This window comes from Tachypleus tridentatus, chromosome 9, assembly GCF_004210375.1.
Source record: "Tachypleus tridentatus isolate NWPU-2018 chromosome 9, ASM421037v1, whole genome shotgun sequence".
NCBI classification, from domain to species: Eukaryota; Metazoa; Arthropoda; class Merostomata; order Xiphosura; family Limulidae; genus Tachypleus; species Tachypleus tridentatus.
Genome location: NC_134833.1, coordinates 71,782,841 through 72,071,198, shown reverse-complemented (window position 1 = coordinate 72,071,198; position 288,358 = coordinate 71,782,841). Strand labels below are relative to the sequence as shown.

The 288,358-nt window shown below is 32.8% G+C and overlaps 2 protein-coding genes and 4 long non-coding RNA genes across 18 annotated transcripts; 3 read left to right on the top strand and 3 right to left on the bottom strand.

Moving 5' to 3' along the window:
* Positions 1-16,816: 16,816 nt before the first annotated feature.
* LOC143227138 (uncharacterized) lies at positions 16,817-38,883 on the bottom strand. The gene is made up of 3 exons (XR_013014901.1): positions 38,771-38,883; positions 25,889-26,393; positions 16,817-17,541 (listed from the first exon to the last, which is right to left on the bottom strand). It is a non-coding gene; the product is annotated as an uncharacterized LOC143227138 (long non-coding RNA).
* Positions 38,884-62,712: 23,829 nt separating this feature from the next.
* On the top strand, positions 62,713-93,187 carry LOC143225468 (zinc finger protein ZIC 1-like). 3 transcript variants are annotated; one of them, XR_013013860.1, is made up of 4 exons: positions 62,713-63,875; positions 87,333-87,941; positions 90,218-90,342; positions 92,092-93,187. XR_013013860.1 is itself a non-coding variant. In XM_076454938.1 (2 exons), exons 1-2 carry the CDS (start codon positions 62,819-62,821, stop codon positions 87,851-87,853), a joined length of 1,578 nt encoding a protein of 525 aa, XP_076311053.1. In that variant the 5' UTR covers positions 62,713-62,818; the 3' UTR covers positions 87,854-93,187. The 3 variants fall into 3 exon arrangements, 1 of the variants encoding a protein (XP_076311053.1); XR_013013859.1 differs by having other exon boundaries at positions 90,218-93,187; XM_076454938.1 differs by having other exon boundaries at positions 87,333-93,187.
* Positions 93,188-94,403: 1,216 nt separating this feature from the next.
* LOC143225473 (uncharacterized) lies at positions 94,404-118,558 on the bottom strand. Its single transcript, XR_013013870.1, has 3 exons — positions 118,469-118,558; positions 109,673-109,775; positions 94,404-94,679 (listed from the first exon to the last, which is right to left on the bottom strand). It is a non-coding gene; the product is annotated as an uncharacterized LOC143225473 (long non-coding RNA).
* LOC143225469 (uncharacterized) lies at positions 94,558-254,483 on the top strand. Of its 9 annotated transcripts, XR_013013861.1 has the most exons (6): positions 94,558-94,689; positions 136,807-136,888; positions 162,119-162,302; positions 182,578-182,688; positions 214,738-214,899; positions 241,933-242,273. XR_013013861.1 is itself a non-coding variant. In XM_076454940.1 (5 exons), exons 1-5 carry the CDS (start codon positions 136,377-136,379, stop codon positions 251,769-251,771), a joined length of 477 nt encoding a protein of 158 aa, XP_076311055.1. In that variant the 5' UTR covers positions 136,339-136,376; the 3' UTR covers positions 251,772-254,483. The 9 variants fall into 9 exon arrangements, 4 of the variants coding, with proteins under 4 accessions (XP_076311056.1, XP_076311055.1, XP_076311054.1 ...); XR_013013862.1 differs by lacking the exon at positions 162,119-162,302; XM_076454940.1 differs by lacking the exons at positions 94,558-94,689; positions 162,119-162,302; positions 182,578-182,688; positions 241,933-242,273 and adding exons at positions 136,339-136,464; positions 247,056-247,113; positions 251,685-254,483.
* On the top strand, positions 101,558-128,012 carry LOC143225471 (uncharacterized). Of its 2 annotated transcripts, XR_013013866.1 has the most exons (5): positions 101,558-101,876; positions 105,787-105,903; positions 107,922-108,473; positions 120,281-120,355; positions 126,926-128,012. It is a non-coding gene; the product is annotated as an uncharacterized LOC143225471 (long non-coding RNA). The 2 variants fall into 2 exon arrangements; XR_013013867.1 differs by lacking the exon at positions 120,281-120,355.
* Positions 247,097-264,892, bottom strand: LOC143225472 (uncharacterized). 2 transcript variants are annotated; one of them, XR_013013868.1, is made up of 5 exons: positions 264,736-264,892; positions 260,393-260,548; positions 258,352-258,496; positions 257,287-257,450; positions 247,097-247,234 (listed from the first exon to the last, which is right to left on the bottom strand). It is a non-coding gene; the product is annotated as an uncharacterized LOC143225472 (long non-coding RNA). The 2 variants fall into 2 exon arrangements; XR_013013869.1 differs by lacking the exon at positions 247,097-247,234 and adding an exon at positions 250,461-250,777.
* Positions 264,893-288,358: the final 23,466 nt, after the last annotated feature.

The window sequence follows — 288,358 nt, the reverse complement described above, 5'->3', positions numbered from 1 at the left end:
TACACACATTCTTCGCCTACTAAAGCTTGTTGTACTGCTTTTATTTCTCGCTATTGTTTTAGTTTACTGCTACAACTCTTCTATTACTTTTTGATGCAATAAAGTGATTCAACAGTTATGTCAACTGCAAGTGTTTTTTAATACACAGACTCTCACAATCTTCCAACGTCAGCTGTAACGTGTTTATGTTTTTATAGATATGTATTGTAATCCTCGGTCTGATAACAATTAGAATTAATACCAGTGAATTACAATTTCTTCAAAATTTAAAAGCTTTTTTCACTGTTCTGTTTTCTGCATAATTTTCAGTCAAATAACATTTGTAATAAGGATCACTCATTCTACAGGATATTTTCGGTTTCTTAAAAACTTGCTAAATCAAGCGATATAAACAATAGTTCAATCGATAAACATAAGAATATGCTGAAACTGTTCAACCTTTAAATCTGGCAAAGTATTTTCATTAAGTATACAAGTAAATAACACATGTTTCTACTAATCTGTAATTTCGTCTCTCAGTGCTCAAACAACACCTTTAGATCTCATTCTGCTAACATTAAGATAGCCCATTGTTTACCTTTACTATAAAACAAACGAATTAAACAAATTTCTCTTAAACGGTTTTACGTTTTTTAGGATCTCAACTTACGTAAAACCATATCTGATTTTCTTATTAATCCTTTGTTATTTTTTTTAGAAAACCATACTGTTCGGAAATATCTTTTATAAATCAGTCTTCAGAAGGCAGAAAATTAGAAGTAAGTCCATACGATCAGACAGGTTCTTGTACGTTTAACTAACATTGTGTTTTGAAATGGTTGAAATTAAAACGTTGTACAGACGCAGGTTCTATGTTAGAACAAAATCAAAAGTTTACTGATTTTTACAAAAACTTTTGTTGAGTTAATTCGCAGGTAGATTTTTTGCAAAATAACTCTAAATACCTACTTCTTGTTTTATAGTTACCTAAATTAAAAGGTGATATAACATAATTGATTTGGTATTGTTTATAAAATGTATTTTCTCCATTCTCTGTAAACCCCACGCAATCTCTCTCTAAGGCAAAATATCTTTTAACATGTACATTTGTAGAAACATGTTACAAGTGATACATTAACATCGTTACCAATATTAAATCTTTTTAAAAATGTATTTCTAGTCTATATTTTTTACTGGTACTTAAATTCTTATAAATTTAGCAAATATATATCATTTTTATAAAAACAACATTTTGTACAAATTTTCTATGTAATCCATTTTTTGCTCTTGATAAATGGCCTGTGTACTGTAGTGATAAAATACACACTCGTCAAAATTTAATCACGTGCGTAGTTTAGATTGCCATATTAATTTAAGAAAATATAGTTGTATTGCGCTTCTTGTCGCTAGTAATGTTTTAGTTGACAAATTCAACTAATTAGATGACGGAAAGAACTAAAAATAATAATAATATGAGAGACCAATGTTCATATACATAAAATTCAATAAAAATAGAAATAAATAACGGTTAAAGTTTTCACCTTAACACAAACAAAAAACCAAAAAATGACGGTGGTTTAAGTTCAACCTGTTATTTCATGAATTATTTGCTTTTTATCCATTATTATAAAATAATAAAGGCATTAAGAAAGACATTAAATAAAGATAAGAATATATAAACCCGAATATAAAAAACAGCATAACAGAGAGTTGGCAAATAACCCCAAATTGAAAGTAAAATTGAATAACAGGAAATATGATACACCAAAAATAAATCATATTACATTCTAAATAAATATGGAATAAACAACGTAACTAAGAAATCAGTTAGGCCAAAAACGAAATATTAATTGTATCATAAATTTTATACTAGCGTTTCATTTAAGAATAAGTGTTTTTGAAGTAGGAGCTAAACGCTTGGTTTGGATTTAGTATTGGAACTTTCCTTGTGTTTTGTGGAATTTATTTTCCTAAGTTTTGTACTTGATCAGTTGTCACATATCTGTACATCTTTCATGTACTGATTTTTACATCATGAATATCACTAGATATTTTTTAAACAAGAAAAAAGAAGATAAAGAGAACAAGTAAGTACACGAACATATAATTATATATCTAAAATATTATACAGTTTTACGAGTCATATTATAATTACTTATATTTTTTTCCATTATTTTTATAGATTATCACTTTCGAAAGCATTTTATGAACAATAAATGAAATGAAAGCTCTGTCAAATACTCTGCTATATATTAAAAAATATAACGTTTCCAATTCAGATAAAGCAATGACCTTGTATTAGATAAAAATGATTAATTATTTTCAATAAGATGTAATATTTGCATACAATATGCACATAAGGCAAAACAGGCTTTACAAGTATTTAACGAGAAGGATATTCTTGTCTTATTATTATGGAAAGCGTATATTAAGACTGAAGTGACAAATTGTCAGGATTTTTAGTTTTTTTCTCGGAGGAAGATCACTTGTGTCTTGTCTGTGTAAGGGATAACAAAAGTATACAAATTGTTTAGTTATAGCCAATTCTGGGTGGATTTCAAAAGTTTCAAGTCCTGATTATTTAAAACTGAACTCTGTTTGTCAATAAAACAAATATCAGAATAATTAGAGGGCTTAGCTCAATGAATATTCTAGATCAATACTCGAATTTGACGTTCAGAAAGTTGTAAATAACTACTTTTGATATATTATTACAAAGGTGATTTTTCAAAGGCTGGTTTTACGACGTAAACCACTAATAACAATAATAGGTTTCACACACTCTTAGCCATGTAATGTCTCTTTTTCTTTTTTAAGAAAAATTAAGCTTGGGATTTTTATTAATTTGAGAGATATCGATTTTATAAATAAACGGGGCTAAAGTTTTGTTTGTTATTGTTTCGGGTAAGTGGTCAATTTTAAAAAGTATATGGAGCAACATTCTCAAACTTAAAGACTATAAAAGCAGACGAAGCGGGTCTTAGCATCGAAGAAATCAGTTTGACTGAGTTACTATAGATCTTGTTCGACTAATACACCATTATAAGATAGAGCAGGTGTACTGGATATGATAATTCCTACACACAGTGATACACTAACCGACTAGTTCTTCAATGACACACTAGTAAGTCTAAAGACTTTTAACGCTAAAAACCTGGCTTCCATACCAGTGTAAGGCACAGTACAGATAGTTGATTGTGTAGCTTTGCGATTACAATAAGTAAACAATCAAACAAAACCAACCAGCTATCCGAGGTGAACTTAAAACGTACCATACAACACAAAGATCAACACATTTTACGTTTTCTATCTTGAAGCCTGAGCTGTCTACGCACCCGTCACACGCATTGAATCCCCAATTTTAACACTATAACCCCTTTAAACTTGGCGCTGAGCCTCTGACGAATATCTTGAGACAGAGCACAATGAGCATAAAATTAATAGTAATTCCTAAAAAAAAGAAGAAATTTTCTGAACTTTGATCTGTCATAGATTGTTTCTAATTTAAGTAGCTTCAACTTTAGTGTGTCTCCCGCTGGTACAGCGGTAAGTCTACGGGTTTAGAACGCTAACATCAAGGCTTCGATTCCTCTTGGTGGGCTAAAGAGATAGCCAGATGTGGCTTTGCTATAAAAAAACACATACGTGAACTTAAATTTTTAACTGCAAACTTATCAAAAACATTACATTTTAATAAATATTTCTGTATTCATATTGCAATTAGAAACTTAAATGAATAATTCTAAACTTAAAAAATAATCATTACTTTCTACCTGCTCAGTTTTGTCTTTCATAATAACAGGAATAACCATAAATGTCTGCCATGAACCTCGCCAAAATTAGTTAATCTGCTAAACTTCTATCTAAACTGTGCGTATTTCAAGAAAATAAACAATATGTAAGGCCAAATATTAATCATTTTTATTCAAGGATTAATATTATACCAAGTTGTCAAAACTATATTAGATTATAACTTAATTAGATAAAGCTATAAATTATTTATAGCAGACACAGAAGCTGCATGAAATATTACATTAAGCAAATTATTAGAATTTTGTATTTTATACAGCCTTTATCTTGTATTTATATATGTATTATATGAATAGTTGAGTAAAAAAACTTCGCTTTCTCTTTAAATAAAGAAAAGGCTAAAGAAGTTTTGAAAAACGATAGTTAGTTATAACAGTCCGTACTGAAATTATGTGATATTGGTTTCAACTTACTGAACTTACGTCAAATTATTTATTGAAAAGTAAAGCTATTTCCAAACAAATATCTGTAATGTTATTACACCATTTCTGCCTGGTAAGACTGAAATGAGTCATATTATATCATAATTTTTACCTTAATCAAACTAATGAAAAAGTAGTATTATAAATAATTATCAGTCTAGTAAGACTGAACTAAGTCACAAATATCTACTTCTCTATGATACTGTATTTTAAGTTTTATGGACTTTTCCAGAACGATTACTCCACAAATTACCAAATAATATAATTTCTTTCAACTTTACACGTACTCACTGATATAGTAAAATTTAACAGTGTATTGAAAACAATATTCTACAGTAAGAAAAAATTTCAAGCGTTGCACTAACAAACAAACAAAAAACAACAGTAACGTCAGATATTGTCTTATAGTGTTGTCGTTTTTTCCTATGACATTACAACGCTCAGTAACTGTGTTTCAATAATTAGGAAAGGAAAGACATAACTCTGGAGAAAGGTTAAATATTTTGTACCAATTTAAACAAAACAATCTACAATATTCAGTCATCTTTTCCAACTTTATCAAGCATTATAGTTTTGATCAAACTCTTCAATATTCTATAAAGAATAATGACTGCAATTGCTGTTCCCGTTTTATAATCTGCCCTCAGTCCACTACAGAGAATCGAACACATTTCAGCATTGTAAATCCATAAACTCACTCCTGACTCAACAGGACACTCACTGTCCATAGGTAATAAAGCATACAATAGTTGACATTGATTTTGTAATGAAAAAATATTTTGGTAACACATAAATCATAATGTGAAATACTTGATTCTGGAATTGTAAAAATAATTGTGTGTCAGCGCACCAAGACTTTCATTTATTGTTAATTGTATTTTAAAAGACCGAAATATTTTTCTGTGATCTGAACAATCACTATAATTATAAATTGTTTTTTCCATATTCGACATAGCTGTAATATAACATGTAACGATACGAAGTGTAGCTGTATATAAATTATAACAATAAAAGAGGTGTTTATATTTTTTTCTATAGTTAGCGGCGTGTCAAAGTTTGTACCACTCTTTGCGCTAGTTCATAGAGAATATTCAGTGATTTATTTTTACTAATCAAAAGATAACAGAATTGTGTGTTAAAATGTTTACAAACTATGAAAGATCAGCAAGACTGCTTCAAGGTTGAAACTATTGTGTTGGATGTTGTATACGTCGTCACTCATGAGTGTCCAAAATATACCAAAGCAACAATGATACTCTAGGAGCCATAGAGCATGTTGCTCATACTATCTGTATATCTAATATTCCATAATAGTTAATCTTAAACATGTTGTTTTCCAACATTGTGCCCTTCTCTAGTTTTATGAAATGAAAGAGAAAAACTGAAAAATTGAAATTGCTCAGGTTGTGTATTAAATGTTTAAAATCTATGAACGATCAGAGATATTGTTTCACAGAAGTATATGTTTCTATTATCACTCAATCCTATATTGAGTTCCTTCCAACGAAGTAGTTTTAAGCAACCATTATGTGTACAATTACATAGATATCAAATACATGCAGTACTTATTTTTGTTGTAATTTGTCACTAGAATCAGATTAAAAAATGAAATGAAAACTTTTTCTTCGTAATTCTTCGTAATGAATCGCTAGTTCACGGTCTCTCTTTAAAAAAAAAAAAACTTTGGTAGTTCTTTAAATAGCTCACTACGATCGTGGCTAAAACTTAGAAGAAAGAGACTTAGTTCTATCTCTTTCTTGTAACAAAGCATTAATTTCGAAATCGTTAATCGCAAGGAAAAGAGTTTCCTTTATACTGTATGTAAGAGTTAATTAATTATAAAATAAAAACATTTATAGGGATTTAATCTATTATTTTCTATTTGTCATACTAAGTTACTTATTCAGGATTGTCTAATGAAAAAGAAACCTATTGTCTAGTTTTTACACTAGATCATTATAAAATAGTCAAATTAATTTTTTTCGTTGTCGTTTTTTCATATTACATTAAGAACTTTAGTATTCACAGTGGTATTCTGATTAAAGAGTAAAAGACTAGCAGGCTGCTAGAATACAACAATAAAAGGATTGAACATTTAACTGACAACAGCAGATGTTTCAGGATGTCAAACAAAAGCATTAATTTTCATTGTACACAAAAGAAATATGCAAATTACAGACTGACGACAAAATAAAGATGGAGTAAAATTAAAACTGAAGTTACAAGAAAAGCTAAATCCTAAAAAAAAAACAAATATGCAGCCCCAAAAGTGACAAGATGGTTGAAAATACATAAACACAACTCAAGAATGACGCTAGGGAGTTTTGCTAAGAGGAATTTCCTTTGTGATTTTCAAATCAAGATTGAAGTAAAAAAAACCATTAAAACACACACATATACACACACTAGCCCAGCAAAAAAAAGATAATACTTTATTTTAACCAAGAGAGCTTGGAAGACCTAGAAAGAAAGTTATAATTCTACAGATACCATCACATCAAAGAATATTCAATGTTTTATACAAATCATCCAGATCATGGTTAAGACCTGTGTCTAACACATGTTATAACAATACCTTAGAATTATATTTCTAGCTCAATCAGATCTGTAGAGGTAAACTTTATGGTATCTACTGTAAACACGTGAAAAGAATAAAACTTCTCTCCTCTTAGTGTTTAATGTAATAAATTACTAACTCGAGAAATAACAGTTTGAAGAATTGTCTGTATTATTCGTTTGTTTGTTTAGAATATTCAGGCAAATCTACGTGTGGACTATGTAATAAGATTAGAGGTAATATTCTAATCCATTAATGAGTAGAAATTGACCATCACTCTTATAACGCATTTATGATCTCTAAGTGCAGAGGGCGATTTTGTACCAAAGAGATGCAAACAGTGGACTTTCGTTCGGCAACTACTTATTATTTCACGCCCGGCTTTATTAGACGAGAAAACTTAACTTCTGGTTTGTTTTCTAATCGTTCTTGTTTTTAACTCTACCACCTATTGCCTTTATCCGCATACGATTGTTTCTACTTAAATAGTGTTAACTACATAAACTGTAACAACTTTTGACTACAAGTTCTACAGGAGTAAAAACAAATCTTTTCTTATATATATATATATATACTTGAAAAATAAAAGTTGTAATAAAGATCTATATATATCCATATTATAAAACATGGAAAGGGCTCCAGAGTTAGCATCTAATTTTATTAAAAACACAACTTTTATTGCGTTGAATTTAATTTAACGCAGAACATGGTAAGCATAAAATTGGATTAAATGTTTCTCTCTGTTTCTACGCCTCTTTGAAGTTTGAACTCTCTAATTGGTTTACTAAACTTAGATTATTGTGCCTTTTCCATGTCTGATATTAAGCCAGTTTGAAAGTGAATTTAACAGTGTAGGAAACGATCAGTGATGTCGAGAAAACCCACTTGTAGAGAAATATATATGTAAAAACGGCTCGTGAACCTGACGATGAACGAAGAAGGTCGAAACGTTGTTCGCTCCTCTACGTAAAATATTTTCTCAACCTAAACGAGCCGTTTTTACATATATAGTGCAGGAAACATTTTGAAGCCCATAATTCATTATAGATATCTACCTGATGGTTGCTCTAAAAAAAATTATAAAAATTTCAAAATGGTGACGGTTATGAAAATGGGATATCGACAGTTAGAAGTAGTGTGGTAACACTATATTATACAAAAACGAGCTTGTTACGGGTACATCAAAGTTTTATGAACAATAAATAACTTATGCAGGTTAATATCTTAACTAGAAGGGATAGATGGTTCAACACTTAAAGAAACGTTTGTTCCTGGCAATGAAAATGAATGTTACCCCTCCTATTTCTTAGAAGTGAAGAAGTCACTTGTTGTGTGGTCTAAAAATCACGGTTTGCTTTTCTTCCCCTTCTCAATGTATTACTCATGTAGGATTTTGTGTGAGTACATTTCATTCCTGACTGGAGTAAATAGATAGATGATTCACTGACAGATAGTTTAGTTGTTTCGAACTCAGAGGTCGACAATGTGAAGAATATACTCGATTGCTATATTTGTTCATGGTTTGCGTAATAAAGCAACTATCAAAAGTCTTAATTAAGCTTTCATTTTGATCATGGTGCATAGCCTCAGGTAGTATGGGAGAGAATCAACTTGCTGCTTTATACATTTCTGATCTAATCATTTGCTCTTTAGCTCAGTAGGTGGACCAGAAATAATCGGAGCAGAAGTTTGAAGACCACATGGAAAGTTAGAACATTGCTTTCTTTTTTAGTCGTCAATGTCCACAGCCGCCAAGCACCTGGCTCTGAAGAATTAACCAATCGTTACTGCTATCACACACGAGCCATGATGTCCATAGTTTTTATTCTGCTTGTGGTAATCAGTCAGTTTAGCCTTAAGGTGTCATTTCACTGATGAAAGATTTCTTCAAAATTCATTCGTTACATTATTTTATGGAGCTTTGGGTAAATAAAACAGTTTATTGTGGGAGGATAGTAATAGTTACAGAAACGTCAGTAATTAAGTAATTACTAGTTGTTCTATATTCCATCAAAACTGACAAAATGTGAAATGGCGAAGCATTGAATTAATCATATTTTTTGTAATTAAATCAAATCTTTAACGTTTTGTTATCTTATAAAATAATATTAATCGAATAAAGTTAAGTAGCGCCTTTATGAAATAAACTTTTTGTTAAGCAGTCAATTTATATATTAGTATTTTGTAAACATTTCACCTGCCAAATAAAATATTTATATTAAAGTATTTGCTAGACCATAACTAACAAACATGTAGTAGTTTAGTGATGAAAGATCGATGTGATCACTAGCCTGTAGTTATGCAGATAGAAGACATTTTACAAACGTGTAGTAGTTTAGTGATGAAAGATCGAGGTGATCACCAACCTGTAGTTATGCAGATGGATGAACTCTAGCCGCTAAATGTTGATAATTCTTAAATCTATTTATTCTATAACTATAGAATAAATTTACATATAACTCTGAGTTCCAAAGAATCTAAACAAGTAGTTTATTTAGATTACAGAGTTTCTAGTATAATATTTAACAGAAAATTTTGGTGATTCGAACTGTTTTAAGGTTTGCCAAACAGTCACTAAAATGTTAACTCTGATTTAGTAGATTATACTAACGTTTAAAAATTTCGAAAGTTTTAACACAGAAATGTCCAAAATTTCGAAAACAACCACAAACGAAATGGTGTATTTATTGTGATTAAATAAATCAAACAATTTTTTGGGAGCTTCTGTACTTTAAGTTAAAAGAGAATGCGTATATTTCGATATATAATGACGCTATTTAAAATACTTTTTCTTAACGTCCACTATACTGCGTTCGAATTTTGAAGTTTAAGCAAGGCTAACTTTTTATTGTTTATTATAATATATATGAACTTAATGAAAACTTACAATACCTAAAATTTCTAAAAGAAGAAAACAACCAGGAAATTAACATTGCGTAAAAAATATTTAGTGTCATATCTAGAGTTCTATAAATATCAGTACGCTTGAATTTTTTCAACAAACCTTATAATATGTAAATTAAATTAAATATAATATTTTTATTCTAATTACAGCTTTAAAACTTTGTACACCATGGACTTATAGGGGCATTATACTTTAGGCGACAGTCTCTCTCAGCATTACAATTCGGAACAGTCTAAATTCCAACATATATTTTAGGGCTTTAATCAACACAAATTTCCATTTCTTGCAAATATCAAATATAATGACTTAAATTATTTTAGAAATTAAATTATTTCTAGTTTGCTTTTTATTGCTTTAATTAAGATAAAAAAAACACTCAATTCGATATAATATTAGCCACTTGATAGATTAATTTAGCTTATTTAGTATTTTGGGTTTTACTTTTAACTTGTCAATCTTTTTTGTATTATTGTTTTCGAAAGTTTCGTCCAAATGAACAAAACGATTTTAAAAGTTTATTTTCATGTAAAAGTTGTTATTATTTTGAATTAAGCACAAAGCTACACGATGGGCTATCTGTTCTTTGCTCACCACAGGTATCGAAACCCCGTTTTTAGCGTTGTAAGTCCGCAGACATACCGCTGAGCCAGTGGGGGACATTTTGTATAAGAAAAGTATTTACTGTAAATCTTTACTTCTTTTTTTTTTCACCTTATTTCGAAATATCAATCCCAACTAACCTAGAAAACTTCTTATATTCAACACAAAACTCCATTAGTGACATCACAATGTACAGTCTAACATAACGAAAATGGTCAATTTACCGAATCAGTACAAAATTCTGTTGACTTCCTGATGAACAGTCTATAATATCGAGATGGAGAAATTTATCTTTCCATGTAAAAGTGTAATAATGAACATAAGATATAGAATTTATAATAACTAAGCTAGATAACCTTATATTTCAATATAAAAATGTGGCGTTGACACTATGGTGAACAATTTATAATAACGAAGCTGGATAACTTTATATTTCAATATGAAGTATGATACTGACATATTGGTGAACAATTTATAATAACCAAGCTAAGTAATTTTAGAGTTCGATATGAAAATGTGATACTGGCATCAAGATGAAATAAAATCTGTAATAACCAACCTGACAAATTTCAGCTGTCTTCTCAGTACACATTTGAAATTAAATCGAACGCGATCAACAAAGCCCCTGAATTTAGTTGTATTGCTAATGAGAAGAAGTATATAAGTTTTAAAATTATAGTAATTAATAACATATCAAACTATATATGTAGTTTATTTTATTATTTGTGCCGTTATTTTCTGTTTAAATTTGAAATGCATCTTTAAAAAGTGACCACTGCTGATATTTAACCTTTCAACTAATGCCAATGAAAGGTTACAATATCTTTTGGACAGTATTTTATTACAAAAAAGCAACAGAGGCTGGCTAATCAAAATGATACCAGGTGGCTACTCCTTTCAATTCAATGTCAACTTTCTTTCATAAAAGCAATATACAACTGCGGATCTTAGTTTGATAGATGGTGGTTAAGAACAATTACGTTTTCTTCACACAAAAACCTGAAAATACACAGAAGCTGTTTGTAGTTTACTGGTTTGTAAATAAATTACAAAACAAGTAACCAGTTAATAGGTGCTTTCAAAATTTGGACTTTGGAGTTTAGGTTTGGGAAATTTTTATATTGTGATTTATATGTTATCATAAAAATTTTTTCATTGTAGTATGACTCGCTTTGTGGATAACGTATTCATAGAAGAACAAGATCCTTGAATTTAAAAAATCTGTTTCCAGGTTATTTTTATAATTCAAAATATCTGTTTCTAAGTTATTTTTATAACTCGGTTCATTAAAACCATTTTGTTTGTATATTTTCTTAGATTGTTTGTTGGATTTCGTGCAAAACAATATGAAGGCTATCTTCCCTAGCCGTCCTTAATTTTAAAGTGATTGATTAAATGGAATACAACTAGTGAACATCACCCACTGCCAACTCTAGGGATGCTCTTATAAAGCACTCGTGGCTCCAACGTTCTATGAAGGGATATCAACCATGTTAGCCACTCAAATTAAAGTAATCAAAAACAGTTAACTATCGCTAAAAATAAGGCTTTTATGCTACAATAAAAATCATATAGCATATTTCGTAATATTAGATAGAAGTAACACTGGAAATTTCTTTGAAGGAATTTTTTGATACTCCTTTGATAACCCAGTCGAGATTCTAAAGGTTTATTATTGAATATTTAGAAATTAATATTAAAGTAGATAATATTTGTCAATATATCCATGTATAAGTAAAACAATACTTACTTCATAATCCTTATTGTTGGGTATTGTAGAATAGTCGAATGTTAACTTTATATTATTTGACATTCAGTAAACCAAGATATTGACATCAGGTAATCTTAACAAATATTAAAGAATAGACTAACGATAACTTGAGAAACGTTAATGATGAACAGGATTTCTAAGAATAAATAAACAATATTTTTAGAAAGTTCTTATCATATCTCTAGGCTCAGATGAACTTAAAAATCAAACTTCGGTGAGTACGTCAATACTACATTTAGAACTTGTAAAGACCAGGCACATAAATTAATACGCCAACATCGTTTTCATACACTGACTTTAAACTATCGAAAAGCTAATCAGCTCTGATTTAAGAAACTTCAATATGTAGATATTAATTAACAAACCAAATCTTACCTCATATCTTATAGTAAATTTAAAGGTATATTTTTATGATAACTTTTCAAGTTGTTTAAATAATAAACATAGTTCTTAATGTGACATTGTTACACGTATTTTAATGTACGCCTCTTTTGATGTCTACACTAAACGTCTTTTTTACGTATATATCTTATGATAGCTTTATCAAACTTACTTGATGATACAAGGCCCAGCATGGCCAGGTGGTTAAGGCACTCGACTCTTAATTTGAGAGTCGCAGTTTTGAATCTCCGTCACACCAAACATGCTTACCCTTTCAGTTGTAGGGGTGTTATAATGTGACGGTCAATCCTGCTATTTATTGATAAAAGAGTAGCTCAAGAGTTGGTAGTGATGACTAGCTGCCATTTCTTTAGTCGTACACTGCTAAATTAGGGACGGCAAGCGCAGATAGTCCTGGTGTAGCTTTGCACGAAATTCAAAACAAACAAACAAACTTGATGAAGTAGCTCTTGCATATAAAAACATTATTACGTTTGTTTTAAGGTATATTTGTGTTTGTAATATTTTCTACTATATTTTCAAAAAAGGAACTATCGTTATAACCTTACAGTTTTCTTTAACATCGTCATTGTTCCTGATAATTTTATTAGGTTTGTTCTAGGATTTTGTTCTTGTGGTAACCTTACAAATTTTGGTTCACAGTGTCGTTGACAAGATAATTTGTTTGAAATTGTCAATATTGACAAGTTTAATCAAAAGAGTGGCTTTTTATAATAATATTTCCCATTCTCTTTAAGGTAATATTTTCATGTTTGATAATATGAAAACCTCATTTGTGTTTAGGATTAGCTTTCATAAGATTACTAAGATTGTTTTGATATTTATATTTCTTGTAACAACATTATTCAGTTTGTTTAAAGATCAAACTTCCAATATATACTTAGAGCACTGTTTAAAAGGAAATTTAGGAAGATAAAACTATGCTTGATTGGAGACTCTTATCTGAATTAGAAAAGTTTGGGTTTAGAGCTGCTAGCGCATAGCTTTATGAGGCCATGTGAGCTATATTGTTGGTTTTTGTTTTCAAAACGAAGTCAAAATTAAAACAAGTTGTTTAAACTGTTCTTTCAAGCATTACTAGCTTGACTTGTAAAGTAAGCTTCGAGCTACTGAGACCACAGTATATAACTAGTCTCTCTCGGATATTACAACTCTACAGAAGCTAAGTTTGAAATAAACACGCCCAGCTCTTTGTATTTCACTTAGTAAGAAAAATAAAGTTGTAACCGGTGTTATCTTTATAACTTTAATAATTATAAATACCATAATATTGGTTTCCCACAATATGGTGAGCACGTTTTTATCGTATAGAAGTAAGTTTACGGACTTACAATTCTAATATCAGAGATTCGATCCCCCTCGTTCATCACAGCATAAAGTCAAACGTGGTTTTTCTTTGAAACGAAGAAAAAAGATATTTATCTTTTCCATTTTTTATGTGATCTAGCGACGAACACTACTGTTTAATGTCAGGCACTTACTAACATTACTTAAGAAGTGCTTATTCAGCTGGTGTGTTTTTCATAGACCAGAAGACTAACGCCCGTGGAGTAACTAATGTAACTTATGTATAAATGACATACAAATGTAAAAACACACTTTGAATATCGATTTGAATTTTTACTAGACAACATATGTTCTCTGAATAATTTTATACGGATTGGAACGATCGATAACAACAACAGATGATACTGGTAAAAAAAAGTTTCAAAATATTAACAAGAGTTGTTAAGACGTATTCTCTATTAGCTAATATTTACTTATACTTAACTATTTTTTAATCACAGAATACTGAAATTGTTCCATTAATACTTTCAAAGTTTTATCTGAAAGTGCTTGTTGAAGAAAGTATATGTAAATGAGTTAAGTTTCTTGTCTGGTATTTTTTTAAAGAAAACATTGAGTATCTAACCGAACACTAATCGTATTTAAGTCGCAGAAAGCATTAATTAACCTATTTAACAAGTGCATCGTGCGTGATGAATTAATACTGTGAAATATCTTTTTTTTTTCCTACTTGATCGTTTAAGTTGAATGAAATGAATGTTGTAGCTGTTGATAAGTCTGACTAGGTCTTTTCTTTCACACTGCTAAAGTTCGGCATATTTTTACACATTGCCAGTAGCAAATCCTCTGTTTTAAATCCATGATATGATTTGCCTTATTAATATCAAGTATTTTACCATATTAAGTACAATATTGTACTTAATGCATTTATTTCTGGTATATGATACTATGTTCACCCTATTCACTAACATTACATTACGAGCTATTCCAGTATTTATATTTATACTTTTTCAGGGCCGATGCATTTGTTGATTTTCCGAATTTTCCCACAGCAATACTTCGGTTATCTTTACTATATATTTTTCTCTATGACACTTGGTTCCTACTTTGTTAAAGTGTTTTATTGTTTTTCTTTCATTTCAATCAAGTTTCTTGACTTAATCCCCACATTCTCCACGTGACAAAAGATAAACAGTCTACTGTTATACGTTGTTCCTACGCACTTCTATTTGCTACAGTAATTAGGTTCTTATCGAAGACCAAAGGCTTTTTTACACAGATCCTCAAAGTCTGCGTATGGCATCTTCGGGTTCAGCCCCTTCCAAATATTTGTGGATTGACAGGGATTCTTAATCCTATTTCCGAAAGTCGTGTAGACGAAAGTAATACATACAAGCATTGTGCCAAAAGACCTAGAAGTGCGTCTTACCATCTTTTGGGAAGGTGGGATGTATTAGCTTTTTAGTAGGTGGGTAAAGCAAGTGATTTTGACCTGGCCACGTAAGAACTAAAGAACTACACGCATGCACACACCAATCAGTTTCACTCTAGTTTTCCCTGAACGACTTGCTGTCAGCAGATAAGAAAAATAAATCGTAGTCTGTGTACCAAAAGCTACGGTGATTGATTCTCTGTCTATCAAAAACCCTTTTTCTCGTGAACACTGGTCTGACACTTGACAGATTGCTACACACATCACGGATGTAGAAAGAACGGGAGATGGAAAGGATGGGCTCGCGCCAAGGGGAGGGCAGGGGTGGGGTGGTTAGAGTAATTAGTGTTGCCTTGTTTTTATTTAACCCAAACCCCGTAAATAATCAATTCTGGAAAAGAAGGTCAAGTTCTATAGGTGATTTAGAGCTTTAAACGGACGTCCTTAATTTACTGCTAGTAAAGCACTTGTAGGCCTTTAAAAGGATTTATCACCGCGAATTGTGGCCATAATAGAGGTTTTTATCATTTTCGACTCTCCTTGGCTTATTTTTTTAATGATTCTTTAAAGAATATCACTAATATTTTTGAATTGACACATAAATTGAAAAAAAAAGTTGTTTAATTCATTTCAAAATGACTAACAGCATCTGTTTTGAATGATGCTTATTGACCACAGTACTGCACTCGTATTTATACACACTGTATTCAGTTTCATTCTTAATGTAATATATTTCACGGTCAAAACATTCTTTTCTTATTAATATTTAATTATCTTCGTGTCCTCCTTACTGACTGAAAGTTCTGTCTTGTTATAAGTCTTTATTGTCTGTTTCTTTAGTTCTTGTATCTGATAAAGAAGTAACAAAAATTCACTTTAAATCTCGGACTGAACTGAAATTCAAGACCAGTTGATCATGAAATATTTCATCATTAATGTTGATGTAGAGACGGAAAACCTAACAATTCTGATATATAAATAATATCACTTCTTATGTCTTTTGATTCGATATTAAAATTAAATCAAGCCCAGTGACTCTACCAACTTTTCTTCGGCATTCATCTTTTTATCGCGCGGGGTGAAAAATTACGCAAGTTTTTGACCATCCAGAGCTGTCATTGAGGCTCCAAAATCGTTTTTGAAGCTTCAAGGACATTAAACCTAAATTCCTGCCATGGTTTTTTGTTATTGTTTTTGGTTTTATCGACATAAATATTACACATTGATAGAACAATCTATAATCCTTCATTTCGTATGTATAAGCCTAAATAAAAAAGTATGTTCCAAATTCTTAATGCATATATTCACAAAATGTGTGGCTAGTTACTTGCGTGCTCAAACGGTAAATCCAAGAGTTCACGGTTCGTGTCCATTATCATAAAACGCTGACAGTCAAGTTCCGTTATTCTCTTAGCCAAAAACATTCTAAAAGTTCGGAGAAAAGTTATTTTGAAATTTAAAATTAAATCAGGTATACACAGATTACCCTGTGAAGCTTTGCACAAAATATTCTAAAAACAAACAAATAATACGTGTTTACAGATGCATAAACTTATCGTTGCTCATCAGAAAAGAATCGTATTTACTTTACAACCAAATAAAAGACAAGAATGTAATTAGTCATAAATGTTTATTAAAACAAAGACAGGTATTAAATTAGTAACTAAAAATACTAGCTTCTGGTATATATACGTATAATGCTAGTCAAAACTGCAACATGATGCTGCAAATACAAAGAAAAGATTTTCATGAGGTAAATGCAATTCACCAGAACTTTAAAAACACATTTTTTTTAGACAGAAACATTTGTTACTTTATTTAAAATGTTGATATTTATTATTACAAAATGTAAATTATAAAATTGGTCACTGTTTGAATATTTAAGTATTATTGCATACTCACGTAAGCTCTAGGAATCGACATATTTATTCATACAGTATATTAATTTCAGCCTTTGTGTTTAAAATGGTAATGAGTCTGTTCGCAGTGTAACAAAACTTGTTTTTTTTTTATAATCGCATGTAAGATATTACATGTTACTTGCGATATTTATTGTTTGCAAATCCTAGTGGTGGGTATTAGGACATCAACAGAAGAATTACAATTAACCAAATTCATTGCTTATACGGTTATTGTTTTTAAGAAAACTAGAAAGCTACACAACCGTATTATAGGTAAGCCTCTCATATTTGGAATATACATTTTCATGGTTTTTATGTATGTGTTTATTTGACGGTTAAAACAAAGTTCTGATGAAATATAAAAACTGAATGCAGAAGACTTTCAAAACGTTGTCCTATACGCTTGTGTTTTCTCTATAACAGGCAGTTCTCGTCCTTTCTAGCGTATTCTTCATCAGTACTCTGTCTAAACAATCTATTAAAATACAAACTATTGATATATAGTGAGCTATAGAAAACATATAGGAATTTAGTACAAATTCAAAGTATATATATATATATACATATGTTTATATATATTTTACATATTTATATATATGTTTAGAGCATATAAACATATATATAAATATATAAAATATATATAAACATACGTTTAAAGCACTTTAATACTAAGACGTAACATTAGACTAGTGCATCACTGCTATAGCAATAAGTTAGGCTTTAGAGGGATTTTATGGTTTGCATAATAATAAAAGAATGCTGTGATCAGTTTGAAAGGTTTAATTTTATAAGTTGAACAAAAGTATGAAATATTTTAAGATTGCTGTCAGTTTTAATATTGGTTCATCTGTATGTATTCTAATTATATTTCGCTTATAATTCTGAAGCTAATCATTTAACAGAAATTAAATATATTCTAGCATCACATGATATTTGCATATTTCATAATTTATTTATCAAACACGCTTTACTATACAACGCTCTGAGTAAACACATCCAATCTTTTGTTGTTAAGCAAACAAACAGAATACCTGTGTTTAGATCCTAAAATCTTACGTAAATTAAAACCCCAATTTAAATAATTAACCAAATTCATTTTGTTTTTAAGTGTTTAGAGATATAATCCCTTTATAGTACCACATAAAACTACCGGTGTAATTTAGCTGCTGAGCTATACAGCATCTGTTGGGCGAATTGTAAAAGATTTAAGCAACTTAGTGAATTGTTGGAGCGGAAAATGTAATTACTTGAAGTTATTTGTTACTTGGTAAGGTTATTACGTTCTCTCGAGGGAAATGGTGGATTACTAGCTAGGGACTTCTAAAATAATAAGATTAACATTAATCCTAATGAGATACCTTGTATTTCCAACATGTCACGCATTTCAGAGATGTTTATTATATGTTTGAGCTTGCTTTGCTGTCATGTAAATAATTCACAAATTCAATTCTAAAATTTTATTTTTTTACAATGCTCAAAGATTAGGTTTTCTTAAATCGTTCAACTAGATTTCATATAGTAAGATGTATATAACTGATATTAAATTCAAACAAGCAGGTAAGCACAGTTACTGTTATTATTGTTGTGTAGTGTTTAACACCTTACAAAGGTTTCTTGTTTGTTTGTTTTTAGAATTTCGCACAAAGCTACTCGAGGGCTATCTGTGCTAGCCGTCCCTAATTTAGCAGTGTAAGACTAGAGGGAAGGCAGCTAGTCATCACCACCCACCGCCAACTCTTGGGCTACTCTTTTCCCAACGAATAGTGGGATTGACCGTCACATTATACGCCCCCACGGCTGGAAGGGCGAGCATGTTTAGCGCGACGCGGGCGCGAACCCGCGACCCTCGGATTACGAGTCGCACGCCTTACGCGCTTGGCCATGCCAGGCCCTTCTAAGGTTTCTATTGCAATTTAACTTTCAGCTGAGTACCTTTCAGTTTTTTAAGTCAATTACATACTGCTTAACGAAATTGTTTTCTTTATTATAAAACTTAATTTAGATTTAGTTTTTAAATTCTCATTCAGGCAGTAACGTGTATTTGATTGTGATACATCAGTCCTGAGACGATGTTTATCTCAATTATAATCAAGTGTAAACCATCGAAGTATTTAAACATGATGACACTTTGATGGTATTTATCTGAAATGTAATAAAATATAAATACTACGTTTAGCCAATAAATTTTAATCATAACATAAAGCTTAAATCAGATTTCTATATATAAGACAAGCCTTATTACCGCCAAAGGGCACAGACTTACGTTTAGCAAAATTGTTAAATATTCTCTTTCGGTACATATTATTTCGTAAGTATTATACAGGGTGTTCGGAAAGTCACTGTGCACTTATATATTTACTAACAGACAAAACTGCACAGTGACTTTCCGAACACCCTGTAGTACTCGAAAGAACTACATCTGTATGTTTAATAGCAAAGATGTGATTTACATATCACACATAAGTCTAATTTATGACAAAGTTGATATTTAATTGTTTTGAAAAACTAGCTTTAAACTGAAAGGGCAGCTGAGATATTTTACTTATAAATCATAGAGATGTTACAGGTTTGTGCAACTTAGCTTGTGCTGGATATCGTATTTTAATTTAATAGAAAATCATGTAAGTCCAGTGTTGAGTGACAGACATTAGCAGAAGTATGTAAAAAACATAGAAAGTGTATGAAAAAGCATATATATATATATACAACAAATTACGATATTTATGCTTTACCGGGTTTGAAAGCGTTACCCTAACTCCAAAACACGTATTCACGTAAACATTGTGCATAGAGCAAAGAAAGACTGTACGGAACAGAAGGTCTAGTTACCTGTTAACACATAGATGGTTAGGTCACTACAAGAGGTGGATGTAGCAGGCGTAAAGACATAAGTACTAATGACTAAGCGCATGGTTCTAAGTATCTTTTAAAACTTTTCAAAATATTAAATCGGTCAACAAGTAGCTCACGATACAGTAGTTTTATTGGTTGATTTCAATGTTCTGTTACGTCGACTTTTGCTACAGTTATAAAAAAAAGTGACAATCAATAAATAAATGAAAAAATAACGAAGAGAGCTGTCACTGGTCGTCATATTTTTATTTATTTTTTACATATTGAATGCAATATTCAGTTCACTCAATGTTTGGAACTATTTGGAAAATGTTATCAGTTTATTCTTAAATTTACTTTCCTTCCAAAATATTTTACTGATAATAGTAACTAAAGATGTTCACATTCAGACAAACTATTTTTTTTTTCCAATTTACAATCCTAAAGTGAATACACTCTTCTTGATCATAACAAGCTGATGTCAGGTCATTAATTTTGAATAATAAACTGTATATTATACTTTTATTTATGTCAGTGGTTAATAACTTAGGATGGTATCATTTTACAATACATATGATAAAATTACGAGTATTACTGATATAATGATTTTATAGGTTTTTAAAAATCAGAAACAACCAATCTGCAAGTAATAGATAAAACAGATAATAACATTTTATGTGATAAACATGAACACATTGTTATCATTCCTGAACATGACCATTCGATAGAGGTCTTATAAAGCTAGAATAATTCTTCTTGTAAGTTATTTATGTTCATGGGAACTCAGTGTTGAAAAACTGTTATTATGGGCATTTTCTACGGACTCGGTGATGCAAGAATTTCCTTATAAATTCAGTTAAGAGAAGGCACAGATTGAGTTTCCACTAGACGACATGATTACATGCTGACATATACTGGAATGAGAAAGACCCTTCTAAATAGTACACTGGTACCCTCCACGGCTCATTCCTATTTATTGTACCGTCATCCGGTAGTGTATTCAATGCTTATTTTCTGTTCTATTGAATCGAGACTATTAAGCTTTGTTCAGTTCATTCTGATCAAAGCCGTTCACATCCTTTAGAGATAAATAAACATTTACATAACTTCTGTACAATCGTTCAATATACCCCAGGCGTCTTGCTTGCTGGAAAGCCAGGAACTGGCGACGCCCGGGTAAGCCCAAGTTCAGTTTCTCCAGCTCTCTGCCGAGATCAAGTATGAGCCTGCTGTTCAACAGACAATTATAGAACCTACAGCATTCTGATTCTCTCCGTGTGCTTGTGCATAGGACTAGGAGATTAAAGAATTTATCTTTAGTGGAATTTTGTGTCATGCAGAGTTATAGTCAACAGAATCCTTTCGCTCAGTTAAATTTTCTCTCTAAAAATAACTTCAGTATACACACGCCCAAGAACCTTAGTACATAAACAATCAGGTACAGACTGGTACACTAGATTAGAAAAGAAACAAGAAATACAAAATTCATGCTGAGTTTCATCTGACAAAGTAGAAAAAAATGGAAAAGAAATAGGGATTGAATGTAACCACAATCATGAAAGCCACTATGCTGGTGATTGAATAAAATATTAGAACATAGAGCGGTTGCTGCTGCAGAACAAAGTTGTGATAGAAATAAGTAAGTGAAAGTGAAAATGTGCATAATCAAACGTACATAAACTTACCGATTGACCAACGAATATGCTATAATAGCACAATTTATTATGTTAAGAAATACAAAATGTCGTGTGTGTTTTTCAAATACACAGTAATAGTAATACTTTTCTGTATGAAATATACTATATAAGAAAGACAACAAGCTGTTTCACATTTTCTAAGTAAATAAAACATTTTTTACAGAACCCTGTAACGTGGCTACGAATACAACAAATGCTGAGTAACCTTATGTTACACCCTTGTGCAAATTAATTGAAACAAGACGGAAAATTACAGTTTTTTCAATTTTTTGCGTTTTATTTTCGAGAATCGAAAAATAACTCACAAATTAATACATGATATGACCGCCTTTATTTTTCAGAAGATCATTAATCTGCTTTGGCATCGAGTCCACGAGTTGACTGCAATCTTTACTAATTTTTGAATCGCGGTACCACACCTCAATTATGGCCTCAATTAGCTTATCTTTCGTAGTACAGTCTTTTCCCCGAAGTCTTTCTTTACAAATCGCCCAAAGATTTTCAATAAGATTTAAGTCCGGAGAGTTTCCAGGCCAGTCCAGCACCTTTATTTGCGTTGTAGTCATAAAATTCTTCAAAAGTTTCGATGTGTGGCACGGAGCCAGATCTTGCTGAAAAATGCCAGATCCATCTAAAAATCTCTTTTTTCAATTCTGGAACGACTCTTCTCTGCAAAACTTCGATGTACATGGTCCTCACATCATACCTTCTACGATATGTAAGCCTCCGACGCCATAGTAGCTGAAAAAGCCCCAAAACATCTTCTTCAAGAGATGTTTTACGAACTGATTGATGTGAGATAGTCGAAATTTCTTATCTGGAGATCTACGAACATGCAGACTTCTTTGACCCTGTACAAAGAAATGAGTCTCGTCAGTGAATAACACCTTCCTCCATTGTTCTTGCATCCAGTTCTTGTATTTCAGACTCCATTGATACCGTTTTTTCTTCATTGAGTTGGTTAGAAGTTGTTTTTTGACTGGTCTCCTTACCCTTCTAACGCAATTTCGAATGACGTAATATTCCTCAAAATTTCGTCATATATCCCAAAAATAGATCGACCGTACTGCAAAGCACAGTTAATGATGCCGTATGTGTGAAAAAATGACTATTAAAGGAAAACAGCGGGTCCAGCGAGCATACACCGGTCGCTATGCTGAAAATATTGTAAAATGACCATTTGTTTCAATTAATTTGCACAAGGGTGTATATAATGTATAGGTTCCGAATTGTAGTCTTTGTTGCTCTTAAGAACACTTACAGAGGCATTTATGGCAATTGACAAGTTAAATCTGAACAGTGTTGGATAAGATATTAGAAACTTCGAAAAGATAAATTTATCTGAAACCATATACGTATTGTAGAAAATTTTCTGTTATTCTCTTCATTTTAATGATCTAGGGAGTCCAAACTCGTACATATGCTGAAAAACAAGCTAAGAAGTTGAAACGTTAGCACATTTACGAAGTTAAGATATATGTCCCTTGTGTTTAGATGCTCGTATTGACTTAAAAATAACAAAAATCATTTCATATTGTAATGTTAGAAATATTCGAATATTTTTCCGCTGTCATCAAACTTTCAATAAACGATTTATATCATGTTCAACATTATGAATGTAGTGAACATCATTACAAGACTTCATTTTATAAGCTCGAGCGACTGGTATTTATGTCTGATCAGGTTGTGATTTACTGATTTGGATTTTTACTTCGTTTTTATATTTAATTGTTTTTTATGCTTCGATCATTATTTTATAGCTGCTCTATGTTATTTAAGCTGTCTAAGCCTCTAATACTGAATTAGAGATACCGTTTTGTTATTTTAGGCTTTCCTTTACATTACCGTATAGGTTGGTGGGTCAGAGGTAAACGTTTCAAATTTTATTCTTAGGTTTTTATCCAGACCTTTTATATAGCTTATTATCTTATAAATATATTTTAACATTTTAGGTAGAAAAGTGTAATGTATCTCACTTTGGTCAGTGCATATGTATATAAAGTATATTATATTGCTATTTGTTAAAAATGTTACTACTAATTACGTCAAGTGTGTTATCGCTCTCATACATATATGTTGACATACTGTATATCTTATAATCGTTTATAGTACGTGTACGTTATTTCACTTCAAACCGTTTAAACACATATTTTCTATATGACTTGCACGATAGTAACTATTAAGTATTTATGTCATTTGATTTATAAAACAATGTAAGGTAGGTGTATATAACTTTCCATCTCTTTATATCAATAAAATTTGACATCAGTTTTCAAAGAATCTCGCCAACAGTGAATTAACGAGTTTTTATACACTGCTATACCTGGGTTCTGTGTCAGAATAATCAAAATATAATAAGTGTATCCTTCTACAACTCATTTTGGTACAACAACTATATAATCGAGACATACATAAGAAGTAGTTTGTTTTTTTATTTGGATTTCGCGCAAAGCAACACGAGAGCTATCTGTGCTAGCCGTCCCTAATTTAGCAGTATAAGACGAGAGGGAAGGTAGCTAGTCATCACCACCCCCCGCCAACTCTTGGGCTACTCTTTTACCAACGAATAGTGAAATTGACCATCACATTATAACGTTCCCACGGCTGAAAGGGCGAGCATGTTTGGTGTGACGGGGATTCGAACTCGTGACCCTCAGATTATGAGTGGAACGCCCTAACCTCCATGCCGGGCCCATAAGAAGTAAACTGTTGAATTTAAAAACCTATATATTAATACGAACTGCATCACTAAACCAATGATGGTTTGAAAGTAACGTTCTGTGTTTGTGTTGTTCATAGACTGTAAGTGTTTGTTGTTTTTATCTCACTCTTTTAGTCAGTAGAGTACAAACAATTTTCTGAACAAGTTTGAATTTCACATGAACTGAAGTTAACATTAAGGTGAAATTTGCTCGTAATTATTTCTATCTGAACTAGTTAAAAAGAGTTAGCAAAAACATGTCCTATACCATGAATGAGAGTTTTTGACGGTTGAGTAGCTATCATAGTTGAGAAGCCTCTGTGTGAAGGTGAAATCAAGGTATAAAGTTTAATTCAACCAAATAATATGTGAAGTGAAAATGTTCATGTTGATTGTATTAAATTATACGTAATGTCATTTGAATAATCTTTGGATCCATGACGTTAGTTAGTTATTACGTACGGGTATTTAAAATAGAGTAATGCCCAAAGGCATAATATTTGAGCGATGAAGCTCCTATACGGAGAACAGCTTTAATACTTTAAGTATAACCAGAAACACGTAAAAGACAAATCAAACAGATTAGCAGAATTCATTGTATATAATAGTTGTACATCAATGGCATCGCTTTATGTTCGTTATTGATACCATACTGTAGCATTTTTGCAGTATCGAGTGTCACAATCTAAAATGCTTACAGTAGTATGGTATCACTAACGAATATAAAGCAATGTCATTGATATACAACTTATAGAGATCAATAAAGTTACGCTGAGTTAAATAATGTTTATATATGCCACACAACCGACCTGTTTTAATAAATAATCTTTTTGTGTATCTCTATTGTTGTAGCAGTATAAATTACACTAACTATCATGTAGTAATTAGTATATATGACAATTAATGAAGTTCCTATGAGTAATTTCATATTTTTGCAGGAAATAATGTGACAAGATTTTAGTAGTTAAGATTGTACCTCTTGAAATTAATGCGTCATTGAAAATAACAGAATTATCCAAGAAACTAAGACTTTCCCATTCATTATGATATTAGGAAAACATTTAAGCTCAAGAAACCATTTCTTTATGAGTATTTTCCGTTAGTCAGTTAATACTTTCTAATTACAAGTCATATGACAGCTATGGAGAACGTCTTGACCTTTGAAATGTATAACTTTCTAGAAGTTAGATTAACATGGTATTGTAGAAAAGAAGTTGCCATTTGTGTTTTTGTATATCTTTTGTATGTCTTTACATGTGTATATATATAAACATATATCGAGTGAATCTTTAAGAAAACGATTTGTTAAACACATAATAATATCAGTCACACTGAGACCTGAGAAAGAATCTTAGTTGGACTTTCTTAAATTCGTATGTGGTCAGCTGTATTGTCTTTACATATACATACGTAAACATATATCGGATGAATCTTTAAGAAAACGATTTGTTAAACACACAATAATATTAGTCACACTGATACCTAAGAAAGATTCTTAGTTGGACTTTCTTATAGTCATATGTGGTCAGTGTATAGAGAGCCAACTCCATATAAGCGACATGTCAGTTACAGAAGTGTCACGTCAACGTTACCTTTATGTCTTGCGGTGAGTTTCTGGACCAGACCAGAAATTCTATTGTTGCCTGACATCGTGGTCTAGCAGCTGTTAACGGTCTTTAACAATGTATTAAAATTATGTTGAATAAACATTTTCTCTCCAGTGGCGTGATCCAAAGAAATCCTTCATGGTTAATGTACCTTTTGTTGAAATCACATGCGGCCTTGTTCTCGTGTAGTAGATCTGTACGGTCCTTCACGCGCTCCACGTGCCATGCAACGGTATGAAGAGTTAGGGTTGGTTAGCATCTCCTCCAACGGTTTCAACGAGCCTACCAGAAATCTCTTGAAAGTCGTGAACATTCCGGACAGTTAAACGTCAAACGACCATGTAAATTACGATCATCCACTTCTTAGAGAAAATAGGACTCCGAGTGGAATTCTGGTACGTGCTGAGCGTGGAGACTCCCCGGGACTTGTGGACGTCAAGAGCCGCATCAAGTCCGCGACCCTTACCGGGACCTATTCATCGCCTACTGTCTGGAACATAAGAATTGACAGAGTCGAAAGGTTGCAAATAAATTGAAGAGGGAAGAGAAACTAACGTCCTAAGCTCCGAATTGTCATTACTTACCTTTCATGAATTCGGAATAAATTTGTACCAAATGATGCTTTTCATTACAAAAGAAAGGCACCCATGTGCTTGTCTGTTTTCTTATGCTTACTTATGGCCCATTAGTATATACATAAGCCCAAATAAAAACTTTTCAAATAAATATTTTATCACTTTAAGATTTAAAAAGTAACTCACGGTTTAAAATGTTTCATTGACATAGATAATAAATTTAGTTGTTAAGCAGATTTTTCACCCGATATTCTATTCCTTGCATTACAATAAGCATGCATCGATATAAAATAAAGTAGCAAAAATTATACACTAAACGCCATAGAAAGAACAAAACGTTGCAGACTTAGCAAGTTATTGCAGAGTTAGTTAAGGCAATCATCAATACAAGTGAAACAGCCTCTGTTTGAGAAATTCGTTGCACATTTGTTATTCTATGTAAAGTATGACTAAAATACATGTTGATATACTTAGGTCACAGTAAAACCTGTTTATATACCTAGGTCAGAGTAAAACCTATTTATATTCTTAGATCTCAGTAAATCACTGACACAATATTAACCTATAGTTACATGGGATTTTCTTCAACAGGGGCAAATTCTAGTTTAATTAATTAATAACGTCACTCGTTAAAATATGATGTTTTATGCCAATAAACTCGTTTGAAGACGATAACGAACTAGTCTCGTTACCATCAAATAAAACACTATTGGATTCCGTACTTTGGTGTTTGTGGGTTTTTTCCTTATAACAAAGCCACGTCGGGCTATCTGCTGTATCTATCGAGGGGAATCGAACACCTGATTTTAGGAGTGTAAATTCGCATATTCGTCAGCTAAGAAAATCCGTAAAAGTGTTAAACTCTTAACAAAGTATAAAAATCAGTGAAGTTGCCTTCACCAAAGCCACTGTTGAAGAAAAATGTTTTAATTTTGAATTTTGATATGTGCTCGCAGTCGTGTAAATATCAAAATCCAAAGGAGAGAATCTTCACTCAAAGAAACTAGGTGATTTTGTTTAAAGATCTCATTATCTCGCTCTATTTTAACATCATGTTGGAAAAAACATATTCAAACATTTAAAGAAAACAAACAACTGTTACATTAAACGAGATTGTTAAGAGATTGTAAAATTTAGTGCTCTGTTGGTTTGCCCAGTTTGACTACAGCACTCTAGCTGAAGAACAGATACCTTTGTGGTTTCCTTAACTGTATTTCCTGCAGGTATCTGCAAATACAGAGGTTTTATTAGTGGTTTGCTAACCTTTTGAGCATAAAACTGAATGCCAGATCTCCCTATCGGGGCTTCACTTTTATCACTTGAATTTCTTAGAGGACGAACTCTCTGTTTCTGGAACATATCCACATTTATACCCTCGCTATTAATCACAAAAATGGTTCAATATCACTGCTAAAATCAGGACAGTAATAATTTATGAGATTTTAAGTGTGTTGTTTGTGAATAGCACGTAAGCTGACGAAAAGTTATCGTTTAGTTGGTAGTAGTTATAATATAACGTTATGTGTATACCGACACTAATTTTAATTAATTCTTCTTTACTGGTTCAGTATTGGTTTCCATTATAGTAGTATTGCAGTTATACTTTGTGAGTTTTTTCGCCGCTAGCGAAGAGACCTTCCTCTAAATACCAAACTTCATTCTCTAGCGGTGAAGCAACAAATCACACATCGCTAACTTAATGTCTCATGAATGACCAATATAAAAAACAACTAGACTGAATCTTTATATGTTTCATTCCCGCTGACCTGACAAGCTCTGTTATTGAATGAAAAGTTTCATTAAAACAACGACATTCTGTAGACAAAGTTGGAATGTTTGTTTGCTTGTTGAATTTCGCGCAAAGCTACTCAAGGGCTATCTGCGCTAGCCGTCCCTAATTTAGCAGTATACGACTAGAGGAAAGGCAGCTAGTCATCACCACCCACCGCCAACTCTTGGGCTACTCTTTTTTCCAACGAATAGTGGGATTGACCGTCACATTTTAACGCCTCCACGGCTGAAAGGGCAAGCATATTTGATGCGACGGGGATTCGAACCTGCAACCCTCAGATTACGAGTGGAACGCCTTAACCCACCTGGCCATGCCGGGCCAGTTGGAATGTTATTAGATACTTTTCCAACTATAAAAACATACTGGGCTCATAAGAAAGGATTAATTAAAATTATTACCATTCGTAATATGCAATTATATTACACCTATCATCAGTTACGTTATTTATTGTAATATTTGCACCTACGATTCTTACAACTTGATACTCACGTGATTAAAATGCGTTCTGTTTTGTCTTACTCCTATCTACAACCATTTTTTTAAGAATTTCAAATACGTTGATTAAACATCAAAACTTTTGTTCATATAATGCTTTCAGAAGCTGCATGAGTCACATAGGGAATTCATACTATCGAATTAAGAAAGGAATTTACCATCCCTTTCAAAGAATACGCTCAGTTTCAATCTTCATTATATATGTCCTCTTGTTTTCCACAAGTCAATTTCTGTACAGAAGCAAGTTAGTGAAGTCAATAGAAAGAATGTGTGGTTGTAGTAGCAAAAAGATGAAAACAGCCACACGCCTCACGGTGTGCGACTCAGCTGAGACCCATCTTGGAACTCCCGCTGATCTCAGCTCTCATCCGGCGGGAAGTCAATATTGGTACGGGCTCGTGCTGTCTCAAGCTTCCAGTCGCAATTTCTGCTCATTTTTGCCCGTTAAGTAATTAGTCCACGACGAAGGCGGGAAATGGTGTCATCCTACAGTTGATCCCAGCATGAGCTCAGCGCGTGGAAGTTGAAGCTTTGCAGCATCACCAAGGATTGAAAACCGTTTTCCATTTCCAGTTTAAATGACGGATTGGATAATGGTTTTATAATTTTTGCTGATCATAAAAGAAGTTTAAGATTCATCAAAACACCCAGTTACCGTAGTTAAGAGCGCCATTGTATATTATGCAACAAATTCGGGGTATGCAGACTTGTTAATGCTTCTTCAAAAAATAAAAAAGATAACAGTTAACTTGACTTAGTACCGCGTTAAAATTTTAAATTCCTTAAATACACTAATACGTAAAAGTAATAGTCAGACAAAAGAAAATATTTTTACTGAATCGATAAAGTTTTCGTAAATCACCCATACTAAATCGAATGTACAGAAACATAAATTTAAGTTTACCAAAAACAAATTAGCCATGCAGTTTGCCACAATGGAGAAGCGACCCAGGCGTAATATTGTCTAAGCCCTTAAACAGTACATGTATACTACCTTTTGAGAATGAACAAACACCAATAGGCCCGATATGGCCAAGCGTGTTAAGGCGTGCGACTCGTAATATGAGGGTCGCGGGTTCGCATCCCCATCGCGCCAAACATGCTCGCCCTTTCATCCGTGGAGGCGTTATAATGTGACGGTCAATCCCACTATTCGTTAGTAAAAGAGTAGCCCAAGAGTTTGCGGTGGGTGATGATGAGTAGCTGCCTTCCCTCTAGTCTTACACTGCTAAATTAGGGAAGGCTAGCACAGATAGCCCTCGAGTAGCTTTGTGCGAAATTCAAAAACAAACACCAAATGTTATTAATTTGACCATACAAGGATAAAAATGTTCCCTGTAATATGAGCATTGTTCTCAATACTTTCTCACCAGTCACTGACGTGTATAATCCGATTTGTTTACTTTAAAGCAAAGCCACATTGTACTCTTTGCTGTGTCCACCAAGGGAAATCGAGCCCCGGACTTTAGCACTGTAAATTCATAGACATACCGCTGTCCCATGTATAACTTAAATACCTCTTTCATATAACGGCAGAGCGTTAAAAATCTCTGTCGATAAGATTTTACTAACTAATATTACAAATTTTATACATGTTTACATTATGTACGCTTCTGTTTGAAGTGTCCAGATGAAATTTATAAAAACACAGTGACCGAAAGTCACTTAAAGTATTTCTGGAGTATTTCTTTTTTATTAAAATGCCTGTAAATCATGAAACAGACACCATACTGTATCTAATAGTGAAAGAGAGAAGCCAAGTTTTGGTTTTTTGATTGATAAATACAATATGTTTTGTTTCTTTTAGAAAGAATATAACTAAGAATGTTATGGCTAGATATTCTCGTAGAAATAAAACTGTAACTATAGTTACAAGCAAGCAGACACATGTTAAGTGCATAAAGCACCATATATCATTTAATCACTTATGGAGGTAGCTTTGACCTTTCTTTGTTGTTTGAGCTTATCTGCACTAACGTAGTTTCCAAAATAACAATAACAGGGGCTACGTAACAACTATTTACTTAAATATTTACTATACTTTACCCTAGATGGCAGAGTACTCGCCAAATTAAATACGAATTGTGTACAGTTACTGGTGAAAGTACATATGAGAGAAAAGCATTTTAAAATCTCATTATAGGTTAGGATAAAGCATATAAGACGCACTTAAGCTATGCAAAATTAAATATTCCTTGGTAAGGATGGAGTTCCTCTCCTGGAGCGACGTCCGCACCCCTAGCTGTCACCCACGTGACGAAGTGGTTTTTAGGACACAAGAGAAAAATTGAGTTCTGCAGGCTTTCTATACTGCCTAGAGAGAGAAGCTAAATTTTCCCAATTGTCCGACTGTCAAGGAAAAAATTCGTGCCCAGGTGGATGCTCTTTGGCAACAATATTTCTTAGCAGATCGTTTGTGTGGTGTCACCTCACGTGATGTGCGATGGTCAGTAGGAGAAAAGAAAATACCTTAGCAGTTCGCAAGTAAAAAAACAACAAAATAAAACTTATTTACCTCTCTACATGTTTCCATTCGTAAGTTTGTTCAAAGTGTGCTGTATGTAAATGTGTGAAAAGTATAAGTCATTAGTAAACAATGTATTCCAGACATTTGACTTTTGAGGAAAAACGACTGCTTCCCAGTGGCACAACACTATATCTGCAGACTTACACTGCTAGAAACCAAGCTTCGATGCCTGTGGTGGGTAGGTCACAGACAGCCTATTGTGTAGCTTAGTGTTCAACTTAAAACAAAAGGAAGAAACGACTATAGGGATATTTCACCAAGAAAATCAAGATAAAAAAAGCATCCCCTGCAAAAGATCTTGGTAGGTCAAAGTTAATATAAAAATGTATTTCAAATTAAAAAAAGGCTTCTTTCACTGTCTCTTGTCCGTTAGTGAATAATATTTTAAGCCGAAATGAAGAGTACTATAAAGAATTAAGTCTGTCAAATGTGTTACAATTATTTTGTCTTCTATGCAAAAAATGAGTAATGTTTGCCCAACAAAGGTGAGAAAGAAGCTTTCTATAATAGTCCCTTACGTCACTGTAGAAAATACAGTAAGGTCTGATTTTACTAACATTTTTACTCCGAGCGAAACATGCGGTTTTGTAAATCTCAAACACAAGGATTTGTAAAAAAAATCAACGGTGATTTTTAGGAACAGTAAAAATATTTTGTATATATAAAACCTAAGTTTTTTGTGTTTGTTGTTATGATCAAAAACCTACGTTTCTAAAAAAAGAAGAAAAAGGTAATAAAGTTAAATATTTTAGAATCAATTATGCTTAAACTTATTCAGTAATTAAAAATGACGATGGTATTTTAACCTATATAATTTGGTGAAAGTATATTCCTCATGCTAATATGAAGAATTTTTAATTATGCTTAAACTTATTCAGTAATTAAAAATTCTTCATATTAGCATGAGGAATATACTTTCACCAAATTATATAGGTTAAAATACTATCGTCATTTATAAGTACGCAATCTTATGTTTTTTTTAATGTAATAATGTAATAGAAAAAAATGATTGTTTAATTAAATTATTTAAAATTACAGTAGAAACATCTTCTATTACTCAATCATCCACACTGAATTTTACCCTCCCATATATTTAATGTAAACCTGGCATGACCTGGTAGATAGGAAGTTCGACCAACAATCTGAGGGTCGCGAGTTCGAATCCCCATCACCAAATATACTCGCCGTTTCAGGCAAGGAAATGTTACAATGTATGGTCAATTTACTATTCGTTAATAAAAGAGTAGCCCAAGAGTTGAAAGTGGGTGGTATTGGTTAGCTGACTCACTTTAGACTTACACTGCTAAATTAGGGACGACTAGCGCAGATAGCCCTCTTTTATTTCTGCGCGAAATTCAAAGCAAACCAAACAAATTGTTTAATGTGTAGTCTATGAGTGACCCACATTTACGAGGTCTTACTAATTAAATCACGTAACATTCATCGTAGAATGAACTTATATTTATCAAACAGTTCAGACAGTATGTAAGATATTAAATATTTCTTTTCATCAGTATATCTGTTATCATATATTTCTATTCATTACGCAATATTCTGACAACGTGTTCTGTGTGCACGTCTATACCATCATGTAAATCCATTGTCACTTTTTTAACTTCTTCCAACCACTTTATCCGTTTTCATTTCAGGAGCTTTTATAAATAAATTTACTCAATGTAACCTTTCTGAGTCCTTTAACAAATTATCTGACAAAACATTCCGAAACATCAACAAACGTCTACGTTGCATTAATGCTCAATTCAATCACAGATGATTTTAAAAGTGTTGTTTCTGAGTCTTCATCAGCTAATTTATTCACTGTAATCTGCTTGAGTCTCTGTCGGTAGGTTTATTCAATATAAGCCCCCTGAGTTTTTACCCGTTTATCCCCAATAATCTGAGTCTCTGACGAAAAAGTGTTGTTCCACAAGACGTAAGAACATTTAATAATAAGTTCAACAATGTTTTTATTAGTATATTTATCATCGTTCTCCACGTTGAACATGTGTAATTAGAATCTTTGTATTACCTTCCCCTTTAACAGCTATTTCTGAACCTAATGTCATTCTAAAACTGCCCTAACTGCCGGATGAAGTGCTTCTGTTCGAAACGTAGCAGAAAATAACCCTGAAAACGTTTTCACTTACACGTGTCAATTTAGTCTTTATTGTCATTTATCCAACATAAGTCGCCTGAGCTTATATAAACTAGTTTATCCAAAGTCATCTGTTTGAGTCTCGTCATTAAGCTTATCTAATATAAGTAGTCTACGTTTTTATCAGTCAGTTTTTACAATGTAATCTGTTCGAGGCTTCTTTGTCAGTCTTCTTATCCAGTATGATATGCCTAATTGTATATGAACCATTTCTTAAGAGTCGTCTGTTTGAGCCTGTGTCGATCACCTTATATAACATAAGTGTCTTGACTCTATCAGTCACTTTAATGACTGTCATCTGTTTAAGTCTCCATCAGTAAGTTCATCTGTGGCCATACTCATTAAGTGTACGATACATTTACTCACAAATTTATCTAGTGTCACATGCTTGAGGGTCTGATCAGCAGTTTATCGAATGCAAAATGTATAAATTTTCATTTACAAGTCTATTCTAAATCATTTTTGTCATCTGTACTATCAATAACTTTTATAGTGTCACTTGAAGGAACGTCTAATAATGTGTTTGCCTTGTGTCAACAGTAAATTATTTTATATTCCTCTCTTACCCTCTATGGTAATTTTAACTAACTTATATAAGTGGCTACAATGTCATTTGTAGCCACTATCAACAATTTACGTAAGGCGCCAACTGGACTATTACTTATTCACTAGTTTATCTAGTGTCACGATATCATAGTTTTATACTCACCAACTTCATATTCTCTGACGGGTATGAGCTATATTTATTCTAAGTTCTATTTGAACAAGTTACTCTATTAACGACTTACATATAGCGTTACTTGAGGGCTTACTTATTCATTATATCGTTTAGTATTGCTAAAGTTTATCAATTTATCTGCTGCTGCCTTTTTTTGTTGCTCAATCCACTAGTTTATCTCGAGACACCTGTATGAGTCTTTTTATTTGTCATCTGACACATTAGCGGTCAAAAGAGTAAAAAAAATGATTTGATACAGAAATTTGTGCAGCTACTCCCTCGTTTCCGAGTTATTTTCATCAGTGTTACCTGTATTCAGGTAACAGAGACATCTCCCTGTTTAACCATGTTTTATACGAGAGAATTTAAAGCTTTTTCAATATATACTTTTCTCCGATGCATGGATGGATTTAGCTAACGCCGGCTATAGAAATCCCTATTCAGTGGTTCAGCAGCTGGTATCTTTATAACAGTTCCCCACTGGTGCAGCGGTAAGTCTACGAATTTACAACGCTAAAATCAGAGATTCGATTCCCCTCGATGGACTCAGCAGGTAGCCCGATGTGGTTTTGCTATATGAAAACGCACAAACTCTTTATAACAGATACCATTTTGTTCTTATATTGTTTCATGATCTATATGTCTGGCATGGTTAACCGGTTAAGGCGCTCAACTCGTAATCTTAAGGTCGCGAATTAGAATCTCCGTCGCACCAAACCTTTCTGCCGTGGGGTCGTTATTTTGTGACGGTAAATCCCACTATTCGTTCGTAAAAGAGTAGCACAACAGTTGGCGGTGGGTAGTGATTACTATCCGCTTTCCTTCCAGTCTTACATTGCTAAATTAGACTCGACTAGAGCAAATAGCCCTAGTGTAGCTTTGCGAGAAATAAAAAAAAAAAAAAACCTTAACATATATCCTGGTAATATTTTTCCCGAAAAATAACTAACTTAAAATTGTTTATGTTGAATCATCTAGAGGAAAATATATATATTTTAACGTGATATTTTGTTCTTTCTCTAACACCCTTTGTAACATTGATGTGTGAAAACCAATATCCGGATTTAACAATACACAGTTTTAAGTGATTCAAAAGGAAAGCAACTAACATTTATTATTTAAAGAATAGCATCAATGATACCCTTGTCTTAATAGCTTACCTGACAAAACGTACTAAAATGTCTCTGAAAGTCAAATTACATTTTCTCACCCTGTAAATACGCCTTTGAGAATTTGAGTGTTGTAATGATCCGTGAACTTTTTCGTTTATAGGCAAGACAAATTTTGGCTTTAGTTTTATTTTTCCGAGTACATGAATGTTACATCAAAATTTAAAATTAGAACATATTTTGTAATTTTGAAGTTATTATCAATAAACGTAAATGTTGATTTAACGCACAAGTCGAAGATGATTTTCAACTGCTTAAAGCACAATTCTTATGAGTTGTCACATTTCTCACAAAAATTATTCATAATGTTACATTTATAAGCTTTCTTAGATCCTTGATGTTAGCCTTATTTATGAAAAAAATATATAAACCTACAGCTAATATTTTATTCCAGTTATTATATTTTAATACACATTTAAAGACACTTTAATCTTTCAGTCACTCAATACAGGGAAAATACAGCAGTACCTTTGGATGGTATATTAACAATATATTTGGGTCTAAATTAATAATGTAATTTTACAATAAATAATAATTCATATCATATTTAAAATAACATTAGATTAGACCAAATCTAATATTCCGGTATGTGCCCCTCTTGTTTCCCTCACACATTACACAGTTTCTTGTTTCCACACTTACCAAACAACAATTAATAAACAACTGCCTATCAAGAACTTCACACCAATATTAATAAACAATTTATCATAAATATTAATAAATCAGTAATAATGAAATCAGGAAATAGAACAAGATAGAAAAACATAATTGAAAAAATAAAGCAAATATAATATTCCAACAATATCTTTCAGTATCGAGTGACAAACAGCAATTTCTTCAAAAATTAACTTGTGTCTCTTTCTTTCCCAGTAACGCTTCTGGTATGATATTTATTTACGAAGTAGGTCATGAGAGTATAACCTCATGTAATTATAAATTTACACACACTTATAATATTTGTATGTCACCGATAAGTAAGTTGGTGTCAGTTTCACCAAACAAAAATATATTTGCTTAAAATACTAATTACTGTGTACAAGGTGAGCTAGTGTTTTAATACAACCAAAAATTTATAGATAAACTAAATGAGAGAATAATATAATAAACAAAGCAATAAACATAAAAAATAGAATTTGGTATTTCACCAAGTCATTAATGTGGAATACTGCTGAAAACATTAAGGAATGGAAAGTTTTAAGATGGATTTATAGAGAACAATGGAGAGATTCAGTTGGACAAAAAGAAAAATCAATAGTTGATGAGAAGAGAAGTGTAACAGAAATTATTAGAAAGAGACATGCTCTGGCATGGCCAGGTGGTTAAGGCATTCGACTCGTAATCTGAGGGTCGCGGGTTTGAATCCCCGTCACACCAAACATGTTCGCCCTTTCAGCCTTAGGAGTGTTATAATTTGACGGTCAATCTCACTATTCGTTGGTAAAAGAGTAGCTCAAGAGTTGGCGGTGGGTGGTGATGACTAGCTGCCTTCCCTCTAGTCTTACACTGCTAAATTAGGGATGGCTAGCGCAAATAGCTTTGCGCGAAATTCAAAACAGACAAACAGAAAGAGACAGAAGATACGGCTGAGTCACACGCTGCAAGATGAAGTTCTGTTAAAATTTGTGTTGGAAGGGCGCATGAAAGGAAACGACATCATCACAAGGCAGAAGAATAAAGTCCTTGCTGGTTGATATCAGGAGCAGTGACAGTTATAAGGAACTCAACACCATGCATCCAGGAGAAGAGTTGAACAGCAGATCTAATCTATGACAGAACAGCAATTAAAATTAGATAATACGAGTAGAGCGTTTTCACAGACACACACACAAAAATCCCTGCTGGTTGTAAATAGAGTATTTTTATTGATTGGCAATACTAAGAAATATTCTAAGTGTATTATTTTTGTAAATAGCTTGATCTAAACAAAACATGTTATTATAAGCTTTAAAGTCTTTCTACGCTATTAAAAGATGAATAAGTTCCATAACCAATATGCTAGACCATGTGCGCTAATTTTGTGACGTGATCCTTCTCATCTTACGCTATAGGTTCTTTTCTAATATTAATTTGTCAAACAAATTATCTGCTGCGATCTGAGTGAAAACACAAGTTCAAACTTTCATATATAACACTGACAAATAATGAGTTACATTACCATTCCTTTAAACTGTTAATATATTAATCTGTTGTTGTTGTGTTTTTTTAAAGGTAATAAATTATTTAATCTTATGGTTTCATTTTCTCACAAACTATAAGCTGGTTTGAATTTTGAGCAAAGCAGCTTAAGGGCTCTCTGCGCTTAGCCGTCCCTAATTTAATGGTAGACTAGAGGGATGGCAGCTAATCAATACCACCCACCGCCAACTTTTTAGCTACTCTTTTACCAACGTAAACTGGAACTGACTGTCACAACGTAACAACCTCACCCCAAATGAAAGGGAGAGCATGTTTGGTGACAAGGATTCGAACATATAACCTGCAGATTACCAGTCAAACTCCCTAACTACTATTCCATGCCAAGACTTGTTCCTACTTCTTTGTTTTGCCGATACTGTAAATTTTCTATCAGTTTTTGTTAGATCTACTATAGAATGAATGTGTTTGAAGACAACAGTCCCTCTTGGGGCAGCGGTAAGTCTACGGATTTACAACGCTAAAATCAAGGGCTCGATTCCCCTTGGTGGACACATCAGATAGTCCGATGTGGCTTTGTTATAAGAAAACACACACTCTTGAAGACAATAAATCGATTCAGTGTTGTGTTACTATGTTCAAACTTCCATGGAACAAGTTCTTTCTTCTTTAAATATTAGTGTATTTATAATAATGAAGAAGCAGTTTCTCATTATTCTCTCGGCTAATGGCAAACGATTTATTTTTTGGGGGAGAATGATAATTAAACGGAAATATGAACAGTAATCACAATATCTTCACATAACATTGATGTTAAAACATTAATTAACATGAACAAAACGTTGGTGAACTTATCATCATTATATAAATATTTTAACTTTAACTTCAGCAATGTGAGCGTGAAACAAAGAGGCTTAAAATATAAGTGCGTTTCAGGCATATTATGTTATTGTATTAAGAGTAAAAAATACAAAATCCTACATTTTCGAGTACAATGAAAGATAAAATATTTGTTATTAATTAAATGTGTTAAAGTTTTGAATTATTGAATATTATTTGAAAGACCCGGTGAATAGATGCATCTCTAATGTACAGTTGAGTGTTATATTTTATCTTATTCAAACGCATAATTTGTGTTGAAATTTTGAAGATTTTTTAACATGATTAAACTTTGTAATATGTTAAAAGTTAGAAAAACCGTATGCATACTGTAGCATCACCTGAATAATGTCACGGCTTCACTTAAGAACTCCTGTTACGAGTTCTAGCCGTCTGACAGTTAATTTAGTTAAAAAGGACTCACCCAACCTGATTTAGTGGATGGAAGTGACAGTGGATGCCTGGGCAGGACCCAGACCATTAAACATTCTTACTATATGTGCCTACCCACACCAGACTGACGGCCGGAATGTATCAGTACGCTTTTCTCATCGTCTTATTCTTCACTATCATTACAAGATCGTTGGATTCCAATGAGGAAGAACCCGCCTCTTCAGGGCACTGTCCACTATCTGACCAATCACAACAAAGAGTCGTGGCTCTGCGTGAATAGTTCCACAAGTCACAAGAATTCATTATATGTGAAAAAAGTGGGAAATTTGTGGCACTCATACTAATTTATTTTGTAATCTTTTTTCTCTTTGTTGTTATTTATAGTTGACGTAGATCTACAAACAGATAGATAAATATCAATTTGTTTAATTTACCACAAGAATTCTGTGTGTTCTTATAAGTATTATGCCATGAAATATGTTTCTTACGAATATATAACCTCATATAGAAACATTGTCAATATAAATAAAATTAATTTAATTTATGACTTATATTTCCATTTAATACATTATAAGGATCAATCATGTTACAGTTAAGTATAAATTAAATTTTGTATCGACATATTACACTAAAAATGTGGTATTACTTAGTCCCCATTCTGAAAAAAAAAATTTAAATAAATGAATGTGCTTACTATTTAAATTTTAAACACTAGTCCGTATTAATACAACTATCAAATACACAACGATTCGTCATCAGAAACTATGATTTATCAAATAAGAAAGCAAAGATCGTTATTTATTAAAGTTTCCTGGCAGAGAAACTTATCAATACAACTTTAACATTTTAAACCTAAAGCTGACTGTGGAAAACAAACAAAATTCAAAATATAAAATAAAAGACTAAACAAATTATTATATCTCCGATTAGCTGGCCAGTTATATCATGCAACGATTTTAAATTTAATCCGAGCTTTGCTCTCAATTCTTAAGACAGATGTTCTTAAAATAAGTTCAATAATGCTCTCAATTATGATTCAAATAGATAATATATTACTCTTAAGTATGACTCAAATAGATTATATGTTATCCTCAAGTAGAATTGTTTATAAAACCAAACATTTAAGCTAAAAACTATACATTTTAAAATTTCTTAAGTCGGTGTTTTCCCAGTTCGTATCATTATTATGTGTAATTTAAATGAATGATTTTTAAGTAGTTATTCAAGGCATAAAGGTTTTAATTTAATATATAAGTTTTATATATTGTCAGAAAGGTAAAGGAAATATCTATTTGTTTTTAACACTGATTTTTAGTTGTGACTGACAGCTAAAAGTGTTGTAATCACAATCGTAATAAACATCAGTCGAACAGATTCTCGTTGCGCGAAATCTCACATAACACGTTTACCTGAAAGTCATTAAATGTATCTATCTTAGCCAGTGATATTCTTATAAAAATAGGAAGTTTTAAATTATGCATTTTTTTCGTGTGGTTGGAATTTTGTGTTTTTGATTTTCTAATGTTGATATTTTTTAAGAACATTTCTAACATTTGAAACTATGATAACTAAAAGATGGGTATTTATTCACAATCTATGACCTTTTTTATATAACAATCTAATATTAATTTATATTGTTAATCAATTTTATTCACAAAAATATCAAGTTGTTTCTTTAAGTAAAATGACCAAAATAATCGTAAGAAACAGATAACTTATCCTCTATAATGTTGCACTATAGCATACGAACTGGTGTATGTATAGCATATCTTGAGAACCCGCGCTATTCTTAAGCAAGTAAATCTTAATTCTGTTGCATTTGTGTGAAAATGCCGAGTATGTAGACAAGCTTTCTGTAAATTATTTCAATTTATGTTTTAATGCAAAGCTACACAAGGGTACACTCTCTGTCCACAGAGGGAATCAAACCCTGGATTTTAGCTTAGCAATTCCATAAATTTACTGCTGACCCGCAAAGGACCAAATGGGATTATGTGCACAATTTTTGTTCGGTTTTCGATTTGATAAAAGATTTACAATAATCTAAACTTGTTTTTGGTAATAAAAATAAAAATATACAAATGTAATGAAACAGCTAAAGTATAAACAACTTCATATCTTAATTTTGAACATATTTGAAAATGAAGAGAAGATCAAATGATCAATAAGATAATATATATTTTTCTTTAAATTATTTTTACAATTTTAATTGGTCAGCATACTAGAACCTTTACCTCTCTAAATATGAGTTTGAATATCTTAGCGTTGTAGAGATAACTAGATAATTTAATATTTTCGGCGATAGAAACCTACACATTGTAAACAATAATGGCTGAAGGCTGAACGTGAACCGAGTGAAACCGTAATAAGTGAAAAGTAATTGTACCCGTATTTACCTTCAACACACTTCTGCAGCACGCAACGTACTAAAGCTAAGAGAATATAATTTCAAGTAATTATTAAAGTATAAGTGATCAATTATGTGTTTGTATATATTGCTTGATTATTTAACGTTACATAATAAACAATTATATTTCTAATTTACGTTAAAAAGCTTTAAAAAGAAAGAACGGACATTTCCATTATTACTTCTATTATACAACTTTATTGCAGATTCATGTTAGTACTAGGAATCGGGTTAACTGGATTAATTTCGAAACTTCTGCTCTGACTTACACTAATTGTTTTCTTACACGTGTCACAGTTTTTAGTTATATCCAGTTGAGGTTGTGTCCGTCTTATCTTCCCTTCCTCTCTCGCGGCACATTGATAAACTTCAGGAATTATGATGATAAATTGTTTATTTGTTTTTTTTTAATTTCTCGCAAAGCTACTCAAGGGCTATCTGCGCTAGCCGTCCCTAATTTTGCAGTGTAAGATTAGAGGGAAGGCAGTTAGTCATCACCACCCACCGCCAACTCTTGGGCTACTCTTTTATCAACCAATTGACGGATTGACCGTCACATTATAACGCCTCCACGGCTGAAAGGGTGAGCATGTTTGGTGCGACGGGGATTCGAACCCAAGACCCTCAGGTTACGAGCCTTAACCCACCTGGCCATGCCGGGCCACATAATGATAGATGTTACAGTTTCATCCCTGTCTTCTTCTTTGACTCTTGTTTGTAATCGGTATTACATTCATATTAGAAGATGAAGGACAGTTCACAAATAATTCATTGAGTAAAGTTGCTATCTAAAATGAGACCAGTCCGGTTTTAGTGGTCAATTACTTTTTGTCTGGATCTGGAGAGTTTGAACAGGTAGAGAAAAAATCAAATTTACTCTAACTCTGTAAGAAAACGAGTCTCCTACCCGTCAACGATCGGATGATTTTTATTTTGATTTGTTATTTTAATCCTGTTTTAGTAAGTATTAATTCGTTCTTTTTTTGCTGTTTTATCGAATGTAATGCGTTTGCTCTACTTGTGAGTTTGTGCTTTTTTTCACGTTTGTTTGTTTTTATTCATCAGCTTCTCATCGCCCAACATGTTTTTAAATAACCCGTTTCTGCACAGATAACAAACCATTATCATTAAATCTGTTGCAGCATAAATCTCTTTTAAGCTATCTCAAACTTTTCGACTGCTCAAAATAAATATATAAATGGTTATGAATAGACTCAAAAAGTATTCATAGAGAATGTACCGAAACCAAAGTTACAAATCACTCTAGAAGAAACTTTTACTAAAAATAATTACTGATTAACTCAAAAAATGCCCATAAAGATCGTCTTGAAACCGATGTTACAGAACATTTCAAAAGAGATCTTTAGTAAAAATGATTGCACAGGCCTGCGAATTTAAACTTCATAAAAGTTGCTTTGGTTTTAATAATGAACCTTCCAAAGCCAAGCTTCGCAAATTTTGAAAATAATATTCATTTGTATCTGTCACGTAAGGAATTTTTACAGATCGGAAGTAAATACAACTCTTACTTAGATCAAAATTTCATTTTATTTATCAAAATTATCATTTTTATTATAATGTTTGTAAACAAAAATACAAACAAACTGAAGAAAAATGAAGAATACTGATGTCAAACAGATATGTATCTTCATTCATCCTTAAATGTTATGGTCCTTCTTTTATATAATGCGTTATGACACTTTGTGAACATTCTGTAAATAATGGAATAAAATCCGTCACTAAATGTGCTCGTCCTTCCAGCGTTGGAGGTGTTATAACTTGGCATTCAATCCTGCTACCCAATAATAAAGGACCAACCCAAGAATTGCTGCTGAAAGTGATGCGTAGCTGCCTTCGCTCTATTCCACCATTGCTCAATTAGAAACGGCTAACACAAACAGTCCTCGAGTAGCATTGCGCGAAAAACAAAACAAATCAGACACTAGTTATCTTGTTAAGGGTATTAAACACGGTGATCAAAAATATCAGATTGAATTTTATGGCCACCTTTATCAGCTTTTGGTTAATGCGTCGTGGTAAAATAGTGTGCGAGAGTTTATGAAACACTCATAATGCAATTACAATGTAGAAAGCCGTATATTAGAGTTGAAAAGAAACTCGTCAAAAATTCAGTAATGGAGAACGATTATTACAACTGGCTACTTAATTTATATCAGACTTCAGTTCAATGGTATGAACATCAAGGTTAACTTGACAAATAGGAACGAGTTGGGATCCGTGAAATAGTAGGAGTTTGCTTTTATCGTAAAAAATATGGTAAGAGGTATATTCTTGGTCTGCTATAAGGAGACCAGAACGTCTAATATAATAAAGATGAGAAAGTGAATACCACCTTTTAGCTCTCTCAAAACTACTATGAATAAGAAAGACCCGCTAGAATTTGAAAATTTTAATCTGATGCTTTTTGGATTGTGTAATAGTTGATTATGGATAAAGCAGTCTTTCTTGAACAATGAAACAAAAAAATGAGTTAAGTTTTGACGTTATATAAAGTAGACAACGTCTGATGTACTAAAGAGACCCACTGGAAGATATCGAGAGAAACATAGACTGAAAACCTGGTATTAAAGCGGCAGTCCATGCTTGCTAATTTATCCAATGTACTGTATCCATCCCTGTTCACATGAAATGGCTAGGGTAAATCTGTGATAAGTGAGATGCAAATAGTTGGACCAAATAAAGTACATCAATTCAGCTGCCTAGTCTTTAATGTATCACCAAACGGGAGCTTAAACTGTTTCCTTAAATGTTCAACTAAGTAACATGGACGAACTAGCTCTGAATGTTACGCATTTCTTGCTATCCCAGTAACATAGACAATGTCATGTATCAATTTCCAAAGTACAGCAGAAGCTTCAAGTTATCAACATTAAGGTCACTTTCCAGTCGAATTTTAACACGAATGTAGGGCTAGCAAAATTCTCATTATTTTTATGGATAACCTCAGATGTTTGTAATTTAATATTTCCTTGGAATAATCAAAAGAGATAAAGGAGACGTTATGACTGACAGATGTATAGAATATCTTGTAGTGAAATCTTCCGTCGTCACACAGATGTGTAGAATATGTGTTTATTAACTAAGAATGTATATCATTCGTTGTGTTACAAGATATCTAATCGCATTGCACACCAATACTAGGAAACATTATAAAGCATCCAAAAACTCACTCTCACGGAACAACGGCCCTTTAACCACGTTAACCATCAAGAGTGTAAAAATATCTATAGACCAGCAAACATAGATACGAGTAAAAAAGACAAGGAAATAATGGACTTGTAAAATTCAAACAAATAAAATAAAACAGCAAAATGTATGTGCAATATTGTTTATTCTGCCTGTCATCGACATTTCAGCTAGTTAACTTAAATTTGAGGACGACACCACAACTTGGACTGTCATCAGTGTCACTTATAATAGATAAAAACTTTCTATCACCAACAGAGAGCTTGAAACCTATCTGTGAATGTCTTCTATTGGGTATGACTATCTTTTGGCACAAAAATAGTCTCAACTTGTTATAGGATAGGTTCTGCGAAGTACCAGAAGGTTTCTTGTACAGTTATGAATTATTTGTCAAGGAGTATAGGTTGCAATTGGTTTACTGAGTTTAGCAAAGAATTACAGTGGTAAATATGGTATTCAATGTTATGTTATACTAAAATGCTATCTCATATGCCACTTATAATTATTAACGTCAATGAGATGCTCTTCGAACCAATTTTTTATCTCCAGTTTGTCACTGACTGAGAAAGATCCACGTTTTAAAGCTCTCGGGTTATGAAGTTGTTTTTAACAGTATGTTTGTATCATTAATACCCTCTAATATTAGTATAAAAAGATTATTTTTCATCAGCTAATGATTCATGGTTAGTCACAGTTAGTCCAATTAGCAGTACCAATTAAAAGTATCGTTAAACATTTTCTGATAATGATGCTATCAACTCGAACAGATAATTATGAAATCCATTTAGCTTGTATCATCAGCACTTCCAGAAGTAATAAAGCACTGCATTCGTATTTACGGCAAAGTTACGAAGGCGATTTGTTTCTGTTTCAAATTCTGCCCTACTGACCAGAGAAATGACATTTAATCGGCTGCACCCTATTGCAGTTGTGGGGATTATTTTATAATATCGAGCGGATTCGAATCCGGCTTTCAAACTCCAATATCTAGAGCTCTATTACAAGGCTAATCTGTTCCCATAATATATGCACCAACTAATATTATAATAAATACCAGTAAATGGTATTATCAGCAACATATTCTGATAGTATTAGCTAATTATAGAATGCTTAGTTTCAATCTATAGTAGAATTGCCGTATTATCAATAAAAACAAACAGTTTCGCCAGTACCTGCTTAATTTAATAGCATCAAAACCATATGATACTCAATGCAATACTTTCTAATATTAATCCATCAAAATAAACTAATACTTCTATAGTCAATAACACCTAATACAAACATTATAACTAGCACATTGTAGTGTTATATTCTCAGTATCTTATAATAGTAGTATCATCAATACTTCCTAATAGCACAAGCATCGTTAATAATTCATACTTTTATCAACAATAATTGGATGTCTTTTATAATTTGTATTATTAATAACACCACCAAGTAATAGTGTCATCAATACGAGATGGTAGTGGTATAATCAGTACGAATTAACATTGATAATGTTATACCAGCTGAAAATAATATCAAAAATACTCTTTAATGGTAGAATCTTAATTATTGCTCCATGATAGGACTATTAGTATTAACTAATGATAATATTACAAGCTGAGTAACGTATTAATATCACTACTTACTTTTAAAAAGTTTCGTAAAGCTCATCTCACTGCAGTATCATGTGAACGTGACAAACGTATATTTATTACCAACATATAATATCATTGTCATGACACTGATGGGTTGTAAAACAAGGTGAATATAGTTTCATTAATACGAAGTAATAGTAGTATCACTTTTAATCCATAATGAATATTTATACAACAATAATTATCTGATAATAATACCATCACTACCAACTGATAGTAGTATAGATTATCCTTGCTGATTAACATGTCATTAATAACGGTTGCCCTACTCCTATATAAACTGAAAATATAATCGTCAGCTATATTGAGAGTGGTGGCAGATACCTTCAGAAAAGTAACATAACTACTATATTGAAGCGGCATTATTAATACCAAGAGATATAATTATAAATAATACTATCTCATAGCATCAGTAGAACTACATAACACTAGAATAATTATAGCCTTCTGGAATGAGTATCAATATACATTAGTGGTCGCTATTAGTAGAACCGTCAACGACCATTAGATAGCAGAATGATCATTTGTTTCTGATAACAGTGCCATCAGTACATGCTGATGGTAATATCAGCAAATATCATACAGCGGAAATATTTTCTTCAATCTCAACTGAGAATAGTATCAAATTTACCTGCTAATATTGATACCATTACTGTTTATAGATTGTATTGTCGTTAGTGTTTTAGGATAGACAATACTAAATTCAACATTAATATCAGCTCATTACAGACAGAGAAAAGTTCTTTCAGAACAAGGTGATAGAGTTATTAGTAATACAGCCTATTTGTATAATTATCTATATGTGTATATACGCGAACGATAGCAGGTGACCACTAGAAGTTCATAATAAAATAAATTCTGCAAACTGATATTAAACGGATAAAATTACCCTAAATTGTTGTCGTACTTTAATTAACTAGGTTCAAAGATTTATACAATATTCAGGTTAAACCGACTGTTTTAATCCCAGACTAAATTTAACAAACGCTATGTATGTCTTCAGCAAAGTACTTATACTTCTGTATTATTGTAACACTACTTATTATTATAGTTCACATGGCGTACATAAACATACAGGTTGTAGAAAGGACACAATTATGTCGTTTATTATTGTGTGGTTGACTAAAACAAACAGTTGGTCTGAATATATGTTAAATACAATGTCGAGAGAATGATATATGTTTAAAATATGTTTTCTTGTTAATTCATACAATTTATTTGCTTGTTTTGGCAAAATTACAAGCACTATATACCGCTGTCCATAATTTTCAACTACCGATCAGAGGAAAGGCAAACAGCAAAAAACACCCACCGCCAACTCCTGGGCTACCAATTTACCAACGAATAATGGGGTTGACCGTCACGTTATAATTTCCCCAGGGCCAATCATGTGGGCATATTTGGCGACAAGTTGCATTCCCGCAACGACAGAATTCTTGTACAACGTGCTAGCTACCAGGTCCTTATTCAATTTATATCACTTTTCTTCTTTTCAGTTTTGTCAATAAATCATGAAAACAAAGATGGGTGTTTATTTTGATGTTCGTTAGTAAACTCTAAATAGCAAGTTTATAGAAGTCTAATTTAGTGAATCTTTGTTCAGAATTTTCAACCATGATATGAATAAAGGGCAACTTAAGGTCATTAGTGTAACCAGGAAATTTAACATTAGGATCAATGCGAGTTCATATGTCAAAATTATTATCCCTGCTCAAAAACTTATCTTATGATATGAACAACTGGATCTTTATTTAGAAATTATAAGTGACACTATTAAATTGTGTTCGACTGTGGCCTTTAGACAACAACAAAATTTAAACACATACTTTCACGTCATATGTATATAAATTCAATTTAAATGAACTTTATTCTATGAAATTGCAATCCTCCAAAATGTACATTGAAGTTTAAGTTGATATAAGTTCTCACAATTCTTACATTTTACGCTTCGTGTTGTATTTCTTCCAATAAAAGCACTTTTATTCTACGAAAGCAATAGGAAGTTAACCAATCACTAAATTATTTCATAACCCAGCTGTCTTTTATACATATAGAGTATTGGAAATAATTATTGAAGCACTTAGGCTATAATATAGGAGTTACAAGGAAAGGAAGAGTATTTGCATTTTAATTGGTACAGTTATCGTTAGAATAATACATTATGGAAAATACAAAAAAACATGTTTGTTTTTTGTTGAACGGAAAACTACACACTGTTTTTCTGTACGATGTACACCACGGGTATCGAAACCCCGTTGTTAGTGTTACAAACCTTCAGAGTTACTGAAGAGCCAGTGGAAGAGTACAAAAGAAAATCATATATGCTGTATAATGCGTTAATATTTTTACTTATTTCACAATATTTTACACAAAGAAGTAGACATTGTCTTCATGCTGTCATAATCCTTTTTAAAGCAAGATTTTGCAATATTAGCTCACGTGTTCTGCATTATTCCTCGTAATTCATCCTAATGTTTAGTTGTGTTTCATCTTTTCAGTTTCTATATAAGCCAACACAGCCTGATAATGTTTATATCCTGGTACACCTTCTTCCCACATGTATTATGTCGCCACACTTGCTACATGCCCAACAGGTATTTTTCTTAAAGAAATAGCGTGGTGGATAAGGATCTGATTGTACCTGACTGCTATCAAGATGCTGTGGATTTGTATGTAGATTTCCTACACCATTGGCTGAGTTGATATCATACTGGTACTGATCCTCCATTATACTTCACTATAGATGCTGTACTTTGCCCGTGATAACAGTCTCTTCTCACTCAATGAAAACCCAAATTTGTTGTTGGCTGTTACCGTATAAGTTGGTTTTAAGTTAATCTGTAAAAGCACCCTCCTCCAGCTTTGCTCATCCCATAATTTGAAACCTGATGACCATTTAAGTCTTATGTTTTGGTTATCTTTCTTAAATTTTGGCTTTGAGTACCTACAAATTCATTAATTATGTCTCCCTTTTGCTAATGTTTATCTTACTTTACTTAAGGTAATGTTCACACCTGTATTTACAGTTAGACCATTGAAAACATCTCCACCGGATCATCTGTGTCACGTACAGAGTAACTTGACATGACATTTGAAGAGTTTGTGCTTTGTACCTCGACCATTTGTTTTATCAACAGTACTAATTTTACGTACCCACTTTAGAGTTTTCATACAGTAACTAATGAATTATTAATTGTTTCTTCAATCTGTTGTATGATCAACTATTTAATTTCTACCCATCAGTCGAATGGATTTTCTCTTACGAGAGCCAAAAATCTATTCATCTTACTACTACTGAATATAATCTGATTTTATTTTTACATATATTACGCTGATTAGATATTATCTAGTCACATTTTTATACAATACAAGTTTTGCAATCACATAATACATATAATTTCATAATTATTTCTAAAACTGTATACGTATACATAAAGTATATTTGAGTATCACCTTTTGTGAGAGCAGCTGTAGAGGGAAATATGTAGATGATGCTACTAGCATCAATAATTTGTGATAAAAGTATGATCAGTAATATTTGAAGATAATATTATAGAAGCCAGATAGCAATTATCATTAACAGGTTTTGAATATGGAATTAGCAGTACCAGCTGATATTAATATAATCAGTATCGCCTAACAGTAGTATTAACAATACTACTTATTAATAATATTTTCAATAATTTATATACCACCATAGTGTTATCAATGTCAATTGATGGTAGGTAAAAAAAAAAAGCCCATAAAAACCGCAAAACTAAAAATTTATATGTTCTTCCACACGTACCTAATGAATCTCCATACCACAACCTGCGAAATAGTTACATGGACGTACACTATACGTACGTATACTATATCTATCTAGATTACTTTCTAAAAGAAGTTTACATCTTTGTATTCGGTTAACTTTATTTTTAATTTGTATTTATAGATTACTTTAATACAATATTTAAAATATTTAATTCAATACAGTGATTATTATTTTACTAAACCGACACAAAAATTTCTCTAACTTAAAAGGGCTATGGAATGTATTTTTTATATTTTAATTCAGTTTTTCTTGACATCAAAGTGATGTAACTAAACCATTTTTTTTAATTTCTTGATTAGAAGTGTTGGCCATTTTTACTTACATATTTACGAAATATACTAATATATCAGAACATGATGGTATAGTGTGTAAAATATATGGATACTTCTATTTCATAACTATATTTAAGCATATAATCTTATCTAACTAAACAGTATTTGATTGTTAAATATCGATCAAAGGTACACCAGGGCTACCTATGCTAACTAATCCTTTTTTGAGCCCTGTATGGTCAAGTACTCAAAGCGCTTGACTTGCAACCCTCAGGTTGCAAGTTCGAATTCCCGTCTCATCAAACATGCTCGCCCTTTCAGACGTGGCTTCAATAATTACCTCGTCTTGGAATGGAAATTTGCTGTATTCTGTGTTTATTACGAACTGTAGTGTGGGATATTGTCTGGTTAGGCTGCTCATCAAGTATTGAATATTGTCTATAAAGTGTGACCATGTGACCAATGTATCATCAACATACGTGAACCATATTCTGGGATTTAGTATGGCTGTTTGGAGGCCATTGTCTTTGAAATGTTCCATATGACGGTTAATAAATAGTAACATTAGGGTTGGGCCCATGGATTGTCTTTCTTTTTTTTGGTAATATTTATCTAAGTGTTAGAAATTGTATTTATACAGAATGTGGTGAGTTCTATTAAGGAAATGAATGTCAATTGGATACATTTGTTGAAAGTTCTATCATTGTTAAACTATTAGCAGAGTATGTTTAGTGCATAGGAGATTGATACATTAGTTAATCATTGTACACATGATAACGTACTTCCTTAAGAAATAAAATTCAATTTATCTATCACTTTTTCATGATGTCAAAGACTAACTCAGAAAGTTAATAAAGTTATACTCAAAGACAGAATCGAATATCATAATATAGATAAACAGAAAGAGCAGAATGGTATTATTGGTTATATCTGAAAATGAAAAACATCATAGACTTTATCAAGATAATCACAATTATCCAATCTTCATACTAACAAACTACACTAGTAGAACACAAACTTACAGCGCACTAAAAGGAAAAATCACAGTTAAAATAAAGTCATCAGTTCAGAAAAACATGAAATGTAAACCACACAATAACAACCACTAACAGAAAAAAAAACTATCTTTAGGAATTTAACGTAAGACAACACTAATACAAATTTCAACCAACAGCTAATACAGGAGAAAAGCTTAACCAACTATTCAAACGGACATAGAACGTTGAATAGAAACAATAAAACAGCTATCAGTATAACACATCTATGACCAGTTTCACATTTAGAAGCAAGGTTATCTATTTGCTCTCCGTTTTACTGTTAACAGCTTTTACGCTTTCACAGTTCTTTACATTTAACATAAAAAATGTCGTTATAAAGAATTAATTCACAATGTAGAAGTTATAACAACGACTTTAATACTCTCATAAAAACATTAAAACTCTACATATGCTCCATCAACAGCTAAAACAATGAAACATTTCACAAACAATGCACCCAAATGACAATCATTTTTATGCTGATCAACTAACGACTTTCTGTATTACTACACTTTCGTTCAACTTAGAGATAAAATAATGATAAGTTTAAAAAGTGGACTTCTATCACCATTCCACGTAAAATGTTATTGAGATAATATCTTCCTGAAAACAACCACTTGAGGATTAGGATGTGCCTGAGATATATTGATGATGCATTCCTTATGTACGACAGACGCTACCAACTGCATTACAGAATTCACAAACCACTTGTACAGATAACATCCACTGATACAATTCACAAAAAAAATAAAAAAGAATAATAAACTCCTATTTCTAGTTTTAGTGTTTACAAAGGCACATAACGGCATACCACCACTATAAATCAAACCATTCAACATTGCAAAGACGAGAGTCAGAAACTGCCTTGTTTTCAGAATAAACAAAATATGTAATACGAAAGTTCAAGTTTCTAGGTACTTGTATGAAAAAGTGAAATATGTAATATAAAAGACACTAAAAAGAAAGAAAACGCCTCACTACAATTCTCCTTGACAGTCAATACCCTGAATACTTGAAAAACGATAAAATTAAATATTAAACCCCAAGAATAAACAGGAAGAAATTACAACATGCAGTTATATTCTCCTATATCAAAGACCAGTACTGAAGATATACAAATAACATAAAGTCATAATAGTATTAAGAAATCATAACACGACACCATCGGTGTATGTACGCCCTAACCACATAAAGATACAAAGAAGTAAAATCATCTTCCACAACATCTTGTGAATCTGAACTCCAATAAATTGGAGAAACAAAAGTGAGAGCACAGGAGCATAGTAAATAAGCAACGCTCTATAACACTAATTTATCTGAAATAGTTTCAGAGATCATATATTACAAAGGAGGAATAATGCTAAAAATTTGGAATATGAATCAATAATGAATCACATGTGAGGATAATGAAGAAAAAATAATTTTTCTACGTCCATCTAAGTTACACAAAAATCAATAATATTAGCACATAAAAGAGCAAAATCTCTACGTCCCTTTTGAAATCATTTAAATGGTTGGTTAAGTTGTAATAGTGGAAGCATCTGAAACCCACTTAAAACCATTCTAATGGTTCGTTGTTAAGCATATAGCACATCAACCTTTATAACGAAGACCCAGGATCGAATCTTGGCTCAAAGCACCATACAAAATCCTTATCAGGACCTTCCTGAAAATGTCGCCAGATTAGTAGCTAAAAGATATAAGATGCAAAATAGTGATTAATTAATATTTAGTAATAATGAAAAAGTAATAACGAATAATAAATTTAGATGATCGGTTACCAAACATGGCAACAATTGATAATTAACCATCATACCTTACGCATAAGTACTAAATAAATGATACATATAACATTATATAAACAAAATGACCATATATTGCAGGATAAGAGGGATCTCAAGAGCTTATAAGGAACTTACGTTTGTGAACCTTCAGTACCAATACACAATGATTCCTATGATACACAGGAATAAAAATCTTCAGTTAAATGGTTGTCTTATGACTTTCTATGTAAATAGTCGAGACAAGACTGAATACTTAGGCCACTGGAATGAGACCACACACTAGAAGTATTGAGACAAGACTGAATACTTAGGCCACTGGAATGAGACCATACACTAGAAATATTGAGACAAGACTGAATGATTAAAAGTTAGAACAAGTCTAGTGTAAAGAATATGTTCCTAAGAGGCTCACAAGTTCATATATCCAACAATAAGCATATAAGTAAACCAATTATGGAATCAAAGAAACAAAGACATCTCAAAAGTGCTACTTCTTTATTCGCTAATGATGACCGAAAACGTTTGGAACCTCAAAAGATTAAATGTTGTAAGTGTCGACCGTCTAGGAAATACTGAAGATTTACAGGATGTTTAATTACTCTGTTGTAAAGCTAGAGTTTTAAAAAAGCTAACATAATGTAATTTTCAAGTACGCTTGTTCCCATAACTACACCTGAATCTCAAATAAGAGCAAACAGGAAAAAAAATATATAAATTTTGAAAAAGTGTAACTGCGCACGTAAACACATTACAGTAATAATAAGCATGTATTTACTTTTAGTTGACAAACATTACTGATAAATTTTCTTCGATTTTTTGAAGCAAACTATTTTAGACACTATATCACTGAATTTTTCAAAAATAACTCACACCCACTTCGTTTAAATATCTAAATTGAAGTTTAAGACTTTTCTGCACCAAGCTATCACTTACCTTCATAAATATGAGAACATCAAAAACGTTAAATATCATGTAGTTTTGTATAATGCATGTCTTGAAATACTTATAAAGCTTGGAATATTTCCAAGTTATAGGGTTGAGTTTGTGTTTTATTATAGTAAAACCACACAGGGCTATCTGCTAAGTCCATCGAGGGCAATGGAACACCTGATTTTAGCATTGTAAATCTGTAGACTTACCGCTATACCAGCAGGAGACAAGTTATAGGAAGCAGCTCATGATGCTAAGTTGCGGAGTTCTTTATACTACAACATAGGTAACAGAAATGAAGAAAAAAAGTTCATTTAAACTCGAAATGATGTAAAACACCTATATCAAGTGTTTGTTTAAATAGTTATATGTAAATTAATGTTAATTCTTCCAAGAATGATAACAACGGTATTATAATTCACTAGACACGAACATTTATTGGTTAGGAATGCTTAAATCATGAAAAAGTTGGTTTTACGGTTCCATCCTTTTATTGTTGTTGATGTTTATTTCTTTTTTTTCACAAATAAACCTAAATATACGTGAAGAACGATTACAAGATGTTATGCAAACTACTGAAAAACAAACCAAAATGTATATTAACTGTAAATCAGCGATAAAGCTACTTCGTTTTAGCGTAAAGCTGCACAATAGGCTATTTCTACTCTGTCCATCACCAGTATTCGAACCCCAGGTTTTAGTTGTTGGCATTCCGTAAATTTAACGTTGAGATACTGAGAGTCCTAATTATTTAGTTATTGTAGCGCGAGGCTACATAATGGACAATCTGTGTTATGCCCATCATGGTATTGAAACCGGCTTTCGGACTTTATTTTACGTTTAGACGTTTCGTATAACGTAGAAAATACAACGATAACTTAGTTTTTAGATTAATTACAACTAAATCTTTATTTCTGCAACCTTCTGATAATATGTATTAGAAATTCAAGACCAGAGGTGCTTTGTTTAATATGTTAGAAGCAATGTTGAATGAGAACATTGTTAAACAAAAGTTTGTGCGCGAGTATAAAAAGAAATTTCCTTATAATACAATAATAGAATATCCACTAACAAAATACATACAGAACAGTTGTTGTCTTGAATTAAGCATAAAGCTACACAGTGTGCTCTGCCCACCACGGTTATGGAAACCCAGTTTTTAGCGTTGTAAGTCCACAGACATACCGCTGAGCCACTGGGGGGCCATATAGAATAAGAAATATACTCATAATACAGTAAAAGAATATCCACAAACAAAATACATCTTAAAGATATGAGAGTGAAAATATGAAAAACATAAAATTTACTAAATGATGTGTGTGTGTGTGTGTTTTCTTATATCAAAGCCACACCGGACTATCTCTTGAGTCCATTGAGGGTACTTTATTATCTTTTCAAGTCAGCATTAAAATGTTTTTTAGATTGAAAACATTATAATCTTCATGCTTAGCAAACATTTTTACACAAATAGTTATTTATAATGCAGTAATATAAAATAATATTTTCAAGTCATTTTCTTGTACACTAAGTTTAATTAATAAGCTAAATAAACCTGCATTGCAGTGACATTTAAAATTCATAAAATTGGAACTTCCATATAAAGTGCTAATTTTATTAAAATTGTTATACGGTACGGTCATCTTCACATTTGTTCGCCCTTTAGCTGTGTGGGTGTTATAATGTGACGCTCAATCCCGCTATTCGTTGACCAAAGAATAGCCCAAAAGTTGGCGGTGGGTGGTAATGACTAATTGACTTCCCTTTAGTCTTATACTGCGAAATTAGGTATGGCTGATCCAGATAGCCCTCGTGTATCTTTGCGCGAAATCCAAAACAAACAAACAAATTTATCGTAATTCGCACTTACAATTTATTAGTAACGGATATAAATGCAGCAGCTGGTATCATATAGATATGTAAACATAAAGCTATTTCAATGCACTAACTGATAACAGTAATTACAAAGTTAATACAAGAGTTATGTCTCTTGTTATGTATTACAATCTATCTCGGACGACCCTCCAATTTATTATGTTATGTACGTTACGTATTACTATTTCAAATAACCGGAATTTTAATTTGAGCTTAGTATTTAATTAAATGTTTGTATGTATTAAATTTTTGTTATTTGCCAACAACATTGGTATACAGAATTTTCTTTCATAACACAAATATATTTTAATATAAAAAAATACAATTTATAATAACGGTTATTACGAATAATTATTTGTTCTCAAAGCTTTTACAAACTCACAAAGGTAAGCTCCCCAGTGGCCCTGTAGTGTGTCTGTGAACTCACACCGCTAGAACCGGGTTTCGATACCCGTGTTGGGAAAAGCATAGATAGCCACTGTGTAACTCTCTACTAAATTTCAAGCAAAAACAAACACAAAGAATATACAGTCTTCTATCTGATCTGCATATGAATATTTTATCGACTCTCCACGTCCACGATGACAGAATTAATTTTATGTTGATACACAGATACACTTAACGGGGATATTAGCTAGCTCTATTCTAGTCTGGCTTAACACGGTTTATAAGCTTACTTTCCACAGATAAATATAGACATTCAATGTCCTTGTAGAAACACTAACGTCCGATTTTAATTATTTGAAGCTGAACGATTCGTGATGTTTAAAATCTATGAACGTTCCTCGTCAAATATCTACAGTTTTCTGATTAATAAATGTTTTGGTTTGTTTTGAATTTTGGTGCGTCGGTTCATAATATTTATGAGAAATTCCGGAAAGATCGGTAGACAACAATGTAAAAAAATATTGATTCTTAAATTCGAGAATGTTCAATAGATTTAGAAAACAGGCGGAACCTGCGTAATACACATTTAGCAACATAAGTTATATACCTTACTAAATATATATTAAACTGAAAAACATATATATCAGAAAAATATCAAATCCAATTCATTGTTGAATATTTCATAATAAATGTGTTTTAAATAAACGCATATATGTATATATATATATATATACACACCTTTTTTCGTGTTTGTGAGATTATATTCTTGTGTGAATAAAAACTTTAAATTATTATAAAATGTTTTGACATTTTTATGCAAATAATGTTTTGACTACAACAGACAAAAAAAACCTAAGAAGTAATCAAATAACTTAATTTATTATATAGTTCGAAGATTTCAAAGGTATAATACGTTTTCCGTAAGAAGACTGTAAGGGATAATTATTTCAACTTAGTTTACCTCCTTTATAAAATTATGGTTAATTTTAAATTCTAGGTAAGCTTCACTTTATATAGTTGTGAAGCTTTAGAAAAATAAAGATCATTATGTTACCAATAGAGTCGCAAAATAAACATCGATTCTCAATCGCAAATCAAGTAAATAATACACGTCTTATGAATGCTACACGAAATTGTTAACTAAAACATATTCTAATCAACACTAACAAATGCTTTCTAAGACAGAAAAAAACGACACTTCATAAGTTGTAAATTATAGTAAACACTTCATCATTCTGTTAAAAAAAAATCCTCTCCAGTTGGCTATCTACGATATTAGTGTAACAAAATTTCAACGTATATTGTACTTTAACCTGCCTGAAGATGAAACATTTTCTTAAATAATACTTTAACAGGATTAGAACGTAGACTGTGTGTAACCTACAATAATATAAAATCATTCTCTAAAGTTCAGTTGTGAAAGGCTTACGACTTTAAACCTTCCCCTTAAATCAGTATAAACGAGTAACAGCTTACAGTTAGCAAAGCTATAAATTAATAATACTTTGTATCTATAAATATATACATTTTACAATATACATTGTAGTCAATCAGAAAGATGATAACGTCTCGTATCTAATGTTGTTATATGGTTATTTAAACAAGAAGCTTAAAAGATGGCAAAAACATTGCTCAGAATGTTAATACAAAATCATTATAACATCTGTAATTACTAGTGTATTTGATATAGACTTTGATAGTGTATTTGATATATTCCAGTAGAATACATGATAAACTTAATCTGCACGTACATAAGATATAAAAGGTACAATACGTACTGTGTACCTATGTAAATCCATTACAATCTAGCTTGCGTATATAAGTCATACAAAAGTAAAAAGAATTTTTCCTGCGTGGCAGTGTAAATCCATTACAATCTAATTCCTTTACAACCTAAAAGAGCATAACACCACTTTCAGAGATGTTGATTTATAATTTTTTAGAGAATAACAATCATAACCTGAAGAATTACTCATAATTTATGAAGAAATATATTAACATCCTGGATTGAATCTTATAATGTACGATAACACTTCGTTTGTTTATTTGTTTTTGTGCAAACTATACAATAGTCTTTTATATGCAAAAACGGCTCGTTTGGGTTGAGAAAATATTTTACATAGAAGGTCGAAACGTTGTTCATTCTTCTATGTAAAATATTTTCTCAACCCAAACGAGCCGTTTTTTGCATATAAATTTCTCAACAAGTGGGTTTCTCGACATCACTGATTATACAATAGTCTACTTGCACTCTTTCCACCTCAGAGAATCGAACACTGAATTTCATTAGATCAACCGCTAACACACCAAGAGACCACATAGTCTATCTTTCAATTTATAATTTCTGGAAGATAACCCTACTGTATTTGTTATAGACAAATAGTCCATTAGAACATACAATAACCCTAACCTCCACATAAACTTAGAACCCAAGAAAGTACAATACAAACTTTCTGAAAGCAGATTTAGAGCGTATGACATAAATAGTTATAGTGAATAGTTAATAGTGCTTGACATAAATAGGCTTTTAACTAATTGTTTAAGATCTGTACCTGTACAGTCACTGAGAAGCTAGTCGATTTGGAATTATATGCATTTACAAACTTTTGTTTCGTTGTTTCATATGTAACGATGAAATTTTCGTTCTTTATGTGTTTTTCTATTGTCCTGTCCATGTGTATTAATATGTAGTTTTTAGATTTTATTAATTTATCATATTATAGTAACAGCTTACAGTTCAGCAAAGCTATAAATTAATAATACTTTGTATCTATAAGTATACACACTTTACAATATATATTGTAGTCAATCTAAAAGATGATAACGAATAGTAATGCTCATTACTATTCTAATAAAACTAAAGATTTTATTATTTCCATTCTTATTGCTAACTATTACCGTACTTACCACTTACCCCAAATGCTATATGAAGTGTTTAACTTAGTCATGTAGAACGAAAGCCTCGATCGCTGATTAAACATAATCTGTTTCAAGAAGGTTAAGATTTTGCGATAAATCGTTATTACATTAGAAAAATGTCTGATTCTTCATTTATAATTTACTTTATTTGTTATTTGGGTCTGGAGTGGCCATCTGACTTGCATACTCGAACTATGAATCCGAGAGTCAATTAATCGCCTCCCGTTCTCATGAAATTGCGTTCCCAATTCTGCGATATTGTGTGAGTTATAAATATGACTATCAAATCCCACTATTCGGGCGAAAATAGAGTGATCCAAAAGTGATCACTGAACAGTGGATACAATTGACTATAGCCCCTGATCCATCAGTTCAAAATCGAAGGCGGCTATGCGCATATAGTCTTTCTTCTAGCTTTGCACGAAAATTCTGAAACCACAATACGAGTCAGTTAAAGAAACTTTAAATATGTTATATTTTTATTTTCAAATTAACGTATAGAATGTTTTTTTAGATTAACATTAATCAAGAAACAAGGAAGGAACATTTAATGGATATATTCTGTTTAACACAAAGTTATACTGTGGACTATCTAAGCTCTGTTAACCGCTGGAAATCGAACGCCGGATTTTGACATTATAAGTGGAAACTTACTGCTGACTCACTTTGGAGCAAGCTCGTGTAAATCATTTATAAACACACACAGCTTACACAGTCTTAAAGTGAATGGATAAACGGTATAGTCTGACACACACACACTATTTTGTTGTTTGATGTAAATGTTTAACGTTGTTTTTATATTTCTGCCTAACCATCTATAACATATAGTTGGGCTTATTGCTCATAGAAATACCATTCATAATTAAAAACATGTAGCTTTGTTACAAATTTGATTACCATTCAAATGGCCATATAAAGGTGTAACTATATTGTTATTAGTGAAGCATGACTAATCACATAAGAGGAATATGTGTAGAAATAAACTACTGTGAAGGTAATCATATCTTGTATCGACTACGTAAATTTGCATTAAATGTTTCTCCTTTTAATGCAACAACCTAAAAACTTTAAACACGTATATATTCATAGATACCGAAGTACAAATATTCCTTTTTAATCTCAAATATTTTTCTAGAGGTAACTTGACACCGAAGGACATGAGATTAACTTGACTTGCTTGTCAAAGATTATTGATTGTGTATAAAGAGCACTTCTTAGTCGTTTCTCTTTGGTGCAGAATAGCAAAAAACACGACACGTTAGCATTGTTATCTTAACCTAATGATTCTATAATCCAACTCTCACCCCCATCTTCAACGCGGAACACACCCATGGAGAGAGCGTGAAGAGCTCTCAACAGGACAAGGATAAAGCAACGTTGTGCTAAGATGTTTACCATTGTGAAGAGGTGCTGTCTTTCAGCCAGTAGTTTAGTGAAAAGTGGTGTAAAGAGACGGTAACAGGAACTGGTTGACTTCATGTAGATTATATGATAGAAGCTGTGTAAACCTTTTATAATCCTGTTCACTGCCTTAATACATAACAAAACTACAGTGACTAACATCGGTCTCAAAAATGCGCAACATGTGGGAGGTGATGATGCAGACCACAGGAATCCTTTTCCCCTATGGATATCTCGTCATACTCGTTATCTTGCTGGCATAGCATTATTTTATTCTTTAGTGTGAGTATGATGTATAATTTCAAGAAACTATTGATTTCGACCTTTTTGAAGTTCTTCAACATATTTATATTATATAAGATGGTTATAATACTTTAACAAGTAACCAGCTGGACCTTTTATTGTAGTTCATATATATCCAGTTCTTGAACATTTATAAGGGTAAATAAATGTGTATACAGTAAAAGTGTAAATAAATGTGCATACAGTCACCACTAGAAACTACAGATTTTGTTTTTTGCAAGAATAACTAACTGGTGATAGTATGAACAGTAAGTTAATTTATTGCATATTTTCAGTCACAAAAACATGCAGAAAACTGAGAATAAATACTTCTGAAAGTATGAATATTCTAAAATATTTGCTTCTACACAAATTACTGAGTTGCAAAAAAACGTTGTGCGCTAATAGTGCCACCAGAAATAAAGTAAATAAAAATGGCTCGGGTAATAATGGCACTAGGAAAAATGAAACCATAAACAACGCAACGCACGAACACATTTTTATTGGGTCAAATATCATAAACACACGAATTCTTTGTATTTTTGGGTGGGGGTGTGGCATTTTTCCACACTTCGTGTTAATACTAACCATTTTTACCTTTTCCATTATCACTAAGTAATTGTTACTACCTTTCTCGTTTCATATTAAACGCCCCTTCCGAAATTTTTATGTAATAAGAAGGACAAACAGCAAAAATTCTTTACATAAAACTGCACGTTAACTATTTCTAAACTTAAAGCTATAAGCTACACACACACACTCATAATGTTCACCTTAAGTATTTATTAAAACAATTTTATACAATAAACAGGACACAAGCCTCAATGCGTACTTACGAAAACTTATCAAATGCGGTGTTGCAATAAATAAAGAGTTGTTACTGAATTTACTAGGCATTTGAATAATGAAGATGACATCTGAAGTTAAGATAAACAATAAACATGAGTTCTTAAAACAAAAATGTCTATAGAAAGATTTGGATGGTTTTGTGAACGTAGATAGCAGCAGATGTGTGTGTGTGTGTTATTACACTTATAATGAAACCTATATTTAGAATACGAGTATGTGGATGCAAAAACGGACTCTAAAGATATTAAAAAAAAACCTCAGAAAAAAAGGGCCGTAAAAATGTGTACAAGTGCTTAAAAAAATAATTATGCTGCTTTTGTCAAACATAAGTGAAAAACTGGAAGCTATATACAAATAATTGAATTAAATTATAGATAAGTAGCCAAATAAATGACACCTACAAAAAAATGTAAGAAAATATATTTAATTCATTGAGCTGATCGCTAGGTTTATTTTCAGTTTCTAAGTACATAGGTTGCTCTGATTGAAAATAATTATTATTACTAAATATGAAAAGAAGTGTTTATTATTATCATAACAATTGCTTCTACAAATATTCGTTATTAATCAAATGTTTTTAAGTTTGTCTCTGTTTCAGAATTACAGTATACTGCGTTGCATTTTGCACAATCTGTAGAAGATGTATATCTCTGGTATCATGTATATTTTAGTATATGTATATACAAAATGAAGTCCAACACACTCAAATGTGCATTGGTACTTAGCTAAACTAGTTTCCAAACGTACTAGATCAGTTCACCACATCTTTTAACAAACCCTAGTAAATTAATATTAACTTTCGAAAAAACCAACTGGACAAAATACAACAACAAAAAACACTAAACATTTTGATGTAACATGCAGAAAAATAAACAGGCTTTGAGAAACTAGAAACATAAATCTTGCTTCAGAACACAAGTGGCTTCGAGCCTTTCCAAAGGGATTATTATTTAGTTTTCGAACTGCCGTTTCTCACACTACTATGCTCTTATCTTGTAATTGACAATCAACTATTTAAACCACGCCTACCTGTACATCAAGTGATGATTTAGGACTAAGCTATTGATCTACAACGTCATTTAAGTTCCGCCCAAAATATTCGGCTTATCCAATCAACAGCAAGAAGCTGAATCCCGCAGTTGTCAGTCTCAGTAGGGAACCAAATGACAGTTTGAGGGTAAGCGAATCACTAGGGCCCGTAGCGCGTCTCAAAGGGTGCAGCGTTCTTTCCTAGCGCTGGTAAACCAAGAACATAATAATTTCGCTTTAAGTAGCGCGATTATGAAACATGGCCTTGCCATACGAAATCAGGCATTTCGCCTAGTAACCGTAGTCGGGACGCACGTTCTAGCTCACCCAGACTTCGTACACACGCAGGGATTCAATGGTGTGGCTACTGCTTTTCCTTTGAACGCGACGGCAGAGAATCACTACTGCGGATCGGACATGTTGAACCCCTTCATGGACACAGCCCACATGGGCGCCCTCAAGCTGAGTCCACCGCACGCTATGCCTGTCGAGCCGGCAGGAGCCCATGTGCAAGGAAATCATCAATTTGCGGCTCAGGCCAACGGTTATGCAGTACCTCACTCCCACGCTCATCACCATCACCATGGACATGTCAGCAGCTATGCTGCACGAGATTTTTTGCTTCGTAGAGAACACATGCCAACCTTGGCTGGTAGCTTAGCTACCCACGACAACCTCAGTGGCAACGGTCCTACACACCATGGGATGTTTATGCCCTCCTCAGCGACGCTACACGGGTCCCACCATCATACGGGAGACCCTTCCTCTACGCACGTGCTTTTTCCTAGTTTAGAGTATTCTGCTGCCCATCACACAGGTCATATGAATGGCCAGGTCAGGATTACTTTACCTGGAGCGGACATGTATGGACGTCCCGACACTTTCAACCAAATGGCTGGTCCGAGAACTGACCACTTGGCTGGAACTTATGGTGCCATGAACATGGGTCCTCACGGTCCTGGAGCATTTTTCAGGTACATGAGACAGCCAATAAAACAAGAACTGACGTGTCTGTGGGTAGACCAAGAACAGCCAAGTCCCAAAAAACCTTGTAACAAAACCTTTACTTCCATGCATGAGATAGTGACTCATATCACAGTAGAACACGTTGGCGGCCCGGAGTGCTCTAACCACGCATGTTATTGGCAGGACTGTTCCCGTAACGGGCGGCCGTTCAAGGCCAAGTACAAACTGGTCAACCACATACGGGTCCATACAGGAGAGAAGCCCTTCCCTTGTCCCTTCCCTGGCTGCGGGAAAGTATTTGCAAGGAGTGAAAATCTCAAGATCCATAAACGAACACACACAGGTAAGTGAAGCAGACAGAAAGTTAAATTTGTTAGTGTGTTATCCACAAATATTTGTGTACACAAACGTAACAAGTTTTCAGGCCTTATATGTTTAAGTATGTTACTCACTGACTCAAACTGCTTAAACCTAAAACTGCGAGATGGAAAAATCGCACACTTCGGCTCTGCTAATCCAGTTTGTTTTTGTTCAACGTCTGGTCATATACGGTTTATTTTGTATTTTGTACGCCAATTGATAAAGGATAGTCGTAAGAAATTCCTTCCTTTGATAAAACACCGCTCATGAATTATTGCATTGATAGTCAAACCAAGGAGATAAAGATTTGTTTTAGTTTTACAAATGTCTTTTTAAAAAAGTGCGCATTTCGAGACTAAATGTATTAAAATATACTAACAGTTTTAAAGTAACTCCTCTTTCGTTAATTTGTTGTCGTTTTTTTCCAAGTATTTAATGATTTTGGTTATTCTATCATTTCTGGATTTTCAAAGAATCATCTCTTTCGTGAATCATAAGACTTTTTTTCAACAGGGCAACATTTACAGGTTAGCGAACCATGGCTGCCATCGTTACCAATACAGCCATCTGTTACCTGAGATACGATGGCGTTAACGTAGACGTAAACAGTCAAGGCTCAAGCATGGCGTCGGTTTGGTTGAGTGAATAAGTTCCAAATGAAACAGCATTTGTAAGACTGCTTGTATGCCTACTGTAAACCAGAATAAGGGATATTGATTTTACTTTTGAGAACCTACAGTTAAATTTATATTGACCAGCACTGGCCAATGCTGAGATTATGTTGGTCCTCAATTCATGTCTATGAACAGTATTTTTTCTTTTTATTAACGGCCTGCTGGTATTATGTTTACTAAACATAAAGATTTTCTACTTGCGAAATGTGTGAATAAATCTATAGACTTGATACGAAAGAGCAATATTAATTATGAGTGCAGTCAAATCTTTGTTGCTAGCTGCATTTATGATAAACATATTTAATACGCTGACAAATACTTAGAAAATTACTATTAGATGCATAGGGTATGTATTGTTGGTTATATCGGAATAAAATCCTCCATTTTATATACTTTTTCGCCATCAACAATTAAGTAACTCGATTCTTTCATAGATTGTTTTGGTAGAGTATTCATGATAAATATAAAAACAGCTTATGAAGAAAGTCTTGAAGTTAGTAGTACAGATGCATGCTGTTTTTTTTAACAGTATTATATGATGTTTGAAATTCTATTATTATCTTCATTTGTGAGTGAAATAATTTGCTTTGAATTTATAAAATTGAAACAAATAGTTATCACCTTGGTTTGATTATCAATGTAATAAGTAGTGAGTGGCTCTAAACAGGCGAAACTCATACCACACCCGTTTATTAATTTTACATAATTATATTTTTTCATAAACTGATTGTATTTCTGTTTAAGAAACTGTTAATTTTTCAATTCTGAAAGTAGATTTATCTGACCGTTATAAGATACTTCACATAACTTGATAATGATGTCTACTACCTACATTAAGGAACTAGTTTTAACAATTTTGTGTGTGTGAACTGTTGTACAAATGTAAAGTCTATACTGCCTATCTGATGCCAGAACATGGGGATTAATTTTCTACCATAACAACTTGGCAACATAATGAAGGCATAACGTTTATCTTCATTTTTTAAAAAAAATAAAACATTGAATTATCAGTGAATGTCTGGTATTTTAAGTGTGATTTGTATTTGTTAGGTTGTAGTTAACATTAAGTGTAGACTCGTATATAGTTGTCTTCTGTGAAAATCTATCTCGGAAGTTTTATTCACGATTCGTTTAAGGTACTTATGATGAAATTACACAAGACCTCTAAATGTCGTTTCTTATACCTACCTACAAAACTCTAGTTTAGTTCTTTTCGGTTCTTTAGTCAATATATCTGAAGGTTGTTTTAATGACCAGGCAAAAGTGATGTATCAATCATGAAACACATTTTGTTTTATAGATGCAATTACGAGAAAGGTCATATTTCAAGATCACAAACAATAATCAGAGATGTTGATTACTAATAAAATATTACATGTTTTAACTTACGTAAAATGTGACGCACAATGAAGTTTTCGTCATACCTTCCAAACAAAAGCACCCATATTTCTTTGTTAATTTAATCATATAAAAAATTAAAACGATTTATTAAAATATGGATTCAAAAATATAGAATGTAGAATATATTGGCATTAAAACAGCCTGTTATTTTGAGATTGTTTGAAAGATTTTTTAAATAAAATTTATACCAATTGTAGATGAGCTTATGTTATATTATTAAAAAAGTAACTGTTTACATTAATTGTACTACCAAATTATTAATGTTTTTTCTCGGATCAACTTAATTTCTCCAAGATATCCGGCGTTCTATGGCGGCTCAGCGGTAAATGTGAGGGCTTATAACGTTAAACAAATTGGGTTTCGATATTTACAATTGCCAACGCCTAGCTAGCTAATTGTGTCACTTTGCACTTAACAACAACCACATCAAATCTTTGGGCAACTGCGTTTGCCTACGATTAAGACGTCTTAACACACGTCCAGTGTAACATGTGAAAGTGATGTCTGATAATTTCACAGTCATTAACAATAATACTTTATGTTATTGAAATTTTATTACCAGGTTAATAAATGTTTACTTAATTGAAATTTCAATTTTTTTGTTATTATTATTTTATGAATTAGGTGTTTTACAGGACACGAAGTTTTTAAATTATTTCAATTTGGTTTTTCGTACATTTCTAAAACAACTTTCTCCCTAACTCTTTTTTTCATGCAAACTTTGTTTCATGACATGGTTCAACACACGCATTCCAACAGGTCAAGTTAACGTACAGAAAAAATAGAAAATGAAACACAGATTTAATTAATTTTGCGTGTATTCCAAGGTTTTATAATTATTATTAATACTCCAAGATACTAGCCTTCTTTATAGTAAAAGCTTATACAAACATTATGAATTATAATACTATTGGATGACGGTACAGCAGGACGGTCTTAAAATATTCCTTATTTTGGTTTTTCTCTGTGTTTAACTTGAAAGAAAATGTTTTTTGTTAATTACAAAAGGGTAATAAGGTTTTTAACTGTGAGCTTAGTTTAAGTGTTACTTTAACTTTTGAAAAATATGTTTTGAGGTTTTCTTATAGTTTTAGCAAATTATTATTATATTAAAACTCATTTTACTTATGTTCTGCAGAAAATATATCTTTTCATAACAATAAAATCAAATCTGTCATGATGGAAACAAAAACCTTCTAGCGTTACCCAAGAACAATAATGTAGTGTATTTCCTTATTTCATTGTTCACAAATTCTGCAGATGAAATAAGCAGCTATTGTTTGGTGCTTTATTTTTATTTTAACATTCTGATTTTTTTAACATTGATAAGATTTCATTTATAATAAAACAATCAAACCAACTAACGTTCTTTTCTGTATTTCCTTAGCATTTATACATCATTGTAATGTTAGTTACATTCCTTCACATTTTCATACCCCTGTCAGTTTATACTATTATATTAATGAAAACTTCTTATGACTTTGTTAGTACTAAAAATATATTTGAAATGTTATTCCATTATTCTTAGTAAGTGATCTCTCCCAAATGGGAGTAATGAAACAATAGCCAAAAATATGTTGTTTGAAGTTAAGCACAAAAATACACAATGGGATGGATATCTGCGCACTGCAAAGCACGTTGTAAGTTTTAAGGCTTACCACTATACCACTGGGTGGCAATCCAAAATCTATCTAAATGAACTTTACAAACTAAAATATGGATTAAACATAGCTGGGTAAAGTATGGTACGTTGCTTGGAGCTCAAGTCCTTCGTTTAAACAGTTATCAATGTAATAACTTCAAATACACAAATGAATACAATTTAAAGTCGAGTGTAAAATTTTTGCATTAAATATTTGTTGATTTCAATTTAATTTTCTAAAATTTCAATCGCATTGTACATAAAATGAGTATTATTATAATGTAATCGAAAGTCATGTAATCGAAAAGTCGACTTCCTGCTTCTTACAGACTTGTAAAGATTTTCCACCACTCTGAAGTTTAAATGACCAAATTCAGCTTTTGGTTTCCTTATTACAACAGCAGCATTATTTTCTACATTGCATGATGTTAACTAACAACATCGTTATATGCAACACGCCTATTGATCTGTCCCAAGGCCAAATATTAATTAATCTTACTATTCTGTACATAGATTACAGCCCTAACTTTCAGGTTTAGGCATCTTTTTCATTCTTAGAAGCAATCTGCCTTCCGAAAGTACTTGTGTTATCAAGTTGCTTGTTTTGCGTTATTGTCAACCTATGCGATTTTTGTAGCACCATAAATGTGTGTGTGTGCTTGTATGTGTAGCACCAGATATTGAAGTACAAATAATAACTTCTGATTCAAGCATTTGCTCTTTATAGCTTAATGGTACCTTAATGGACTGGACTCTCAGTAGACCTTTACTTTTATCTGTTTAGTATTAGAGAGTGGACTGAAAAATACCAATATATCTCTGGTAACCCTATGATTATAAGGTATTTAAAGACTGGAATCAAGTACAGCTTAGAATTGAATATTTTTAAAACGGAGCAAATCTCAGTTTCACATATCTTAAATTCTCAGTCGTATACATAAAGTAAACATTATTTTTATAATTTCAAACACTGATTTCATATTTCTTGATCAAACTTCAAATCACAGGCTTTCATTATTGTAATATTTTATATAGTTGGTTTTATGAGACCAAAACTTTGCAATAACAATATAGTAATTTCTAGTGGAAACCTAATAAATTTTCATATTGTTATTAATCCCAAAATAAGCAACACCACATACGAAAATCATTTGGCATTCAGTGATCTAAATGAAATAGTAATAAATATTTTTTAAAGGAACAAGGTGGTTCCCACGTGCTCTACTCTATAGATTGAGTGTAGCCACGTAAACTGTTTTAAAAGGTGATTTCTTCTGACAGAAATTAATTCTAAGGATATAAATTTATTACAAAATATATATATGTTATAATAGTCACAATATTTTTCTTTTGGTTTTTAAAAACTAAAGACCAATTTTAGTTAAGATGGGTTTTATATAGAGATTACTTTTTTATGTTTCAACAATCGATTTCTCTCCCCTTCACTTCTCAGGGAAATATTTTTCATCTATTCTTATTATGTTATATATTTAACCATAGAGAAATGTATGCTGTAAACGATAATGCATAGATAATCAGTCATATGTTTGCTTTTTCTGGATGACATGTGCCATTTATTTAATTTCCTTCAGTTGTACCAAAACTTAAAGATATATACATGGATAAATACACACACACATATATATATATATATAAACATATAAGGAATCTTTACACATATATAAAGAACCTTCACATTACAAAGCTATTGTAATACAATATTTATTTCCCATATCTCGAGCATTTCACAAATAGAAATAAACCCTAACGTCTTGAATGTACTTTACACTTGTGTTTTTTTTGTTTAAAAACCAAATATTATACGCTAAAATAATTATTTACAGTTGATAACTTCCTTTCATACCACATTTGTTGTTTTCATAGTTTCGATCGAGTAACTGAAAAAAAAAGTACCACGAACGCTCACATATTTGCAAAGACGTTGTCTTGGTGATCGTTGCTAATCTATTAAACTGTATCCTAAATGCTGTGTTTAAAGGATTGATAATTTTCTTAAGATGATTTTAATTTGCTCAGAGTTATCCTTTTATGTCAGGTAAAGTACAATAGCTTTCACGTGATTCAATAATTTCGGTTTAGCGATATTTGTGCTAATCTTTTACCTGAAGGCTCAGCACTAAAAGAAAAGAATTGACCGATTAACATTTTGAGAAAGACGAAATTCAGCACATCTTATTTAGAATATATTTTCTTTGATGTCTAAACTGTCAATTAATAAATTAATTTACTCAACAGTTTTAACGCCGTTTTCCATCAGTTTCGCATTTTTACGGTTGTTACACAATACAGCTCGCTGTTTTCTTTAATTAACTTAGCATTGCATAGATGATTCGTGATTGTCGCGCAATTTTGTTTATTCTTCCTTAGAGCAGAGCCAAGGCGCTCAACTCGCAATTTGCAGCTCGCGAGTTGGAATCCCCATGCGAGTTCAGTCATGCGGGCTTTATAATGTCACGGACAATCCCACTGTTCTTTATCCCGTGAGTAGCGGTGGGTGATAATCCTAGGGTTGCTTTTCGCTGATGGAAGCTTATTTATCTAGATACTCATCTGTATTTGAACTGTAGAATGTGGTGTTTCATTGACATGCTATAAAGAAGATTGATGGTTATATTGTAAAATGTATTGTGTATACGTAAGAGTTCCGAAGGAGTAGTCTGGTGAACTGAGCACTATTACATCTAAGACCAGCTAGTTCTGTAGATCTAAAGGGGTTTACATTGTCTATGTTTACAATGGGCCTTGAAGAGCTGAAACGTTGTCAGTGATTACGTCTACAATAAGTCAGAGAGGACTGAAAATTTGTCAGTGTTTATATCCAAAAAAGATTTTAAAGGCTGAAACATTAAAGGCCTATTTTCTTAGTAAGTCCTGGAAGTTTGTCAGTATCTATGTTCAAAGAAAGTTCAAGAGTGCTAAAGAGATGTATTTTATGTGCCAACAGTATGTCTTAGAGGGTTAAAGGGTTGTCTCTATTTATTTCCTCAGCAAATGTTGGAGTAATTTTTGCTTGCCTATATTCATGTAAATCATGGAGGACTAAAAAATATATTTTCTGCATTTGCAGTAAGTCGTGGAAAACTACAAGATTTTATTATATTTTACATGTGTGCAGTAAATCCAGGAGTAAAATAGTATACTGTCTACGTCTACAATGCCTGCAAAAGTGAGAGGTTGTGTTATTTATATTTTATGCATATTTTTAACCATTCCGTAGGTTACAAAATTGTTTCATCTATATTTGGCCAAATCTTAAATAATGCAAAAAGGATATATTGTATTTTGTTATAATTGTTCCCACGAAAATTTTTTATTCGAACTTCATAATATGAACAGCATGATTATTACTCATGCAAATTTTGAGATTTGATACAGTAAAATCTTTCAGTGAAATGCACAACTGTTTAGGTTTCGAAAAAACGAAAATTTTCTAAACGTAGTAGTAAATCGATAAAGGGCCCAGAATAATGTCTGTTTGATAAATATTCAACAACCAAAGTAAGTGTTTTGTTGTTTATTTCACTGCTCTTGCATTTCGATAGTTAGGGAATCTAGTTCTAATAAATACATTTTTTCAGTTTCTAACTTACTGTTATGCAATATTTTATTAGTTTATTTAATTATCTCCTTTAAGATCCTTAATTACGTTTCATTTTATAATGCAATCAATATAAAAAAGTAATAGAGAGTGAGTTATTTTTATTTTATGCACTTGGTTTTTAGTATGACAGTAGAACTGTTACATAGAGGAATGGTGAGGTTAACATAGTTAGGTCTAATTTATTTGAGGTTTTCGTAGTATTAAAAACGTCCTTGGGGAACAAATGCCGTGGATTTTGGGAATTTGTTACACAACAATACCACTTACTAAACTTGTATCGCGCAATAAACGTGTTCTTCGACTGCATCGTTACAGAGCGACACATGCACTGACGGTTGGAGGCAGCAAACAGCATCTAACGAGTGCGGACGGTTTATTTCGCGCGTCACATAACAGTTTCATCTAACAACTACAATGGTACTTTAGCTGGTTTTCTGCTTGGTTTCAAATTGCAATTTTATGAACATTAACATATAAGGCTATTGAGTCTAATATTTACAGCTTAAATTTATTCTAGCCTTTTGTTTGTGGGTTAATTATATACAAATTGTGAGAAATATGAAGGGTATAAAACATATATTTATACTTTATATATGAATATTAAAACGTACAATAGTCCAGTTGGAGTTAGATGAGAGCGTTACATAGAATAATTTAGTGAAAACTGATGTCCGGGATCAACAAAAGATCATGGTTAAAACTCATACTCAATTTCTATCTATGGTATCTATTAATAGTGTATATTCTATGCAGTATAATTATATTATTATTTTCGTCAAAGGAGTACAGGTTATTATACCACTTTCGTTTTCTCCATGTTATGTTACTATTTCTCTAATTTTAAAGATGACGCATTTATTTCAATATAAACACTGTTTCTTATTAAGTAAAGTAGCAATTTGTAAAACAATTTAGAAAAGCGCAAGCTCAAAATCTACATTGACTTATTTAAAACTGCTTCGAATGTTTCATTAAAGATGCATGGTCGGTAAAACATATTTGTTGTATGAAGGGTCATTAACGATACATTCCTAAATGGGGCTTACTTTAATCCTTGAGTAAGACAGAGGTGTTGGGTGACATTTTGGGTAAGCACAGAGTTAACAGCACACTTTTGTTTAATTTTGCAAAACCTTGAAAAAGATACGGAATTTATACGTTTTTGATTACAGAAACTTTATAATTCTGCAGTGTACTGTAGGATTGGCATATTAGATTCAAACGAGTAAAATTAAGCAGAATTAACTTTTTTTAATAATAAGATGTAACAATGCGTAAGAAGCGGAACACTGAGGAAAAGAAATGCCATTAATTACACTGCGTAAAGACGCTCACTGTTCTTATTCACTGGATTTATTCAAGTAGGTGGAAAAAGTTATAATGTTTTATTATTCGAGTGTAGATCCCTGTACTAGTCGCTTCAATGTTTTTTTGTTGTTGTTGTTGTTTCTTTCTAGCTACTAAAAGAAGCTTCTAGGGCGGTCCCCCAGTGGGACAGGGGTAAGTTCTCGCATTTATAACGTTGAAATCAGGAGTTCGATCACCAGCAGTAGACACAGTAGATAGCCAGGTGTGGCTTTGCTATAAGAAAACAAACACAAAGAGTTATGGTGTTTAGATTATGTTTTAAGCTTATTAAGTTATTTAGTGCTAGCCAATATAAAAATAGTAACCGCTATACTAAACTCACGTTTAGAAATGAACATAAAACTAATCAGTTGTGCACTTTAGCATAAAGATATTTTCATGATAAATATGTACGCTTATGTGATACGTTTTAAGTCGTTCAACGAAGCATAAAACAGTAGTTAAGACATGTATAATCATATATATTCTGTAGACATTCATTTTGAAAGTCTTTAGTTAATGCACTTAATTCTTAATTTAGGTGATTTATTACATTTTAACTAACATAACTTTAATTTCATGTAATTCCATTTTAAATATTTGTTAATTGAAACGTCTAAAGATTAAACACGGTTTACAACAGCATGTTTAATTATCTTACCCTATTTTTAATAATATATTAAATTCAAGTATGACTGCAGCTTAGCGTATTTATACTTAATAGTATACATTATTATGTAAGCGTATGTCAGTATTTTTCATTGGTAATTAATTCCCTTTAACAAAAATTCATCAAAGTAAGCAAAACAGATTTTTTGAAAACGAGAAATTAAAAAGATATTATAAAGTTTTGGTTAAGTTATGAAGTTAGAAAGAAAGTATAAAGTTCTAATCGTAAAAACGTAAAAAATACACTTTACGTGCTTTATTTCGAGAGGAGAAAATACTTTGTATATCGAATCGTTCACTATTTGCGTTTTCCACCTGACTCATGCTCCGTTTTAAGAATGTCCCTGTAACTATTAGTGGCATGTTGAATATAACAACTGTTACAGTCTGTGCGGTGAGATGCAGTTGTTCGAATGTGAACAACCAGGGATGAAACGAATATTTTAATCTGACAGTTTCGATTATTATAGTAACGTTGATCATGGTCTGACTGAAGGCGCTTTAGTTTTTTCAGAACATCTGTAGTGTTTCAGTCTTAAAGACCAAGAGTAAGTTATTTTTACAATAGTTAATAAATCGACAGAGAGACCACCATCCTGATATGAGAACTTTTACAAATAAATAAAAATAAGCAAAATGAAGTTTCTAAAAATTACAAAGTTAATTTCGAAAAGTTTCAAGAACTCTCATTAAACTTTTACACATTGAAACATAAAAAATGAAAATTTCAAAAAGTTCACTAAATATATATACAATACTGTGCAAATGTGTTAGGACAAGAAAATATTTTATAATTATTTTTATTTATGGTACTAATTTTTCCATGCCATAAAAGAATGTAAATTTCAACACAATAGTAATGCTTCACTGATACCTGTTGACAACTAAATGAGCAAAGGTGAAAATACTTATTCTTTAGAATTACATTATACTTGCACCAAGGGCATGTCGTAAGTGTTCTGCTTAAATGAGCATACTTATCAAATTTAGAGTCTAAGATAACTGTGATGGTGCCCCATGCAGCGTCTTAACTATATAGAAAGAAGCTAGGAAGGAGATAGCGTATAGTACCAGTATATGTTAGAAGAAATAAATTTAATATCAGTACACAAACAAACCTTGTTAAAAACAATGTTAAACACTACATATTAAATTTTTTGTCATGCCATGGCTGAAAAAAACAGAGAATTGTCAGCAGATCAGAGTACTCATATAAAAACTTCACGTAATACTGGTTGGACTCTCCAACAAATTGTTGCAGGTTTTAACTGCTACCCAAACACTATCAAGTACACTCTAGATCGTGAGACCTGAACGAGTAAATTTGAAAATAGAGAAGAAAAAGGTAGAATACCTAAACTTAATGATACTGATGTTAAGTATCTTTGTTTATGCAGCCTTAGGGACAAAAGAAAGACTGTCACTGATCTCGATCAAAAACTTGATCAATCAAAACCTATTTCCAAATAAACTTTATAGAAATGTATTGGAGACGTTTGGAGTACAGAAGTGTATTAGAGACATTTGGAGTAAAATCCTCCAAAAAGACTGTCTGCAGTTATTAAAACAAATGGGAAACACACAAACATTAACTGTTTGCTGAACTCAAGCACTTCCACTGAGTTTCTATTGTATTAAATATAATGATTAATAAATGTGATGTTTCACCTGTGATTTACGTCTCATTTTTCTTTCAAAGTGGCCTAAAATCTCATTTTTGAATTTATCTCAACACATTTGTGTGGTACCTACATGGTTCGTATTCCTGGCGACAGTTTTCACCTAGATTGTAGTACTGTTGTAAACCATTATTTCATTTTGTACATAAATATGGACTGCAGGAATTAATTATTTTAGAAACATTATTCTACATGCTTGTTTCTAACATTTAAGAATCTCTAATGATATGTTTATAATTATGTTATCTTAAATGTGTAATATAAATACAATATTGCACTAAAGATCATCCCAGTCTAAGTTCGTCCATTACCTAACAGTTAAGACATATTATATAAACGTGATAATGAATATATTAGGGGATGGGTATACAATTAAATTTTAACTTAACATGACTCTTTCATATTGCATAAAGAGATAGCAAAAATTACACAAAAGGCATACTTAGGTGTTCTGAAAAATTCGGTCGACGTCCGGCGATGACATTTTTATCCACTCTGTTTGAAAATACAATTGATAATCATTGTCACTGTCTATTAAATGACTGGCAACACCTATAAAAAGATAAATGGTATGTCACATACTCTTTTTTTTTTTGTTGGATTGCAATATTGCAAATACACCAACACCTATAAACATATTCTTGTTTCTAGTGCTAAAGGGGATTTTTTCGTACTAGTTTTTGGTAAATAGGATGTTTTTGTTTACAAACAAAAGTTTTGCATAAGTAAATAATATTATTATACAAAGTCACTTTAACAAGTTTCACCACTTTAACCCTAAATAATTTTCATGGAAATAAATTAGCTTTCACAGCGTTAATTCCAACTAACTTAGAAACACCTTTAAATTCACCTTGGATGATATTATATTCATTTCGTACATTATGGAAGCCCTGTAGTGGCACAACGCTATGTCTGCGGACTCTTACCTTTAAAATTGGTATAAATGTACTATCACAGGTACTGCCTGTGGTAGGCAGAGCATATACACAAAGTTAGATATTAGATAGTACTAATTAACATTTTCTATTATTTGCACAGAATTATATAGCTTTACTCCCTTTTACTTACGTAATCTTCTTGACTTTTATCTACATATTTCAATTCTTCTTAACTGGTTTTCTCAGATATTTTCATATTTCATGAAGTATTATAAAAAGGCGTGTTATGAAAAATTAGTTTAAGCACTCAAAACTGCAGATTTATCATAAATAGTGAGGAAATTCCGCCATTTTTTTTACTTCTTCCCACACTAGATTTCCTTTTTTCAAAATAAAAAGTGAAGTTATTTCAGTAGAGTCATAATCTACATATGTTTCTCTTAGAGTGGTGAAACATACTAAAATATTTTTGTAATGACTTACTTCTATGTACAAACATCTGTTTTGTACACAACAACGTCCACCATTTTGCTTCTGTTGACCCCATTGACTTGAAGTTGATAGCAAAAATTGTATAATAATATTGCTTTTTATCCAGATTAATGAAATACAATTTGCATACTAATTCTGATACTGTTTTTGGTAACTGATCTTTGTGGCTATTTTCCATGGGGAGCTGAAGAGAGAACTGGCTTTCTTGTGTTGGAGATGTGGTCCAGGCTTCACCTCCCTGGTCTCCCTATTATAATACCCGCAGGAAAGAGGTTCCATTCACAGAGAACTCAGATACATATCAGTAAATTAGGTATATTACAAATTAATTGTGTTATTCATATTCTAATTATTTTCAAAACAATGAAATTATACAACCTAAGGTAAATTACTATACATAAACCCTGGTACAGGTTATAGACAATGGTTCATACAATTTGGGTGCTTTATATTTCAACTGTGATTTTCTTGTATCCTTCAGTTTATGTAAATAGGTCTTAATGCCTCAAATAAAAAGATACGTTAGTTTATTCCATCTTTGACAAATATATTTAAACGATATTAACTCACAGACACAAAGAGGAGCAAAAAATGCACACGGTGTTTTGAAACATATGTCATTTGCTTGAAGACAAAAAGAAACTTCTTTCAAAATCATTCATCATGTTTATTGCACACTACAGAAAAATAGTCTGTAATTTTTATTTAATGGTGAATGTTCGGTTTCAAGTATTGTTTCAAATTTGCACATACACATGTCTGTCTTTATGAATGGTATTTTGTTTGATATAATTGTTTTAATATTTGCTACAAACTTATACTTAGGTTACGATTTGGATAAGCTACGTAGAGGTGTGGATAGTTACGAACTGTTATGTATCAGGTGTAAAACATATATACAAAGAGTTATATTACTTGAATACACACACACACAAAGTGCCAAAGCAAGGGGTCTTAATCTACATACCTTACTTTGGAAATAAATTGTATTATCAAAATATAATATTCTTTATAAAATTATTTATTAAAATAAACAAATCAAACAATATGGCGACAAAATTGAACCATTTGTTCGTATTTGAAGAGTTTGAAAATGATTTTTCAAATTATACATGCATAATTTGTTATATACACACACGTGTACAGTATTAAATTTTATGTCAAGGATACTGTTTGTATTTCAACTGCATTAAGAAATGTTATTGTTATATAGCTTGATAAATGTAACGTATATAAATATAGGAATTTGTGTTGTACATTTATTTTGTTTATGTAATATGCAAGAAAATGTTGCCCGTTCTCAAGTGATTGTTTAGTTTTTTATTCTTGTTTTGTTTTGATGTATTCTCTACAAACATTAACGATATCGTTTGACAGATAGACTGACAAAGCGAGAGTAAAATAAAATGCGCATTGGTTACCATATATTAATGTTTAAAAATTACAAGCTGTGCAGTGCAGAAAGATAACGTTGCAATTACTGACCTACACGTACTTACTGCAGCAACGCAAGGTCGTGCGTACACTGACATATGTACGTTTCGTACCTCTGCTAGTTCAGTAAGAAAGGCTAAATACAGAACGCACTACTTTGTTTTTTGTCGTAAGAAATGTTCAATGGACATGGAAGTAATGCGTTTTATGTGTGATGTCTTGTATCTATTTGTCTCATTCTTCTTTCATATAAGATGAGGAATCCTTGAAAAAAGGTTTAATCAACAACGTTATGTAAATATGAGTGGGTCACATGCTTCCTTATAAAAAAAAAAAGTAGCATTATAAACAGATTATGAAAACACACGAGTATGTGCGTCTTACTATTTAGACAAGCTTAATAATGAAGCGTTAATATTAGTCAAGATAATGCTATAACTAAGATAATGCTCTGGTATTAAGATTAGCTAAAATAGTGTTGTGATAGTAAAGTTAACTCATACACTCAGTTGAAATTAACATAGGCTACAATATTTTCGCTGTAGTAAAATCAAATAAGATACAATTTTACAAAATTAAATTTTCCATTTATAGAAGTAAATCCTAAAATAGTAAAGTTTTATTTCATAAAACTAACCACGGTAAGATTTTAATAAAAATTTATGCCACGTCTAAAACGATATCTAGATATTTTGTAATGAACAAATTCTTTAGATTTTGATCAGATAATAAATACATCACAATTGGCTAATTTTTCTAAAAGTTATATTAAATTACCAAGTGAAGATCAGTTCTTATCCTAACTGTCAGAACATCAACTTTTGACAGAGCGCATGTGCGTGTAATATATGTCACAATTTTAGTTAAGCACACAGATTATTTTTCATTATTATAATAGATAAGAACTCTAAAGAAACACGAAAGTTTGTGGCATGATCACGATTTTTTACAACATTGTTTCTCCTGTTTTGGTGAGTATTTATGAAATATAGTGAGGAATGTATGTTAAAGTTGGAAATTTCATGAACGATACACATACAAAATAAGTAATCAGAATTATCCAAGACAGATAGATAGATAAACAGTCAGACAAGTAGATAGAATGGATTGTCGTTTTGAAAATCTCGCTTTCCGGGTTCAACAGTACACAATATCTTATAATAGCAGGAAGGTTTGCGTTGATTTAATCGTATTAGTCGCCTTGTTGATAATCTGCCCATGGGGAGTGATACACGGGGGTATTTCTGCATTGCTAAACCTGTTACTCTTGGCATTTTGAGTTTTAAACTAATACTATGTTCAGGTCAGAAGTACGTGCACTTGTTAGAATTTGGTAGTAAATTAAGGGAAGGAAGACATCAGCTAAAACTCATCATTACTGATGGCGAGTGTGGAAAATGTCCATAAACCATACATCGAATTATCAAACATCGTAAACACATTTTATTTCTGCACAGTTATTTTGGAAAATACATCACTCAAAACTCGTATGTAGAATGTGTATTTTGCATTGTACGAAAGTTTCGAAGGTCATAGTTTTGACTATTGTCCATCTTAATGCTCGTTGAAACAAATGTGTTAGGACAGGCGGATAACATCTCTACATAACAAAAAGGTCTCACTCAATAAAGCTGCACAACCCTCTTCCCAGATTGAGGCATAAAAACCCACCTCAGAATGTGATTTTCCTTTTACCCTATTATTATTTCAGGTAGCTCTACAGGTTACATATAGCTATGTATACAACTGGATATAGACAATTTACTGCTGCACAATTACAACCATTATATCCTTTGTTGAAGCACGTGTTTTGTTTCTCAAACTTATAAGGATCGTAAAGAAAATTACACCTAACTTTAAATATATAATCTGAAGCCCCTGATAATAGTTTATTCAACGAACAAATTTTCTGTTAACAGTAGGTAGCAGGAACATTTGCGTTGAAATTACCCATCAAACATATTTATTAACATATTACAAGTAAAAGTTCTGTTATCAGTTGTAGAAAGGTAAGACTTTTGTCAGAAAGTGGCAACACATGCGTAAAGGTTAGGAAGGCTGAAATTGCTAACCTTCGCAGGTTTAGACCTAATGGATTAGCTCCTACATCTTTGAGGTCCGGCATGGCCAGATGGTTAAGGCGTTTGATTTTCTTTCATCAAATACAAAAAGTCAGATTTATACCGTTTATAAAAATTCGGTATTATATAGTTCTGTTCTAACAAAAAATAAAAGAAGAGATGGCTCGTGTATCAATACTCCGCACCCGTAAAACTGTAAAAAGAATTTTTTTTGTTTAAAGTGTACACGTCTGACGTATGCGTTGAAATACTGCGACAGCATCATCTTCACTAAGATCACAATTGCTAGTAGAAGTGATAACTAATACAATAACGTAAAGAAAACTTTTTGAAATATCTGAGCGTTCACTTATGCATGTTACCCCTTGAAATAAATATGTAACTATAAACTAATATAATCAATACATTATTCAGACTAGAAACTTAACACAAAATGAAATGTGCTGCAGTGGAAACTGTCTTAGATAGAGATTTTGGAAAAACATGTTTTACTTAATTAAATTAATACGTAAATGGCTAATATTTCAAAGCTATTTCTTACTCGTTTCTTCGCTCACAGTTTTGTTCTAAGACTACGTGAAATCAACAATGTAACTCAGTGACAATCTATTGACGGAAATGTAAAATATTCTATCCATTACCAGCTGGGCTTTAGGCATAACTACAGAATAATGAAATTATAAGACATGAAATATCTAATGTATTGGCATTATTCACTGTTAAAAATTCAGTAAAAAACATATACGTTAACATGCCAGTTACACCACATACATCAAAGAGAAGTCGATCAACGGCAGATTGTATTGTCTGATAATTTATTTTCAACACTTGTTTATTGCAGACTGTGAAAACTGACGTTCTTCTTCAGACCATTTTGATCCATCAGAGGAAGAAGTGATAAGAATTATCACCCATTTTACTATCTTGTAATTTCTCACACACATTATTGTTAAGTATCATACTCCGCAATTGTGATCACACACAGATTACGGAAACATACGATGCTCCTCCAGTTATGGCGTTCGTCTACGTTATAAAACTTGTTATTCCATAAATTACTGATATAAGTATGTTTCAATAATGGCTGTATACAGTGACTGAGTCGATCTAGTAAGCTCTAGAGCTATCTGACGCTAACCCTATATTTATACTACTGTCGAGAGGGAAGCAGCCAGTCAGCAGCACCTTACCATCTACCATCCACTCTAAAGGATTGAAGTTACTCTTATAACGCGCCACACTTAAAGTTTCTGTATGTGAAGGGGGTGGGGTATTTGGTGGTATTGTACGTATTCGAAATCCTTTCGCTAGCTCCGAGTCCAGAGCTTTAACACAAGGTCAATCTGCGCCTTTCTGAAGTAAAGTAAACGTCATCATTGACAGTGGCATACAACAAAAGTGGCTGAGATGATACGCATCATTTACGTTACTCTGGCATATCAGTCATAAAAATGTGAATTTGGTGACATAATATTTTTAGAGGCACAAATATCTATCAAAAATAGTTTAAAAACACGAGTTAACTAGTACATTGAGCTCAGAATCATGTGTGAATTAATATCATGCCTTTAAAACACAAGTCTACTAGATGGGAAACTTAAAAATACGTCTGTTGATGTCATGTCAGACAGCATGTGTGAAAACACTTGTATGTTGATACAGTACGTTTAAAGACACGGGTATGGTGTTTTATTATATTTTTTCTTGGAAATAGATTTTCTGCTTTTATTGTGGGTTTTTTTTTTAACAAAGAATAATAATGGATTGATATTTAAACATGTTTTCTATGTCATACTTGAAAATCTTGAAAAGATTGGCTTCAAAAAATACATAGCTACCTGAATTAGAAACAGTTATTTTTTATAATTCTATTTCAGGGAGATAACCATTTGTTTTAAACTGTGAAAGACAACACATTTGAGATGTGATTGAACTACATCTATAACATTTACTTAGATATGGTTACATGTATTTACAATTTAAAACAGTTCAACACTAGATTATATTAGGATATAAACCCATCTTTTAAATCATTTGTTCACATAATTCCAAAAGCAACGTTTTACAACACTTTACAACTGGGGAATAAACTTAGTATGTCTACACCAAACTATACTTAGAACTTTCAACTAAACATTCAGAGTTCTGCTCGAGTAAGTGAAGAACATATTTTTACATATTTTTGTATATTGTAGTTTAATACGCTCATATTTTGTTAAGACAAAAAATGAGCAAAAACACGACAGTAAAATTAACTAAGGCTAGTTAGCTACAGGAATATCTACTCTTTCATTTGTAATTATGCCATCATGTTGTGTACTTGTATTTATTGTATTCAATAATATTTAGAGCAGTCTGGAAATAGCAGTAATTATAAGTCTGAGGGTTTATCATTCTAAAAACCAGGTTTCAAGACCCAAATGAACACAGCACAGCTATCATTTTGTAGGTTTCTGATCAGCAATAAAAGAGATAGAAACACACGGGTGAAAGGATGGGAACAAAATCGTTTATATATATTTACAGAGTAGTGCAGGGGTTCGATAACCATTGGTTGACTCAGCAGATAGCCCGATGTGGCTTTGCTATAAAAAAACACACAAACACACACCTGCAGAGTAATGTAAAAAAAAAAATCCTCCTCTCAACATAAAATGATTACATCTGAAAAACTTTCTATTTGGAAGAATTGAATATCACCGAAAACATACTGAATATTATTAGCTTTATTCAGGCAAAAAAGCCTTGGCCTTTAAATTAAAGATATGTACTCTATATCTTACTGGCTTTCCTCACAAACTAGCAGTGCTTTATTTCTTTCCTTCCTTCTTGTTCCGGATGATCATTCAAATAAAATGCATTTCATTGTGTGGCCTATTGCGAGAATGAATTATCACTGTCCCTAACAGATAATGCTTGTAGTAGTTTCATATAGGAAAGGGTTTGATATGCTGATAAAGAGCACACCGACAGTATTGTAAACATCCAGTATCATGCCCAAACTTTCCCGAATGAAACTTATAATTAGCGTTGTGTCTTTGATGAACTTTTGTCCCTGAAACAATTATTTAAAATACGTTCATTTGCAATGAGGTTAAACAACCCAAATTTCTACACTGACTGTGCATACCTCATGTTTCCTATAGTGCCACACTGGATATAATAAATAATGTATATGGTAGCACTGAAACTTGAAAAAGTGATTAGAACTAACAACTTCTAATAACTTTGACTGTATTTGTCACTAAGTCTGCAAAACCAAAATTGATTCTGTTCATTGAATGCAACACTTTAGTGAGAACTTTAATTTACGTGAATTGTGAGTAGCTTAGGAAATTATAACTTTTGTATACGTGAGAACTAAAAAGCGTTCCAATTTAATTGTTTAATCCCAGAATTCCTCTTTAGCTACTCGCCTTTCGAAAAATGTTAAACAGTTCAACAGTTCTTATGTAAAGTGGTTCGTTGCCCTGAAAAATATCCTCCTATTTTGGCAAGTTTCCTTAAATCCAATGCCCTTATTCCGAAACTATTTTTAATATGTTCTTTGATTTTCTTCTACACCAGGATTAATTTGTAATTTCAAAATAACATTGACCTTGGAAAGAATACTGATGTCATCCTATTAAACAATTAAGAAATTATGTTTATGCCAATTTCACAGCGCATGAGCAGTATAACGAGACAAAGGCCTGAAATATGTGCATGGAATATATACTTCTCGGTGAATGACATGGGTGTCAGATATACTTTTTACATGTTATCATAGTCTTATTCATGTAACAGCTATTTCAATAAATATTTGATGCGTTTCATATTCAGTGATAGAAAGAAGTTTTTTTTTACAGAAAAGATAAAGCCATCAGTGCGTATAATAGTTAAAAAACTTTGACCGTGTTATTTATGCCGCTTCTGACGCTAGAGGACACTTGTAGATAACAGTCGCTTGGTAAGTACGCTTGCCATTTCGTATCGCTTGTTGAGGTTTATAAAGCAAGTGTTTTAGCACGCGGTTGTTTTACGCTGAACCTTAACTATCGTGTTTTCAATCATGGGTGATTTGCGCCTGCAGGAGCCACTCCTATGTTTCATGCCACTTGCGTGTACTTTCGCAAGAGTTCTTTACGTTTGCATGAAGCCAGAAAACAGATTATAAGTAATGTTGTAATGTTTGGCAACTCATTTTTTATATATAGACCCCTATGACTCATAAAAAACATTTAATACAAAATTACAAAACTTAAAAAAACACCATCGTCTTCAGTCACGCTTAAAAGGAATCAGTTGACGTCCAAAGATTCTGATTTGTAACTTGCTTGCGAAAATGAAACATATCTATATTTATCAATTGATCACAGCTTTGATGTCATGTACATTGCTAATTATTTTTGTACAGTATCGAAATATTTTCTGTTTTCTAATATTATATGTCACGCACACTTCACTATGTGTACCGACTCTCGTGCAGCAGATGATGTCGGTAGAAAAGGACCAGGGGGAATAAAAGAAGTGCCAAGGTTGGTTGTTGTTGAAAAGCTTTCTTCGAGAATTCTTCGACCCTTGATTTTGTTTACAGATACCATCAAACAGGTCATTTACTACATATACCTCTGGGGAGCATTAAAAGAGCTGTACATGGATATAGAAAACTAACTGTACTTTATGATGGGGCTTATTACCTTTGTATTTGTCTTATTTATTTCTGGGTCAGGAAATACAAATATCAGAGACTACAGGAAAATATGAAGAACCAATACACACCAAAATTTGGTTATATTATCAAAGAACCTCGTTTGGTTGTTACCTTGTTCTTAAGATACTTGTGCACCCGCTGGTACAGCGGTAAATCTACGGGTTTACAACTCTAAATTTAGGGGTTCAATTCCCCTCGGTGGGCTTAGCAGATAGCCCGATGTGTCTTTGCTATAAGAATACACACACTTAAGATACTTAATAAATGCAAAACTGTATTTACGTTAGCCTGCTGTCATAACAATGACCTGTTGACACATCCTTCATCGGTGGCTAATTAGAATCTGATAATTGCAGGAAGTTTAGGGGAATTGTCATGGAAGATAAAAAAAAAGTAAATATCGAAAAATCATTAGTTTATTTTTCCTGTTTTCAAACCTATCTGAACGTGAACCTCAGAGTCTTGATTAATGTAGAATCATGTATCACAAAAATATATTGATTAAACAAAAATTGAGTAATAGTTTTTCTTGAAACCCTACATACAATTGCAAGATGAGGGAATTTTCATATTGATTTTGGCATTCGTTATGTTCGTTTAGACAAGCTAACGTGTTAGATAGTAATTCCTTTAACTATGTCATTGCCACAGTTATTCATCTATGACTCTTCTAGTGTCAGGTTTATTTTTAGATACATAATATAAGACAAAAAGACGTTTTATTATTTAATTATCTGAAACTTGAAACTAGTGGCACAAAATGCCAAAAATGGCAATAAAAGATTGAGAAAAAAAAACCCATCAATCTTTAATTACATATTATATGTTTAATTCTCACACAGAGATATGAATCTTTTTCTTTTTTTAATGCCACAGAAACTTAGTACATATTTACCAAAAAGTTTTAGAAAATAAAAGTTTAAAAATATGTGTATTTAAAATATCTTCCCTGAATTTAAGGTTATAAATGTGGTAGTTTTTATTATTGGTATTTTTATTCTAGCTATCAATGTCACAAGGAACGTTTATCAAACTTTATTTTTATGTTAGCTAAAAGTTTTGTTTACAATAAACAATAAACAATGTGAACTACAAACTTATGAAAACCAAGACTATATCCCTGAATATTAATTACAAGTCTTTATACAACATTAAACGCTCATGTTATAACGGAACATTTTTAGTATTTAAAACAAGTTGATCTAACCTACTTCTATTGTATGCTGTGTTTGGTTTCCTGGAAAACCATATTTTATAATTACGACTGAAAATCCCTTAAACTTGCTAGTTCTTTAAATTTTATCCTCTTATGATTTTTATTTTAGTAAAAATGATTATTCACAGAATAAATAATTTTAAGTTATTCCAAAATTCAAGTTCCTCATGACTGTAAGTGCATATTTAAAAGAAAGGAAATATGTTGAATTTTAGACGGTACCTCATTCGAAATACATTTCAACATCTTCCACTCCAGCCTATAGTATTTCGATGCACAATTGTTCATGTTGTATCAGTGGATATCTTAATAACAATATTTAACGCTTCTTAGTACGATATGTTGTTCAACTAATTCGGTTTCTGCTTCAATATTTTGTTTTTATATACTGGATAATATGTTTCTTCTGAATTATGAAGTTTTATAACACTGAACTTGTTTGTTTATGCTTCATTTCGTAGCTGAACGTGTGAAATGTGTCATCAGTTAAATACTGTTACTCAAACATTTTTGTCAGTGTCAGTCGTCTTGTCTTCTGAGCTCAGTTTAACCTTTAAAATAAGCGAACTGATTTTATACTGTTTACTACAGGTAGAGTCTACACATTGCAATATACTGAATACTTGTCTCATCTTACCCGATACAGCAACCAATGTAAAGAAGTTACTAAATTAACTGAGCGAAGTTATTTATATTCCAGATAAAATACACAGAGGACACACACACACTCTCCAGCAGCAATTAATGATTTACTTTTAATATTTAGTATTTTCGCTCCCATAAATGTGTGATTCATTTATTGTTAGGGACGCTGTAACTAAAAAATCATAGACTCACAAACAGCTTCGTGCATAAATAGTTGTAAAAGACGTGTTCAAGAGGCTGCGGTGATTCTGTGGTTAAATTGTTGATGTATTGGTGTGATGGTATACATATAATATTTAAAACAGTGACCAGAGCTCAGGGCGACTGTAAACTTAGTTTCCACAAGTATACAGGTTTTTTGTTCTGTTTAACTGCCTCCACACAATCTTTCAAGAAACGGTTCGGTCTAGGCCTAAGTTTCTGATAGTAGACGAAATCATTACTGAACATACTATGAATCATGTGAGTGTGTTACACTTTCTTCTAAACGTTGTTATTATGAATTAAGCAAAAAACTACACAATGGGCTATCTGTGCTCTATCCACCACGAGTATCGAAATCTGGTTTTTAGCGTTGTAAATTCGCAAACATACAAATGTGCCACTGGGAGAGGGCTTTTTTAAAATGATCCTAAAAAGTGAAAGTTATTTACATTCATGCTTTTTATGTTCATTTTTGTAACCATCTACTTTAGATCTTTTTTAAATGAAGATGGAAAGTAGTTAAATAATTGAATGTTTTATTCTGTATTTCAAACATGCTAAAAATATGTCAATTTCTGAAATTCGTCTGTACACTCCTTACAGATAATGACAGTTTTTTCATATTTAGCCTTTATATTCAATTATATATATAGTATTAAGTCTTACTGTTCAGATAACTTTAGAAAACAAATGATTGGATATTCTTATAGTTATCTTTTTATTATTTCAAAAGTTTTAGTAACATCAGTGTTTTATACAGGAGAGAAACCGTTTAAGTGCGAGTTCGAGGGATGTGACCGGAGGTTTGCCAACAGTTCCGACCGGAAAAAACATTCTCACGTGCATACCAGTGACAAACCGTACAACTGCAAGATACGAGGCTGCGATAAAAGTTATACACACCCAAGCTCTCTACGAAAACACATGAAGATACATGGGAAGTCACCCCCGCCGCCCGGCGTAGTGCCGGGTTCTACAGGTAGCAACAGCTCTATGTCAGACTACGAAAGTGACTCGCCACCGTGCGCTACCACAAACGGTAACAACAATGCGCTAATCGGGTCCCAGTCTACGAGCGCGTTAGTCGGTTCTGGCCTACCAGGCCACACGGCATTACCCATAGTAAATAACTCTGGGCTTGGAGTAGGAAGTGGCCACCCGACAAACTTGAGTGAATGGTACGTGTGTCAGTCAGCGGCCGGTATGCCAACTCCACCCAGTAACGAACACTCGCCTGTGGTCGGAATAGCTCACCACCTCCACGGTTCTTCACCCTACTGATCCAGTATATATTACAATATGTGTACAGATATTATGAAGCAAACAAACATCTAAATGGACGGGAGTTTCATGGGTCATCCGAGCAGAGGTAAGCCTGTTTGGTTTAGATAAGAAAACAAAGCCCCCTATGTCTAAATGGTCTTGTCCACTCTCTCCTCAACAGTCATTATAGCTGATATAGGCTTACCATATGTAAATATCTGATGCGTAAAAAAAACAAAAAGAAACTGGACAGAATTTAAAGGTGTGATAACATGAAGGGTCATTATTTGTGGGTTTTGAAGACATCTGTGTTAGTTATGTAAAATGAGAATGTTGGTGTACACATATTCATGTATTTATGTATTTTCTTACGTTTTACTACAACTTATGAAGAGTCAAAGACCCATCATAAAATCTAAATAGATAAACCAGTCAAGTTATTTGTAACATTAGCATTTACCGAATGTAAACAACGAAAAGCTTTGACAAAACAGATGCTAAGTTTATTCAATGAATGTAATGTACATTTACTCTTTTTACTAACTTATCTGATTTTTAATCTATGTAAATCTGTATATTGAGAAACTTAAATAGGTATTTCGTTGTTATTTTGAAAATGAAGATTTTACATAAAGGTTTACCAAATAAACAAGTGATTTAGGTAAAAATATAAGTTTAAGAACTCTTGGTAAGTGCATCATGAAAACTTACATGACATTATTGTAACGTCATTGCTTCCTTGTACTGAAGAAGTAATTGGTTTATAAAAAGAAGCTCTGTATTTTTAATTCTATTTGTGAAAGCCTGATTTTGAAAATTAATATTTAACAGAAAATATTAAAAGCTCCAAGACAGAGAACATCTATCATATTTACAAGTCAGTAGTAACATTTTGTAAAGAAGTCGGTCACTGTTGATGAATGCAAATGATGATATATTTTTAATTAGCTTGTTTTCGAGGCATTTGATTTTCACATAATCTATTTCTGACTGATGAATTTGAATATTACCTGTCTGTTTGAAGTTTTATAGCGATAATGCTTTTAAAAACTTGTTGTTATTCTAATGACTACTTTATGTTTATATGTTCTGTACCATGACACCTGAAACAATCTGAAAGCAAGACACTTTCTATGAAGTTACAAATAGAAAATGTAAACATTTCGATATATATATCAGTCATTCAAAAATAAAAAAAAAAGACTACAGAAAGGAAAAGAACTTAAAGTTTAACTAAAGAGCAAGCTGTATGAATTACAGTTTGTATAGTCGAGTAAGTATCTTTTCTGAACTGTCTACATGATGAAGAGAAATGTTGTTTTTATTACTCAACTCAATGTGCTAACAAGAGTTTAAAAAGCTTGTATGTGTTTAAATTATATTTTTGGATAAGCTGAACAATCAGTTAAGATATCTTTTAATCAGCTATAGCTGTTCTAACATGACTATTAAGTAACTTTCACCAATTAATTTTCTGTGCAATGCATACAATGTTGGCCTACTCGTATACTAACCGTAGCACAAACGGAACTAAGCATTTATACCCCCGCGTAATCTCTTGCAACTGTATATTCAACGTTAGCTAAACATACTAGTAGAGATTAAGAAGAAATAAAATGACCAATCAACTGTAAAAAAAACGCGTTAACTTCAAAATTGTGTCTTTGGAACAGTAAGTAATAGTTGAAACTTTGAGAGTATCACAACCATTTTGTGCAAATTTTCACTAAAAATATTTTAGTGAAAACATCTTGCTCCGTAGTTTTGAAATATTTGTGTAAAGAGAAGAAAAAACACTTTGATTAAAAATAGAATATTAGAACTAAACGATTTGTAACAAGTAATGCATAACAAAATGGGAATTTTCCAAGTATAAAATATATACATAGAAACCTTAATAAATTATATGTAATGCGCTGTTCCATAAATAATTACAGTAGTGTAAATAAATAGCCACATTCACTAGTTCCTAAATTGATAAAGCAACATACATTCCCAACTATACTGTTTTTTATACATTAATTTTTTTATTTTATAACTGTAACATAATTTGAAATTAAGTTGCACGAATGCTTTCCAAAAATCGGCAAAAAAAACAAAACAGAATTCATTATATTGGTATTTACAGACAAACCTTCCGGTGTATTCTACTTTACAATGTCTGTTTCTCGTATTTCCTGTAAGAAATTTAGTTCAAGTAATTTTTTAAATACTATTTTAAAAATCGTTTAATTTAAAAAAAAGAAACTTTAATCTTAATTTTACCACTAGAATGATAAAACTTAAGTATATTGAAAATATTTTACTAAATAAAATACACACGTGGTTAATCACCGTTATTGATACCACGATCTAATGTTTTACTATGTCCGATTATTTTAGCTTTCTTCACTTTCTTGCAACACCTGCTCAGCTGAAGGGATCTCCATATTTCAAGCCTGGACCTCTTTTTGAAACTATTAGTATTAGATCGCAATCTTACAACTGTATTTCAACGTGAGTTAGCGGTAAGCACGTATCAAAAACTAATCTTTCCCAACACTTATTCTTACCTTGTATACATGCAATCTTTACACTCTCTGTTCTGACGACTGGAATCAAGCCAAGTTAAGGATGGTTGCTCATGTATTCTACCTCTTCATTTGGTCACCAGATGGTGAAGGGTTCAAGAGAGGTGGAGGTGTGAATCTTTCTGTCATATGTGTTTATTTTTTGTAGACAGAAATGATTAGGGTTTCAACAACAATCAATAAACACAGCTTCGTAATGTGTTCAATCAGAAAAAGTAAATTATCACAAAGATTTCATAAAACGTAACTTGACTCGAAACAGTTATACATCGTTTATTGACTCGCCAGATTTTTTTACCATTCACTTTCCCGGCGGACGTACTGGCCGCACCTGGCCATAAATACATATATATAGAATAGAAATAAACAAAAAATATGTGTTATTAGGCATCATCGTTACAACATTTTTTTAAATATTCACTAAAAAATTAATTTTTTGATACATTTATTGAGAATTAGTGCTAAAAACACTTAACTGTTTTTGTTTTGTTTTGTACATTTCCTTGACGTCTTGAGATTCTAAGGAATTGGTGATTTGCAAATAAAGAATTGTTCAATTAAAAAAATGGCTTTTAATCACCACAAACGCGTATTACATTGTCTCAGGTAATTATCATATGCTAAAGAAACTACAATTCTCTTTGAAGTCTCAAAGAAAAAAAATCATATAACACTGAGCTTGTGTTAATAAAAGCACGAACGTAGGAGGGCCATCTTCACGTAAGAACGTTTGAAAATAGGCCTCTTAATATAGGGACCGTGTTTCAAACTTGTAGGATAAGTGGTGTTCCGTTTTCATTACTCTGCAATAAATCGCTCAAGAGCACTTAATGCGATGTAACGCGTCCCCCTGTTTCACCGAGGAATTCCGGATCGTATTTTATGACGCGCGGAAACGGAACTTCAACCGCACAATAAATTGATAGTCATCTAATTAGGAAACGTTGTGTACCAGCAAGAATGAGTCAAATTCATTATCTTCATCAAAATAGCTAATTGTCTTGGGGTTCCAGAACAGGAAAAGTTAACTTAAAGTACTTTTCTTTATTTTCACATTGAAACAGCGATGGCGCCAGCATGGTCAGCCCTAACGGTGTAACCCGTTGAACACTAACATTAACGACATCGTAACTGAAACAATATACAGGAAAATGGGTTACTGGCAAACAATAATTCACTAAACATCCTATATTAAACTGAGGCCAGAAACACAAACCTCTCGACAGTTGTTAACCTCTGAGCTACGTTATCTAATTTCATACAAAATAAATAATTTTTGTGAGAAGTTAACTATGAAGGCTTGACTGCACAAATTGCACACTGTTTCTTTGAGAATACTCAAACGCAATGATGGGAGGAGCTATAGACAAATTGAAAGAGTAGGAGGAGAATGATGATTTTTTTTTCTGAAACTAAAAGTAAGAAATGAAGTCATTGAATAATTAAATGTGGAGTGGTGGAATTTTATGATAAGTGTATTTTGCATTTATTTAAAAGGAAATGTGATCATTTGAAAAATATTCGGGAAGCTACTCGACAATATTTCAGTCGGTATCTGTGCTAAACGTGATATAATAAATATATGCTGTCATGTGTGTAAGTGATTCATAATAAACATCAATGTGATGAGGAATCATACCAATCTTTATCTTACATCATTTTCGTTCTGCTCTTCTTTCCTTACAGTCTAAATTCAAAAACTATTTAAGCAATGAAGATTCGATGCTTCTGGAGAAAACAGCGTATTTAATCAGGAAGTACGGAGTTGGCATGAAACAAAATGTCATAAACCTTAAAATAGAGTTGACGGTGAAAGAAAATTCTATCTGTTAAGTATGCTTTAATGTTTCGAAGATTCTAATAAAAATGAAACATATCACTGGTAATGTTCACCGGGCCTTTAAGTACACCATAACTCTATTTACACACTTTCGTATGCTTCACGACTCCCTCTAATGAGTGTGTTGATTCAAGACAGCCAATTATTTCAGTCCAGTTTCATTATTTCTACTAATTATCATGTAAAGTATTTCTACAGATTACGAGTAATTGTTGCTTTGTTGATTGTTCATAACACGATGTCTTCTACTTAATATTATTGATACTTAATTTTTCTAAGTCTATGGAATCATCTGGTCTTTTTCAGTTCCCATTCCGAGCTGAATATAATTTAAATAACTGAAAGAGAAAATTGCGATAATTATAAAATCATTTTATACTATATAAATGTCGTTCAAGTTTGATAAAAAAATAGATTTTAAACATTTATTAGTGATACTATCTATAATTTTTATAGCGTTTGAAATAATCCTTCGCACACAATTTACGTGTTTTATGAAGTTGTGTGCGTTTATACGTTTTTCTGTTTTCAGCATGATATATGATTAAATTTGTATCGTCTTATTGCGCTGTATAGTGCGATAGGCTAAAAGAAGAATGTTTTTTTTTACTTGATGATTGTCCGTAATTTAACAATAACTCCGTTTCATCCTTACATAAAACTTTACTAGACTTCAGAAATCATTGCACATCTCTTTTAAGGCACATGTTTTATTTTTCATGTTTGTATTAATGACACTGTTGCCTTATAGCTAATACATTGGTCCTTTCTCTCTACATCATCCATTAAGTGTGGTACACCATCTTGTAAATAGATTAATTGCTGATAAAACTCTGTTTTTACAGAGAGAATCGAAATGTCCATTGTATTATTGATTTATGTGTTGTAACTACCGTGTTGTGTACAGTTATGATGTAAATTTTAATAAAAACTGATAGTGAATTGTTGTACCTGTCGTATATTGCTATGCCAAGGTTATGTCCATCTAATCGAACACAATAGCAGTTCCCATTACTAATATAAATATTGGATTTTTTTTTGTCCTGGACTATGTGTCTGTTAAGGATATTCGAAAACATTACAGAATTGCATTTATCGATAAATGCTTGATAGCTAATATAGAACGTTTCTAACATTTCGAATATTTTGTTACAAAATACACAATGTTTCTCGAACCTAAGTATACATGGCAAGGAATGTCTTTAGAAAGAAATAGTTAACTTTGAAATATACTTAATTTTAACATGCTTGGTTAAACAAATTCTAAATTTGAAGTATTATTATTATATTATACTAGTATTGTTAACTTTTAAGTGTAAACATGTTTTTCTATTTAAACATTATTTCTTCTGCAGAGATTATTTCGTCACATAGTATTATTAATTAATATTAAATTAATATTAAACTCGTGTTTCATGTATATAAAATAGATTAATATACAAATCAAACACTATATTGCATAACATTTTAAGAAAAAGATTGACATTGTAATAAATTACTACACACAATAATTAATTGAAACAAAATTCTATTTTTTCTTATTTAGACAACGTTCATTGTAAATCTTTCAATGCTGCGTGTGTTTAGATTACAGTTAATACTCTCTGAGACTTACATTGAAACTTTCGAAAACCTTAACAGATATTTTTTTACAAAATGGAACTATGGAAAAGTTGCTGATAAGAGGATTTCCAAATATATTTCTTTCTTTTAAACTGGTGTTACAGATGTGTCATTAAAATGGCATTGCAATTACTCTGAAGATAAACTTCCAAATAAAGAGGTTATTTGTTACGCTAAATTAACCTCATTAATGCAGATGCTACAAATGACTTTACAGAATTAATCAGCTCACAAAATTCTAGAACATTTGATGAACACCTCTAATTTGTTTCAAAAACAACTTCTTTAATAGCAACAATGTAGTTTCTTCAAGTACGAAGTATTCAATAATATTTTGTTTCAATTTACAAAGTACGTCTAGCTTTATGTATATGTATATTGCAAGTAAAACAGCATTTAAACGTTTTCTTTTAAAGACGATTTGTAATGTGATGCAAAACAGCATATACAGAACAAGGCATCGTAGTGACGATTATCTATTCAACATGAACTTTTGAATTCCTTTTTTATTCAAGTGAGACCTTTATTTCGCTTATATATACATAACGTGAAGAACAATGAAACGGGTATGAGCCTCTGAACCCGACAGCCGTCGATTTGAGCCATCGATCGCAAAAGCCAAGGTGCAAGTGGGCGCGGACGTCCTGCCTTCTAACGATGATTTACGCCCACCTGTCACTGCAGCCATATTTGTTTAGCCAACACCAATAAATTTCCGAGCAAGCTGATAGTTCAAGACTTCACCAGAGAATCATCAAACAGGTAATTTGGTGTACGATGATGGTAGTGGAGCCACCCGTATAGTTAAAGCCTGTAATCAGGTGAGTCATATATTAATCTGTTAAGAAACTCTGATCGATTAAAGCTATCTTTACAGCTTTAGAATGTGCTCACTAATGATGCTAAACCATGGAAAGTTTCGCGATTATTTCAGCTTCTTAGTCGACTACAAATGTTCAATTTTAAGGGAAGTACTAAAAAAACATTAAAAATACTCGCTCGGTGTGAATACAAGCTTACAACCTTTAAGAAAACTTGTATTTATACACAGACATAGTGTAGTACCTTTTTACTTAAAATTAATATTTGATATGCATACTCTATAGAATCTGAAAAATGGTATATAAAAGTCAAATGTATAATTGTATTCTGGTGTTTGATTTTTTATACCTCAATTTCTTGTAAGTTCTGTATCATTGAACTATGATAAATCCAGTATGTTATTTTCTGTTGAAAAAAAAATAAGTATAGACTACTTGATATCCGCAAAATATTGTAAAGTGTTGCTATTCAAAAGTAATAGTCACTTTGCTATAAGTCATTATTTGTAATTGTACTTATGGCAAAGCTATTAAGGTTATCTGTCGCTGTTCCTAGTTTTAAACTACTGACCTGAGATAAGTATACCAGTCCGCAGCACTCTATCATCTATTCCTAAGGGATTGACTTATATTTATAACACACTCGTGGCTTAAAATAGGGAAGTATCACGTGGTATCGCACGAATTCGTGACGAAGTACAGCGCTCTTCCACAGGTTCAACCCATTTCGAAGTCAATGTTAATGGTATGAAACATCACTGAAACCCTAAAACTATACGATTATGTGACAAAATCCTAATCTTAAATAACTAGGACAGAAAATATAAGCAAGCAGAAATCCAGAATTGAATGTCAATATCAAACATTAAATTTTAGTCGAATCGGTATCCATAGTTCGAGAACTATGTATATCAGAATATTCAATTTGAAAAGTAATGAGAAACATGATTTACCACGGATTTTTAAGCTACATATGTGGAAATGGATTATCTTTATGTTTGTATCTCTTTAGTAATATATGTGTATATGTATTTTCTTATAGCTGAGCCACATTCAGTTATATACCGAGTCAACCGAGTAGAATCGAACCTCTGATTTTAGCGTTATAAATCCGAAGACTTACCGCTGTACCAGCGGGGAACTAGTAATTAGCATATGTTAAAACAGTTTGGACGTTTCGTGTGGTAACCTAATTCTGTAATGCTACTCAAGTGATATAAGCACTTTCTTCCATTGCCATGTGTTTTATATTCAATGAATAACAATTTTATAAAACATTTGGAAATTTTTCTTGAAGCTTGCTATACTTTATTTATCAAATGAAATCTCATTTTCGTAATAATAAAAAAAAATCATACCGCATTCAACTTGTATTTAAATTCAACAAAAAATCAAAGTGAATAAAATGAGACAAGTTACGTGTGTAATTACTGATATGCAAACAGGTAAATGGATCAGTATAAGTCACTTGATATCTTATAGTTGGTTCAGAAATACGTAAAATGTTATATTTATATTCAAACGTTAAGATATACTCAAATTAAGTAATCTTAAATGGTTACAACACATTACGTATTTTACTCTTTATTATATATTTATTATTCTCATTGTTCTTTCTTATTACTTTTTGTTATATCTTTATAACATTTGTACAAATTGATTAAACGCTAAAACTGAGCATGTCAAGAACTTTACTATAAGAATACTGTTTAATGGAATAGAATAGTGTAATTGATATGGTTAAAACGTATTCACATCGATTAGAATTGGATAAAATCTCACATAAAGTAGTAACACATGAAAACCTATTTGATAACCTTTTCTTAAAAAATACATATCTGAATCCTAGTAACTTAAGATATTGGTTAATTCACGGCTATATCAGTATTTTTACTTTTTTATATTTAAATATTCGTTAGACATATTGTGCTTTAGTTTACAACCGACGTGACATTTTTCTGCCAACGAAAGTAGCATAAAAGCTTTTATCGTGAATTTATTAACACCCTGAATAGTGTCAGGTACTCGAGACCACGCCTTAATGTGTCACGCAATACAATTAAGCATATAATGAGTAACATATATATACTTTAGAACAGATACTCTAATTATTAGACGGGATAGGAAAACCACAACCATATGTCTTTAATTGTTATCATTTCTATTAGTGATGCAGCATCTTAAAAACACACAAATAGTAGTAATATAAGGTTAGTCCAGGTTGGTGAAATTTGTCAGATGAACTGAAATGTGAATTATAAATCGTTTATTGATAATCCTCTCAAAGTGTTTCCATTAGAAGACATCTTTATATGCTAACCATTGAAAGAACATTATACACGTATATTTATTGTTAAGTAAGATGTGCGAAAAAAATCTAACTTGAACATAAAAAATAGCTCTTGACATATCGTGCATTATATATATATATAAAGTAATAAGAGAACTGTGAACACAACTTAGAAAAACATTTACTCTAAACTCCTTTTTTAAAATTTAAAACAGAATGAAATTCATTTAGAAACTCTTGGTGCTTGGGTATTAAGTATTTCTGGCACAAATGAAGAAACTTGAATAGAAAATAAAAATATTCGTTAAAGAAATCGGTCCTACATAGAAAACAATTAGAACCACTTAATATCATAAACCAGTTTACAGGAAATCAAAAGGCTTTACTCAGTAAATGGAATTAGTTTCAGTTTAGATTTGTTTTACAATAGAATAAAAACACTTAGTCACATTGATCAGTTTTAATTTCTCTTACCACTGAAAACAAGTTAAGACAGTTAGTCCTTTTCAAAAATAACAACTTAATATTAATAACTTTGGTATTCTAAAGATATTTATCGTCAGTTTTGTTAAAGAGTTTTTAATTAATGCTATTCTTTAGCAAGTACGTTTTTAATGGCATTAATTCGAAAGCCTTGGAGCGTTTCCATTTTTATGTTTATATTAATTTTCATACATAAAGATCTCAGACCTAAAGAATGTTCTTAAATTTTGAAATCTTTAAACTTTAGCTAAAAAACCGTTTGACGTTTTGTCTCATCAACTGTATATTCGGGGGTAGGACACATGTAAAATCTACTTTTCCTCACAGACACTATTGATAAAGTTTTGGTTGCATGAGGATTACAGTACTTACTGATTTTAAATGCGAATGAATAGAAAAGAGCGACACTAACATATCAAGTATTCCCTAACTCAACTGTTACGCTCTCATAATAATACCAAAACTGAAGCGAGAATCTGTGTATTTTCAGAATGAAAGACAATAGCAGGATGAAATCCAAACTTGTATATAAGTTTTAGTATCTCCTGAATGAAGAATAATAATTAGATGAACCTATAACTTGTGTGTTTACGTAGGGTCACTTTTAATGCGAGTTTTGATACACGTCAGATGAAATATATGAAGAGGCACCTAGTTTTCATGAGGGGATTTCATATCCTTCAAATAAAGTGTGATAACAAGACGTAGTGATGGTTTAGGTGAGGTATAGATTATCAAATTCCCTTTATTGGAAAAGGTGGTTTATTGATGGTTACGATAACTTAGGCGGGAGCGTGCATCTAATTTCATACCCTTAAATAAAATTATGATATTAACTTTACAGCTCTTGGAACACAATTTTATCACAAACCATTATTAATTTTAAGCAATTTATTGTCAACATGTTTCAAATCTAATGCTTTTAAATAAATTATTAGGGGCAAAGTAAGTTTAAAGTAATGCTAGAAAACTATTTTAAGTTTCTCTACCAATTTCTCTATAATTTGTTATCTTAATAAGTTATATCATTAATTTGTATTTAACCCAGTTCGTTTCAGAACAGAATATTTCCGCAACATGTTCTAAAGCGACGTGTAAGTACTTTGAGTAGGAGATCTGCCACACAAAAATCAATATTATTCCAGTGTTAATGAGAAGTGGTTTTTCACACATTGTCATAATATTGCTGTAACCATGGTAACTATAACAAGACTAAACGCTGTTATTATTTGAAACAGATTGGCTGCAAAATAAGTTGAAACAGGAAAGAAAAGTGTTATATATATATATAAAATGAGATATTGTGTAAACCTATAATAACTACTGATGTTTTGACTCCGCCCGTAATTTTAGGTTTTAATCTGAGAAATGTTGGAAAAGTAAGCAAATAAGGTGTAAATATAAGCAAAGACGTTTCTTGGTTGGAAGTTATAAAAATGTCTAGTTTTAAAATGTTTTCACTCTACGTTTTCAATCTGCATTGAACGTTTTGGTTCTCAGTAAAAAAGTGTGGAAATAATTAATTTGCGTTCACTATAAATATCCAGTTTTCAAAAATAATGACTGATACATTTCATCAGCATACTCCTGGAAAAGAAAGGTCCACCCTTCAAAAGCGCTCTGGTGATAAAGTTTTGTATTTGTCTTTAATTGATTTTTCGAAATTATATGTCTTCATTAAATCATAATTCTCCTGAAACTGAGATAATATTTCCATTAACACAATTAACTAAATTATTAATTATATTTGTATTTTGAACAAAATTTACTGTGAGTTATATTTGAGAGACTTTAGCTGCGTAGAATCTTCTTGGGAAACAGGTGTTGTAAACGTCCATCCACGAGTTTACCCAAGGCAGCACTGCTTGTGAATGAGGTAGAGTCGAGAATAAGCTGTGAACCAAATATATAAGTGCTAATTCTATCGATGACACTCATCTGTATTAGTATATACAAACAATTATTTTGAAATACGACAAACCCTCTATACATTCAAATGCTTAATTTTTGAATGCTAAGTAATACATTGAATATTATTTTCAAGCGTTATATAAAACCGAACTCATTTCCAATAAATTATTTGACTCTTATAATGTACTAACTAATTAAAAAGGAAACAAGAACTGAGCCACTATAGCGACACATATTCATGATCTGACCTGTAGATTTACACTAAAATAACTCTGGCTTTGCTTGCTTCAAATCAACTTTATTATCATCAGCAGCACTTACACAGTTAATTAAGTATTCTAATTATTAAATCGTTCTCGTAAAATAACTTGGTTAATTAGCACCCTTATAATCCTCAGAATACTTTCCCTAATTTTATCAGATTTTTACAATTCCCTTTAAATTTTAGTAAAATATAGATTCTATAAAATTTGAAGATTTTTCAAGCCAGTTGGTAATCTAGAAGGATATTCTTGTTACAAATTGAACACATTGTCTTGATTTCAATTCCGTCTGATATATTGAGGGACACAATCAACTAACTAAACATATTTAGTTTAACCATTTCAATTCAAACTTGTACAGTGAATGCCCAACGAATATTGTTCAATTGCTTTTGAACCTCACTCAGAATTAATTTTACAATCATGATGAAATATAGTTAACTTCTTAGTTTATAATTTCCTTACACTGATAATAACGTTTATTTTAGAGTTAGTCAAAACACCTTATATTTGGAATATTTCGAAAAGGGCTAATACTTGAACATTAAGAAATACGCATTTGCTAATTACAAACTCTCTCAAATATAAAAATCTACATATTATAAGAAATAACGAATGATCAATACAGGTTATTTCTATTATTATGTACTTTTTTCATATATATATATATATAACAACTCAACATGAGTTGCACATTAGAACTTAACTGTTGTTTTGTTTTGTGGCCGCTTCCTAAGATTAAAGTCTGCTCCAGAGAAAGGTTTCAAAACTGAACTGTGAACTTCAAAAACGAATGATTACACATAAAATGGACATAATAAAATTCCACTGAATGTGCTAAATTTCTATTTATTCATCCATTTTGACACCATGTATACATATTCAATGTATATATGTTTTATAATTGAAGGAACTAAAATACTTTTTTAAAAACCAGCTTCGCACATCTTTTGTACTCAGTTATTTAAGATTAAAAAAACTTTCCCAGGAACTAAATTACTTGGAGAAAATAGGCATACGAAGCATAGTATAATATGATTTGTGTTCAAGAAACGACAATGGCACAGTATTAATATAAACGTTTACAGTTGTGATTTTTATAACGGTAATTTTCTTGGTCATTACTTATTTCAGGTTTCTTTCCATTGTCATGTTTCAGTCTGATTCATTTGTTATCTTATTTTTGTCTTGATTTTGAGTGTAGATGGAGGTATTAACCAAGACTTAGTTTCAGCCAAATGTTTCCCGACACCTGCCTGATAAATACAGTTACTTGTGATGATTAGTCACTTGTCAAGGTAACAGTTAAATTTAAAAGGGAAACTCTACAGATAAGATGGTAAAACAGAATACCAAATGTAAACGTTCGTTTTGAGACTAATAATATATTGGAAAAAGGTATTATACTAAAAATTATATGGAGTTAAAAGCTTTGTACAACCATTTGTATTGCGAATACCTTATCAGATACATTTATGAGTTTTTATGTCTGTAACAAACTCATAAACGTATATGGTAAGATATTTGTAATAACAAACTGTTGGCTGCGAAAGCGATATCTATAACTATGTTTAGAAAACTCAAAAATAAATTGTACCAAAGCTACCATCATTCATTGTACGTGTTTTGATAAAATTGTGTTATTTTTAAGGCCTGGCATGGCCTAGTGCGTTAAGGCGTGCGCTTCTTAATCTGAGGGTCGCGGGTTCGCGCCCGAGTCGCGTCAAACATGCTCGCCCTCCCAGCCGTGGGGGCGTTATAATGTGACGGTCAGTCCCACTATTCGTTGGTAAAAGAGTAGCCCAAGAGTTGGCGGTGGGTGGTGATGACTAGCTGCCTTCCCTCTAGTCTTATACTGCTAAATTAGGGACGGCTAGCACAGATAGCCCTCGAGTAACTTTGTGCGAAATTCCAAAACAAATTGTGTTATTTTTAAAGTATTGAGCTTTCTGCTCACCAGGTACATTCAGCTCTGTGTCGAGAAATAACGCATCATTGGAACATGTTGACCTTCGAGAAGACGACTTTAAGGGTTGTTCATCATGACGCATGCTCAGTGAATAACTTGTTACCTGGGCTGCAGGAGGAGTGGTGTAAAATACATCACTCGTTTAACTGGTATAGTGGCACTATGTTTCAGTCCTCCCAACACGGATGACATTTGTCACAAGCTTAGGCGACGCTTAGTGACACCTGGGGATGAAGGGTCTAGGGGACCATCTGAATAGTGAGCATAGAGTGTAAGTGGCCCTGTTTTTTATGGTATACCTATTGGTATATGTCAACATGATGAATGATTCTATAGAGACTGTAGATGTTCTCTCGACAAACAGCAAGAGTCGCTTACTTAAGTACTAGGCATATGAGACAATCATGCGCATATCAGTGTTTCCTGATTTTGTCTTGTGCTGAAAGTAACAACTAACACTATCATGTTTCTTTTATCAGTGCTGCCACCTGTAATTCTATTTTTCTATAACACCTGATAAGCAAGAAGTGTGTGCTAAGTATTTTGACATTTGATACCAAATGTGTTTCCTAATGTGAAACATTAGCTATCATTCAACTAATACACTTTCCAATTAACATATGCAAATATATAAAATAAAATTTTAAGCAATTATATTAATTTCTTCCCTAGGTTATAATACGAGTTTATGTAATAAAATGCAAAATAACTGCAGAGAGTGACTAAAAAAGAGCACGTGACAATAATATATGAGTCACTGTTATCACTTGACCGTTGAGTAAAAATTTTGCAGAAAAGAAAGGAACCTCAAAATTCCAACAGTAAACTGAGACATTTAATTAACTTGTATAAAATCTTGTAATAAATAATTAAGCTTAGTTAGATGTTCTACGTTTAGTACACAACAAAATCTGGAATTAAAACCTTGCACATTGAAGCTTGAAGTTATTATTTCCAATCCTAGAGCATGTGCTTGTTATTATAAAACTTTCACGTTTAAAGCATGACGGATCACATAAAGGAAAGGTTTACAGATTACATAAAGAGCACGTAATGAGGTACAATGTTAGAAGTACTAGATTTTCAATGTTGTTTTAAGTTGCACGCTATAGGATTTGTTTTGTCTGCTATCTGGGAAGGTATGAAATAAGTTCTAACTTTAAGTCAGATCATTTACAAAACTTTCATTGAGATAAAACAATGGTTTAATTGTTAAAACTGATAAAATAGCTTATAGAATACAAAATAAAAAATAATGTACAAATCAAGGATTTAAAAGCGTTTTTGGAAAAAATGAATTAAAAAAAAACATATGCCTGGGAAAATTATTCTGACATCATCACTGAGAGACTAAACTTCGTTTTTATACAATAAGAGTGGGCAAGATTCAAAGTAGTTTTTTTTTTATACCTCTTCATAAATCATGTCGTCTAAAGTAAAATCCTTTTAATCATTCGCTTTCGTTGTATGATCTGCTCTTCTTTTTCTTTGTTTAATTTATTTGTTGGAAACAGCTAAACGACTTCAGGAAATATTTAAACCATATTTGTAAAATATTATTAGAGTGTCTGATTCGCTATTCTTTAAACACATACATGAAATATTCCAATAACATAATTGATAATGTCCAGAGAATTGCTTTATACTTGCTGAGATGTGTTGATGTATTTGTGGTAGATGTTAATGTTACAGTAAATGACACGCGTGTGATCTATGTGCAGCTAATTTTCTAACATCTCTGCTATAACCCGTAATATGTCAGCTCACGAGAAAAAGATACTTCAAATCTGATTCAGTAAAACTAATGCTTTCATTGGGACGCTTGATAAATCTTTCAACAAAATCTAAATATTCATGATATTGTTATTTATTTGAAAAATAAACGCAGACTTAATTCTATATTTCTGTTAATACTTTCAATGGATAACATAATTGGTGTTGTCAGTTAAGTTACCTTGCTTTAGTTTGTAATACTAGTTTTCACTAAAAATCGTTCTCGAGTCAAATACTTTTATACATTAATGTAACAATAATAGCAAAAGTCCATTTCATACCTCTTTCAAAATAACCGCACAAAACAGACATAATCTCATTTAGGATATTTGTAACGAGAAAATTCGTTAGGAGTGGAAATAAATACCACAGTATGTAATATTTCACTTACAGAATTACCCGAATTTCTAGTAGTGTTTTACTGAAACGCCAGAAAGATTCTTGTCGTAGACGTAAGCAGTTTTCAGTATCAAACATGTTTTTGACATTATCGTGTCTTAACGCATATATTTTATGTTGTTTCTTAAAATTTACTCAGAAAATTTCTCGTATGACGTATAACTAAATATTTTAAAATTGATTATATCATTCCCAGTTCATATTCTTGAAATATGTGAGACTAGCACACTTTGCCAAATAAATGCATTATTGCTTTGTGCTTTTCCAGTAAGTACGAAGTTATTTAATGAACCTTATTAAATTCAAAGAAAGACGCCCTTCAATGGCTCAGCAGCAAGCGTGAAGGCTTATAGCGCTTAAAACCAGGTTTCGATACCCGTGGTGAACACAGCACAAATAGCTAATTCTGTAACTTTGTGCTTACCTACAAATAAACAAAGAAAAACCTGAAATAAATTGTAAATCACTTTTTGTCAAATAGAAACATTTTACCTTTTTTATTAAACAAATAGAGTCTTTCTTATCTTTTTATTCCCTATTTCAGTTTTTATCTTTTTATTTCTTATTGAAAATCGTCTTCACTTATGAATATTTCGATCTTATCCGACAATCCGCTTATCTTCAAAAATTTGTTTGTTTGTTTACATTACGAGTTTTTATCAATTTGAGTTATATATTACTCCTTTTTTGCTTCTTTTCCAATAAGCAAATAAAATTTCATCTTTCACAGGTTTGTAGAGAAAATAAGTTAGAATTAGTTTTTACTTCTAAGATTTTAGGTTGTTTTCATCCAACCTTCTTTTATGATTATCTCCCATGTAGCTTTGTGAATCCTAATAAGATTATTAGCAGAATAACTCTGTTGATTCATGGGTCGACTAACATATCATGTTACTCTTTAAAAAAATGGACCTAATTTTTAAAGCAATAAAATAATCTTTAGACTTTACTAATCAAACATTCCTTACTCACAATTACTTGGTCAACGCACTTGGTTAAGAATAGTTAATGTTTCAGTGTAGCTATTGTGTGGTTTTATAAGTAGATTTATCAAAGTCTTTTAAATTTATATCTTGGATAAGCCAGTTCTGACGTTAGCCAAACAATGCTGTCTGAAGTACGTAGTTTATTGAAACTTGTCACTTCTATTTCTTAGTGTATACCTGTCTTTTATTTACTTTTCTTATAATTCCGTAGTTAAGCATAAAATAAACAGTCATCGATTGAAAACAAAATAACTCCATAGTCATGACCATGAACAACGTATTATGCCTTATGCTTGCGACAGAGAGATAAATTGTGAACGTGGCTTTAATTTTATTTTATTAAAGATACTGAAATATTATAACAGTAACTAAAAATTCATTGAAGGTTTAAACTATAATAAACTTAATCAATAAATGAAGAACGTTTTTCTTGGCCGTTGTTGTCACACAGAAAAACAAAACAAAGATATTTCTCAACGAAAACCCTGTGTTGAGTGTTGGGACGTTGCTAGATGTGGTAGAATTCTGTGTAAAACAAACACATGTCTGATGTAAACGTGGGGATGTACATGCAAAGTAAATGAACAAAGACAAACAGATGTCTAAAATACAGAGCACTTGAAGGAAAGCCACTTAAAAATGATTGATTTCCACAGCAAGCCCCAAGAATAATTCATCAAGTATCTTCGACTGTAATTCTAAATTATTTTAAAATAGATATTCATAACACAACTTAAACCTAAGTAACGATATGTTAGCCATTTCCGATAGCAAACTTATAAAACTCAAAATTTCGACATTTGAAAACAAACAGCAGCTGGTGACCGACATTCATAACACTCGCACAGACTAACTTTCAGGAGAGAAGGTAGCACTAATTAGTACTTTTAGGGTCCAAAGTAGACTTCACCAAATATATAGAAAGTTCAATTTTCTTAAATTCTTCGAAAAAAAATTCTACTGTAAAGAAGGGCGATGTCTAAAATATTCTAGTGAGAGGAGAATATTTTTGTTCATCCATAGGGCTAAAGTGAAAAAACCCTCGAAACGAAATTATAATCCACTGGCAAATTTCTTCTTCCAACGCCTCTATGATACACTGGATCAGCATGTTAAAGGAAGATCGAAGTGGTGCAGAGTGTAAGTATCTCAGTCCGAAAGATGAGCTTTTATGAAATGATAAAAGTTGTTGACCGTGTAACGGCCAAAAATACAAACATTGCTATTCTTCCTTTGCTGTCATCCTTATTCATTGAATTAGTGAATTGTTAAAAAAAGACACCATTTTTATGTCAACATAATGTACAGTCTGTGCGAATAATTTTCAAAAATGGATCACGGAAAATTTAGAACAACATCCTAGCAGCATAGTAGCATCTTATTCATTATGCATAGTAGAAATATCTCGATTAAAAAGTTAATACGTAAACAACTTCTAAACAACGAAATATATGTAGTTTCAAAGACCTTGGCACTACTGTAATCAGGGATAAATGGAGATAAGTTGTGATCACACGCAATTATGATTTGAGGAATACGACGTTTACTCACTCAGCATTTAATTATTAGTATCTAACATACCACTTCTTGGCTGGACTTCGTACACCAAAAAGTTTATTTTTCTTTTCTTTTCGTAACGCTAAACACTGGGGTTTTTAGCTAAAGCATTAAGAGTCATGAACAATAAGATGTCAGAGTGTTAAACGACATGAATGAAAAGGTTAAGGATATAGGGTTTGGGATGGCCAGTAAAGTTCATTAAAAGACATAAGTGAATAACTTTACATAAATTCATCTACTCTGGTAAAAAAAAATGAAGAAATTTGGATTAGTATGAATTTATTAAAAACGTTTTACCCAGAGCAACGACTGGAAAATAAATTAACTAATAATATAGTTTAATAAGAGTAGTGTGAAAATTTATTCGTCGGCAACATTAGTTTAAAGCTAAAGAGTTAAGATATAGAATCTGCAATGTAATTTGTTTTGTTAAAGGAGGCTTAAATAGGTCCACAAAACCAATCAAATGTGACAAAATGTAGAGAATGGATATATTTTAAAACACTGTTTACATGGTTACTTAGGTTTTATATTAAATGGTGTGCATGGTCAGGAAGTTTTGCATTAAATACTTGCATTAATTTAGTTAACTATAACGTTCTTATAAATGTAGTTTGGTGGTATAACTTCTCAACCGTTGCTTTTTCTGTTGTATTCCAGACAACCTCATAATTCATTTTATTGGTCAATAGGTCTCGTTCATATTGAATATAGCAGACATTGTATGACTGACATGTTGCTTTTATTTGTTCTTCTTTACATTCATTCATGCGTTTTTAGAATATAAGTATTGTTTAATTTTTTATATGTGAAGCTCATCCATCTACAGACACAATACTGTTTACATGATGGTAAAATACTATTTTTACAAAACTGCAAACGAAAAGCTTATAGTTTTTCAACTACTGTTTACTTGAATTTTAACATTATATAATACTCCACCGCTGGTACAGGAGTAAGTCTACGGATTTATAACGCTAAACAAGGGATTTAATTTCCCTCCGCAAATAGCACAATGTGTTTTTGCTATGAGAAAACATACACACACTATACACACAAACTGACCAAATTTATAGCAATATAGCATTTCTTTAAAACATCAAAAGCCTCTTATTAAAATTATTGTTTCTTAGGTCTGAGAACACCCCTGCATTACATGGTTACGTTAACTTATGTTAAATGAAGCACACCTCACTGTAACAGATCCGGTACTGTTAAGTCATAGCTAAGTAAGTTATGTTGAAACAGAAACACATCTCAGCGTTAGTAGGCAAGTTTTATATAAGTTAGATTACTTTCCACTGTAATATATAAATTACCATTACCACATTGAATATTAGACTTCGTATGAAAATATTTGAACGACAAATTAAGACGGATACGACAGGTAATGATATAGTGTAGCAAGTTTTAAGAAAATGTTTCAAATTAATTCAAGAAAATTATGGGCTGAACAGTTTCTAGCTTTGTACGATGCAAAATCTAGTTTTGGTTTTCATTGTTGAACTGAAACTACACCACGCATCACTATACAACAGCACAATGAATGGGACTTGGGAACAGTGTTACTTGTTCACCACCTGATTTTTCCAATGCAGCCTCCAACCGACTAAACTTTGAAAGAACCACTCTGTGATATCCTGAACAGCAGGGTAGCCCGCTGCCACCTTGGACCAAAGCGGCGTCCCGCCGTGTGCTGGCCGTATTTTCCCTCGCGTCGCCCCGCTATTTGTGCGTGATGCTCGCGGGCGGAAAACAGAACAGCATGATTCGCGCCAGGTGCAGAGAAGTTCCCAAGAAATATTCCAACTCGAACCTAGCGGAATTCTTGATAGATCCACTAAAGAAGAGATGACAAGTCAGTTGGCCAAAGGAACATTTTGGATTAGTGATTTTCCAGAACTTTGGTGTGCAAGACTGCCTAGAAGCCATTACAACTAGTTTTGTGTGTTATGAACTATGATTTTATGTGCTAAGTTTAGGTCTATAACGAGATGATTACCTTCTAGTTAGGATAGGTACTGGTCAAACTATACCTTTTATTCGTCGCTAATAAGTTGGAATAACTTTCATTAACATCGGAGTAGAACTTGCGCCTTAACCTTTACTAAATGTATATTGCTTCTCAAGAAAATACAAAGAAAATGAAGGTAAGGAATCATAAAGAAACCATAAAACTTAATCTTAGTTGTAAAGTATGCAATGTACTTCGTGTTTATTTAATAAATGTTGAGAACAAAGTTATTCTTTAAAATTCAGATAGAAGCCTACATCTGTAACGTTAACATGAAGATAATTCATTCTTTATATTTCTATACATCGGATATTGTGTTCAAGAGAACAAAACTATTTTATTATTTATTTATTTTTTTAGTTCTATAATAATATGTCAGTATAACTGCTTCATATTTACGCATCAAACAATTTGTTAAAGTTTTACTGTCGTATAGATTTGATAGAATCTTGCCTAACAACAGAATAGTTTTGATTTACAACCAATTTCACAATTATTTCTAATTAAGTAGAACAATCTTACAAATGAAATTATTTCAATTTATGGGGCCTTTTATTTGCACATAAGTTAAACAGCTAGGTTAGAGACCTTTAGAAGCCAAGTGTAGATCTCCATAATGTTAAATTACCGAGCAGGAGACGGCAGCCAAATTACAACATTAGCTATCAGAAGGACTTTGCTATATGAACTGAATAACACGACTGACTGTTACATTTATAATTCGCCTACAGTTGAGAGTGCGAAATGTTTTCAGAAACATCATGCTTCTTTCTAGCCTCAAACCTTCCAATATTCAACCTCATACACTAATCACACTGCTACGCCTTTCTCCTTGATAACACAAATTACCATTAAATTGATAACAAATTAATTACTTCGTAAACTAAGAACACTTTTTAAAATAATCATTAAACTTTAAATTTTAATATAGATGCATCTATAGTTCAATATCTCACATTCTTTAAACGATTTAGAAAAATAATGGCAGATGAAACAAATTTTACAGTAAGACAATACAGTATTTTGAGTTGTTAAGAGTGTTTTAATCGACTTCTTAGTTGTGTCCATTTTCTATGATATTAGACAACATCTCGAGGCTCGTGAAAGCTGAGTAATTCTGAGTTTATGTAAAAAATCGTCATTACACGTATCTAACAAACCTGTAACTTTCTTAAACACGTCTGATCCATAGTTAACACATTTGGCAATACACGATTATCAAAACTTTGAAACCTTATGACAATGTAATTTGTCTAGTACATAATGTAACGATAAAGCTTATATCTGGTTATCAAAAAAGGGTTTACAATTTTCCACTCACAACTTACGTCTCACCGTTTATTGATGGCTCTTTAGATAGTTTCTGTTCCCATTTTCAACGTAACTCCAAGAAAGAAAAAGTTGTAACTGCAACCAATTTTCCTTTTCATTTGGAGAACTGAAATGAAAATAGTAAATATTGTGTATGTAAAACAAAAATGCCTTAGAAAGTATTTAATACGACTGTGCCGTATTACATTGAATTATTAATCTTCATCAGAAAATCGTTAGTGAGATTTCGGATAGGTATGAGAATAGAGCTTTACGCCATGAAATGTCGCCACCAGCATCAAACAGCGTTAGCTTCTCTTGGGATCCGACACTCTGTCCGTCCATAAGGGTTTTAAATAAAGAAGTGCTTTCACCAACTCTCTAAGGTATTAAATTACTGATAACGTCTCAAATGCATTTTTAAATGCTAAAATTATAACACTTACTATATTAGAACAATGTTCTGAATTTATTTTAATTCAAAAATTCCAGATTGAACATTTTAAGTCAATATGTGGTCAAACCAATCACTTAATGGACACACTTGCAGTAAGTTGTTGCAGTAAGTGTACATCAAATATTCAAGGTTAAGAAGATAAAATAAGATTTATAAATTAAGTTTGACTCATTTATAGGTTAAGATTCTAAAATCTTAAGATTTCTGTAAAAAGTAACTTCGGATCCTCCTGAGAAAAATAAGAAATAAACAAGCGAACGCTTTAAACACTGGTTGGAGACAAAGGAAGCTATTTGCTCAAAATTAGAATCCAAAAAACGTTTTAAGTTTGGGTTTGCATTTAATACCATATGCGTTAACATTTCCAGTCAAATTAGTGCACTGGTCTCTCTCTATTCTGGCCTCAGCCGTAAAGCATTGGACTTATAACGCTAAAAATCAGATTTCGATACCCATGATGGGCACAGCACTAATAGCAAATTGTGTAGCTCTGTGCTTAACAACAATTTAAAAATCTCTGTTTCAAACAAAAAATTCTAGCAAGGAATATTCATAAGCATAGAGGTTTAGCTTGTTTTGAATTTCGCGCACATCTACATGAGGTCTATCTGCACAGTGAAAGACTAGAGGGAAAGCAGCTAGCCATCACCACCCACATCTAAATCTTGAGCTACTCTTTTACCAATGAATAGTGGGATTGACCGAGACTTTATAATGCCCGTTATAAAAAAGAGTGAGCATGTTTGATGGGACGTGGGTTCCAACCCGCAACCCTCAGGCTGCAAATCGAGCACTGTAAGCATCTCGCCATGCCGAATGAACAATGTTTTTAAGCGCTTATAGCATTACAGAAATCAACGGTAACTCGACAAATGTAAGAACATTATAAGTAATATATATGTATATATCTTCAGGGATTAGATGTTATTGCGATAAAACATTAAAAAGTGCAAAGAGTTCTTGTATACCCAATTTCTTCCTATCTTAATTTTTTCACGCAACAAGTTATTGGAGTAAAACTACTGACCTTCAACATTTATGAGTTCGGTTTCACTAAGTTGGTGTTTCGTGGGAGTGAAATCATATTTCGTATTTTGAGACTATTTTATAACCCTGTAATTAACGAATACAGAACTGAAACAATAGGCAACTTTTTTATATGCAAAAACGGCTCGTTTGGGCTGAGAAAACACTTTACATAGAAGAGCGAACAACGTTTCGACCTTCTTCGGTCATCGTCAGGTTCACAAAGAAAGAGGTAACTGACCGGAAGCTGACCACATGTTTGAAAGGGGGTTGTGTAACTGTGTGTCGAAATGTAGAGGGCGGTATTAGATGTTTGAATATATAATTTTATTTATATTAATATAGGTATAAAGGCGTTCCTTTATATTGGTTTATTTTGGGTTTAAGTTGTTGTATAAGTAAGGCTTCTTTAATTTTACGTTTGTTTATGTTTGTATAAATAAAATTATATATTCAAACATCTAATACCGCCCTCTACATTTCGACACACAGTTACACAACCCCCTTTCAAACATGTGGTCAGCTTCCGGTCAGTTACCTCTTTCTTTGTGAACCTGACGATGACCGAAGAAGGTCGAAACGTTGTTCGCTCTTCTATGTAAAGTGTTTTCTCAGCCCAAACGAGCCGTTTTTGCATATAAATTTCTCAACAAGTGGGTTTCTCGTCATCACTGATTAATAGGCAACTTATTTTCTGGTGAAACTACGAGTGTGATGAAGTGATTGTGTACATAAATACTTTGTCTACATCTTAAGTAAATATGAGGTAGTAGTACAGGTGCGAATTTATATCCTTTAAAAAAAGCAATGTCCTTTCATCCATTGAGCGAATAACACAAAAACATTTATTATTTGAATAGCATTATTTTGGCTCATATCAAATGCTTGGGTTTTGTAATTAGTATTCAAAATCAAAATTGTTTTTTACAATTCAACGGCTTTCAGTTTCTGTTAGCTACGCAATGTTAGTTTTGTTTGAAATTAGTTTCTTATTGATTCTTTACCCCTGTAATTAGGTGTTGAAAACGTATGAACTATAGTTAGTAATTTAAGTTAAATGGTTAAGAGACGACCACATTTTAAGTTGGGTATTTGGTTCAAATTCCTCAAACGCAACATGGGATTGCCATTTTTAAACGGTTAACTTTTATTATTATTATTAACAGGAGCTCCAATATATTTTTATCATATCGAACTCGTAAATCTGCTACTTTCTTTTTGTGCTGCCCATTTTTCATTTACCTGTCTCTTCAGTTTGACTGATCAACTTTCATTTCCACATCTGCCTACTTATGTATTCATAGTATGCATATTCCAACAACTTTTAATCTATCATGTTAAAGATAATGACAGCAATACTATGGGAAGGGTTACCTACACATAACAAAATTGCAAAAATAAATGTTCAAAAATGACATCGTACGTGCCTAACCCGTTGTAGCGCCATCAAATGTCTTTAAGAAAGACAAATAAAACGCTTTTACCGGATGTTCGCTCCAAATTAGTTTCAATTTTCAACGGTAGTTGGCGTAGGAGTTCGACCAAGCCAGACTCAACCATGAAACTTAACAAACTTTCATGTCTGCCAGTCACGGCCTCCCTCATCCGTTACGTCTCTGCCTAGACATATTTTTTTAGGTAACAGGAATGAAAGAGGGGGGACTATAAATCAGCTTGATAATAAAATGTTCTAGCAGCTAACGCCGACCCATGGCCTTTACTCTCATATTTGTCTCCCTCTTTTTCTTAACAATTCAGAGCACGAAATAAACGAATATCTGAGGAAAGCTGTTTGCTTAAAAAGTAAATCCCGGTACTGCCTATTATTTCTTTCTGCCAATCAGTACATGGGAATATATACTTAATTTGCTTGTATATATCAGATTTTTTACTCGTTTATCAAAACTCCATTTAATTATAATTATGAAAGGGAGATCAACAAGTACTTTAGTGAGTTTACTTTATAGAATATTTATATTCGGAAAAGTTTTTTTCTTCTTTGCGGATTAACATAATATTTCTAATCCTTGAATACCTCATATTCTAATGGATTATAAAAAGAAGAAAAATCCAGATTAAAACGTCAATCATAATTGAAAACCATGATCAAAAACTTTTATTAAAACCATTTTACATGTAAACACAAATTACATGCTTTCACTTGCTATCTGTTATTAATTAAATTGAAAGGCCGTTGGAAAGAACATTTGTTAAGCTTTTAAACTGTGCATAAATAAGAACATATACAGTTAGTTGTTGCTGTTTTTTTGTTTGTTGAATTTTGCGCAAAGGCACTCTAAGGCTATCTGCACTAACCGTCCTTAATTTAGAAGTTATAGATTGGAGGGAATGAAGTTAGTCAAAACCACCTACCGTCAACACTTGGATTACTCTTTACTAATGCGATTGACTGTCACATTAGCCCCCTTAGCTAAAAATGGCGAAATGTTCAGTAAAAGGAAGTCAATCTATTACCCGCATATTGAGAACCGGCGCCCTAATCACCAGGCTGTGCCAGGACAAAGTAATTTTAATTGAATTTTTTATTTATTTTACGTGGTAGCCGTTAGGGGGAAATTTATTAAGAAAATTATATAAATGAGTATCAATTAATGGTTGTGATTTAACGATAAAATATTACTTCAGCATAACTTGTTTGAACAAATAAATTATTTTAAAAACATAACATAATGTTTAGGAGCAAAAAGGGACCTACTGGGCCATCCAGGCTATCTTATCCTTTAAACTAAACTAACATTATTAATTTAAAAAAAAACTTCAAAACCAGCCTTTTCCATTTATCTAGTTATTAAAAGAATTTAAGCTCACTTAAGTTTCCTGCCTCCACAATATCCAAAGGCAACCCGTTCCAAAGACCAATTATCCTGTTAAAAAATAAAAGTGCCTTAGCTGAAGATTACTCTTATCCTGCCAATATTTATAATTGTGTCCACTTGTCACACCAATTTTAACAATATTAAATAACTCAATCAAATCACTTTAACTTTTCTTGTTTATTTCAAGAGAAAACAATTTCATAAATCTTAACCTCTATTCGTACGAAAACTTCTCCTTTAAGGCATTATCGTAGTAGCCCTCTTTTGAGTCTTTCCCAACAATTCAATGTCCTTCCTTAAGTAAAGAGCCCAGGACTGAACACAGTACTTCAAATGTGGCCAAGCCAATAATCTATATAATTTCACCTGCCATTTATTTGCGAAACTAACAAATTATCAATATCTATTGTAAATCAGCAGCATCCTCTTCATAGCCAGCAACACCCAATACTCTAATATCATCTGCAATTGTAAGTAATTTATTGACTTTTCCTTTATCTGTAAGATTGATTTAAATCAAAGAAGAGCAAAGGTCTTAAGACTGAGCCCTGAGGTACCACACTTGTGACATTAATCCAGTTTAACTGAACTCTATTTGTAACAACACTTTACTTTTTTCCATCTAGCCACTTCTCTAATAGAAACTCAAATGCATTCAATTTTTTTGCTATTATCTTTGATATCCTCAACCTCAACGGGATATAACTCACATTTTACATAAAAAGCCACTCCTCCCTCTTTCTTTAGCAATACACCCCTATTAAATAACTTATAATTCAGTATTTCAAATAAATTTCTGTTATCCAAATCATCTACGTTTAATATGTTTCAGTTATTTCCTTGGTCCCTACCAGTGCTCTAAGGTCATGAATTTTATTTCTTATACTTCTAATATTACATTAATAACAATTAAGCCTACTCATAAAACTACTTCAACACACATTTCATATGTTAAATTTTTCTACCTTTTTTTTGCAGTTAGGTTATACTGGTCTTTATCACTGTCTAGTCTAAGTTTACAATTTTCCTTACAGCTGAGTTAATAGCTCTTACAAACAAGTCAGCCTCTAATGTATTTAAATGCAAACCATCCGTTCTAAAAAGCTCTCCTTTCCCACTTAACTGATACCACAAGTCCAACCAGCCAATCGGATTTTCCTTACATATTAACCTAAGCCTAGTATCAACAATAGTGCCCTAATTATAAATTCTTCCCCGCAATTAAGTTTAGGCTCTTTTCTTTAAATGCCTTTATCAACCCTTTCTACTTTTCAATTAGCTCCTCTGACCTACTTTTCACTGGTCATTAACCCCTACATGCAAAACTAAACCTGCATCATTGCTAGCCCCTTTTAATATATTTCTTACTCTATCAGTTACATCCTTCACCCAAGCCCCTGTGTAGCACAATTTAATTCTTTTCTCCCTATTTATCCCACAGACTATCCTATCCACATGCTTTGTCAAGGAATCATCTATAACTATAACCTTTTAAAGTTTATCCTTCTCTCCAAATAGTTTTTCTCTGCATAAGCAAATGGTTGAAATCTGTTACTCAACGGAATATGCTCATCACAATTAAATTCACTACTCTTAGCTCTAATATTATTGTTCATAATTTTTTGAAAGTGATTGTTAGCTTATGTATGCTTTTCATGTAAAAAGTTTAAACACCATTTCAAATTCTGCTGACATTTCCCACAACATACACTTCTCTTTATCCATTGCCTCCAACAGATTGCACATGTTCACTTCTAGCTTTCTTAGAAGTACATACCTCTCCCGAGTTCCCAAATAAAACCAACTCATTTCCACCTATCATACCTAACAAATTTCTTCATTAGTCTTAACATTTGTATTGGTAGCCTGGGAATAAAAACACAACCCTAAATACCAATAACCTATTGACAACACTGTCATGCCAAACGTTTAAGAATCAAATATGTTACAGAATTTTATCAATACTTTATCTTCACAATTCAGTTTACCTTCAATTGTATAGAAACGCGCAATAACTATTATTTACTTTAGTTGATATTTATGTAATAATGCAGTGTATTTGGTATCGTTTATAACCTACCTATAAGCTGAATTTAAACTAATAAATCTAAACTTAAGTAACCATATTTATACATAAAACATGAAGAGACAATTATATAGTCCCTAGATTGTATTTATTTAATAAGACAATGTATTTAACCAGTAACTGGAAATCATAACATATCCAGATGTTAACTAAGCTTTTAAGAATCATAGTGTGGAATAATGAATAACTGATTGAAATTTTAATAAGTATTAATCACGATAAATTATCTATTAACTATAGTAAAATATGTCTGAGCTGTTTGACTAGTTCACTTCGTGAACCATTCATCTTCACAGATTTTCTTTGTTTCAGGGAATTAACGCTTTTTTCTAATCACTGAATACCTGATTTCATGAATTATAAGAAATAAAAACAACTTAAACATAAATCATATTACATGCTTAAATTTGGCAGATACAGGGCGTGGTCCATTAGCTAACTTGCCGGGCTACAAATCCAAGGGCGAAGGAAGCATTTGCGTCCTAACCGCGAAAATATATATTTATATAAAATCGCGCAATACCTTTGAAACCGTGTATTCGCTATAACAATAACAGTCAATTCCCACTGTTCGGTGAAACAAGAGTATCCCAAAAGTCAGGGATGAAAACTGTTGAATAGCTAGCTACCTTCCTTTTAGTTTATTAGTTTAAAACTAGGAATGATTAGTGCAGGTTGTTCCTGAATACCTATGCGCAAATATCCGAAAAGAAACAATCATTTGGTAAGTTTTTATATTTTTTATGTAAGTTCATAAAAATTAATATCAGTTGGTTCGATAATTTTCTTGTTCATTTATTAGTTCTGTGAAGATATTAATAACATTGTTTCGATCCTTTATAAAACAGCTCTGAAATTACTAAATTGAAAGAAAAGTTTTAAGAGCCTAAGTGATTTAGCACTTTACCTTGAAAAGAAAAGGAGTAATGAAGTTGCAATGAAAGACAAATTAAAAGAAATTACACTAATATGTACATCAAATTAATGTCATTAAAAACACTTTACATTTCCATTAGAAATGGAAGTAGTAGTAATAGAAATTTTATACATATAATTTAGGTTCTAAAAATAATGAAGAGAAAACTAAAGTTATGACAAAAAACAGGAGTGAAAGAATAAAAAAAAATCACTGTTTAAATTTTTAACTTAATAATTTAGTTTTCAGCTCTGTTTTAAATCGTTCCAGTCATCTTGAAACTAAAAGTTAAAACTTGCAAGGTAGATATAAAAGTTTATTACAATTATTCTCTCAGCACCATGTTAAAGTACTTGTAGCCTTTCGCAAAGAATAAAGTGAAGTATTAAATAACTAGCGTAAAAACAACTGTCAAGTGATATTTACACATTAGCGTCGTGATATGCATTCAGAGAGAAACAACCGTGTATAATAATGTTCAGGCTTTGTTACAAATTTTTTTGACAAAAACGTTACATTTGTTTTATTTTGTTCAATATATAAGATTATATCTTTCCTAAGCTTTTTTGCTGCAGTAGGGTGCAACAAAACTCGCTTAATCTCGCGAAAACACCTAAGATAAAATAAAATTAACTTCAAATTATTTTCAGTTTGCTAAACTATATCACTCTGTGTAGTAATACGCAAATGCCAAGTGTAAAAAAAACAACTACTTCATGTAGGAATGCCTACAGTCAACATGATTCGCTTAACTGGTACCATACGTCAAGTAAAATAAACCTGTTTGATAACAGTTAATCACAAATCTGACAGGAACATCTTAAACATACATTTTTAGCTGTTAGTATCATGTTCTGTAACAAATGTAGAAAATCCAGTTAAAAATATATTGCAAAGAGAAGATGAACATAACATTTTATCTCTCTCATCCTTCCTTTTTCTTTTGTAAACATTTCACAAATCTAGATTTTGTGTGTGCTTGGTTAGTTATTGTCTTAATTTAGATAGCTTATGACTAGATTTATATAAATAAATTTACAAAGACAATTTTAAGCTAATTTAAATTTATTGATAGAAGTATTATATTTTAATCGAATCTATGTTTACAACTTTCTTGAGATTGAAATATTTACAAAACACTCAAATACGTCTCAGAAGGAGTTCGAGAAGTTTACTTCATGATTCTCCTTGCGGTGCCAACCATTAAGAAGACATGATATAGCTGCTTTAAATCTTTAGCCTCGCGTAACGCAATTAATTAGCAGATCAGGTAACATTTGACAGCCAAGGTGAAAGGCCTGAAAGCGTAAGCCTGTTGGGTGGGGAGTCCAGATCTTTTGGGCCCCTACCCTTTAATGTGACATGAAAATCTTTAACAATGCCTTTGCTCCTGCCACAGTCAGTGTGCGAAGGCCATGTATATGGCGTGAACGACGCGAGCTACCTGAAAGTCCCAAATGTATGAGGATTTTCGAATACTTAAAATTACTGTACCTACTTTGGACACCTTGATGGCAACTCAAGCGAGGGGAATTCTATTCACATGCTTTAATCTCAACACTCCATTCCTAAGTCCGTAGATCTTTCTAAAGGCAGGAGGACAGAGACACCACTCTAGTGTGTGTTGTGCTTTGTACACAACGACTGGTTTGCTTTTCTTCTACATCGTGGAATTCGTTCTGTCTATTTCTCGTACTTGTAAATAATAAAAATAAGAGCAATGAGGCGTTTTCTTTCGTAGTCCTATTCTTAAATGGTTTTCTTTGCTTTTGACCAAAGCAAATACAACACTCTTAACGGAGTTTGTTTTTTTTCTCACTTGTTGTAAGTACGGTTTTAGCTACCGTTGATATCCAAAGAAGTTAAACTCCACTTGGTCAAATAGCTAGTCTCGTTATCGCTATTCGTTATCTCCATATGGTAAAGATAAAATAGTTACAGGTCCTCTAGCTCTTTTAATCAATTCCCAATGTATACAATTACTAACCACGATAATGTTTTAGAGTATCCGCCATCTCTGTAGAAACTTCTGAAGAGTTTTTGAATAAAAGATACTTACATGGATATTCAGTAATGGGTAAGAGTAGTAGTACATTCGCATGATTGTACCAACACAACATTTGTAATACTAATATGTTCCAATGTACTAAATTGAATCAGGTAATGCCATTATATTAGTGTGCATCTACTAAAAAACATTCTAACATCAAAATATTAACTTGAATATATTATAAAACAATTGTATTGTAAAACAATTGCTGTTAGAACAGTTACCATGTGAATACATTCACATACTTTATCAAAGCAAATATTATTTTGCTATCATCATACTTACGCAGGTATGCCATCAAAATAATTTTATCGTCAGTATATTAAAGTGTACAAGAGCACAATAATGTGTGTGTTTTCTTTTATGGTAAAGCCACATCGGATTATCTGCTGCGTTCACCGAAGTGAATAGAACCGCTGATCTTCGCGTTGTAAATCCGAAAACATACAGTTGTCCCACCAAGAGACGCACAATAACGTTAAAATCGTCATATTCAAGTATGTTAATAGGTTTACCGAAACGCTTTAAGTCTAAACTGACGTTTCTCTCTATAAATGATTGAAATTAGTTACTTTATCTCAACATTTTAAACATATTTATTTATAACAATGCACAGATACAACATTTTGAATATAACAAATGTATGGAAAACTATGTCAGACTTGATAATTTTATTTTACATTTTTTTAGGTTTTTACAGTTTCTTTGAAAGTTTTGATGTAATTTATGATATCCAGATGGTCAGATGTTAGGGCACTCATAATGTAAGGGTCGCAGGTTCGAATCCCTGTCACACCAAACATGCTCGCCCTTTCAGCCGCAAGGGTATTATAATGTCACAGTCAATTCCACTATTCGTTGGTAAAAGAGTAGTCCAAGAGTTGGAGGCGGGTGGTGATGACTAGCTGCCTTCGCTCTAGTCTTACACTACTAAATTAAGGAGGGCTAGCGCAGATAGTCCTCGTGTAGCTTTGCGCGAAAATTCCAAAAGCAAACAAACAAAATTTTCTAGTCATAACCATTGACCAACTTGTTACAAGATAATAATAATCATAGATAATTTATGTAGACGGTTTTGAAAGAGTGACTGAAACGACAAAGAATCCACTGGGATATTAAAATATTTTGGTATCTGAAAAACTTATTTAATGAGACAATTGTGTAAATTTCTTAGAAAACGTTTGTGGAAGATATATGTTCTCACATTTTTCTTTTCTTTTATCGTTTCTGTCTCTATAACGGGACCTTCGTCGGGTCAAGAAAGAAGACATCAAAATAGAGAACGAAACATTATCAAAAGGAAAAGAGAGCACGTCAAATAATTTCTCGCCTATAGTAGGTTTCCAAATTTCTCAAACTTAAAAATAACATGCCGCTAAAGGCTTTTAGTGTGTTTCTTCCCAACTTTAAAAGAACGTCGTAGTATTAAACGTATTTAATGTGTTTCAATTAAATAGTTACACCGTGAAAATTCCATAAATTGTAAAGTTGTGTAAATTAAACGACCACGTGGCGCTATCAGTTTTATCTATAGCAAAATTGCTTTGTTAAGTTGTTAGTACAGAAAGTAGGCAGTTGCTGTACATTTCTTACTTAAGTTGGTTAGTGTGCGGTCTGTGTATCCGAGAGTTCAAGGTCTGCGTCCAGATGGTGAAAATCGTGATCCACATTATGAGGTCATAGGTCATATGAGAACTGATGATGGGTAATATTGACAAGCTTTTCCTTTAGTTCAGCAGTTTTAAATTATAACTTTTAGAGCAGCTAACCCATGTGTAGCTTTGAAACCAACAAATTGAGTTAGCTAATTTCGGAGAAGCAAAGAAATGATGATGTAAAACGTGTACACACGATGCTAATTTACAGCCTTGCAAACAAAATATCCTTTAAAAGATTGAATAACTATTCCGATATATGGTGTTATAAGGAGTTGCATTGTACCTGTTTATGAATTATGTCTGCTACACAAAAAATTCCAGTGTTAAAACATTATTGTCTTTCTGAACAAAATAAAAGTTGTATAGGCAAAGAAATCTGTAGAACTGAAAGACTAAATACTTACTGCGCTTTACGGACTACCATGTTTGCCCCTGAAGAAAAAAAGATCCACCTTTTGAACGTGCTCGGGGTTATACAGTTTTATCATTTTAAAATCATGTTGATAGTTTATATTTTGGTACAGGATGACCAAGTGGTTAGTGCGCTTGACTTGCAATCTGAGCGTTGCAGGCTCAAATTCCCGCCATAACAAACATGCTCATCTTTTCGGGTTGTAATATCACAGTCAATCCTACTATCATTTGTAAAAAAGTAACCCAAGAGCTAACGGTGGGTGATGATGACTAGCTGCTTTCCCTCTTGTCTTCAATGTTAAATTATGGACGGCTAGCGCAGATAGCTCTTATGTAGCGAAATTCGAAGTGAAACTTTAGTTCTGCTTCCAGCTGACGAGTAACGGCCTATATAAACAATATAGGTTCTAACAATAGATTCGACTTATTCAGTTAGGAACTCACAAGAATTCGTTAACCATATTTCTAACCAAATTATATCCAAAAACGATGTCATGACGAATCCCGCCGTTGTGTCACTTTACCAAAATGCCTGCTAAGAATACCATGGAAGTAATACACAAAATATTAACTGACAGCATCTCATTTTCAACAATAATGTCCATTTGTATCTCATACATCATTAGTCTAGCTGAACATTTGTCTCGATGCAAATTAGTTACTCTGGAATGAACATATTACAATATGTTAGAAGGTACTTCAGTAGGTTCACATTTATTATATGCAGTAGCAGAAATGTTTATGTAGCCTTTTGAACGGACAATATCTTCATGAACTACGTATAGTGGTAAGATACGTTTACAATATGTTAATTTATCGACTCATGGAGAAGAAAAACTCAAAACCCTTCTTGCTCATCTGAACAGCCAATATAACAGCATTCAACTCCATAGAACTTGAAGTCATTAACACTGTTCCATACAATTCTCCTTAGGACTTGAAATCATTAACACTGTTCCATACAATTCTCCATAGAACTTGAAATCATTAACACTGTTCCATACAATTTTCCATAGAACTGGAAATCATTAACACTGTTCTATTCCTCATTGCTCTGGTTCACAAAAACGAAAGTTTGCCACTACCGCTTATCGGAAATAAACTCAAACAAATAAATATCTAAATTTTTGTTCATGCCATACATTTGCTGTGAAAACTGAGATTATTAAAATACTAAAATCTAGAGCTATATGCTTCTTCTTTTACCTAGATGAAAAACTTGAGACGATTTTCAGGGATAACAGTTATCCAGAGGAAACAAATCACCATGTATTATATGTTTCACCAATCTCAATTACTAATGAATCACAACCTGAAAATCACAAGTATTTATTCCTTACATATCATACCTAGGAGAAAACCTTCGTATAATAATGAATAAACCTAACATCATCGTAGACTTCGTCAGTCCTCTTACGCTATGTGACAGTCTTACGAGGGTAAAGTCCCAGTTTTCAGTCCCCTCACAAAAAACATGGGTTAAAAATAATAAACAATTCACTGGAAAACACAAGGCCCATTATAGGTAAGATTCAAAGAAAACTCATGAGATATTAAGAACAGTGCTATAAATAGATTTTTTACAGGTTTCACGTTCAGGAAAATGGACTTATAAGACACCTACAAATGCAAAAATAACAGAAAAAAAGAACACCAAACGGAAAAAAAAAATATATCAAAGACGCTATTCCAATCCAAGCACAAGACATTATACCACCAGTTGTTATCAATCAAATTGATATTAAAATACGTTTCAATAGTTGTGACAATGGACAATCATATTTTGCGAAGAACTATATAATATATTTGCTATCAAGACGAAACAGATTTTATGAGACAAAGTATTTTATTTGCTGAATTCCGTGATAAGGTAATACTATTTTAATTTAAAATGAATTAGAATAAATTACTTTGTTTATAATTTTTCATTTCTCTTTTCCCGAAGAACAGAAACTAAAGTAGTATTTATTTAAGAATCGTGACCTTTCAGAATAATAACAGTTAGACCATAAAAAAATGTAGTCTCTTTATGAAAATATCATACTTGATATTTCTTATAATCTTCTTATAGCTGAAAAGAAAATCAAGAAATGATCTATAACATAAAATATGTTTAATATGTTTGAAGAAGGTAATTGCTGAACACTATCTGGTCGGTTTATATCTATATGTAACAATTCTTGACATCGTTGTGGTCTCGAGCAGAGGGACGGGAAACCTATTGTATCAGCAATAGCTTGGGGTTAATACAAAAAGCCTTCTTCGTCTGAAACGTTTTGCTAATGGTTGAACGGACAGTTGATGATCCGTCGCAATAAGCCCCAACCAACTAATGATAAGGTAGATTACACTGCGCGGACGCCCATATACATCCAGTCGGAAGGCTGGTTCAGCTGCGTCTTTCCGGAGCTCTAGAATCCATCGTTACTAGAACCTGCGCACGTGAAGGGATCTGTGCTGATGGGTAAGCAGCTAATAGAAATTGAGTATTACATAACTGCGTTTGAATGAGCAAAAAAGAAACTAGACGTTACTATGAAAGATAACCAATACTCTCTTGAGTGGTCCTTGAATGTTTCTGAGGGTGTTGATGGTTGCTGTGACTATTAGGCTATGTCACGTAATTCATATGTTAGTTATTTAGAACAAATCAGAATAAATTCACATCAGAAGTTTGTTTTTCTGAAGTAACATTATTAAGTACTCTGGACTGGATTATATTTAAAGTAAAACAAAATATCTGAATTAATATTTCACCTATATTTGTTATCTGTAGTACGTGTAGATTAATTCTCTAAATATTAAAAATAAGAGTAAAGTATATGTAATAAAAAATGAAAGCGAATAAAAAATTAAAATTATTTGAAGAAAGATCACAGAAAAGAAAAATAATATCTTTTAGCGAGTTCGCGTTTTAAATAAAACATATCTATATGAAAGTTTACATTTTCTTGAAGTTTAACATTTCCGTTGTTTGTATTTTAGTATAAAACTGAGAGAGAGACATTAATTTCATAACACTACAGGTATCTCTAAAACAAGATATTTCATACTTATTACGTCTGGTGAAGTAATAACACAGATAAAATTTAAATATTTATGTTAAAAATTGCTCGTTTGAGTTGAGAAAATATTTTACGTAGAGGAGCGAACAACGTTTCGACCTTCGTTCATTGTCAGGTTCGCTCCTCTACGTAAAATATTTTCTCAACCAAACGTGCAGTTTTTACATTTATATTTTTCTCTACAAGTGAGTTTTCTCGACATCACAGATGAAGTTTAATAGACTAAAAGATATAACTACTTAAACTGAAAAGTTTGTTTATTTGTTTTGAATTTCGCGCAAAACTACACGAGTGCGAAATGCGCTGAACTTAAAATTACTTTATATTTTATGATAATATAATTGAACTGCTATGAAGTATTCTATTTGTACAGTGTGACAAACACAAATTGGATTTTGTTGTTCTATGTGAACATTATCACAGTAATGTTTAGGTGGTTTGAATAAACTTTTTTTTCTGCTTCCATTACCTAACACTTAATTTATTTAAATAAAGTTATGCTTGAAGTAATTTAAAAGCGTTGGTTTTTATATTTTTGCTTAGATCGTACATTAATCATCCAAGTACGCCAGATTAACACACAAGTTTGAACATCAAATAATTATCTATGACTCGTTTTTATATAATGATAAATTTAAATGTAATACATTCGGTTATAGTATAGCTTATCGTTTGGTAATCACTCGTGTAAGGCAGTATAAAAAAGAACGTCGAATCAAAAGTTACTCTACCAGATTTTATCACTTTTTATTCTCATAGGAACACTTGAAGGTGAAATGTTTTAGTATCACAGTTCTCAGAACTATAAGAATTGAAAGTTATCGTTAAGCGCGTAGACAGATCAATCACACCCGAAATACTGCGCGAAGTCCTATAATACACCGTTAGAGGACGCATGAAAGCGTGTTCGTAATAACATGTTTGTTAACACTTTATCATCGAGGTTGATTTGCAACAGATATTTTAGGTACGATTTGAAAAACAAAAAAGTCTGCTTTCAGGCCATTTTTAGAGAAAAAAAAGTTAATATAGAGCCAAAAACCAATATCTGTATCAACTTGTAAAATTGTAAAATATAATTTAGATCCTCAAAAATTATTTAAAATTTACTTATATTTTATAATTACTTCAAAATACATCAATTTCGTGAGTTTTTAAACACGAAAGCAATTTTCATATCAAAATAACAGTACACCAGTGAATATCAAATACAAATAAATTTCTATTTTTTATAAAAATTTCAAGCCCCCGTTTTATTCGTTTGTTTGTTTTAGAATTTCGCACAAAACTGCAGGAGGGCTATCTGCGCTAACCATCTGTAATTTAGGAGTGTGAGATTAGAGATAGCCATCACTATCCACCGCTAGCTGATCTTTTCCCAACAAATGGTGGGATTGACCGTCACGTTGTAACGCCCCTTGGGATCAAGTGGCGAGTATAGTTTGGTGTGACGGGATTCGAACCCACAACCCTTAGATTACGAGTCGAGCGCCTTAACCACTTAGCCTTGCAGGAGCTTCCTTTTTATTTTTAATGAAAGATTATAAAACAGTTTTAATATACCATTTTTGAATAAATATCATGTTACAAACTTTTATTTGAACATGTTGGAGATAATAGATAATATTAATTGAGTGCTGTCATGGACGGGAGTTATGTAAATTTATGATTAATGAAAGGTTACCCTAGAACATGAAAATTTGTTTCCCTTATACATCATTGTGACAAACACTTATAAAAACTGCAAACCACAAAATGTCAAACCAATAATTTTTCTGTGTCTCTGCAAAGATCCAACAAGCTATGAAACCAAATTTGGTGAAGCTCCATCAACTGGGGGTGAAGTAGTGGTGAAAAACGCCAATAAAAACTGAAAACGCAAACTATAAATTTGTATGTTACCTGCATAGACCTAATGAGCCTTCATACCAATTTTGGTGAAGGTCCATCCAAACCCTGCGAAATAATTACATGGACATACCAGTAGACAATACTACTACGTTCGTACGGACTGTTCTATTGGATCGCTCAATACCACTTGGCTTACACTTCAAAAATAATATTTTCTCTATAATAAAGTAACAACATAATTTTTAAAGCACAGTCATTTTTGAAGTACATGACAATTTTTAATAATTAACACAACTCTAATTTCTTAGTTAAATTTTTCTAAGTGTTTACGTAGAACTCGTAATTCTATTATCAAGTAAAGTATTGAGTGATAAGTTACATTTTCTCTTAACTGAATCATGTAGATCTATTTTGGGTTTTTAAAAGGTATTTTCTGCTCATCTTGTAATAAGTTAAGCATGCATTTCAAAATCACAACCAAGGGTTATTAAACATTTTAATGTCAACTACATGTTTGCTTTGTCAAATTCATATTCTTATGTTTCAATTACTTTGAGTTATTTCGCGTTTTACACATATTTTGGTTTTGGTTTCGTGTTCAAGTGGTCGATCTCGCGTTTGTTTTATGTATGTTTTTTGATAAACTACAGAGGATTTTAAAACTTTAAGGTGTAATTTTATGACAACTTTTATGTACATTGCAATTGCAATTAGTCATTAAAATTACTGAAAAAATCTTAAAGCATAAATTATGAAGTTGCTTTTGTCGAACAACTGATTTTTAGTGGTTTTTAGAAGTCCGTTAATATGAAAAGCGCTTATATTTTCATTTCAACGTGAAACGTAATTATGATACCCAAAGTTATATATCTACATTTGCTAAATCAAGATCACTGATTTTTTCTTTTTTTATTTAGTCTTTGGATCTCCATGCAAGAGTGTCATAAAATTAGTTCGAATTTTATAATTTGAATACCATCCAGAACTCTCCTCCGACGATTACTGTGAATGGTATGACAAGTTAATTCAGTTTCGGTGATCACCGTAAACATGAAAAAGAAGAAAACTGGATGTGTTTCAAGCTACAAAATCTGAGATATTAATAAAATGCATTATAATATAATTCTAAAAGTCTGAAAACTACCACGGATATTTTATTTTTTAATCTCTTGGGTTTGAGTAATTTATTCGAGCCTAATGTCTATTACGGAACTACTTCACGGGAATGTACAGTACTGTAAAATTCTGTCCTAAATTTCAAAATGATTAAGTAACCTGACTAACGTGAAAAATTATTTTAGCTTGTGACGCTCGTTATTAATAATAGTCGAAGCATTTGTAGAAAGAAGCTTTCAGGTAGTTACGGTTTTCATAGGACAGAGAAAATATTGACGTTTTTTGTCACAGCTATTTTGTTAAAATTAAAATTATAGTTTCACTCTTAAAGTTGGCATAGCCTTCTCCATATTATCTAATATTTTTAAATATTTTTTTTTTACGGTAAGAAACTTCTCTTGTTTTTATTTAATAAAAGATTCAACGTTTCATTTCATAGCTTCTTCAGGAGCATTCACAAAGCTTTGTACTGTCAGTTTCGATTTCTGGTTTAGTGATCGCTCCTGAAGAAGCTATAAAGGGAAACATTGAGTGTCTAATTAAATAAAAGCATCATTTTGGTGTTATAAAGTCGTTTATTTCTAATATTAATAGGTTTTTCTATACACTAATATGCACTGCAAGAATTAAATAAAAACTTCTCTTACATAATTGCTGACTTAATCCTTTTTAGCCCTGTTATAAAAATCAAAACCAACAGTAAATAAGTTCACTACTGATTTAAATCTGAAGGATCTGCTAATAATTTTTTCACTGATTTATGCTGAAAGATAAAGTTTGCCCAAACACTGACCAATCTTGAATCCTATCTTCGAAGATTTAATTGATCAATAGTATTTTTGTAGTCTGTCTTTGGAATAAAAATAAAAGAAATTGTAATCATCCGTATATGATTTTTTTTTGTTCCAGTCATGTTTAAAAGTCACTTTCTGATCCAAAAATTAATTTAAATGCTTTCGAAAACAGTCTCTCATGCATCTTTTTTTTCATTCTAATAATTTTGTAATGGTCCACGAAACTGATTTATTTAAAGTAGTATTTTTCAAAGAGCTGTAATCTTGTGCGTAATTTTGGTGTGAATACTTAAATACGATACACCCTATAAATTAATGTTGGATGTGGGCATGACCCAGTAGTTAGCGTTTCGGGCTATATATCGCAAAGTCCAGATTTCGAAATATAGTATGATCCTGTATTATCAAGACGACTAGTATAGATATTAAAACTTTAATTAAAATAAAGTACAGAACAACGTTTCAACCTTCTTAGGTGATCTTCAGAATATATTTTTACTTAAAGTGGGTTTCTCGTTATCACGAATCACGCAGTACGCTTCCGCATTCGTTTTGCCGTTTAACAAATGTGATGTATAAGGTGCTGTTCATTGTAACAATACCGATACCTTTTAGTCACCTTTGCATAATTTCTTGACTTACAAGTTGTCCTCTTGAAGAAGCTGCAAATATAATTTAAAAAAAGAACATGTTGACTTATTTCTAATGATTATGTTTGTCCATAAAATAAAAAACAAAAAGCACAATAAAATATTGCAAACCGTTAGCAATCAATTATAAAAACATTTAATGAATGTTCGTGTATGTTCAAAGATATTTCAAAAGTACACAGATTAATTGAGTTTTCGCTTTGGTTTTGGACAGCAAGGATAACAAGGCTAGTTCCTCAGTCACTTTTCGGAATATTGCAATTTTCTTTGTTTAAAATACTGGCATAAAAAATCTATGTGTGGCACATGGAGTGTATCAAATGTTTATACTGGTTAAACATGAGGATTTATTTGGGTTTCACGTCTGTTTTAGACAAATGGTTTCAATAAATCACTTTTTCCTGTCAAAATATCTAAATGTTTATTTGTTCTAGACGAAACACCCGTGGTCCAGTGCCTTGAAACTAAAACATTACCAAGTTCTAAGTTACAACGAGTGAACTAAAACAAAACTCATCTAAATTATATTTTTTAAGCTGCCTTATAAAATAAAAGAGATGCAATTTCTTGAACTTAGAAATTTGTTCATACGTACATTTTTTTGATGGCTTAGATTATTGATTTGAAATTTTGTTTTGCTTGTAAGTAATGTTTAAAAAAATTCAAGAGAGGAGTGAAAATAGTGTCATACATTTGCTTGTGTTATTTTTGACGTTTGTCGTATGCCTTTAGTCTTATTAATCAAAACAGATGAAATATGAAAAATAATTTGCTTATTTTCATCTGTTAACTTTAACAGGATACTTTAGGTACGTTACGGACTAACTTCTAACAGCCTAAAAAAAAAAACTGCACTCAAAATGTATTTATAAACTACCTGCTTTCGACCTTTCTTCAAACTGCATATCTTTCAATAAAACTGATTTTCTTTATAGTAAATATTTTCTAAGTTACTCTTTATACTAATATATCTCTGTGCTCACTTTGAAAATACTATCGGTTAACAAGGTTACAAGTGGTTATACTACTTCTTTTGTAATCCGATGATTACGTGTTAACAATTATACAAATAATCGTTTTCCATAATTAATTAATCTGTGTAAAACATACGCTCAAACAATAACAGTTCATTTCTCTTTAATAATTTTTTTTTATTTTAAAATAAATGTGAAAAATGGTTGTGTTTCTTTTTGTTGATACAAAGCTACAGAATGGACTATCTGTGATCTCTTTACCTTAAGCCCTCTTATATTGCACCTAATCTTTAACCACGTTGGTCAATGAATTACTGAGTTCATATGTTCACTAGATGATTGTTTAGTCTAAAAAGACTACAGCGATAAACGCCAGGATTCACTGAATGAGAAATTATAAAAACTAAAGTGTTCGTTACAATAAAAATGAAGTTGCTACACTTTAAGATTACTATTTGAAGCTAGTAAGAGGTTATAAGAAGTACATTACTTATTCATGATATTAAGAGGAAAAACTAGATCAAGAGAACTAGATTGTGAGTGTGGGTTATGAAAATAAACTTACATATTGTTTGTGATATTTAAAGCAAGTAAGTTGGAAAGGATTGAGTTAAAATTTTATAATTAGAAAAACTATGGGACTAAATTGGGTATATACTGACAGATTGCAAACACTCGGTTTTTTCCTTCACAATTTATTGATTAGAATAAAAAAGTCATAGATTCTACGTCTCAGCTTAAATGTGTTAATAAAATAACAGGAGGAGCCAGTTTCAAGTGATGAATGGATCGTTTGAAAACCAACGCCACCTGGATTCGAGGAGACCATACATCAATTTTCACTCAACTTACTAGGCAGGTTATGTTTATGTGAAACCACCCAAACACGGACCCCTGGTGGAGTAGCTAAATATTTTTTTTAATAGAGCACAGCTCAAGGAAGAGCTATTTGATAATTAAAAAAATATATCTGGAAATACTGAAATAGGTATTTGCGTAATTTGAGTGACAAGATACTTAACAAGTTTTATTTTAATGTCCTTCTTTATCATTCTGGTCATGAGGTTAGGGTTATGACCAGAAGACTGTTAGTAACATTATTGTTTGATTGCTCATTAAGACTAATTGAATAACGCTAGAAGAATGCATTAAACTCTTATTTCTTACTGATCTATCACGTGGAAAATTAAGATTTTAATAAATATTAAAAACATAGTAATATCAAAATCATCTTTAATACGGACGTTTCGGAAATTTCTTAAATTCCATAATCAGCGTTATTAGCTCAAAAACAAAAGTTTATAAAATTCGAACTCCAAAAACAAAATTAGCATCTAATGAGTTTTCGTATTTAATTGAAAGTTCAGAAAGAATAAATTTAAATTGTAACAATTTAATAGAATGTACCATAAACGTTCGGTATACGCATGTTTAATGAATACCATTGTCAAAAGAGACAAATATAGAAAGGCCTAAATATAAGTATAAACACCGTATATTTAAAATTATAATAAATATCAAATTAAATCACCGACAATTAGGAACTGATTACATTAATGACAACAGAAAACTAAAATTCTCAACTCCGAAACCAGATATTACGAATTTCCTATTAAAAAAGGCCTCTCTGTTTTTAGTTATCACAAAATAACATTAACTCCTCCATGTTGTCATTAATGTAATCAAATTCTGGTTCTCAGAGTTATTATTTGATAGTTAGTATTATTTTGAAGATACATATATTTAAGCCATTCCTTATGTTATGAAGCTCGCACTTAATAAAATGATTTCAGCCAGACTTCAGCTTCACTAAGCTTATTTTTACATAATATTATTTAAGGTACATTTCTAATACCTGTACAACGTTATAACATAAATTATGTCGACTACTCTTTTTATGAATGTGAAATCAACATTTCGAAATCAAACTCAATATTCCAAACCCGTATTGTCTCAAAAATAGTTAATATTTTTATTTTAATGTATTTAAGTGAGACATATGATGATTTGTGCTTTGTTGTTTTATTTCCATGTTCATGATTTAAGTTTTTTTAAACACCTACAATGTTGTGGGACATAATTGTACTATCGATAGAAAACTTTTAAACAATTATATTTGTTTGTGTTCTGCCCTTCACAGGTACCAAAACCTAGTTTTTAGTGTTGTAATTCTGCAGAAATACCTCTGTGCCACTGGGTGGCGAGCTTCTAAACATACTGTTTAGCATTTAGTTGTAAAGCTTATTATAAACCATTATTTTTCTTTTTAAAAACAAGAAACAAAGCTGTTTATTTCATCATTCCATTTACAAATGTTCTAGAAAAGATTGTATATTCTATGACACTAAAAAAATAGGAATATAGCTAAATATTTTGCTAAGAAAAGTTTTATATAGTTAAACATTCAAATCTCTTTTGAATGAAAGTCGTCAAATGTCTTTGTTATCTCATTTGTTCACATATTTTTTTCAAGCATTCGATAATTAATGTTCTGACACTTTGTTTTTAACCTAGATCGTTTTAATACGTTTTTAAATATCTGGAGTCACATTCATCGTGGTTATTTTACTAAAAAAGCTGATTAGCACATTTTATATGACACATAAGGAGAAGTTTTAAAATTATTTTAATCAATTGATACTTTGGGTTTCGATCATAAAACTTAATGAGTACATTTGTTTCATCGATATGCATTGAAAGAAAAAGCCAATGTAACTATTTTTGTTATCAACTAACAAACGCACGCCACTACCAAAACCAAAAGAAAATGAAATCTCCGGAGTGTGTCATATCATAATAGTACAATGCTAATTTACTATTATTAAAAATGTTTAAAATACAAATATTAAAATTATCTATTATAATACACAACTTTATTAAAATGTTACGAGAAGCTGCATTTTGGAATATCAGTGATATATTTGCTTCACATTATTCTCACATGAAACATGTGCAGAAAATATACAAAGTTTAAAAGAATGTGAATACATTTTAAACATTGGTCTTTTTTCTAACGTCATGTAATATACGGTTTCATTCTTTTTTTTTACAAAGAAACGTAATATTAAGAAAATATAACTTTTTAGATCAGTGAATCCAAGCTTTCTCTACGAAATTAAATCTGTATTAATTTTTATTGGGATTTTCTTTACAAATCTAGAGACGCATTCTCAATAACCAAACAGAAATGAAGTTATTCTAAGGACGCTTTAAAATAAATGAAAATAATCTTTACAATGCAAAAATAGTTTTTTCTTACGAAATTGATTTCATACTTATACATATAATAAAAAAGTATGAATAAGCCTTACTCATGAAGACAGTTCATTTTATAAAAGGAAAACTGCATTAATATAAAAATATGAATAAGAATATAACATGCAGTTTAAAATGCCAAAACTGAATAAAAGAAAGAACATACGAATTATTGAGTTTGGTAGTAATAATACTGAATCATTAATATTTATAAGAAAGAAATTTAAACGCTATTTTTTACGAATAACCAAAGTGGAAAAATGTATTTCCAGAAAATCACATAAGAAGTGCAATGTTGTGAATAACAAATTAAACTAGTTTGATTGATGGTTAAGACATTTATTTAGAAAGAAACGAATGAAAATATTTACTTAGTTAAACACAAACGTAGGTATATTGATTTTTAGTTAATCAAGAATGTAACGTTGATTTTGTTAGAAATCTCTGAAGAAGGCAGAAGGTTTATTTCAGGACAAGCTCATTAAAAAAAAGATTGTTTTAAGAAAAATCAAATCAAGTAATAAGTATTGTTTGATTAAAACCAGATTAAAATGTTAATCTGGATATTAATTGATGTGGAAATTTGTAGCAAGCTCAAGTGGAGCTAATTAAGATAAGAAGCTAGTTCAAAAATTAACACTGAAGAATGCTTATTTTTAAAAAATGCAAAAGCTAAATAAGATATACCAAAAACGATTTTGGTACCAAGTCACATTGATCTGTCAAGTTCTATCTGACGATGCGCTTCTTGAAAATTGCCCTACCACCGTAGGTGCAGTGTAGTTGTCGCTGATCCGTCGTAAAGCTGTCTGTAAAAAGCACACCACTGCTCTCTGTTGCTTTCTATAATCCGTTTAGTGTACAAAATTTCAAAATTATGGTGTAAAATGGTGAAACTAGAGTAGAAAATTGGTATTTGTAGAAATATTTGTTTGTTTGTTCTTGGAGTTTGCACAAAATTACACGAGGGCTATCTGCACTAGCCATCCCTAATTTAGCACTGTAAAACTAGAGGGAAGACACCTAGTAATCACCACCACCCACCGCCAACTCTTGGGCTACTCTTTTACCCACGGCTGATAGGGCGAGCATGTTTAATGTGATCCTCAGATTACGAGTTGAGTGTCTTAACCACTTTGCCATACCGGGTCTTGCAGAAAGAAGCTTGATGAATACATTTTGGTAGAAAAACTACTATAGTGTTGATTTGGAATAAAGAAGCCAGAATTTTAAGAAACAGTAATTTTTTTGTGAAAGCTAGAATTGAATGCAGAATGTTGAGGAAATTACCTTTTTGAGTAAGAACTAGAATGGAATAAACTATTTTATACAAATCCAATGGAAACTGATTTTAGTAAAAACCAAATTCAACTCTTAATTTTGTAGTTATGCAGCCTCGAACTTTATTCTTAGAGAAATAAAAATGGAGTATTGAGTGTTAATGTAGAGCGTTAATTTTAAAAAATCAAGAAAAATTAATTAAATGAAACAGAAAATTTTGGTAATAGTACAATATCACGAGAAAATTGACCATATTTTGAGTTATTTACTGCTATGGAACACTGAATGATGTTGATTTTAGAATAAACTACATTGAAACCTTAGTTTTTTTGTGTGTGTGGAAATTAGAGTGAGACGTTTGTGTTGTAAAAATATATATATATTAAATATTTTGTGTAAAATGTGAAAAACATTGATTTCATTGAGAAAAAGATAAGAATTGTAAAATGCATCCTTCAGTTGCACCAAAAGTAAGTTAGAGGTGCTTTCAGTCTGGCTCCAACATGTGTCTTGTGCAGTATGCATCTATTATTGTTTCAGAAGCTCAATTTATGCAGACTAAAGATTTGTTTTCTAAACAGTTAATATATTGACTATTTAATGGCCTTGATACTGAACTTGAAACAAAGGTGTGGGTTGTGCGTGGTCCATGAAAGAGAATATTATTTAATTATAGTAGCTTCACCTTGGCTCTTAAAACATGTTCAATCAAGAAGATGTGTTGTATGTCAAATGGCGACGAGCAATGTCCCCTGTGACATTGCAACAGTTACTGGTTTGAACTACAGATATCCTACAGACAGATTTATCAACTAATGCCTCTTTGTTAACCTGAAGATGACCTAGGAAGGTCGAAATGTTGCTCTCTGCTTATCAATAAAAATGTTAATACCCATACCAGCCATTCTGAGATACATTAATGCTAAGAATGAAGCTAACACAATTATATTTACATTACATTTCCCCACAGCAGACCAAGTGCAACCACGACTGAATTGTTAACCTGCCTATAGATCTATATTCAGCCACTACATTAAAAACGAGTGAAGTCGTTTTAATCAAATGCGTTTATGTGTTACAGTTAGTACCAGTTATGAATATACCAGTAACAAGAGGCTTTTCGGCGAGAACAAAGTACCGAGTATTCCTGGGAGGTTACTTAACTTTTACGGAACTCGTCACTTCCAAAGATCCAAAATGCTTGGATAATATATCGTTAGATGTAATAAATTTACTTTAAATTTGTTTCAGGCATTTTCTAAAATTCTAGCAGCATATGCTTGTCACACTCTAACAAATCTTTTTCAGATATCTTGAAAAATATTTAAATATCCATTTAAATAAGCTTATGAGCATTAGATTGCACATCAGATTCAAGTATTTCATTGTGTTTGACTTGTACATTCTTGGAGACTACACATTACCCACATGATATCTGTTTTCTGTATTTTCTTGTAAAGTTTGTAGAATCGGCCAAGTAACCATCTCAAGAGGATGGTTACAAACTTTATTCAAAGAAGATGTGTTAATGAATATAATTATCAATATAAAACTGGAAGACTGATATTTAGACAACAGATTCCAGAGAATAATAGTTATTTTTAGGTCTGCTCAATGTAGTTACCTTGCTTTAACCACATGTTGTTAGTATAATATCACATCAGTCTTCTTTTTTCACGTACTTCTTATGAGTTTTAGGCATGCTTTCAATTATTTATTTTTCAAGTCAACTTAGGAGGCAAAAACTACTGGACTTGTTTTGGTGTGTATTGATGAAGCATTAAATTAATTTATATAACTAAATAGCAGCATTTATAAGAATTCTAAAATATTCCAGGTGTTACAGAAATGTTTGATGAACGGTGTTTTTAATTATTCTTATAGTCCAGTTCTTACACATACTGAGATGATAGAGTCTTGAAGAATTTAGCCTAGTCTTAAAGAATTTGGCCTAAAGGGCAAAAAAGAAGCTATTGTCCCTTAATCTGCTCCGTCTGTTTCATTTTTTTCAAGCTCACGCACCTGCGCTTAAACAAAAAATTATCTTGCAACAATGAAAAATGTATTCGCTGAAAGCATAACAAACGTCATTAATTGCTCATATGGAGAAGACTAGTTTTTTATTTATAGTCTGAGAGTGTGTCTTAAGCGGGGCAGTTCCTGTTATATGGACCTTCATGCTTGATTAAGTCACTGCGACACTATATATTTAGACAGTCCTCATACTTTTTCTGGACTAACCACTAGGATAGAAAGATAATCAACTGCTTAAGCGTTACTGATGGCAGTATCTGTTCAATGACTGTTGTTCATTGGCTGAACCGGGACAGAAAGGAAGAAATGTTCTGTAAGTCACCAAGTGAACACAGTAGGATTGTAGCTCTAGGTAGGCATATTGGATTGAATTTAAGACTATTAGAATAAATTATAGACACTATAGTTTACTACTGTTTTGCCATCGTCAAATATACGTTTTATCTCGAATATTCCACTAGTGATACCCTAAGACGAGAAGAGAGGATATGAAGAAAAGGGAATAGAACCCAGAAAAGACAGTGGTTTGTTTTGGGTTCGAATAACCAGTTCAGACATTGAAAACACATTTCTTTGAAAAAAAACACAAATTATTAAAAACCTCTTATTAATACATGATAAACTTTCGGTCATATCTAAACTCAGTAAAGTAAACGTGATAACTTTGAACTGTTTTTGTGTGTTTTTCTTACAGGTAATGAACTACAGAGATGTGTGCTCTTCTTTTCCTGGAGTGAAAAGTTCATAGAACTTCAGCACTGCTTTCTCTTGTCATGGTAAGACATGATCATTTTGTCTTAAATAAAAGCCAGAAGGCGGATTTGAATGACTCAAATCCATGTTTATCATCATTTATATATATTTTTTACAATAAGCAAAATTTTTAATGGTTTTAAAACATTCATTTCTATAAAAAGTTTATACATACTTCTGCTTTAATTTCGATGTTAATGTCTCTGTATAATTACCATATTGGAAACAAGTTTTATTAAACAACATGCAAGGATTTCATGCAAATAAATTCCATTTTTGACATATTGAACTCAAAGTGCATTGAAAAACCAAAATGAATATTACATGTATTTTTAACTTTCTAGCGTTTACATTTCATGATTTGAATAAGTTTAAAATTTAGAAAAACAATAACATTTCGATTGAAAAGAAAATATAAATGATTAATTTGCTTTATTTTTAGATAAGCTGTTTTTACATATCTATACTTATAGTTAAATTAAGTTCTTGCAAAATTAATTGACAAAGTAGCAAAATTCTGTATTTTACAAAAACTTTAACCGTGTTGCTACTTTCCCGTGATTAATTTCTGAGTTTCTAATATTATCAATTGAAAAGCTTACCAATTTAGTGTCCATTAATTATACTTTATATGACACACAGGTACCAAACTCACAATTTAGGGTATACAAAGATGTTGACACCACAACTTTGATAAAAACGATTCAAATATTCTATTTTAGTTTAGTTACTAGAACGTAAAAACTGTTACTGATAGCTATGTATAAATGTTTTCCTTGTTTGAATGACGTCTGAAATAGTAACTTTCTTCAACAGTTTCTTAATGTTTAATTTCTAATAAACCCTGGTATTTGGAAAATATAGTGTAGTTGACATAATATTACATTCAATTTTACTGTAACTCATTGTTATAATTACTAATTAGTCTTCTTCCGTTGACACTGTGACCAGTGACAGTTCCTGGATCAAAAACAAAAAAATAAAGTTACTGAAGTGTCCCCAGTTCTTCTGAATGATGAGTAAAGTTAATTCAAATAAATAAATTATATTAATAATAATTAATTTGATATTAATAAAATCATAAACCCAACTTTTATGGATTATGACTTAACTAAAATTGATAAGGATAACAGTTCATCAGACTAATCTAGTTCATCCAGAAACAGTTGTTAAAGCAGTTGATGACATAAATAGTGTCTTGGCTACTTTTATTCTGTCAGCCTGATGAGCCGTGTTATTAAGCAAAATGCCTCGTCGGTAGTGGAAATAGTAAATATAGTGTGATTGACGTATTATTACACCCTTCTTTGCTTTCACTAAGCAGTTCTCATAATTTCCATAATTTTGATCCCTGCATGAAACATTGGATGACAACCTACATGTATAAAGTACACTTAAATTTTCTTGCTAACTTTTCTTTTTATACGATATTTCAGTTTGATACCTTTCTCGAAAGGGTTCATGATTACATTTATTTATTTACGTTTCTCAATTTTTGTAAACAAAATTTTGATTAAATCTTTGCGATCTTATTCTTTAAATGGCGAATGAGTTAGGAATTTGTTCACAATGGACGTCACATTCATGAGAGAAGTCATAATAGCTGATTTATAGAAATGTCATTAAGATAAGTTTTTAGTTTGTAACTTCTATGACATTACATAGTAATGACTGACTTTCCGGTTCTGTTAATTTTCATACAGTTTACGAATAATGACTTAAAGAGAAGTTGAATTTGACTCCTGTTTTCAATTATTGCTTTTCTTCCTTTTATTTGGACACTTGTTTAAACAGCGAAAAAGTAAACCTGAATAACTCACGCACAAAAAAAAACATTCGTAAAATAACACATGTATTTTAGTAGTACAATTCAAATGATAAAAAGAATTAATCAGTTAAAAGAAAATTTTGGGTATGTATGGTATTGATCATCGCTACAAAGTTCGTCTAAACTTATATGTGAGTGTTTACGTGCTCTAGATCACTGCATCTAAAAGATAAACACAGCGTTAAGTGTCGAATTTAGAAACTTTAAGAGTTGTAGTGACCATGTGTTTTGAAAACATTGACAAGAAAATGAGTTAACATAGCACAAACAAATGTATGAGTTTTTGTCATATATATATATTAATTTCTAGTTAGTTCCAAAATGGGTTCCAACTGATATTATGTTTTAATAATTATGATAGGTCAGTGGCATGTTAAAATCATCATGAAAACTGTGATTAATATGATGTTCAATCCATTCGTAAGATATTTAGTTGCATTTTTTAAAGAAACCTTTATTTAAAATTCTTCAGTTATAAACACATGCAAAGAAATATGCAGTTTAGAATTAATGAAATGTTTTATATGAGTAATTTCATACACCTTGTCAAAGTAGAGCACCTCTATTTCCCCAAATTTCTCTTTTTAACCTGTTGTACAACTATGTATACTAGTTGACGTATCATCCAACTTTCAGGGAAACATAGGGGCCTCATAGAGGATATAGAAGTCAGATCCGAGCTCTTATCTTTCTTTCTCTGTCACTCTTCAAGAAGCTGTGAGAGCACACGTTTAGTTTATACTGACAATCGGCCAAGCGCTTCACCAGTTATGTTTTTTATTGTTTTTATGCAAAGGTAGCAAACAATAGTCTATCTGAGCTCTGTCTATCGTGGTGAATAAAACCCCGGATTTTGGCGTTTTAGGTCCATACGTTTACCACTGACTCACCTTGAGACCAAAGTATTGTCAAATAATATTTTAGCTTCTGTAGTCCTATATTTGTGTTTATATCGAAAATATTTCATAAATCCCATAGCTCAGTTTTCACAGTAATATTGTAGGTGGGCAAACTACCATAAAATAACTTTTATTCTTATTTCTGGATATTACAGATATATCTTCAACAAGAGAGCTAGACGAGTTAAACACTTTTATCGAAAAAAAAGTTGTTCCTTATGTTTTCTCTCACATTCTAAGAAAAAGTTTTATACCAAGCTTAAAATATGGTATTCTGTCATATTAAAAAAAAAAAAAAACTTCTATTTTGTGTTACAACACAAATGTATAAAATTTGTGGCTGAAAAGGAGAGCTAACAAGAAACAGCGTTTATGAGGAGCAGCCTAAAAATAAACATGTTCAAATATTGGTGTAGTTTTTTTTTAGTTTCTACTTTAAGTCTGGATGGAGTATTTACTCCGAGTTAAATGTGAATACAATCATGATTACTGTTATTGTTTGTCCCTTATATGTTTCACTTAATTTTTTCAACTAAGACAAACTGGAGCTAAACCTAAATTAATATAATATATATGCTCTAACCTCAAATCAGTAGCGTGTTCACCTAACATTTTTGTTGTATTAATTACGTGGTAATAAAATTTTTGCTTAAACTTACTTTCGCCAAATTAAGTTTATTTTACAGTCTCTAAGTTAATATATTTACTGTTAAGTTTATTCATGACTTTTCCAAACAGGGTTTTTGTTTCCTTATGTTATGACTTTTCCGTACCATTCTTTAATTTGTAAGATCATGTTTTATTTATATTTTTCTAATAACACTCAGATGTTTCTTACAGTTTATCCTTAAATTGTGCTCTGTCTACTTAACTCTTGCTTTTTTACTTTGTTTTAAAGTTATGACTTCTTCACTAAGTTTTGGAATTTGTCAAGTCATTTTTAAGTTATGACATCACAAGTTTCGGATTTTGTTAGGTCATCTTTAAGTTATAAATTTGTGGCATTGCTACCAAAAATATAATACGCACATAAGTAGATTCACAAAATTGAAGTTTTATAGGGCTTGTTTAGCCGTGATAAAAAAATAAGACAATGTTCACGATTAACAAAAAACGTGACGATAACATTAAAAGGACAAAACTAGATGGAACACTTCTCTGACTTTTCGAAACAGATATATACTTATTAAACGTTGAAATAATTACAACACGGGTACTATTAGACTTTCTTTCATTTTTGTTCTCGGGAAAAAAAATCTTAAAACTAGAAGAGAAAAGCCGTTTTCCAGTATAGATTTCAGGAAGGTAAGAAGATTAATAGAATAAAAAACACGGTTGGTGATCCAGAAGGTACTGTATAACGTAAACTAAGATTTTTAAAGGCTTTTGCTTTAGTTACGCCGAAAGGAAAAGATAAAATTGACATTAGCTAATTTCATATAAATAACAGTTTATTGTTCTTTCTCTAGACAGAGACAAAAAAACGTGGTCTCTTTGAAATCTGGTCATTTTAATGGTCAAGATATATCCGAAACTGTTACACACACATATATGTATGTGTGTGAAGCGTTCTCTTTTAATTATGAGAATGACATTTTGTATTTGTTTCTATTCCTATAGTTTATATACTGCTTTACTGAAATATCTTTCAATAACTAAGTTGAATTCAATCATAAATCACGAGAATAAGGTTTCGTATAAATTGTCTTGTAATATCAGTAACACATGGTAAAAGCTAATCACAACATTTCAGGAAGGAAGACTAGGTAATAAGATAGCTTGTGCCTAAATGCGATAGTTAAACAAACATATACAAAGTAGGGATGGTCGTTTTCTGACCAGCACAGCTTGACCATTCATCAAGAACGACAATGTTCCTGTGGCTCCGCCGGCAGTAGTCTTCGCTTCTGTCGTTCTGCCGATCAAGATGGGGTCTTTGATAACACAAACTTAATCGTTCAGGCACATCAGATAATGTATCTGTTTTACCTGGTATTTGACTCCGTTCTTTATTCAGCCCAAGCAAAACAAAGTGGAGAGGGTGTGCGAGGAAACCGAGTAAAATGAGTCTTTTAAGCTTCTTGTCAGTCAGGTATAGTTATCACGTTTAGTGTCTCCAAGGAAAATAAGTGTGTGCGTTGTTTTATAATGGCGTGTATAGACATTTTGTTCTTGTTCCTTACATATATTACTCAGTAAAGCTTACACCAACCCAGCCTAGCTAAAATTAAGGTCCCAGCTAATCAATGTGTGAGACCATTTGTTCAAACTATAAAGAAATATGGGGGTAAACACTTGCACAAAGCCTAAGGGTGCTATTTAGCAGACTTACATGTGTTTAAAATTGTTATTGTACGTCTTTGTGGATCTCCGTGTTGAGATCATCTTAAAGATAAAGTTTCTTCCTCTAGCTCGTAAAGACAAAAATAGGCATAGTTTCTTTGCTCACTATGTCTATTCCCAGGATTTTTGAGTAACTAAATAACCCGAATAAACAAGCTTTTTGAGGAAATTAGCGTTTTTATGATAATATTAGCCACCGTTTGGGCTGCTACTTGGCCCCTACCTCGTAACCAAGTGCTGTACGAACAGTTTTAGGTCTATTTTTAAGCTTAACATTTGATGGGTGTTCATATTATCTATGTATAATTTGAGTTTTATGTCTACAAACCTAAAAGTTTAAATATATATATTTTCCTTGTAATGTCAAATATGCAGACCACATACTTTTATACAATAAATATCTATCTTAACGGCTAATATAACAGGCATCGCCTCAACACCTATTCTTCCAGCTGATAGTTTATCTCAAAGGGTAATATACTAACTTAAGATATATCTCGTCACTTGATCTACAAATTAAGCATCTACCTCAGCTGCTAATCTGCTAACTAAGAGCCTAATCTTAGAGCTAATCTGTTAACTAAGTATCTAATCTCCTGGATTTGTCCATTTCAGAAACAGACTTACTATGAACCAGGCGTCTATCTTACAATACGACTAGTTTGTTGGTTCGCCAATTCTTCTAATTGATAGTAAAATTAATTCGAGATATTAGAAGTAAATAAAGAGATAATATTGTGCTAGTAATCCTGTGTATGATTTATAATTGACGTAAATAACATTATTAATAATTAAAAAAATCACTCAATTAATCTAATTCACACCATAGAAGGTGTTGTTCATGAAAGCTGGTTTAGCGCCTAGAGCACTGATATATTTGTTGTGTCCGAACTGGCCTCATGAACATTGGCATTGTGATAAAGGCCTCGTCTGCGCATAGATACGACAGATTTAGTGTGATCAACATATCATAAAATAGTCTTATTTAATTTTACTCATACTTTCTCAAAATTGCCACCTGATTTGCTAACTGTCTGTCACAGTCGCTAGACTAGTAACTAAGCGTTAAATATCAATTCATCCGTAGTTGAACAATCGTTTAAGGGGCTGATAATACTCTCTCTACCCCGTATCAACGACTGATGAATTAAGCAAACCCTCCCTCCTCTTAGTGAGAGATTAGCTAATATCTTTTTATACATCAAAGTTTATCTCAAAAGCCGATCTACACAAATCAAATATATATTGAAATATACAAGCACATACCTTCAACTAAACATTAGGTTTTTTCTATTGATTTACAAGGAGTGTTAAATGAAACTCTATTCCGGTGAAGTTGATTTGTACGCAGCTTTAGTTAATGTCCTTTTAAAAGGTTAATAGATACTTAACAGCTGATCTATGAAATTTTTCTTATTAGATTCATGTTCTTTAAGAACAGCGGTTTGAAACTGTATTATAAAAAACTTTAGTGTGCACATTTATCATTTATAAAGGTAGTATGAGATCTAACGATTTAACTGGGTTTCATCTTCTAAGTTCAAAAGATGATGCTTTCTGAAACACGTACGCTGAACGATAAGATGTTATTTTGATAGTTTATATTCATGAATACCTTTGACTCTAACTACATAATATTATATAAGACTGAAGTGAAAACCTTATAGAGCTTACGCAGGTTATTCTAACTAGTGAGAGAAATCAAACATGTATGCGCTACAGAGATTTTAGTTGTTTGTCATGAAATATGGTTAATATGATCGTTCGAGGAATAACTAAAGTCAGTCGTTTTACGACGTATTGGCAGCAAGAGTTTGTAAAACCCGGGCTTATACGCAAGAGATAACTTATGAATAGTCAAATCATCATAAAAATACAATTCTCTTAAAATATAAATAAAACATCTATTCTTAACATCGTATTTTTATGTTGATTTGGTTATTTATAACTAATCGCTTATTATGTAACTCTACAGTTTCACAAACTCAAGGTGCCAGCACTCCTCACTATATATACATTTATATATGTTAATCCTACACTTAATCCACCTCACAGTTATTCTATTGCTTCCTGATAAATAATATAAAGTGTTTTTGAACAACACATATGTTATTCATGTTGAAAGACTTGTACCATACACACTACGACATTGAATCAAGAACACAAAATGCGTTTATGTAACGAATTACTAGGCAAGCAATGATGTTTATGTTTATTTTTGACTTAAAGTGAGTGGATTATCTAGCCTATGAAATAAGGGAATGGTGACTGGAGCGTTTCATTTCTGTAAAGCACATGTTAGGAGACTTACTAGTTTAAATACCCTAAACATGTTGTTATGATCATTCCGTGTAAGTATAATAGCTGAATGAGTAATAAAACTTTGGCTTGAGGTACAAAAACTGAACTTACTAGGTTGGAAAGTTGATTTGTCCGTTACTAAATTCTGTATAGGGAAATAAAACAGTCATTTAATTGTGTGTCAAAACGTGGAATGTGAAACGAAATCGTGTAAGAAAGTAGAAGAACTAAAGAAAGAATGCTTCAGAAAAAAAAATAGTATCCAAGTGTCAAAGATCAAATTCAATTTAAATGTATAAATTTATAACTGTAATAGATTTTGCTACGACGACGTCTATTTACATGTTGTTTTTCATTTAACTTACTAAGAATATACGAATATCGAAGTAGAGAATCAGCACTTTTAAGAATAATTCTAATATTAACTGTATTTATAATATCATAAAGATAACAAAGTTTTCTTACAACTCAATAAAAGTTTAATGTGACAAACAAGGTATACTTACCTGTTACACTATTACAATTGTAATCCAGTGCTTTGAAACTAGGGTCAGATTTGATGAAAGAGAAATTAAAACATAAGTGTGTTGTGGTAGAAATTAGGGTCGTGAAATCAATAAATAAGACAATTATTCACAAATTTATTAAATCACAGTAAGAATAGTTTTACAGTGACAAAATTTACACAATTAGGAAGCAATATTGACACATCCACAAAAATACTTAAAATTAACTGACCTGGTTAAAATGAAGACTTTTTCTTCATACAGTATGCCTAAACAAACCCAATCTATCGTCAAATACAATTCTAGCTTCTTTTTTTTTTTTAACTGTCGCATACAATTCCATATTTTCTAAAAGTTTGAGCGCGGTGACTTTCAACACCTATATAGAGCTCTACAGATTTGTTGGTATAATTAAATGAGTACTTAAAAATGTTAAGTTGTCCTAGTACGTGCTTTTTAAGTGATTTTTTATGAGATAATGTATTTATGTATTCTTGTTTATTTCTGTAGAAATACCACCGTACAAAGAATCCAGTTCTACAATATACAATACTACGGTATTTTTGTTTCTTCCACACTAACGGTAGTGTTTTCAGGGGCATTTATAATTGTTGTTTCTGTTCGATTACCCACAATACAGCTGTGCTTATTTGATTTGATTTTAATCATTTTTCTTCTACATAATAACAAACAATAAATAAAGCCTCAAGAATAATATATTAATGTTATTTTTAATATTAATTTAAACTTAGGTTATTTCCGTCTTGTTTGCAATACATTATCTAACAAAACGACACATGTAGATATAAAGTACATTTATTTGAATGAATACATACGTGTGGATTAAACGTGCTCAGTTTCTGACACAGTAGTTCCTTGGGTAAACACTTCTTGTGTATTACCGTCGCATAATCACGTGAGCTAGCACTCGCAGCACGTGTCTTTAACTGCCATATCCAGCGTTTGTTGTAGGCATGGCTTTTCGCATGTAAGAACTTGAATGGACAGCCACTTCATAGAAGCTTCTACAAAATCAACAGTTGCTTAAACTAGGACAAATATTGTTGGAAGCCCGCTGGCGGAGACATTTCGGGGTTTGGCAGACAAAAAGATTTTTGTAGAGAACAGAGACTAGAGCAAACCATACAGCCACTGTGTATACAATGAATTTTGATAAAGAAGGGACAAAGAGGAGGGGCGAAAATGTAGAGAAAAAAGCTTTAAGGATAAAATTTCATGGAAGGGGGAATGAGGGTACATTTAACAGATTAGTTGAATTTAAAACATAAATGATACGTTAAGGCTTATCAATAAATATCAGATTGCATAATGATCAAATACTTAATTTGTATATATTATATTACAGGACAGCATATAGCGAGGTTTGATAATAGATTAGATGTTAGTATAAGTCATAATAAGGATGCAAATAGAAGCCATGACTATTTATTTATTCGTGAGGCGTAATGTGTTACCCCAAGTTTCTGTTAGAGCCGGAAATACAGATATCATAATAAGTCGGTATTAAACGTGTCTTATTGGAAACAGAGATAGGACTGCATTATAAAATTTCATGCTACCCTGGGTATTACCTGTTGTAAATAGAAGGCAAACCAAATAATTTCAAAACACGTATTTTGAGTTCCACGATAAATATTATTGCGGTTACAAATCGTTATTTGCTAATTTACTACTGCTCAGTATGCTTGTTTACACAAGTAGTTTGCACCTATCTACACACACTCAAACGTAGTACCATGCACAAAAACTTCAGTGAGAGAAACGTTGTATGTAGGCTAGAAACAATTATGTTTCGATTCTTGACACGGCCTTGAAAATAAACATATTTTTAGTGTAACCTGCCGTTTCGTCACAAACAGAACTTGAACTAGTATCCATTACTAGCCAAGCAGGGACCGAGTCGAGTCGTAAAGCACTAGGACATTCATAATGCATATTGAGCACCCTGGCACCCATGTGCAGAATGAAAAGAGAGACGCTTTCCTTCCACTCCATTTAAAATTTGGACGACGTTTTGGCTCCGTTGAATCCATAGAACGGTGTTCAACAGACAACAATAAGACCCTCAGACCCATAATCTAGAGGTCGGGTCTTCTGCCCGTCTGCTTAACAATGCAGAAAGGTTGGCTGGCTCAGTCGAAGAACCGTCGGAAAATCTCTGTGGTTTGTACACGCCTGTGGATCATGGACAACCGACTGGTTACATTCACAACTGATCTTTGTATTACAAAAGTAGTTACGTGGGAAGAGCTTTATTCCAGCATAAACATCTCTATGTCTAGGTTCATTCCAAACTTGTGAAATTTAATAAACAACTATGTTGTTAAACATTTCAAATTACTTTTAAGACAAATTTGGATTTACATGGATATATATATATATATATATACAAATATAAGTTATATAAAATGAGTTATTACAGTTAACGTATCTTTCAAAATTAAGTTATCCATACTGTTAAAACAAAGGTGCGTAGGATTTATAAATATTAATGATCTGTAATAATTTATATGTTGTTGTTTTTTGTAATTAACGAGTTAGATATTACTTTCCTATGTTTGTTAACATTTGAAAACAATTCTTTAGAACAGCAATCGGTATTGAATGAAAAAGTATTTTTGTATTCTATGTACTATGAAACAGGAAGTGAAATATGCTCTCTAAAAATCATAAAGTTATAAGAAAATTCTAGAAACGAACCTGAGAATATACTGGTAATATCCATTAAACGACAAGTAAAGTATGGTAGATTTTACGAAACGTGTGCCTAGTAAAAACAGGTAAACAGATTTAGTCTTTGAAGTAATTTTTTTTAATGATCACGAAATTTAACTATAATTCATCTTTCTTGTGCAAAATGTTGAAAAATACACGTATATAATAAACAAATAACAACAGACGATATCTCAGAAAAATGGGTGAACTAAAAATGTATTATTTAACAACTGTCTCTCCAAGCTCAGTATTTGAGCGTCATAAACAATGCTGCGTATTTACACTGTTAGAGGGCATTTTGTTAAAGGAAATAAACATGTTATTACAAAATACTTCACTGTGTAAAGCATTGAAGTAGGATGATTACATCTGCGAACAATATGCAATTTGTTTTTTTTTCTGATATTCTACAGGCAAGTTTTGTTTTTATAGTAAAAAAGTACGTTTCACCGCTTTATTACCAAACACTTAAAAGTTGTATATTTTCTGACACTGTGACCGTGTGAAAAGCATAATATGTTTTTTACTTTAGCTCTTACAGTTGCACACATCTCTTGTTTCTTACCTTGTGATTTCTCACTTGCGTGTATCCTTTATCAACTGTTTTGTCACTTTCACTTACATGGATTCATTGTTAGCTATTTTATCACTTTCATTTGCATGGATACTTCATTAGCTATTTCATCACCTCCCATATGCATAACTGTTTGTTCGGTTACCAGTTGTCACTTGTTTTGATTAATTCTTGTTATTGTGTGTAGTCTCATTGTTTCTTGTTTATTACGACATCATTCGCCACTTCAATTGACCCGTTACTTGTTAAAGCTCAACAAGCATTCATAATGTACTTTATTATTCAGAAATAGTTTTTTCAGCCATATACAGCAGTTCCTGTTTGTTACGACCTTCAATGTGTTTGTAATGTATTGACTTTGTTAACCAAGTGTTTGTTAAAGAAAAATGTACCCAATCTTATATATTCTCGTATCTCCTAACTAAAACCATTGGTACAACAGTTTCTTTATCTAGATAATACTGATAACGTTAAATCTTGAGTCATGTGCCTGTCCCTTCGGTGAAATTGTTTCAGCAGAATAATATATTTTCGGTCATATAGTTGACAGAGACACTAGCCCTTTCTCAATGATTTCTCATCGTCTGCGGGTGTTCTCTCCACCTTCTTCAGCATTCTGTTGTTTTCACGTGCACAATTCATGCCAACCTCCTCCATCGTCTCTATATGCGAAAGGAAACTGCAGGTGGTCCAACTACGTTCAGCCTCAGGCCTTCACAAAGTTCCGGGTTAGGGACTTCAAAATGAAGCTTATGTGCAGGAATTGGAAATAACGAAAAGAGAGCCGAGAAAGGGACGCACGAAAACGTTGGTTGGCACTTCGATCAACACATTTTTATATAACAGTTGACTGATAACTTTGGTTTACTAGCTGACTCTCTTGTAATACTTTTTCCTGTTCTGCCTTCTAATATTACATTAAGTTAATCGTAAGTTATTTACATCTCACTTCCTATTTAATATCCGACTTTTGTTGAATCGATTTAAAAGTAAAATTAATATATTAGTTTAGGATATAATATGTACTGAAATCGCTCGTAAAGAATGAAGACCTGGCATTGAAATTAGGAAGTTAGACCCACAAACTATAAATCACTGGTTCGAATCCCTTCATAATTATACGTGACGGTCAATCCCAATGTTCCTTAATAAAAGAGTAACACCACCCTTTCTCTACATTATCAATTCAAAATTAAGGACGACTGGCGCGGATCACAATCGAATACATTTGAGTGAAATTCAATAAACAAATCACTAGGAATAAAACTCTTTGTAATCCAAGTTTTCCTGTAGCATCAAAGGAAATAATGATCGGAATAAATAATTGATGTTTCTCTTTTATGTTTTTGTTACTGAAATTGCAAAACTCGTAAAGAATATTAATCATGGAATCTTTTCACAACTTGATTGCTCTTTTCAAGAAAAAGCCCGTCACATAATTTATATTATAAACCTATTTTCATAAGAGAATAAATGAATCAAAATGAATTTAGTTACAAACGTTTGATTAAAAAATGAATACTTTAATAAGTGTGCTCGTAGTCACATCTGACAGAAGATATTATTTTCTTTGCACATGGTACCATGAAGAAGTGTATTATACCAGGTAGTATTTTATACTTTTCGCTGGATCTTTGTTAATGTTAATTTTTATATTTAATACATATATATATATATAATAAACAATTTAAATTGAGATAAAAATGTAAACATCATATCGCGTATCTTGAACTACCCATCATTAATATATATTATCGCATACAATCAATCTGTTATTAAGGTTTTATTACTCTGAATGGAAATATTTACCTAAGACAGTGATGCGATGTCCTGAAAACGTTAATCCTTCCAAAAGATGGTTATATTTAGAATACAAGAAACTAGATTTTATGGCGACCTTCTAGTGAATAAATGTTACATGGTTTGTAGAATATTTGGTGTCAGGATACAATTAAAAACGTCAGTTATTGCACACTTGTGTAGTCACTTTGATAATGATATCAATTTTGTATTAGAAGAACAAATCTTCATATTTTTCACTAATTCCTGGTATTATAAACAAGGAATCGGACAAAAAATTACCACAGCCTTCACAAAAAGACGAACCATTGATAAATGAATAGTGTCTGAGTGTAAAAATGTCCTCAATGGTCATTTTTCCATTCTTCCCAAAAGTATGCCTCATTTGTGGTGGTATGTACAGTTCTTAATAACGTGGTTAAAACTCTTTGATTGTTTGTAGAATATAAAGAAATACTGGATTATGGTTTATTACTATGCAACCCATTATACAAACCATATAATATATATATTTGATGAATTGGTAAAGAAAATCAAAATACAACCTGTACGATATAGATACTCACCAGATAAATACATAAATAAATTGTAGTATATAAATATTCGTCAATTTAACTTATGTGGTAAACTATGTGTCACCACTATTAACAAGGTTATGAGCCATTGACATTAAATTTACTGTACAGAGACTGAATACCTTATATTCAAACGATTTTGGTTCCTCGCCACGACACTTAGTACATGTCTCCATGTCCAGTCTTTCCTATTTGATAACCGGCTTTTTTTAAAACAGTCCTACAGCGCAGTTTTCTTGCTTATCATAACCCACTTAGCCGACTCTACTGATATATCTTCCTATGAAGTAGCACAAATATCCATTTCATTCTCCAGCTATTTGAATCATACGATTGACTTCTCTCAATAAGCACCGAGATGTTGAACGCAGGTTCTTGTTTTATGAAAACGTATTTTGTACAACATGGTTCTGCTAGGAACAGCTAATAATAAACTGTTTATAAAACTCATCATGTTAAATAGACTGAGAATGTTAGTATAGATGGTTTATTTTGTAAAATTCTTTATGTTAAATGAATTGAGAACATAACTGTAGACGGTTACCTTACAAAATATCATGTAAACGGTGAAGAACCTAATACGTACAGATGGGTTGCTTTAGAAATTTTCATCATGTAAATGGTTGAGAACGTAAGTATCTGTTGTTTACTTAATAAAACTAATTATATTAAGTAGAACGAGAATGCGAAGCTAACATAAACTGTTTACTTTGTAATAACTCATCATTTTAAATGAGCAGAAGATGCAAGTGTAGGTAGTTCATAAAATTTCGTAACGTATTTAATGGACCAGTAGAAAGGATGCTATAACAACCTCATTATATTAAATGGACCAGTAGTGAGAGGTGTGTATACAGTATATAATTTATGGAAGAAAGAGACGGTATATCTACTTACAAATTCACAAGGAATGATTACTTTTGAGCTGCTTCTTTTAATGCATCATACAGAACCAGTATAAAAAGCAACCATTTCCTCAACAAGAATCTGCAAAGTTGGCAAGAAATATTAATTATTTAATCATCTTTAATAACATCCAATTTAAAAAAAATATCGATTAATAAAAGAGAACAACGTGCAGAAGAAAAAATTATGTTACAAACTGCGAGATCTACCACAATAATGCGATCGTTAATTATTAATAACCAACCCTTAAAATTAGGATATATAATTTGTTATTAAATTCCAGTAAATGAGGTGAAATGTGATTGTATGAGATAACCTTCAGGTATGTGAGAAATAGTTGTTTATTAATCTTTGGAAACTATAAATTAAAGTAAGGTTTGTTATGTTGTTCATTAAATTCATGCATCCTACAAATTTATGAACAGAGCTTATTGATTTGGAGGAAAAGTCATTTTTTTATCTACCAACTTCAGAGGACCTACAGTTTCAGCAGAGACCACTATATACCATGGTCAGGTTGAATAGGCTTATTACTTTATTGCTTATAAAGTACAGAGGATCCACAGATTCCAGAGTATCCTTATTAGAAACGCTATTTCATAGCCTAAACAATAAAACTATATGTCTCTTACGTTTTAGGTTTATTAAAACTTGTATGTTTAATAAATATTCCAGGAAGAATCATATTTAAATAAGAGTTTGTTTGTTTGTTTGGAAATTTCGCACAAAGCTACTCGAGGGCTATCTGTGCTAGCCGTCCCTAATTTAGCAGTGTAAGACTAGAGGGAAGGCAGCTAGTCATCACCACCCACCGCCAACTCTTGGGCTACTCTTTACCAACGAATAGTGGGATTGACCGTCACATTATACACCCCCACGGCTGGGAGGGCGAGCATGTTTAGCGCGACGCGGGCGCGAACCCGCGACCCTCGGATTACGAGTCGCACGCCTTACGCGCTAGGCCATGCCGGGCCTTAAACAAGAGAGGGCGTAGCTTAAATCTTGCATTAACTTAAATGTCGCCACGGTCACGTATGATAAATCTATATAGCTTGAATTTGCATCGATATAAAATTATTATAGATGGATCTTGAACAAGTAAAATAGAACATTCTACTCACATTTAAAGAGTATATTTAAATGTTTTGAATTATTTTGTATCCGAGATTAGCTTTATTCATGATTATGTATTATTGATTAGAAACTTCGTGGCTTATTTTTGCATCAGTTTACATGTTAGTTTTAATTTTTTTCTAGTTTCCTGTTTATTGTTCTACCGCGGTAGTAGTTTGAAAGTTTCTACAAACCAGTCATATTCAGTAGAATGAGCTTTAAATTAAAAAGTATACAAAAATATTGTAAACTAAAAGACGAAATAGGTGCATCTGTTATAAAGTTGTGATATTTTGAAGAATGCATATCATAGGGAGAAAAAGTGGTATATAAAATTATTATAATTGTAAGAATGCATTGTTTGTTAAACAATAATTTGTTTTTAGTCACGACAGCAAAGTATCATATTCATAAAGAATTAATAGAAATATAACGATTACAAAATCATAATTGTGATATGTGTTTCATAACAGTATTCACTAAGAGTTGTATAATACCATATTTCAAGAAATAATCAACCACTGCAGTTTCGGTCTGTAGGTCTTTAATATAATTATTGTTGGCGAATCAAATGATATGTATTTGTGTGTTTATGTGCTGAAATTTGAAATAATTCTGTGAAACTCGCTACGATAATAGATAGGTTCAAAATTAAACAGTTTTGTTTCTTGTAATCCACTTATGTCATATTACCTCAAACATTAGTGCACCAGTGATTTTAAAAATTAAGGCAAAAGATGTAATGAGTGATAATGCAACGTGTTCTACACATCCCTCCATAAGGTTCGTCATGCATCATTTATTTAATTAAAATGTAGGAGTGGTACATACCTGGAAGTATTTACCACTCTGACTGTCTCTGAGAGGACTACAAAATATGAAAGTCACGGAGAGTTACATTGTGATCATTTGCTTAAGTTTTACCTGAGGATTGCTTATTATGGTAAATCATACGTAGCAAATAATACCACTAGTAACAAACTTTTTTTTCTTACTATCTTTTCTAGAATGTTATAGACTAGGATTTCAAAATCCTTTTATTAGTGCGCAAGCGTAATAGTAAGTGTAAATTTTAAAATCACGTGAAAATGTCAAACAAATGAAAGAAGGTTGAAATATATTGTTTATTTCATTTTTTCAAAAATATTTTAATTTTGTGATTTAATTATGATTGTGACAATATCCTATAAAAATCCTAAAATGCAAAACCTGACTCAACACTGATTTTGAAAATTAAGCATTGAATCATACTTGGACTTGGTTAAGTTTAGCGCAGTCTTCAATTAAATACTCGAAAGCCTGTTGTGTTTAAAGCGATGACGACAGTTAGACTCAGAATTTGATGGTTTAGTGAATGGAATAGGTGTAGATAGTAGTTATGGTGCTACTTTTGTCATTTGTGATCTATATACAAACAGACACAGGGGGAAAAAAGAGATAAGACATATTGAAAACAAGAACTGCTTAAGAAATTATTTCATTATCTTTGCTATTTAACTTTAGTGAGTTATTGCCTACACATCTTTCGTTTTAAGACATGCTATGCGATTCTTAGACTTTAAACAGACCTGAATTGTTTTTATCAAGTCGTAATAAACACTTCGAAGCTACTTTCAAATCGATAGGTAGATAGATGGTTGAAAATGTCGGTGCGAATGTAGGAGACCATAAGGTTTTGAAATTTGTATATAAATCTAGATTAGTGAATATTTCAACTTCTTGGAAAGCGCGTGTAATTCAATCTAACCCTTCAATCTTTTAATAAACGTTCAGTAATTATGCTGACAAAATGAAACTTAATATGTAATATTGTTTTCGCTAAAAAGTTAAAAGCCAAAATGTTTCTTTCCTAGAGTATTTTATCCATAACAGGTCAGATTAATGGTTCTTTAATCCATGAGAATATTCTGTTTTAACCAAAAATATCTGTTTATAAACAAAATCTGTTTTAATATACTTGAGACATTTTCGTATATACGTACAAACAACTAACACTGTGAGATAAGTAACTGTATGTATACTTTATGAAAAAAAAAGTTATTTAGTGGTTGCCATTTTACATGAACAAGTACAGTTCTGAAACAGTATTGTTTTTATGTAATTTATATTTTGTAAGCATAATTACTTATTGAAATTAAATCCATTCATTTTCTTCGACAAGAGCACATATAATTAAAGGTAAACAAAGTCAGTGGATTATACTTTCGTAGAACTCGCTAGGGATATTCTATTAATTACGTATTATAAACAAAAATAATTTCTTTAAATGTGATCAACTTATTACTTAAACCAGCATCAACATATTTGTCTGTTTGTGTCTGACTCTTCAGTATATCTACATAAAAAACACAATAAATAACAGAATCCAGTGAACAACTAGGATTACAGTGTTTGCTGATCAAACAAGCTAACGAAAATAAAATGAACTCTGAACTATTACGACCGCTATATGAGACTTACAGAGACTGAGCATGCGCCCATTTTCTCTCGTTTGTCCAAGCTTTTCTTTGAAGTAACAAAGGGAACAACAGACAACTCCAAAGAAGAAAACACTGGGTTTGTCTGAGTATGAGGTGGAAGGGAAGGAAAGTTTCAACAAAAGGCACTGTACAGCCGTGCGAGTTATAGGCTGTTCTGTACTCACACAGGGCAACGATGTTTCTGGCATGAATTATAAAAGATGAAACCAGCAGCCTGTTTTGGCAGCGCAAGAAAAATGCTTTATGTAATTCTTATTCTCCATGATTGGCCAATTTTTATTTTGGTTGCATAATTTAACTGAAAGGAGAGAATTTAGAAGTGTATAAACATTAATATCAGGACCACTAAAGAGAAAGTTGTAATATTAAAGGAAAAACAAACATTATGAATAGATGGGTGAATTGATTCAAACACAAATTGATAGTTGTGCACGATTTTACATATCCATGTATTTGTTTGTTTCTTAAGCCATTAAATATTTTTATCATACATTTCAAAGAAAAAAGCATTTTGTTAACGAAATGAACTCAACAAGTTAAAAGTCAATAAACCATTATTCTGGTATAAACAGGTAAGCTAAGCATTTATCCCACACAAATCACTGTAACGCATATAGCAACCTTTTATGTTTCATATTACTGACAATTATTTCTCTGAATACATTTCTGCAAATCACGCTATTGAAATTTAACTTAATACCTAATGTTTTCCATGTTAATTAAAGCCTCAGTTAAATGTTGGATTTTTTTTTTAATTGGTAAACTGTAACACTGTAACAATACAAAAGACACACTAGTGCTGTTTTATATACAATGAATGAAAAATCGTATTTCTTACTTTCCTTAAGTTAGTTCCAATACTTCTATTGGTCATAAGTAGTTTTGAATATCTTATCTTAAATTATAAACATAAATTTGCAAATGTTATTTTGCTTTACCGTTGGCAAATATGAATCTTTTATCTAGCCGCATTTCGTGAGATGCTACGAAGATAATGACTAAAATTTCAGAATTTACTGGGGTCACTCGACAGTTTAATCAATGCTTTTTAAATGTTATTCATTTCATTTTTATGATAATAGTTCTTGTTACCCATCTGAGTTTTCCCACCTCAAGTATAAATACTCGATGTTTTGACGCTATAAGCTCTGAGAATTGCTGGTGAGCCACCTAGAAGCGTCTGTTTGCGTTTGCTATAGGAATAGACTTATTTAATACTTAACATATAATTTCCTTTTCAATTATTATTTATATAACTAGCTTACACTAACCTAAAGTTATTCATAATTAATTACTTTCTGTTCCATTCTTATTCCATTATATTACAGAAATGTTAATAATTCATTAAAGTCACATCTCTCTTAACTTATTATGACTTAATTCGTTCTCTTCTTTTTGTCTATTTCCAAGCGATAAAAAAATTATTAACTTTGAAACTGTCTAGCTTATAAATTGATTCATTCACTAGTGATATAAAATATATCTTACTATAATCACGGAAACTGAGGATAATTTTTAATAAATTTTGATGGATGGATGATAATGGATTGATAGACACCTAAATAATATATATAAACACTAAAGACTATTTGCATATTAAACAACTAAAACTATATTTCGTATTTAGAGTAAAAATTATATACACACACAGAATGTTCGCTTTTGAAGCCAAAGTACAAATATTTTGAAACTGTATCCAGTCTGGTTTAAACAATAAAAATAAGAGCCACATTGAATTTGAAACTGCTTTTGAAACGAGGTGAAAAGACGTCATTTCTTTTCACTAGGCGGCGTTACCGTGAAGTATCAATAAACTCGCCGACCAGTAAACGCATACTATTATTTTCTACCCGAATCTCGCTGTCCTTCAGAACTTACCAACACCGATATACAACATTGATATTCCGTTTCCGTAATTTTTCTGAAAAATTATTTATGTCTTTGGAGGTTGGATATTTTCATTCTGCTCTATATGAACGTGATTTTTAACCTATTTACTTACCACTAGTAAGGTTTTGTATGTTTGTCGTTTAGCAAAAAGTTGCAAAATGATCATTCCACAGGTATCGAAACCCAGTTTTTAATGTTATATCATTCAGACTTACCACTGAGACATTAGAAAGCCACTCTTAAGGTGATCTGGCGAAATAACTTAAGTTGGCATGCAGTTGATGTTAAAATAGTCTACATTTACACAAATCAAGAGAAATCACAAACCCACAATTTAAGGTTTACTTCGTGCACCAATAAGAGTTTAATACACACCCCTGATGAGAAAAAACAAAAACAAAAATAAATGTTTATAAATTGAAGTATAGTCGAGGCCTCTTATAGAATATAATCGTTTGAATCTATTACTGCCCTAACAGAGGCCGAAGATACAGAAATCATAATGAATTGAAAAATTGTCCCTGTAACAACCTTTTCGTTACATAATTTAGCGTTAAGTATATACGAACTTGTATAAATGTCTAGTTTATTGTAGCACTAATGCAAGAAGTCTTAAATCGTCCGTACATTTGTTCTCATTAGACCGGCCAGTATTTCTACTAGCCAATTAGTCTCCTTACTTCGAGTATTCTCGTTTGTTAATTTGAAATAAAGCTAAGGGCTATCAGATGGAGGGGTGGAAAGAGAGGAGGAAAACGAAGAGGGTCGGAATGAAAGTTGTTACCGCTTTTCATGTTTCTAAGGCTTATGAGGAACCAATGCTCATGTTTTGGCAAATAGCCTAGTGAGCTTAGCTGTGTACTAATAGGCTTAAAGTTTCCTTTTAGTGGAACTGGTATGAAGCTTACAGGGAACTTTCAGTAGTCTGTAGCTCAATACATTCTCATTGTTACACTCCAGGATGCTCTATAAAGTGGCTCCCTTGTCTCAGGCTCGTTATACTCTTACCATTAGCAATAGTTTACCCTGCTGCTCTTCAATAGAGAGAAATTAACACTTGAACGACCACAGCAAGGATACACGATTTTACTTTCTCCTAGCTCTACTCGCCTTGAGTGAAAATCGTACTAAAGTACATTTGATTTGCTAACACTAACTAACGTATAAGTCTACAGAGAAATATGGACCGATAACTTTTGACTTAGTTGAGGGCTTTAGTTTATATTTGTCCTGTGAAATGATGAAAGTAAAAGAGTGAATAAATAAGCTTTCCAAATAAACTTGCAAGTTTTCTGCAATTAAGATCACGAAGAGTTATAGTACTGTCTGTGTTTCACCCAGCTAATGAGTCTTATGTTTGCAATAAAGTTTTGATAAGCAGTCGGCATATGTAATCAGCAGCTTCTATTAACGTCTAATAGGTGTAAAATAGATCTAGTTATACTAGTGTACAGTATGCACGTATGTACATTTGAATTTCAAAATACTACACTTTTCTTATACATTTCTTTTTCTTTCAGAAGACTCTTAATAAGGCAACATTATTAAGTTGATTTCAGAGACGATGTTTTATTCAGGTTTAACAATATCTGTCATGGCTGCAAGCTTAATATCAAGCACAAACTGTATTTGTAAAATTAAGGATTTCGAAGCCGTTGTCCCGCTGTATTCTTGCATGTTTGTAATGTTTGTTATTTTTGTTTTTTGAATTTCGCGTAAAGCTACACGAGGGCTATCTCTGCTATCCCTCACCTAATTTAGTAGTGTAAGACTAGAGGGAAGGCAGCGAGATATCGCCACTTACTGCCCACTCTTTCACCAACGAATAGTAGGATTGAACGTAAAATTATAACGTCCCACGTCTGAAAGGGATTCGAACCTGCGACCCTCAGATTACGAGTAGAGCGCCCTAACCACCAGGCATGTTTGAAAGTAAACGTACAACTTAGAGTTGCTCATTTGTTTTCCATACTTAGATGAAGTAGTCATTAAAAGGCGTTCAAAAAGAGTGAAGTGAGCCAATTCAAACACTTAAACTATTCATAACATTAATATATAGTCCCAGTAAGGTATTAAACCTATAATTTAGTCTTCTTTAAATAAAGATAAGTTGTTTTATAATCTATACAGAGTGAATGAACTATTTATATGAATAAATATTTCAACAAAATTTTTAATATAATTTGAAAAGGTAACATTATTAGGTTAAATTATTTACTTTATTTGCTTTTCTTAACGGGGATTCATTTGAAAAAAAATTAATTTATGATATACTCTGTATGCTTTATAATGTATTTTCTTCCCATAACACTTATACGATTGTGCTCATATCTTTAATGTAAAACAACAAAAAATGTAAGTTTTTCTTACACAGGAAGTAGACAGCCGAAAATAAGGATCTTATAGGTGTAAAGTAGATCTGTTTATTTTCTATTAGTTGATTCGATATTATTAGTAGTATAAGCATTTCAAATGCTCACCATATATAGTTATGGCATATGGGCAGTACAGTTTTGAATCAGCATTAAGATAAAATGGAGACTGCTACGTCTGAAATAACTGTCTGTACTAAAAGAACGTGAAGTCAGACTTCATTCGGAACCGGAAACTATAAGTCAATACGACTGCAGTTACTTACTACACAACAAAGTACCAAGACCAAGTGGAATTACGGCTCTAATACATTTGAAAAACAAAACGACCATCTGAAGTCAGAATTTAGAAACACGGTAGACATACAAAAACTCTGTATTGTCATTATATAACAAAGTGGAATAATATTAAAATAACTGGATATGACTCAATTTTGAGAAAAGAGCAAAAAGAGAGAGAGAGGAGAAACCTTGTGTCTACACTAACTGACAATACATTTGGCTAACTTAGAATATAAATTATTAACATTACTTTCAAGTAACTATTTGATTCAATTAATATTAATAGGTTACTAATAATGAAAATGAGGATACAAATGACGTTATAATCTAAGCAAAATAAATCAAACTGTAGAATTTCTCTTCACCCAACTGCTTGCTATTGTAAATAAGTTATTGTTGTAGCTACACTATATGCATTGTTGAACACAAAACAAAAAAATTACAAGGTTCAAATGTACTGAAAGGAAGACATGTTCTTTTACATAAATTTTCTTCATTCAGGTACACAGAATTACAGTAACAAACAGCCTACCAGAGTGGAAATGAATCACCTACCGACCTTTCTGACGGTACCACCTTCTCCGTTTAATGGACACCAATCATTAATTCTAGTTTGTGACACGCCTACTTTTTGCCCCACCTTACAACTCGTTCTCACGCACTAAGGCTGAGAGTGTGAGCTGTTGTTTTTATTCCTAGGGAAAACAAGCTTATTGTCATAATATATTCATTTTTACGACTCCTCCAGTTCTTTCAATTTGTGTTTAGTTGGAAAACTTAACTTAAGTAGTTTCTCGTGATAATTGATATTTTAAAACTGTGTAATAGTCAAGTCAAACTCTTTCATTCAACCATAAACTAACAAATTATTAGGAGGAAGGAATTTATATAGTACTTATGCTTGCCCGTTCTAAAGTATTTCCACCGTAATAATAAAACTATTCTATTTTTAAATCTAGTAACACAATAATATTTTGTGTATATGAAACATGTTTTCTATTAGTTAATAGTTATAAAGCCGCTGTAATTTTTTTTTCACAAAGCTGATGAATATCTTTCTTAATACGAAAATCCTGAAAATCGCTAAAACATTATCATACATCTGTTTGTCTGCCCATTTCGTGAAAATTATTGCTTGAACATCAGATCTTTAAAGATTAACTGATCAAAACACCTTGTCTGCTTTCTCACTTATGTCCGAAAATAATAAGCCCACAAGTCCCTTGGCCTTGCACTAATGTTAATATTTTCTATTGGTCCAGTACATTCTCACACACTTGTAGCTGAGAGTGTTATTGATGTCACCATGTCGCTTAGTCTGCTTATTCATGTCAATATTTTTAATAATGAACACTCCAAGTAACTCAGTTCTTACACTTATGACTGAGAGTTTTATTCACAATTCGATCTACTTACCCAGTTCTCACATTCATGGCTCACCGACTCACCCAATCCTCACATTAATGGTATAAGGTTCTGATTGAGATCCTTCCGACTCATCCAGTAACCACACTAACGGTATAGGTTTACTGAGAATCCCACCGACTTGCCTAGTCCTCATATTTATGGCTTAGCGTTTAATTGGCAACCACACATATTTACCGAGTTTTCACACTTCGAATTTTATTGATGATTCTACTGAAATTACTTGTCTTGACAATCAACAATATACAGACATGATTTGTTTTGAAGGTTAGTTACATATGATGAAAACGGTTTATACAGGTAAGTTAAAATAAAGAGATCAAGCATATAAACATGTGTTTTAGTGTTGGTTAGCGCAAAGGGGTTATGTATGGACTGACTGTCTCGGGTATCGAAACCTGAATTTTAGCGATATGCTCCCTGAGACTTCAGCCGAGCAACAAAAGAGCATAAAGATATTATGTAAAAATGGGTCAATTTATATATAAGACGGAATACTAAAATGTGGAAGTAGAAAAAGAAAAAATAGGAAACTTGACCTTCTTACATTCATGCTGCTGGGCCTGGCATGGCCAAGCGCGTAAGACGTGCGACTCGTAATCCGAGGGTCGCGGTTTCGCGCCCGCGTCGCGCCAAAAATGCTCGCCCTCCCAGCCGTGGGGGCGTTATAATGTGTCGATCAATCCCACTATTCGTTGGTAAAAGAGTAGCCCAAGAGTTGGCGGTGGGTGGTTATGACTAGCTGCCTTCCCTCTAGTTTTACACTGCTAAATTAGGGACGGCTAGCACAGATAGCCCTCGAGTAGCTTTGTGCGAAATTCAAAACAAACAAACAATCATGCTGCTATTTTTATGTTATATTCACAGTACTATGTAATTTTGCTTCATTATATTCACATGTGTTTCTTTGACTCACGACCCCAGTATTTCAAAGTCGTTTAACTAGATGTTTTAACATGTCACAGTACGTACTTTATTGAGATGTTTTTCTGCTAAAAACTAGTTCGAACGCTCGAAACTGTGGGGAAATTTCGAATTTCTTTGCTTTTTTCTCAAAAGTATATTATTTTCCTTTTTTTTTTCATAAGTAACACTGCACAACGTCGAGACATTCTAATAGAATCGTAATTTGTATTGCACGCTTTGTAAGTTATAGTGGTAAAGAATGCAAAAAAGAAAAAGTTTTATAATCATTTATTTGAATGTTTTTTTTTACACAACAGCTACCTCCCTGGACAAAATGTAACCGTCTACCATCTTGTATTTTTGACCTTACGGACCTGAAATTTGTGAAAATTGTACATGTGTTTCTATATATTTTAGTGAAACACTACTTAACTAGAAAGTTTGTTAATGACTTTGACACTGTTGTCGCTGGTCCTCCTTTCTAGGATTATGCAAATGAAGGTAAGATTTCTTCTTTTTTATTGTAACTTTTAAAAGTATTTATTTTCTCGGATGACATTTTTTTTTAAATCTAAGTTTTATAAGAAAATGCTTTTATCATTTCTATGTCATTTTGTTTGTCTACAAGTATAAAGTTTAATTCTTCTTTTAAGAGTTTTATTTCATTAGATTTATAATTGGATAAATAAATAACTGTTAAAGTCTAACTGTGTCTAAATTCAGTTTTCAAATACTGTTTATTATTTTATTCTTTTAAAGAACTAATTCTTATTCATATTCAATAAGTGCTAATAAAATGATTTCCTTTAAACTACTGGTTAGGTTTATTCTTTAGTTTATGATGATTGAAATTTTAGTTTTATGTTCTTTTTTTTAAATATTACACATTGTGTCTTTATTTCTGTGTATATACATGTACACACAAGAGATATGAAACGGTGAGCAATTTCTCACAATCTCATCTATAAAACGAGTAACTTATATTTATCTGAACATCCTGGTACCAAAAGTATCCAAATACTCCTTCACCATATGAGAGGGCCTATCAAAAATTAACTGTAAAAAACTGAGTGAGTATAGAGTAGTTGCGTGGTCTCTATTTTGCTGCATGGTATTAGACTTTCAAGTGCTTAGATTCTTTTTAAGTGAAAAAATGGTAAATGTTTTATAATATTGCGTTATCTGACACTATGAATCATCTCAGATATATCCACAAACATATTGAGACACTGAATAACTGTAATATTTCGAATCCATATCTTTTGTCAAAAGCATTGTTTACAACATTTATTGACAGTGTATAATGCTTTATTTAATATTACTCTTAACTGGTAGGATATGGTTGACGTTCAGTATGGCGTCGTTGAAGTGAAATAGGAAGTTTTGTGATGGCACGTGTAATACCTATATAAGTACAGAGACACACAAAGTAGATTACTATTTTCAAGTGAATATAACGAACAAATGCACCTTGAATTATGCCAATTTGAAGTATTTAATAGTATAAGGTTCTAAAAGTGTGGAAAATCGATAAATGAAATACACCTGATTACAATGCTTACTCACGGGCAATCTACTGCGCGGGAGATCGACCAGTGTATGGATATCTTTAATAAAACATCTTAAAATAGTCATGCTAGTCAAAGTGATATTACGAGTCTATAAATAAACGAAAGTAATTTTTGCAGCACATTCATAATGATTTGATAGGATTTTGTGGCTATAGGAGAAAAGCACCATCTGTGAGGTCGCGCTCTCGAATAATACAAATAGTTTGAAAGAGATGAAATAAACATGTTATATAACACTCCAAGAATGCTTTACATCTTCCTGGTTGATTTTAAAAATCAACCTAAATAAAACCTCAAAGATTTGTGTAGTTGTTAAGGCCAATGAATATCGAGTTGAAGCAGTGAGATGAGTTACTCAACTATGATTGTGTTGTGCCAATTTTGGAGTCTTGTGGTCCGTATATTGTGATGTGAGATGCAGTACTCGTACCAGATCTGAAAGTTATCCGTAAGATGTCTGGATTATTAGAATCGAATGGTGATAAAGAGTTTAAAACTAAGATTTTTCAGAGACCATGACAGGCAAATGTGCTATTTCAATAGATCCATGCTTTCCGTTACAAATAACTTATTTAACATATTTGTTTTCAAGGTAGTATTATCAAAAACTCTTAGAATGATCCATTCAAAAACTAGATTACAACCTTATTGATTATCTCTGGAAGCCATAATTATTTGCAGACAAAAGCTCGAAATCGTTTGAACAAAAAATTACAAAATTGCAACAAGCATCTTTCAAAATCCAGTTGAGACCAGTTTCGTAGAATAAATAGCAACCGTCATTCAAGTGAAGTACAGTGCCACAACGTATAGAAACAGTGATTACTAGGACTACAGCAGAATAATTATTTAAAGACAAAGGTTACTTTGGTTTCCTAGAATTTTAGGAAGATGGTTAAAAATGTATATTAGAAGCAGGTTTTTAATTTTTATATGAATTAAGCATTGTTTAATAATTAGTTGAAAAGAAGATTTAGGTTCTGAATTAACTTTTGTTTTCAAAGGAAACATTATTGGTGGTATTGAAGGTTTAGTTTTTAATGAAATTTGCGCTGGCCGTTCTTAATTTAGCAGAGATAGACAGAAGGAAAACAGCTAGTCATTGCCACCCACAACTAACATTGTGCTACTCTTTTACAAATTAATAATGGGATTGAACATCACATTAACAGCTAAAAAGCGAGCATGTTGGTTTACAAAGATTCGAACACGTAAACTCTTAAGTTGTGAATCTAACACCTCAACCATCGGGCTGTGTTAGATCCCAACAAATACCGAAGAAATGTCTAAAAAGCAAAAGTTTGCATAGTTTATATAAAGTTATAAGTAATTAATTTTGTTTCATTCAAGACATGATACTGCTGTATAAAGACATTTAACTTATTTTTGTGACTCCACTGAAACGTAAAATGGGTTAAATAAAATAGCTAACAAACAAATTGTTCCGGAAAAAGCTTCTGAATTATAATACAATTATTTGGCGTTAAGATTAGTTGCGCTAAACTACTTATATAGAATAGCGTTAGAGGTCTAACTTAACTTAAAAATTCTATTTTTAAAAATAAAAACAATTGTAAGTGCCTATTAGACAAAAAATATGCTATAATGACGGTGTTGGAGCTAGATAAATCAAACAGTTCAAAATTATGAACGGAATCATTTCTAACATAAAACAAGTGGTAAACCAAAGAAATGTTAAGGGGATTTAAAAGAAAAACTTGCACAATGATACTTTAAACGCACGTGACTAAATATACAATACTTGTACGAAATCATAAAAAAGAATCATTATTTGACAGTTAATACGTGTTTAGAATCATATGATGAAAAAGCAGGAAATTACTTAAAGTAAAAACAAACTGACATTATATGGTGATGTGAAAAGTGATATGCTTGAGATAATCATATACAGTCAGTGAATGGGCACTTTGTGTAACTTAAATGTATTTACTATTAGTCTTAGACAATTTTCTATTCATACTGATGTCAATTTTTACCAAAAAAGTGGAATATTCTTTGAGACTGTGTACGGGTGTTTAATATACCATGCGCATTCGCATAGATCTAGAAACGTGAGGTATATAAAATAGTTGTTTCATGTGGAACTTACGTCTTACAATGTATTTATCCCGTACATACCATAACTAGGTCCATAACATAAACTGAATAAACATGGAGAAATGATTTTAAATGCATCGATACAACTGCTTAGACTCCTATGCATTTGTTTTAATTTAAAAAGTACAACATAGTATTTCAGCACAAAAGAAATGTTAGTTAAACAGCGTTTGCTATGATAAAAATTAATCTGTTTATATTGTTGTTAATGTAGAGGTCTTCACATTCTTTCATATACTGTCTTTAAATGTATTAATTTTGTATACAAATCATAATTCTATTTAAATTTAAGTTTTACTTAAGAGAAAGTACTGATCGACAACAACTCATAAAATAAAATAATTTAAATTCTCATTATGTCATGAGCTGACTAAATCAGAAACAGTTGTATTGAAATACATTTATAAGTACTAAGCACAAAATAGGTCATAATAATATTTCAATCTAATATTTTCCATGAACGCCACCATTTTGATCCAGAACTGAAGATATAAATAACTTACGCCCTTCTTCATCCATTAACACCTAACTTGGTTTAACATAAATGACAGTAAAAGAGTTAACCTTTACACTTCGATTAATTTAGTACACAAACGGGTTTATAAATACGATCCATCTTTTAGTACATCCCTCAAAAAGAGGGCGAGAAATGTTCAGTGTATTCTCGTCTCAAGACTGTTTGGATAACATTAACGAGTAAAGTTGAATAACGTGTTCCGTATTTACCGAAGTGGACTGGTTTAATCATGATCCATTTAAAATTATTAACATCTAGAGCAGAGTTTTTCAGCTACCGGCCTGCGTACCGGCGATGGTTCGTCACAACCACTTTTCTGGTTGGGGCGATTTCATGAAAAAAACAAATAAACTAAAATAATATAATATATACGTGAAAATCGTAATATTTTTCACTGTATTTGTGTCTCAGGGTCCTGCAACAGTTTATGGAGGTAGCCACCCAGATCCTGGTATCGAAAAGTTTGAGAAACACTAAGGCAGAGTATTTAAGTAACGGTTCACTGTCAAATAAAAATACGTACTAGAGACCAACTTAAGAAAAATGTACGCTAGCATATTGGTCACTGTATATATACGTATATATATAAATACAATGAATTTTACACTGCTTTGCGCTCATTGTATTAAAATTAGGAATAAATTATGGATCCTAGTAACATTTTTGTTTCACGGGATCGTTGGCTACTCAAGTAATGAGCCATACAGCCAACTGAATTGTTTCAAGTTAATAGTGTCTTTTTTTGTTTTAGATATAGCTATAAATAGCCTTTACTATTTACGGGTATCTATTTTCTTTAATCGATTTACAGCTACATAATTAAACGGTATGGATAAATAGCTAATCTATAGCATATCACATTATTAACACTACAGAGCTTTATATAATTACACATTGAGAATGCTCTATGTTGTGCAGAGTATAATAAACACAAGATAATTCATTTTATCAATATTTAGAGCAGGCACGTATGATGGATGGAATCTTCCTTAATTCTAACGATTCGTATTTGGTAGAATTCATCAACAAAGAACGTTTTTAAGCCTTTCATACCTATAAATATATCTGTAGAGTGTTTTTTGTGTGATATTACTCTAATTTCCATTTCACTGGTTTTAAAAGTACAAAGTATAATAAATACTTACATTTCATTTCCCACTGAATGACCAACTATATTTTATTCCTTGAGTAACTTTCTACATTGAAATATTGTCTTAACAAATAAGATTTTTTTGATTTTCCCAAAATGTTTATTTTTAAAAAATGACTAAACTGTTCCGAAAACATGCTCATCAGGTGCTATTTGGTGCAGAGTTATTCTGATTTTAAGTTTTAACACGTGGGACTACCGTATTTTAACTCAACTTTATGGAGTAATAAATCTTGGCCTATGAGACAAGCTGTTATGAGATTACAACCCATCTAAAGTTCCCAAGACTACAGCAACAGAGTCGACAGCAGACCAATCTCTCGGCTTTAGGACATGGGTTAAAAAAAAAAGTTACACGTGATGACAGAGCTGTGCGAACATTTCTAATAAAATACACTTCTGGCTCAAGAATATTGGGTAATTTTGATTTTATTTTGCTTATAAACTCAGCGCCTAAACATTCTGAACGCATCATACTTTCTTTAATCCTTCATAGAGTATTTGGTTTTATGAGCGTTTAACGAATCGCATAAAACATCCGCATGCACACGTGTTTTAAACTCATATGGATCTCTATGGGTAAACACACATTATCAAAGAGAGATATTTAGCTTGACGTAAAAGCTTCTAATAACCTAAAATTATGTAATATTTTTATTTCTTTTGATCTACCGAAATAAATGGTTTTTAAATGCGTTTCAATAACTTATCATTTACAAACTAGGCAAACCATTTAAAAGCAAGTGCAATCTTTTTTGTCGTTTTAATGTATATATCAAGACAATAATATTAAGTTTTACACTTAAATATGTTTAATTACATATGAAATTTATGGCTTAAAATCACCTGATATTAGCTAGTTATGCCCGCCACACCAAACATGCTCGCCCTTTCAGACTTGGGGGTGTTATATGTTCGGTCAATCCCACTATTCATTAGTAAAAGAGTAGCCCGAGAGTTGGCTGTGGGTGGTGATGACTAGCTGCCTTCCCTCTAGTCTTACACTGCTAAATTATGGAAGGCTAACGCAGATATCCCTCGAGTAGCTTTGCCCAAAATTCAAAACAAACCAGTTCTTCCACGTTGTCTTTTGCTATCTAAATTGATGTAGATTGTATTAATTTTGGCTACATTACACAAACAATATTATATGTTGTTCATTTCTTGTTTGACATTTGCAAGAATACACTTTAAAGTAAAGATTTAAATTAGTTTAAAACTCTTTTAAAGTTAATATTGGCATAGTCTTGCAGTTTTCATTATTTGTACCTGTAATGCTTTTCTTATCAGCGTCATAATAATTAGTAATAAATTTAACTTTCACGGTTTTAATTACGTAATTGCTACAGTGGAACGAAAAAGACAATGTGTAACACCATATATTATGATTATATTTCAGTAAGCTTAAATTCACTTTTTTAGTTTAAAAAAAAACATAAGTATTTTAAACTAAATTTAGAAAAAAAGCACACTTGACCTCTGATTGTCTATAAATCTGAGTTATAAATCAAACTTGGATTCCACTTTAAGTTATTATCTGTATTCGGATGGTGTCTCCGGTGTCAGACGTAGATAGGATAGAAACCAACTAGATCCAAAATACGTTATGATAAAAATCTCCGATACAGTGTTATTTACTATAAAAAGTCATCACATTGCCTTTTAACATGATATATTTAATAAAAACATAAGAACCTAGCTCATAGATTAACATCCACTTTCAAAGTATTCTGAAATGCAAATTATATTAAATATGACCTCAAGCTAAACTGTGAATCGTGTTTGTTGTTATTTATGAAAAAATCTATGGTAATTTGTATAACTTAGTTCTAAGTATATACTGCAATTATTATTTAATTTAGTGCACAAAATGCGACCACCACTCTGAATATATATTAACCTGTATAAGGGTTCTCAACTACTACATTACGTACCGGGGTTGGAAAATTGATTTGCTATCCAAGAATGATTTTATTGTACTTTTCAAAGTTGATGAATCATATTTAACTTTACACTAATCATTCCTCTTTCTAAGACAAGGATACTATTTAACAATAAAGTATAAATCTTTCTTTAACTCGAAACTGCAGTAGTCAACTGCTCATAGTGTGGAACCTATAAAGTAAAATAAGCATATTTTCTTGAAATTTTGATACATATGTTACAATACTTTCCTGTCCCACGTTTAACATTACGTAATTTATTCTAGATATACCTATGCTATCTCTAAATATCTCTCCCTGGCGTCGCCGTTACTAATACTCTTATATTTATATATATTTATTCAATAAAATTAAGACCACCACATTTTCATGCAAAGTTAGCGTGTTAATAGGTAATGCAATATATTGTAAGCATATATAATACTTCGTGATTAACATTGATATCACATATAATTTGGAAAAAAGATCTTATATGTATAACCAACATAATTCGCTTGAGGTCTTGTGTTACATGTGCTAAGGTAACAGAAGGTTCGTGTCGAAGATAACTTGGAATGCACAGTTCTGTTGGTATGCAGAAAGCCATTTTGGTTTTTCGTATTGTTAAGCTTTGTTATAAGCTTAGGTTTATATTGTGTAATATTCTGGTCAGACTTTAACATAAAAAGGTCAATTATAGTTAGACAACATTCGATATTTCAACTTTGAATTTTAGTTCACAGTAATATTTTATAGTCCTTGTTTGTTTAATTGCCTGAAAAGCAACTCGAGGACTATTTGCGCTTGCCGTTCCTAAGTTAGAAGTAACACGCTAGAGTGAAATAAGCTAGCCTTGGTCTACTCTTTTACCATAGAGAAGCAGGATTGATCGTGCATTATAAAACCCCTATGACTGATAGGTAGATCATGTTTAGTGATGGGATTTTAATTCGCTACCCGCAGATTACGAGTCAAATGCCCTAACTACTATGTCATGTCAGGCCTTTTATAAGTCAATTGCTATATAGACAAGAGATAACCGTTTCATTTACTCAATGTTATCACACTACCACAAGTCATGTACCTGATGTTTGACTTTTCTGTTATATTAACTCGTGTGATACCCACACTTTAATAAGTAGTTTAATTATGAAGAATGCTAACGACTTCCTTTTTAATACAGTATTTCAACTCTTCTGTTTAGCTGTTTAAATTAAAATCATTTTCCAAATAATTAGATACAAATTATGTTTACATATAACAAATAGTATCTGATGTAAGCGTAGTCTACTTTAATATATTTGATTCTAATTACAATGTTAAACATGTTTGCACCCAAATACTGTTCAGAAACAACTTCATATAATTATGTAACTTTGCCAATGTGGAAAGTTTCATAAAAATTATGTTTTTCATTTTCAGTTAATGGATCAAATATACAGTTCCGCATAGATAAGTACTACTAATTATAGTGGGTCACTTGTCATGGTGGGGAGGAATTTGCTTATCAACTTTAACGCTACCATATATACGTGTAGAGACAACTTTAAGTTGCACTGACCTCTCATTAAAATGAAAATCACTTGAAACAATTTATTATGTTGAATTTTTTTTATCAGAATAGTTTGTTAAACCAGTGCGAATCTGCTAAGGAATGTTTACTTTACGATTATTTATTGTAAATATTTAAGTAGTAGTTTTATGAATAACATTTTTAATTGTTTTAACTCGTTAATCGAGAAGTATCGGAGGACCGATGTACTGCTGTTCGCTTCTCAACGTAATATAACATTACACAGGTTATTTCTGTGTGAAAAAGACTTTCTCGTCGAGATACTCAAATTAATAACATTACTCTACCTGGTGGAAAGTTGTAAAAAACACCAAAGAAGAAAAACTCCAGCAGTGTGCTGTTCATTCTCAACAAATAAAGAACAATAACTATATAGTTTTTTTCTAAACTGTGTTATAAAAGTTTTCAAAAATATGTTGACAGCTTTACTAACTGTGGTAGACTTAAACTGATATTTTATTTTCCAATAGAATCTTGAACAAACTATTAAATGTGAAAACACATTAAGTGAATTTTTCCCGTGTGAGAAAACAGAAATTTTATAGAACAAAGATAGTGTGTTGTAGGAGTACCTGGAAAGAGAAGTTTTATTCATTGTCTCAACTGTTTATTGTTTCATTTAGTGTATTCATTATTCGATGTTTTTGGTAATCTGTTCTTATCTTTTATATTTTAATGAAATATAAGATATATTTATTTTATCCTGCACTTGACACTTGAATCGAATTTGTATATGTATGAATTTATTTTCTAAAACTTTATTAAAACACATTAACTTTATTTTAAAGTGCATAATTTCCTTAGCATTTATAAAGAAGCAAGTCAGATTAATATATATGAAAATGAATTATTGGTCTGCAGAGAGACATATACTGTTTTTTTTTCTATTGTTTCTTCTTTCTTTCTCCAAATACTTTTCAATCGATTTTCATTCCTTCGTTTCTCAGTGGGTTGATTTGAAACTTGATAGGATTATAATCTTGATATATTGTACCTAGATAAATGTTCTTAATCACGGAACAAAAATTATCATAGGTTAATAGCATTACGATCTTTTTTACATATTGTGATTTGCCCGACAACAAAGGATGAAATATGACAATGAGAATTCGAAATTTCGTTTGCTTACATGGCTTTCCTTCATAAACAGTGTCATAAAAGGGACAGATCTCAACCACAATCGGACATAGGATGAACAACCTGATGAGTTCTTGGCGTTGGGTGAAGGAGAGACCAAGAGCCAGGTGATTACTTAAAGCATAAAATTCATCATAACAAAAGATGAACACTCATTTGAGACTCAGTGAAATGTTTTCAGTTACCACCTCGGCTATTAGCTAAGTTTAATGGTTCTTCCGATGAATGAAAGCAACATTCCAGGTAAACAAGAAATGTGGTTGTCTGTTTATATAGATTTTAAAGAAAAAGAACTGTTTTCATTTGAAAGCACAATCTCATTTTATGGCCTTATATACTAAAACACATAGAAAAAATCGAATGGCAGTTTAAAGTATTTGTGCAAGCTCTACGTTTGTTTGTTTTTACCATGTTTACCCTTGTCTTTAGTCTCTCTACCATAATTGTTTTTATGTACGCTACTTTAACATTAAACAATATCAGTTAAAATAACAGCATTTTAACTGTATAAATTGCGATACAATTTCACCATTCCAAATATATCTATCTGTACTGGAAACTAAAGACACTTAAATTCTTAAACCACGGAAAAAAACATTTAGCAAATCAGATATAATGGCTTAAGTCGCATATTGTAATATAAATTGTGTGAATGTGGTATACTTTCCTAAATCTTAATACAGCTATGTACTAGCCACGAATTTAAAACAGATTTTCAGATAATGTCATTACTTCAAGCAGTTGAAAACGAGATTGCCAGTCGTGTCTATAATACTTACTGACAGTTAGTGATGTTATGTGTAGATAGGCCACAAGATCTATTCGCTGTCAAGTCTACGAAATACTTTCTCAACGTTTCGACATCAATAAATTTCAACGTCGATACATTTAAAAGGGTATATCTATTTATTAGATATACTATTCAGATTTTCATGCCGTGTATTTTATATATTTATAAGAATAACAGCTGGTAAAACATAATAAATATATATTTTTTTCATATCATGTTATGTAAATCAGATATATATGTGTTTTCTTATAGTAAAACCACATCGAGCTATCAACTGAGTCTACCGAGGGGAACCAAACCCCTGATTTTAGCGTTGTAAATCCGTAGACTTACCACTGTACCAGCGGGGTACCCCTGGATATATCACCATGAAAACGTTTCATACCATAGCGGTCGATAGACCGGGAGTAATGAATGTTTTTATCTTAATTAAATTTATAACATCGGCTGTAAAAATAGGCCTGGCATGACCAAGGGGTTAAAACTGTTTGTTTGTTTTTTGGAATTTCTGGCAAAGCTACTCGAGGGCTATCTGCGCTAGCTGTCCCTAATTTAGCAGTGTAAGAAGGCAGCTAGTCATCACCACCCACCGCCAACTCTTGGGCTACTCTTTTACCAACGAATAGTGGGATTGACCGTCACATTATTATGCCTCCACGGCTGAAAGGGCAAGCAGGTTTGGTGCGACCGGGATTCGAACCCGCGACCCTCGGATTACGAGTCGAACGCCATAACATACTTGGCCATGCCGGGTCTTGGTTAAGGCACTCGACTCGTAATCCGACGGTCGCAGGTTCGAATCCCAGTCACACCAAACATGCTCGCCCTTTCAGCCGTGGGAGCGTTATAAAGTGTCAGTCAATCCCACTATTCGTTGGTAAAAGAGAGCCCAAGAGTTGGCGGTGGGTAGTGATGATTAATTGCCTTCCCTATATATATAGTCTTACACTGTTAAATTAGGGACAGCTGGTGCAGATAGCCCTCGTGTAGCTTTGCGCGAAATTCAAAACCCAAACCATCTGTAAAAAAGAACAATGTGTAAATTGTAAACATTTTCCCGTCAGTTCAGCAAAAGAGATATGAAGAACAAATTTCAAATTTGTTTCTATTAGCGAATAGCTTGTTCGAAGTATACTAACAACTGCATAACGCTCTTTGTTAGAAAATAGATTTCATGAGGTGGTAAATCGAAAGTAAATATCAAATCACTGATCGAGGAGATTTTATAATAACGGACTAAAAAACAATAATAAAAAACCTGTACATATAATGTTTGAGAACTGAAAGAGTCCATTATCAGTTATGGAATTTTGATCAAACTGAGTTTTGTCTCTCAGCTGAGGGCATGAGCAATTTAATAATCACTATCACATTTCTGTAAATCAAAATAATTGAAAGCATCTTTTGTTCCGCTGTGGTAATTCTGTCCATTCTACACATCAATCCATTAATGAGAATAGTTCTTTGAATGGCCTACATATGCGATATTGTTGAGTCTTTTCTGTAGAAAGACCACTAATTGAAAAATAGAATAAAGAAGTTTGAGGTTCGGTGCCTTCTTTAGAAAGGACACTCGTTGATTTAAACGAGTTGCCTACAATTTTTCTTATCTATTACAGCAAATACAGATGGCGCTTTTTGTTTATTGAAAGTCCCGCTTTATGCTACAAACAGCAGACGATCTTTCTTAACGCTTGAGAAATCGTCACGTGCAATCTATAAAGAAGGCTTACTAAGCGTCCCATGCTGATGAACAGTTGTTTATAATGGGTTTTATCTTTAGTGATTATTTCTCAATGTTGGGGAATGAAAGTGAAAGCAATTATGTAATTAAATTTGAAGATAGTGATTTATTTATAACCATAAATTTACAAATTAACAAGACTACATTTAAACACTTGATTAGTGATTTTTAATTTGTGAAATTTGCTGAATACATGGTTAACATGGTCACAAAGCAGACAAGTTAATTTCTAATTCTTCACTGTTTCTGATTTTAAATATAATCGTATTTAGGTTTGTTTGCTTTTCATGAAACATCTGAAATACTACTTTGTTGGTACACTGTTATTCTTGTGATCATAAAAAATGAACAAAGTTATTTTCTTTCCAGAAGCGACTGTTACGTATTATAATTTATCTCACACAAGCTTCCAATCTATCATGTTACATATAACAATTTGAAATAAACTGAAATTGAGTTAAACTATAATTTGGACTTAGAAGATAATTAAATGTTGACAGATATCAAATTTGTGATATTTGCCACAAGGTTGATACACACAGTTTTCTTTCTTAAAACAAATATGCTGGTATCCCGCTGGCACAGCAGTAAGTCTACGGATTTACAAGGCTAAAATCAGGGGTTCGATTCCCTTCGGTGGACTCATTAGACAGCCCGATGTGGCTTTGCTATAAGAAAACACACACACACTCATACATGCTATGTGTTTTTAAGCTGAAAGCCGACTTTTAGGCTCATCAGATAGTCTGATGTGGCTTTACTATAAGAAAACACAAAACAAATATATTTTAATATAAACTAATGATACAATTTATAATAACAGTTATTACAAATAAAGATTGATTCACGAAAGTTTTATAAACTTTCAAACAATAATGAGTCTTCTATCCGAATTAGAACGTTCTTGATATCTTATTAAGGGTTCATGATGAGCGAATTAATTTCGAGTTGATACAGGTACAATTCACTCAACGAGAAGCTATTACATTTGCTTATTACATGTGAATTTCTCATCACTGAAGTTATATAATGTCTGCGTAAATATATTAACGTCCAATTTTAATCCGCTGAAGTTAAATAGTTTGTCACTTTCGAAATCTATAAACGTTCCTTGACAAATATCTGTAGTTTTCCGATTAATACGAGTTAATCGCAGTTATAGGTTCCGAGGTTTGTAGTATACCAATTACAGTAACCGAATAATATATAATGTCTATATGACGCGTGGTGTTGGTTTATGAGCATTAGGAAAATTTCTTGAAATTCGAGTTGACCCAACAATACTGACGATACGCTAGAGCTTTCATAAAACATATGTTGTTGATTCTTACACTCGAGAATCTTCTACTGTTTGTTTGTTTGTTTTGGAATTTCGCACAAAGCTACTCGAGGGCTATCTGTGCTAGACGTCCCTAATTTAGTAGTGTAAGACTAGAGGGAAGGCAGCTACTCATCACCACCCACCGCCAACTCTTGGTCTACTCTTTTACCAACGAATAGTGGGATTGACCGTCACATTATACATCCCCACGGCTGGGAGGGCGAGCATGTTTAGCGCGACGCGGGCGCGAACCCGCGACCCTCGGATTACGAGTCGCACGCCTTACGCGCTTGGCCATGCTAGGCCTGAGAATCTTCTACTGATTTAGTAAATAGACATGAATTTCGCAATACACATTTCACAGTATAAATTACATGCATTATTAAATATATATTTAAGTAAAACAAAACTGTTATTAAAATAAATATATAATAGTAAATCTGTCACACGACGTATTTACTTAAGTAACAAGTGTTTTTCCCCCCCCAGTGGGTCAGAAGTAAGTTTATGAACTTATAATGCTTAAATTCGGGGCTTGATTGTGCATATAGCCCATTGTAACATTATAACGTTATAACGCCCCCATGGCTGAAAGGGCGAGCATGGTTGGTGTGACGGGGATTCGAACCCGCGACCCTCGAATTGCGAGTCGAGTGCGTTAACCTCCTGGCCATGCCGGGCCTTTTTCAGTACTTATCAGTAACCAGCAAAAACAACTTGATCAACTACGTGTGGTTTGTTATGAATTTCGCCCCAAGCTACAAGAAGGCTATGTGCGCAAGCCGTCCCTAATTTAGCAGTGAAAGACTAAAGTCATCGCCATCCACTGCCAATTAATGCCCTAACGGTTGAGAAAGTGAGCACGTTTGGTGAGACGAATATTTGATCAACTATTTAAAAGGACATATCAACAAGTTAGATTAATGTTTCTATAGAGGCCGATATGTACAATTAAACAGGTTTTTTAATGTGAAAGATAAAATACCAAAATTACAGAATTCTACACTTATTTATAGGCCCGGTATGGCCAGATGGTTAGGGCTCTCGACTCGTAATGTATTCCTCATTCTCCTACTTTCATGGCCCGGCATGGCCAAGCGTGTTAAGGCGTGTGACTCGTAATCTGAGGGTCGCCGGTTCGAATCCCCGTCGCGCCAAACATGCTCGCCCTTTCAGCCGTGGGGGCATTATAATGAGACGGTCAATCCCACTATTCGTTGGTAAAAGAGTAGCCCAAGAGTTGGCGGTGGGTGGTGATGACTAGCTGCCTTCCCTCTAGTCTTACACTGCTAAATTAGGGACGGCTAGCACAGATAGCCCTCGAGTAGCTTTGTGCGAAATTCAAAAACAAACAAACCTATTTTCATTTGGTCAATAGAGCAGAAGTAAAGATCGATTATATATTAACTTGGTCTTTATTTGTTTTAAACGAGGATCCATAGTATAAGAAGACTCATGCCGATTATTTATTTTAGGATTTTTGGGCGCTAATAGTTTAAATAAAAATTTCAATTCAATATCTTAACGTTTACACTTCTAAACACTATCCAAAGATACAAAGGAATGATGTACAAACATGAATATAATATATATGTATATAACTGTGAGTGTGGTAACAGCGTAACAAGTTAATTTTGTTATCATCTTTATGTGTTTTACAGATTATAAAATAGATTTACACTATAACTAAGATGACCAGTTTTGTGTATATCGAACACTTAAACGTGAAGGAGGTAAAAGTAAAGAGGTAGAAAAATCAATACCTCAGTCTCTTGCAACAAGACTGTTTACAGCACTTCAGTCACAGAACAGAATGACAAAATAAACTTGAGAATATAAGCTGTTATTACTTGATGAGTGCTCAAAGCTGGCAGATTCTTTTCAATAGTCCTTATCTCTAAACTCCGAGACTTAACCTGAACAAATAGCCATTACCAGAAGTTTGCGTGTGTTGGTTTGACTAGCAGTCGTTCGTTCGTTTTGGTTAGCTTTACTGAGGAAGAGATGTCCCTATTTTTCTGTCACACACACAATTCTGACTTTGTTAGCCTCAATTCGCTGCCCGGAAGGCGCGCTGCTCGTCTTCGAAGTTTGTGTCACAAGCTGCGGCTGTCACCCGCAGGAACGGTGCACTGGCAGTTAAATAAACTTCTCTGCGGGACACCGACCCGGTCTCCTGTTGTTTCTCCATTGGGAAGAAGACGGCATGCCATACCACATATCTTCTTCGGGGAGCATCTCCATAATCTCCACAGTTTTAAATATATATATATATATTATTTTGCACGATAATAACAATAAAAAGACCAGACACATTTTAACAATCGATATGCATCAATAAGCTCAATTTTCGGGAAGAAAATATTTCTGTAAATTGTGTCAATTTTAAAGTAACCTAAACTTATTAAATCTAAGTCAAATCTCCAAAAGGTGATATATTTTTATCGCGAAAAATGTTAAAAACAGATTATCAACACCATCAACGTCATAACAGTAAACATTTCTGGACTAATAATCTTGTGAATCCAGATAAGAGCAAAGATTAATAGTGCACCCGTTGCAGAAGCTCATTATGATAAAAATATGCTTAAATACAAGTCACGCAAGATAATTGTATATTTTATTTTACCGTACCAAATGTTTGTTAACCAATGCAGCAGCATAATAAATGATCGGTTTGTTTACTTTCGTTCTTTTTCATACTGTTTGTTTTGTGTACAAAAACGAAGTTGCACTGTGCATTATATGCAGTGTTGCCTCTGATTTTTAGCGTTTCAAATCACCAGTTTTATCAATGAAGCATTGGGAGACTATCTCATAAACCCATAAGTGGCACACTGGACTCACACCGCTAAACACCAGTTTTCGATACCCGTGGTGGGCAGAGCACAGATAGCCCTTTATGTAGCTTTGTGCTTAACTCCAAATGCTCATTCACTCACTATTTCATAAAGTTATCAGGAGAGAGAAAAAAGAAATAACTAAAAAATAAAATAAATATTTTATTAACATCTACCATCAACAATTTTTGCTTATGAAATTTTTAATTCTTATTTAAATATTTATTAACTATAAAACAGGAAGTGCATTATTTTTTTCTTAAATAAAAAATAACAGATTTTAAAAAATGCGATAAACAGCAACCTTTCCACATCTTGCAACTGCGTACATACGTATACTTAAAATAACTTCGTATCACGATAATTATAAATTTCTGGAGAAATGCAAGTGTAGACACCACTCATATCACAAGGTTAAAAGATAAAAATAATGAGCTGGACTATAGTTTTGTTTAATTATTGTATTTTGTTTAGACTATCGAACTAGAGGTCTAAAACTTAGCATAACTTGAACTTATGTTTGTAACTTTGAGGTTGAGAACCATATCCTTCCCGAAATTTTACAAGACAGTTAAAGCGATAGTATTTCCTGCGCTAGTGCAGTTCGAATGATAATTATGTGAGTTATAACATGTTAGTAACTAATTGATGCAAATATGTTTTAATTATGAATTTTATTGGATAATTCAAATTTTAATTAACAAAATATAGATCCCTGTAAATAGCATTTTCAATAACTTCCTGATAAAGCTCATTATAAAAGTAAAATTCTTTTCTCGTAAGTTAAGTATATCTAACTGGTAATACGTTAAATACATTTCTTTGCGGGACGTCGATCCAGTTTCTTGTTGTTTTCCCATTTAGAAAAGGACAGTTAGTCATGTCACAGATTTTTTTCTGGTGTATTTGAAAAAGAAAAGGTAATTAAGACCAAATTTATATAATTTAGAAATTCAAATGTTAATATCTGTCAAATTGGTAATATACAAATGTTCAGTCAATCCATAGATATCTTAACCTTACCACTGGAAACCAACATCTAGAATAATATTAAGTAGCCATTTGATAATTTGCTTTAGTTTCGTGACTGCCTTTTACTAAGTTAACCTACATTTTCTTACAGAAATATATGAATGTTTAAACAGAACAAAAGTAGAGCAGTCGCGTCTTTCTCGCGATTTCCACGTGTGAAAACGTTTCCCTGGAGTGCCTCAGTTGCTGTACGCGCTACTAGACTCAGCATGGAGCGCTTCCACACACCTCTACTTCCCGTCTTCTCGGGTATATTTGCGCTCACTTATTGGCGTTTTGTCTTTAGCAAGGAAAATAAATGACGTCAATCAGATGACAAAAGTTTTTAGCTTTTTAAGTCTGGTATGTTCCTTTGTTGCAAAGAAGTGTCATGTTAAGCTCAATAAGATTATATCTTAGTTTTTTGTGTATTTACGTGATGTGTTTAATTAAAACCTTCCACAGACTAAAATTCGATCGATTCATGAGTAAATGAAATTTCATACAGTCACACTGAAAATTAGCTATTTCATGAGTTGTAACCACTTCTAAAAGTCAAATAGCTCTTGTTTTTTTTCGATCAGCTGCAAATTTATCATTGGTATTACATTAAGTATAGTGTTATGTTACCTTACGATAGTTGAAGTTAAAACAACGCAAAACGTCTGAATTTCAAGTTTTATTTAACACTGAAACTAATATAAGATTTTCAGAAAAAAAAAAACAAATGAAATTCAGAGTATATATTGAATCCGTGAACGACACTATTTGGAAACTTATAACAAATAGCAATACTTATGTTGATAGGTTTTAACAAAACAAACCTTAAAAGCAAACTTTTCTTAACACCTTTGTAGTATTGCAGACATGATTTATCCGTCCATTCATCCATCTGTCTTCTTATTTGTATGGTTTGGAAAATATTGCTAACATGATTAAATCCACTATATATTGTTATCCTAATAAGAAAATTGGTGTAAACTGTTTCTGTGTGACAAAAGAGCAACTACAATCCCACACCCCACCGGACTCATTCCACGCTATGCTTTCTCCCCGCGCGACTTCATTTTGGTAGACCAGGGTAATTATGATTAAATATATTTTATCAGTAAACGTAGGGAGTCAATTTAACAACCTTAAAACTGCAAGTTGTCTAACCTCTTTGGGGTTCAGGTTATTCCAATATATCTAGATGTCATATTAGTGTTTACGGACCACGCTTCACAACCTAATTAGAAACATATTTAATTTGTATCTGCATGATTTGCTTAACTAAATCCAATAAACTATAGAACTGTTCACTATGTACAGCAGTAATACGCGAAAAAACTCATAAACGATGATTAGATTTATTGTGAAAGATGTTGATAATAAGTATAGGTTTAAATAAATATTTATAATGAGCCTAATGCTCAAAATAACATGAACAAAAATATTTTTCTTTGTGGAAAATGTGGTGCGCAGGTTGGTTTGTAAATATATATGTAAGAATGATGTTACTAACAAAGGAAGTACAAATTAAATAATTAGAACGTTGTCCTGCTATAAACATGGAGACAAGCTTGGCTCACTAGTTAACGCTCGATACGCATCTCGCAGTTTGAGGGCGTTGGAGCTTTATAAGGGTGATAATTAAATCTTACTTCTTGATCTGAAAACAGTAGCTCAAAAGTTGGCGGTGGGTTGTGTTAATTATTTGTCTTTCCTCCAACTTTCCATTTCAAAATTGGAGTCTGCTGACGTAGATAGTTATCATGCAATTTAATATAAACCAGGAATATAGTTTTCACTTTTAGGCTTGGTGTAAACTACACCCCAAACTGTAATCTCATTTCACGATGTGTTGGTTAATTGTATGGTAGTAGAATGTACAAAGGGTCAATAAAAACATGATCTACAGTCCCAAACAAAACTGACGTATAACACCATAGAAACACGCTAACCTGCCATGATAATGACAATATGTATGGTTCAAACACATTTCTGTAACAACTATTTCTAATCGTTTTTCATTTAAAAAAATCTGTTTAAACACACAACAAATAGCATATAATAAAACGAATCAACACTAACTATTATAATACATTCGACCTTTTTTTATTCGTATCTTCTTTGTACTTATAACATTTTAAAGAAATAATCAAAAACTGGAAGGTAAACATAAAAACGCTTTACGTAGATTTTGCGTAACATTTTGTTCTACGTACAATTACATCTCAAATGCAAAACGTAAAGAAATAACATCACTAAGGTCTGACTGCCCGGATTACGAGCAACAAAATTATCTGTTTGAGAAAAGTTGGCAATTAAGTTAAAAATTATACAAATATTACTGTAGGAAGGAAGTGAACTAACAAATATTACTGTAGAAAGGAAGATAATTATTCTCTAAAGTGGCTACATTTGAGTACTAGAAGGACTTCAAGGGTCTTAACAAACACATATACTCTTATATTCAGGTATTGGACTTTATGACAATATCTTTATGTTCAGATATTGGGCTTTATGAAAATATTTTTATGTTCAGGTGTTGGACTTTATGAAAGTACTTGTGGTTCTTATATTTACTCGCCCAGTGTAAATACATTCTATGAGAGACTCACTACTAAGTCAATGTTAATTAATTAAAGATCCTTCTATTCTTCTTAAAAAGGTAATTTTAATAAAGAATTACATTTATATCTATGAGATATACGACAACAACTGTTTTTATAGCAGTTACTTCAGTGATCAATATTTTCAGGTAACGGTAAACCTCCATAGAATAACTCAATGCCTTGACTGATTTTAGGTTTTCGATTTTCTTATTATACATACTATACCTCTCCGAAGCATTGTTAACCTTGTAGGATTTACAGTGAATTTTAATGAAACTCTTTGCTATGAAATTTGAAGTTAATTTTTCTGTTGTTGTTTTGTTTTGTAATTCTAAATATTTGTCATTTAAAATTTCAATTTTGATGTTTACAATTAACCTCAAATAAAATTTTAAAATAATTTTTATAGGCTTAATCTAAACGTTTTTACACAGGTTACGTAAACACATTGTTGTCGTTAGTATGATTTCCTTTGTTTGTTTTAGCGCAAAATTACACAATTCTCTATCCACCGAGGGGAATAGAATCCCAAATTTTATCCTTGGAAGTCTGTAAAGTTACTGCTGCTTCACCGGGAGACCATCGCTGTTAAATTTGTAAGTTTAGAGCATAATATGCATGTCAACAAAATATTTTTTCTTTTATTTACTTGTTCGAAATACGCTGCTGGCCAAAATCTTAAGGCCAATGAGCATAAAGAAAATATATGCATTTTGCGTTGTTAGACTCAATAACTTATTTGAGTAGAGCTTCGAAAAATTAAAATAAGAAAAGAGAAAATAAAAATTAAAAAAACTTTTTCAGCATATAATAGGGAAAATGTGAACACTATGAAATTAGCCTAAATACTAGCTGGTCAAAAGTTTAAGACCATACTAAAATGAAGCGTTAATCGGTAAACACCTAACGAAATTTAGTCATTTGTATTCAAACATTAGCGATGTCAACAATTTCCACTTACATCTCCTGTGTTACGTTGGGTAAAAACATGGCAAAGGCTAAAACGTTGACAGAGTTTGAACGTGGCAGAATTATCGAGCAGCAAAAGCAAGATCTCTCTCAACGTGCTATCGCTGGTGAGATTGGGCGTAGTAAAACTGCTTTTGCAAATATCTTAAAAGACCCTGAGGGATACAAAACGAGAATTTCAAGTGGTCAACCCAAGAAAATTACGCCGGCGTTGAGCAGGAGAAATCGACGGGTTGCCCAGCAAGATACTAACCGATCGTCGAACCAAATTAAGGCCCTTTCGGAGGCAGAATGCAGCTCAAAATCAATAAGACGGCATATACGAGAGAAAGGCTTTATAAACCGTAAACGTCTTTAAAGGCCACGCCTCCTTCCACAGCACGAAACAGCTCGGCTAAACATTGCTGAGAAGCACCAAACATGGGACGTAGAAAAGTGGACGAAAGTTTTGTTCTCTGATGAGAAATATTTTAACCTGGATGGTCCAGATAGCTTCCAACGTTGCTGGCACGATAAGGATATCCCACCGGAGACATTTTCTACACGATACAGTAGAGGAAGTTCCATCATGATCTGGGGTGCTTTCTCCTTCCATGGAACAATGGAGCTTCAGGTTATACAGGGGCGTCAAACAGCAGCTGGCTACATTGGCATGTTGGAGAGAGTATTCTTATTGACTGAAGGTCCTCGCTTGTGTGGAAATGACTGGATCTTACAGCAGGACAATGCTGCAATCCACAATGGCCGCAGGACAAAGGACTTTTTCATGTCAAATAACGTGATTCTTTTGGACCATCCAGCGTGTTTGCCCAAACTGAACTCCATTGAGAATGTTTGGGGGTGGATGGCAAGGGAAGTCTATAGAAATGGACGTCAATTCCAAACAGTGCATGATCTTCGTGAACCCATCTTCATTAATTAGAATAACATTCCAGCCAGCCTTCTGCAAAAGCTTATATCGACCATGCCAAAGCGAATGTTTAAAGTTATTCGCAATGACGGCCGTGCAACTAACCACTGAGACCTCTTGTTGGGCATTTTTTACCCTCTTTAAAACTTCTTTATGGTATGGTCTTAAACTTTTGACCAACTAGTATTTAGTCTAATTTCATAGTGTTCACATTTTCCCTATTGAATGCTAAAAAGATTTTTATTTTTATTTTCCCTTTTCTTATTTTCATCTCTCGAAGCTCTGCTCAAATAAGTGGTTGAGTCTAACAACGCAAAATACATATTTTTTCTTTATGTTCATTGGCTTTAAGATTTTGGCCAGCAGAGTATAATTCATGAAGCTTTAATAACGAATAAACTACGAATGAATTTTTGTGTGTACCTAGATAATCATGTGTTAGTTAAATTAGCTATTAGCGTGTTCAGTAGTTTACATGCAACGTAAATTTGTAAACATAAAATAAAAATGATAAAATACGTTAATTAAAAAGGAATAATAGAAAACAATGATTAATTAAATAGAAAATGTAACCACATTTTCTGTTATACTATTTTACACATATTCTTGCTAAATATCAACTTTGTAAATGGCTTTTCAGTTGTATCACTAACATTAGTTAACCCATAAAAAATCATAACACGCAGTTCATCAACAACAGATGTTTCTTGTAAAAATCTAATATATATGTAAAAGTAAACTTTATTGTATTTTAAATTTACTTAGAGTGACTGGGATAAATTTTGTTAATCTGGTGGTTTCATCTTAATTTCATGACTCTCAGCATTAACTTTCGTTTCTTAACAACCCACAGTAACGACACACACATGTTCGGTTCCTTTAGTGTTAAGTATTTTTAAATAAAATGAATGGTTCTACTGTACTGTTTTACGTTATGGTGGGTTTAATGACACCCATTTATTCCCACTAGTTCGAAGATTATGTCAATTAAACTACAAACTATACTGACTTTGAGCAGATACATTGTAGCGAAAACGTTTTAACGACTGCGAATAGATTTATATGGGTTTGTTTGCTTGTTTTAAAGCAAAACCACGTTGTACCATCTGCTGTGTCCACAGCGAAGGATTGAACCCCTGATTTTAGCATTGTTAGTCTTTGAACTTGCCGCTTTCTTACCGGAGGACGCTTCACATGAATTAGAAATACGTATAGTAACTTGCTTAAACAACAATACAGAAGTTTCTTTTGTAAGCCAACAATCACTGTTAAAGGATTTTTAAATGTAACAATAGGTAAATAGATGTTTTCCTTGTAAAACATATCTGAACAAAAACAGTATTTTCTTTGTTAACAATTAAAATATTTTTTATAGTTCACAAGTCTTGCTTAAGGAATTTTTTATTGCACAGAATATTACGAGGGCTGTTCAAAAAATACGCGGACTGACGTCATAAAACAAAATGTACTTTATTTAGAAGTTACAGGTCTGGGACCCCTTCAAAGTACTCTCCTCCCCAACGCACACACTTATCCCAACGGTGTTTCCACTTGTTGAAACAGTCCTGGTACGCTTCTTTTGTAATGTCCTCCAGTTCCTTCGTCGCATTTGCCTTAATCTCGGGAATCGTCTCAAATCTTCTTCCTTTCAAGGGTCTTTTGAGTTGGGGAACAAGAAAAAATTGCAAGGAGCAAGGTCAGGTGAGTAGGGGGGGTGGGTGGGGAAAAACAGTGATCGAGTGTTTGGCCAAAAACGCACGAGTTCTGAGGCACAAATTTCGCAGCAACGCGGTACATCTTCAAATTTTCGGTCAAAATCTCGTAACAAGATCCAACTGATATCCCACACTCTTCAGCAAGCTCCCTGACAGTCAGACGTCGATTTGCCCGCACCAGGGTGTTGATTTTGTCGACGTGTGGGTCGTCAGTTGACGTGGAAGGACGTCCAGGACGCTCATCATCTTCAATGGACTGTCGACCATCCTTAAAACGTTCATGCTACTTGAAACATGCCGTACGCTTCATAGCAACATCACCGTAAGCCGTGTTAAGCATAGCAAAAGTTTCAGTCGCAGATTTTTCAAGTTTAACACAAAATTTCACAGCAAGTCGTTGCTCCTTCAGGTCATTCATTCTGAAATCCGCCAAACGAAAAAGTCGCACTTCACTTAAAACCGTGTAGCTAATACACAAATGAAGATATCTGCAATCGGGAAATGGCGTCGTAATCAGCTGATCTGTGCAAACCTAGCGACACCAAGCGGATTCCCCTGGAACCAACTGGAGCCGCGCAATTCAAACAGTCCGCGTATTTTTTGAACAGACCTTGTATGTATAATAAATCAATGAGAGTCTTTCTCAAAACATACAAAAATGATGAATTCATCCAACTATTACCATTGTCAAAACTACCAGCTGGGGACAGATGATGTGATGAAACATTGCAATAGAAAGTTTTCATTAACCACACACTTTCTAAACTAATCATATAAAAAATTATTTTATGAGCTGCTTGAGCAAAAATGCAAGTTTATTCTTGATGTTATAAATGTAAATCTTTTTCTTATTTATACAAAATAGATCTATTATTATGACAGCGGGAAATATTCAGGATATTTCATTATAGAAAGTGTTTGATACAATTTAATTTTTGTAATTTGATCTAAAAATAATTACTACGCGCTAAGTTTGAACGAAGTCATTTTTTAAACATTGCAAAAATATGCGAAGAGTTTGGAAATAGACAGCTGTCTTCCGCATATTATTTAAGTATAAAGAACTATATATCGTTTAAGTTAGTTTCTAGTCGGAATTATCTAACTTTGTAGCCCTTTCAAAGCCTCAGTGTTATGAAGTGTTTTTTTGTGATATATTGTTTTGGATTTTCTGCGTTATACTTTTAATGTGTTTATAAAATCAATTTTAACTTTTAAGTCAGCTTATAATTGTTCTTTTAGTTTCTAAGTCGTGTCAAAACAATCATGGTTTTATTAAGAGTTTCTTAGCACTAAAAGGTCTTCAAATCACAATACAAGAATACTTTAAACTCACGATAAGAACGTTCCTGGAATATTTATAACAACAACCTATTAAAAAAACAAATGGGGTTTGTACAACAATCAGTGTGTAACGTTTAAAAGTAAATTTTAATATCAATACTTAATAGTCAGAGCATAGAAAATTAGATTGACTAAGTTGGTTTTTAATTCAATTTTTTTCCAAAAACTCATAACTATTTTTAATCACAGTTAAGTTGTGCTGTCTTCAAGTTTTCTTCGCAGCCTAAATTCGTTGAATTTCACACCTAAGTAAATACACAGTAATATAATTCATCAACCATAACCGTAAGTTAAAGATAAGATTATATTGTTCGTTTGTTTTGATTAAATGATTACTAAAGCTGAAATTGTAGTGTATTCTCTGAAATCAGTTGTTTTTATTTATTTATTGAATAGAAGTATTTTATCCGTTTCGTTTACAGTATATTGCAAACTATAGCCCATGGAACATTATATTATTCTCAATTACAAAGAGAAGTCAGAATTAGGATCTGACTGAGTCATCTTGTCCGAAAGAGTCATATTTAGCAATAATGAATATAAGCTTCCATAGCATGCTTAAAGAATCCGAGCCGGTGGCATATGCAACGTCGGTTCAATTGTGGGCCGCAAAAATACTTATAAGTGTCTACACTTATACCTGATCAGTACGGACGGGCTCCTTATGAAAACTGCACCGAGTAGTTTGAAGTCTTAAATGCTCCACTGCTCTGAACTTTCAAAAGCATACAACTGCTGAGTCAACAAATCATGTTATAGTTTCTTTTATAATCTTGGCAGTATTATTTTGCATCAGGGAAAATGTTAGTCAGATTGCGTCCGGATATACACTGCTGGCCAAAATCTTAAGGCCAATGAGCATAAAGAAAATATATGCATTTTGCGTTGTTAGACTCAATAACTTATTTGAGTAGAGCTTCGAAAGATGAAAATAAGAAAAGGGAAAATAAAAATTAAAAACCTTTTTCAGTATTTAATAGGGAAAATGTGAACACTATGAAATTAGCCTAAATACTAGCTGGTCAAAAGTTTAAGACCATACTAAAATGAAGCGTTAATCGGTAAACACCTAACGAAATTTAGTCATTTGTGTTCAAGCATTAGCGATGTCAACATTTCCCACTTACATCTCCTGTGTTACGTTGGGTAAAAACATGGCAAAGGCTAAAAAGTTGACAGAGTTTGAACGTGGCAGAATTGTCGAGCTGCAAAAGCAAGGTCTCTCTCAACGTGCCATCGCTGGTGAGATTGGGCATAGTAAAACTGCTTTTGCAAATTTCTTAAAAGACCCTGAGGGATATGGAACGAGAATTTCAAGTGGTCGGCCCAAGAAAATTACGCCGGCGTTGAGCAGGAGGATTTGACGGGTTGTCCGGCAAGACACCAGCCGATCGTCGAACTAGATTAAGGCCCTTACAGACGCAAAATGCAGCTCAAGAACAATAAGACGGCATCTACGAGAGAAAGACTTTAAAAACCGTAAATGTCTTAAAAGGTCACGTCTCCTTCCACACCACGAAACAGCTCGGCTAAACATTGCTGAGAAACACCAAACATGGGACGTAGAAAAGTGAAAAGAAGGTTTTGTTCTATGATAAGAAAAAAATTTAACCCTGATGGTCCAGATGGCTTCCAACGTTACTGGCACGATAAGGATATCCCAACGGAGACATTTTCTTCACGACACAGTAGAGAAAGTTCCATCATGATCTGGGGTGCTTTCTCCTTCCATGGAACAGTGGAGCTTCAGGTTATACAGGGGCGTCAAACAGCAGCTGGCTACATTGGCATGTTGGAGAGAGTATTCTTATTGACTGAAGGTCCTCGCTTGTGTGGAAATGACTGGATCTTTCAGCAGGACAACGCTGCAATCCACAATGGCCGCAGGACAAAGGACTTTTTCATGTCAAATAACGTGATTCTTTTGGACCATCCAGCATGTTTGCCCAAACTGAACTCCATTGAGAATGTTTGGGGGTGGATGGCAAGGGAAGTCTATAGAAATGGACGTCAATTCCAAACAGTGCATGATCTTCGTGAAGCCATCTTCACCACTTGGAATAACATTCCAGCCAGCCTTCTGCAAACGCTTATATCGACCATGCCAAAGCGAATGTTTGCAGTTATTCGCAATGACGGCCGTGCAACTCACTACTGTTGTGCATTTCCTGCCCTGTTTAGAACTTCTTTTTGGTATGATCTTAAACTTTTGACCAGCTAGTATTTAGGCTAATTTTATAGTGCTCACATTTTCCTTATTAAATACTTAAAAAATATTTTTATTTTTATTTTCCCTTTTCTTATTTTCATCTTTTGAAACTCTACTCAAATAAGTGGTTGAGTCTAACAACGCAATATACATATTTTTTCTTTTTGTTCATTGGCCTTAAGATTTTGGCCAACAGTGTATAATAAGCAAGTCCATTTATACTGATGTCACCCCACATCATTCTTACTGTGGAAACGGCCATATTCACAAATGTCCGCTCGTTGATTAGTGGCAGAGAAGTAAAAATCTGAAGTAAGTTTATTTGATCCTTGATTTTACAATGAAACTGTGAAAGATATTCCTCATTGACTGTTAATGAGCTTCATTGATGCCTTAAGTTAACACAGAGTCAACTGGTAGTGGACAATCTATTCATAAAAGTTATTATGCGCAGAGAGCACTCACTCACTCATTAGTTTACTTTCATGAACTCGTTCAACCTGACTAAAGTAAAGATTAGCTGCTTGTTGGCGTGTGCATAACTTACCACTAAGGTCTTGTTATACAAAACTGAAATTGATTATTCTTTTTTATTTTTCCTTTTTTGCCAGTACCTAAATAACTCTGACAGTCTGTAGTCTTATACAAGTTTCACATCCTCCCGCTTACTCCATGTAGAAACAATCAAAGTTAAAGGGTGCTTAAACTCACAAATCTGAAGATGAAATTAGAGTAATGTATTTCCAGAGCAGGTAAAAAGTATAAAATTCAACGAAGTATATATTTATTCTCACAGCAAGAAATGTGAAACTTATAATTCCAATTCAGACGTAATTTACTGATAAATTAAATATATTTCCTCTTATTTATTTTTTATATACTTTACGTCATATTTAAGCATAACAGTAGATGAAGGGAGGAACAGTTCTGAATCAGTATCGATTCGGTAAAATTCAGGCTCGATATTAATAATTCAGTAGTTCCTTTCAACTGTTTTAAGAATACTATTTAGTCTTGAAATTTTTATCAAGCAGATTTGAACTGTGTTCTAGATGATGTAGAGCTGTTCTTTCAAACTTTTTATTTATTATACGACTAGCGATATAAGGACTGGCATTACCAGATTATAGAAGACTATTTTCTAGCAGCGAAACAGAACACAATCTGTTGATATATCATTCGTCGGAATAGTTTGTTGATAGTCTCGCGTGTTGGAAAAAAAAATCCTATTTCATTGTTAAACTTCTCTTGCTTTGGTATTGTCAATACACAACACATCTCCACGTTTCTGGATTTGAAGAACTTACTTCAATATCAAAAACTTACTTGTATTTGTTGGTTTATATTCACAGGTCATATGTAGACTTTACCACTTACCACTCTAAGTGATAAATATATAGTGATGACAGTCACTTCTTTGCCGCATATAAAACTATCAAAAATATATTGAAACTGATAAAATAATTTTAAATGCTCATTCTATAAATGTATTCTGTCATGTTTTGGTTAATGCTTGTTTTAAATTTAATATAAATAACTGGCTTGCAGAAAAAGTAACACCTGAACGTTAACTGGTTATTTATCAATAACTGTTTTTTTGTGGTTTTTTTATAGCAAAGCCACATCGGGCTATCTGCTCAGCCCACCCAGGGAAATCGAACCCCTGATTTTAGCGTTGTAAATCCGGAGACATACCGCTTTACTAGCGGGGGGCATTTATCAATGACATCATCGTGTTTTATGAAGTCATACATGGCATCATTCATCAGGGGATGATGATAAAAGCTGTGATATTTTTATAATTTTTGTAATTTTGCGATATGAATAATACATCATAAAATTTATTTTGCTGATAGTGACAGCACCTCTGAGAACTCGGAAAAAAACCCGTAGATTATGACACTAATAACTGTTGTCCTTGTAAAAGTAATTGTTGTGATAACTGTAGTTGACTGAGATTATCAAACAAAATGCAGTACGCTTGTTTCATAAGTTCCTATAAACTTATTAAAGGACTACCTATGCATTAAACCTTTCAAATTCGAGGCGCTACTTACCTGTAGTTAAGCGGCAAGTCTCAAAGATTATAAATCTAAAACTAGACTTCGATACCAGCAATGGACGTAGTGCAGATAATTTACTGTTTATCTATATACTCAACGACAAAAAAACAGACTTGAGGCTGAAATTATATTATTTTGCAAAGCTAACAGTATTTTGTAGGATAATAGCTTATATATATATATACATATTTTTGCAGTAAACCATAGATGTTTATTATTTATGTTCCAATCAAACATCCAGTAAATAATTAAAAAAACAATAAAAAAGTGTGTGAATATATAGTAACATTTTTCGATAAACATTTTTTTTTATTATTGTTAAATAGTAATATTGCATTAATTGGGTAATTTTTTGCATATATAGCTAAGGATTATTGTGTATTTGAAAATGCCCTAGCAGTGGCATTAACTATAAAATAGTTTCCTTGTGCGTTGCAAACAATCCAAGAAATAAAAACATATACGTGGATCACGAATTTTGGAGAAAAAACATCCCGTCAAAATCGCAATTTCAAATAAGTTAGCTAAGGAGTCTTGTGTTTTATTTCAACCAACAGGGCCTGGCATGGCCAAGCGCGTAAGGCGTGCGACTCGTAATCCGAGTGTCGCGGGTTCGCGCCCGCGTCGCGCTAAACATGCTCGCCCTCCCAGGCGTGGGGGTGTATAATGTGACGGTCAATCCCACTATTCGTTGGTAAAAGAGTAGCCCAAGAGTTGGCGGTGGGTGGTGATGACTAGCTGCCTTCCCTCTAGTCTTACACTGTTAAATTAGGGACGGCTAGCACAGATAGCCCTCGAGTAGCTTTGTGCGAAATTCCAAAAACAAACAAACAACCAAATTCAACCAACAAATGATTAAATGAATCAAACTCCTCCTAGTGACACAATAAAAGCAAACATAATCAAGAAAGTTCTTGTATATGACAGTACGTAATGGTTGGTAAACGATTTGATGTTAACCTATTGTGCATATAAATAAACTATGTAAAGTGTGTATAGCTGTAATCAGAGTTCTATTGTAAGCAATATTTTTTTTTAAATTAAGAAACAATGGATAATTTTTATTAAAGGGAAATCTGTGAAATTACACAAATGTGAGGCATTTTTTTACCCAGTAATCTTTATTTCGGATATTCGCGCAAAAAGTATTCAAAGGTTATTTGCACTAGCCGTTCATAATTTTAACCTTATAAACAGCTTGTTAATAGCATTCACCGTCAATTCTGGACTTCTGTCGCTTGACCGAATAATGAGATTTACTCACCATCCTTTTATAAAACCCACACACAGGCTCAAAGTGCTGAGTTTGTTGTTGTTGTTGTTTTGCCACCCAATCCTTCAAGGAGAGAAGTTTGTACTCAGGATATGTAACAAGAATGAGAACCACTTTATATTTTGAGTGTCGAAGACCGGGAAAATTTTTACTAAGTAAAAATACAACTGTTGAAATACAGTACATATATAAAAGTAAGTGACAATTATAATTATGACGTGATTTTTCAATAAAGTATTTTATAAGACAAAGTATAGCTCTTGTTTATTTAAAGTTTCTGCGTTAATGATTGCTTAACAAAATAATAAATTTAACAGAATCCCAACCAACATGGATCAGAACAAAGAGTAAATAAATGCAAACTCCAAAACTGTATGATCATGATTGCACTTATTTTTATTCTTAGTCATATAACTAACAGATGGACGTTAGACAAAAATCCAGATAAAATATTAATTATTTGAGCACAAGAGAATAAAATTAAATTAAATAAAATTTTTAGAAAGTGTTCCATACACATACATTTTTTTTGGTAGAGCAAATTTAGGTTTACAATTATTTAATGTCATATTTCCCTACATTTACTGCGCACGAAAGGTCCTATCTATATTAGTCTTCCAGTCAACTCGGCAGAGTAAATGATATTCCAAACGAAAACTTGAAAAATAGACTGAAGCTGGCTAGAATCGTTTGTTTGTAAAAAAGAATGTTTCTTTATGTCAGTTTAGGTTAAGCCTAAACAGCCACTGCAATTCAAATAAATGCTTAGCCAACAGCATGCATTGATTTTAAATAACCGTCTGCTTAAATTGTAGAATTAACCAAATACAAGCGATAAGTTCAATCAAGGCTGGAAGGGGAGTTTTATAATGCTGTATTATCATAAACTTCAATAGAATAATTTTAGTTTTTAAGAGTGCACTACAAGCGATAACTTAATATGTTACACTCAAATACACGCATATGTTTATTAGATAATTAAGTTATTAAGAAATTATGACGAAAATAACTTGGTTTAAAACTTGCTTAAGATTAATGAAAGAAATATTGTACAAAGGATCAATCACTTTCCATAAGAAAGGTTTGGACATGATAATACAGTGGTGTAACACTACAGATGCGAGGAGTGGCGCTACAAGCGACAGGTTGAATGCCTATATATTGGTTCACGACCATTCAGTAGTCCAATGTCACATTGGTAGCCTTATAGCTGAAGAAGTATGTGATCATTCTTTCCGAAGTGAAATATATCATGTAAACTATATCATGTAGAGCCAAACCATCAATGTTTTCTATAGACACAGAAAACCTCGTAGACTCAACTTTTAGGACAGCAACAGGCTCAAACCGTTAGAATATCCAAACCTTGGAAACAAATGAATAAAATATTTTTATTTACAGATAATATTATTTCTCAAAAAATATTTTGCTGGGTCTTTGGTAAGGTGGAAAGCTCGTACGTTAAAGTACGAGGCTTTCTCCCTGCTGTAGACACCCTCGGATAGCCCATTGTGTAGTTTTACGTTTAACATAAAACAAAACAACCAAGGTGTAGGCAGTGACATCTAGGGATAGTAATTGGCGAAAGCTCTTTCCAATATTAATTTATTAGTTTTTGATTTGCAGTAACAAACAGATTAAGCGAAATCTGCCTATTTTTAACTAAACTCTGTTTAAGCACTTATTTTTTTTTGTGTATAACTTTAAAGACAAGCCTTTAGATAAAACGGATCTTTAAAAATAATTTTAAGTTATTTGCTAACGTTAATTCAAGAAATAGGTGCTTCCATCGAAATATTACATATTCAAAGACAAGAAGGAGCTTTCCTATAATGAGTTCGTGATCAAATACTGCGACTAGACATGGTTGTGTGACTGACTACCTGTGACTGTATGCCTATAGTTCCTTTGTCCTGGACATCTCGACTTAAAAGCCAATATCTACCTCCTGGCGCTTCAGAGATTAGCATCTGTCTGAAGCAGGCTACTTTTAACCTTCATGTTGATTTGACACAAAGTTAGCACCGTGGTGGGCCCACATATTATATCGAAAAGGGATTTTCTTCGGAGACATTGGTGAACATTGATGGTGTTAGTGTGGAACAGGAATTTACAAAAGATTGAAAATGAATGGTGTTACCAGAAATATTCCACGATTAAAGAGCAAGTGCATATATGAAAAATCTAATAGTCTTTATTAAGAGTGAGATATAAATAAACTTTATCTCGTTTTAGGTTTATCCACAAGGAATAAAACCACTTGCTAACAAATGTTAGAGCATATCCTGGTTAAAATATTCACGAATATTGTGTCTGTTAGATCAGACAAGTTAAAAGTGATATGCTAAAACATTTGATAGTTGTTTCATATATTATACTATATTTCAGACCACGCCAAATATTAATATAATTTCTTTAGAATTAAGTACAATGAGGGACAAAAATTGTCTAATTTTCACGGGATATACGACGAAAATGAATATCAGATTTCATTATTTATAATAGAAAATATTTCATTATGGTACTTAAAAATTTCTTCGATAAGATATTCCTGTCTCCCAGTGGAACAGCAGCAAGTTTTCGGATTTACAGCGCTAAACTCATGGATTTGATTACACTCGTTGGACAGCGCATCTAGCCCGATGTAGCTTTGCTATAAGAAAGCACACGCAAAGCATTCCATGATACCAAATGTTTTTGTAACTTTTTCCTATGTTTTTTTACGATTTCCACCACAGTTGACATATATTTGCATATATTCCATAAGTTCTTAATTTTTAATATTAAAAGTAAACGATCCTACTTTTCCTTTACACCTTCTGATTATCTTTATTTTATGCAAGAATGATTACAGATATTCACCCAGAACGACCTTTTCAGATTCTCAGAAACTACAATATTATTTTAAATGATAACCTATCGCTCCTTACAGTTACAAAAATTGGCAAATTTAATGCTGAAAGTGGAACACCTTCCTAAAACACGTGATTGATTATCGGGAGAAAACTTGAAGACGGGTCAATTAGCCACGCGAACGGTTTCCTTAAAAGCCACGAACAAATTCATTATTGTGTTAGATTAACGTTCTAAAGAATTTACAAATAACTAAGTGACGCATTTTTCTCTTTTCGTTATTTCACGCATCTCTGAAGGTAAAAGTCAGCCACTTCAAACTAATCTTCGATGACTCAACGTTCAGGATTTTGTTCAAGGCGCAGAGAATCCCTCTTACCTGTATTTTGAGAGCAACAACAAAAAGATAAAACTACGGCAGAAATAATAGAATTTTTTTTCTTGTACCTTTTATGCATGCCGTAAGGAATCTGGTTTTGCTTGACTGGCAGACAGCTTGGCGTGTGAAGTGAGAGAAACCGTTGAGCGTTCCTGCCGTGAGACTTAATGAAACAGACGGCCTCTCCTAGTGCCTTCGAGGAATGTAAGGAACGTTTGGCATGCCGTAAACGTGCCATTCTAAGTATAAGATATAATAAAGTGTTTTAAGTTCAAAATAAAAAAGGGGGTGATTTTAACACCTTCCTTTATCTTGCTTTGGAAAGAAAACAATATACTTTTTGTGCATTTAAGGACCACCTTTTCAGTTAGTGTGTCACACAGTTAAAAAAAGACAATTTAACGATTAAAATTCCGTATCTGTTATATAAAAATACAACATTATACCACAGAATAATATGAAAATTAGCTAAAATATACATAAATTTCGCTTTAACCTATTGACTTCTAATTTGCAGTATAGGGCAGTTGAATGTGAATGTGCTGTAAACTGTGTTCGGCTCGCAACCATTTCGTACGTGGTTAATTAAAGCAACCGCAGTCACAGGGTTAACAACAGCAACAAAATCAGAAGATTCACATGTAGTTCGTGGTCCGTTGCCCCAAAACCTTACTCCACACTTTCAGTACACTATAAGAGTGACGGTAAAGTTCTGTTGTTCGGTCAGTTAACAGTTGTCCACGAATTGGCGATGGTTAACTAGCTGCCATCCTTCTATCCTTTTGGTTTGTTTTGAATTTCGCGCAGAGTTTTTAACAACCGATAGAAAGTAAAACATGGAACAAATTTGATTAAAGAAGGAAAAATACTATAAATAGACATTTCCTTGTCATTTTTCAATTATGTACACATACACATACACTGCTGGCCAAAATCTTAACGCCAATGAACATAAGGAAAAATGTGCATTTTGCGTTGTTAGACTCAACCATTTACTTGAGTAGAGCTTCGAAAGATGAAAATAAAAAAAGGGAAAATAAAAGTAAAAACGTTTTTAGTATTTAATAGGGAAAATGTGAACACTATGAAATTAGCATAAATACTAGCTGGTCAAAAGTTTAAGACCATACTGAAACGAAGCGTTAATAGGTAAACACGTAACGAAATTTAGTCATTTGTGTTCAAGCATTAGCGTTATCAACATCTCCCACTGACATCTTCTGTGTTAGATTGAGTAAAAACATGGCAAAGGCTAAAAAGTTAACAGAGTTTGAACTGAGTTTGAGCTGCAAAAGCAAGATCTCTCTAAACGTGCCGTTGCTGGTAAGATTGGGCGTAATAACACTGCTTTTGCAAATTTCTTAAAAGACCCTGAGGGATACGGAAGGAGAATTTCAAAATTACGCCGGCGTTGGGCAGGAGGATTCGACGGGTTGTCCGGCAAGACACCAACCGATCGTCGAACCAGATTAAGGCCCTTACGGACGCAGAATGCAGCTCAAAAACAATAAGACGGCATCTACGAGAGAAAGGCTTTAAAAACCGTAAATGTCTTCAAAGGTCACGTCTCCTTCCACACCACGAAACAGCTCGGCTAAACATTGCTGAGAAACACCAAACATGGGACGTAGAAAAGTGAAAAGAAGGTTTTGTTCTATGATGAGAAAAAAATTTAACCCTGATGGTCCAGATGGCTTCCAACGTTACTGACACGATAAGGATATCCCACGGGAGACATTTTCTACACGACACAGTGGGGGAAGTTTCATCATGATTTGGGGTGCTTTCTCCTTCCATGGAACAATTGGAGCTTCAGGTTATACAGGGGCGTCAAACAGCAGCTGGCTACATTGGCATGTTGGAGAGAGCATCCTTATTGACTGAATGCCCTCACTTGTGTGGAAATGACTGGATCTTTTAGCAGGACAACGCTGCAATCCACAATGCCCTTAGGACAAAGGACATTTACATGGCGAATAACGTGCCTCTTTTGGATCATTCAGAGTGTTCACCCGAACTGAACTCCATTGAAAATGTTTGGAGGTGGATGGCAAGGAAAGTCTATAAAAATGGACGTCAATTCCAAACAGTGCATGATTTTCGTGAAGTTATCTTTATCACTGGGAATAACATTCCAGCCAGCCTTCTGCAAACGTTTATATCGACCATGCCAAAGCGAATATTTGAAGTTATTCGCAATGACGGCCGTGCAACTCACTACTGAGACCTCTTGTTGGGCATTTCCTACCCTGTGTAGGACTTCTTTTTGATATGATCTTAAACTTTTGACAAGCTAGTATTTAGGCTAATTTCATAGTGTTCACATTTTCCCTATTAAATGCTAAAAAGATTTTTTATTTTTCCCTTTTCTTATATTCATCTTTCAAAGCTCTACTCAAATAAGTGGTTGAGTCTAACAATGCAAAATGCATATTATTTTTACTGTTCATTGGCCTTAAGATTTTGGCCAGCAGTGTATACACACACATACACAACCACAAATTTAAAACATGGAAAATTTTGAAAAATATTCACCATCAGATTTAATCTATGGCTGAGAACATTAAATACGAGTAACACATGAATTGAAAATGAAATAAATTTGCCATAGATCTAGGTTAAAATAACAGTCGGCAATTACATTAATTATTCATGGTCCAGGAAATAAGTTTCACCGAGGTCAAAGTAATGTGATCTAGGTAACAAGCGTTGCTGTAGAAAAAAATAAATGTCTTAAATAAAGGTAAAAAACCTTAGTTTAGCTAAAATTCGACGTCAAAGTAGAAAGCATTATTTTCACTAAAACTTTGAGGTAAAAAATCTAAGCGTCATTTGGGTCATTAAAACGAACAAATGCAGTACACTAGAAGTTACTTAAGCCCAGTCCTGTTTCAGAATAATGCTCGTTACTCATTATTGTTTAAGATGTAGGCTGACGATTCATTTTATTATTACACTAAAACCTTTATATTTACTCACCTAATTCTTCAGTAGTGGTGAGTGTTGTAACAACTTACATTTTCATAATACTAAACTTTGTCAAAATATTTTATCTTATCAAAAAAATCAGATCACGTAGCCATAGTCAGGGATTATAGTAAGTGATATCCTGATAGGATGTATTGTTCTTTCCAAAATTCAAACACATGCGATGAGAATTGCAAAATTTGAAAAGGGTAATGAATTTTGAGACATGTCACCAGAGACACGGTAGACTTAAGTGTTAAAAAACAACAACAAACTATTGTACCAAGTTAGGTAAGAAAAATTAATTTTGACTTGTTCGTTTTCCCCTCATTAATCAGATTTACTCAGTTGGATAAGGTAGTATTTATGTTTTGTTCAGTAAAAATGTAAAATTTAAATTATATAGAAATATAGTAGGCTGTGAGACTGATTTGTGCATGTGAATAGAGTGGTATGTCATCTCAGATGTTAGCCGCTGCTCTATGTTTAGAACCCTTCCATTTGTAGATTCTGGACTATTTAATAGTAGTATGCTTCTTCCAGATGTAGATTCATAGCTATGTGAAAAAGACATATTCCTTTCGAAGGAAGTTTCTTTATATAGTGATATTGTTAGACAATGTAGATATTTCAAGACGAAATTCTTCAGTGTTTTCCATGGAAGATAAAAAACTGTTTAAAAAGTAGTGGGCTACAAATTACACCCAAGCTGATCCGAAGCAACACTGTTATATACAAAAAATAAGACAAAAAAAGCTTTGGTTACGAAATAGAACTGTCCGCTCTATAAAGATTTTGTATTGAAGGTCATTATATCCCCTAATACTGTTCGTAAGATGATAAACGTAGATATGAAGCTGAAGAAACCTCACAAATTTCGCATAAAGCTACTTGAGGGCTATCTGTTCTAGCCGTCCCTAATTTTGCAGTTTAAGACTAGAGGGAAGGCAGCTAGTCATCACCACCCACCGCCAACTCTTAGGCTACTCTTTTACCAACGAATAGTGAATAATAATAGCAAGAATGGGTATACAATTGAAATATATCTAACAACAATTTCAATAGATCATATTTGACGTGATGGTTTATTTATCCTGATGTAAACAAAACATTTTTCGGGCCCGGCATGGCCAGTAGGGTTAAGGCATGCGAGTCGTAACCTGAGGGTTGTGGGTTCGTATCCCCTGTCGCACCAAATATGCTCGCCTTTTCAGCCGTGGGAGCATTAGAATGTGACGATCAGTACCACTATTCGTTGGTAAGAGAGTAGCCCAAGAGTTGGCGTTGAATGGTGATGACTAGCTGCCTTTCCTCTAGCCTTACACTGCTAAATTGGGGACGGCTAACGCAGACAGTCCTCAAGTAGCTTTATGCGAAATTCCAAAACAACAACAACAACTATTATTATTATTTAAACGAAGTCCTATCAATCAACTGCATTTTTCATTACGATTTTGAGGCGTGGACACTCTAAATTAAGATTTAATAGAATGAAAACTAATAAAGTTATTTCAAAATAATAAACGTTTCCTGAAGGAAAGTATGCGAAGCTACTTATAATTTTATGTTAAAATCTTCTAGGAAGGTATAAATTTTATAGTTCCTAAGCGTTACTCCACAACGTTTATCTGCTTAACCATTCACTTTTGTTATTTCACACAAGATCCATAATGCTGTGGTTAACTGCATTTTATAAGAGTAATGTTCCAGTTAATTCCTTCTTTGTTTTCTTTGAAACTGATTCTACAGTCATTGATCCTTATTTTTAAGACAATTGCTAACAATAACACGTTCTTATATTGACATCTAACATTTGGGTCATAAATTATATGTAAAATGTTGTGAAAAACAGAGCACAGTGTATTGGTAACGATATTTTCACCATGACAAGGCTCTATGGTTTTAAGACAGTGAACAAAGCATGTTTCATGATGTAAATGGCGTCGCGTGCATCAACATTATGCCACGAGCACGTTTTAAAGGATCGTGGCATTTTGAAATGAATACCCTTAAGTTGACGCTTGCGAGTCTGCACGCAATAAGATAAATGAGAGAATGATTCTCAAGCACTGGTTGGTAACGTTACAAGAATACTTGTCCTTAATTCAAAGAAAATTAAATGAATAAGTAACTGTTGTGCTTCAGGTTAGTATCTTTACGACAATTATAGTTTCTGTATTATACGTGCGCATAGTCAGTTATCCAGTTATAAATAAAATCACGTTTGCTTCGTTCGACGTATATGAGAATAATTTTATCACACATTGCATTAATATTCGATATTTTTTCATTTGTATCAACTGTAAAGATATTTATTTCCATGCCATCTTCTATTATTATTAAATGAATAAATGTATTTAATTATATATCAAAAATTTACTTAAATTGCGCTACTTTTTTAAGCACTTATCACATCAATCCTTTTTCTTTACCATTTCAGTTTAAAAACATAACCCATAACTTCAGCAAATCTTCAATCTCACATCAAAATGTATACTTTTATTGTAATTACTAAATTATAATGATATTACTCATTAACAATATATCTAACATTGTGGAAACATTTAAGAAGAACCTGATTTTGAAATTTTTATTGTAAAAACGAATCATTGTGTACTTGAGGTCTCATTAAGTTAGAAAGACATTGTGAATCATTTTATGGCCATGTCGTATAAGGATTTTCTTACAACTGACACCGTTTATTCATCTGGGAAGACTTTAATAGCTGTATTGTTCTAAGTCAGTTATAAACTTTTTCAATTGTTAAGTTAATTCGGATCCCAAAACTTTAATGTTCATGTTCATTCTACAAGGGCATTAAAAAAAGTTTTCAGTTCAAAATACTCAGAAAGTGGTATTGATTTTGCATATCAATGTATCTAAACGACACATATTTTCATTCTGGAATGGTATAAGCTTTCGAGAATTTCATAATTCTAAATAGTTATAATGAGAAATAATTGCCCTATTGATAAGTATGAAAAACCAACTGAAATCAGAAATACTTTCACGTTAATGTTATAATTTTAATTCATGTTTCTATTAAACTTAGTATCGTAAATAAATGTGCAGAACTTCAAGTTTCAGTCCAGATCAAGTGAACTACATCACATTTTTGTCCTGCAAAGGGTCAGCGGTAAGATTATGGACTTAAAACATTACAATATGGCGTTCAATTTCCCGATGTGGAGATAATACAGATATAGATAGTATGGCTTTGTGAGGAAACAAGTAATAAAAACATAATGTTTCAGAGTTTTAGAAATAACTGTATACAAAGTGAGACTGAAAAATATTGAGAAAAATTCAAAATCGTACGTTTGTTTGTTTGTTTTTGAATTTCGCGCAAAACTACACGAGCGCATCTGCACTAGCCGTCCCTAATTTAGCAGTGTAAGACTAGAGGGAAGGCGGCTAGTCATCACCACCCACCGCCAACTTTTGGGCTACTATTTTACCAACGAAAAGTGGGATTGATCGTAACATTATAACGCCCCCACGACTAAAAGGACGAGCATATTTGGGGATTCGAACCCGCGACCCTTAGATTACGAGTCGAACGCCTTAATCCACCTGGCCATGCCGGCCCAAAATCATACGTCTACGTTTGTTTGTAGTTAAGCGTAAAGTTACACAATGGTCTGTCCGTGCTGTGCCAACCACAGGTATCAAAACTCAGTTTTTAGCGTTATAATCCTGCTGAATCAGAAGAGATCATATACACATGAGAAAAAAAATTAATTTGTGTTTTTCCTTCGTTCATAAGTTATTATATTATTTTTAACATCTTAAAAAATGTCTCCCTGTTCTTTACGATTCCTTATCGTTAAAGACAAAGACACAATTAAAACGTGAAGAGAACGAAAAAGTTGTATGTTGTTAGTTTATTAAAAGTTGTGATAAAACATTAAAATGCTCAACTATAATAGTAGGAAAATTAGGCCCGGCATGGCCTAGCGCGTTAAGGCGTACGCTTCGTAATCTGAGGGTCGCGGGTTCGCGCCGAATCGCGCCAAACATGCTCGCCCTCCCAGCCGTGGGGGCGTTATAATGTGACGGTCAATCCCACTATTCGTTGGTAAAATAGTAGCCCAAGAGTTGGCGGTGGGTGGTGATGACTAGCTGCCTTCCCTCTAGTCTTACACTGCTAAATTAGGGACGGCTAGCATAGATAGCCCTCGAGTAGCTTTGTGCGAAATTCAAAAACAAACAATACATTGTACAAGATATATGATCTTGATTACCGGTAAGAGGTCAAGGTCGGAAAAGAAACATGTTTTTTCTTGATTAAATTATTGCTAAAATCTTTACTCATCGACTGCCCATTCTGTAATTAATTGTCATGTTAATATTATTTGCCACATTCTGTAGCACCAGTTAGCCAAAGTTTTAATTAAGCTGACTTAACGAATTCGACCTATGCTTTTGACCTATGCTTTTTTACGTTGTCGCGTCGTGAAACACGTATGTATTATTTGAAATTTAAATAAAGTATGCATTAACCAATCTTAAATTAATGAAATTAAATGTTTCTAGCTATAGACTTCGACACGAACCTTTATCTTCTTGAGGTTTAATGATTTGTTTTAAAATGATCTAATATCATATTCTGAATATTCCCAGTTAATGTTCTTGCATTTCGGAATAACTAATAAACAATTTCAATATTATTCTTACACATGTCTCCAGTATTTTGTAGTTCAGTTAGAATTTATCTATTGAGTTATCATATGTTACTAAAATCTCCTATTCTGTTTTTCGTTATTTCTTGCCTTAAGCTACATGCTAATATTGCTAATAAGTTCGTCTGGAATATTACCTCATCAATTTATGGTTGTCTTATGTTCCGCGCCCCACGTCAGTCACACCTGTTTAACAATACGTTACTAAGATTACTTACGAATCATGAATACAAGTTGCGTACGAAGCTAGTGTAGCTAGTGTCACGCGGTTCGAATCCTATCTTTGTACATGTATACATGACTTCCATATTTTAAGCAAGTTATATGATAAAAGGCGTCTATTTATGTTAAAAGTCAAAAATACTTAAACTATTTGGAAGCTTTGTGAAACAAATAAATTAATATACTAATTTAAATTAACTTTCGAAAATAGTTTTTGATAATTATAATTCTATACGATACTAGTAGGAGTTGAAAAAGATAACATAAATGGATAAGGTAATAATCGCAAGCACACTGGTTAGCAATGTTAAAACCAACAGAATGAAAGCTGTTGTTGTTGGAATTTCGCACAAGCTACTCGAGGGCTATCTGTGCTAGCCGTCCCTAATTTAGCAGTATAAGACTAGAGGGAAGGCAGCTAGTCATCACCACCCACCGCCAACTCTTGGGCTACTCTTTCACCAACGAATAGTGGGATTGACCGTCACATTATAACGCCTCCACGGCTGGGAGGGCGAGCATGTTTGGCACGACTCGGGCGCGAACCCGCGACCCTCAGATTACGAAGCGCACGCCTTAACGCGCTAGGCCCTGCCAGGCCCTGAGAATGAAAGCTTAAACGCACGTAATGCCGTTGATTTTGAAATACAAATTTCAACATACCGAATTTGTATTGTTTGTTTGTTTAGTGAATTTCGCGCAAAGCTTCACGAAGGCCATTTACGCTAGCTTTCCCTAATTTTGCAGTGTAAGACTAGAGGGAAGGCAGCTAGTCATCACTACCCACCGTCAACTCTCGGTATACTCTTTTACCAATGAATAGTGGGATTGACCGCACATTATAACGCCACCACGAACCCGCGACCCTCAGATTACGAGTCGAGTGTCTTAACCACCTGGCCATGCCGGGCCTATTCTGAAATTATGGCATCATCGTCGTTTTATATAGTTATTTTTAATATATTGCTGCTAACTATTTGTCATTAAAAATTATTCTCATTATTGTTGTTCAAAAATGGTTTGTATTTCGGTATTCTATTATTAATTGTGGTGTTTGGAATGGATCATTATTCGTTATTCATGATGTAAATTTTTAACTGTTTCCTAATTAAGATGAATCACAATACTATTGGATTTTAAGGTGTTTATGACTCAAGATGAATAATTTATTCATCAAACTTCAGCTGTTTATAATTCTTATTATTATTGTTGAAAGTGTTGTTTAGAAATCATTCTACGGTCATTTACTGAGAATAACGGGCTAGTTCGCAGAAATGAGTCTGTCTTTATTTGTATGATGTGATGATTTGTTTTCTCAACGATTGTTTTATATATCCTATACAAAAGAAAAGTCAGTTGTCTAAAGTAATCATAGCTTTACCTTTCGATGGAGTGTTTCGTCCAACCTAATTACTGTATGAGACGTGTTGCGCAGGTTGAATATCAAACTATCTTGGCATTAGGGAAGAACGTTAGTTGTAAGTAGAAATTAATAGCCATTATCTTTTCCTGTCTTGTGAAGATCTCCTGTCAAGAATGCTTGTTCAGTCCTGACAACGTGAAACAGATTTCTTCGCTTATGTTTCATTGTTTAGCTTTTAAGATATTATTGTATATCATGATGTTTCATTCATCTGATAATATAATGTAAAATAAAACAAACACAGTGGAATACTTGTCAAAACGATATAAGTTTACTGAAGAATTTGAAATCAGACATTTTGGGTAACAACCTTTCATTAAGTTTGCAGTGAGGACAAACCGGCTTTTAAAATTAATAGAATATGATAATCATTTTAAATGATGAATAAGACAAATGTGTGTTGCTCGAATTACCCAAAAATATATTCTTGAGCTTAAATACTGCAAAGAAATGTTTGAGAAGTAACACAGAATATTAAGTAGTTAGCAAAGTTAGATGAAATAAAAAATATTATGAATAAGTAAATAAGTTGAACACGAAGGAAGTCCAGAAACTGGCCATAAATAAAAACAATAAAAAACATAAGCAATAGAAAATGAACGCATTCATAAACATATTGTGATTTTTTACTTGTCATGCAATTTCAATGAAAAAATCCATAAGCATCGTAGAAACTTTATCTCTCTCTTCAGTAAACTGGTTTTGCCGAATTCACAGTTCATCAGCACTGTTTGGGAGAGCAGGTCAAAGAAGTATAGCAGGTTTTTGTAGGTAAGGCATGTAAATAATGTACAGTGTTTTGTATAGGCATTTACGTCATTGATAGATTCTTTCTTTTCTTCAATGATATTACCCATTTTAGTAAGAATAAGAAAAAAATCACGTTTAATTTACCAGCTAGCCTGTTGAACAATTATAAGTATTAACTGCGACAAGATAGTCACATATTATTAAAATACATAAAGTATTCTAAGTTATCAGTGATAAGCAAAAGTATTTATATCAAAACCTACGGATCGAACAATACAATGTTGTCCAGAGAAGAATAAGAATTAAAGATATGGGAATTGTAATACAGCGTATAATTAGTTAGGTATAAAATGATGTAAAAATACAATAAATTTGAGAAGTGACTCACTATACATAAATGTATGAATACAAATGCAATACGTTTGGTTAAGAAAATGAAATAATCTAGCAAAAAATTTTAAATGGACGTGCATGAATAAAAAAAAAAAAGTTTCCTTTGAACAGGCCCCCTTGAGGCAGCGGTAAGTCTCCGGATTTACAAGGCTAAAATAAAGGTTTCGAGTCCTCACTTACCACAGCGGTAAGTCTCCGGATTTACAAGGCTAAAATAAAGGTTTCGAGTCCTCACTTACCACAGCGGTAAGTCTCCGGATTTACAAGGCTAAAATAAAGGTTTCGAGTCCTCTCCGCAGACATAGTAGATAGCTCCATATGGCTTTTCTGTAAGAAAACCACACAAACACACAGATTTTAAACAATAATTTTAAGCAAAACAGGTACTGATCAGGTAGATGGGAAAATGTAAAGCTGGGAAGTGGGAATTTTTCTTTCAGATAAACGGAATTAACAGCGTGGATACAGTAAGAAGATATATTGCAATATATACCTGTGGGTTTTGTAGTGTTCTTCTTTATTTTCTAGGAGAGATGTTAAGCGGCCAACTGTTTGACTAATGCATAATAATTAGTTTAAACGGTTAAAAAGTAGAAGAAAAAATGTTCAATTGAATCGAATAATATTGTGAAGTGTTATTTTCCTCATTAAAATGTGTAACTTCAAAGAAGAAAGGAAAGAGTGTATGAATGTTTTAAGAGACTAGTATAGTCTTTGTTTCACTACTTCTTTTGCTGTAAATCATTTCGAAGAATTCACGACTCACCAGGAAATGAGATGCTAAGTAACGCGCTTAACCGATGTATAGCATACAATGTTTTTACGTATCACACACTCTATCAGGTTTTTGAAATATAAGTTAATGACTGTTGTATTTAGAATTTTGAATTAGAATCACACATAGTTGTTGATGTGTCAACATACTGGAAAGTGAAGCTTTTCTTTTCGTGACAGTAAGATGCACCTGAGTTCGCATTAGCAGTTGGTTTCCGGATAATATACAGTACTGTACAAAAGAGTTAGGAAAAAGTCAAACATTATATTTCAGACTACTTTCAAAGAACAATGGAAGGTAAATCACAGGTGTAATATCAACATTTTATCAATCTTCATATTTAGTACAGCAGAAACTCAGTAGAAGTGCCTGAGTTCAGCAAACCGCTAATATTTTATGTCCCGCTTTTGCTTTAATAACTGCAGACAGTCTTTCAGGCATTCCTGTAACTCATTAATCAAGCGTCCTTTGATATTTTACTCCAGAATATTCTAATACATTTCCATAAAGTTTCTTTGGAAGTAACTTTTGACTTGTCGAATTTCTTTAAACTATCAAATCCCAGGTCTCCTTAAGTGAGTTGAGATCGGAGCTCTGTGGGGGTTGCGGGGAGAGGGTCACTGCATCATTTGAATGACTCTAGCAGCTTTTTTCTTAGCTAAGTAATTTCTACATAGATTGAATGAATGTTTGGGATCATTATCTTCTTTGTAGTAGAATGTTTTACCAATAATACGCAAACTCCTGACGGTGCATGCGCTGATCCATTACTTATTCTATTTTTCAAATATTTCTTGTCGCCTCAGCAGGAAGAAAAACATTCCCAAACCGTTACACTGCCTCCTCCATGCTTCGTGGTATGTGTTATGCCAGATGTATAACCTACGTTTTGTACTATATAATTCAAACTTGGACTCATCCGTCCTTAACACCTTTTTTTTTTTTTCATTTGCATGTAGTCCAGTTTTTGTACCTTTTGAAAACAACTTCAGTCTCTTGACAATATTTGAATATCGAAGAAAAGTTGTTTTTTTTTAAACTATAGCACAACCAAATATTCCATTCACTTTTAATCTTCTCAATACTGTAGATCTGGACAGTTTTCTGTTATTTGGTACATGGTCGTTTATTTCAGTGGCAGTCTTCCTTCTATCCCGAAGGCTGTATAAACAAAGATACTTAACATAAATCTCATTGAATTTAGGTGTTCTGCCTCTTATTTTCCTATTTTAAAATCTACCTGTCTCATTCTCATGATCTATGGAGTACTTGACAGTGTTAGGAGAGCATTTAAAGTCTGTAGCAATTTATTGGAGAGTACAACCAGCTTCATGTAAAGCTTTTATGCAAACTCTGCTGCTTTACTGACAATTATCTATGTTTTTTTCAGGCGTGACATGACAATAAAACTTAATATTTAGTGTTAAACACTACTTTTATCAAGGTCTGCTTGTGGAGTACTATTAAATGGATTTCTTGTGACATGTTAATTCCTTTCTAGCTTATTTCCATATACTTAAGACACTGCATGGAGGTATCATGACAATTGTTTCAATTTATGTTCATTCAACCAGAATCCTTATAACATGCCCTTGGTGCAAGTGTATGGGATGAGAATTCAAAATAATAAGTATTCTTACCCTGCCTCATTCATTTGTCAGCAGGTATCAGTGAAGCATTACCACCCTGTAACGACGTGGAAAAATTAGACCCATAAGATGAAATGAATGACAAACTGTTCCCTTGTTCTAATGCTTTTGCACGATACTGTACACTGAACCAAAATGGTTTTGTTTTATTTTTATCATGTCTATAACAAAAAAATGGCAGTTTCTTTTCAGCATTTTGAAGGTTATGTGCTAGAAGGATATGTGCTTTGAAGGATATCAGCTAGAATATTTGAACTTTGTTTGATGATCTGGGTTTCTTTAGGGATATTATGATAAGTAAGGGTAAAAGTTTGTATATTTAGGTAATGGATTTAGGATGTATTTTCTGGTTTCATCATAGCACGTTGGGGGGGCTTTCTTTAGATTATGATATGTAGTGGCTTTGTTCACTGCAAAATCTACAGTCTTTGGAATTGAAAGAAACTGAAATGTATGGAATAGCCTAGAAGAGTCTAAGGGGAGATTAATGGACAGAGAAAGACATATGACAGTCTTGAATAGAAATGTATTTGTGTAGGAAAAGGAAAGTCGTTGAGGAAATTATCTATGTGAAGATAAACACGAAGTGCAGGAAGAGAATAACCTGTAATTTATTTTAATTCATTTGTTTGTTTGTTTTTAATTTCGTGCAAAGCTACTCGAGGACCATCTGCGCTTTTAATCCTCTTAATGATGCTTGTTTGTTTGGTGTGAATTTTGAGAAAAGCTACACGAGGGCTACCTGCGCTAGCCGTCCCTAATTTAGCAGACTAAAGGTAAGGCAGCTAGTCATAACTCCCCAACTTACAACATTGGACAATAACTTGTTTTGTAAAAGTATTTTGGAAGGTATATGGTCAATCATGTCGAGAGTTTGATTGCCACGTGTGTCTATATATAACAGTCTTTGCCTCCACCATTCTCATCATCGTTACAATCGAAATTTTTCAAATTATCAGCAGTGTATTTTACCCACATAGACAATGTAAAACTACTTCTCTCAGCCACTACACTCTTACTCAGTAGAGTTTCTATGTACAACGTATCTGCATAAAGATTGTGAGATGATGAAATTAGTTTGTCTTTTAAGTGTAAATCATCTTGAGAAATCAGAGAATGAAGAAAAAGATTGACAGGTGTAGAATTATCTTCATTTCATTTCTTTTATGTCAGATGCTGAATCTAGGTTTTTCATCCGCAGAGGAAGAATAACCCTAGCTAAGACTTTTTTATACTGACAGGAATTATCATGAGGTAGAAAGGACATAACTACTATTTGAAACAAACGTGGGATCAATGTTTTTATTCTCTTGGTTTTAGTAGTTCCAAACACAGGACCTTTCTGTAATTCTTCTTTTTATTGCCTTTTTTCTTCAGAAAAGATATAGCTGAACGAAACAGATCATCCAATACATCACCTAACCCGTGATCTCATTGCCATTAACTGCCAGCTCATTTAGTGATCATAATATACCTCATACGTGGCTGGTTCATAATATTAAAGCACTCTCATGATTGCACAGATGATAAAAATAATGTGTTAGAATGACTCTTCCTTGTTCAAATGGAATAGATCGCCAATTTCACCATTTAAATTTGTCTCAGTGGGTGGATAATGAGGATTTGTAAATGTTTCAATGATCGTGTCTCTATTATGACTTTTAATTTGAATGATTCATAATAGTGGTATACGTGTATCACCAACAATACTAGATTCTAAAGTATCTAATTAAACATAGAGTAAATAAAAATCACCATGGATTCTCGGAGTATATGGAGCTTTATTGGGCTCTGATACCATGTGATTAATACAGAATCTAAGTACTGTATATAATACAGAATCTAAAAACTGTATATAATGCAGAATCAAACAATATAGACTCAATCATTCACTTATTTTTTGAGACAATGAATCTTAAGTAAATAAAGGTTGTTTGCCGGGTATACTAAATAGTTATATTATTTGCTTCTAATTCTAATTCAGTTTTCAGGAATTTTGTAATGACCTGGTCTAATATAAATGATTTTGTCAAGAATTTGAGTACGAGATAGACAAAAGATCCATTCTGTTCTGTGATATACATTGTGCCAGGTATGTGTATGCTGTAATTCGACAAGGGCCAACTATCATGAACCATCAAGTTTTATAGATCTCAGAAGTTGAGTAACATAATTTATTAGGGTATTACTGGCAATATATCTCAGATATTATCATAGAAAATAGCTCCCTATTTCCAGATAATGTCATATATAGTTGATCCACGAAAAGTAACAAGTGAGAGTTATGCTTATCATTCTATGAAGGCAGGTGATTCATATGTATTTAAGATATCCAGCTATCAAAATTATTAAAATATTCTTTCCACTTTACATAATGCAGTTTGCTTTTACCCCTTCCTTGTCCATATAGTACTTCTCTCACAGCATAGATTCTGATTCATAAAATATTCCATTTAATTTTCTCTGAGATAACTTTGCAGCTCGTACATTGGAGAATTTCTCTCTAATCTCCTGTAGATCATAAAGTTTTCGTCTGTCCTTGTGGGTATATAACCTGTCCTAAATTGAGGCTTTATTTTACTAATTTGTACTTAATTGTTTATATTCAATCAAAATTTTCTTTGATATTTGATTTTTTAACGATTTTTTTCTCACCACACACTTATTAGCACGATTAACATCCATTGGTCTTATTTCAATACTGCAATGATAAGACTGATTTTAGGCACTGACTAGCTTTTTAAATATGGCAATATACTTGTAAGTTACACAATAAGCAAAATATCACCACCTTCTAATTTTAAGAATGAAATTAAATTTTTCTACTATAGTTGCTTCGGTTTCATTATATGTAGTGAAGTAGTGAACGTCATTTTCCTTGATATGATATAGAAACAAATGATTAGTAAATTTTGTTTCAGCATCAGTTTGAAATTTGCAGGGTTTCCACCCTGTCTTTAAAGTGTGTTTGAAAACCTTTTGAATGTGCCACGTTTTTTTACTTTTGAATAGGACAACTCATTCATACAGAAAAAACATGTCGATACACTTGAGTAAATACTTAAAGTGGTTGTTTATTGACTTAGATTACAGAGAGAGATCCACCAAACCAGCCTACTATTATTCGTTGATCTCCAAAGCGATTAAGAGGTTTCTTGAAAGTTTATATGTTATTGTTTTGTTTAGAGTTATGTATCTTGACGACTTAACCAGCCTTTGATCTGTTTGAGAGTGTTAGATTTATCTAGTAATTTAATAGATCTAAATAAAAATAGTACTCCAGCATAATTAGCAAGAATTGTAAGATGATAATAAATAGATTATAGTGTTTGATGTATTAGGTTGTTCAGAAATAAAAGTCGTTTTTAAACTACGAAGTTTGGAAAGTATTAACCAGTGTTATAAAGCATGTTTTAATCCAGGGCTGGACAACTTATTTTTCATAGTGGCCACAACTGTGGCTAATGAAAACAACTATTAAAAAAAAAAAGATGTTAGTTTACACTGGCTTATACTTTCCAAACTTCGCAGTTTAAAAACGTCGTTTATTTCTGGACAACCTAATACATAAAAATAATTGCATTTTCAACCTTCAGTGTGAAAATTGAAGTTTCGTGAAATTTGGCTTAATATCTATGCTCAATGAGCATCTTAGTTCTGCCTCTAAATTTATGTCCGTAAGCTGAGATCTGTAACTAGACTTGAGAAAATATAGTGTAAAAAATATTGACTCGTACACCCATCTGGATCCAAACATGGAAAATAATTTTAAAATTGCTATCTTTAAACTTGGAAGACCCTCATTTATCAGAATAGTGAGCCATATCTCTCCGATAGAACATTTTTGTTTACCTTTTATGTGTTCTACACTTTGCAGGGTAAGCATTTCGTCTTCAAATCCACACTTATCCAAAGACAAAAAAGATGTAATTTCTTTACTAAAATTTCCTAAGTCAAATTGAAATGGATTCTGCAAAAATTCAAATACCAATTTCAATTTTTTAATTTGAAGAAACGCGATTCAAATTTTTGAGATAGATTTTTGATCCAGTTTACATAGAGATCATCGTCAGCATGAGATAAGTCATAGTCCTTATTATTTTCTATAAAGCTATTCAACTTTGCAAAATGTATCAAATCTTTCTTTTGTAATTGTTCCGCTTATTCTTTTACCTCTTTCCTGATGCTTCGTATTCAAATTATTCAAGTGAGCCGTCAGGTTGCACAGAAAGTGCAAATCACACTGCCATGACAAAGTTTCAATTTTACCTTTTTCAACAAAAGTCACTGCTTTTCTTCAAAGACTCAACAAACTGTCGACGGATGAGAGATTTCCACTTGTAATATAATTCACAATTTTTACAACAATTTTTGTTGTCCATCAATTTTTTTAGTTCATCACGTAAATTTTCCTGATGCAAAAAGCAATGGAAAGATGGCAGCGTAGACTTTACATTATTTTCAATTAAATGCTGCTTAAAGAGAACAACAAATCCGAATTACGCCCCAGGCATGTCGGGAGCAGTGTCTGTTGTGATAGAAACCATTTTTTTAAAATTCAGATTGAATTTTTTTGACATTTCAAGAAATTTTTCAAAAATGTTTCTCCTCATATTCGATCTCATAATCTACAAAGGTCAAACATTTCTTCCCTCTCTACTGACTCATCTAGTGCTAAAGAAAAATACAAACAGTCATTTATTTGTTCAAGCAACTGATTTTCTATGTCTTTCACTAACTCTAACATTCTGCGGGCAATTGTTCTTCGACTTAATTCTAAATTATTTACTTTTTGAAGAATATCATATTTTATTTTTGAATCATAATTCTCCAACAGAGTTTTAATGACCACAATCAATATTTATTTTACTAGTTCAGCATCAAAAAATGATTTATTTTTTGAGCTAGAATCCAAGCTATTTTATAGCTAACTAACGTAACTAGTTCTATCGATGATAAAACCTTTTTAGGCCTCCCTTTTGTTCATGAAGTTCTTCTTTTAGACGACAAATTTCATTCATACGATTTTTGCTACCAACAGGAAATTTTGCATCAAATACGTTGTGAAAATTGTTAAAGTGTTGGTTAAGGTTGTACACTTTATTATTCCTAAAAACTTTGTTACACAAAAGACACACTGGCTTATTATTTGCTTCAATCACTGCAAATTTCAATTCTCAACTTTCATTAAATTTTCGTTTCACGTTTTTCCAGTCACGCGCCATTCTCTTTTCGGTAGTAATGCCAGAATAATTTAAATTGTCTTTATTTTCTATGTGTTCACCATCATTTGGATTCTTTCGTTTTCGAATAATCCACTTATCCATATCATGGGATTAAAAACAAAATATATTTAAACACTTGAAAATTGCGCAATAAAAATATGTTTGCAAACGCATACAAAACAACGCACACTCGATAACAAACATTTAAACCAGACTGACGTTACAAAATGGGTGGAGTCTGTGGCGTTGATGAAGCGCGCGACATTAGCGATGACGTAAGACAGAGCAATTTCTGATTATAAAATTTGCGATAAAAAATAAATGACAGAAAAAGTTGATTCCTAAACTCGAGCAGGTCACAATTGTGCTATCAACTGGCCCCATGTGGCCAGTGGCCATGGATTTGCCCACTCCTGCTTTAATCAAAGTAAGCACCATTTGCTTCAACACACTTGCCATGTTGTTTATGCCCCTACTGTAGACATCAGTTTTTATGGTCAATGAACTCCCTGAAAGCTTCTTCTGCAACTGCCTGGTTTTGAAAGCGTTTATTGTTCAAAAAGTTGTCAAATTGCTTGAAAAAATGAAAATTTGTAGAGGAAAGGCAGAACCTTGATTCTCAATTCGTTCAATTGATAAGTCTCATAACGCTAATTTTGTTGATCTTCAATCAGCTCATGCGGAACCCACTTATCCAACTTTTTCTCTTTCCAATCGTACTCAGGTGGCTGGAAATGCTTGATTTACTTGCGCTTAGCTTTTTTGCAAGTCCGTGTACTGTTGTGCGAGTGTGTGTCTCAACTGCTCTCTTAATTATTTTCATCTAAGGATAGCTTCTTTCCAGGACCTTCTTGGTATTCAAGACTTTCATCTCCATGTCGAAACCTTGGAAACCAACGCTGAACTGTACGTTCAATAACAAATTCATGGCCGAATGCCTGGTTGACGTTCCATATAGTTTCGGTAGCTTTTCGTCCAAGTTTGAAGTTGTAGAGGAAAATCACACGTAAGTTCTTTTTCTCCATGCTGCCTTGGGATTGCGAAACTTACTCTGACTAGAGTTGAAACAGCAGACAATTAATACACTTTGTAAGCAATAAACGTTGGATTAACCAACCAATCAACGATAAGTTACTCAATAATGAGTTTCTAAATGTCATCTTTAGAATTCTGACATTTATTTCTGTACAGCATAATACATTAAACATTATTTTCTACATCAGATTAACGTACACTAATTATTCTTATTTGGTTTATCATCAACAATGACCTCAAAGTAGTAATTGTTTAACCATTACAACAGATGAAGTTAATTCTTAACCTCTAAACATTAATAGGGTTAAGAGGCTAACAACAGCTCATGATGACAGACATGAAACAAATGAACCCATTTAGATATAGAATATTCGGGTATTTTAACACGTGTACTATAATCTTTATATTTCATACACGTCCATCTATCTACATTTACAAGAACTTCTTGTGGAATATCCATATTTTATAACTGTTCTGCCAGTTCTATCCATCCCGTAGGGTTAAAATTATTTCACTTTCATAGTATGTCATTGATAAGGTCAATTATGTTATTGTTTGGGATGGACCTTCTACTAATCACTAATTCTGCTTGGTCACTCCGTGTTAGTTCCTCATCAGATCAGAGTTAAAAGTATTTCATCTTTCTTTTAAATTTCTGAAAACTACTGTCGATAATCTCTAAACTTTCTTTATCTGATAATTTCATTGTAATTTTAACAGGTTCCATGACTTGCAAATGAAAGGTCTGATGACACTGTTAAAGTTAATTTATCATCTTTGTTTGATCGTCTATGGGTAACATATCATTTTCCATAACAAAATAGTCATGTCTTTATCTATATAGTTTAATAATGTGTGTATTTGTCTTTCTTAAACCTTAGGTTGATAACGTGTGTGTGCCAGTTCTGTCGTAATGACAATCATTTATTCTATACGTTATGTCTTATTTTAAGTCCAACACATTTACCAATAGCCCATCCTACCAAACAACCAAGTAATGAAAGTATTAATGCTGCAAATAATGGTAAAAACTGTCCTTTTTTTGTTAATAATTTTCTGTTATGTTTACCTGATGCTTTATAACAGCTTACTTTCTCACTAATGGCTTGTATTGTTTATGTTTCTGCTGTTGTATGTTCATTATGGGAATGTGCTACTTTAAAAAATTAAAGCACATTCAGAAATTGTTGTTATTATTGTTTTTCTTATTGAACACAAAGCTATACAAAGGGCTCGTTTTGCTCTACTCACCACGGTTGTCTAAGCATTGTTTCCAGCAGCATAGTGCACAGACATACTGTGCCACTGGGGGATATTCAGATATATAAATATAAATATTATTGACGAGTTTAAGGTTCTTAAGGGAATTGATAATATTGACGCAATATCATTTTTTTCGTATTTGCTTATATGAATGGTATGACTAGGGACGCAAATCTAAATTACGGTAGGATAAAAATCATCTTTAGCTAAGACAGCTTTACTTATCTAATAGAGTAGTTGGTCTTTGATTCAATTAATTTAAGGGAAGCTTGATAAATATCTGATTTATGAATGCTGGCTTTAGGTGTTTTATTTTTATTTTGGAGTTTAGTATAGTGAATGAACCAATTTAGATGACCTAAAAGCCCCTCGATATCCTCAGATTATATGTATATACATTAATAGTGCTTCCACTCACCAAGCACCCAGGATTTGGGCTTTATGACATACGTTAATATTTCACATTATTGTGGAATGAACTAAAACTATATTTTCTGGCGTTTTTAGGCACGTGTGGTGTCGTGTTGTTGACTTACTCACTTGTGCTCTTGGCTAAGATCATGCACAGTTTGTCGTGTCCTTAGCTCTTTGTTCCAGTTCATTTTATGTTTTCAGAGTAGATATGAAGGCCTTGACTTTGAAGAGAAATAATTCCAATAACCTTGATGAATGGTAAGCTACAAGCAGTAGTCTGCAGTTCACTTGTAGTAATGCTGAACGGATCGTACTGCAGATTCTAGCTTAAACCAAAACTTCAAGTAACAAAAGCCTCATTTAACTGTTTCAAAAGCTTGTTCTCCAGTCTACAATCTCTTTTTCACATCTTTGAATGACATCAACTAACACAGCAGTAGCAGTGCAAGTATAACTTTTCTCTGAATACATTTCTTTGACAGAGCTTGTTGCACATCGTTAGCAGATAAGAATAGTTTTGTATCACGAGACTTCTTACAAATGGGATTTCCAATCACATTCATAAGACCATCTGGATCTCCTGAAAGTAATATGGTAGATAGAATCCTTAATACAGTTATTCAGAATATAAATGTGTTGGTGGTGCGACCACAGGATGTTGTGATGCAGCTAGTGGAGTAATGGACGTAGTGTAGTGCTTCTACATTTTCGCTTTCAGCTGCCTCTACTGGCTAGCCTACAGGTGGAAAGGGGAGCGGACTTTGTAAGTCTCCCTCTGCCAGTACAGAACATCTCCTGCACCAGGACTTTTGCAGTGCATCTCCATGGCAACATACAGTAACTGGGAACCTCACGGCCCAGGCTAAACTGCAAGGGATCTCGGAGCATCTTGAGCCCCAGAGGTGTGTGGACACGCTCTGACATCCACGATTCAAGACCCAGATATAGGTTAAATAGTTTTGCTGCCTTGTGGATTAGGATTTTTATCTAAGTGCTAAAGGAACTTGCCCTGACAGAAAGGAAGAGGAGTGACTATCCTCCAGGCAGATGAGAAGTCATTTAGAAGACCAATGGCTCAACTTGAGTCTTGGATAGGACACTCCAGCTGCTGATGCTGTTACCAGCAGACACAACACGGTAGGTGGCAGTCACCGGTTTTAAGGGTGTCCATATCGGCGTTAGGATACCCGCCAGGGGTCGACTACGACGGTGGGGGTACTATTTAGCGTCATTGATCAGTCGCTGCCCACCTAACTCAGGTAGCCCCTGGGAAATATGCACTGACCCGTCGCTGTGCAAGTGAACAGTAACTTACTGACTACAGATACAATAAACTCTACAATTAGCACCCAAGCGGGTGCTGGCCGGAGCTACGGTGTGCGCACGCCTAGACATATGACCCAAATGGTCAGTAGGAGAAGAGTGGATAGGAGTAAGAGGAAGAAAGAAATCCTCGGAAGAAGACGCCTGGGAAAAGAGCTGGAAAGAGGCGACTCATTGAAAAGTGTGAAAGATTGAGAAGGAAACATCTCATAGTTGCATACTACAACATCAGGGGAATAAGAGGAAGTAAACTTATCTTGTAAAAGGTAATTGGGGCATTCGACCTGATACTTCTGCAGGAGATCAAGCTTCAAGACAATGCTGAATTCGATCTGGAAGGACGGACTTTGGGAAGACTGTTAGGCAATAGTGGACTAGCCATTGCTAGCAGGATAGATAGCACAATCAGAGTGGAACGTCTAGATGATCAAGTACTATACAGCACCAACAACAGGAAGATCCAGTTAGTGAGAGTGTCTGACCCGAGGCTACCCAGCCCACTCACCATGGCCAACCTTTATATGGCCTGTGACAGTGCACCCAGTGCTATAGAGTGGGAATGCCTTCAGGACCTGAGCTTCAATTATAACCCATTTCTCATTGTGGGGGACTTTAATTCACGCCACACCAGCTTAGATTCCACGGGCTTCAACAGAAATGGCCTAGGACTGTTTGAGGCCCTTGCCCAGTTACTTTTTTGCATTCTCAACACTGGAGAACCTATAGGGCTTGCATAGAGATGTGGGGACCCTGACACAGTGATTGATCTGGCTCTGATAAATAAAGATGCCAGGGATTTGGCCGCTTGGAGGAGGAGCTACCATGTTGGAAGGGATCACTTCATATGTGAAGTATGCTTCTTTTACCAGCTCCATCATGTCACTCCTTCAAGGAAGAAGGCCTTGTACAGTCAGAGGGACAAAACTGGGGTTTTGAGCTACTAGCAAGGATAGGATCAGGAGAGAGAAACATCCAAGGACCATAATCACACGTAAAAATGCTCTGACCGGTGGAATCCTGACGTGGATCCAGTCTGGAAAGAAAAGAACAGAAAGAAAAGAGAGTTTAAGCAGTGCAGGGGCACTGCTAACTTGGAAGTCTTCACCAAGCTAAGAATTAAACGTAACCAGGCTATCTCAAGGTTCAAGAGAACTGCAGCTAGAACCATCAGGACACAATATTGGATATTAAGTTACATGATAAGTCCAACCTCAACACCAGGGAGTTTTGGAAGTTCCATAACAAGCTGAAAGCTCGGAGGTCTTCTGGAAGAACCACTTCGTATAACGACTCTGGAGAAGTACTATTCACTGATGAGGACCAAGGAAAAGATTATCTTCCTAGATTCTTCAATTAAAGTAGTCACAATGACCAGGACCACAGGACAGCGGAAGGAATCAAATTGGAGAGATGGTTAAGGTGAGTGAGCCCATGCAGTACTTCAACATGGAAAGTGTGACGGATGCCATCAGGACCAGCAAGGAAGAAGTACCCAGACCAGATGACATCACTGTCAAGAATGTTAAAGACCTGCCAATAGAGGTGATCCAGAGTTAAGCAAAGGCTTAAGAACAGAGCTGGAAGTCAGGAGTCATCCCAGAAGTCTGGACAGATGCTTTCATAAGTGCTGTGCCAAAGCCAGGAAAAGACTACAAAAACCTCAAGGGATAGTGTATCATTGTGATACAGAACTTTATTGAAAAGATTTCTGAGAGAGTTGTTGCTTGCTACATCATCAAACAGGTTGAGCACCTGCTTCCTGATATTGTTCAAGGATACAGACCTCAACGTAATACTTGTGTCATTACCGCCAGCTTCACAGCAGAAACGTGGTCTAGTTTTGAACGGAAAGAGAACACTTTAGCAGTAGCTCTTGATCTTGAAGATGCCTAGAATAAGGTGCGACTTTCTCTCCTCGCTGACAAGATGTTGCACTTGGGACTCCCAACTTTGTGTATCAGATGGATTATGTCAGCCCTCAGCCAGCGCCGTGTCATTATGAAACATCATAAATGGAGGTCAGACTGGTCAACCATAACCACTGGCCTCCCACAGGGTTCATCTCTGTCATCTGTCCTTTTTAATATTTACACCCTTGATCTAGCAAGGCTGGACAGACCTGACATCAGAATCAAAACCTTTGCTAATGATATCTTGATTCATACCAGCGGGACAACTAGAGAAATGGTAACAAGTAGGATTCAACCAAGGCTGGACAACATAAGAGACTGGTGTAAAGATAATGGCACGATGATTAATCCAGAGAAGGCCAAAGTATTGTTCCTTACTCTCAACAACCGTGCTGACACATGCATTTCCATTTTAACCTTCGGAGACACAGAAATTACACAGGAGGACTTATTGTGCTATCTGAACTTCTCCCAGCATGTGGATGAATTCATTGTCAGGGCCACAAAAGGAATGAATGCCCTTTGTGCTGCAGCAGGCAGGCATGCTGAGGAATGTCACTTGAACATGCTGTACAGAAGCCTTATGCTTTCAGTGGTTCATTATGCACTGCCCCTGGCACAACTCAGCGACAACGAACTTGGAGAGCTGAAAAGGCTGCAGAACGCATGTCTCAGGATCACCACAGGTTGCATCAAATCAACTTCAGTGCCAGTACTCTCTCATCTCACTGAATTTCCAAGTATCAAGGACAGACAAACATCACAAAGAGGCATACAGTTTGCCAAGGCTTGACAAAAGCCAAGGCATGGACTTCACATACTAATAAGGAAGTACTCTTTCACTGCTGAATCATCCAACCAACAAAGACGTTCTCTACGCCACACAAGATTTGAAGTAGCACCTAGGTCTCATCTAAAGAGGAAGTCGTGGCTTGAAGTAGCTGCACTGGGTTGCAAGAAGATCTCCAATTCATATTCTCTTTCCAACCAAGCTCCATGGTTTTGGTCTACAGAAGAGGAATGGCCGTGCCAACTGCAGTGATTGTCAAGTTCAACAGAGATTTTAGAGAGCGGCCTCAAGGTGTAGCAGAAACAGCATGCCAGGAGATGTTCCAGGAATTTGGATAGAAGGGAAATCTCATCATTGCAACACATGGCTCGTTCACACTAGAGATTATGAGAACTGGTTGGGGATTTGCTGTTTTTTTGGATGGCACACCCATAACTGAGAAGTCTGGAGCATGCAATGCACCCTGTACACCAGTAGCACCAGAAACGAATTTAAGGCGGTCAAGTAAGCTCTTGGATGGCTTGTCCGAGAATCCCCTGATGTCACCGCAGTTGTGTTTGCCACCTACTCTGTGGCAGTGTTGCAGAGAATCTAGAATGACTGGCTACTTGATGGGTAGAGAGAGGCTGCACCTTATCTCCATGATAAATCTCCCACCTTTGTGTATGTCCCAGGCCATGCTGCTGTCAAGTACAATGAGAAGGTTGACCAACTTGCAGCAGCAGCAGAACCAACAGGCCAGATATTATTATTTACTCAAGATATAACACTCTTGTGCCAGCAATCAGCACGCCAGAGCATCAGAGGTCTCTCATGCACTCAGAAGAGGGGTATAGAATTCTCAGCCTCAAAACCCTTTTGGCATCACTGGTGACAGTTACAACAGAGGCCCAGACAGAGGTCACAGGAATCAGCTGATTATCGGCAACATTAGCAGAAGTACACTCGACCTCCTGTTCACTGGAAGGGTCAAGATGGAGAGGATTTATGGTCCGCTGGACACACCCTCCGGGATGCCACTGACCAACACAAGTAACCCAATAATGGAAGCTATCAGTTTCTCTTGTCAGGAGCGCTTAAACTTAATGTCTTCTGTTGAGCTTCTTTGATTGGAAAGTTTGATGTAATTGTGGATTCGATACCATAGAACTGTCAAATTGAATAGATATCATTCTATCGGCATGTTGGAGTAGTACTGTAACGTCTTGCATGCCTTACTTTCACACTTGAGTTATTGGATGATCTGTGTCATTTCTTTAGTGTCACAAAATTCAAGGAATCCTCAAAAGTAAGCTGTATATTTCATTTTCATCACTCTCCAATGGAATTGGATAATAAATCCTCCCCTTTTCTTTCTTCGTTCCTTTAATTTGCTCTGTACCTGTTTTCCATCTGCTTTTTCTGCCATTTTGACCTCTTGGTTTAAATTGTTGCATCCATACTGACATCGAGGGCATTTCCCACAGGTACTGCACATAGGCACTTCACACTTACAAACCATTTTCTTATTTTCCTGTACTAACATTGCTGTATTTGTACAGGATCGAAATCATTACTTACTGAATGTTGATAGCATGTCAATATCTATTTTGTGGCCAGCCGTGGATCCGGTTTTTACAAAAGGTGCAGCAGTCGTTTACTTTGTTGTACAATCAGGTTTTGGTAAAAGTGCTAGCCAATAAATAAATAATCCAAAATAACTTATAAAATTAAATTCTGCAAATTCTTGGGTTAATCTGGCTCTGGATAGGCATCCTTTCTTGAGACTTCATTCACCTTTTGATACTCCATGCAGAACCTTGTCTTTTGAAAAAGATAGATCAGTATTTGGTTCTATTACTCCATGCTCCTTCATTGCTTGTATATTTTTGAAAACATAAGTATGCTTTACAAATGTGAACTGCCTAACTGATATACTGGGGCTGAATTTCCAGTTCACTCTTATGATATATTTTATTTGTTAAGCCTAAGTAATGAGGTCCACTGGAGAAAGCATTTTGATATTCCATAAGCAAATGATGTAACCTGTAGCACTGTTCAGCTCCTGTAAGTGAGGTTGCAAACCGCCATATATGAAGATTTGATACCAAACTTTCTACATCTTACCTCAAAGATTACTACTTCTGATAGTTTTTGGTTCTAATTTACACATTCCACTTTTTAAAAGAATCAGTAAGTCAGTATTCAATAACCTATATCAGGGTAAAATATGTGGAAGTTATTCTCCTGAAATCTTTCGACCCATCTTGCTATGTGGCTCTCTTTGTTGTAAAAATTAACCAGTCATTTCAATGCCACATGATCTATCTAAAGTATACATTTTTGCTCATATGGATAATAATGGAAATAACTTAGGTCTTAAACAACATTTAGTGTCTCTTTCCAAATGAGATAAATCCCTCAATTTTGCAATGTCCTTTATTTTGCTGTAATACAGCCTCACATCTTGTTATGTCCATTCCAAATATGACTCGAATTTCATGATTTGTTGTGTTCATGGTTGTAAAGATTACAATTTTATTCTTAAGATTTGTAAGACTTTTACAACCATTAACCCAACAGCACATGTTGGAGTGTTTGGTTTCACTAGAGCTCATTTACTAGATGTTAGTCTATTATTTACAGGCCCTGATATGAGTATTTCACATCTTGGTGGTCCAATGACTACTATTCTTGTTCAGGAATTGTTATGCAGCACAAAAATACTTCCTGTTGATATACTCTGAAGCTAATCTAATCTCCGACCGTGTTTTTGTATTATGTCAGTTTCCCATTTGCACTTTTCTTTGATGTCAATTATCCACATATTATAAGCTGTTGGGAATCTTCTCACAGTAAGAGTAATTTCTCATTTCTCTAGAACTTTATACCCACTTGTGTTTACATCATTCCATTTTTCATCATTACTGGAGGCAAAATTCAATCTCTCATTAGCAAATTTGGTCTAACTATTGTATCTGTAGTTTGATCTACAGATATAGTAGATAACTATATTTACTATATAGATAAAAACAATTAAAAACAATTTTAACAGTGCCAGTCAAAATTCTTCAAAGTTTGTCATCCATAAACACATTGATTCATGAGCAATCAATTTCTTGTTTTATTTGGAACAGAGTCCAATTAATTTCTATTTTTCAATGTCTATTTAGTTCTTTGTAGTTCCTTTGATCTGGTTGAGCTCGAAACTTCCTCCATAATGTCTTGTTTACTTGATGTATTAACAGCTTTTGGTTCATTACCCCTCTTCATTATAATGCCCATCTTTCCTACATTAATAACAGTTGCTTCTGACATCTTTTGTGAGGAGCTTTTATTACACATAGGATTTTGCCTGCAGTTCATAGCAGTATGATTTTTATATTTGAAACATTTACTAATTTGTGGTATATCTTCTCAGTTCTGTGGAATTAGTTGATTAAGTAATGCTTTCAGTTCTTCTAGACTACTGTCAGAGTAAGTGAATGTTTTAATGCTACTTGATCAGATCATCTTGTAACTTCTAGAAGGCGACTTTAGTTATTTATCTGAGTCCTTAATGGACTTTAAGTTTCCTCATCCACTAAACAGGGAGTTTCCTTTAAAAATTACACCTACTTTGTTTAAACCTAATTTTCATAATATGTTACGGCATCTCTAAATTAATCACATGCCAATAAATTCACCATTCCAAGTGGAACATTTGAGTAAAATAATTGTTGTTGTTTTTTCCAAATTGTTTGCAAGTTCTGCCAAGGTCTCATTTTTCATGATAACCTGAATCTTTGCTTTGGACACTTCATTCTAGTAAGTTACTCTAAACCTGTTAGATAAGGCAGCTACTAACGCTTGACATTTGTTATTGAAATCAGCTGCAATGTTGCATAATGTCAGTAAAGCTGATCCTTTTAAATGGGCAGCTAGATGAATACCACGTTTTTCACTATTCCACTCTTTCACTCTGGAAATTGTTTTGAACAAAACCTAATATACGCTTCCCATGACACAGCAGTCCATTGGATTTTTAATTGGGTAATGCTGCTGAGCTGCTCAGATAAATTTTGAAACTGAATTGGTCGATGCCTTTGTCGGAGTTATTCCAAAAAGATCTTGTAGTCACAGATATCAGAGCAGTAGTAGAAGTATATACAAAATAGTTTCACCTATTTCATATTTTATAATAAATAATGTTTTAGGTTGTCATATTTGGGAAAATGCACAAAGAAATGTAACGGATTTGATTTGCACATTATTCAAATGAAGTACGAGGGCTGTTCAAAAAATATGCGGACTGACGTCATAAAACAAAATGTACTTTATTTAGAAGTTACAGGTCTGAAACCCCTTTAAAGTACTCTCCTCCCCAACGCACACACTTATCCTAACGGTGTTTTCACTTGTTGAAACAGTCCTGGTGCGTTTCTTTTGTAATGTCCTCCAGCTCCTTCGTCGCATTTGCCTTAATCTCGGGAATCGTCTCAAATCTTCTTCCTTTCAAGGGTCTTTTGAGTTTGGGGAACAAGAAAAAATCGCAAGGAGCAAGCTCAGGTGAGTAGGGGGGGTGGGGAAGAACAGCGATCGAGTGTTTGACCAAAAACTCACGAGTTCTGAGGGCTGAATTTCGCAGCAACGCGGTGCATCTTCAATTTTTCGGTCAAAATCTCGTAACAAGATCCAACTGATATCCCACACTCTTCAGCAAGCTCCCTGACAGTCAGACGTCGATTTGCCCGCACCAGGGTGTTGATTTTGTCGACGTGTGGGTCGTCAGTTGACGTGGAAGGACGTCCAGGACGCTCATCATCTTCAATGGACTGTCGACCATCCTTAAAACGTTCATGCCACTTGAAACATGCCGTACGCTTCATAGCAACATCACCGTAAGCCGTGTTAAGCATAGCAAAAGTTTCAGTCGCAGATTTTCCAAGTTTAACACAAAATTTCACAGCAAGTCGTTGTTCTTTCAGGTCATTCATTCTGAAATCCGCCAAGCGAAAAAATCGCACTTCACTTACAACCGCGTAGCTAATACACAAATGAAGATATCTGCAATCGGGAAATGCCGTCGTAATCAGCTGATCTGTGTGAACCTAGCGACACCAAGCGGATTCCCCTGGAACCAACTGGAGCCGCGCAATTCAAACAGTCCGCGTATTTTTTGAGCAGACCTCGTGTTCCGTCATTGGTATTTTTTTTCTTTTACTCTTTCAGTTGAGTCATTATAGCCTTTTTTTTACTTTTTGATGTCTTTCTGCACCTTAAAATTGTATTTTCTTAATATACTCATGGATCTTGTCTACAATTATATTTATGTTAATTCTTAATTCTTCTTTAAATAATACATCTCTTTCTTTAAATTCTTGTTTGTTATCTTTTGATCTTCTTTTAATTTTTTACAAATTTTCTCTAACTCCTCTTTTAATATTTATTTTTATCCTTCTTCCATTTATTTTATATCATCCTAATTTTCTGTTTCTTTCTTCATAATAAGTTAATTATTTATTGTTTCTAGCATAGTTTCAATTTCCTCTCATATTCATTTTGTCATCTTAAAGCTTACTCAAAGTTCTACTTTATTTTCGCTAAAATAATCCCGCTTTTCTTTGTAATGCCTTCTATTGTAAAGAATGTTTTTAATTACTTCATAAAAATAATACCAAGTCGAGTCCACATAACGATAATAAATTAATTTATATATTTGATAACGTTTGATACAAAACAGGCTACATTTATGTGGAGGTAAAACTTCACAAACAAAATTTCAACAGAAATTTCAAAACTAATGATATGTATTCTTTTAACTTATAAACTTACTTACAGACTTTGTCGCTAATCAAGCGATAAAGCATAACGGCTTGCTAATTTATTGATCAACAAACACAATAACTCTGTCAAGCTCACTACTAACATTGAACCGAATATTTAATTGATGTATTGCTTCAATGAATAGCTCACTAACTGTCGTTTATATAGCTCTTGTTTCATACTAACAACTCAAAATTTTCTAGACTATTACATGATCATTACGATTAGTTCATTCTAGCAAACAAACATCTAAAATAAAATAAAAAATAGATTACAACACTATGAAACTGTAATAACTATAACATTTGGTTATGATTGAGACATAATAAAGAAATTTCTGTTTTAAAAGGTTGAAGTAAGTATTGAGCAACAATAAAAAAATAAATGTACACAGTTAATTGTGAAATGCTATAGTGCTGGCATCATATAAAGAACAAAATGTAATTAAACTTAATTACTTAACTTGTAACTCACAACAGCGTTAAACAGGGAACTCAAGTAACAGTTTATGGGACTAATAAATAATGTAACAATGATAAAAAATTTTAAAAATGCAATTAATTTACAAAACATACAACAAAATACTAAAATGAAAAAGAATTAAAAATAAAATATAAAATACAAATAGGTAAATATAATACAATTAAAACAAATTAAAAGCTACGAAGTATAAAATTAAAAACAAAAAATTGCAGTTTCAACAGTTTAACTGAAATGTATTTTCATCACATAACCCAATAAAAAAGCAGTTAGTATGGACAGAAGAAGGCAAACAGATATTTGTCTATCTAGTGAAAATAATAAAATATTTATTATAGTATTTGTTGCACAAATGTGTTAAATTAATTGAGTGAACCATGGGAACTCCGTCTTGAACTTCAATGCCATTGCTACACACCAATATCAAAATTTTGTGGGTACTTGAGTTTTTAGACGAACGCTACACTAATCATTTGAGAAAATATAATATACTTGCATATATAAAAACACTTTCCCGAATATCACTAGTCATGATTCTAGAAGATAATCATTTTATTTAACTAGCGATAAATGAAACACAACAAGGCTCCCAGTAAACAGGCCATTTCTATGCAACTCGCATCCCAAGCTGACAAAGGGCCAAGATAACTCGAATCTCTTATTATCTCTCTAGTTCATGTATATCATAGACTATGCTATGATTGTACTTAAAATATAAACTTTATAGAATTTCATGTGGAAAAGAAAGATAAGTACTTCTGTTATAAATAATAATTACTGATACTTCACGAATAACAACAAAAACAATAAAATACGAACATTATGAGAAAAGATGGGAGGGTTCAGGTAAGTCCTAGACATGGGAATAAATAACACCACGTTATCCTGTTTCATAATGAAAATGGTTTATGTAATTCCCTCCTGTCGATTTATTCAAGTATTGTAGTTCGTGTCTCACGCTTTATGTGTATTTTAAACACTTTCTACTTAAACAGCTTTACGATGACACGTTCGAAATTTGTGATTAATATTCCATAAAATGACTAGGGAGATAAAAGACTGCTTTTCATCCTTTCGCTTCTATACAGTGTGTTAAATTTATCTGTAGTATGTTCGAGAAATATATGCAAAAGTTAGTTAAAACTAGTAAATGGTATAGATCATCTCTAAAGGATGAAACAAGAAATGTCTAATTTATCAGTCATGACAGGTAGGCGCTCCTAAGATTAAGGGTGTATCACTATCTTTCCATCACAAAGGCTTGTAACTGATAAAAGATAGCGAGTGTTGTTCGTTGTTCTGATTCCAATAATACAATCATAGGTGTCGTATCTTTGAACAGAAGCAAATGCTGTTAACTAGTTCTTTAGGTTGTTTTTTTTTTGACATCGTAATAATTCTATATATTATTCATTCCTTACCATACCAGGTTAGTTGAAATCACAGCATGTGCTTTTATTAATCAGTAAATTAGTTTAAATCTAAACTTTTAGCTAGAAATGATCATAACTGAATATCATTGAATATTTTGTGTTGAAGATTATACCTAGTACGAAAGATAGCACAGAAAATGTGATTAAAGAAATTGCAGTTTTCCAAAAAAAAATTACTGCTCTTAATTTACAATTAAACGGAACTGTAAACTCAGATAAGTATTATAATTATTCACCTTTATAGATTACTTAGTTATGTATAAATACACTACCAGAAAACAAATATTTATTTGAATATTAAAGCGGCATAACTCAGTTAAATTATTTTACGTAAATTCATTAAAACAAGAGAGCGAATAACGCAGGTTGTCCTATTTCCTTGATCAAATATATCTTTATCTTTAAGTGGATTAAAAATACTGTTTTAAAATTTCTAATGGAGATAAGATGATCTTAATTTCATAACATAACTAAAGATAAAACAGTGTAATATTCACTCCCATTCTCAAAACAGATTTTATTAATTTAAAAGGACATTTAATCATTGATACTCCGATGGTAGACACGGCAGATAGCCCGATGTAGTTTTGATCTATTACAGACAAACAAATTTAATCATTGAAAATTCTTTGTTTGAGCGTATTAATGTCACTATATGCACTTAAGTTCTGTTGTTGTTGTTTGTTGTTTTTGAATTAAGCACAAAGCCACTCATCTGCCCATCACGGGTATCGAAACCCGGTTTTTAGCGTTGTAAGTCCGCAAACATACCGCTGAGCCACTGGGGGTCCACTTAAGTTCTCCTGCCCGCCTATACAAAACCGTTTAATTAATTATTTCATATGCGCGCGCGCGTGTGTTTTCTAAACTGAAGATTGTCATTTAAAAGAGCAGCTCAAGAGTTGACTGGGGGTGGTGAGACTAGTTGCCTTCCGTCTTCTCTTACACTGCTAAATTAGGGACGGCTAGTGCAGATAGCCCTTTGCGCAAGATTCAAAAACCAAAACAAAATTCTCATGTGATACAGTTACGTAATAATTTTACTTCGTTGACTGGCCAATCTTTTCGCCTTAGTTAACGAAATAAAATGGTTGACTTTGGAGAAAATACAAACACTTAATTAGGAATGGCAGGTTTAAGAACATTAGGAATTCATCAGTTTCTAATACAAATTTAAGAAGTCCAACTCCATTTTATCACAAATAATAAATGACTCATTTTTAAAACTTGTTTGCAAATTATTATTTTACTGTACAAAATAAATAAATCATTTAACATTTTATATTTATTTGGAAAAGGAAAAATATAAAGCTATTTTAGATTAATTTTGATGAAGAGACATAAATCATTACACTCGTTTATATTGATTAGAATTATTTTTACACTTAGTAATTTTTATTACGCCAGTACTTACACTTAGTTATTGTTTTTTATTTAGTTCCGTCTTGGCCTGGTGGCTGTGACACTCAACTTACAATATGTTGGGTGGTATTATGAAGTTAATGTCAACCGCACTATTCATTCGTTAAAAGTATACCATGAAATAGCAATGGATGATGTTGACTAGCGCCATTCATCTTATGTATTACTTCAAAACTAGGGTCTGCTATCGCATATTTCCCTCAAGCAGTGTTGCGTTAAGTTCATCAAATAAACACCAAACATTTGCATCTACTGAAATAATTCATTTGCTGTACCGACAGTTGTAATATTTTTAATTAGTGAATGCCACACAAAAAAAAGAGAAAGATATAACAACAGCTGAAAAATAATTCCATGTGATGTCCGTCGATATACAAGAATGAAATTTTATTTGAACCAAGTGAAATATATTTTCTTTACAGTTTTTACACTTTTAATCTCTGGGTGGACGTGGTGTAATGGTAACTGTGCTAAGACAGTGCGAGAATTCGTATTTCGTGTTTCGTTATCAAAGAAATATATTTACCCCGATGCGGCCACAATGAGCTGAAAGAGCAACAGTTGAATTCCAGTATTCAATCAGCTAAGAGTCGGTAGTAAGAGCTATTGAATACCTGACTTCTCTCTCTAGACTCAGTCCAAATTTAGAGACGGATTAAGTAAATAGCTTTCTATATAGCTTTGCGCTAATCTATATAAATATAATAGCACTGTCTGTTGTATGCTCGTGTAATTACTTCGCAGGATGTGGATAGATCTTTATAAAATATGGTATAGAGTTTTTCTGGGTCCATTGGATGTTACGTACGAATTTTCTGCTTTGCGTTTTTTCCTTTTACTACCTCTACTTTACTGCCTGTGGATGAATTTTCACCAAATGTGGCATGAAGGTTTGTTGTGTCCATGGAAAGATACATTCACATCTTTAGTTTTGTAGTTTTATGAACGTTTTTTTCTCTGTATTTTACAATTACATATAAGGGAAACAACACTTCGTGTCCTAAGATAACTCTTCATTAATCATGAATTTACATAACTTCTGTCTAGGGGTACTCCAAATAATATTTTAACAAAAATTGAAACTTTTAGTCTAAAGGTTAAGACATGATGCACCTCAAGGTCGAATAAATGGTCTGAAATTTACCATACAATAATTTCGCTGTTCCTAGTGCAGAGACTCGAACCTCAGGTTTCAGCGTTGTAAGTCCGTAAACGTGCCGCTAACACATCAAGACAGCTACTTTGGTGTAAGAAAACACACGCACATATTAATCTCCAAATAATCTAGATACAGGTACAAGTGACGGAGACTGTTTTCACCTCTGTGTGTGTCAGCAAGATTTCTCAAAAACGGCGAGATAAAATTTGACGAAAGTTGGTATACATTTGGACTATGGCCCAAAAGTTAGAAGTGCTTAGTTTATGAAGTCACTGCAAAGTCACGAAAACCCAAACAATCTCTGTTAATATAGGGATTGGTTTTTCACATTTTTTTTGTTTTGTAACTCAGTCAAAAATGATTTGATTTTATTGAAACTTGGCAGACCTCTGTAGGACATTATTCTTTACCACCCTGCCATAAATGGTGGTCCGTGTTTGTTGATAAGAACGAACATACGCTTACATTTTCTTATTTTTTTAAAAATCAAATATGATCAACGTGAGTGGCAGAGGTATGCACTTTACTAAGTGCCCCCTACTTCATTTATTGTTTGTTTGTCCTAAATGTTACTAGAATTGCAGAAACCCTATAATTATTTTGCAAAAACAAACAACAACACATACATTTACGATTTTTGGTGCCATGTAAATTGAACAGACCGGAAGCGAGACATTACGGTTGGTTTGGGTTTCACACAAGTTTGTAATGGGTCTGAAGCGAGAACGAAAACAATAAATCAACATGAAAGTGCATTACCCGTTCTAAGATTTAGAAGGTTAAGTATAGCTACCATGACAAATACTCTCATTGTTGATGACCCATACCAAACGGAACTGCACACATCGTTAGCAGCAACAGAGATGCAGTTTCAATTTACTCTCTACATCATGACTTCCTTCTGACGCCATTAGTCCAAGCGTTACGCTGTTGTGACTGTCTAGTCAATTTACACCAACACAGGAAGTGGATCTAGTGTTTTGCTTCTTGTGGCTATGCTGCTTAAACGTCAGATCTCTTCACTCCAAGTGTCAAAAACCACACCACAACAGAAAGTGATATACTTATGAGGAAGGAAGAGGACATGCTCTCTGTAGAACGTTTCGGAAAAGTCGAGTTCTCGTTGCCTTATGAAATTCCTTGTTCGTTTAGAGAAGATAATTTAGGCTAAAGTTAATACAAGTTTAACTGTTTCTCTAGTATTAAAATTAATCCTATTTTACCTCTTCTCTAGAATAAATAGCACTGCTACTTTGCTATACACATTAAATATATCGTTTTGATTTGAAATAAAAGCGGATGTCCTATCATACAAGAGAAGGCCATACGATAAACCGATATAATACTAAAACAATATGACACATGAGATGATAGAAAAACATAAAAAAATTTCTCCGGCTACCTCGACTATAACACATTTAATCAACTTGACATAGAAGTCAGTAAGTCTGGAATAGCACTCTTTAAAATGTTCAAAACGTTATTTAATTCGGATTATAAATGGGATAGTTGTTTTGGAATTTCGCACAAAGCTACTCGAGGGCTATCTGTGCTAGCCGTCCCTAATTTAGCAGTGTAAGACTAGGGGGAAGGCAGCTAGTCATCACCACTCACCGCCAACTCTTGGGCTACTCTTTTACCAACGAATAGTGGGATTGGCTGTAACATTATACGCCCCCACAGCTGGGAGGGCGAGCATGTTTAGCGCGACGCGGGCGCAAACCCGCGACCCTCGGATTACGAGTCACACGCCTTACGCGCTTGGCCAGGCCAGGCCAAATGGGATAGACCCAGTCGGATGGATAACACACCAAACTTTCATCAAGTTTGTTTTGAATTTCGCACAAAGCTATTCGGAGGTTATCTGCACTGGCAGTTCCTAACTGAGCAGTGGTAGAATGAAGAAAATCCAACTAGTCAACACCACCCACAACCGACGCTTCGGCTACTATTTTGCTGACGAATAGTGGGATTGACCTTCACATTATAGCGCTCCTGCAGTTGAAAGGGTAAGCATGTTCAAGGATAGAGATTCGAACCCACGATCCGCATATTGCAAATCGAGCACACTAATCGCCAGGACATGCTGCAGGGTGGCCCGTAAGTCCCTACCCATCCATATGTTATTATGTTATATTCAATTATAATGACGATGAGTTGAAGGAAGCTGTTACCGCGGCATTTGGAACAATAATCCCTGCTATGTTGAGGAAAATGTCTCACAGAACATGGCGTCGCATAATATTATGCAGCGAGAATGAGGGATAGCACACAGATACACTGGATACATAAGATATATGGATGGGTATGGAATTACGGATCACCCTGTAGAAAACTTCCATTAAGAAGATCTGTGCAGAATCAAATGCTGGTCACTAACATCAAGGAATTGTTCTTTTCAGGATTTCCATGAAGACAACAGTAGATAAGCAGTAGGAACGTAGGATAAAAACCAGTTAGTAATTAGTAACTAGCTATAAAAATGAAATACTAGTTCATACTTACACTTTGGTGATTGTATAGCGTACTAACGATGGCAACGGTAGAAATCCGATCACTACAATGCCGTAAGTAGACGAGTGAAAATATTATTATAATCTAATCAAGTTTTCCATATAGGCGTAGCATCTAAAGTTATATCTCAGTAGAAACAATTATTGTATTAATAATTAAGAAACGTCTGTATTTATCACTTTGTTAAAATGAGGAGTTAACACAGCCAGACAATACACTGTAGGGGACAGTACTATTGTATTTTTAACCTTGAGTAATTAACAGCAGGACATTTTTAAGAAAAGGAGAGACTCTGTGCCTGTAACTTGTCCGACTTGCACTGTTTTGTAAAAATTCTTTGTTATGTGGCTATGGATGTATTAGTCAAAATTTAGGTTCTAAAAAAATCCGTTCTGTGAATATTTCTCTCGGTGTTAGAACGTGAAATTTTAGAAATTAAGCAGATAACTGCTGAATTCGCCTGACATTTAATATTGAAAAGTAAATAAAAATGTATCTTAATAAAAATTATTGCATTTGGACAAAGCTAATGCAATGTACCACAGTGTTTTCATTTCCATAAATCGCTAGTCACTTTAAGCATAATACCACAGAAACTATTTCTAGATATATCGAAAATTGGCATAGATAAGTGACTTGAAAAATGTTAGTTATATTGACATAAACATTATAATAAAACTGCCAGAGTTTAACTTTAAAGAGCCTCAAAACAGCATAAATACATTTTGCTTAGATCATATAGATCACATTTATTGATAGATTCTGGTCACAAACAGCTGCACAGTATAAAAGTAATTCAACTTAAGCTAGTGTAAGATAGAAAGTGACGTCGGAATTCAAGAGCTAGTTAATCTAATTGAAATTAGGTCGAATTACATCATAATAAACTTATTATTAAAACTATTCAGAAGCTGTAAAACTGTATAAATTAATCAATATGATTTTGTCACTTTCCAAATAGAGACAGATAGATATGTACCCCCTTTTTTTATCACCTTTGTAGCAAAGGAATGTTGAATAAGTAATGATACTTCATGATCACGTTAAATATTTCATCAGGCCAATATCTGACATTTCCATTGTCGTATTAACTCTGAACGCACTGTTACGGATTCGACAAATTATGTTACGGCATAATTCTAATAACTTGTGAGTAGAAGTAAAGTCAACCACACTATAACCACTATATTCGTGACGATAAGACCTTTTGCCCAATACAGGCACACGAAACTGGCTGAGATCAACGAACATTGTAGGGGTATATTGGTGTTTATATCATCATTTGCATAAATAACAAGCATTTGTGTCGGAGTGTATAACTAGAGAATAGGTAATTTTTATTATTTCGCTAAAGGAAGGTATTTTACTATTAGATAATTTATGAGATGTCGTTTATCAGATACTTTAAAAATATCTTCTTTTGATATCGTTATGCATTTGTATAGCTATATCTTCAATCTTTATAATAATTCGACATGAACAATAACAGCATTCTTCAAGTATCAAAACGGACAAACTTTCCCTCATCACTGCTCGAGTCAAGTTTCAAGTGCTCGTTATCACCGCAATATTTGTCTTGCTTGTACTTGTATTTAATTGTACGCATGCTTGTAAGATACACAGAAAAAAAGCCAAAACTAAAAAATTATGTTGTCGCTTCAACATATGTCATTAGCATATGGTATGCTACTTCACAATAAGTCGTATGATTAAAAGAATGAATCAGTCGATATTTTAATACACTATTAATCCATATCAAATATTAAAAATGTAAACGCTGGTAGATTAAAATTATTTAAATATTTGATTTTTTGCTCATAGTTAAGCACAAAACTACACAATAAGTTATCTGCTGTGTGCCCAGCACGAGTATTGAGGCCTAGGTTTTAACGTTATAACTCACTATTTATGCCAGAAGAGGTCAGGTTTAGCAATAGACTAGATTTAGTCAGTGTCAATAGAAATTCTAAGAAACGTATGAGTGAAAGCAAAGTAGAACACGTCATAATATGTCAATCATATTAGATCTACCATATACAGTGCCGACATGACCTTTGACCTTGTATCAGGACTCATGAGGCCGTTGAGACATGACAGACAGATTAGTTGTTCAAGCCTTGAATGGCAGCCATCATCAATTTACGCTGCTACCTACAGCATTCCTGCTGTTTAAGGGTTAAATGATATTTATAGTATCAATTTTCATGAACAACAACCCTACAAGTTAGCCGTCGACGAAAAGAGAGCTGAAAAAATATATCATTTAAGTCAATAAATCTCTTTTCTTGAATGACGGCGAAATGAAATAGAAGCACTAGTTTTTAAAATTGATTTATCTTTTCTTTTAAACTAAGGATTGGGAAAGAAAAAGGAGCATTAGTGCATTATAGTTTGTCTTTTATATTATTATATCTTTTCTTTTGAACCTGTATGTTTATTGTTAAATGTAAAGCTACAAGATGATCTATCTGTAGTATGTCCGCCACAAGTAACGAAACCTGGTTTTTTACCATTTAAAGTCTTCAAACGTACGCTGAGCCAACGAGACGCTTCTTTAGAATTAACTTAAAAGTAAAACAAGAAAGTTAGTAGCACAGAATACGCAATGTGGATATTAGTTGTTTGTACTGAACATATACAATACTTATTATTTTATTTTCATAAATTTGGAACATAAAATTACGCTTTTGTTGTTGTAATAATTAGTCTTTACTTACAACTTACAATTTTATCACAATTATTTTCTCTGTTATACCATAATCAATGTCACATCGAACATGCTAGTCACTCACTCGCAAGTACTGACCATTATGGAATTAGTGGTAAAGCACTACACATCCCCCCCATAGAATAGTAAAACAGATCTATTTAGCACAAATAAACCTCAGTTATTAAATCCATATCAGTTATTACGCGGGTCTTAAACGTGTCTACCTATCATGAATCAGTTAAGCTTTGTGCAGCTAGGAGACTGGTGAAATGAATGTTACAAATGTTTCCCACACAGAAACATCTGAAAACGTCCTTGAGTTAGTTAACATTACTAATGATATTTTCTTTTATGTTCGCGCGGGTCATAAACACGTGCTACCGTACATAGTTAGAGACCCATGTATAGTCCCAGATGAAGGCGTAGCGTGAGAAAAGTTCTGTGTTGGGTCAAGTGAACTTTAAATTAAATATACGATGTCTTTCATAAAATATATAATAATCAGGGAAAACCTGGTTCCTGAATATGAACGAGTCAGAGACTCGTAGCACGAGGTTTCTCAATTCCTAGTATTTAGAGACCACGCGTTCCCACCAGCAAACCGTCACTATCCTCCCTTTCACTCATCAGGCCTTCATTCTTTCCCTCCAGAGAGGAAGGGGGCTCAGGGAGCATTAATAAGTGTAAACATACACGAGTCAATATTAGTCGCCTAGGTTACAGTATGCTATCCACGTTCGCTTAAATGAAATGTTTTACTATTTTCTATCTCTAAATCTGTTTGTTTGTTCCGCTCTGTCCCTTTATTTGACAAACAAAACAAAATAAGTAACTAATACAATAGTAACAGTTAATTACACATCTTTTACAAACAATATCGAAAAAAGGACCTAGAAAAGTAAAGGCAGCAATGTTTACTAATTTTCAAGCGAAACAAACAATAATTGTTGGGTCTTTCTTTATGTAAATGTTTAACTAATCACTTTTTCTATATGATGTTTTATCAGACCATTAATTTTATGAAGCTGTTAATCTAGGTGTTCATTTTGTGAGACTACTATTAGGCTATTAATATTGAAAAGACTTTTAATGGGTCATTTCTTGTGCTTCAAGTGTGGTGTGCATATTAGTACCATAACAAAGCCATGCTTACTTTTCACGTTTTTGTTTAATGCGCTGACATTATTGTTCGAAACTTGTAGTATAATACAGAGTAGTAATTCCTTTAATAAAATCTACTAGATAGCCAAAGCGGAGGTTGTGTTTCCTTTTTCACTGAACAAACTCATTATAAAATAAAGACAAATAAAATTACTTCATATAAAAACTTAGCATACAAATCAAACAATCTCGAGCGGTAAGCGTTGTGAATAACATATAATTCCTGCTTCTTTCGAAAGTTTCTATTGTATAACTGATGTAAAGAACAAAATAATTAATTTACTCTACACATGCGAAACAGATCGTATAAACAAAAGTGGCTGACGTTTTACGGTGTCGAGCTGCCATCTGTGAACAATGCTGTGAAAAAACCTTGAGATGTCAGCTATCTTTTTAAATAATTTTAACTTCAATTGCAAAATGCTTCCCAAAGAAAACTTACTTATTTTTTACCATGTTGTGTTGTGACTAGGTAAATTTACAAAGGCTAAAATATACTGAGTTCTAGTGATCTAAAACCGACTTCAATTAACAACAATTACTGACAGCTCCTGATCTTCAACGGCAAACATTTTCTAGCTTAGACGTTGTCATAATAACCTATTAATAACGATGACACTTTGTAGAATGGACGGCAACTGCCTGTTGTGAAGACACAAGTGTAGAGAACGACGTTTCGAAAGTCCTCCGGACTGACCTGAAAACGAAAAGCAGAAGACTTTCGAAACGTCGTTTTCTACACTTGTGTCTCCACAACAGGCAGTTGCCGTCCTTTCTACAACGTTTCATCATTAATGCTCTGCCTAAACAATCTATCAACGAAAACATATTAATAAATTTAAAGTTATGTTTAATATGCTTCTCGTTGAATCTGTATGCCTTCTGTTTGTTTTTGAATTTCGCGCAAATCTACTCGAGGGCTATCTGCGCTAGCCATCTCTACTTTAACAGTGTAAGACTAGAGGGAAGGCAACTAGTCATCACCACCCACCACCAACTGTTGGGCTACTCTTTTACCAACGAATAGTGGGATTGATCGTCACATTATACGCCCCACGGCTGAAAGGGCGAGCATGTTTGATGGGACAGGGATTCGAACCCGCGACCATCGGATTATGAGTCGAGTGCCTTAACCTTGTATGCTTTCTATTGTACATAAAAATAGCCACACAAACTCTGTTTAACAACAACAAGAAGTAAACTTGTAATTAACAAAAGACCATTTATTTTGCAAAATAATTTTCATATGTCACAACAACCAACTGAAGATACATCTAACTAGTATACATGGATAAATTTTGACTAAAACAGCAGTTAAATTCATCCAGTAAACACAAACTGTTGCTCCGCTCTTCAATAATACCGCAAGAAATGTAATTTGATTTTGTTTAAAAATAGTGAATAATAAAATTTAAAGAACAGCAAACTTATTAAAAATTTCATGAATACATTACAATAAAATTGTATAAAATTTGTTATGTTTATTAATCTTAATAAGAGAAAAATAGTTATAATTCTACTTAATGGTTCAAGTATCGAGCAAAAACAAACTGTAAAGACAGTATACAACCAAAAAAATGTCGATTGCAAATTGACATATATTTAGAATCACCATTGTTCATTATGTACCAAAGTAGCACGAATGTACAATATTAAAAGAAATTAATGTTTTTCTTTGAATGTTTATCTGAATTTTTACTGATGAAATTCTATAAAAATCCATTCACGACATTCAGATATGTATATATGCAATATCTATAGTAGGACAGTTAAATAAAATTGGACATGTTATAAAGTAATATTTATACAGTTCGAGATTATGTTCATATTAAATTATCGACTTAATTTCAAATATCCCAATTAAATGTAGGCCGGGTGTGGTCAAGTGATTAGTGTATCGAAGAATCCTCTATCCAAGACTTAAGGTCATTTATAAAAGTCATAGAAGTAATAGGCAATCTCATTATTTGGCTCAAAGATCTGGACAAAGTCCAGAACAAAACCGTAAAACTCACCTCAGAAACAAAACCAACAGTATAACATTACACTATTGTTTACCATTTATTTTTAAAGTTAATTGAAAAATAATTTACACTCGGATGAAACTTGTCATTAAACATAAAATTAGTCCCCCAGTAGCTCAGCGGTATGTCTGCGGACTTACAACGCTAAAATCCGGGTTTCGATACCCGTGGCGGGCAGAGCACAGATAGCCCATTGTATAGCTTTGTGCTTAATTCAAAAACAGCAACAACAACAACAAACATTAAATTCAGGCCCGGCATGGCCAGGTGGGTTAAGGCGTTAGACTCGTTATATGAGGGTTGCGGGTTCGAATCCCCGTCTCACCAAACATGCTTGCCCTTTCAGCCGTGGGGGCGTTATAATATGATGGTCAAGCCCACTATTTTTTGGTAAAAGAGTAGCCAAAGAGTTGGGGGTGGGCGGTGAAGACTAGCTGCTTTGCCTTTAGTCTTACACTGCTAAATTAGGAACGGTTAGCGCAGATAGCCTTCGTGTAGCTTTGCGCGAAATTCAAAAACAAAACAAACAAACAAACATAATATTCTGTTGAATTCAAATTCGCTCAAAAATCTGGTCCTAAAATAAGGTCAATAATAAATAAAAATTATCTAGAAACCCATTATATCAAAATCATTTTAAAATGACATGCAATAACTGTTCAGAATTTTGCATCGATAAAACTGAAAGAAAATTAGACCAAGAAACAACAAACATAAATTAATGGAGGTTAACTGAACAAAATAGCTCTGCCTTAAATTTACATTACCGGGTACCTTTATTAAAACGTTAAACAATCTTCGGTTATATGAATTCTTTATTATATTCTGTATATACACATATATATATTCCTATGTCTGTGTAAAATACTCGTATTTGATGATGACATAAACTTGTCTGGAGGTTGTACATACATTTGTAATAAAGTCTCTTTTATTACCCATCCAAACCGTCTCTAAGCTTGTAGCCATCGGTACCTTGCTTGTTGGTTTCCCTCTGGTCAATTGTTCAAAAGTGGGTATGGTTCTACTTGATTCTTAGGAACCTCTGATTAAGTCATTCATCTCAGGTGAGTATAAAGTACAGTTCAGTTATAAATATTCAGATAGTGTTTGATACATAACATGTAATTCTACTGATTGCCAAGCTAAACAATAGATTATCTGCACTCTGGAGAATCGAACCTCGATTTTAGCGTTGTATGTATTAACTTACCGCAAACCCACCTGAGGACCAGTGATCATTACAAATATCTACATAGGCCAATTATAACATCTGTGTAAGAAACACTTATTTCCTTTCAAGAACAACAGTTCTTAAAAATGGAATATTAATGTATATAGAGATAGATAGCCAAAATTTAACAGTTTTTAGTGTTCTTACCATTGTGATACTTCGCACCTCGGAACGAATTTTAAAACTTAAAAACTATTCACAACAGCAATTCATTACTAATACATTATCGAATAAATTGTATTAAAACCCTGACTAGTTATCGCTGTACTGACCTAAGCTTCGTTGCTCTGGCTTTCTAAAGAAAACTTCTGCAGAATTTACTTTTCTTTACGATAATTTATATGTTTTACTTCAAAGCTGCAGACATGAGCGGTAAGTGATAAGAAATGATCAATGTAAATCTATTTAAGTCTATAACTTGGCGCTGGATCCTGTTTAGTATAAAATTGTTCTTATCTATTTGAAATCTATCTTTGGTGAATCCACTAGAGTTCTACCAAATTTCATTAGAATTCATTAAACAGTTCCTCATAAGGATTTGTGACAACAAACACACGGACAACTTTGCTTTTATAAACAGATTCGAAACACTGTCAACATTTTATGAGTTCGAAGAAATTAGTTTAAGTTTCCAATAGTAATTTAGTAACAATATATGTACATTTTTAACTAAACGGCAGTGGAACTGACTGATAAAAATGGTCACTGTTTAGATATCACTTATGGTGCTAAGAGTAAGGAATACATAATAATAATATAGTATCACAACAATTTTCATATTATGATTCACTGTAAGTAAATTACAAACGATCCAACCAGTTACTATACCTGCAAATACGTAAGTCCATATTTCGAAAACCTATACAATACAAACTTTATTTTAAACCTTCTAGAGGTTAATTAACTACTTCTTCAATACAGGTTTAAATAATTTAAACAAAAAATTAATAACCAAATGACTATACAGAATATATGATTTAGTTAAGTAAAGCAGCACCAATAAATCACCATGTTATGAACGTTATCTGCTTCTTTTATTCGATTAACAATAAACAGCCGTGACCATCAACAGTAAAAAAGGGAGTATACTCTTTATTTATATTATTAGCGTGGAAACATACATTCCAAGATTTTCAAAAACTAAATATTTTATAACCTTACACTTATTTATAATCTTTTATGATATACTAATAAATATGACAGTTAGTGAATGCTGCTGTCACCATCATCATTAAAATATTTGTCTTTCTAGCTAGCTCGAGGACAACTACGTTCAACTCAGCATTACAAAATGCGCTAGGTTTCAGAATTCTACTTCTTTACATTAATATCAATAAACGTTTTGTGTCTGTTTCTCCACGAACTCCTCTCACTGTTTTCCAGATAACTGTTCAAATTTTGGTATGTGGACTGGTAAGTGGCCTGCTAGTAAAACCCACACCCTCCCCCAATAATGTTAAGAAGGTCGTCCAGGCATAAAGAAGGCTATGAGTAGATTGTCAGTTTCTACAAATGGGATCAGGAACCATGGAATGTTCATTCGGGCACAGACCCCATATGGAAATAATTCAGGATAATAGAAGAGCTCATTTGGAAGATTGGGGTCTCTGTGAATCATAAGAGGGTCTTTCAACTTTACAGTGAAGCACGAATATTTCATGCTAGTCTAAATAATTAAAGCTCAATTCTTGTTTCGATGTATATAACAAAATAAAAGTTATTCCAGAAAGCAACTTTTGCATCTTTATTCCATTATTTTATATCGACTATAATTGAAATATATTTGAAGAATGCCACTTTTTTGAAAAAGAGAAAACTGGGAGAAGGCACGATTCGAACTTGTAATGCTGCTTGTCGCACAGATATTTTAACCAATTAAAATATATAACATGGAATTTTAAAACTGTCTAAATCATTCAATTACTAAATTTCAATGACATGCATGATTCTAGTGATTCCCATTGCCTGTAAAAACTCAGCATATTTAAAAGTCCTTTTTTTTCTCTAGGTGTGAGGAGAACACTATATATATTTATTGAGCGACACGCTGTCCTCTGATATTGTGCAAAGGAAATGTAATGAGTTAAAGAATTTATTTAATAAATCAATATTTTTGAAATGTCATTGTGAAATTACAAGATGGGAATTTCAGTAGGAATCTGTTGTAAGTTTTAAGTTATTTGAAGGATGTTCATTAATTATAACCTGACACGACTGGCATACAAAAAGCAAAATACCGTCTATTTCTGAGTACCTCTTTTAAGTATATAGGTATCAGTTGTTTACGTTTATGTGCTTATGCAATCAAACGAATCACAGAAATATAGAGTAAGTCATGAATACGACTGAGAAGCACTTTAAATATCAAAACTTGGTTTTATAAACCACAAATAAGTTTAGTACCCAAGTTAAAAGTATGTAACGTCGAGTTATTTTGAGATATATAACAGACAGTTCACACTACGTTAAAGTTTCAGTTTATTTGTTTTGGAACAAAGCCACATTGGGTTGTATGTTTTGTTCACTGCTGGAAATCAAACCTAGTTTTTAGCGTTGTAAGTCTGTATACTTACCGCTGTCCCACTAGGGACAAACTGCTAGTATCTGAAGGTTGTGTGCTGAGTTTCTCTCTAAAGTTATAGAGTATTTGTTTGTTTGTTGTTTAAACTACAGAATGAGCTACGTATTTGTGCTGTGCCCACCAAACTTAGTTACTATTGTTATAAGTTTTCGGACTTACAGCTAAACTACTGGAGGAGAGGGCAATTGTACAGTGATATCATACATATGAATGTGAAAATGTTAACGAACAGCACCAGTTCATTATTAGGGCTCATTGAATTTTGTCAATTCTTAAAGCTGGCCATGTTATATCATACTTAAAACAACTTATTTGTCTTTCGAAAGGACTCTCGACTAGAGGCGATTGCTAGCGTTTCTAGCTGTACAAAAACTGTAATACTTTGTATAAGAAATGCGTTGTGATATCAGTACACAGCTTGGTGAAATCTTGAACAATGTGATAAAGATACATGAAACATAGATGACATATAAAGCAATTTTGTAAATACAAAATATTTTCTCCCTGTGCACGAAACAAGAAGATTATCTTGGACTTGGTTTTTGTTAGAATTGTGAAATTAATGTGTTAAATGGATTGAACAAAACATCTGTCACAATTTCTCTTATACCAGGAAAACACCACGGACATGTGGCTGGATATAAGCTACAGTTTAGTACACAAACATTTCATACTTTATTATGGAAATAACTTATCCTGTAAACTTTCATTCATTCAGGCAGTCGCATGTGTTCACTATTATCAGTTGTAAAACAGCGTGTACCAAACCGCGAAAAACGATTATATGTAAACTTTCTCAACGACTCCTCAGTTGTGAAGCAAACAGGATTGAGTGACCACCGGCTATTTCACAGACATCTGTTTGCTGAACACTATTCTAAATAAATTCTCATGTCTCTGGTTTTGGTCCAGTTTTCAGACGGTTACCTTGCTGTGACTCTGCGTCAACTGACTTCCCTCTGGACCTTTAGTTTAAAATTACGAACAACTAGACCAAGAGTAGCTTTGTACGAACATTCGAAAAGAAACAAACAAATATGCTTGTACAAAAGAACGGGATATAATGTTTAGTTAGCGTAATTCCAACGTAAGATTGTATTACAGAAATCTCCGAATCAAATACTTCAATATTAGCATAAAAATGACAACCTTTTCTCTTATGTGCACATGCTAAACGTAGACAAGTTTGTTCGTTTCAAAATTTTTGTGCAATAAAACTGAACGTCTTACAGATCGTTACTACTAGGGTTCGTATCTCATCATAGTAGTCGATACAATACGCATATATACCGAAGTTTTACCAACAGTTTATTACAAAGTTTGACAGTCTTGTCTGTAATTTATTATCAATGTTATTAACATTATCTTATATAAGTACTTCATACTTTACAGTGCTTTTTAAAATTCTTAGCTTTGATCAACTAACTGGCAGCTTAAAACAGTTAATATCTGTCTATATTTTTGTTATTGTTAATATGTTGTGTTACTTTGTACGTAATGTTTTTGATAAAACAAAGGAAGACAACATGTAGCACTCAATACTTATCTTCCTTTATTGAATCATTAATTTGTAAAAAAAATACTTTAGTAGAAATTCTGATTTTTCTGTACAAAAGACTTACAATGCTTACTGAAAGTTTCCCACACTTCGCGAAGATACATAAATCGTATCGGACGATGTATCAATACAATTGTAGGACGGCCTCACGACACGATACTCGTATCGTATCACTGTATCACCTCACCTTTAATTACTACTACGTATTGTCCTACTTCAAGAGTGGATACAAGTAATATTAGATCTAGAGAAAATACAATTTTATATATACGACATTGTCATTAAATATTTGTTTGATTGAAGAGATTTCTTATACTTAGCAAAAGCGATATAAGTATTCCATTAAAATTACTATGAGTTTAGGTCATACTATTTATTATTTGTGATAGTTAGATCTCTGTTAAGTAAATATAAAAAGTTATTTTAAGGACCAAGACAAGCGCACTGAGATAACTAGTAGTTTAAAACAATAGCAATAAATAAACTAAGGAAAAGAACAAACTAGTTTTACTTTGAATCGAATAGTACGTACTTTTTTACAAATTTGTAAGACTAAAAATATAAAATACTATTTTGGTGAAGAACACTTACACCTTTATTATAAAAGAGCAGAGAAAGGAACAAATTATATGTTTAAAAAAAGTCCAGGAATTAAAAAGAGAGAGAGAGAAAACCAATAAAAGATTAATACTACATTACAGTTTTAACTACTTGTTGATAAATAAAAAAAAATTATTAAATAATGATGAATAGCGGTCTAGAATTTTAAATTAAACAAGTGTGCAATGATTTGATATAAGATAAAAAAGAAAGGTTGATGAATGTGAATTACGAATTATATATGTACCCAAATGGGACAGTGGTAAGTTTATGTACTTACAACTCAAAAAAGATGAGTTTGATTTTCCTCGTTGGACATACTAGAGAGCCTGATGTGGTCTTGCTATAAGAAGAAACACACGTACAGAAACGTATCATACAGTGGTAGAAAATACCTGAAAGAAACTATATGGAAAAGCTTAAAATATAATGCCAACAGACTGTGATAACAATTAAAATATAAAACTTTAAAAACGACGAGAAAACGGTCAAACAAGTAAAATAACCTTGTAAACATTATGAACTATATTAAAAAGATGCCGGGTGTGGGTCAGCGATAAGTTTACAAACTTAAACTCTAAAATACTGGGCTCGAATCCCGCTTTAGACAGAGTACAGAATGACCCAATATGTGATTTTGCGGTTAAGAAAAACACGAAATAAAAACAACAACCACTTTTAAAATGATTTTTGAAAACAAGGATATATCATATGTAATAAACTTATTGAAAGTAATTTATATGTGCGTGTCTAATGATTTATATGAAGAATAGAAGGAATAACTTGATTTTACTTCTGTAGATATTTTACTAATTTCAGATAAAAATAATTCTTTTGTAGATAACTTTAGCATACAGAAAATAACATTTACTCATGAAATGCTATTTATTTCAATCTAGTTATTTATGAAAATAAAAGATTGATGAACTCTGCTGTTCTGCCAATAAATTGCTATTGCCTCAAGTTTTCAGTTTGTTAACAAGGGCAAAATAAAAGACAATTTATGAAACATCAACAGGCAATCTACACATTTTTTATAAACTACATACTCACTCTCAACATCAAGAAACCAAATATTAAGATACTTCAAGACCACATATTAAAAATAAAATAATGATAGACAATCCTGGTCTAACAGACATTGTATAATTACTGAAGAGTTAAACACTTCAAAATTAAACATTTAGATTGCATAGTGTGTGTTTTTCTTATAGCAAAGCCACATCGGGCGCTCTGCTGAGTTCACTGAGGGGAATAGAACCTCTAATTTTAGCGTTGTAAATCCGTAGACTTACCGCTGTACTAGCGGGGGCTAGATTGTATAGAAAATATAATTTTTCTATAAGATTACTGAAGATCTCTGAGCAATCTTTACAGCTATATAAATTTTTATAAAGTTACATAGTCTTTTTGCTTTTTTCTAAATAACTTTATATAGACTATAGGACTTTACACATTATCTATATAATTTTTCAGGATTCTACAGATTTTCTAAACGACTGTTCCAACTTGTGCTCAATACGAAAGTATAGTGCTTAAAGAATACACACAATAACAACACAGCAGAGAAATCTCTGTTTCATATATACTACTTACAACAGTGTTTAAAATTTTCGTGATGTCTTTGTTATTTATTTGAATTTACACAATAATATTTTTCCAAATTACTTTTTTCACAGATTTGGAAGTACCTTTTGATATTTATTACATACCAGATGTGCTAATTAGTCTGTCCAATAATGGTTTGTTTTGTTTTTGTGTTTTCAGATGTTTATGTGAAGCTACTGGGGGACTATTCGTGTCAGCTATCCCTACTTATATGCTGGTAGGTTTGAGAGCAGGCAAGTACTCAACAAGCATGCATAGTCACTCTTACGCTACTCTTGTCTTACCAGGTAGAATGTTAACCACTGGGCTATGATCAGCTTGGCTAAAAATTCAGAAACCTGTCCAAATAGAAATTTAGATAAAATGAAGGTTTAAATCACTTCTTACTTTTAAATTGTGAAATAATATCAATTGATACACAGGAAAAAATACATAAAGTTTCTTGGAAAATTAGACATTTCGTAACACTATGTATTGTGATTAAGAAGTGCAATACTTACAAACGTAATTACATTTTCCTAACCACGCGTTAGGTTAAACACAATATACTTATAATATTTAACAATAATGACTTATAAAACTTTTTTACTTGTACTAAATCCTTCAGATAAGTCAGCGGTAAAGTTACAAATTAAAATTTTAAAATCCGGAGTTCAATCTCTTTCTTTGTACAGATTGCAGTAAACCCAGTGCACAGCTTTAGGCTAGATACAAATAAACGTTTGCAAAATATGGATATTTCATATTTTAATAGCAAGGGCCCATATAATTGTAAATATCGCCCTTTACATGATAAAATTTACAAAATAATTGTGCTTAACTACTACAAGGTATCTATCAATATTATTTTGGACGGGGACGTTCAGACTATGCGAAACACTCTTGATAAAATTAAGTGTTATTGTCTGTCCTAAAATGCTACATTTAACAAAATAATTTGTGATGTAAAGACAGGCATACGTTACAAGTCGTTAAGCGTGGAAATAAAACTATGGAAAAGCTTTTAATCGAGAAAAGGTGAAATCAATTTCAAATGATAACATTTCTTTTCTATTGTATATCTGTAACACACAGAAACTGAAAATAAACATACTTTGTAACAAACAGATAAGCTTATAATGAACATATTTTATAAAAGATAAACAAGGATATAGTGAACGTACTCTGTTAAGTGTACAAGTTGCAATGGATGTAGTTGTTATAACTGAACATGATTTTAATTAACATTTTCTGCTGTACCTAAGTATGTTTTTAACAAGTAAACTTTGTAACAAGTAACTCATAATTGATTGTAAGGTGTTTTATATGCCAGTAAGTAATGTAATATTACAGGTGTAGCCAAACTTGCTTAACGTAGGAGCCACATACGATAAACTTCAAATGATTAAAAGCCACAATACATGAACAAATACATAGACGTTTTCATTGTTACATGCACATTTTGTTACATAAATTTCGTATAAATATTAAGAAATACATGTACGTAATAATATTTATTCATGTATGTATTTTTAAGCTGTTAATTTATATTAGTTTCAATAATCACAAAGTACACACACACACATATATATATATACCAAATGTTTTCAAAATTCTGGCTGATTATTGTTTTAACTATATTGAGCGTATTTAATACGATACTAAACTACAGAAACATCTAAGAAAAATATGTAAATTTACATTTCATTAACATTAAATGAGACTGCCAAAAATAAAAATAAAAAGAGCAGAAACATATTTTTAATGATATTTATCTGTCTTAGTAAATATCTGGCCAAAATATGGAGGAAAATATGTAAAACAATAAAATTAGAGATATTTTAATCAAATACCACCTTATAAAAGCAGGGATTCAGCTTCTGCAAGTCCTGTCTTGGAAATTATCAACCAATCCTTTTAATTTATGTTTGTATTCTTCCAGTTTGTGATCTTTTATTTCAATATCAGGGAAAGTATTTACTCTCCTTATGAGACAGGGAAAGTAACTGAAGATTCTTGACAATGTCTCTTTGAAAAAATCTTATTTTATTCTGAAAGCTAAAAATTGTCTGAGTAAGATAAGAAACAATCTTAACCTTACTCTGGAGTGAAAAGTTGAGAGTTTGTAGATAATTCATTATATCAGAAAGGAATATTAGATCTTGCGTCCATTCATCATTTTCCAGTTGAGGATAGAATCTTTTCTTTTTTCAAGAAAAGTTATAATAGGCTCCAACAGATCAACAAGCCGAATTAAGACATTGTTGGTTGACAGCCACCTCACAATACAGTAGAAAGAGACATCACTGGGTTTATCTTCAAGCTTCAGTTCTTCAATAAAATTTTTGAACTATCGGTGAGTATTTCCATTTAAGCGTATGAAAGTGACAATTTCAAGAACAAATTCAATAACATATTCATACTTGAAATATTTGGCTGCCAGGTGTTCACGATGAATAATGAAATGAGTAGGAAGAAACTCTGTAAAGCTGGGATCACTTTTCATAAGCGCATTTTTAATGTCAACACCACGAGTTATTTCTTTTAGTGCCACTAAGTCCAACATCTCTTCTTTCACAGTTACATAAGAGGAAACATAACGAAAAAAAAGCCACTTATGTGTTTTTTGTATGTCTGTAGATTCGTCAAGGGCGAAGCTGAATGCAAGGGAATTCTTAAATCATTTTTTATTTTGTCTGCAACATCAGCATTGATCTGAGAGATACGTCTCTCTGTAGTGTGACGTGAAGCTAGTGTTTGTGCTATAAGTCGCTGAAGTTTCGTTTTATTTGGATTTACCCTGCAACAACTTCAGCTGTAGTCTTCTTAACAAATTCATCATCAGAATACGGGCGTTTACCACGAGCAATATTCCATGATATAACAAAACTAGCTTCAGTCGTTGTATCAACTTCCTTACTGAATGTTGTCAACAGTGTCTGGTGGCTATTTAGTGATGATTTTAACACAGTTAACTTGTTTTTCCGTAATTCTGATTTAGGTGGAAAATCAGACGAAAAGTTTTTGTGATTTGTTCCATAGTGGTGTTTCAAGTTGCTGGTTTTGTAATGACTGAGTATTACATTGCAGATAAGTCATAAAGGTTTACCTTCTTGAAAGAGGAATGCAAAATCTTCCTCCCACTCTGGCTTAAAATTTCTGTTTTCATCTTCATACATTCGCTTCTTACAATTTTATGACGTCATCTTACTTCACAAAATTTTCACAGACACTTCTAAAAAATTTATAGAGAAAAGAAACAATAAACTGCAACACGTGCAACGCAATAAAACTCTACAGTGTCCAGTATCACAAAAACACTCCGTTAATTTACTGCCAGCAACACAACCACACACGCCACAATCACGCAATCGCAAGCCACGCACACTAAAACTAACATTGTCAGTACCGGCTTGTACAATTACTGATTCTCCAGCTCAGTTCCTCTGTAATCCTCACTGATCCGAAATTTCGTTAATCCCTGACTCAAATCTAGCATTAAAGTTAGGATTAAAATTCTTAGATATATTTACTCACTATCAACATTTATTTTGCGTTTTAATCCAGTTGACTCTCTGTTTATACCCGGTAAATAATTATAAAGCTTGAAAACTTTTTATTTATGTTTTATATTAATTGTCATGTAAAAACAGCCAACATATTTCCGCGAGCTACACATTATATGTCAAAGAGCCGCATTTTGGCCACTCCTGCAATATTATATTTGCAATATAACTTACTTCAGTTTCTTGCTAATAACATTTGCCATATATTACATGATTTTAAAGATCGGGGGCTTTCATTGTTTTACAAAGGAAAAAGTTTGAAACATATAGACTGGTTGAGTAAGAAATATGGTTAAGGACAATGTTTATCATATCTTCTAACTCCATTTCTTTCTCCTGGAAACAATTATAAAAAAGAGCAATATTTACTACAATTTATACAAATTTACTTTGTACAAATACAAAAGCTCCTATATATATATTGACATATATATTACAATCATTAATATTTTAACATAATACTTCCATTTAATTCACATACTACAAACAAGATGTTTTCAAGATAAGTAAATACATCTCTATATTAAAAGAATAGTAGTCAAACATAAATCTTTAAGCGTTTTAAACTTTCAAATGTACTTAGCTATAATACAGGTACAGCGAACTAAAACTAACGAAAGGAAATGAATTACAAAAAGAGATTATTTTTCCTAAATTCTGATTTTTAACACATAAACAAACCTGTTAATAAATTTCTTGATACATCTTATGTTAAAAAGAGTAAATTAATACGGAAGAAACTGTTTGTTAACAATTCATGATGTCAATTGTGGAAACTGATGATTTCTAAACGCGTCAACTCTATATTAAATTCGAAACTATAACATGATATGATAGTAAACATTATCATAACATTGTTAAAAACATTTTTCTAAAGTATTTATGTGCCAAATTACTTGTGAGTTATTTCTAGTTATAAATTCATTAATCACATAAGAGTTACAGAAATGTGAACAAAAATTCTGTCAATACTTGATTAGTCAATATCATTATTATTAGTTCTTCCTGTGTTTTTACGTAAAAAATGGGTGACCTTACCAAGCAGTTTTGGCTCAGTCTTTTATACCGAACTAGCGCTACTCTAAAAAATTGCATTAAAAATATTCATTTCTAATAAATGCATAAATATTTAAAATAGTTATATGCAATAGGAAAGACTATTTTTGAAACCTGCCGTGTTTGTGTGCAGTCATGTGTAAGAAGGGTAACCTCTGTATCACTTCATTCCTTTCCTTTCTTACAGACAACCACGACAAAGATGGCCACCGAGAAAACATTCTATCGAGTTGATTTGAATTTCATTTTCAGGAGGAAACATAAAATTCATTAAAAACACTACAACTAACAACTAAAAAGGCACTGAAACACAGAACAACTTAAAAGTTGTCAATCGCAAATTATAGACCTCCTAGGGAATAGGGGCCGCGCTTTCCAACACCTGCTCAACACACCTCAATTTACTTGACAGTTCAACAGAGCTGGTAAACTGATGGCAGTAACCCGCACCAATAGCCCACGTGTGTGTACGTCAAACACCTCTTTCGACGATCAGTTACATGTAGTTAGTACTAAAGTGTAATATTTTTATATCCTTAAATTACTTTATTTCATAAATTTACGCAATATTATTCATGCTTTTAAAATGTATACAGAAACTATTTTTAAAATTTGGCATTTATCTTTTTTTGCTGAGACTGTTAAGTCAGTTTTTGGTTTGCTTATCAGCGGTATAAAAAACTCACAAAACGATGCATATCTTTTTGTATAATTTCGGAGCATAAGATAATATTGTTAGACGCATATTTCCTCGTACGTCTCACGTGAACAAATGTTTTAAAATTTCAAAATTCAAATATGATCAATACCACATGCACTTGAATAGATGTATTTAACTATGCATGCTCACGTCACTTTAAAATGGACAAACAAAACTTTTTTCCTGATTTGTCACCATTGCAGATAGCCATATGCCGGTTGAAGTCAATATATGTAGACAGGTAGGATATGTGTAGCCGGGTTCCTACAGTGGTCAATCTAAGAATCTGTTTTAGTGGAATGCACACATGCTCCCCTCCCAATGTTGCTTCCACTAGTAGAAGTAAAAAAAAAATCTCCTGTTCCCAGACAGGTTGGAAGATTAATGGTTATTGGATAGCAAGTTAAAAGACAGGAAGAAAAGAAGCAGCTGTTGTAAAACCTCCTCTGTATGATAGAGTGGGGGCCAATGAAAAATGAGGACTGCTTATGCTATAATGTCCCTGTTCCATGCGATTATGATTCTTCAATCTGTATCCAGACAAACATATATATCGTGCTTTAACATAAAATAAAAAATAATAACAATCAAATAATATTCTCTGAAATGATGTAAATATTCAATCACGTCCATGAAACGCTTTTAAAAGTATGAACAGCTTCAGGTTCTTATGGTAACAGGTCAGATTATAAAGTGTATTTAATATTTTTCTTGAATTGTTGACTTTAATCGTGTAAAAATAACAGTAAAATAATAAATTTTGCCTGATTCACCATAAAACTATCCGAGCTTTATCTATCACAAGAAGTCGAATCCTGACTACCAAATAAACGAATAATAGCAGGTTAATGAAACCGAATGAAACTGCAGTAAATTGTGCAACCTATTCTGAAGCTGGATCATTAACAGACGAAGTATAGCATCATACAGATTTATAATCTTGTTAGTAGTTTGGTGCGATATGCTCGTACAAACAACTCTATTCAACAAATAAATGCAGAGCTTGACTATGGGAATTAGTAATTTTAGTATTTGTTTCAGAATTTTTGTGCAAAGCTACACAAAGGATTATCTGCACATAGCTTTCCCCATTTCTAAATTAACAGGTTTGGGGGAAGGTAGCTAGTCAACAGCATCCATAGTCAACCCTTGAGCTACTGTTATGTGACCGAATAGTAAAATTTGACGCCACTCTTATAACGTAATCATGGCTCCAAAGTACCGAGCGGGTTTATATGTAAATAGGCTGCGAACAATGAATCTTCGAATTTAGAGACCGAGCACGATATCCACTAGGTTACTACAGGGCCTATAGCTAGTAATTTAGTAATGACATATGGCTAGTCCTCTAATTCAGAAACAAATTATTAGTTTTTTTTCAAAATTACCAAGAACTCGTGTCAAATGAAAGAAATGCCTTATAAGTTAAGAATGGCAGGATAAGCCAAACATTTCTGTATAACAGCTGTTGAAAAGTATATTTTTACTAGTGAAATGCTTTTAATAAAATTGAAAAAATAAAAGTGTTCCGTGATAACGTCATTTTTTAAAACCTACTTGACGTTACAGTAACTCAAGATGTGGAACATGATGACTAGTGAAATCGTGCATGGATATAGTACAATCAATCGCCGAATTAGTTAACTCTCATGTTAACGTTATTTATTTAGCAATTTAACTTCAAATGTTCTTGGAACATTACATATTACATATAAAACTGAATTAGCAATTGTATGTGATACTGTCAGGGTGTTACTTAAAAATATAGCGTTTTTGTATCTACTGAGAAGGCTTTTTGAATGTTGAAATTCATTTAAACCTGTACGAAATCGTCTGGCTTTCAGGAAAGCCTCTCAGGATTAACCGTTCTCTCCACCGAACTGCAGAAATTTGTACTTCTGTAAGTTGAGAAGACAAATTTCCAACTACAATTAGATAGATATCTTTTAGGGATGCCTGGAGCTATATTACTCCAACTAGGCAGAACACTTTAACTCACATTTGTTGATAATATATAAATGCACAACTATCCTTCAAACAATTTTCATGCTGGATTCACAAAGGTATTTAGTCTATGAGAGTTTAAGTAACTATGAGTGTTTATTTGCTATCCAATTAAAACCAAATTTTGTAAGAATACGTACGATCTTCACCAGACAGAAGTAACTAGTGAATATTCCTTGTTTAATGAAGAACTGATCAACATCATTCTTGTTCACGAACTTTAAAAAATTAAAATTTCCCGAATGATCGTGTTATATGCATCCATAAAAATATCTAAAAATATTCAGGCTTGGTAAAAGGATGAGCTTTCATAAAAGTACGGATTCACACGAAGGATTCTTAGATATTTTTAGGCTTAACGATTACTTTAATAGTTACGATAAATCAATAATCAGACTCGTTAATAAGCTCTTAGCAAAAGTTTGAATGAATAATAAATCTTGATTTTCTACCGGAGTGTTTTTGAAGAAAACGCTGTTGTTCTTTGTTCAACATTACATAATGGCCTATTTACACTTTATTCACCGCGAAGAATCGGACCTTAGATTTTAGTGTTATTAGGTTGTACAATTGCTCTTGACTCACGTGTGAGACAAATGATTGTAATTAATTACAAAGATACAAAATGTGCTTCCTGATATGGAACTTTTAACGTTATACATAAACCCCTAGGGTTAATATTAAGCTGCGGCTAAAGGTGGGGCTGAAAAATAGAATGATTTACATTACACTTATAAAATAAATACACACTTCTTTTTAAACTCTAATCAAAGTCGCACCAGGACGTTTAGAAAAAATAACTGTATTTGAAATACTTTTATAAATAATGGGGACTGCATCTGACAGAGAACTTTACAATATTGTAATAATGGAATTTTCGTTTTAACAAAAAACACATAACTTGTAGTTACAAAAGCAAATTGTAATACTGGTAAAACCTACTCATGACAAACAATTAAATAACTTATTCCTAAGCAGCTGCGACGTCTAAACAGATTGACATAAAGACACATAGTGCATGTTATGTCTAGATAATACTTCATTGTTCACTTTATTTTTCTCTAGCCATGCTTGTATCATTCACATCAGACAAAATTATGCACAAACTAAAATGTATTAAAATTATATAGTAATTAAACAAAAAATAATGAAAAAGATAATTCCCTTACACAGATATTTTGATCATTTGTTACGGAAAAACATTTTCAAAACCAACTTTACATACTTTTTTCTTATCGAATGTTTCTTGCGAAAGAACACACTCTTTAGACAATGAGTTTCCAAAGAAAATTGTTTTAAAACTGTGGTATTTGTAACTGAAGAATTATACTACACGTTCTTTCTTATTTTTCGATACTTTTATAAAAACCCCGTCACACCAAACATGCTCGCTCTTTCAATCGTGGGAGCGTTATAATGTGACGGTCAATCCCACTATTCGTTGATAAAAGAGTAGCCCAAGAGTTGACGGTGGGTGGTGATCACTAGCTGCTTTCCTTCTAGTCTTACACTGCTAAATTAGGGACGGCTAGCGCAGATATCCCTTGTGAAGCTTTGCGCAAAATTCAAAAACAAACAAATATAAAAACCCCAGCATGACCAGATGGCCAGTGCGCTTGACTTGCAATCTGAGAATGGTGAATTCGATTTCCTCTCCACAAAACTTTCGTAAAAAAGAAAAACTAGGAATAAAAGTAAGTAAAGACTTGATACATTATCAATATGAAGCCTCAAAACTGTCTTCATTTCTTACTTCAAAAGTGATAATAAACTTTCACATCTAAAAGGTAATCCAATTACACAAGTTAGCGAGAGTTTTATGGGGAATAATTCCCAAAAATAATATCGTGAAAATTAAGACTCAAATAGTGTACCTGTTATTTTAAGGGATTTAACAATTGCAATGGTAAAAAAAAATACTTTTTTACATCTGTTTGTAATAAGATTTGATTGAGTGGTTTGAATTTCGCGCAAAGATACTGGAGGGATATCTGCGCTAGCCGTCCCTAATTTAGCACTGTAAGACTAGAGAAAAGGCAGCTAATCATCTCCATCCACCGTCAACTATTGGGCTACTCTTTTACCAACGAATAGTGTTATTGACCGCCACATTATAACGCTCACACGGCTGAAAGAGCGAGCATGTTTGAGGTGACGAGGATTCAAACCCGCGACCCTCGGATTACGAGTCAAGTGCCTTAACCACCTCGCCATGCTGGACCATAATAAGATTTAGACACCAAGAAGTCTGTTAGTGTACTTAATTAGTCTTGTTTATACTTAAAGTTGATTCAAGATGACCAAATAGACAGACGTGGTTGTACAATGAACAGTGAAACAGTGAATATTTAAAAAAAAATGTATTTTATGCATAAATAAACTGAGCTTTTTTATAATTTTGTTTATCCATATATGTATATATATATATATTTATACTTGAATATCAGTATCGCCCATTAATGACTACAGTTTTAAAAAAAACTTCCTTTCATCAAGTAGAAGACGGAAAATACCTATAAAAATACTTTATTATATGAGTTTATGTGTGGAAATTGTTTAGCTTTAGTTTTTACTTTTTCTACACTTTTTCTCTTTTTTTTTTTTTTGCCGTCATGAGAAGCGATACTGCTCAATGCTGTAGTGTTAAGACAATAGGTCTGTAAAGTGTATTTAACATGAACGTCACTTCACGCGACAGGTGGATTTTGCGGCCAGAGCATAGCCCCCGAGATTCAGCCATAATCATCTCTAATTTAGAACTGCCAATCAGAAGAAGTACAATTAGTCAAAAGAACAGCAGCTGAAGTGAATACTCTTAGCGGGAATGACAGTTGTTTTTCAGCGCGCCCACAGCTAAAGTGCAGAACATAGTTAGCTGAATATCACAGGCAAAAACCATAGAACCTCCCGTAAGCAGCCCAGTATATTGATCAGTAAACAATACTCGACCTAGCTCTCAGATTGCGTTGTTTTTAATATTAAATATGAATTAATGGTTTCATTTCGCAGAATAAAATATCAAAAGGCAAAGAAAATTTGCTAAATCTAATTGTTTTAAAAACACAACAGCTTCAAGTCTACTTACCAGACTTTATCTTTGCCGAGTTTGCAGCTTTAAGATGGTTAAGTCATTCGTTTTGTTGCTGTAGTTTTCTATTCACAGACACTAACGACACTAGTTCGAATTCGTTTGTGTGCGAAAAAAATGTTCGTACTGTGAAGTTATTTTTTTCATAAGTAACTTTATCTCTGTAATAAATGAATAATGACAAGTACATAGAAAGTTGTTATACGAACGAATAAAAGTGAAAACTGTGCAAAGTTACGGAAGTCACCAAAATCTTATATGTATTGAAATAACACGTCAGAAAATAACTAGTTTGAAGTCTAATTTCAGCATTTCTCATTTTTGAAAACTAAAAATGTCCATGATCAGATTAACTTTAAATATAAATTTAAATACCATAACATGATTATCAAATACGTTGAATTTTAAATTGGAAAAATGCACCAATGAGATTTACATGGACCATGGCAAACAACTTCAACGTTTTTGCATTAATACAAAAAGTAGTACACAATTAGATGTCGATGGTTCAAATTTTCTTAGAAATAATTTGAACACTGGGGTTACTCATACCACATCAACTTTCCAACAACAAAAACTATGGATGGGCAGTTTGATGAATATATACCTATCTGTTGAATGGTATGCCAATACTTCAAACTAGGCAATTTGCAATGATCAACCTGTAAGGAACCAACGTTCCTTTAATTTGTTAAAGCTGAAAAAGGCAGGCCTTGCCTGTCCTAACGTATCCTAGCCATTACACGGAGGTAGAAAGCTGTCGACCATGATTCCATCACTCACAATATAGCTTGCAGCTACAACTGATTTTCCTCATCAAGACATGCAGGTGTTCAAGTTCAAAATTGTTCATGAAGCGTGTCGTACAGTGGACATATGTATATATACCTAAGTGATTTTGAAAGTTCCACCTACATTCAAGTAATCTTTAGTTATTAGTTTGGATGCCATTATTATAACATCTTAAACGACATCCCACATTCATGTTTAACAAAATGCGTCCTAAAAAAAACTAAAAGTAGCACAAAATAGAAATTAATGTTGAAAACCTGGCCTACCTACCTGTTCTCTAAGATACTGCAATAAAAGGCGAGACTTGAAACGCAACAAATGACAATTCGTGTTCTCTCTTGACTGTTTAGATGATGTTATGTACTCCTGTAATTTGTCAACCTCAAGGCACCAATGTTTCAATGTCCCAGATTAGCTAAAACACAGATGTGAATTTTTTTTTTTTAAATATACACAATTTTTCTCAAAACAACATACTTTCATAACACAAATACTTAAATTACTTTCTTCCAAGTTTTATCATTCTGGAACAGTGATCTATATAAATAAATCTAATTAAGTATCGAAAAATAACTTGTTTAATATTTTACACAAATATAAACTGACAATAAAATTTCGAAGAAGTGAAAAACCACAACAATCTACAAAAGCAAAACGTTATTGATTTCTGTCACAACAATGTAAGCAAAATACGTTTAGCTAAATAACACACAAGCTAAATTGCCATTTATATTAATTTTATAAAGCATAGTTTTTGTGCAAATAAGAATGTTTTAAGTGGTTTCTTTATTGAGCAGAGATTTAAGAAATCGTAGAATAACTTTTGTTCGAATAAACAAGTATAAAGCAGTTTAAATATGAAAGTGTAATTTTTTTCTCATAACTCATATTTTTAAAAATTATGCAGTTTTATGCAGCCGCGGAAACACTTCCATACTCTTTCGTCACAAACACCAAGTCAAACAAGTTCTAAAGAAAATTAAAAAGTCAATATCCAAATTTCTTTTAAACTTCTTAACGGGGAAGAGTGACCTCCAAGAAGAAAGCACGTGCCCGTGAATATGTTCTTTGCTTCCAAACAAGCTTTATGTGACCTACGGTCAAGAAGACAATTAGCCCATCTGGTTCTAAGCATTTCCCCTTCTGAACGTGAAATATAACTGTAGGTGACGACAAGTTTGCACAAGATTAGTAGTTGTCAAGAAAAAAGGCGGACACTGAGTACAAGGAGCCATAAAAATTACCCCCTTTTATGAGAATAAATATATTGTTCTTCTTATAAATCTTTAGTTAAATGATTGAACTATCCGCTAATCACATGGAAAAGAAAGGCAGAAAAGAAAGAGTAGCTTAAATTAGTGCAAAAATAGAAGAGGTGTCAGGCTTATCCTGATATTTAAATAAAATATTCCTGCGCAACCGAAATGATTATTCTTTGTTTTTTCGCAGACATTATTGAGACCAGGAAAGCATTGTGAATGGTTTCTTGTCCCCCCTGTATATCTTTTCATACAAACTACATTTACATAGCTTCGAACAAAAAGAACCAGAACCAGAGTATAAATGACCTAAGTTACGATAGTCATTTGGATTGTAGTGAGTATGAATATGGTCGATAACTCAAGAGTAAAGAGAGAGAAATAAAACAATAATATATTCTTTGGTGCTCATGTCATGGATGACAAACATTCAATAAATAGACAACAAACATCTTTTATTCCCAGTTAAAATTTATTCACTGCAAGCTTTCGGCTATTTCACTAACAACGGCTACTGTAAAATGATCAAATCTTGCAATGAATAAATTTCAACGTGGGATAAGACTTGTTCTATCTTTCTTTTTTGAATAAAACAATAATAACTAAAAGATTTGGCTCCGAACATAATAAGGACTTGGAAGACCAAAAAGTAAGTTACTTGATGTGAAAGTTTGAAAAACACAATATTTGTTTTAGTATGGTATAATTTTAACTATTTTTGGTTTTATTTTCATAAATAACTAATCAGGTTGTAAGGACTCGTCTTTTTACTTTGTGCTGTGCTTTACGACAATAACTTTAAAAAAAAAGCAATTCACATATCACTTAATACAGCTACGGTTGTATAGAGACACTCATGTTAACCCATGTTTAGTATAGTATTATTTTATCTTAAGAAAACTGCATTGAAAAAAAATAATTTTGAAAAGTTGAGAGTGTGAGTATCTAAACAGAAAACGAATGAAATATCTAAAACTGGATTGAAGTAATGCATTCTTAAATACAAGTAAAGTCTTTAAAAACCCAAACATTAAACGTTTCTTATTCAATACAGGTCGCTCAGCTTGCAATAAGTAAACCGGGCTGCAAAGGTGCTCATCCTTTTTTTCGGCCTTGGGAGGTTATAATGTTTCAGTAGGTTCCATTATTCGTTGATATAAAGCATCCCACGGGTTGACGATGAGTGCTACTGGCCGGTTGTCTTCTCTCTGGTGGACAGTTTAAAATTGAGGATGACGACTTTAATAGCTTTGCAATAAAGGCAATATTAAACATAAATTCATAATTAAATGAACATTTGTTGAAATGTAAGACAAAAGGTATGTTTTTAACAAGGTAAATGTTGAGCCAGTTATTTGATTTAACTTTAAAATCCCATAATATACTTATTTTACTTTATTATTCATAAAAAAACAACATTGAATTCCAAAACCCAGCAAAACTTATCTTCATTATTAATCTTGCGAAAGTTCTTATTGTAGACCAAACACAACTGTACTACAAAATGTAAAATCTGTTCTGTAAAACAGATGGCATAAGCAGTGTAACAGATTTATTGTAATAAATTAATTATAATATCTACGTTTGTTTTATGCATCTGACGTATATTGTTGGATATGTATTGCGCAAGTCCTGCCTGTTTTCTAAATTTTAGAAGATTTTCGATAGCAAGAATCGACAGTATGTAGTTTATGAAAATAGAGTAAGTCTTCGAATACTGTTGAACGTTCGAGAATTTTGCATTATTGGTATATAAAAGCAAGCCATCACAATACCCTACGAGACAGTTATGTAATGTTTGTCGGCTACAGTCAGTATACTATAAGCCTCGGAAACTATAACTGTGTTTAACTCTTATTAATTTGAAAACTACTGAATTTGACCAAGAACGTTTATAGATTTCGAATATTACAAACTTCAGTGAATTAACTTTGGATGTTAGTATTTTTACAAACACATTAAATATTGCCGTCGAGAAAACTCACTTGTGAAAAGTACAGCTAGCTAGCATTCCCGTCAAATAAAGTGTAGCAGCATAAAAAGTAAATTGTGTCTCGTCGACCTGGACGATCAATAAAATATTAAGTTCCAAACCAGGTAAAAACCAGAATGTTGTTTGAGAATTTGTAATAAACGTTTTGTAAAGAAATAATTATTTCTATTAACTATTTGCAATAACCGTTATTATATTTTTTGTTTTTCTTTTTGTATATTAAGATATATTTTTGTTAAGAAAGAAAATTCTTTGAATCAATCTTTTTGGAAAATATCATAAATTTCATACATTTCGAAATTCAAATAACTTCTTCATTCAAGTTTTCGACTACTTGGAAATCGTAAGACGAAACGTACGTAACATAGTAAATCGAAAACTCGTCCGAGGTAAAAACTGAAATATTATTTGAACATTTAACTTTTACAGATATGTTTACTTTATTATCAGTTATCAAAAGCTTCTCATATATTTTCTGTTACAACTACACTGAAGCTGTAAGAACAAATATGTAACTTATGGACTCAGTTGCCCAAAAGATTTGCTGAAATACTAATTAACACGAATTGTTTCATGAAGTTACGTTTTATTTGGAACCTAAAAGACACTTTATGTGACACATTAGCTAAACAACCAAAACAGAGGCCCCAAACTTTAGAGACAGTCATCCTTAATTTTGAACTGCTGACCACAGATAGTAGTTGATTTTTTTAACTTTGACGGTAACTAGGTTATACATGACTTACGTTTTTTGATAATGTATGAAACATTGCACTTACTACTGTGAATTTGTATGTTGTATTTTCTTTTAATGATATTATTATTTATTTTATTATTATTAAAAAGATATAATACAGTTATAATGATGTTTTAATACATCATCAACTTTCTCCTTTTATGTCAGTGTATTTAACTTTTGGCTATTCGAGTGAAAAATAACTGAGAGAATTTTACGTTTTTACTTGGTGTTACTGTTAAATCGTTTGATAGCATTAGAGATCACTAATAATATTGATTGCGTTAGAAGTTGTCCATCCTACTCAGCGAGTTACACCACTAATAATACTGATTGCGTTGCGTCAGAAGTTGTCCATCCCGCTCAGTGAGCTACATCGACAATTATCGGCTTGTTATGTTTATCATTCTGATAAATATAGGTGTGTGTGTGGATGTATGTATTTATATATAAACAGTGTAAAGCGTTCAGCACAAAATCGCCTCAGTTACATACAGAATACAACCATCGTATTTTGCTATCCTACAGCTATTACAGTAAATAACATAAGGTTAAGTAATTCTTGCACATAAAAACAAAATTTGAAAAGTGAATTATGATATTAAAAATACGAAAACATATATCTTTGTCGCTAGTTAGCAAACAAGTCTACTAGTGTCTTTTGCCAACAACGTATGGGCAATTCGTTAAGCTTTTCAAAATACTTACACTAACATCGACACAATGAAGGCTTGATATTTTATTCGAAAGTCTAAAACATTTTAAATAATATGAATAGCAAAGGACAAATGTAATTAATGGGCGGCAGACGTATCATATAATAACCTATATTCTGGCATGTGTGTGCATGTGTTTTCTTATAAACATTGGGCTATCTGCTGTGTCCACCGAGGAAAATCGAATCCCTGATTTTAGCGTTGTAAATCTACAGACTTACCGCTGTCCCCCCGGTAGTATGTTATTATCATTTGACATGTTTCGCTGTGACTGAGTGTGAGAATCACATAACTTAATCAAATAATTCGAAACCTATATAATGTGCGAATGTTTTATATTTGTATACTACCAGTAACAGCTTGATTTTCGAGTATAAGTTTCCATTGTATTTTAGAAGAAAAACCCTTTAACGATTAGCTTCCTCAAATCTATTACAACACTGTAGCCCTAATGAAAAACAAAGGTGAATAAAAAACGATAAATGTACTTGTAATGTACTTAATATATATTAAGTAAATATTATGTGCTGATATTATGTTCAAGCAAAATGTCAAAAATTTCTCCTAAGTTCCTTTGACTTAGTGTATATATTTACTCTAACCTTCGATATTGCAAAAAATCAACAGCACATTAATGTATTTACTCAAAATTTTGTAACCACATTAAGAATTGGCATTATTCTGTGACTGACCTTCTTCCTGTACTTTTTTGGAAGTTAATTAATGACAAAAATAAAGTTAAAAACATTTTTTACAATTTATTTCCTTAGTATACATGATGAAACTTTTGATTTTAATTTACGTTATTTACATCAGATTTTTTTCAAGTTTAATTCCTTTTATCATTTTTAGAATAACTACAAATTATATTTTGTATGTATTTTGTTCTCTCGTTTTAAATCAAAATATTCCGATATTTTTATATGTTTTTTTCTTCAGAATGAGTTTTCTATACTGTACAAAGTGATTTTGAAGAAAGTTTCACAATTAAGTTGGCCATGTGTCACAAATGGTATAGCATTAAAAGGTAAAATTGCACAAGGGTGTTAAGCGTTTCATGTGAATACAAATGTCAAAACTGTTAAATGTTGCTAAAAGGAGTGCGCTAAAAATCTGATCAATTACAGCAGATGTTCAAAATATGCTACTCGTGTGTCCAGTATATTTTACATTTGTGTTACAACAAACGTTCCAGATGCTTCCATCCCTCGTGTATAGAACTGTGAAAGATTCCCACGGTATAAGAATTAATTATTCAGGTATACCCACCACCAGAAATTGGCTGGCGTTCAGTTTGGTGAATGAAATAACCATTCACAAGGGAAGTAAAATGATTCTGTCCTGAGAGAAATCCCGCAAGATATGTTTAACTTGCTAACCTACATGAAAATCGTAGTTTCTATCGCATTTCAATGCTACAATATAGCAATCACATTGGCTATGAGTATCGCATGTTACCATGTAATATCGAATGTGTACGTTTTAAATCCAAGTGTTGATCGTTCTTCAAAAATGTACGATCCGGTAAATAAGGTTAGTTATGAAACTATACCATAATGTAGCTTTCGCATCAAGTAAGTAAATAGAAAACGCTGTGGATTAGTATCCTACAACATTATACAGTTGCACGTATTGGTCGATTGGTTGGTGTTTTTTTGGCTCAAAGCAACTAGGCTGTCTGCGCCAAACAACCAGTAAAAACATGAAAAACTCAATAAAATATAAAAACAAATGGAGTCAAAAACTAAATAATGTACAAAGGTCACATTGACCGTTACACTCTAACGCTATCACGGTTTAAACGGCGAGCATGTTTGGTGTGACGGGGATTCGAACCCACGACCCTCAGATTATGAGTCAAAAGACCTAATCACCTGGTTATGTCGACCCCTGAAATAGGTAAGTACAGACATATGGCCACATAGCATGCACTACTCCACTAGGACTTACCTGATATGGCTTACCACAAGTGCAATCTGTCTTTATGATTTGTTTATAAACTTGCACTCAGCAGTATTGGAACAAAGTGCTTTGCGGGTGGCATGCACGTGGTTTTCTTTTAGAGCGGCTTTAACATCATATTCTTTGGTATAATAACATTTCACTACTTCATTCCTTTACACACACTTGTCAGTTTCCTATTGGTTGTATTTGTCGCATTGCATTCATTTATATTCATGGGAAATATGCAAAATAAACCACAGTAGTACCCCTAGTGGTAATACGCGACATACCCATGACATATTTAACTCATTTGTGAAATTTTACCTCTTATGTCACAATATTTGTGACAAATGATGCACTGAACTGCAAATCTTTTTTAATACTCACGCTGTATATCGAATGTTCAATGCCGATCTTCCTAAGGAAAAGCATAATGTTATAAATGACTTATGCTTTTCACATTTTTATACATTTTTAAACAGGTTCTCTTTATCAGTTCTCAAAATCATTATTCCAAAATAGTATAATTTAAATAAAATGTAAAATTGCGTATGTCGACAATATTTTCACTCATATATAACGTGTAGTGTCAAAATTCGCTATAATACAAATGGCCTATCACTTTGAGCTTCACTAAATGAAGTTAAAATGCTCTCGTTATCTATCATTCTTTTAAATTAAAATTGTCTTCATACAAATGTAATTCCAAAAACTGCTAAAAAGTATCACTCTGGTTTCTTTTCATTCACCAAAAAACTGGACTTAAAAAGGTTAATTACGTTATATATAAATATATATATGTATATAATTAAAGTATGTTGCAACAAGTGTAGTTCCTTTAGAAATGTTTCTTGATTAAAATTTCGTTACCAAGATCAGTATTTTGTGATAATTCAGTAAACTAAATGACGAAAGTCGAAAATGGATAGAAAGTTTAAAACAATAAATTCACTGTCTCGAATATGCAGTAACGTAAAAAAAACTAACTTAAAAGACACCAGTCTGTGACAATCTGTAATAGAGTTAAAACTTCACTCAATGATGTCACGACTTGGAACCATGAGTGACGTGTTGTACTCAACTCAAACAAGACACAATCAATAACATTCCAAAGTCGAATTTATAGGAAAAGGAAAAAACTTCAAGGTTAAATTTAAATTACATAACAACAGGTTGCATTCACAAACTCAGTCAAATTTCTTGGCATAACATTCAATAGACAATTAATATGGACTAACCATTTCAACAAAATTAGCATAAATGTCAATCAAAGATATAATTAGTAGAATAAAGTCGGGAGTAACCTTAGACTATGCAAAGCAAGCACAATAATGACATTATACAAATCATACATAAGACCCAATATGGGAACATGACAACTTGCGAAATATAAAAAATTGCAAATCTACCAAAACAAAGCCATAAGACTAGTATATAGATTGCCAATCGAAACTCCACAACATAAACTCAATTCCAGGCCCAACCAGGGCAATTGACTTCAAATCTGAGGATCGCGGGTTCGAATCCCCATCACAACAAACATGCTCGCCCTTTCAGTCGTAGAGACGTTATAATGTGACGGTTAATCTCACTATTCGTTGGTAAAAGAGTAGCTCAAACATTGGCGGTGGATGGTGATGACTATTTCCCTTCCCTCTAGTCTTACACTGCTAAATTAGGGAGGGCTAGCGCAGATAGCTCTTGTGAAGCTATGCACGAAAGTAAAAAATATACAAACAAAACTCAATTCCTTATATAAAATAGATAAATTACTTAAAAAAACGTATCAACAAATTGTACAGCAAAGCCGGCAACATAACTTACTAAAAAAAATTCGCATTACTAGCAGCAACACAAAAATCGTGACAATATACAAGTTCTCGTTTAATTATATCAAATATGTAATTAATTCGTGTTTTTTTTATATTAACACATGCGTTATGCTTCCAAGTCAAGTTAGCAGAAAAGATCAGTCCAGGCAGTGACAACGGGTTTTTCTTGAGTTTTTCTATTTTCTCTCCACATCAAAATTCATGGCACTCCTATATTATTATAATAGCACCCTGGAGGATCACAAATAAGAGCCGTTTGGATTAAGAAGTCTACATTTTGGGTTTTTTCCCGGCTTTTTTAAGCTGGAAGTACCACCACACAACGAATTTATAATTTCAAAAATCCAAGATGGTTTTCAAAATTATTATTATTATTCAGTTAGCAAGTAATCACATAGCCATGTGCAGGACAAAGAAAAATAATTATTTCTGATCATCCGTGGTTATTCTAAGCTTTCCATATTTAAAATTCAAACCTAAATACCTATCATAAAAGAAGAGGAACAAGCTGTAATAGACCTGTCAATACTGAACTCACTGGGTCTGTAACTCTAGTGACTAATATAATCAGGGCGTAACTGCTGTAGTCTATCCATTAGAGACTCAGGTTGACATGCAAAATGAAGTGGCGATAGAAGGAATGTTTGTTTGTTTTTGAATTTTGTGCAAAGCTGTCCCTAATTTAACAGTGTAAGACTAGAGTTATCGGCACCCACGGCTAACTCTTTTACTAATGTAACTGATCGTAAAATTATAATGACCCCACGGCTGTAAAGGCAAGCATGTGTGGTGTGTTGGAGATTCGAACTCGCAACCTTCAGATTACTCGTCAAGCGCCCTAACCACCTGGCCATGCAGGTGAGAGAAGGATGATTACTTCTTAAGTTACACAATGGGCTATCTGTGCTGTGCTTAAATTTTAGCGTTATAAGCCCACAGATTTACCTCTAAGCTGCTATGGGGCGATAGCGGAACGTAAATTATAAATATAATAACATTTTAACGTATTAATCTCGCATGAATAACTTAGAAAAACTATAATATATACACAGATCACTCTAATCACTATAAAAATAGCATCTCAGTAACTGGAACTAAATATTTTGTGAGACTCATAAATATTGGACTTCCTAACATCAAACTACGACGGAGATCGTCTATAAGATTTATAAAGTTTAAAATAGCCAATAGTCTTGACAAGAGTTTGATTTCTTTTTTTTCTGAAATTAATTTCTAGCAAGCTGTCCATAAAATTGGCAAAATTTATAAATGTATCACAAATAAACATTTAATCTGAGACCAACGTCGAATACACTTTCACTGTTGAAACAGGAAAACAAAAAAAGTTCGCTTGATTACTTTCGTTTATCATTCTAAGTCAACTACCTTTTATTTAGAAAAAAATGTTTGTTGTCATTATTATTAGGCATTAAGCTACACAAAGGATTTTCTGTGCTCTGTCCACCACGGGTATCAAAACCTAGTTTCTTGCAGTATAAATCCGAAGAAATGTCTCTGTGTCACTGAGGCTCATTAAGAAAAAAAAAAGTCAAGAGAGCGCAAATGTACTTTTATCATTTCGATCCTTGTATTTTGTTTGTTTGTTTTCAAAGACGTGAGTATTAAGAAAGTGTTTCTATCTATATACAGCAGGTGAAGGGCAAAACGTAATTACCAAAGTATATATTTAATAGATAAACAAATTTTCACTACAAACTAGTAGTATAATTATATAAAATAAATAAAGTGTTTTAAGAATATTGTTATTTCGAACCGAAAGTTCATGAACAAAGGAACGTGAACCTGTGATATTTATATTATAATGATCAAAAATAATTTCTATATTACTGACACCATAACTTATTTCATATATGTCTCAGATTTACTGATCGGTTCTTGGACTCTATTTTATTTGACATATATTAAGCAGCTGTTCTGAGTTCATTACTAATCTCTTAATATTAAACGTTGCTATAAAAAACGTTAAGTGCGGATGAAATATAATATTCAACGCATAACTCGTGTGATGCCACTAACAATACTTAACATATATTTTGTATACCTTGCATCTGGCGCTGAAAATGCCCGTACTTTCAACTGTGAAGACGTTTCAATGTGTGGACAATCCCAATATTCGCTGGTGAAAGGGTAACCCAAGAGCTACTGACTAAATAACTTCCCTCTGATCTTAATTTCAAAAATTAGAGATGGTAACAGGCAACACTAGTAGTTTTAGACTGTGACGTTAACATAAAAAACATCGAATACACCAAGCACCAAAATTAATTATCGTATTTTATGTATATAATAACAAAATTCAAAACAAAGAGTTCAAATCGAAGATAAAATGTTAGATGTTGTTGTGCTTTGAATTAAGCACAAAACTACACAATGGGCTATCTGTGCTCTGCCCAACACGGGTATCGAAACTCGGTTTTTAGCGTTGTAAGTCCGCAGACTTACCGCTGAGCCATTGGGGGGCTAAAATGTTTGATTCATTATGTAAACAATTCTTTTCTAATAATTATTTCTTAGATTTTCTGAATGCTCGGTATTTACACACACTAAACAATATTGTCATGTGACATGGACAGGGACGCAACAATCTAAAGGTACTTGGTTTGTTTACTTTATTTTGAATTTCGCGCAAAGTTACACTTTAATCTGGTAGTGGGAAGAAACAACTTGTATTAATACTTTTTGCTGAGGTACTGATGCACTGTTCTGATAAATAGTTAATTTATGAATTCAGTGCTCTCTAACCCGTTAAAGGTCATGTCCACAGTAAATCTTACAACTGGTGTTCTACTCAGCAGACATTATTAACAGTTAGGAAATCGTAACTTTTTGTCACTTTCTCGTTTTTAGTACAATTTGAAAAGCAATATGTTTATTAATACCGCTTTCTCGCCCTTAAACACGAATAATTTTGTTTCTCAGAACTACTATACTCGTGTAGTGGCAAGTATTCTTTTTTTCTTGGAAGGTGTAAAAATCCTATAACAGTAAGTTACTTAGAATTACATTTGATGGGGTCAAAATAGGGATTTATAATTTGAATAAATAATGTATACAGTATCTCTAGCTTTGTTTCCTTACTTTTTATGATTCTAATTTGTAGGTTTTTAATTCTCAATTGTTATCATGTTTGCTTGCTGTTTTATACTCAACTATTAGCAAATTATTACTTGATATAGTAACTAACATTATACGTTGTAATGACAACAAACGTAGATAGTAGCTAGCTGATACGGTCCATGGTGATTTACCATAATTATTGACTATCTAATCGTATTAGTTGGAGACGTAAAATGTTGCTGCAGTTGGAGATTGTCATGGAGATTTGTTTGAGGACATAAAAAGCATTTATAGTTTCTGTATAACTAAAGTGTCTATATATAATGTATAAAAATGGGCCAGTATAATCCTAGATGTATAAAACATACATCTAAAACATCACTTTAAATAAACCTTCGTGTCTTTTAAAATAATTATTATACGAATGTGTGTAATAAAACAGAATATTTTGCATCTTGATTTTTGTTTACTCCTTTACTTTCTGGTTAATATAGCGGATAACTCCCTATAATGTAATCCTGTTTCACCATGCACTTAAGTTCTTTTAAAGGAACATGAGATGTATGTAAAAAAGCTAACTTCAAGGGGTAACGATAACATCGTTCACACTAGTGACTAGAATTATGATGTTTTTTAGGTTATCTTAAATATAGAAGAAACTATTAAACTTTTCAATACACCTACAACCTTTATAGTATCTTACTTAGTATTCTACAAAATGTTTAGGTACAATATACCAAGCTGTTTCCATTGTAGTCTTGGAAGAGAATAATAATAATAAAAATAATGACTGATGAACCGTTTTGGGCAGATTTTGTTTTTTATCCTGGTAAGTCTAACATGCGTGCTTTTTGTACATATTTATACGTGTACATTTTTAGCATTTAACAGTAAATGTTGTTTAAACTGAATCTTTACTTTTAAGGTGCCAAAAAGTTCTATTATGGTTTTCTTCAATTCCTTGCGATCCCTAAAATGATCCACTGTCGTGGTTGGTACATGATGTTGGAAAAAATGTAGATTAAAAAAATTTATAAAAATGAATTAAAATCCTATAATCTGAACGCTTTCAAAAGGTGGAACTTTCTTCTCGACCTTAAGTAAAAAGGCCCACCTTTCGAAAGCGTTCGGGTTATAGGGCTTTTATTCATTTCTGTTATGATTCATGATATTGCTTGCAAAGTAATAACACACTGCCCAGGAATGGTTTTTCAAGAGGCACTAATGCGTTGTTCTCTACAGTAAAAAGATAAAACTGAGAATATTCCTTATTCCAGACCGACACACACTGAGTCTCATATTGTGAAGCGCATGAAACATCTTAATGAAATTGTTTATGTCTCTTCTGATGGCACTGAAAGTATGTGCGTGTGTGTCTATTCGTGCGAAACTACTTGAGAACTACCTAATTTTGAAGTGATATACTAGGAGGAAAGCACCTAGTCAATAACACTCATTATAATTCTTGGGCTTTTCTTTACCAAGTAATAGTGGGATTGACTGTAACGTTATAAGATTGAAAAGGCGAGAATATTCGGTAAAAGGATTCGAAGTGGAAGTAAGAATCCATTAATAATAAAACTGAAGACGAAAGATATTGGTAACAGGAAAGTACAATAATGGATTTCCTTTACTTCCATACCAGCTGCATAGAAGTAAATTTTTAACTTAATTAACAAATAAAGAAACGCAATTTATTTTTCAAGAAATATTTATACAAATAATACGAATTATATATGTGGACTAATAAAATAATCTAGAACGAAAAATGTCACTAAGTTAGTAACTAAAACATTCCATTGCATCAACCACGATGTTGTATTCATTATTTTTTATTTACTTTTTGACACGTTAATGCCCTGTAGTTTTCTTTATTCACTAAAGCTGTACTTTTGTTTTGACCTTATAAAATTCTGTAACGTTATTTCAACCTAACGTTCAATATGATTACGAAAACTTCGCATATTATTGATTCTTTAATATGTAGCATTAAAGTGGTCCTGAGAAGGATTGCTTGTTTGTTTTGAATTTTCGCGCAAAGCACATTTGAATTGTGAGACGCATTCTGACTCTACGTTAACTCGACTACGTGACTAAATGAAGCGAGCTTTCTTCGCTGATGAGTTTCCCCCACAAACCCAGTTGTGAACAAATGTTACTTTACGTTGTCCGAATAATTATCACGAATACTTATTTTATTGCCCCACAGTGGCTCTGCGAACTTACAACGCTAAAAACTGGGTTTCGATACCCGTGATGGGCAGAGCACAGATAGCCCATTGTGTAACTTTGTGCTTGATTCAAAACAACTTATTTTATTTTTATTTATATCTTAGCTTGACTTAATTTTTCAGTTATAGATACGCAGCTGACAGTTTGCTCACTGAGTGGTATAATACCACACTGCCTCCGATCTATTAGTAAAGGCAGCATAGCATTTAACATTGATGGTACAGTAGTTCGTCACATTGTAAGTAACTATCTTGCTTTTTTCTGTGACACGTTTCCACAATGTATTGCGATCTTTACGTTTAGTATAAATAACTGATGATAACTTTCAAAACAATATTGTAAATATTTTCATAATAGATGTAGATATATGGCGTTATGGCTTGATGTACTTGTTAGATACATTATTATATTTATAAGATATAGCTTAAAGAAAGCTGTATAATCGTGGTTAATTCGGAAAAGATACCTTCTATAAAACTTCCATATAACATACTTTGTGTTAATCAACTTGAATAACCAGTAAGAAGTAAAAAAATAAAGGTATTTCAAAAACAAACAATAAATAGCCTAAACAACACTAGGTAACAAGAGTAGGCCTAGCAAGTTAATTACTTTCAAGTATATATCTGTTATTCATGGTCGAGAAAAAGCAAAACTTCAGTTGACTATTTAAAATACAATTTAAAATATCATGTAAATACGAAAAACATATGATATTTTGTATAGAACTGCGGAGTTCTTGAAACTAGCTAATCCAATCAATCTTGGCAAAAATTTATATGAAAATCGTTTGATGTTCGACATTTTACAGTCAAACTATTAAATATCTGGGGTTCTCAAAGATTACTCAATCTACATTGTCTGTGATGGTGAGCTTTTGTCCGGTATCTTTATTTTTATATTGAAATGTTTTTTATTGGGGAAACTAATACCGTCGTTGCTGTTTTCTTAGTGAAAATTTACACAAAGGGCTATCTACATTCTTTATACTATGGGGAATTGAACTCCGAATTTTAGCATTTTAAGACCGTAAACTTAACGATAGCTCACTGAGAGACAATACAGGCTTAAAGCCTATTGCAGGAGTAGACCCGGAACATCCAGTCATGATTCACAATTACCAATCCCCGCTTCAGACAGACATGATGTGTTGAGAAAACCCCAGTAGTTTAGATAAAACACACGACGAAGTGATCCATTGAGAGACAATTCTAGTAATTCATAACGAAAAAAATATTGTTACACATGGGTGTTTTTTCTTATGTTTTATCCAAGCACCTTTTTATTTTCTTGTGCGTTACGAGGGTAAAGAATGAAAACATGTATGTTGATTTAATATTTTCTTAACTTATAAAAAGAACATACGTATATATATAGTTAAATAACTTGTTCAGTCAGAATATTATTATTATAATGGTGCTTAAAATACAATATTTTTATCACACTTGTATATTAAAAAGCATCACTAAATCAATATTCAAATTGCATAGCAATAAAGTAACACGGGAAATATATTAAAAGTAGAAATTATTTTTCTGCTGACATACTAAATTTACAGAAGTATGTATATGAAACATAGACAGTATATGGAATTTAAAAGTATCGAAACAAAGTGAACATGTAAAAGTCACCACAAAAATTGAATTATATCTTATGTAAGGGAAGAGCAAACATCAAATCCATGTTAAAAGAAATAAAGAATGTCATCGTCTGGAGAAAACTAGAATTCATTGGTACATTGATCAAGTAAAATATTTTTGAGCTTGATCTAACTGAGTTCATATTATAAGATGCATATTACACAAATCGATAAAACTATTACGTTGTGAGATAATGAAATACAAATTCATTAATTTATATTTTTTAAATACTGATAATATAAAAATAACGTGTTGGATAAATGTTGCCCATAAGTGATAGAATGTTATTGGGTGGTGTCAAGACTATGTAACGACGACAATTTTTGTTGTTTTTTTAAGCGAGGAGGAGCTTCCAAACAATGTGAGGGCAAGATGCGCTTGAGCAGAAATGTCTACACATTATTACTAATGCGTGAATAACTAGTTTTCTAAGGCTTTGAAACTCGTGTTAACATACAAAGAGAGAAACATTTATTTACAAATTCTGTAACGTACTATAACGAGAATCACAAATTCTAAAACATACTATGACAAGAATCATAGATCCCATAACATGGATTTGTAATCCTATAGCATGGTACGATGAGAATAACAAACTACTAGTTTGGAAAGCAGAATTAAAACGAATAGAATTTTACTAGTAAGCCAGTCACGTAAGGAATTATGTCAGCTTCCAAGAACTTTTACAAATACGTTTTGAAGGCCAGTTCGAAAGATACAGATTAATTGAGGACATACATAAATAAAATTGTCAAGACTTGTTCGTAGCTTACTTAGGTCTTTATCGTGTAGTTTGAAGTATAGTAATATATTATTCAGTTTACTTAACAAATGGTATCGGCATTTGTCGAAAGTTTATTTACATTTTTTTTTAGATTAAGTACAAGAGTATTAATCATAAGCAACAATAACAACTACTGAGATATTAAAGGCGATGCTATCAAAAAACGAATTTTTTAATCATCTTTGACTGTCAGGAGAAAATAGCAAAAACCAAGGCAGTGTATGGCACACTAAAATGAGAATTGATGTTATATACTTGAAATGGACAATACGTAGAGTTGATAGTCAGATATTAAGCCAGACAGCTAATATCGCAAGCAACGTTGAAGATACCATGTGTATCCTTTTGAAAATTTTGACAACTATATGGATTCATGGAATGTCATCATGACCTTCTACTGCAGAAAAATAGCATAAATAGAGTTTGTTTTTTTTACATATAGTTAAGCCAAAAATGCACAACGGAGTATCTGTGCTGTAATCATAACGGGTATCAAAACCCATTTTTTAGCGTTATAAGCCTTCCGAGTTAGCGTTGAGTCACTGAGGAGGGCGTAAATAAAGAATAATAAAAAAGACTATTATAATTAATCACACAACAAATTTAAAGTGTATGTTTCTTTATTTACCATCATAATTAACCATTTTTTTGTTATTTTGATAACGGATTATATGTATATTAGTTTCTAAGTGCTATACAGTTTGAAAGTCTTGGACGCTTACTTAAATTATCACTGTACGAGGTCTGTTAAAAAAAAATACGCGGACTAACGTCATAAAACAAAATGTACTTTATTTAGAAGTTACAGGTCTGGGACCCCTTCAAAGTACTCTCCTCCCCAACGCACACTCTTATCCCAACGATGTTTCCACTTGTTGAAACAGTCCTGGTACGCTTCTTTTGTAATGTCCTCCAGCTCCTTCGTCGCATTTGCCTTAATCTCGGGAATCGTCTCAAATCTTCTTCCTTTCAAGGGTCTTTTGAGTTTGGGGAACAAGAAAAAATCGCAATGAGCAAGGTCAGGTGAGTAGGGGGGCTGGGGAAGAACAGTGATCGAGTGTTTGGCCAAAAACTCACGAGTTCTGAGGGCTGAATTTCGCAGCAACGCGGTGCATCTTCAATTTTTCGGTCAAAATCTTGTAACAAGATCCAACTGATATCCCACACTCTTCAGCAAGCTCCCTGACAGTCAGACGTCGATTTGCCCGCACCAGGGTGCTGATTTTGTTGACGTGTGGGTCGTCAGTTGACGTGGAAGGACGTCCAGGACGCTCATCATCTTCAATGGTCTGTCGACCATCCTTAAAACGTTCATGCCACTTAAAACATGCCGTACGCTTCATAGCAACATCACCGTAAGCCGTGTTAAGCATAGCAAAAGTTTCAGTCGCAGATTTTCCAGGTTTAACACAAAATTTCACGACAAGTCGTTGCTCCTTCAGGTCATTCATTCTGAAATCCGCCAAACGAAAAAATCGCACTTCACATAAAACCGCGTAGCTAATACACAAATGAAGATATCTGCAATCGGGAAATGGCTTCGTAATCAGCTGATCTGTGCAAACCTAGCGACACCAAGCGGACTCCCCTGGAACCAACTGGACCCGCGCAATTCAAACAGTCCGCGTATTTTTTGAACAGCCCTCGTAAGTTGGCGTTTCAATATAAACTAATGAATAGCAGAAGCTAAAAATCAATTACTCCCCCCCCAGTGGCACAGCGGTACATCTGCGAACTTACAATGCTAGACGCTAGAAATCGGCTTTCGATACCTCTGGTCAACAGAGCACAGACAGCCCTTTGCATAGCTTTGTGCTTAACTTCAAACAACAACATCAAATAAAAAAGGGAAATTTATGAAGATTGTATGGAGTTTATTAACTTACATTAATGAATAAAAGCCGCATCGTAGAAAAATAGGTCATTTTTTATTATAACATTCTTGAGGTTAAGTTGTCGCTATTTGTTATTTTTACTTTGGCCCTATAATAAAAGATGTAGAGAAGAGAGACAAGGCGTCCAATTGCCACCTGTACTGTACTCTGAGATGACATCTACTTTAATATAAGAGTACTAAGGAAGTATAAAAAATGCTAGAAAAAAACTATGGCCTGAGGACTCACAGCAAATTTAGGAAACCTGTCATATACACTACTGTCTAAGAAACACGCCCGTTTCTTTCATCAAGTGCTATTAACAATCGCTCAAGGGTGAAAGCACATCCTGCGCAGGTGTGAAGTTGGCGCCACGCTTTCTAGTTTTATCGTCAATGTTCTTCAATGCAAACGTTTTTTGTTTTGTTTTCTCTTTCTTCCTTAATCAGTTATTCTTTACATGTTATATAATAAATATAAATAAGCTTAATGAATAATAATAGAAATTACATGTTTATACCACGGGTCAGAAAAAGAAAATTATATTCAATACTTTCAAACACAAAACAGGGAATAATACATCTAAAGTATATTATCTTTACATAACATACAGATCACTCCGTTATACCCAGCCACCCTAAATACAGAAAATCGCCAAACTCCATTTCACAATATTCCCTTTAAAGTTAACAGGACAATTGTCAGTGCGAAATTTTAATATAATAGAAAATTAATTTAAATATGTATATATATTTTTTATTATTCACACATAGGGCAAAGGAATACACTAATGGTTTCATATATTTTGAAACATGTTGATTCCAAAGCTATAAACATATTTTGTCTTTTTGAATTCGTTTAATTTTAGACAGTATAGTTTAACCGTAGGAAAAAATTAACATGCAATATTTTAACTTGTATGGATGGGTAAAGCGAATAAACAAGCTTAACTGAGCAATTACATATACATCTAAAACCTACAAGTTATTGTGCATGTGGCTCCACCTAATAAGAAGGTTGACAATTAACAACAGATATTTCAGTAACGAAACCAATTATGGACATACAAGTTACCTCTAAAAAACATAATTCTGTTTGCTCTTAGATAAATACAATTCTGATCACGTAGGGAAGCGTTCTCTATTTTTATTTGGTTTTAGTTTTTGGCACGCCTTTTATAATTTATCTATGATTTTAACTTTTGCAACACATAATACATTCTGTGTAAAGTTCGCAAACAGCATGCCAGATCTACATTTTTTGAAAAATGATCATGTTTTCTGTTTTTTATAACAAGGAAATCTAACAAATATTTTAAATAAAATATTTAATATATAAGGATTGGAACATAGCTATAATTTTGTTTGTTTGTTTGTTTTGGAATTTCGCACAAAGCTACTCGAGGGCTATCTGTGCTAGCCGTCCCTAATTTAGCAGTATAAGACTAGAGGGAAGGCAGCTAGTCATCACCACCCACCGCCAACTCTTGGGCTACTCTTTTACCAACGAATAGTGGGATTGACCGTCACATTATAACGTCCCCACGGCTGGGAGGGCGAGCATGTTTGGTGCGACAGGGATGCAAACCCGCAACTCTCAGATTACGAATCGCACGCCTTAACACGTTTGGCCATGCCGGGCCGACTGCATTATACACCAGTCTTCTGAAACGAAATACTGTATTTTAAATAAGTGTGGCACCATGTCCATAATCCAAGAAAACTCAAGTCACAGCATCTATTATGTTAATTTTCTATATATACAAGATATTACATCAATTGAACTTCAATCAGACGAGCGTAGTATTTACTGAAGTTTAAATAAATCATCATAAGATTTATCGTAAAAGTACGAAAACTATTTTTTGAATTAATATTATATTAATTGTTCAATAAAAATTGCGTTGAGGTAAAAATAATCAATCGAAATTTTTATTAACTCATTAGTGAAAGATTTTCTGCATAATGCTTTGTGCATTAAGTACTCGAACTGATGCTTTGCGCATTACATACTCGAACTGATGCTTTGTGCATTACATACTCGAACTGATGCTTTGTGCATTACATACTCGAACTGTGATGTTTTAAGATTCGGATATAAAGCAAAACATTCTTTCTTGTCAAATATTAATTTATCTTTTAAAGTGTTGTGGTGTAAAACTAATTGCAAAGTACATGTTAATAGATTTTTAATAAACCTGTAAAGATCCTATTTGTTTTAATAAACGTCTTACTGATACCAAAGAAATATATTTTTTTAAATTAATCAATATAAATTTTGCTGCATTTATATTGTATACAATGTATATAAATATATTGCACAATTACCTTTTTTACTTAAAAGGCGTAAAAGCAATTACTTTGCACTGACAGAATAATTATTTCGAAATTAATATTTTTGTTACAATGTCTGCGCCAATAAATATATCAGCAAGTCAGCAAAACTGCAACAAAACATTCTAAAACTATGCCATATATGCAAAAGTACAAATGGTATTATTTTAATTGAAAGTATTTGTGACCACAGCTAGCACCCAAAAGACATTGGAGATATTCCACCTATAAGACAGACACAAAACTACAAAGGAAGCCGGAGTTTCAATAAATGGTTAAGATCTTGTTAAATCCAACAATGTCGTAAATTCTATTACTACTCACCATTTATAGGCAGTTGTAAACATGATAGTTACCCCTAAAAACATAAAAATAGAAATTTGGTAACACCAACCATTCTCGACATGATTTTATTTGTTTTTGAATTTCGCACAAAGCTACTCGAGGGCTATCTGTGCTAGCCGTCCCTAATTTAGTAGTGTAAGACTAGAGGGAAGGCAGCTAGTCATTACCACCCACTGCCAACTCTTGGACTACTCTTTTACCAACGAATAGTGAGATTGATCGTCACATTATAACGCCCCACGGCTGAAAGGGTGAGCATGTTTGACGCGACGGGGATGCGACCCCGCGACCCTCATATTACGAGTCACACGCCTTAACACGCTTGGCCATGCCGGGCCTACATGATTTTATAAAGTATGTTATAAATTTTGAGAAGCTAGCAAAAGATAAAGACACAATCTTTAAGGTTATACAGTAAGATAGTTATAATATGGTGTTTTTTGTGTGATGTATTTGCGTCTCACATCGTAAAATAATGTATGTTAGCAGCCAGAAATACCATAAAATTTTTATTATCATTTTTTAATTTCTTACTTACTTGTGAAAGCAATACTACATATGAATATTTTTAGAACAAAAGCTGAAAAATTGCTAATATTTAGTGGTCAAATGTACATTGCTTTAAAAAAACATACAAACACATGCTATTTTTTTCTTTAATATATTTAAACACTTTCATTTAATAAAGAAAATCGTGTACTTAACTTAAAGACCTAAAACTTACCTGAATATTATTTTTTTTTTAATTATAAGGTATATAATAAAATTCCTAATTCTTATAACCGTTTAACAAGTCCTTAAAGGGCACAAAAATCAAAGATGTGAATGAGAGATGATAATCCATGAATGAGAGATGCTTTATCAAATAACCTAAATAACTCCTGATTGTAAGTTTAAAAATTGGGATCGCAAAGTAAAAAGCATTGTAATTTCTATAGACGTTAATGGTGAAAATACAGCCAACAGTAATACTTTCACGTTCTGTGTGTGCTGTAAATGTATATCTGTATATGAAGATATAAATATATTTCATTTTTCTCTTAGGTAAATGGACAACATTAAAAACAATAAAACAGCATAGAGTACGATTAGTGTGTATTTCGTTCCTAATATTTTACATCTATCTGTATGAACACCTTTAACCCACTTCTTGAAAGAAGAGAATTATACATTTGTCACTTAAAAAAAAAATTCTAAGAAAGGTTATGTACATTACCTATGAAAGAGCTTTGGTCATTCTTATGATATATGTATGACCTTTAACTAAATATTCCAAACAGTTGGAGAGATCAAAATAGTGTATTAGACCGCAAGTAAATGTTCATATGTACAGAATACCAATTGTAATGTGGAAATGTCCTCATAGAAAAAAAAAAGTTTACTAGAACCAAAAATAATAACATTAATTTTGGTATTTGGTTTTATTTTTCAAAGAAAAACTTAAATTTAAATTTCAGCCGATAACAACTAATAGCATGATTCGTTGGTGTGATACACTTGTGTGTGAGTTGAGCCATTTTAAGTGGGAATAAATGTGGGGTGTCCTAACTTTTTCCTCAGTTAGAATATGCATTTTTATAGAATTACATTTACAGAAAATCTTGAAAAGTCTTTTCTTCAGTTTTAATTGTTTAGTTATACTCCTATAATCTCTCAGTATTGTTAAAATTGAGATTAAATATCTATATATCCAAAAATGTTACAAATATACACAGGCTTTCATAGAGTGTTTTAACTTTTTCACATGACCGTATATCGATTGAGTTCAAAATTGTCATTCTGTCCTGGTCAATCGGAGTTTAGCCTAATTTTCCGTTCTTTCACCTTAATTTTTTTCTCGGCTTGTTGTTTGGCCTCGAGACGTTTACTCTCTCAGAGATTTTAGCTTCGATACAGGTTTGTTCGGCCTCGAGACATTTACTTTCTCTTTCTGCTTCGATACGGGCTTACTCTTTGTCTCTTTCAATGCGGACTTGTTTAAGCTCGATTTGTCTGAGATTTGACTGTATTTCTAAATGATCTTAATTACTCAATTCTGGCTGGCTAGTGGAGACACTAGAGTATTCTCCTAATGCTCACTCAGACAAATCATCATCGAGTAATATTCTAACACGCTTTTTTAGTTCATTTTTTCTAATTGATTTTTAACCTATAATTCTATAACTTTGGTCGTTTCAAGTAATTAAGTTTTGTTATATTTTTCTAGTAGTTTGAGGGAGGGTGTTTCTAGAAAACTTTAATAATCAGATATAATCAAATCTTATTGGTACATAAATCGATTTATGATTTGCATTTATTTGGAATTTTCTCTGATTAAGAACTCGGACACGACCCTTCAATTTATTTCGGAAGGGTCTCCGATTTATAATGTAACGTCCGTTGCGTATTACTATTTCAAGGCCCGTCATGGCCAGGTGAGTTGAGGCGTTCGACTCGCAATCTGAGGGTCGCGGGTTCGAATCCCCGTCGCACCAAATATGCTCGCCCTTTCAGCCGTGAGGGCATTATAATCTTATGGTCAATCCCACTATACGTTGGTAAAAAAGCAGCCCAAGAAGAGTTGGCTGTGGGTGGTGATGACTAGCTGCCTTACCTCTAGTCTTACACTGCTAAATTAGGAACGGCTAGTGCAGATAGCCCTATAGTATCTTTGCACGAAATTCAAAAACAAACAAACAAACAATACAATTTCAAATAACTGTGTGTGTGTATTTTCTCATAGCAAAGCCACATCAAGCTATTTGCTTTGTCCACCGAGAGGAATCGAGACCCTGATTTTAACGTAAATCCGAAGACTTACTTCTGTTCCAGCGGGAGGACTCGAATAACTGGAAATTTTAATTTAGAATATCTAATGTCCAAAGTTAATTCAATGAAGGTAGTTTCGCTATAATTTTTTTAGAAGTGTCTGTGAAAATTTTGTGAAGCAAGATGACGTCATCAAATTGTAAGAAGCGAAAGTATGAAGATGAAAACGAAAATTTTAAGCCAGAGTGGGAGGACGATTTTGCATTCACCATTAAAGGAGGTAAACCTTTATGACTTATCTGCAATGCAATACTCAGTCATTACAAAACCAGCAACTTGAAACGCCACTATGGAACAAATCACAAAAACTTTTCGTCTGATTTTCTACCTAAATCAGAATTACGGAAAAACAAGTTAACTGTGTTAAAATCATCACTAAATAGCCACCAGACACTGTTGACAACATTCAGTAAGGACGTTGATACAACGACTGAAGCTAGTTTTGTTATATCATGGAATATTGCTCGTGGTAAACGCCCGTATTCTGATGATGAATTTGTTAAGAAGACTACAGCTGAAGTTGTTGCAGGGTAAATCCAAATAACACAAAACTTCGACGACGTATAGCACAAACACTAGCTTCACGTCACACTACAGAGAGACGTATCTCTCAGATCAATGCTGATGTTGCAGGCAAAATAAAAACTGATTTAAAGAATTCCCTTGCATTCAGCTTCGCCCTTGACGAATCTACAGACATACAAAAAACACATAAGTGGCTTTTTTTCGTTATGTTTCCTCTTATGTAACTGTGAAAGAAGAGATGTTGGACTTAGTGGCACTAAAAGAAATAACTCGTGGTGTTGACATTAAAAATGCGCTTATGAAAAGTGATCCTACCTTTACAGAGTTTCTTCCTATTCATTTCATTATTCATCGTGAACACCTGGCAGCCAAATATTTCAAGTATGAATATGTTATTGAATTTGTTCTTGAAATTGTCACTTTCATACGCTTAAATGGAAATACTCACCGATAGTTCAAAAATTTTATTGAAGAACTGAAGCTTGAAGATAAACCCAGTGATGTCTCTTTCCACTGTATTGTGAGGTGGCTGTCAACCAACAATGTCTTAATTCGGTTTGTTGATCTGTTGGAGCCTATTATAACTTTTCTTGAAAAAAGAAAAGATTCTATCCTCAACTGGAAAATGATGAATGGATGCGAGATCTAATATTCCTTTCTGATATAATGAATTATCTACAAACTCTCAACTTTGCACTCAAGGGCAAGAATAAGATTGTTTTTCATCTTACTCTGACAATTTTCAGCTTTCAGAATAAAATAAGACTTTTTCAAAGAGACATATTGTCAAGAATCTTTAGTTTATTCTCAATCTCAAAGGGAGAGTAAATACATACCCTGATATTGGAATAAAAGACAACAATCTAGAAGAATGCAAAGATAAATTTCAAGGATTGCTTGATAATTTCCTAAATAGGTTTAAGGACTTGCAGAGGCTGAAAATCTGCTTCGCTTTTCTTGTAAATTCATTCATGAGTGATGTGATAAATGATGGCTGTCCAATCCTCGAACCTCTGTGGAAATAGAACTACAGAAGGACCTGGGTCTAAAGTTGATCCATAAATCCTATTCTACAATTGAGTTCTGGAAACAAGTTCCAGAAATAAAATATTCGTATGGCCTTGACAACATATCAGCCAGACTTTCAACGATTCACAACCAAGATAGAAACTTACAAGACCGCTACTAGTAATAAATAGCCTGATAATTCACTGCACAACAAAGTTTTTGCTTCGTGAACACTGTTGGGTGTTCCTTATAGATTTTTGGCTGCTGATCACAAAAATAACATCCAAATTTGCCAATCACGTACCGTTTCATCGAAATCTTCGGTTTTGTCATGTTTTTTCTTATATTTGTGTCAAAAAATTTTCATTTCTGTAAGAGACCTATGATCAATGTTTTGTGCAGTCTACGCATGTCCAGTCATGAAATCATGCCAGATTAGAAGCTGTTCTGTGGAAGTATGCAGCCCGGGCATGCCTGGGCAGGCCGGAGCCAGCTTGACCTGTCTCAGCAGGCTATAAAAGTGGCTTGCAAACACAGATGCTGCTCATTGGATTAATATAGATCTTATAGTGTGTACGTATTGTTTCAAATTATAGCATTGCCTCAGTAACACTGTAACAAGTAAGTTAGATGTTATAGACGTTTTATAAGACAATTGGTGTCGATCAATATGTCACGTCAATGTCGTAACAGCCGCAATACATTCTGCTATATTTGTGGCGAGTATACGCTTGTTCATCACAGACGCTCAATGACTGCTCTTGTGAAGAAAGCATATCATCTGTACTTCGGCTGTGAAATTGGTGATCAAGACCAGGAATGGGCGTCTCAACTTTATTGTGCGACATGTGCTGTCTGTCTGAGAGCTTGGCTCAGAGGCACTTGAAAGACAATGCCGTTTGCTGTCCCGATGATATGGCGAGAACAGAAAGACCATGTGACGGACTGTTGCTTCTGTTTGACTAATGTGTCTTGTTTCTCTGCCAAAAACAAGAAGTCAATTGAATACCCTAATCTGCCTTCAGCAATGAGATCCGTGCAATAGGACGATAGTCTTTCAATTCCGAAACCACCAGAGGAATGGACGTTAGACGAACCAGATGAAGAAACTGCAATGCAGGAAACTGGCAGTGACATTGATCCGGATTTTGAACCGTGCTCCTCAGGCGATCCACATCTCATAACACAGTCAGAATTAAACAATCCTGTCAGAGATTTGGGTCTGTAAAAAGCAAAAGCCGAATTGCTGTTTCGAGACTGCAGGAATGGTGTTTGCTGTCACCAAGTACAAAAATTTCTGTTTTCCGAAGCCGCCAAGATGATATAACCAAATTCTTTGCACAAGTTGACAGTCTCTGTTTCTGTGTTGACATTGAAGGATTGTTCTCTGCTTTGGGCTGTGACCATGACCCGCAAAAATGGCGTCTCTATTGATTCATCAATGTTAAGCCTCAAAATTGCTCTTTTACACAGTGACAACGTTCACTCTTCAATACCTGTTGGCTGTGCAGCACACATGAAAGAAACCTACAAGAACATGGAAATGTTGCTGAAGCACATCCAGTACAGCAAGTACAACTGGAATATCTGTGGAAACCTGAAAGTCGTTGCTCTGTTACTGGGACTGTAGCTCGGCTATACAAAGTACTGTTGTTTCATCTGTGAATGGGACAGTCGGGCCAAAGAGTCGCATTATTCTAGACAGAACTGGTCACTCCTTAAAATGTTAGTTCCAGGACAGAAAAATGTAGCGCATAAACCGCTTGTCGACCCGGCAAAGATTTTTTTGCCTCCTCTTCACATAAATTTGGGACTCATGAAAAATTTTGTGAAAGCAATAAACAAAGAAAGTGAAGGTTTTCGTTATTTAAGACAGATGTTTCCAAGAATAACTGAGGCCAAGATCAAAGAAGGCATTTTTGTTGGCCCTCAAATCAGACATGTTATGAGTGACAAGCGGTCCGAAGATCTGTTAGTTGGGCCGAAAAAGATTGCCTGGAAAGCCTTCAAAGACGTTGTTGACAATTTTTTAGGCAATTACAGAGCCCCATATAACATTCAGGTAGACAAACTTTTCAAAGCATATAAAACAATGAAGTGCAACATGTCACTCAAAATTCATTTCCTCCACTCACACTTGGACTTCTTCCCTGCAAATCTCGCTGCTTTCAGTGACGAACACGGTGAAAAGTTTCACCAGGACATTGCTACAATGAAAAAACGATATCAGGGCAACTGGAATCCGTCAACGTTTGCTGATTACTGTTGGACACTGCAACGTGATGCACCGGACATTGAATAGAAACGAAAATCAGAAGCAAAACACTTTTAATTATGTTGAACTTAATAGCGTATTAGAAACATAAACGCAATTAAATGCGTTATTGCCGGTAAACAGTTAACTGTCTATTTCTCAGAGTTCCTACGTGATGAAGCAAAACCAAAACTATTTTTGTGCATACCCACCAGGTACCTGTCACAATCAGCAAAAACTTTTTAGGAAGCAAAACTTTTCAAATGTGTGTTTGTGTCAGAAAAAAATATTATAATAAGACTAAAATTTTGTAAGGTGATATCTGATTAAAATATTTCTAACCTTATTGTTTTACATATTTAGCTCCACGTTTCGACCAGATATTTACTAAGACAAATAAATAACATTCAAAATATCTCTTTTTACCGCTTTAATTTTTTCTGAAAGTCTCATTTAATGTTAATGAAATGTAAATTTGCATATTTTTCCCAGCTGTTTCCGCAGTTTAGTACCGTATTAAATACGCTCAATATAGTTAAAACAATAATCAGCCAGGATTTTCAAAACATGTTGTATATATATGTGTGTACTTTGTGATTATTGAAACTAATACAAATTAACAGTTTAAAAATTACATACATGAATAAATATTATTACGTACATGTATTTCTTAATATTTATATAAACTTTATGTAACAAAATGTGCATATAACAATAAAACGTGTGTGTAATATTTGTTCATGTCTTGTGGCTCTTAAACATCTGAAGTTTATTGTATGTGGCTCCTACGTTAAGCAAGTTTGGCCACCCCTGTTATATTCTAATATCGTAGTTAAGATGTTAGTTACAGGGCACATCACGCTCAGATCAATTTAGCCCTAGAAGCAGGATTAGAAGCAAAGGTGAACAAATAATAAGCTTGCATCATTAGAGTAAATCAGTCAGTATGACTACGTGTTTGAATATGTTTTAGTTTGTACAAGTAAGCTGGGTCTTATGTTAGTGTAGTGCAGTATGGCTAGAAATGTAAGCCTACAATAAGTACAAGTCTGCAATGAAATGTTTACGATGAAATAAAAGTAGTTTACTCTTGTCACTTGGACTGGATACTGAATTAAATTCACGAATAATTTAAAAGATCCTACCCCAACGAAAGAACAATGTTACAGCAATACTTTTCCTTTTGCTTCCTATGTATTCTCAGCACCATTCCGTTTTATTTAATATTGCTGTAAATACGTTTAATCTCAGAAGTGGAAATACTTTAAAAGTAAGCTTTTGAAAACAAACAAACAAAAATTGTAAAGGTTTCTCATAGAACCTATAGACAGAAAATTGAAAAAAAAACTCTGTGTGCATGCATGGCATTTGCATATATCAAAATAAAGATTAATTACATGTTTATATCTGAAACGATCTGCATTGTAAACAATGCCTTAAGATAAATTTTGGATTATTTTTATTGATAATTATCAAATATAGATAGATAATACGCGTCTAGTAGCTGTAGAAATATTTATTTCGCGTTTAATAACCATTGATGTTGGTCTGTTTGTTATTTCACGCAAAGCTACACGAGCGTTAGCCGTCCCTAATTTAGCAGTGCAAGACCAGAGGGAAGGCAGCTAGTCATCACCACCCACCACCAACTCTTGAGTTATTCTTTTACCAACATATAGTGTCATTATAACACCCCCACGGCTGAAAGGGCGAACATGTTTGGTATGATATGGATTCGATCCTGTGACCCTCAGATTACGAGTCGAGTGCCTTAACCACCTGGTCATGCCGAGCCGCCCTTGTTGTAAGTAGGTCTATAACCAGCAATTCTTAATGATATAAATTTAGCATCTGATATCTATATTTCTGTATACCCCAAGTATATAATACTACTTATCTGAGCTTCTGTTATTTTTTATGTGAAGTTAGTGCTGATATGCGACAAGTAAACGTCTGAATGGCTACTCATGTCTAGAATTAGGAAACATTAATAAATGTCTCCTCAGTTCTAGGATGTGAGTAGTGATTGAACATTTTATTAGCACTTGTAAAAAATAGTGTTGCATGTATGTGCAATATTAGTTGTTGCACTACACGTTAAACTGACATTGTCTGGCAAGTCTGTAATCATGACTGATTAGATAATTGTGCACCACCGTTGATAATTATTGTTTTTGTTATTTCTCTTATTTGCCTAGTTACGCATAACTTTCATTGTCTCTAGTATTTCATTGTCTCTTTGGTTATTATATGAATAATAACATCACTTAATTTAGTATCTGTTTTAAGTGTTTTTTCTGTAAATGTTGAACTTCTTTCCCTCTCTTATAAAGAGGGATAAAATAGTTAGTTCCAAAGTCATTATTTAATAGGCCCGGCATGGCTAAGTGGGTTAAGGCTTTCAACTCGTAATCTGAGAGTCGCGGGTTAGAATTCCGTTCGCACCAAATATGCTCGCCCTTTCTTCCGTGGGGGCGTTATAATGTACACTAACTCCCACTATTAGTTGGTAAAAGAGTAACCCAAGAGTTGGTGCTAGGTGGTGATGACTAGCTGCCTTCCCTCTAGTCTTATACTGCTAAATTAGGGACGGCTAGCGCAGATAGCCCTCGTGTAGCTTTGCGCGTAATTCAAAAACAAACAAACATGATTTGATACATGTAAAATTAATTTATTGAAATCTTTCTTTTAAGTATATAAAATAACAATCAGAAAATGAAGATCTGACTGATTTTCTGAAATACAAAATAATTTAAAGCAATTTTGAAATAAATAAAATGCTAAAAGAAAGAACAAAAAAAATCGTAATTGTGTTTGATGGAACATTAAACAAACTAAAGCTTTACCTCTCAAATACCGCACCAAAATATAATAGTTTATTTATACTGCATATTTACACGCAGTTGTTTAGCTCTT

Coding starts and splice junctions, on each gene's coding strand:
- LOC143225468 (XM_076454938.1), top strand. CDS start 62,819: ATGAAACATGGCCTTGCCATACGAAATCAGGCATTTCGCCTAGTAACC. Junction 63,876..87,332: donor CCATAAACGAACACACACAG/GTAAGTGAAGCA, acceptor TGTTTTATACAG/GAGAGAAACCGTTTAAGTGC.
- LOC143225469 (XM_076454939.1), top strand. CDS start 136,377: ATGACTGTTGTTCATTGGCTGAACCGGGACAGAAAGGAAGAAATGTTC. Junction 136,465..136,806: donor CAGTAGGATTGTAGCTCTAG/GTAGGCATATTG, acceptor TTTTTCTTACAG/GTAATGAACTACAGAGATGT. Junction 214,900..247,055: donor GTTGTAGAGGAAAATCACAC/GTAAGTTCTTTT, acceptor TTGTGTTTTCAG/ATGTTTATGTGAAGCTACTG.